Raw genomic sequence first — 288,358 nt, 5'->3', positions numbered from 1 at the left:
TCTCTCCTCACTATCCAAGGCCCCAAGCACTCCTTTCAGGTGAAGCAGCGATTTACTTGAACTTCTTTCAAAGTAGTATACTGTATTCATTGCTCACAATGTGGTCTCCTCTGCACTGGGGAGACCAAACACAGATTATGGAACACTTTGTGGAACACCTCCGCTCAGTCCAAAAGCATGACCCCGAGCTTCCAGTTGCTTGTCATTTCAACACACTCCCCTGCTCTCACGCCCACATATCTGTCCTGGGCTTGTTCTAGTGAACATCAATGCAAGCTCGAAGAATAGCATCTCATTTCCCAATTAGGCATGCAAAGCCTGCCAGACTGAACATTGAGTTCAATAATTTCAGAGCATGAAGGGCCCCCCTTTTTTTATTTTTACTTTATTTATTTGTTTCATCATTCATTTTTCTTACCACGTGCCTGCCCACTGTTTTTTTTTTCATGTTTGTGCTTTGCGGAAGGGCTGTTCATTTTTCTGTACATTAATACCCTCTCTGCACTAACACTGTCTTTCAACACACCATTAACATACCGTTCTTGAAGTAGTCCAGTGTGGAATTCATTTGAATTAATTGATGGTCAGCACCTGAATCATGAGATGAATTTGTGCCTTAAAATCCTGTGGAGTGCAGTGAGAGTCATGACCAGAGCCCCATGGGTGGCTCAGCTGTGCAGAGAGGGAGGAGAAAGGACAAGAGAGCAATAGCGACTGGGGGTTCTACAGTTCAGGGAACAGATAGGCATTTCTGTGGTCACAGATGTGATTCCAGGTTGCCTCCCTGGTGTAAGGGTCATGGATATCACCGAGCAGCTACAGGGTATTCTGGAGGGCGAGAGTGCACAGCCAGAGGTTGTGGTTCACATTGGTACCAATGATATAGGGAGAAAGAGGGATGAGGTCCTGCAGACTGAGTTTAGGGAGTTAGGAATGAGATTAGCAAGCAGGACACAAAGTAATCTCCAGATTACCCCCAAGGCCACGTGCTAGTAAGTACAGAAATAGGAAAATACACCAGATGAATGAGTGGCTGGAGCGATGGTGCAGGAGGGAGGGCTTCAGATTTCTGGTCCATTGGAAATGGGTTTTTTTTTGGAAATGGTTCTGGGGAAGGTGGGACCTGAACAGGACTGGGATAAATATCCTTGCAGGAAGCTTTGCTAGTGCTGTTGGGGATGGTTTAAACTAGTTTGGCAGGGAGATGGGAGCCTGAGCGTAGTCTTAGATAGGACAATTTCAGGACAGGGAACAGGAGGCAGAAAACTAGCGAGTGACTCTGAAAGACAGAGGAAGCAAAAGTTAAAGTGTACAGCACAGGAATTTGGCAGTGTTAAATGGTATTTAAATGCAAGGAGTATAAGTAAATAAAGCCCATGAGCTCAGAGCACAGATGGACACCTGGCAACACAATATTGTTGCTATAACAGAAACTTGGCTTAAAGAGGGGCAAGAAGGGCAACTCAACAATTGCTGGATATAGAGTTTTCAGGTGGGATAGAGAGGGAGATAAAAAAAAGAGGGGGCGTAGCATTATTAGTTAAGGAATCAATAACAGCTTTGAGGAGGGATGATATGCTAAATGAATCATCAAATGAGACCATATGGGTGGAACTCAGAAATAAAAAAATGGGCAGCCACACTACCAGGAGTGTACTATAGACCCCCGAATAGTGAGAGGGAGGTAGAAGAACAAATATGTAGGCAAATTCCTGAATGCAAAAACTATAGGGCAATAATAGTTGGGGATTTCAACTACCCCAATATCAACTGGGATACAAACATGTGAAGGGCACAGAGGCGACAAAATTCTTGAACTGTGTTCAAGAGAACTTTTTTAGCCAGCATATAACAAGCACAAGAGGGGGTGCAATTCTAGATTTGGTCTTCGGTAATGAAGCTGGGCAACTGGATGAAGTACCAGTGGGTGACCATTTTGGAGATAGTGACCATAAGTTTTAGCATATTCATGGAAAAGGACAAAGACAAAACAGGAGTAAAAGTTCTAAATTGGGGAAAAGGCAAATTTTACGAAACTGAGAGGTGACCTGGCGAGAGTGGACTGGATACAATTCCTTGAAGGAAAATCAGTGGCAAACCAGTGGGAGGCATTCAAAAGCGAGATACTAAAGGCACAGTGTAGGCATGTCCCCACAAAGATAAAGGGTGGTACTGCCAAATCTAGAGCTCCCTGGTTAACTAGAAGATTACAGGGTAAGTCGAAGCAGAAAAAGAAAGCTTATGACGATCACAAAAATCTTAATACTTTAGAGTATAGAAAGTGCAGGGTGAAGTAAAAAAAGGAAATTAGAAAAGCAGAGAGGACATGAAAAATTACTGGCAAGTAAAATCAAGGAAAATCCGAAGATGTTTTATCAGTACATTAAGAGCAAGAGGATAACTAAGGAAAGGGTAGGGCCCATCAGAGATGTACAAGGGAACGTATGCGTGGATGCAGAAGATGTGGGCAGGATTCTTAGAGTTTTTTGTCTCTGATGTAGACATTGTAGTTAAAGAGGAGTGTGAAATATTCGATATGATAAGCATAATGAGAAAGGAAGTACTAGAGGGACTGACATCCTTGAAAGTGGATAAATTGCCACGGCCGGATGGATTGTATCCCAGGTTGTTAAAGGAAGCTAGGGAGGAATTAATGGATGCGCGGAGGATCATGTTCAAATCCTCACTAGATACAGGCGAAGTAGCAGAGGATTGGAGGTCTGCAAAGGTTGTACCATTGTTTTAAAAGGGTGCGAGGGATAGGCCAAATAATTATAGGTCGGTCAATCTGACCTCAGTGGTGGGTAAATTGTTAGAATCTATTCTGAGGGACAGGATTAACTGCCACTTAGAAAGGCATGGATTAATCAAGGATGGTCAGCATGGATTTGTTAACTTCATTGAGTTTTTTGAGGAAGTAACAAGATGATTTCATGGGAATAGTGCAATGGATGTGGTCTACATGGATTTTAGTAAGGCATATGACAAGGTCCCGCATGGCAGACTGGTCAGTAAAATGAAAGCCCATGGAATACAGGGGAATGTGGCAGGTTAGATCCAAAATTGGCTCAGGAACAGGAAACAAAGGGTTAAATAAAAGCAAAATACTGCGGATGCTGGAAATCTGAAATAAAAACAAGAAATGCTGGAAATACTCAGCAGGTCTGGCAGCATCTGTGGAGAGAGAAGCAGAGTTAACGTTTCAGGTGAGTGACCCTTCTTCAGAACTGGCAAATTTGCCAGGAAGCAAAGGGTAGTAGTCGACAGATGTTTTTGTGAATGGAAAGCTGTTTCCAGTGGCGTTCCACAGGGCTCAGTGTTGGGTCCCTTGCTGTTTGTGGTATATATTAATGATTTGGACTTAAATGTGGGAGGCATGACTGGGAAATTTGCTGATGACACAAAAATTGGCTGTGTAGTTGACAGTGAATAGGATAGCTGTAGACTCCAGAATGATATCTATGGTTTGGTTGAATGGGCGGAAAAGTGGCAAATGGAATTCAATCCAAATAACTGTGAGGTAATGCATTTGGGAAGGGCAAATAAAGCGAAGGAATACACAATATACGGGAAGATATTGAGAAAGGTAGAAGTAGTGAGAGAGACCTTGGAGTGCATGTCCACAGGTCCCTGAAGATGGTAGGATAGGTAGAGTGAAGAAGGCATATGGAATGCTTTCCTTTATTGGCTGAGGTATAGAATACAAAAGCAGGGATGTAATATTGGAACTGTATAAAACGCTGGTTAGGCCACAGCTGGAGTATTGCGTATAGTTCTGGTCACCACATTATAGAAAGGACATAATTGCTCTGGAGTGTGCAGGGGAGATTTACAAGAATATTGCCAGGGCACAAAAGTTGCAGCTATGAGGAGAGATTGTATAGGCTGGGGCTGTTTTCCTTAGAACAGAGGAGGCTCAGGGGTGACTTAAATTGAGGTGTACAAAATTATGAGGCCTAGATATAGTAGACAGGAAGGACCTGTTTCCCCTAGAGGTCACTTACCAGGGGGCACAGATTTAAGGTGATTGGTAGAAGGATTAGAGGGCGCATGAGGAAAAACTTTTTCACCAGAGGGTGGTGGGTGTCTGGAATGCACTGGAATTCTTTTAAAAGGATTCTGGACATGCAACTGAAGTGCTGTAACCTGCAAGGCTATGGACCAGGCGCTGGAAAGTGTTTTAGTTTAGTTTAGAGATACAGCACTGAAACAGGCCCTTCGGCCCACCGGGTCTATGCCGACCATCAACCACCCATTTATACTAATCCTACACTAATTCCATATTCCTACCACATCCCCACCTGTCCCTATATTTCCCTACCACCTACCTATACTAGGGGCAATTGCTAATGGCCAATTTACCTATCAACCTGCAAGTCTTTAGGCATGTGGGAGGAAACCGGAGCACCCGGAGGAAACCCACGCAGACACAGGGAGAACTTGCAAACTCCACACAGGGATTAGATTGGGTGGCTAGTTTTTTTTCTCAGCCGGCACAGATGCGACTGGCTAAATGGCCTCCTTCTGTGCCGTAATTTTTCTATGGCTCTAAAATCATTTCAGCAGCTCAGTTCAACAAAACTGCATTTTGGAGATTTTCCGCCCCCCAGTGTTATGAAAGAGACAGACGACCAATGCATTCCTTGCAAATGACAATGATTTTCACATTGAAGGGTTAACAATTGTGATGTGTTTGCTACAAGCTTAGATTGATGATTTACAGGTCACGACCAAGAAATAACCACTATTTATTTAATATCTAGCTATTTGTGATTGGATTGCAACATTGAAATCTTTGCAGATTTGTCAAGAGGTGGCTGGTCCAACTGCTTTTGCCCTTACAGCTGTTAACACTTAGCATCTGTTTCGTATTGATACCCCAGGAAACCTGCTAGCACTCTAGTGAGTTTGGCAACCATCTCTGGCAACACTCCCAATCTATGTTCTCATACATGCTCATTATCAAGCACAACCCTTAACTATGGAACTGGATTATAAATAAATCCATTGTAAATAAAAACAGAATCACGACTTACGAAATTGCACCTGCAAAAAAATTTGAGAGAGTTGAGCACAAAGATGTGACTTCCAGAGTCTACACGGTCATATCTATCTAGAAATGGGTAATTCTGGTAAGGCAAACCAGTCACACTGCAGAAAGGTCTGTTACTGTGGGCAAGATCTAAAAATGTGATATATCAGATTCCCAAATGCAAGAAACACATTTTAATACAAAGTCAGACACGTTAATAAAGATGCCATTATTGAAGTTCAACTGCCAGTTGATATCTCTACAATCTCAGCAACAGTATTAAACCCAATATCCTCCTCAATAACAACAGCATTGTTGGCCAATTTCTCCTGCTCTACAACAACACAATTTCTGGCCGTAACTCGTTCTCTATAATTCTCAGTGTCCGGAATAATTATTTCTATAATATCTTCATTGAGAGGTTGCTGATTTCCAGCCAGGGCCTGAGCAACCATGTCTTGCGAGGGGTCTCCAACCATTCCTTCAGTCTCCAGCATTACATTATGTTCCATCTGCTGGAATGTAACGCTGGGTTCACCTGAGCTCCGGCCATCAGCACTTAGAGGCACATTCTCCTTGTGTTCTGCGCTAGGGATTTCCACCATTTCAATGGTGTGCACATATAGGTTTAAAACTACACTTTCGTTTCCACCTGAGTCACCACTCTCTTGGCTGACAGTGTTTAAGCCGACTTTCCTAACTCGCTTTGGCGTCAAAGAAAGAGTTTTGCTCTCAGAGCTTTCTTTTTCCAGAGAAGCGATGGCTTCTGCCACCTCCCCTAAGCTCCGCACTTCACTTTTCTTGTGGGATGCCCTGTGTCTCTTTAAGCTTTGGGTCATTGTGTACCCCTTGCCACATATATCACATTTAAACGGCTTTTCAGTCAAGTGGATTCTCTGGTGCCTGCGAAGCTTGGTAGCAAGGGTATATGCCTTCCCACACTGATCACATTTAAAGGGTCTCTCTCCTGTGTGCAGGCGTTCATGAGCTCTGAAAGTGTGTGGATCCCTCAACGTTTTCCCACATATTGTACAGAGGTAGACCTCCCCAGTGTGTGAAATCCGGTGCCTCCGTAATTCAGGCAACTGGGAGAAGAACTCTCCGCAGTCCTCGCATTTATACGGTTTCTCCCCGGTGTGGATTCGTTGGTGGCCCCGGAGATTGCCAATCTGCCTGAAGGCTTTGCCACAGTACGTGCAAGTGAATGGCTTTTCGCCTGTGTGAAGCCTCATGTGGTTCTTCAGCGAGCCCGGGTTAGCCAGCTCCTTGTCACACACACTGCAGCGGCAGGCCCGTGGATTGCCAAGGTTCATGGCCTTGAGACGGTGGAGTTTCTTGTGAATTCGGAGGGATGGTGGCCTGGCAAATGCCTTTCCACACTCATTGCATACAAATGGGCGTTCCCCTGAATGCACCCGCTCATGCTCTCGGAGATCCCGCTTCAATGCATAGGCCTTGTCACACTGCTGACATTTGAATGGCCGCTCGCCTCTATGCAGCATCTGGTGGGCTATAAAAACATACTGTTAGAAGACTTTAAAACAGCAAACATTCTGTGTAGAATAACACAGCAAACAATGCATGCCAGTCAGTTAGTTCTTGGCCATGACTCTTGAGTGAATGGATCTCTTACCTTAGAAAAACAAGCATGCTTTCTGTCCATTTTAGCCCTCAATTTTCCATTAATAATAATCTTCTGTGGGGCAGTATAGTGCTGCAGCATGTTGGAAGGTGCATGGAGACCATGAACTCACATCCTTAACTCTCTATATGTTACCAAAGTTGCGTATGAGAACCTGGGTTAAACAGTTCATGATGAGCGAGCCTGGTATATACTGGACTTGCCATCTAGATCACTGTGGTGGCTGGCAAGAAGCAAGCTGCTCCTGCACCACGCTGAAAGCAGGTATCAGTCATACAGCTGTTGATGAAGCTCAGACTCAGAATAATGACTGCTGGGCAATGTTACTTGGGAGGCCTGGTATTAGAACATGTACTCATATGGTCAGGGTTCAGTGCCTATCTGAATCAACCAAGGAGAGGAAATGAAGCTCCACAGTGGCGGAATCAATCTTCTATGGGGCATGGTATGTGTTCATGCCATTGTCACAGCAACGTTGCCAATGCACTCATACATTTCACTAAGTTGTGCTGCTCACCACGTCACCTGTGAGAAACTCCTGGAACCTGCTATTTGCCTAATGAGCGCACAGTTACTTAGCTAATGAACAATGAGTGGCTATCCTTTCTCGAGGCAGGAGAAGGAAAATAATTGGGGGCTTCTTTTGGTTCAGATGTCTCCAAAATGGCATTCCTAGTGAGCAAGTTCAGAACCAAGTCTGTGACATACACAATAATCTCACACCCGAGTCAGGTAGGTGAACAATGCTCCAGCTACTGTTAATGGGTCAGACTTGTGAAAGGAAGCTCGAATTCTATCCACGTGTTTCCAGATAACCCTCCAGTGAACACCAGAGGAGTAGGGTGTTTCTAGCAAAATGAGCAGCAGGAAGCTTACCAGCGGTCTGTTCTGGTGGGCTGCATAGTTTTCATAGGTTAAACTCCAGCAGCGTCCCTACCCATAGTTGTGTTCCCTAAGCCCCGGCATTACCAACCTGCACCTAAGCTCTCTGGATTTAGTTAAGTGGAATATGTCTACGGGAAGAGAGTTTGCACTGTATATCAAGCAAACAGAAACCTATCTGCATAGATTTGTGAGGTTTGGAAAGACTTCTGCACAAATCAGACACATAGTTGATCAAATCAAAATGTGCAAGTTAACAATTTCCTAGCAGACAGGGCTAACAGATGGCCAGCCAATCTTCAATTGGACACTAGGACTATAAAGTTAGAGGAACTAACAGTGAGGTAAATCATGGATGCAGGCTTGAGTCCATAGCGCAGTTTGTTGGTATATCGTGTGTGGATCCACTGCCCAGATCTTAACATGTAAATGTCACCAAAACCACCATTTCTGACACCACTTTTCAAAATCCAGCCAAATACATAAGTAAATACAATGGCAATCATAGAAGCATTTACAATTTCAGGCCAACCAAGTAGAGGAAGCTGAAGGTTGGGGTCTGGACTAAAGGCCTCCTCAGGTCTGAAAAGAAAACCCCACCTGAACCCGACAGAACCACATCAGACCCGAGCCCAACCCAGCCAGAGTCCTTCCATTTTTTTCCCCACGCCCGGCCCGACCCCAACCCGGCCATAGTGCACTCACTGTACATACACTTTTGGATGGAATGGAAGGTAGCTGCAGCATGAGCACGATGACGTCATAGAGACGCTCACTGTGCAGACTCAGAGTCTGTGGAGTCTGGATGCACGTTTCCCTCTGACGTCCCAGCCTCCCAGCTCAGATAGGCTTTTCAAACTTTGACATAGTACTGTGTCCCCAACCCGGACCCGGCCCGACCCGAGCCCGAAAGCCGGACCCGGAAGAGCGACCCGACCCGAACCAGACACATATCGTCGGGTCCCATCAGATTTGGGTCGGGTAGCAGGCCTTTCGTCTGGACACCAAAGAGAGAAAATCTCAACCTTTCCACTCTTGGCCTGAACTCATGGTGGCATTGACAGAAGCCATGGCTCAGATCAGTCCACATTTCCTCTCAGCTGCAGAATGATGGGGATGGCAGTGGAGATAAAGGAAGAAGTAAAATATGAAGACAAAATAGGGAAAGCTGATCAAATATCACTTCACACTGAAACAGCCACCTTGTTCTGATGAAGGATCACTGACCTGAAACATTAACTCTGCTTCTCTCTCCACAGATGCTGCCAGACCTGAGTATTTCCCGCATTTCTTGTTTTTATTTCAGATTTCCAGCATCTGCAGTATTTTGCTTTTATTACCTTGTTAGGATACTTAGCTAACAACGAAAAGACATAAAAAGTTTGATGGCCATCTCAATTTATGACCAAAGAGAAAACCTGGGAAAGGGATTGCTGTTCCACTTTGTTCAACCAAAGATAGCATCAAGTACTCAAGAATATAGCCCTCACACTCCTTTGCCCCAACAGACCTCATCCCAAGCTCAGAGCAGCACATCCTAGTGACAATTTCATTTGCCATATCAGCCATCTTTGCAACTAATTACCACTCTCAGGGCACAAACAATTGATTCACAAATACTATGTAATGGTGTTGAGACTGCTAAACTTATTTTGCTTACAACCCTTATAGGTTCTTCCCCACCCGGCTCCCACAGAAAGTGCCCAGAGCATTAAAGGCAATGTACAAGTTTTTGTTATAGATATTAGAAAGGAGAGATACAAGGACAGAGTGCTAACCCAGATGTCTGCCAGAATCTTTACAGTTTATCTTTTTGCACAGAATACTAAATGTGCGGCTTTAATTGTTAGTGAAAATGCTAAGTTTTTCCCTCAAGCCGTCCATGGGAGATAAGGATTTCATGTGGCACACAATGCAGTGATTGTCCTATTATGAAACATATACAATTTAACATGAAATATCAGCAGCTAAAAGGTGTAAGGACTTAATAACTAAGATAGTTATAACAGAGAGATTATAGTGAGACTACACGTACACAGTTGTACCAAATCACTAGAGAAAAGTCTAAAAGGAATGAACCGGACGGACCACTCGTCATCAACCTAGGCACCAGAAACGATAACGGCACACCCAGTCCTGTCGACCCTGCAATGTCCTCCCTACTAACATCTGGGGACTTGTGTCAAAATTGGGAGAGCTATCCCACAGACTAGTCAAGCAACAGCCCAACATAATCATACTCACGGAATTATACCTTACAATGTCCCAGACACCATTATCACTATTCCTGGGTATGTCCTGTCTCACTGACAGGACAGACCCACCAGAGGCGGTGGCACAGTGCTGTATAGTCATGGGGGAGTTGCCTTGGGAGTCCTCAACATTGACTCTGGACACCAAGAAGTCTCATGGCATCAGTGCAAATACGGGCAAGGAAACCTCATGCTGATTAGCACCTACCGCCCTTCTTTTGATGAATCAGTACTCCTCCATGTCGAACACCACTTAGAGGAAGCACTGGGGGTGGCAACGGCACAGACTATACTCTGCGTGGAGGACTTTAATGTCCATCATCAAGAGTGGCTCGGTAGCACCACGACTGACCAAGCCCTAAAGGACATAGCTGCTAGACTGGGTCTGTGGCAGATGGTGAGGCAGCCAAAGGAGGAAAAAACCTACTTGACCTCATCCTCACCAATTTACCTGTCGCAGATACATTTGTCTATGACAGTATTCGGAGGAGTGACCACCACACAGTCCTTGTGGAGATTAAGTCCCGTCTTCACTTTGAGGATACCCTCCACTGTGTTGTGGGACACTACCACTGTGCTAAATGGGATAGACTTCAAACAGATCTAGCAATGCAAAACTGGGCATCCATGAGGCGCTGTGGGCCATCAGCAGCAGCAGAATTGTATTCAACCACAATCTGTAACCTCATGGCCCAGCATATCTCACACACTGTCAAAAAGCTGGGGGATCAACCCTGGTTCAATGAAGAGTGCAGGAGAGCATGACAGGAGCAACACCAGGTATACCTAAAAATGAGCTGTCAACCTGGTGAAGCTACAACACAGGACTACATGCACACCAAACAGCAGAAGAAGCATGCAATAGACAGAGCTAAGCAATCACACAACCAACAGATCAGATCCAAGCTCTGCAGTCCTGCCACATCCAGTGATGAATAGTGGTGGACAATTAAACAACTAACAGAAGGAGAAGGCTCCACAAATATCCCCATCCTCAATGATGGGGGACCCAGCACATCAGTGCAAAAGATAAGTCTGAAGCATTTACAACCAGCTTCAGCCAGAAGTGCCGAGTGGATGATCCATCTTGGCCTCCTCCTGAGGTTCCCAGCATCACAGATGCAGTCTTCAAACAATTTGATTTACTCTACGTGATATCAAGAAACAGCTGAAAGCACTGGATACTGCAAAGGCTATGGGTCCTGACGACATTCCCGCAATAGTACTGAAGACTTGTGCTCCAGAACTGGCTGTGCCTCTAGCCAAGCTGGTCCAGTACAGCTACAACACTGGCAACTACCTGACAATGTGGAAAATTGCCTAGGCATGTTATGTACACAAAAAGCAGGACAAATCCAACCCAGCCAATTACCACCCCATCAGTCTACTCTCAATCATCAGCAAAGTGATGGAATGTGTCATCAACAGTGCTATCAAGTGGCATTTACTGAGCAATAACCTGCTCAGTGACATTCAGTTTGGGTTCTGCCAGGGCCACTCAGCTCCTGACCTCATTACTGACTGGGTCCAAACTTGGACAAAGATCTGAACTCAAGAGGTGAGCTGAGAGTGACTGCCCTTGACATCAAGGCAGCATTTGACCGAGTGTGGCAAAGAGCCCAAGCAAAACTGGAGTCAACAGGAATTGGGAAGAAAAACTCTCCACTGGCTGGAGTCATACCTAGCACAAAGGAAGATGGTTATGGCTGTAGAGGTCAATCAACTCAGTCCCAGGACATCACTGCAGGAGTTCCTCAGGGTAGTGTCCTAGGCCCAACCATCTTCAGCTGCTTCAATGACCATCCCGCCATCATAAGATCAGAAGTGAGGATGTTCGCTGATGATTGCACCATGTTCAGTAAGTAGCATTCGCGACTCCTCAGATACTGAAGCAGTCCATGTCCATATGCAGCAAAACGTGGAAAACATTCAGGCTTGGGCTGATAAGTGGCAAGTTACATTCGGACCACTCAACTGCCAGGCAATGACCATCTCCAACAAGAGAGAATCCAACCACCTCCCCTTGACAATCAATGGCATTACCATCGCTGAATCCCCCACTATCAACATCCTGGGTGTTGCCATTGACCAGAAATTGAACTGGGCCAGTCATATAAATATGTGGCTACAAGAGCAGGCCAGAGGCTAGGAATTCTATGGTAACTCACCTCCTGACTCCCCAAAGCCTGTCCACCACTTACAAGTCAGCAGTATGACAGAATACTCTCCACTTGCCTGGATGAGTGCAGCTCCAACAACACTCAAGAAACTTGACACCATCCAGGACAAAGCAGCCTACTTGATTGGCACCCCAATCACAACCTTCAACATTCACTCCCTTCACCACTGACACACAGTAACAGTAGTGTGTACCATCTACAAGATGCACTGCAGCAACTCACCAAGGCTCCTTTGACAATACCTTCCAAATCCGTGACCTCAACTACCTAAAAGGACAAGGGCAGCAGATGCATGGGAACACCAACTTCAAGTTCCCCTCCACACACCATCCTGACTTGGAACTATATTGCTGCTCCTTCACTGTCGCTGGGTCAGAATCCTGGAACTCCCTTCCTAACAGCACTGTAGATGTACCTACACCACATGGACTGCAGCAGTTCAAGAAGGCAGCCCACCGCCTTCTCAAGGGCAATTGGGGATGAGCAATAAATGCTGGCCTTGCCAGTGACGCCCACATCCCGTGAAAGAATAAAAAAAATACAGTTGCACTTTCATTTTGGGATTAATTTATGAAAACTGCCAACAACAAAAGGCCCTCAGGGTGTTAGCCATGGCTGAGTGGTAGCACTCCACCAAGGTTAGAAGGTTGTGGTTTCAAGTCCCACTGTAAAGACTTGAACACAAAATGCAGTTTGCCATTTAAGAGCAGTACTGAGACAAAGTTGCAGTAGGAAATGTCATCTTTCAGGTGAAATGTTAAACCAAAGCACCACTTGCCTTCTCAGGTGGATATAGAAGATGCCAAGGCAATGTTTGAAGAGCTAAAACAGATTATCTGATCATTATTTCATTGCTGTTCATGGGATCTTGATGTGTGCTATCGGCTGCCTTGTTTCTTGCATTATACTACAATTGTGACTACAATTCTAAACCTATAAAGTCCTGAGGTCACGAAGGACCTCAAGTTCCATCTCTCTTTCTTTCTCACATTTAAACAGATATGGTGATAAAGAGCAGGTACTTAGCACCGAAGGATGCAGGACTTATCAGCTGATCCTCCATCAGCTACCTTCAGCAGCTATCTAGCTTGTCCAGATTTGGACTGCCAATGATGCAAGAGGACAGCTAGGGCCTCTTCCAGCAAACCCAACTGGCTGCTTATGAAACATCACCCTTGGAGAGATCTGTATGTCAGTCTGCCAAGCCCTCCCAACTGACACGGGAAGCATTATAACAGGAGGCCTGTGAAGGGGGTGGGGAAGAATTTAAAAAATTGCTCAAGTCAGCATCAGTGGATAATGGTCTCTTTTACACAAAACTAGAAGCATTCTCTTGCTTTTCCTCCCTAAAGTCCACTGGTCTACCGTAATAATAAAAGATCAGACACAGAATAATATACATAAATGTCCACTGATCATCAGCTCTCTCTCTGGTGTGAAAATGATCATGATAATTTTGGGTAGTCCCTTTCTAGTACCTTTAAAACTCTCCTCAGAGCTGTAGCTCTTCCCACACTCGTTGCACAGATATGGTTTATGCCCAGTGTGAGTGAACCGATGCTTCTTCAGGTGGCACATCTGGATGAAACCTTTTCCACAGTCATCACACCTGTACCTCCTCTCACTGGGGTCGATCTGGGAACTGTCACGCCGACAAAACTTTGTACCTTCCCCCAATTTGGTTTTAGGTGTGGGTTTGTCCATAGCTCGAATGTGCTGTCCGTTTTCTGCAGATTTTTGTCCCTCCCCCTTTGTGTGTGGTGTGGGCAAATCGCCACCCGATTTCTGTTTTGTTCTGTGATCATCTGGAGACTTTACTTCTGTATTTTGAACGCAGCATTTCTCTTTTGCTTCTTTAGGCTTTTCCTTGTCTCTCAGCATTATTTTCTTCCTCATGTTCTGTTTTGGGGCTTCCTCCTGTGGTACCTGCTGGTTCACTGTTTGTGAATTGAGCCCAGTGTGCATCATTCGAGCTCTCCCACCTGCAGAAGTTCCAAGGCGCTTGCTGCACAATGATGACCTCAAGGTCCTCTCACCAAGTCCAGACTGATTATTTTTCTTCAGCCTTTTGGCCTCAATTGCACTAGCATCTTGTGCCAATTTGTCAATACCAGAGTCATGTAGTTTCTTAGCATCACCTTGTTTGCAGAAGGGGGCTGGGAGCAGCACTTTCTCAATGTTACTGGACCTGTTTAATTTTGGTTGACGTCCCAAGGCAACTCGGCTTGCTGTCTTCTCTGACAACTTATTCTGAGTTTCACGTTTAAGCTGAAGACGCTGTGACCTTTTAACAGGCTGATCTTTTTTCACTATGTTGTTATACACTTGTTCTTTTACAGCTACAGTTGGCTTGGTGCACAGTGGTACAGGCGGAGGAGGCTCAGTTGGCACGTCAACAGCACACGCTGGTGGACTATCCATGGGCTCTTCATCTAGCACATCTGTTAACAAGAGGTCAGAGCATTCAATATAGAAACTTCTCTGTTGCTATGTAACAACAGGTGATCAACTAGCTAACTCAAGTAAAGAAATATACAGTACCAAACCTCCTCCACAGTAAATCTATTGGATTGAAATTATGATCTAAACATTGTATTTAAAAGGGAAGTACACTCTAGAGTATTGATACAGAGATCAGCTGCTTACTGTTAACTTGTTCTTAACGACAATCTTTTGTTAAACTGCTGTTCAGACACACCTTGGAAACAAATATATGTTATACAAGCTCCCCTGAGGGAACTTTTTTTTATTCATTTGTGGGATGTGGGGGTCGCTGGTTAAGCCAGCATTTACTGCCCATCCCTAATTGCCCTTGAACTGAGTGGCTTGCTAGGCCATTTCGGAGGGCATTTAAGAGTCAATCACATTGCTGTGGGTCTGGAGTCACGTTGGTCAGACCAGGTGAGGATGGCAGATTTCCGTCCCTAAAGGATATTAGTGAACCAGATGGGTTTTGACGACAATCGACAAAAGTTTCATGGTCACCATTAGACTTGCTTTTTAATTCCAGGTTTATTAACTGAATTCAGATTTCACCATCTGCCGTGGTGGGATTCAAACCCATGTCCCCAGAGCATTAGCCTGCACTCTGGATTACTAGTCCAGTGACATTACCACTACACCCCTGCCTCCCCAACTTCTTGAATATCAATTGACCGCAATCCATCATCTCCATTCACAATTCTACACAGTGGAAAAGTGAATTCTAAAAGTGGATACTGAGCACCGCATCCAGTGGGAGTGGTGGTACCAGAGATCATGTCATACCTACAAGGAATAACTGAGACAGAGACTCTGCCATTCTTCCAAGGAGGTGGAGTAACTTTGTTAATAAAGGAAGGGATCAGTGCAGTGGTGAGTAGTGATATAGGTGCAATAGATCGTGATGTGGAATCAGTTTGGGTTGAAATAAGGAATAGCAAGGGGAAGAAGTCACGGGTGGGAGTCGTTTATAGGCCCCCGAAGAGTTGCCTCACTGTAGGACAAAGCATAAATTTGGAAATAATGGAGGAGTGTAAGCAGGGCACTACAATTGTCATGGGTGATTTTAACCTGCATATTGACTGGAAAAATCAGATTGGCAGAGATAACATAGAAGACGAATTTGTAGAGTGCATCAGGGATTGTTACTTAAAGCAATACGTTGCAGAACTTACAAGGGAACAGGCTATTTTAGATCTAGTAATGTGTAATGAGGTAGGATTAATAAGAGATATCGTAGTTAAGGATCCTCTAGCAGGTAGCGATCACAACATGGTAGAATTTCAAATTCAGTTTGAGGGTGAGCAACTCGGGTCTCAAACCAGTGTCTTCAACTTAAACAAGGGCAATTACAGAGGTATGAAGAAAGAGTTGTCTAAAGTGGGCTGGGAAAACAGACTAAGGGGAAGGTCAGTGGATGAGCAGTGGCAGACATTTAAGCAGATATTTCATAATGCGCAGCAAAAATTTATCCCGGTCAAAAAGAAGGACTTGATGAGAAGGATGAACCACCCCCATGGTTAACAAAGGCAGTCAAGGAGAGTATCCAATCAAAAACTAAGGCATACAAAGCAGCGAAAACTAGTGGTAAGCCAGAGGATTGGAAATTTTTTTTTTTTTTTAGGAACCAGCAGATGACTAAAAAGCTAATAAAGAGGGAGAAAATTGATTATGAAAGTAAATTAGCAAGAAATATAAAAACAAAACAGCAAGAGCTTCTACAGGTATATAAAAAGAGAGTAGCTAAAGTGAGCATGGGACCCTTGGAAGATGCGACTGGAGAATTGATAACGGGGAACAGGGAAATGGCAGATAATTTAAACCAATATTTTGCATCGGTCTTCACGGTGGAGAACACTATAAACATCCCACAGATATCAGATAAGCAAGGAGCTAATGGGAGGAAAGATCTTGTAACAGTCTCTATTGCGAGGGACAAAGTTGTTCGACAAACTAATAGGAGTAAAGGCAGACAAGTCGCCAGGACCTGATGGCCTGCATCCAAGGGTTTTAAAGGAAGTGGCTGCAGAGATAGTGGAGGCATTGGTCGAAATATTCCAGAACTCCTGTATTTTGAGAGGGTCCCAGTGGATTGGAAAACCGCTAATGTGACGCCCCTGTTCAAGAAGGGAGGGAGACAAAAAGCAGGAAACTATAGGCCAGTCAGCCTAACATCGGTCGTTGGGAAAATGCTAGAGTCCATTATTAAGGAAGAAATAGCAGGACATTTAGAAAAGCTTAACTCAATCAAACAGAGTCAACATGGTTTTGTGAAAGGGAAATCATGTTTGACAAATTTGCTAGAGTTCTTTGAGGATATAACAAGCAGAGTTGATAAAGGGGAACCGGTAGATGTAGTGTATTTGGATTTCCAGAAGGCATTCAATATGGTGCCACATAAAAGATTATTGCACAAGGTAGGAGCTCACGGTATTGTGGGGTAATGTATTAGCATGGATTGAGGATTGGTTAACTCACAGAAGACAGAGAGTCAGCAATAATGGATCTTTTTCAGGTTGGAAAGACGTAACTAGTGGCGGGCCACAAGGATCAGTCCTAGGGCCTCAATTATTTACTATCTATATTAATGACTTGGAGGAGGGGGCAGAGTGGAATATATCCAAATTTGCTGATGATACAAAAATCGGTGGGAGGGCATGCTGTGATGAGAACATAAGAAATCTGCAAGGGGATATAGATAGGTTGAGTAAGTGGGCAGAAACTTGGCAGATGGAGTTTAATGTAGGAAAGCGTGAGGTCATGTACTTTGGTGCAAGAATCAAAAAGCAGACTATTATTTAAATGGAGAGAGACTCCAAAAAAGTGCAGCACAGAGGGATCTGGGTGTTCTTGTGCATGAAACAAAAAATGTTAGCATGCAGATGCAGCAAGTAATTAAGAAGGCAAATGGAATTTTGGCCTTTGTTAGGGGGTTAGAGTTTAAAAATAGGGAAGTCTTGTTACAACTGTACAGGGTGTTGGTAAGGCCGCACCTGGAGTACTGTGTATAGTTTTGGTCCCTGTATTTAAGAAAGGATATACTGGCATTGGAGGCAGTTCAAAAGAGATTCACTAGGCTGATTCCTGGGATGAAGAGGTTGACTTATCAAGAACGGCTGAACAGGTTAGGCCTTTATACATTAGAGTTTAGAAGAATGAGGGGTGATCTTATTGAAACGTACAAGATTCTGAGGGGGCTTGACAGGGTAGATGTTGAGAAGATGTTTCCGCTAGTGGGGGAATCTCGAACTAGGAACACAGTTACAGAATAAGGGGACAATCATTTAAAACTGAGATGCGAAGGAATTTCTTCTCTCAGAGGGTAGTGAATGTCTGGAATTCTCTACCCCAGAGAGTTGTGGAGGCTAGATCCCTGAAAGTATTTAAAGAGGCGGTAGATAGATTTTTGAAATATTGGGGAGTTGAGGGCTATGAGGAGCTGGCACGAAAGAGGAGTTGAGGTCTGGGGCAGATCAGCCATGTTCTTATTGAATGGCAGGGCAGGCTTGAGGGGCCAAATGGCCTACTCCTGCTCCTATTTCTTATGTCCTAAGGGTGGAACATAGAAAGAGGCCATTCAGCCCCTCAAGCGTATCCAGTCATTCAGTTAGATCACGGCTGATCTGTACCTCAGCTTCATTTACTCATCTTTGATCCATATGCCCTAATTCCATTTAACCATCAAAAATCTATCAATCTCAGTCTTGAAAGTTAAAACTGACCCAGCATCTACAGCCTTCTGGAGACAGAGTTCTAGATTTCTACTACCCTTTGTATGAAAAGTGACTCCTGATTTCAATTCTGAATAGCCTGGCTCTAATTTTAAGATTATGTCCACTTGTTCTGGATTCCCTGCTAGAGGAAATGGTTTCTCTGTGTCAACCCAATGAAATCCCTTTATCATTTTAAACAGCTCCACTAGATCACCCTTCAAACTTTTAAACTCAATGGAATAAAACACAAATTTATTCCCTCATTATTTAATTCAAGAATGGCAGAACCAGAGACTGTGGCTTACTTACTAGAAGTGTTTGGACCACAATCTGTGCCCTATTATGCAAGAATGGTGGGACAAGAGACTGCTCCCTATTTACTGGGAGTGGTAGAAACGGAGAATGTATTCTATCTACTGGGAATGGTGCAGATTGCAACCTAACCATTAGAATTAGTGAAAACAGAAATTGTGCCCTATGTACCGGGAGTGAATGAACCAGACACTATGTCCATAGCTCAGTGTAGAGGGGTTGCAGTCAACAGGGTCTAGTCTCTGCATTACCACTCCCAGTGAACAGCATTACTAACCATAGTTCAACTAAATAGAGCTCTAGAAGATAGTGGCACCAATTATCTACGTGGAGCTTTAGAAGCAGAACCTGCACTCCATCTACCCAGAATTATGGAAACATAAACTGCATGGCATCTACATGAACGTATGGAAGCAGACTGCATACCACATTTACCTGTGCGAACTTCGACTGTCTCAGTGTCCTTGTGTGCATTGTTTATTTCCTGTATTACTTGAACTTGATTCTCCTCTGGCCATAAGAGGAGTTCTTGGCCCAGTTCTATAGTTTTACAGACCCTGTAGTAGATCTTTCCATAAAACTGGAAAATGACTGCATTGCTTTCCTCTTTTGTTTTTGCCTTGTTTGCATATCTAGATAAAAAAAAAAGACTCAAATGTTTTATTACACAACTGTAGCTGAGGCTGGGAGATTCTGCAGACACTTTTTGTAACAGCTGTCCACTTGACCAACTCAAAGCTCAGTTTATTGAACTATGTTAGAAATGTATTATAATCGATTTAAAATGCCCACACTGCACTCCTGGCACTGATGCAAAACAAAGTGGAGGCACTGAGGCATCTTCTCAGTATGTGAGCTAGGGGGGTGAGGGGAAAGGAAGGAATTGCACTGAGGAGAAAAAAAAATGAGGTCTTTTACACCAAAATATCACAAGTGAAATGGAACTTTCCTACAAATGTATTATTGTGTGTGATTTATATGTGTATATATTGCACACAGGAATGAAGTCCATAGGACAGTTGTAATTCATTAGAGTTTTGCTTTCACAATTTTTGATGCTACCTGAACCTCCCAAATTAGATTCAGCCTGTAATAATTCTCCAGCATCCTCCAATACATTTGAATCACTTATTGGAATTCCACATTTTGGAATTGCTCCTGTGTATCCCACTTCTGAGATCAGACTAGGGTGCAATATTTACATTTTTTTTTTAAAGAGTAGATCAGCAGAAATTTCTGCATGCAAAAAAGTCATGCTGGAAATGTTATTAGAGACCTTTTCTAAAGTTGACTTGTTAAAAAATATTAAAATACTAGAATGATCTTATAAGAAAAATGACTAATTTACAGATGATCTGCCATGGGTCATGAAAAGGACAGAAAATGGTAGGAGTGAGTAAAGGCCAATTTTGACCTTTTCAGGTTTTTTTTAAGAGATACAGCACTGAAACAGGCCCTTCGGCCCACCAAGTCTGCCGACCATCAACCACCCATTTTATACTAATCCTACATTAATCCCATATTCCCGACCACATCCCCACCATTCTCTTACCACCTACCTACACTAGGGGCAATTTACAATGGCCAGTTTACCTATCAACCTGCAAGTCTTTGGCTGTGGGAGGAAACCGGAGCACCCGGAGGAAACCCACCCGGTCACAGGGAGAACTTGCAAACTCCACACAGGCAGTACCCAGAATTGAATCCGGGTCGCTGGAGCTGTGAGGCTGCAGTGCTAACCACTGCGCCACTGTGCCGCCCCAGATTATTTTCACCTGTTCAGCTCCTTGCATCTTTACTGAAATGGAGTATCCTTGCACTCTGTGCATGGAGGATGAGTCCTTTTGGGGTAGGGTGTATGTGGGGCAATGGGATTAACTCAAGATAAAGTGTTTGAAATAAATGTGTTTTATCCCTTTTCAGCAAGCAATGTTACAGCATTGACTTGTTCTCACATTTGCAAAGGGAAGGAGAATTAAGAAAGGAAAGAGAATGGAATAGATCCAACTTGTTCTACTTGATTGAGCCTTGGCACCAATAACAACTGTGGAGGAGTCATCAGTCTTTTGAGACTATTTGATGATGCTGAGACGGCGATGCAGGTACGGTGACTAGTCACTAATAAAATCACAGCACTACTATCTTACTGGGCCAGTTGACTTTGTTGTGCTGCAGCTAGTCATTTCTAATTCCTCTAATGATTTTAAAACTGTGAATACCAAATTATATTCGTAAAAGAGCATGTACCTGGTTTCAGCAGATAAAAATATTAGTAGGTATTTGAATTCCTCTATTGTTAGGAGAGCACCCTAATATTGGAGACAATTATTTTATTGGATGTCTTCAGATGTTTTGAGCAGTGACTCACTATGCTTCTGTAGGTCAAGGTGCCAGCATACAGACTTCACCAGAAAATCAGGTGTTGACCCTCTTTGACCAATACAGGATTTCTGTATTTCAACACTCCCAAATTGAAGGGAGCTGTGGGAGAACACATGGGCCAGCAACACCTATTAGAATTTAGGATAAATCAAAATTTAATAAACACATTTTTGGAGAATTTTTGTTAGTGCCATTTATACATAAAAATAGCATTACCTCATCCAGTTTGAGAGCGATTGGTTGACCCTCTGTGCTTCTGATGATCCTGCTTTTTCACCATTCTCTAGAAGCTGTGGTAACAAAGACAATTAGTCACAGAAGATGGAATAAGGCCGTCTTTCTTTTCAAAAGAAGGAAAGGCACCCAGATTCACAGTGTCTCCGTAGTCCGCCCACCATTGCTGTTTATTAAACTTAAATCATACAAGGGTTGACAGTAGACTGGTAACAAGATGATCTGGCTGGCCTGTTACTTACACTGTACTGTAACTGCGTGCACCTCACTTCTGTGGGAATGTTAACGTTATTTATACTTCACAGGTCTGATAAGTCATAAAAATAGGTGATTTAATAAAGATCACAATTAAACCCACTAGTTCCTTCCTCAAATGCATGCTATAAATCCATCTGTTCAGCAACTATACCCATTTGTTATCTGAAATTCATATTCAAGAACATCCTTGCACCAATCAAGGCACCTTTGGCAGCAGACCCTAATTTTGCTCGCTTGCATGGAGTTATGGAGCTAACCCTACAATTCACTTAGAAAGGAATATTTAGGATGCAGTAGCGATACACTTCATCACTGCCAAGGTGAGCATCATTTTCTCTATCTCCTAATTTGTGTGTCTGGTGGTGGTGGGAGCAGGGGAGGTGGCTATGAATTTGTGCAGCCAATTTCTCGTTGAGCCTGCAGCAACAACTTTTACAAGTCGTAAAACTGCTATGTGAATGACAACCACCAAGGTCTCAATCACACTGATGACTATAGTGATTTTCTTCATTGTTTTTGAGTCTGGAACAGTTGTTTAGAAAATGTGTAAAACATTGCCAATTCAGACTGGTGAATGTTACCACCTATTTTCCACATATATCATGCAGACTTCAGATATTAGAGGACTTCTAGAAAATATAAGTTTACTAACATACTCTGTACCTCCTTCGAAATCAAAGATGCTATTCCAGTTATGTCTTCACATTCCAGTTTTCCTTCGAGAGGCCCAAAGAATACTCCTCTGGGAAGGGCCTTAGAAACACACCAGATGCCCAGCTGGTTTTCCTGAGTCTGGGAAGGTCCTGCTGCCAGACCAGGGGGGAGTGTGTAGAAGGCTCGGCATGGCAACCCAAGCTCCACTGGAGTATCTTTTATAAAAGGTGGCAGGCCGTGCACTGGACATCTATTTTCAAAGAACTCCTGACAGTCCTCACAGACTGAAGAAAAAAAATGAAAGGTAAAATTTACACAACATTTAAGGTTTAAGACCAGCCAGGTGAAGCAACACAGTGCATAAAGCCAAAGAGTTTCACTTGGGATTCTGTCTTGGTGTCAAGTTATCAAACATGGCTAGTTGCTAAGAAGCTGCACACTGAGTCTTTTTTAATACCCCTTTCTGCTTAAGAGCAGCAATGATGAAAGCTGTGTTTAAAGTTGCCCACCCACTCAGGCACAATTCAGTGCATACAACACAAAGTTTCAAAGGGAACAAATGTAGAAGAGTTTATTTTAGTCCAGATCTGATGGTTACCTTTTTTGTAGCTCCAGCTGTTTACTATCTGGTAGCATGTCAGGCTGTACATTGGTGCTGGATGATGCCCCTGCTTCTTCTGCTCCACTTCCTCCCAACCGCCTACTTAAAGTATGTGGTGGAAATAACGAAAAGGCTGCATTGCCAATGGTCACCACCTTCTTTAGTTTCAGTGCTCTGTGAAGTGCCTTAGGACATTTTATTATGTTAAAGGTGCTATAAAAATGCAAGTTGTTGGTGTTGTAGCATTGATCGTTTGGACTTTCCCCCATTCTTTAAATGACTGACACAGTCTCAGAAATATAACATACTGTAACTGTTTTCTTTCCATGTTTTGTTAAGTATTTTCCTGTTTCTTCCAGCCCCACCAAGCAACTCACATTGATGCTGGTGCACACTGTCCCACATGTTTCTTTCCTCCATATTTTGTGCATGATTTAGCACATCAGCATATGTTAAAAATTAGAAGTTTAAACAAATTCAGTAAACATGTTTGAGTAAAATACTTCAACAATGACCACTTGCATTTATATAGAAATCTTCATGTAATAAAACATCCCAAGGTGCTTCACAGCAGCATTATCTAACAAAATTTGACACCAAGCCACATAAGGAGACATCAGGATAAGTGGACAAAAGCTTGATCAAAGAGGTAGAACGAACAAAGAACAGTACAGCACAGGAACAGGCCATTCGGCCCTCCAAGCCTGCACCGATCTTGATGCCTGCCTAAACCATCACCTTCTGCACTTCCGGGGCCCATATCCCTCTATTCCCTTCCTATTCATGTATTTGTCAAGATGTCTCTTAAACGTCGCTATCGTATCTGCTTCCACCACCTCCCCTGGCAGCAAGTTCCAGGCACTCACCACCCTCTGAGTAAAAAACTTGCCTCGCACATCCCCTCTAAACTTTGCCCCTCGCACCATAAACCTATGTCCCCTAGTAACTGACTCTTCCACCCTGGGAAAAAGGTAGGTTTTAAGCAGCATCTTACAGGACATATCCTACATTTCAAACATGCTTCATTGGCTGTAAACCACTTTAGGATGCCCTGAGGTCGTGAAAAGGTGTCATACAAGTGCAATTCTTTCTTTCTGGAGGAGAGGGGGAGGTTTAGGCAGAAAATTCCAGAGTTTAGGGCCTACAGCAGACAGTATGGCCACCAATGGCGAAGCAAAGAAAATCTTCCCAAAAAGTTCATGGGGATATGAACTTTGAGAATAATTCTCAAGGCAGTATATTGTGACAGGGAAACACAAAGCATTTACTTCCTCAAGGGCCTCGTGATTGAATTAGTGCTTTCAATTCTTAAACAAGTCTGTCCACTGAAAGATGAGGTTAAATGGTAGCGGAACTAATCTACGGTCAAAAGGTTGTGTTCCACCAATGAGGTGGCATTTTGAATGAGGAAGTTGGGGGGTGGGGGGGACAACTAAAGGCAAATGGGGCATAGGATTAGAGGGCAGCAAGAATGCAGTGAGGAAAATGAGCCTCAGCTGATCTCTGCCACAATGATACAAAGGCAAAATACTGTGGATGCTGGAAATCTGAAATAGAAACAGAAAATGCTGGAAATACTCAGCACCCCTGGCAGCATCTGTGGAGAAAGAAACAGAGTTGTTACCTGAAACGTTAACTCTGTTTCTTTCTCCACAGATGCTGCCAGACCTGTTGAGCATTTCCAGCATTTTCTGTTTTTATTTCTGCCACATTGATGTTGGAAGGAACCAAGCAAAGGATAAGGACAAAAGTCCCAATCCCTTGGCCATTATTAGGACCCTCTTACCATGCAGCTCAGAGCAGCACCGACATTAATTGAAGAAACAAGGAACTTGCATTTACCTGCCCTAGATACAATGATATTGTATTTAGCCAATCCTAACTTATCATAACATCAGGCTTTACACTTGTAAAGTATCACTGTTGTAATGTAGGAAATGCAGCAGCCAATTTGCACACATCCAGCTCCCTCGAACAGCAATGTTTCAAAGACCAAATAATCTGTTTTAGTATATGTTGGTTAAGGGATAGATATTGACCAAGACACCAGGCAGAGGAACCCACTCATCTTCAAAATAGTGTCAAGGGATCTTTTACATCCACCTGAGAGGGTAGACATGGCCTCATTTAATGTTTTATCTAAAAGAACAGCACCTCCAGCAGTGCAGCACTCCCTCAGTAATGTATTGGAGTGTCAGTCTGGATTACATACTTCAGTGTCTGTGGTGGGGCTTGAATCCACAACCTACCAACTCAAGAAACAAGAATACTATCCACTGAGCTAAGGCACACACTGAAGTGCCCACATTCAAAATGTTAACACTTTGCAGCACTTTATGTTTTCCATTTCAGATTTGCAACTTAAATTTATCTTAATGCTGGCGTAGGCCTAACTGGGAAAGGGTTGGCTCATGTGCATGGCAACCGAAGAAAAATATAGGAATTCAAAGCTCAGTTTAAAATAATTGCAATGTAGAACATTGACAGGACATGTACTGCACTACCAAGTTTATCTGTTGACGAATTACAAAAAATACACTTCACAGTAATGATTCCACAGCCACTAATTACATTTGCACTGGTAGTTAAAATAAAATGAACCTCAGCCCAACCCCTGATGGTTTAGTGGGTAAGTGCACCATAGGATCTGGCACTAAGTTACACGCATCAGGAAGAGCCAAGCTTTAATCCCTGGCCTCTGTTAATTAAGACAATTCTCAGCAAGTGTGGCACTGAGATCCTGCAATTAGTCTCATTGCCCCAGGTCTAGGGATAAGAAAAACAGGCTGGTTTCTTAGTGAGGAGGTGCTCAGTATATGAGACACAAGGCCTTGCTGTTCATCTCACTCCAGGTGTTCTTCCGTGTTCTGAAGTGCTGATGCCATGGGCACCAGAATGCCTCTCCGAAGATATCATACCTTACGAGTCAGCCTGGAAGTCGAGCGCTGGCAGGGTATTTGGCAGGAGGATATCACAGTCGAGCCCATAATTCTCTGCTACTCAATGTACACACATTAGCCATTCCATCAGGGGCTGCTTGATCACAGGCAGGGGTGAAAACTCGGGCTTATTTTTTCCTCCATGCACTTAGCCAAGAGGCACAAACAGCAGCAGTTCCAACTGTTGCCTTAGCAGAGATCAACTAACTTAGCACAAACTGGGCATTGGACCTCTATCGATAACTTTTTAATTAAAAATAAATTACATACAGGATTTTACTTACACAGCTGCTGCTTGTGATCTGGTGGAATAAGGCCCTCTTCAGTTAGCCTTAGTCCCTCACTTTCTCCATTTACTTGTGGCATTTTTTGGTAACATACCTACAAAGAGAAGTCCTGTTAATTCAAAATTAGCAAAATAAAACAGAACAAATCCTACCTCTATCATTTCCCCCAACAAACCTTGGTTGAATCCTGCCCTAGGTACAATGACATTGTATTTAGCCAATCCTAACCTCTGCCACAGGAAACTACACTCGAACAAAAGAGTTTCATTCAGATCAAACCCTCTCTGGTTAAACCACAGCAATGGGTAAGGGTTAAATGGGGATTTTTATGTGGAGGATGACCCTTGTTCCTGGCTGAAAGATATCACAGTCCACAGCATAGACCACTCCCTCACACAGCAAACGTTATTGAAAACTTACTCATTTCAAGGGAATACATTATATGGAGTTAGCAAGATACAATACATATTACTATACCAGACAATTGCAGCTGTACATAAGGAAACCAAAAACTGTTAGTGAAAGAAGGCGGCAATTTCTAATGTATTTTCTAAAAGAACTAGTCTGACACACTTAGTCCTTAGTGTAGCCACTTGGATTTCAGAAATATATCATGTGCATGTAAAATTTTAATACTCCACTCACTCAAACTGTTAAGGGCATCAACAGCAACTAAACCATTCATATAATATATAGTCTGATTTTGAGTTCCATAACATTCAAGTGAAGTACTGGTGGATACAGAGTGAGGCGAGGTGACAGTACCTCTAAGATGGGTTTCAAGTATACATTGATGCCCAAGAGGAAACCTACGGATTTGTCCCCTCAGAAATTGGAGGGCGGCGCAGTGGTTAGCACCGCAGCTTCACAGATCCAGCGACCCGGGTTCAATTCTGGGTACTGCCTGTGTGAAGTTTGCAAGTTCTCCCTGTGTCTGCGTGGGTTTTCGCCAGGTGCTCCGGTTTCCTCCCACCACCAAAGACTTGCAGTTGATTGGTAAATTGGCCCTCGTAGAGGTCGGAGAATATAGGGACAGGTGGGGATGTTGTAGGAATATGGGATTAGTATAAATGGGTGGTTGATGGTCGGCACACACTCGGTGGGCCTGTTTCAGTGCTGTATCTCTAAAATAAAATAAAGAAAGACAAGATGATTTCTGCATGGTGTGGAGGTGTGGACCCTCAGGCCTATCTCCAAGTTTCAGTGGCAAGGTAAGGGGAAAAGGAGTGGGTGGTGGCCACGTAAACAGAAAGTGTGCAAAAGGCAGATAGAAGGTGAGGAGGAAGCGGGAAGAGGGAGAGACTTACAGCAAAAGATACGGACGGCAGTAGTCGGGAGAGAGAAAGGGAAAACTAGGGATAGGGGGAAACAGAAAGATGAAGGGAGAGAGAGGCAGATAGTTACAGAAGGAAGACATTGTTTGTGTCCATAAGTAACACCACGGGAAGTCATTCAAGTCTGGAAATTAAATATATATTTCGACTGGTATCCCTATTAACCAGATTCAACAGGACTAACGAGGAGCACTGATGTTTTAAATACACACGTGTCAGTGAGAATTGAAACCTATTCATTTTGTATGGAGGAGGCTGTGGGTTTATTCACTGCTCGTTCTGCGGCCTGTGCTGCTGCTGCTCGGACAGGCTCTATTCTTTTAAGATCACAGCTGGTCTCCCCAACTCTCAGATACTTCCCTGTCCCTCCCCTGAGCGCGGTCTGACCTGATTCGTTGTCAAAGGTGGTCAAACTCCATCCCCAGGCTGCAGGCTCTAACAACCCATCCTAAGCCGCTGCGGGACTCCATATGTGGGTGAGCTGAAACCTACCCCGCTCTGCTTCCCCGCAACAACATTAACTCGCAACAAACGTTCCGGCTTCACTGACCTCCCCACCACAAGAACTGACAGCACTAGAGGAATCTTCGGGGCGAGTTATTTATCATCTGTAATGCAACATTGATACAGAATGGGAACTCATTAAAAAGACTTAGAGCTCTCCCTACTTAAACAGTGGCGTCCTGGTTACGATGTAAACCAAACTAAATTATAGTATTCATCATAAGGGGCGTATGTCAAACACAAATACAAAATATTATTCTAGCGTGTTCATAATTCAATATTCACCATTTTTGTTCCATTCCAGTGAGTAGCAGCTTTGCTCTGATGTAAAAAGATCCCGTCCAGATTTCAGGAATTAGTGTGTGTTTGCAAACAAACTAAGAAATGTTTCCCACAGTGCATCATATTGTAAATTGTGCTTGAAAGTGATGTTTGTTTTTTAAAGCTGGTATCCCTTGTCCAAATAAAGGAACGTCAGCTAAACACTCTTTTGTAAAGACACCTTCCTTTTAAAAAAAATACTAGTTTTGAAGAAAACATCGTACAACACATCAAAATATTTGCAGGACAGTGAACAGTCATTCAGATGTTTGAAATTAGCAGAGACCTGCAAAACATTTGCGGTCAAATTAGTATCTTTATTGCAACGGTACTGCTTTAAATACACAGTTTCTAGCTATTCTTCCACTATAAACTTTAACAGAATCAAAGCTTATCACTCTGGAAAAAGCTACATAAAGCTGTCCATTTGTAAAAACAGGCCTAGGGATATAAATACAAATTTTGTCAATAGTCTGGCCTTGTGACTTGTTTATAATCATAGATTATGCAAGTCTAATTGGAAAGTCTGAATTGAAAAGGCAGGTTTACATCTGATGGGCTCAATATTATTCAAGGAATAAACAATGTATTTCCTTGAAATCAGCCTGTTACATTTTCAGCATTTATCATGGAAGAAAACAACTTCCTAACTACCAATCTTGTTCCATGACCAAGTCCTTGTTTAGGATTCAAGTTTTGTGCAACATTATAACTGCTTCTTCTGCAGTGGCATGTTCATTGGAGTTAGACTGTGTACAAACTCTGGAGGGATTCGACTGTTATTGTCTTCTAATCAATGCTAATGTATTCTTTTAATTCACCAGATAGCTTTTCTAAAACTTTTTCATTCAAATCTAATGAATCTTCACTTTTAGCACAAAGATTATCTTTCAAATAAGAAGTTGTATTAAATATTGTCCCCGCCATTTTGTTGCACTTAACCAATTCTATCATCTTCCAACACTAGTTCTCAGAAAATAGTACATCGCAAAAGTCTGAATTGTAGCAGATAAAGTATATGCGTACTTGCCGGCTGCCATGGAGCATATTGATTTTGCCATCTTGATAGCCCCAGTTATATCTTGATAACTTGTTTTGGAAAGATTGCATTATTGCATACTCAACCAATGTTGCATTTTTAGATAACTGATAGATAGAGGACTGGAAAGGATGTTGTCAGATCTGCTGCTAATGTCAGTTAAAGATATATCTTTTGGCTTTGAAATACAACTTTACACGTCTCCAGCAAGCCACAGGTAAAAGAAAGAAAATAGTGGAATAGTTCATAACTGGCTATACTAAAAATGCTCTATTCATGTAGGAGTGTTCTTTTAAAAGGAACACATGGGCAATGCTTAACTTGCTAAATGGATGGTGTAGATAGTGCCCCTCACATGAAGAATGCCTTTGGAGAGTTTACAGTAACTTGTTATTGGGAACAGCAAGACAATCATAACACATTAATAAGACATTTAAGGTCAGTAAGCTGTGTTATTTCCTCAAAAAATAATCTTTGGACAGACTTAGTTCTGGAAATATCTTGCCCCACCCCTCTTTCACTGCGTTATATACCATGCTAGTTACAGTAGAAAGTTCATGTCGCATCATCCATATATCTGCTGCAACATGAACTTTTACACTGCATAATCTTAACTTTATCTTAGTTTCACAATACAATTCAGGTGTTACATGAATACATAGACTTTCAGATCTCCCTTTTTGCATCCAAACTAAAACAGAATATGTTGATCTGAAAACTTTGGTTTAAAGTAACAATACAATTGGAAGGATAAAGTAAATTAAATTAGATAATAAATACATATAATTGTTGTAGGAATATGTAAGTATACAAAACTGAGGGTCAGTAAAAGAGAAGCCGGTCTATTAAGCCCGCCCCTCATTCGTGATGCCCAAGCATCATGCCTTAAACACTTCCAACCTACCCCACAGCCATGTAACCTACTGGGAGAGGCAAAAAATACAGAGAAAAAAAGGGCAAATAACAACAAAATCATCAGCAACTTGCATTTATATACTGCTCTTAACATAGTAAAACGTCCCAAGGTGCATCACAGGAGCATTGTCAAATAAAATTTGACACATGAGGAGATATTAGGACTGGCACCAAAAGCTCAGTCAAAGAGCTAGGTTTTAAAGAGGAACTTAAAGGAGGAGAGAGAAGTACTGAGGCTGGATGGTTTAGGGAGAGAATTTCACAGCTTAGGGTCTCAGCAGCTGAAAGTACAGCTGCCAATGGTGGAGAGTCGGGCCCAGTACAGGCATGTCCTATTCATAACTTTAAACATGGACTACATTCAGCATAGTATCTTCTGGAAATTAATTTTCTTTTTGTTTTAAATAAACCACAATGAACATTGAAAGTGGACATGGACTGTAAAGATGGCCACCGAAGGTCAGTTGACTTTCAGCTTGTGTATTCAAGAACTGACTCACTGTCTGGAAGGACAAAAGACTACCTTCCAGACTAAGAGGTGTCATCAACACCCAATCTGAAACCATAGGGAGACATTCCTGAATTGAATGGTTTTCTCCTGATACAAAGAAGGTGATTGTCTTAACCGTCCTCAAGATGAATGTTTTACAACAATAAACAGGATGAGGCTAATCAACCTAGACCCCCACCATATTTGGAAAAGGAACTGTGAGAAATCACATGGGGGGCAGCTATGTTGGATTCCTTTTAAAAATCTTTAAAATACAGACTGCAGAAAAAGCAGTTAGCTGACCAGGTAGTACCATCATGCCTTAAAAGAACTGGAGACTGTAATGCCTTAAAGTCTCTGAACCTGTTCCTTTTCAAGTCCACCAATACAGAAAACCAGTCAATAAATAAGTCAACAAGCAACTAACTTTGTGACCAGCTGAAAATCCACCTCTTTGAGAGAATCATGCAACAATTTTGATATACAACACCGGCTACGAAATCCACCTAACTGCACTTCAGGAGTGAAAACGCCTTCTTCACTGGACCCGCAATGCATGCCTTTTCCCCAAGATGAGCTTATGAACCAAAAACAAGAAATGCTGGAAATACTCAGCAGGTCTGGCAGCATATGTGGAGCGAGAAACAGAGTTAACATTTCAGGTCAGGGACCCTTCTTCAGAACTGGCAAATATTAGAAATGTGAAAGGTTATAAGCAAGTAAAGCGGGGGTGGGGCAAGAGATAACAAAGGAGAAGGTGTAGATAGGACAAGGTCACAGAATAGCTGACCAGAAGGTCATGGAGCAAAGGCAAACAATATGTTAATGGTGTGTTGAAAGACAAAGCATTAGTACAGATAGGGTGTTAACGGACTGAAAATTGAACAGCCGCAAGTACAAACATGAAAAAAAACAGTGGGTAAGCAAACTGAGCAAACTAAGATGAAATAATAAACACAAAAAATATATATATAAAAAAAGAAAAAAGAAATAACTAACTAAAAATAAAAGTCAAATGGGGGGGGGGGGGCCCATCATGCTCTGAAATTATTGAACTCAATGTTCAGTCCGGCAGGCTGTAGTGTGCCTAATCGGTAAATGAGATGCTGTTCCTCGAGCTTGCATTGATGTTCACTGGAACACTGCAGCAAGTCCAGGACAGAGATGTGAGCTTGAGAGCAGGAGGGAGTGTTGAAATGGCAAGCAACCAGAAGCTTGGGGTCCTGCTTGAGGATTGAGCGGAGGTGTTCCGCAAAGCGGTCACCCAGTCTGCATTTGGTCTCCCCAATGTAGAGGAGACCACATTGTGAGCAGCGAATACAGTATACCACATTGAAAGAAGTACAAGTAAATCGCTGCTTCACCTGAAAGGAGTGTTTGGGGCCTTGGATAGTGAGGAGAGAGGAGGTAAATGGGCAGGTATTACACCTCCTGCGATTGCAGGGGAAAGTACCATGGAAAGGGGACGAGGTGGTGGGGGTAATGGAGGAGTGGCCCAGGGTGTCACGGAGGGAAGGATCCCTTCGGAATGCTGACAGGGGAAGGGAGGGGAAGATGCGTTTGGTAGTGGCATCACGCTTACAGGAGGCAGGGTGTGAAGAAGTGTAGTCGAGGTAGCTGTGGGAGTTGGTGGGCTTATAATGGATATTAGTAGACAGCCTATCCCCAGAGATGGAGACAGAGAAGTCGAGGAAGGGAAGGGAAGTGTCGGAGATGGACCATGTGAAGGTGAGAGAAGGGTGGAAATTAGAAGCAAAGAAGAAAAAGTTTTCCAGTTTGGGGCGGGAGCAGGAAACGGCACCGATACAGTCATCAATGTACCGGAAAACAGTTGGGGGAGGGGGCCTGAGTAGGACTGGAACAAAGAATGCTCGACATATCCCACAAAAAGACAGGCATAACTAGGACCCATGTGGGTACCCATAGCAACACCTTTTACTTGAAGGAAGTGAGTGGAGTTGAAGGGGAAGTTGTTCAATGTGAGACCAAGTTCAGCCAGGCAGAGGAGGGTGGTGGTGGATGGGGACTGGTTGCGCCTCAGTTCAAGGAAGAAGCGGAGAGCCCTCAAACCGTCCTAGTGGGGGATGGAGGTGTAGAGAGAAGTAGAGGTGTAGAAGTGTTCAGTTTGCTTACCCACTGTTTTTTTTCAGGTTTTTTTTCATGTTTGTACTTGCGGCTGTTCAATTTTCAGTCCATTAACACTTTATCTGTGCTAATGCTTTGTCTTTCAACACACCATTAACATATTGTTTGCCTCTGCTCCACAACCTTCTGGTCAGCTATTCTGTGACCTTGTCCTATCTACACCTTCTCCTTTGTTATCTCTTGCCCCACCCCCGCTTTATTTGCTTATAACCTTTCACATTGGGAATATTAAAGCCATTGCCTTCAGTTTCCACCACAAGCTTCATTTCTGGATAGATAAGAATACAGAGTAGAATCTCAAAATTTGCTGACAACACCAAATTTGGAGGTGCGGCAGACAGTGAGGATGATTTGAACTGCCTGCAACAGGACATAGAGAAGCTAGCAGAATGGACAGAGAGGGACAGAGACATGGCAGATGAAATTTAATACTGACAAGTGTGAGGTGATGCATTTTGGCAGAAGGAATTGGGAGAGGCAATATATACTTAATGGCAGAGTTCTAAAGAGTGTGCAGGAACAGAGGGACCTGGGGGTATATCTGCATTGATCTTTGAAGGTGGCAGGACATATTGAGAGAGTGGTTAGTAAATCATATGGGATTCATAAATAGAGGCATTGAGTACAAAAGCAGGGAAGTTATGCTTAAGCTTTATGAAGCTCTGGTTAGGCCTGGAGTATTGTGTCCAGTTCTGGTCACCACATGTCAGCAAGGATGTGAGGGTCCTTGAGAGGGTGCAGAGTAGATTTACCAGAATGGTTCCAGGGATGGAGGATTTTAGTTACAAGGCTGGGTTGGAAAAGCTGGGTTTGTTATCCTCAGAACAAAGGAGATTGAGGGGAGATTTAATAGAAGTGTACAAGATTATGACATGCTTAGACAGGACTATCTGTGTGCCAAACTGCGTAAGCAGCTTGCGATAGACAGAGCTAAGCGATCCCATAACCGACGAATCAGATCTATGTCCTGCCACATCCAGCCGTGAATGGTGATGGTCAATTAAACAACTAACTGGAGGAGGTGGCTCCACAAATATCCCCAACCTCAATGATGGGTAGAGTCCTAGGCCCAACCATCTACAACTGCTTCATCAATGACCTTCCTTCAAACATAAGGTCAGAAGTGGGGATGTTTGCTGATGATTGCACAATGTTCAGCACCATTCGCAACTCCTCAGAAACTGAAGCAGTCTGTGTAGAAATGCAGCAAGACCTGGACAATATCCAGGCTTGTGCTGATAAGTGACAAGTAACATTCGCGCCACACAAGTGCCAGGCAATGACCATCTCCAACAAAAGAGAATCTAACCATCTCCCCTTGATATTCAATGGCATTACCATCGCTGAAAGCCCCACTATCAACATCCTCGGGGCCACCATTGACCAGAAACTGAACTGGAGCAGCCATACAAATACCATGGCTACAAGAGCAGGTCAGAGGCTAGGAATCCTGCGGTGAGTAACTCAGTTCCTGACTCCCAATAGCCTGTCCACCATCTACAAGGCACAAATCAGGAGTGTGATGGAATACTCTCCACTTGCCTGGATGGGTGCAGCTCCAACAACACTCAAGAAGCTCGACACCATCCAGAACAAAGCAGCCCGCTTGATTGGCACCCCATCCACAAACATTCACTCCCTCCATCACCGACGCACAGTGGTAGTAGTGTGTACCATCTACAAGATGCACTGTAGCAATGCACCAAGGCTCCTTAGACAGCACCTTCCAAACCTGCGACCTCTACCAACTAGAAGGACAAGGGCAGCAAATACATGGGAACACCACCACCTGCAAGTTCCCCTCCAAGTCACACACCATCCTGACTGGGAACTATATCACTTTTCCTTCACTGTCGCTGTGTCAAAATCCTGGAACTCCCTTCCTAACAGCACTGTGAGTGTACCTACCCCAAATGGACTGCAGCGGTTCAAGAAGGCAGCTCACCACCACCTTCTCAAGGGCAATTAGGGATGGGCAGTAAATGCTGGCCTAGGCAGTGACACTCACATCCCATGAATGAATAAAATAAAAAGTTAAACAAGGAAAAGTTGTTCCCATGAACAAATGGTACAAGGACTAGGACTAGATCGAAGGTTTTGGTTAAAAGATGCAGGGGGAATATGGGGATACATTTTTTTATGCAGAACGTGATAACGGCATGGAACTCACTCCCCACAAGGGTGGTGGAAGTGGAAACAATCACTGACTTAAAGAGGAAGTTGGATGGCCACTTGAGAGAAATGGACTTGCAGGGCTAAGGGGATCGAGCCGGGGCGTGGGACTAACATCATAACTCCATGAAAAGCCGGCGTGGACTCGATGGGTCGTATGGCCTCCTTCTGTGCTGTAAATGACTCTATAATTCTATGGTGGTGTTCCCATGTCTGCTGCCCTTGTTCTTCTAGGTGGTAGAGGTCGTGGGTTTGGAAGGTGCTGTCGAAGGAGCTTTGGCAAGTTTCTGCAGTGCATCTTGCCACTGTGTGGCGGTGGTGGAGGGAGTGAATGTTTAACGTGGTGGATGGGGTGCTGATCAAGTGGGCTGCTTTGTCCTGGATAGTGTCGAGCTTCTTGAGTGTTGTTGGAGCTGCACCCATCCAGGCAAGTGGAGAGTATTCCATCACACTCCTGACTTGTGCCTTGTAGGTGGTGGCAGGTTTGAGGAAGTCAGGAGATGAATTCCTTGCCGCAGAATTCCCAGCCTCTGACCTGCTCTTCTAGCCACAGTATTTATATGGCTGATCCAGTTGAGTTTCTGGTCAATGGTAACCCCCCAGGATGTTGGTGGTTGGGGATTCAGCAATAGTAATAACACTGAATGTTGAATGGAGATAATTTGATTCTCTCTTACTGGAGATGGTCATCGCCTGGCACTGTGAGGCATGAATGTTACTTGCCACTTATCAGCCCAAGCCAGAATGTTGTGCAGATTTCACTGCATGCAGGCACAGACTGCTTCATTATTAGAGGATTTGCAAATAGAACTGAACACTGTGCAATCATCAACGACATCCCTCCCTTTGGACCTTATGATGGAAGGGTCATCACTGATGAAGCATTTCAAGATTATGGGCCTAGGATACTACCCTAGGAAATGCTGCAGTGATACCCTGGGGCTGAGATGGTTACCCCCTCACAATCACAACCACCTTCCTTTGTGCTAGGTATGACTCCAGCCAGTGGAGAGTTTTCCCCGATTCCCATTGACTTCAATATTATTAGGGCTTCTTGATGTCACACTCGCTCAAATGCCGCCTTGATGTCAAGGGTAATCACTCTCAACTCACCTTTGGAATTCAACTCTTTGGTCCATGTTTGGACCAAGGCTGTAATGAGATCTGGTGTCGAGTGATTTTGGCTGAACACAAACTGAACATCAGTGAAAATGTTTTTGGTGAGTATGCCCCACTTGATAGCACTGTCAATGACACCTTGTATCACTTTGCTGATGATTGAGAGTCAACTGATGGGGCAGGAATTGGCCAGATTGCATTTGTCCTGTTTTTTATGGATAGGACATACCTGGGCAATTTTTCACATTGTCAGTTAGATGCCAGTGTCGTAGCTGTACTGGAGCAGCTTGGCTAGGGGCCCAGCCAGTTCTGGAGCAGAACACTTCAGCACTATAGCCGGGATGTTGATGGGGCCCATGGCCTTTACTGTATCCTGTGCTATCTGTCATTTCCTGATATCACATGGGATGCATTGAATTGGCTAAAGACTGGCATCTGTGATGCTGAGGACCTCAGGAGAAGGCTGAAATGGATCATCCACTTGGCACTTCTAGCTGAAGATGGTTGCAAACGCTTCAGGTTTGTCTTTTGCATGGACAGACTGGGCTCTCTCATCATTGAGGATGGGTATGTTTGTGGAGCCTTCTCCTCCTGTTGGTTGTTCAATTGTCCAACACCACTCATGACTGGAAGTGGCAGCACAAGATATGGGCAGCAGAGATTTGGATGAGCACAAGTGTATGGGGGGTGAAAGATGAAAGGCTGGCCCAGAAACCTGAACTGGTAGCTAAGTGCTGCGAATTCTGCTTCCAGAGCAGATAGTTCTTGCTAATGCTTCATATATTGTACACTACCTGGAGCAGAATCCATAGAGCTGGCTGTCAGTGCAAGTAAAATCCTGCTCTTAACCTGAATGTTTACTATATTTTCCTTATATGGTATCCATTCACTTTTCACATGGTTTATTAAAAGTTATAATACTTGTTAACATTTTCAATTATAATCTAGAGTATTTCAGTGAGGGGATTGGTGGCATTGGAATTCATCAGGTACTTCCAAATTGGATGCTTACAGCATAGTAGGAGAAAAGTCTTGGGTTCCATGGTATTCAGTAGATCCCTGTGCCACATTCAAAGCAATTTCATACCTAACTGTTTTTTATAATTATTTTCTTCCCAATTTACATGTCTTTTCATCTTGCATGTTCTCATTCCATTGTTCCCATACCTCTGACTGGCTATAAATGAGTAATCATAATTTGACACTAAGTTGGCTATCTCACTTAGAAAGGCCATTGGGGTACATCTTGACTTTGTGCGCTTGTGTTGAACGGGTGATCGTGAGTCAGTAGCCGTTTTACATCTCTCCTGACTTTTATTTCCATTGGCTTTAATGGGTGAGCTGTAAAACAGGCTGTTGATTCGCTATCACTTATTTTGTACTATCACACAAAGTTAAGATCTATCCCCATAAGTATAGTTTGTGTGGGAAATGAAAGTATCACATTTATGCAGAAGGATACAACCTCTCATCTTTTTTGTATTCTATTTATATTAATTGTTTGGATATAGGCACAAGATGAATGATATTGAAGTTTATCATTATACCAATTGAGGGTCCATGGTAAATTATGAGTAAGAATGCAAGAGATTTCATGAGGACTTAGGTCAGCAGAATGGAAAGATCCACTAGTTGACATTAATGTCCTTTCACCGTTACTTAGCCTGCTGATGGATTGGCTCTCATCTCTGAATGCTATTAACTTGCCTGAGAAGTGCATTCTCATAGAATCATAGAATTTGCAGCACAAATGGAGGCCGTTATAACTAGAGTGCAAAGGCAGGACCCAGTATATCCAGGTCCCATTCTAATTTGTGGCGAATCCAGTAGATTCCCACAAAGGTGCAGTGTGAATGTTGTGGATTTTTGAGGCCCTGGGATTTAGTAATGCTGAGCAAGAACAGTCAGATTTACATGCACTGGGGACAATGCTGTGCTTTGTTAGCATTGGGGCCTTGAGTTTGATATTCTGAAGTGATGCTCTGGTGTTCAGGTAGAACTGTGGTGGAATGTGGGTCTTGGCTCACTTGTGGATTCCTTGGTATCTGACAGCAATTGACATAAGTGAAAAGGCTGACAGCACTGGGTGGGGATAGGGCAGCTCACACTTGTTTTGTAACTGTCTAATCCATACATTAACTTTGGTATTTTGTGATTGGTTACTAGAAGTGTATTGCTGTGTGTCTGTCTCAATCTGTCTGCATGTCTCTTGCTATCTGCATGTCTTTTTCTCCTTATCTCTCTCTTGTCTCATATCCGTTAGTAATTAGGACACTAATATTTTTGAATTCAGCAAAACCCAGGTGATAATTAGAAGCTTTCAGTTTGTTTTCAAAATTCAAGTGTTTTGTTTTCTTTTTGAAAAAGAACTCAAATTAGGATGAGGAAAGGTATTCCATGTATGTTTATCTCTGAGTCTCCCCTTCCTCTTGTCTCTATCCTTGTGTCTCTGCCTATCCCTTTGTATTTAATATGTGGCAATAGTTAAAATGTTTACATTTTCTTTCAATGACACATAGTTGATAATAGTATCCTTGAAAATTTGACTCATTTGATCGGGGGCTTTGACTTGAGCGGTCAGTCGTAACACAATCAAAATATGCGATTCTGATTGTGGTGGGAGAAATGTAGCGTTGATTCAGTCCCGCCTCTCCACAGATCGCCTAAGGTATCATTTAAACTTTCCAAATTAAAGAAAGATCCAGCCAAATTGTACCATCTATTAACCTCTGAATGAGGCTAACCACACCAGGTGTCGTTAGATCAACAAATTAACTGTTTAATTCGAAAAAACTAAATTCTTAAACACTACTAAGATATAAACAACATTTAAAAATAAAGTATTTATAATTTATTTTCCAAAAATATACTTTATTCATAAAAATTTACAAAAATACACTACAAAACAGTTCGGAACAGTTCAAATTTCACATTCCGGAAAGTACAATAGAGATCAGATTTCTTCGATACAGAAAAACATGAAGTGCCTCACAATTCTTGCCATTCCATTTTAAATGCAATGTACCTTGGTCTGACACAGTAAAAAACATTTTGGTGTATACAGCCTGGCGGATTTTACACAGGTTCCAGCCCCTCTGTTCACTATGGCGGGAGGACCTTACACAGTGGTCTTTCCCCATTGAGCCTTTGCGGCGATGGCAGCAAGCTTTAGTGTGTCCCTCAGCATGTAGTCCTGGACCCTGGAATGTGCCAGTCTGTAGCACTTGGTCGCGCACAACTCTTTGCACTGGAAGACCAGCAAGTTTCAGGCAGACCAAAGAGCGTCTTTCACAGAGTTGATGGCCCTCCAGCAGCAGTTGATGTTTATCTCGGTATACATCCCTAGGAACAGCCCATAAATCAGAGTCCTATGTTACACAGCTGCTTGGGATGAACCTCAACAAAAAGCACTGCATCTCTTTCTACACCTACCTTGCAAAAGCACATTCCAGAAGGAGGTAGGAATAAGTCTCTTCCCCACCACAGCCACCTTGAGGGCAGCGTGCGGAGGTGGCGAGATTCCAGGCATGCAGGTATGATCTGACGGGGAGGGTCCTTCTCACCACCAGCCAAGCTACATCTTAGTGCTTGTTTGAAAGTTCTGGCGATGAGGCATTCTGCCAAATGACTTTGGCAGTCTGCTCGGGGAACCATCCGACAGGATCCACCATAATTTGAACATCAACTAAATCGGCAATGTGGAACCTGTTGTGTTTTCCTTGCCCTCACCTTTGCACATACACAGCCTCCTCATTTTGAAAAAAAACACCATTTAAATTGTAACTGAATAAAACTTTTGAAATTGTCTTCTATCATTTCTTCGAATAATTTTGAAATGCAGCCATACAGATTTTATTGAAAACTGGGAAAAGCATTTCCTCATTTGATGTATTCTGGGTGCCTACTTCCACCTCCGTTTTTGCCTCAGCCCTTTGGCTGCTGAAACCCTCACCTATGTCAGTCATTCAGACTCGATTATTCCAATGTTCTCCTGGCTGGCTTTCCACCCTCTGTAAACCTGAGCTCATCCAAAACTCTGCCACCCCATATCTTAACTCACACCAAGTCCCGTTTACCCACCACCCATGCTCGCCAACCTACATTGGCTCCCAGTCCGACAACACCTTGAATACAAAATTCTAATCCTTGTGTTCAAATCCCACATGGCCTTGCCCTTCCCTATCTCTGTAATCTCCTCCAGCCCTACAATCTTCCAGGATCTCTGCACTGCTCTAATTCTGGCCTCTCGCACATCCCCGATTTCCATTGTCTCCCCATTGGCAGCAAGGATGACCAGGAAATCTCAGATAAGACTAGGTACTTGGTAAATCTCCACAAACTTGATCTCATGCAAAACACCACTTGGAAGAAGTTCTGAGGGTAGCAAAGGCTTGTCCTCTGGGTGTGAGACTTCAATGTCCTTCAAGAATGGCTTGGCAGTACCAATATTGACTGAGATGGCCGGGTCCTGAAGAACAAAGCTGACAGACTGGGCTTGTGGCAGGTAATGAGAGAACCAACACCAGGGAAAAAGCTACTTGATCTTGTCCTCATCAATCTTTCTGTTGCTGATGCAGATGTGTCTGCCTATGACGGTATTGGTAAGAGTGACCAGTCTGCACAGTCCTTGTGGGTACAATGTCCTGTCTTCACACATTGCGTTTCTTTTGTATTGATTCATGGGATGTGGGCATTGGTGGAAAGCCCAGCATTTATAAATCACTCCTTTACAGCTGAGTGGTTTGCTGGGGTGCTAGGATGCAGTTAAGAGTCAACCACATTGCTGTGGGCGTAGACTCACACATTGGCCGGACCAGGTAAGGATGGCAGATTTTCTTCTCTAAAGGGCATTAGTGAACTAGTTGAGTTTTAATAACAATCCAGTTATTTTATGGTTACCATTACTAATACTAGCATTTTATTCCAGCTATAGTTAATTAACTGAGGCACAGTGTGGCTTTCGTGCAGAGAGATCGACTATTGACATGCTGTTCTCCCTTCGTCAGATACAGGAGAAATGCCGTGAACAACAGATGCCCCTCTACATTGCTTTCATTGATCTCACCAAAGCCTTTGACCTCGTCAGCAGACGTGGTCTCTTCAGACTACTAGAAAAGATCGGATGTCCACCAAAGCTACTAAGTATCATCACCTCATTCCATGACAATATGAAAGGCACAATTCAACATGGTGGCTCCTCATCAGAGCCCTTTCCTATCCTGAGTGGTGTGAAACAGGGCTGTGTTCTCGCACCCACACTTTTTGGGATTTTCTTCTCCCTGCTGCTTTCACATGCGTTCAAATCCTCTGAAGAAGGAATTTTCCTCCACACAAGATCAGGGGGCAGGTTGTTCAACCTTGCCCGTCTAAGAGCGAAGTCCAAAGTACGGAAAGTCCTCATCAGAGAACTCCTCTTTGCTGACGATGCTGCTTTAACATCTCACACTGAAGAATGCCTGCAGAGTCTCATCGACAGGTTTGCGTCTGCCTGCAATGAATTTGGCCTAACCATCAGCCTCAAGAAAACGAACATCATGGGGCAGGATGTCAGAAATGCTCCATCCATCAATATTGGCGACCACGCTCTGGAAGTGGTTCAAGAGTTCACCTACCTAGGCTCAACTATCACCAGTAACCTGTCTCTAGATGCAGAAATCAACAAGCGCATGGGTAAGGCTTCCACTGCTATGTTCAGACTGGCCAAGAGAGTGTGGGAAAATGGCGCACTGACACGGAACACAAAAGTCCGAGTGTATCAGGCCTGTGTCCTCAGTACCTTGCTCTACGGCAGCGAGGCCTGGACAACGTATGCCAGCCAAGAGCGACGTCTCAATTCATTCCATCTTCGCTGCCTTCGGAGAATACTTGGCATCAGGTGGCAGGACTATATCTCCAACACAGAAGTCCTTGAAGCGGCCAACATCCCCAGCTTATACACACTACTGAGTCAGCGGCGCTTGAGATGGCTTGGCCATGTGAGCCGCATGGAAGATGGCAGGATCCCCAAAGACACATTGTACAGCGAGCTCGCCACTGGTATCAGACCCACCGGCCGTCCATGTCTCTGTTATAAAGACGTCTGCAAACGCGACATGAAATCGTGTGACATTGATCACAAGTCGTGGGAGTCAGTTGCCAGCATTCGCCAGAGCTGGCGGGCAGCCATAAAGACAGGGCTAAATTGTGGCGAGTCGAAGAGACTTAGTAGTTGGCAGGAAAAAAGACAGAGGCACAAGGGGAGAGCCAACTGTGTAACAGCCCCAACAAACAAATTTCTCTGCAGCACCTGTGGAAGAGCCTGTCACTCCAGAATTGGCCTTTATAGCCACTCCAGGCGCTGCTTCACAAACCACTGACCACCTCCAGGCGCGTATCCATTGTCTCTCGAGATAAGGAGGCCCAAAGAGTTAATTAACTGAAATTAAATTCTCCAGCTGCTGTGGTGGGGTCTGAAATCACGTCTCTGGATCATTAGTCCAGACCTCTGGATTACTAGTCAAGTAACATAACATGAAAGGTCACTGACCTGAAACATTAACTCTGCTTCTCTCTCAACAGATGCTGCCAGACCTGCTGTGTATGTCCAGCACTTTCTGTTTTTATTTCAGATTTCCAGTATCCGCAGTATTTTGCTTTTATTAACATAACCACCATGCTATATTATTGTGTGGCACTGCTACCGCATTAAGTGGGATCGATTCACAACAGATTAACAGCTTGAAATTAGGCAAACGTGATGCGTTGTGACCCAGCAGTAGAATTTTATTCTACCACAATCTGTAACTTTATGGCTGGCATATACCTTACTTTATTGTTACCATCAAGCCAGGTGGTCAACCTTGGTTCAATGAGGAGCATGCCAGGAGCGGCACCTGATATACCTGAAAATGAGATGCCAGCCTGATGAAGCTACAACACAGGACGACATGTATGAACTAAATAATCCCACAACCAATGGATCAGGATCAATACTCTGCAGTCCTGTCATATCCAGTCCATGAATAGTGGTGGACAATGAAACAATTATTGGGAGGAGGAGGCTCCACGGATATCCCCATCCTAGGAATGTCAATCTTCAGTACTATTATTTTTTCTGATACTATTTTCTTGCTTACATTAACTTTATTGAATTCCAGTCCTTGATTCATTATTAGTTTCCCTGGAATATCAGGTATGTTATACTCTTCCTCCACTATGAAGATTGACACAAAGTAATTATTCAACAAGTCTGTCATTTCTTGGTTTTCATTTGCAATATTATCCAATCTGTTTTTAAAAGGCCCACATTACCCTTGGCTGCACTTTTTCTTCTAAATATAATTGTAAAGACTTGATGACGCTTGCAAGTTTCTTTTCATATTCCTTTTTGCAGCTCTTACTATATTTTTTGACTTCCTTTGCGGTTCTCTCTATCTCTTCCAGTCCCTTGGACATCTTGGATAAGCTCATATCCAAGTTTTCAGAGTTGCAAGACTGATTTGCCATTGAGAAATGGAACTTTTGTGATGACTCTTACAATCGATACAAAACTTTTACTGAAGGTAACTGACCTGTTATGGATTTTCACAGTGTATGCAGTATATCTTGTGGAAGGGTGATTGAGGGCTGGAATGTCACCCTCAGGCTGATGCAGGCCCTGATGTTAGTAAGGGTATGACCCTTTAAGAAGCTTCAGCTTTACGAGAAAGGGTTTGGCCCCTTTAAGAACCACCTTTAAAAGGAAGTTGCAACTCGAGTTGGAGATTTTCCCTAGCCAGCTGAGCATAATAGAGTGAGATTCTACAGAAAGAGAGAGAGGCTGAGAGTTGTCTCAGATCACCGTATGTAAGAGTAAAGATAGTTCTTCTTTGGCCTCCTTGTCTCGAGAGACAATGGGTAAGCACCTGGAGGTGGTCAGTGGTTTGTGGAGCAGCACCTGGAGTGGCTATAAAGGCCAATTCTAGAGTGACAGACTCTTCCACAGGTGCTGCAGAAAAATTTGTTTGTCGGGGCTGCTACACAGTTGGCTCTCCCCTTGCGCCTCTGTCTTTTTTCCTGCCAACTGCTAAGTCTCTTCGACTTGCCACACTTTAGCCCCGCCTTTATGGCTGCCCGCCAGCTCTGGCGATCGCTGGCAACTGACTCCCACGACTTGTGATCAATGTCACAGGACTTCATGTCGCGTTTGCAGACGTCTTTAAAGTGGAGACATGGACTGCCGGTGGGTCTGATACTAGTGGCGAGCTCGCTGTACAATGTGTCTTTGGGGATCCTGCCATCTTCCATGCGGCTCACATGGCCAAGCCATCTCAAGCGCCGCTGACTCAGTAGTGTGTATAAGCTGGGGATGTTGGCCGCCTCGAGGACTTCTGTGTTGGAGATACGGTCCTGCCACCTGATGCCAAGTATTCTCCGGAGGCAGCGAAGATGGAATGAATTGAGACGTCGCTCTTGGCTGACATACGTTGTCCAGGCCTTGCTGCCATAGAGCAAGGTACTGAGGACACAGGCTTGATACACTCGGACTTTTGTGTTCCGTGTCAGTGCGCCATTTTCCCACACTCTCTTGGCCAGTCTGGACATAGCAGTGGAAGCCTTTCCCATGCGCTTGGTTGATTTCTGCATCTAGAGACAGGTTACTGGTGATAGTTGAGCCTAGGTAGGTGAACTCTTGAACCACTTCCAGAGCGTGGTCGCCGATATTGATGGATGGAGCATTTCTGACGTCCTGTCCCATGATGTTCGTTTTCTTGAGGCTGATGGTTAGGCCAAATTCGTTGCAGGCAGCTGCAAACCTGTCGATGAGAGTCTGCAGACACTCTTCAGTGTGAGATGTTAAAGCAGCATCGTCAGCAAAGAGGAGTTCCCTGATGAGGACTTTCCGTACTCTGGTCTTCGCTCTTGGACGGGCAAGGTTGAACAACCTGCCCCCTGATCTTGTGTGGAGGAAAATTCCTTCTTCTGAAGACTTGAACGCATGTGAGAGCAGCAGGGAGAAGAAAATCCCAAACAGTGTGGGTGCGAGAACACAGCCCTGTTACACGCCACTCAGGATAGGAAAGGGGTCTGATGAGGTGCCGCTATGCTGAATTGTGCCTTTCATATTGTCATGGAATGAGGTGATGATACTTGGTAGCTTTGGTGGACATCCGATCTTTTCTAGTAGTCTGAAGAGACCACGTCTGCTGACGAGGTCAAAGGCTTTGGTGAGATCAATGAAAGCAATGTAGAGGGGCATCTGTTGTTCGCGGCATTTCTCCTGTATCTGACGAAGGGAGAACAGCATGTCAATGGTCGATCTCTTTGCACGGAAGCCACACTGTGCCTCAGGGTAGACGCGCTCGGCCAGCTTCTGGAGCCTGTTTAAAGTGACTTGAGCAAAGACTTTCTCCATTATGCTGAGCAGGGAGATTCCACGGTCGTTGTTGCAGTCACCGTGGTCACCTTTGTTTTTATAGAGGGTGATGATATTGGCATTGCGCATGTCCTGAGGTACTGCTCCCTCGTCCCAGCACAGGCAAAGCAGTTCATGTAGTGCTGAGAGTATAGCAGGCTTGGCACTCTTGATTATTTCAGGGGTAATGCCGTCCTTCCCAGGGGCTTTTCCGCTGGCTAGAGAATCGATGGCATCACTGAGTTCTGATTTTGTTGGCTGTACGTCCAGCTCATCCATGACTGGTAGAGGCTGGGCTGCACTGAGGGCAGTCTCAGTGACAACATTCTCCCTGGAGTACAGTTCTAGGTAGTGCTCAACCCAGCGGCCCATTTGCTTGCGTTGGTCAGTGATTGTGTCCCCTGATTTAGATTTGAGGGCGGGCGATCTTCTTGATGGTTGGCCCAAAAGCTCTCTTAATGCCATCATACATTCCTCTGATGTTTCCGGTGTCTGAGGCCAGCTGAATATGACTGCATAGGTGTTGCCAGTAGTCATTTGCGCAGCGCCTGCCTGTGCAGTGCTTCTGGCTGCTTTAAGTGCTACAGATGTTAACTCGCTGGGGGCTTTCTTGTAGTTCAGCAGTGCAATGCGCTTAGCGGCTATGACAGGTTCCAGCTCTTCAAAATGAGATTGAAAGCAGTCTGCGTTCCTCTTCGCACGTTTGCCATAGGTGGTCAAAGCTGACCAGGATAGTATAAGGATAGTAAAGGGCAGCATAACAGGGAACTAGTGACCACAAAGGCTGGTGATTGATAGATGTGACAGTTAGTAGCATGAAAGAAATAACTTCCATAGTAGATGCATTGGTGGTTATTTTTCAAAATTGTATAGATTCTGGAAGGGTTCCTGCAGACTGGAAAGTAGCAAATGTAACCCCACTATTTAAGAAGGGAGTGAGAGAGAAAACTGAGAACTACAGCCCTCTTAGTTTGACGTCAGTAGTAGGGAAAATGTTGGAATCTATTATAAAGGACGAGATAACTGGACTCTTGGAAAATAATGACATGATTGGGTAGAGTCAATATGGATTTGTGAAAGGGAAATCATGTTTGACAAACCTGTTGGAGTTTTTTGAGGATGTTACTTGTAGCATAGATAAAGGAGAACCAGTGGATGTGGTGTATTTGGATTTTCAGAAGGCTTTTGGTAAGGTCCTACACAGGAAGTTAGTAAACAAAATTAGAGCACATGGGATTGAAGGTAATATACTGCAAAGGATTGAGAACTGGTTCGCAGACAGAAAGCAGAGAGTAGAAATAAATGGGTTATTCTCAGGATGGCAGGCCGTTACTAGTGGAGTACTGCAAGGATCAGTACTTGGGCCACGGCTGTTTACAATCTATATGAATGACTTGGATATGGAGACCAATTGTAATATTTCCATATGTGCAGATGACACATAAGAACATAAGAAATAGGAGCAGGAGCAGGTCATTCGGCCTATCAAACCTGCCCCACTATTCAATAAGATCATGTCTGATCTGCCCCAGACCGCAACTTCTCTTTCATGCCAGCTCCTCATAGCCCTCAACTCCCCAATATTTCAAAAATCTATCTACCTCCTCTTTAAATACTTTCAATGATCTAGCCTCCACAACTCTCTGGGTTAGAGAATTCCAGACATTCACTACCCTCTGAGAGAAGAAATTCCTTCGCATCTCAGTTTTAAATGAGTGTCCCCTTCTTCTGTAACTATGTCCCAGTTTGAGATTCCCCCCCTAGTGGAAACATCTTCTCAACATCTACCCTGTTAAGCCCCCTCAGAATCTTGTACGTTTCAATAAGATCACCCCTCATTCTTCTAAACTCTAATGAATAAAGGTCTAACCTGTTTAGCCGTTTTTGATAAGTCAACCCCTTCATCCCAGGAATCAGCCTAGTTAATCTCTTTTGAACTGCCTCCAATGCCAGTATATCCTTTCCTAAATACGGGGACCAAAACTGTGCACAGTACTCCAAAAAACTAGGAATGTAAGTTGTGAGGAGGATGCAAGGAGGCTTCAAGGGGATTTGGACAAGCTGAGTGAATGGGCAAGAACATGGCAGGTGGAATATAATGTGAATCAGTGTGAAGTGATCCACTTTGGTAGAAAAAAAAACAAAGGCAGTGTATTTCTTAAATGATGAGAGATTGGGAAGTGTCGATGTCCAAAGAGACCTGGGTGTCCTTGTTCAGGTGTCACCAAAAGTTAGTCTGCAGGTGCAGCAAGCAATTAAGGCAGCTGATATGTTGGCTTTCATTGCAAGGGGATTTGAGTTACGGAGTAAAGATGTATTGCTTCAATTGTATGCAGCATTGGGGAGACCGCACTTGGAGTATTGTGTACAGTTTTGGTCTCCTTATCCATGAAAAGATATACTGGCCATAGAGGGAGTGCAACAGAAGTTCACCAGACTAATCCCTGGGATTGTGGGATTGTCTTTTGATGAGAGAGATTGCAAAAACTGGGCCTGTATTCTCTAGAGTTTCGAAGAATGAGAGGTGATCTAATTGAAACTTACAAAAGTCTTACAGGGTGCGACAGGGTGGCTGTGGATAGGATGTTTCCTCTGGCTGGTGAGTCTAGAACAAGGGGACACAGTCTCAGAATAAGGGACAGGACATCTAAAACTGAGATGAGGAGGAATTTCTTTATTCAGAGTGGGGAATCTGTGGAATTCTCTACCCCAGACGGCTGTGGAAGCTCAATCATTGAGCATGTTTAAGACAGAAATCAATAGATTTCTGAATACTAACGACATCAGTGACTGTGGGGATAGTGGGGAAAACTGACATAGAGGTAGATGATTAGCCATGATCAGTTTGAATGGCGGAGCAGACTCAACCAGCTGAATGGCCTACTCCTGCTTCTATTTCCTATGATCCTATGACCAGTGATTGGGAGTCTACAACCACTGAGGGGGCAAACAGGCTAAGGAAGCCCATGATCCCTGCGGTGTGTAGAACATTTTTATTCTTATTCATTCATGAGATGTGGGCGTCGCTGGCCAGGCCAGCATTTATTGCCCATCCCTAATTGCCCTTGAGAAGGTGGTGCTGAGCTGCCTTCTTGAACTACTGCAGTCCATTTGGGGTAGGTATACCCACAGTGCTTTTAGGAAGGGAGTTCCAGGATTTTGACCCAGCGACAGTGAAGGAACAGTGATATAGTTCCAAGTCAGGATGGTGTGTGACTTGGAGGGGAACTTGCAGGTGGTGGTGTTCCCATGCATTTGCTGCCCTTGTCCTTCTTGTTGGTAGAGGCCGTGGGTTTGGAAGGTGCTGTCTAAGGAGCCTTGGTGCATTGCTGCAGTGCATCTTGTAGATGGTACACACTGCTGCCACTATGCGTCGGTGGTGGAAGGAGTGAATGTTTGTAGATGGGGTGCCAATCAAGTGGGCTGCTTTGTTCTGGATGGTGTCGAGCTTCTTGAGTGTTGTTGGAGCTGCACCCATCCAGGCAAGTGGAGAGTATTCCATCACACTCCGGACTTGTGCCTTGTAGATGGTGGACAGGCTTTGGGGAGTCAGGAGGTGAGTTACTCTCCTCAGGATTCCTAGCCTCTGACCTGCTCTTGAAGCCACGGTATTTATATGGCTACTCCAGTTCAGTTTCTGGTCAATGGTAGCCCCTAGGATGTTAATAGTGGGGGATTTAGCGATGGTAATGCCATTGAATATCAAGGGGAGATGGTTAGGTTCTCTCTTGTTGGAGATGGTCATTGTCTGGCACTAGTGTGGCACGATTGTTACTTGCCACTTATCAGCCCAAGCCTGGATATTGTCCAGGTCTTGCTGCATTTCTACACGGACTGCTTCAGTATCTGAGGAGTCACGAATGGTGTTGAACATTGTGCAATCATCAGCAAACATCCCCACTTCTGACCTTATGATTGAAGGAAGGTCATTGATGAAGCAGCTGAAGATGGTTGGGCCTAGGACACTACCCTGAGGAACTCCTGAAGTGATGGCCTGGAGCTGAGATGATTGACCTCCAACAATCACAACCATCTTCCTTTGCGCTAAGTATGACTCCAGCCAGCAGAGGGTTTTCCCCCTGATTCCCATTGACTCCAGTTTTGCTAGGGCTCCTTGACGCCATACTCAGTCAAGTGCTGCCTTGATGTCAAGGGCAGTCATTCTCACCTCACATCTTGAGTTCTTTTGTCCATGTTTGAACCAAGGCTGTAATGAGGTCGGGAGCTGAGTGGCCCTGGCGGAACCCAAACTGAGTGTCACTGAGCAGGTTATTGCTAAGCAAGTGCCGCTTGATGGCACTGTTGATGACACCTTCCATCACTTTACTGATGATTGAGAATAGACTGATGGGGTGGTAATTGGCCGGGTTGGACTTGTCCTGCTTTTTGTGTACAGGACATACCTGGGCAATTTTCCACTTTGCCGGGTAGATGCCAGTGTTGTAGCTGTACTGGAACAGCTTGGCTATGGGTGCGGCAAGTTCTGGAGCTCAGGTCTTCAGTACTATTGCCGGAATATTGTCAGGGCCCATAGCTTTTGCAGTATCCAGTGCCTTCAGTCGTTTCTTGATATCATGCGGAGTGAATCAAATTGGCTGAAGTCTGGGATCTGTGATGCTGGGGACTTCAGGCGGAGGCCGAGATGGATCATCAATTCGGCACTTCCGGCTGAAGATTGTTGCAAATGTTTCAGCCTTATCTTTCCCACTGATGTGCTGGGCTCCCCCATTATTGAGGATGGGGATATTTGTGGAGCCACCTCCTCCAGTTAGTTGTTTAATTGTCCACCACCATTCATTGCTGGATGTGGCAGGACTGCAGAGCTTATATCTGATCCGTTGGTTATGGGATCGCTTAGCTTTGTCTATCGCATGCTGCTTACGCAGTTTGGCAAGCAGATATTCCTGTGTTGTCGCTTCACCAGGTTGACACCTCATTTTGAGGTATGCCTGGTGCTGCTCCTGGCATGCTCTCCTGCACTCTTCATTGAACCAGGGTTGGTCTCCTGGCTTGATGGTAATGGTAGAGTGGGGGGTATGCCGGGCCATGAGGGTACAGATTGTGGTTGAGTACAATTCTGCTGCTGCTGATCGCCCACAGCACCTCATGGATGCCCAGTTTTGCATTGCTAGATCTGTTCGAAGTCTATCCCATTTAGCACGGTGGTAGTGCCACACAACACGATGGAGGGTATCCTCAATGTGAAGGCGGGACTTCGTCTCTGCAAGGACTGTGCCGTGGTCACTCCTACCAATACTGTCATGGACAGATGCATCTGCGGCAGGCAGATAGGTGAAGACAAGGTCAAGTATGTTTTCCCCTCTTGTTGGTGTGTGGAAGCCCACGATAGTAAGTAGTGCAAGAGGTAATGACTAGATGCCTAAATAGATGCCAATAACCTTTGTCAGCATGACAACCAGTGACTTGGGATGCATCATAATTGATAGCAACAAGAAACTGAGGGCCCATGCCCATTAGATGTGCGAGGGGCAGTGTGTGTGGTAGTCGGAACATGTAGAAGCGGGAGGGGCAGTGACTGGGAACCCAAGGCTGCTAGATGCAAGAGTGGCAGTGAGTGCAAGTCCATAACCATTCAGAGCATGGGGGCAGTGAGTGGGAGCCTGTGATCATTAAAAGTGCAAGGGGCAGATTGGAAGGCCGAAAGAAAACTCAAATCTGACAAGCTAAATATGGTTGCAAAGTAATCCTTTTATTGTGTTCGACCAAGACCTGACACATGCAATGTCCTTAAACAGTAGTTCTATACAGAAATACACAATTACATTGTTAACATAGTAAAACATCCCAAGGTGCTTATCAAGCAAAATCTGACACCAAGCCATACAAGGAGAGATGAGGACAGATGACCAAAAGCTAGGCAAAAGAGGTAGGTTTTAAGGAGTCTCTTAGGAACATAGGACTTTGGAGCAGGAGGAGGCCATTTGGCCCTTTGAGCCTACTCCGCCATTCGATAAGATCATGGGCGATCTGGTGTGGTCTCAACCCCACTTTCCTGTCTGCCCCCCATAACCCTTGACTCCCTTGTCTATCAAAAATCTATCTAACTCAGCTTTGAATAAATTTAATGACCCAGTCTCCACTGCTTTCTGGGGAAGAATATTTCACAGACTCATTGCCGTCAGAAAAAAAATTCTCATCTCCATCTTAGAAGGAGGACCTTTTATTCTTAAACTGTATCCCGTAGTTCTAGTCTCCCCCACACACAAGGAAACATCCTCCCGGTATCCACTCTATCAAGTCCCCCCGGGATCTTACATGTTTCAATAAGATCACCTTTCATTCTTCTAAATAATGGATATAGGTCCAACATGTTCAACCTTTCTTCATAAGGTAAGCCCTTCATCCCCAGAATTAATTGAGTGAACCTTCTCTGAACTGCTTCTAACACAATTATATCCATTTTCAAATAAGACCACCAAAACTGTACACAGTACTCCATATGTGGTCTCATCAAGGTCCTGCACAGCTGCAGTAAAATTTCCTCACTTTTATACATGATTCCCCTTGCAATAAATGCCAATATTCCATTTGCTTTCCTAATCACTTGCTGTACCTGCATACTAATGTTTTGTGATTCATGTACCAGGACACCCAGATCCCTCTGTACCACTGAGTTCTGCAATCTCTCTCCATTTAAATAATATACAGCTTTTCTATTCTTCCTGCCAAAGTGGTCAAGTTCACATTTTCCCACATTATACTCCATCTACCATTTTTTCCCTCACTCACTTAACATGTCTATATCCCTTTGTAGACGCTACACCTCCTCTTGACAACTTACTTTCCTTCCTAGCTTCGTGTCATCAGCAGGTTTAGCTACCATACATTCTGTCCCTTTATCCAAGTCATTGAAATAGATTGTAAATAGTTGAAGCCCCAGCACTGATCCCTGTGGCACTCCACTAGCGACAACTTGCCAACCCGAAAACAAGACCATTTTATCTCTACTCTGTTTCCTGTTAGCTAACCAGTCCTTTATCAATGCTAATGTTAACCCCTACACCATGTGCTCTAAAAAAGAGGTAGAGAGACAGAGGTTTAGGGACTTAATTCGAGAGCTTGTGCAGAGGCAGCTAAAGGCACAGCTGTAATTGGTGGGGTGATAAAAATTGGGGATATTGGAGAAGCTTAGAGAGATAGGAATGGGGGATGCTATGAAGGCACTTTAAAACAAGGATGATAATTTTAAAAAGAGATTTTGTTGGACTGGTTTGTAATGTAGGTCAATGAGCACAAGGGTGATAGGTGAATGGGATGAGAGAGTTTTGGTTAAGTTCAATTTTACAGAGGGTATATGATGGGAGGACAGTCAGGAATGCATTGGAGTAGTCAACTCTAGATGAGCTGATGCAGATGCAGAGTTGGGCCATCTTATGGAGGAGGATGTAGGCCTCAATACTGCTTTATGTGGCTCAGCCAGATCTGGCTATGAATGGCTGAACTAGTTGTCTGCCATAAACGTTCAAGTCTGCGTCCCCTGGACTTAGGGGAGCAGAGATGAGGGCTGTAATGGGGAACAACCAGAGGGAGAAGGAATAATACTTGTAATGGCGACAAGTGCGTCAAAGGTAAAGGTGAGGGTGTGATTACCCTGCTTTTCCTGTGGTAACGATATAACCCAACCTTCATATATTTTTGATTGTGACTCTCTTAAGTTACTTAGGAAAGCTCAGATCTTTATTTGATTCTTGGCTCACATACTGTCCTTGCTGATTCATTATGGTGTGATAAGTTTGTGAACAAGTCCCCTCGATGTGAGATATTATTCACAAAACACCAGATGCCAACTTGATTACATTCTTGGCCTATTGTCCCACTTCCTATTTCAAAACTATCTTGTTTCACAATGTAGTAACAAAAGGAAGTCAAACGGCACGAATCACACATACTGCAACTGACACCCTCCAACTCAGCAGAATCTAAACAATCAGCGAAATTTTACTGAGACACTTTAAATCCTAAAGCAGCCTGGGAATGAACAACTTTAACCGTTTGCGGGGGGGGGGGGGGGGGGGGAGAGCCGGTGACCGTTTGCAGCGCGAGGGACCCGGGGGGGGGGGCGTGACCGTTTGCAGCGCGAGGAGCAGAGAGGGGGGAAGCCTGTGACCGTTTGCAGCGCGAGGAGCAGAGAGGGGGGAAGCCTGTGACCGTTTGCAGCGCGAGGAGCAGAGAGAGGGGAGCCCGTGACCGTTTGCAGCGCGAGGAGCAGAGGGGAGCCCGTGACCGTTTGCAGCGCGAGGAGCAGACAGAGGGGAGCCCGTGACCGTTTGCAGCGCGAGGAGCAGAGGGGAGCCCGTGACCGTTTGCAGCGCGAGGAGCAGAGAGGGGGAGCCCGTGACCGTTTGCAGCGCGAGGAGCAGAGAGAGAGGAACCCGTGACCGTTTGCAGCGCGAGGGGGGATCCCGTGACCACTGGAAGCCGGATTCGATTTTGAGGCGGTCGGTGTTGGTACCGCCAGGAATGAAGTCTGCACCTGTTCTCCTCCCGTTTTACACGCTGGCCCGGAGACACCCTGTTCACAAATTAAAACAACACGCCAAGTATCAATTCTGGGCAATTTTAAATAAAAGATTTAAATGCAATTTAAGAGATTACCTCGTATAAACTTTTAAAATTAAAAACATTTTGCCCACACTTTACGCAGATTAATTCAACTTAATCTTTGCAAAGTAAAGACAATTTAAAAAAAAACCTTCTAGTTTACTTCTACATTATCCACCAGGTAAACAAACTCTACTTTCTGTCTGTGGGTAGCCGTTCTCCTTTTAATAGTCTGACACTAAACTTTTGTGTTGATTGCACCGATCAGAGGTTGTCTGAGGGTCTCGTCTCCTTTCTTCCGCTTCAACTTTTACATGTCATTTCCTGCAACATGGTGGTCAAGGCAAAGAGACGAGCGAGTCTCCCCCAAAAATATATTCCCAACACCAGCAAACAACTTCTTCCTCGCCTCTGACCAGTGAAACCTATAGCGCCGTCGGCAGTTGGAGCCAAAGGGAGCGACCTCGACTGGTGCCTACAGAAAGCGAACATTACTCGGCACGGACGATTTGTTTTTTTATATAAAGAAAAAGTGGAGTGGATTTAAATACCGATCATCAATATTTATTTTTTTGCAGAGGTAAGTGAGCGCACTAGCCAAGGTGGCAAATAAAAAAATGGCTCGCTGAAAGGACAAGATCAGCAGCGCCTGCCATAAGCAAGATTTAATGGGACGGGTTTTTAATAAAAAATGTAAAAGGCTGGCGAAAGTATTGAAATGCTAGCGATTGCGATTTTTTTTTTTGTTGTTGTTGGAAATCTTGAAGAGATCGCGGATTTTTATTTGATACGGAATCTGGTTTAATCAATGGCTGTGGATCGTTGCCCACTTTGCAGAAAAAGCTGTGCTCAACCAAACCTGGAAATGGGGCGGAAAAGCGCTGGCGATGGTGTGATTGACATGTGGCCTAGCCAATCGAGAGGCGAGCTCTGTGCCCCGCGTTCAAAAATGGAACGCGGGTGACGTCACCAGAGCAACAGAAAAAGGCGGTCGTGAGGCGGGGCTTGTGTGCATCAAGATTGGTGGTGAGGTCAATTTTAATGACATCATGAGTTTGGATTTTGTGCAATTTTTCCAGTTCTGATTTGCAGAGTTTGGGGCTGCTGGCTTGGAGTTTTTATAGTTTTACGGCTTAATATGTTTCAGGGATAGGTGCAGTAGTGCGGTTGATCTTTACATCTCGTTTTTGAAGGGGTATGTTGTTAGTAGTTCTTGTTAGTAGTAATTACTGAGCATGTAAGTCTAGGTGACCTCTGTACGATTAACAGGCTACAAGTTTTCTTTTATTAACTATGTGTATCAGAGAAATGGAGTTAAATTACGATTTCAAGGTGCTTTACTACATAATTCCAAATCCAACAGACATTGTCAGAACAGAAATAACAGTACTAAGTTCATAAGAATTAGGAACAGGAGTGGGTTATTTGGCCCTTTAAGTCTGCTCTGCCATTGAATAGGATCATGACTATTTTCTGTTTTAACAGCATCTTCCTGGACAAGCTCCATATCCTTTAATTCCTATAGCATCCAAAAATCTATCAGTCTCTGTCTTGAGATAGTCAATGACTGCAATTCCACATCTTTCTGGGGTAAAAAAAATAAAGACTTGCATTTATATACCGCTTTTCATAATTACTGGATGTCTCAAAGTGCTTTACAGTGAATGAAGTACTTTTGAAGTGTAGTCACTGTTGTAATGTAGGAAACGCAGCAGCCAGTTTGCGCACAACAAGCTCCCACAAGCAGCAGTGTGATTACAACCAGATGACCAGATTTTGTGATGTTGATTGAGGGATAAATATTGGCCAGGACACCAGGGAGAGCTCCACTGCTCCTCTTCAAAATCATGCCATGGGATCTTTTTGCCAACCTGAGAGGGCAGATGGGGCCTCTTTAATGTCTCATCTGAAAGATGGCACCTCTGACAGTGTGGCACTTCCTGATTTTTGTGCTCAGGTCTCCGAGTGGGACTTGAACCCAGAACATTTTGACTCAGAGGTGAGAGTGCTACCAACTGAGCAACAGTTGACATACTGGAAAGAATTCCAAGAACCTCTACCCTTTGAATGAAGAAGTTTCCCCTCATCTCAGTGCTAAGTAGCCAACCCCTTATACTGAGACTGCAACCCCTACTTCCAGCTTCCCAGCATCTAACCTATTAAACTCCTTAAGAATTTTATATGTTACAATGAAATCACCTCTCACACTTCTAAATTCTAGGGAATATATGCCTAGGTACTCAATCTCTCCTCATAGAACAGTCCCTTATCTTAGGGATCAGTCTGATGAATCTTTGTTGCATTCCATTTAAGGCAAATATATCCTTAGGTAAGGAGACCAAAACTGTACACAGTACTCCAGCTGTGGTTTCACCAATGATCTGTGCAATTGCAGTAAGACTTCTTCACTTTTCTACTACAATCACTTTGTAATAAAGGCTAATATACCATTTTCTTTCCTAATTGCTTGCTGTACCTGTATGTTAATTTTCTGTGATTTATGTGCAAGGACGCCCTGGTCCCTCTTAATATTGACATTTACCAGTCTCACACCATTTAATAAGTATTCTGCTTTTCTATTTTCCAAAATGGATAACTTCACACTTCCCCACATTGTATTTAATCTACTAATTTCTTGCCCACTCATTTAACCTGTCTATATCCCTTTGCAGCCTCTTTGCATCCTCCTCACTGCTTACTTTCCCATCTACCTTTGTATGGTCACAGTACTTGGATACGTTACACTTGGTCCTCTCATCTAAGCCATTGATATAGACTATAAATAGCTGAGGCCCAAGCACTGATCCTTCCGGTATCCTGCTAGTAACAGCCTAGCAACCTGAAAATGACCTGTTTAATCCTACCCTCTGTTTTTTGTCCTTCAATTAGTCCTCAATTCATGCTAATATTATTTATCCTCAATCCCATGAGCCCTAATTTTGAATAATCTCTCGTGTGGCTTTTTGAAAATCCAAGAAAATGTCATCCACCACTTCCCCCTTTTCCACCCAACTAGTTATATCCTCAGAAAACTTTAATAGGTTTATCAAAGACGATTTCCCTTTCATAAGTTGGGAGATGGTGGCGTAGTGGTATTGTCACTGAACTAGTAATCCAGAGACCCAGGCTAATGCCCTGGGGATACGGGTTCAAATCCCACCACGGAGAGTGGTGGAATTTAAATTCAACTAATTAATAAAAATCTGGAATTGAAACCTAGTCTCAGTAATGATGCCATGAAATGTTCATCGATTGCTGTAAAAACCCACCTGCTTCACTAATGTCCTTTAGGGAAGGAAATTTGCTGTCCTTAACTGATCTGGTCTACATGTGACTCCAGACCCACAGCAATGTGGTTGACTCTTAACTGCCCTCTGATGTGGTCTAGCAAGCCACACAGTTGTCAAGAGCACTTAGGGATGGACAGCAGATGCTGGCCTTACCAGCGACGTCCACATCCCAAAATCCGAGTTGACTCCTAGTTTGGTTTTCCAAGTGTCCTGTTACCACATCCGTGTGAATATATTCTAGCATTTTGCCTACTATTGATGTCAGGCTAATTGGCCTATAGTTCCCAGTATATTCTGAAGGATTTTGTGTATTCTAAATGATGCCTTATTTTGCATCTGGAAACAGCATTTCTGAATATGCAGTCTGATGTCATGTTAAATGTTAGACATAACGATAGGCTACCAGAAAGTTTGGAAATTCTTCTGACATTAGCAGCCCAAAAACAAATGATTTTAATCTCAATTAAAAATAGCTTGCAGCTACATTTGTATTATAATTTTGCAGCTTCCTTTTAAAGGAGCAGTATGGGACAGGAGAAGGCAATTTAGTCCCTCCAGTCTGTTCCACCACTCAACTAGATCTTGACTGATTTGAGCCTGAACTCCATTTATCCACTTTAGCCCTATATCCTTGGCTGTCATCTTCCACCCACTATAAACTTAAGTTCATCCAAAACTCTGCTGTCCGTATCCTAACTTGCACCAAGTTCCTTCCATCCATCACCCCTGTGCTCACTGACTTGTATTTGCTCTCATTTGAGCAATGTCTTAATTTAAAAATTCTCATCCTTGTGTTTGAATCCCTGCATGGCCTTGTCCTCCCTATCTCTGTAACTTACTTCAGTTCTACAACCTTCTGAGATACCTGTACTCCTCCAACTCTGGCCTCTTGTGCTTCCCAGATTCTAATCGCTCTACCATTTGGCAGCCATGCCTTTAGCCACTAAGGACCTAAGCTCTGGAATTTCCTCCCAAAGCCTCTCCACAAATGCTCCCTCTAAGCTGCGCAGTAAGCCTGAAGGTTCGTGGGCAGGTCGCACACAAGTCGGCCCTTTTAAATTACTGCACATGCGCGGCTGTGCCAAAGAATTTAAAGGGGCTGTGCACTCAAATAAATAGCCTGCACATTCCAAAAAAGTGAGGGAACTTTGCTCTCAACCTCTACCTCCGTTCTCTCCTTTAAGACCCTTCTTAACGCCTACCTCTTTGACCAAGCTTTTGACTATCTGTCCTAATAACCTTGATTAGGCCACATTTGGAGTAGTGTGTGCAGTTCTGGTTACTATGTTCTAAAAAGGGAATAGAGGCGCTGGAGAGGGTCCAAAAAAAGATTTGCAAGGATGGTAGCAGAACCATGAGGTTATATCTATCAGGAAAGGATGAACAGGCTGCGTCTTTTTTCTCTTGAAAAGAGAAGGCTGAGGGATGACCAAATGGAGTTCTTTAAAATTATGAACGATTTTGATGGAGCAGACACAAGAGAGCGTTTCCGCTTGTGGGGAAGAGCAAAGCTAGAGGCCATCAATATAAGATAGTCACCATAAATCAAATGGGGAATTCAGAAACAACTTCTTTACCCAGAGTGGTGAGAATATGGAACTTATTACCACAGGGAGTAGTTGAGGCAAATAATATAGATGCGTATAAGGAGAAACTGGATAACCATGTGATGGGGGAAGAGATTAGAAGGTTATACTGATAGTGTTAGAGGACGAAGGATGGGAGGAGCATAAATGGTGGCATGATCTGGTTGGACCAAATGGCCTGTTTCTGTGGTGTATGTTCTAGGTAATCCTATGTGACATCTCCTTATGTGGCTCATTGCCACATAATTTTGTTTGATAATGATTTTGCGAAGTGCCTTGGAATGTTTTACTGTGTTAAAGGTGCTATATAAATACAAGTAGTTTGTTGATGATGATACCCTTGGATAAAAAAATCTGTCAATCTCAGTTCTGAAAATTTCAATTGACCCTGCAGCCACAACCTTTTGGGAAGAGAATTCTGCATTTCCACTCTTCTTTGTGTGAAAAAGTATTACCTGATTTCACTCCTGATTGACCTGGCCACGCACCAGAGGAAAAAGCTTCTCTGTTGTGACACTATTTGAACCTTTTTATCATTTTAGAGCACCCCTCAGCCTTCTAATCTCAAGGGAGTACAACCCGTTTATGCAACCTTTCCTCATTATTGAAATCTTTAAGCCCTGATATCATTCTGGTGAACCCATGATGTAACCCCACCAAGGGGAATATATTCTTCCTGAGGTATGGTGCCTAAAGCTGAATCCAGTGCTTCACATGGGGTCTGACCAAAGCTCTATACAACTGAAGCATAACCTCCTCTCCTTTGTATTCCAACCCTATTAAGATAAAGGTCAATATTCCATTAGCCTTATTGATTAATTTTATACCTTTTAGTGATTTATGCACCTAGAAATCCAAATCCCTTTGCTATTCCACAGTTTCTAGTTTCCCACCTTTAAGAAAATATTCCACTTTGTCTTTCTTGGATCCAAAGTGAATTACTTCACATCTTTTCATGTTGAGCTCCATCTGTTACAGTTTTTCCCATTCACTTAATCTGTCCATGTCCCTTTGCAACTTTCTAATCCTAATTTCACAATTTACTGTGCCTCCTGATTTAATGTCATCTGAAAATTCGGATATAGAAGTAGTTATTTCTTCATCAAAGTCATGGATATATATGGTGAAAAGCTGAGGCCCCACCAAAGATCCCTAGAGAACACCAATTATACCTACTTTCTGTTTCCTACCTCCCAAAACCAGCTACCAATCCATGTCACAAGGTAATCTCCAATTCCATGTGCTCTCATTTTTGCTCATCTCTTGTGTGGATCCTTATGCCTTGGGTAGCCCTTGTATTCATTCCTTTACTAGAAAATGAAAGGGGAACAAAAACCTCAGCACCCTGAAAGGAACTTGTCAAGCGAGGGTACCCTAACACTGCTGGTCTTGCATCATTTCAGATTATTTAACAATATTATATCACATGCTGGTTGGTTACTGGATTAGTAGCAATGGAGTAATACCCTACAGTCTCTATAGCCTACTCATATTTAACATTATGCACTTTTAAGTTTAGCATATTGTTGGTGCTGATGTCACAATATGAGTGACTCTCTTACTGCTTTACTTTGTTTTTTAAACATTTTGCTAACAGTTCAAAATATGTTTCTTGGATGGCATAATGGATAATGTCGGTGTAGCACTGCACCATGGAATATTAGGATACTGTCTGCTCCAAAATGTCTCACACGCTGTGTTCTTAAATTAAATAGAACTATTTGGGAGTAAGGGGAGAAATCATGTCAGGTTGCTTCCTGGAGGGCAGGGAGTTATTTTCTTGAGCTGCTCTCTTGCAGCTATAGAAGGCCAGTGCAAAAGCTGCATTCACAGGGGCCCGTGAACAGGTTATATATCTGTCCTGTTAGATGGGAATATTCTAAGCTTTGGGAGTGGATTAGGGAACATAACAGGAAAAATGTAGGTGCAATTCTTACTGAGATTAGATCATGTAACATCTGCCCATAACATTATTTTTAAATGTATATGTCACCCAATATTTTCAAACACACTAAGATGCACAAAGATGCCATCAGTAGCAGTTAAGTGGCTGGATAGAAAACCAGAAACTTATGACCAAAAAGAAAAATTCCATTATCATATCTTCCCTTCTCCCCTGAAAACACAGGGGCTTTTATCTGGAGGTGTAAAATACACATTCAGGGAGATAATATTGAACCTGTACGATATTTAAGTTAGGCTATTAATTGGAATTTGCTGCCTAAACCTCACTGTCTTGTTATCTCTCTGTTCCTTTTAAGACAATCCTTAAAACAAGAGGGCAGAATTAGAGCAGCGCCGATATCTCAGAGGGTTGTGGAGCTGGAGGAGATTACAGAGATAGGGAGGAGCGAGGCCACTTTGTCCTTTTGGTCACCTATTCTAATATCGCCTTATGTAGCTCGCTGTCAAATTTTGTCCGGTATCCCTCCTGAAAAGTGCCTTTTGATGATTTACTACAGTTAAAGGCACTATATAAATGCAAGTTGTTGTTTTTGTAGTAGGCCACAGTTGAAGTATAGTTTTGTGCAACCAATTATAGTAAGTATATAAAAGTATGCTGCAGACAATGCTGCAGTAACATCCCACACAGAAGAGTGTCTGCAGACACTCATTGACAGGATTGCGGCTGCCCGCAACGAATTTGGCCTAACCATCAGCCTCAAGAAAACGAACATCCTGGGACAGGATGTCAGAAATGCTCCATCCATCAATATCGGCGACCACGCTCTGGAAGTGGTTCAAGAGTTCACCTACCTAGGCTCAACTATCACCAGTAACCTGTCTCTTGATGCAGAAATCAACAAGCGCATGGGAAAAGCGTCCGCTTCTATGTCCAGACTGGCCAAGAGAGTGTGGTAAAATGGCGCACTGACACGGAACACAAAAGTCCAAGTGTATCAAGCCTGTGTCCGCAGTACCTAGCTCTACGGCAGCGAGGCCTGGACAACGTATGTCAGCCAAGAGCGACATCTCAATTCATTCCATCTTCGCTGCCTCCGGAGAATCCTTGGCATCAGGTGGCAGGACCGTATCTCCAATACAGAAGTCCTCGAGTCGGCCAACATCCCCAGCATATACACCCTACTGAGCAAGCGGCACTTGAGATGGCTTGGCCATGTGAGCTGCATGGAAGATGGCAGGATCCCCAAGGACACATTGTACAGCGAGCTCGTCACTGGTATCAGACCCACCGGCCGTCCATGTCTCCGCTATAAAGACATCTGCAAACGCGACATGAAGTCCTGTGACATTGATCACAAGTCGTGGGAGTCAGTTGCCAGTGATCGCCAGAGCTGGCGGACAGCCATAAAGGCGGGTCTGAAGAGACTTAGCTGTTGGCAGGAAAAAAGACAGAAGTGCAAGGGGAGAGCCAACTGTGTAACAGCCCCGTCAAATAATTTTATCTGCAGCACCTGTGGAAGAGTCTGTCACTCTAGAATTGGCCTTTATAGCCACTCCAGGCGCTGCTTCACAAACCACTCACCACCTCCAGGCGCTTACCCATTGTCTCTCGAGACAAGGAGGCCAAAGAAGAATAAAAGTAATGGAAAAAGCTGGTGTAGACTCAGTAGGATGTTGCTCTAGTTGAAGGGTTAGACTAACAAAGAAGAAATTAGGGTTTTTTTCAGTGGAACTGGGAAGGGTGAGGATAATCTGATGGAAGTATTCAAATTATAAAGGCAGTAACGAGAGAACACAATTTTAAAGTGATCACAAAAAGACTTAAGAGGACAATTGGAAATACATATTTTTACACAGTGGATGGCGATAATGTGGAATTTTCTATTACAGGCTAGTATTAAAGCAGTATCATTAAGTACTTTCAAAAGGCTATCAGGTGTCTGCTTGAAAAAGGTGAATGTCAGAGGGATAATGGGGAGTGAGCAGAACAGTAGGATTAGATTTAATTTCCTATGGGTAGCGAAGGACTGAATTGATAGGCTGGATGGCTTGTTTGCGTGCTGTATTGTTTTATGATTCTGTTTTTTCCCCCAAAAAGCTTTCTTCAGAAGACAATGACTTATGCTGGAGTATAGTTCTACTTGTGCCAGCAGTCTTCCAAATGGCTCCCATTTACAGGGAGCTTAGACAGTGAGTGTCAGTAGGCTATTTTTGTATGGGTAGCATCAACGCTCAGAGCCTTGTGATCCTGAGGCTAATTGTAGTCTCCTGACCCTGGCCCTAGCAGGGGCTAGAGATTAAAACTACGACTGTTCCATTCGGCAATTGGTGAGATGGGAATCATGTTTGCTAACATTCTTGATACTGCATCTGTACTCTTGAAATAAGATGTAAGAAATAGTCAGGTTGCTAACCATGCCAGATTTAATCTTGATTGATTTTTGAATGCATTTTTTAATGATGTGATTTTTTTCCCCCCCTCAATTGTTACATTCCCTGCTTTCCCCCCCCTAAAGAGCAGGTGAGGCCGGGATTTGGAGAGGAGTGTGGGCTTCTGGGGATGGGGGTGCAACAAAAGTGGCCACTGTCAAGAAGCCCCTCAAGGTCAGTACGCTCATGGTGGAACATAGGGATAGGAGTTCCTGTGCCATTTCACCCACTCCAGTTGTTGTGCAGCTATGAGAAAGAAGAACAAAAGATTACAATGATGTTGAATGTTCATTTGCCAGGCCACCTTCACATTCAATGCACAATGCCGAAAAAGACGATTTGACCTGCATGAGCATCCGCCCATTCCAATTTCCTTATGCTGCTCTGCAGCCGAGTGGAAAGAGGCTTTTAACGTGTGTATTTTGAACGTGCAAACTGTGCAACAGCCCCGACAAACAAATTTCTCTGCAGCACCTGTGGAAGAGCCTGTCACTCTAGAATTGGCCTTTATAGCCACTCCAGGCGCTGCTTCACAAACCACTGACCACCTCCAGGCGTGTATCCATTGTCTCTCGAGATAAGGAGGCCAAAGAAGAATTTTGAACGTATGCATTTCACAAATGCCTAATGTCCCTCTCTAATTCTCATCCTTTGATGGGTCCTGGCCAGGGGACAAAGCACGAGACCTTGATATTCACTTTACTGCACCAATACAGCCCCATCCACCCTGGTACCTTTGCAGCTGCCGGAACCTGACTTCAGCGATGTCAGCTGCTTCAGTCTTTACTCTTCATATATGCTGGACAAATTTACAAAGGTAGTTTGGAAGGTGAGTTTGTATAATGTTTTTGTGACAGTTTCCTGGAGCAATACGATGTAGAACCAACTCAGCCTAAAGCTATTTTAGATCTAAGATTGTGCATTGAAGCAGGGTTAAATAGCAATCTCAAAATAAAAGATCTGCTGGGAAAAAGTGATTATGATGCAATTGAATTCCATATTAGTTTGAAAGTGACATACTCCAGTTCCAAACAAGAATCTTAAACTTAAACAATGCCAATTATGTGAGGGGAGAGCTGGCTCAGGTTCATTTGGTAATGAGACTTAAAGATATGGCAGTAAATAAACAGTAGGAAACATTTAAGGAAACAATTCTAAATGTTCAACAAAAATACATTCCATTAAAAAACAAAAACTCAGCGAGATGATTGTGGCTTATTAGGGAAGTTAAGGATAGTATGAAATTAAAAGAAGAAGTTTTCAATGTTGCTAAGAAAAGTAGTAAGCTTGAGGATTGGGAGTGTTTTAGAAACCAGCAAAGGACGACCAAGAAGTTGATAAAAAGGAAGAAAATAGAATGAGAGTAAACTACCCAGGAATATCAAAACAGATTGTAAGAGCTTTTACTTATATTGGTCCCTTAGAGGCAGAGGCTGGAGAAATTATCATGGGAAGTGAGGAAATGGTAGAGACATTGAACAAATATTTTGTGTCTGTCATCATAGTAGAAGACACAATTACATACCAGAAATAGAGGGTAACAAAGGGGCTAATATGGATGAGGAACTTAAAGTAATTGATATCAGCAGAGAAAAAGTATTGAAGAAACTTGAGGACTAAAGGCTGATAAATCCCCAGGACCTGATGGCTGACATCCTAGAGTTCGAAAAGAGGTAGCAGCAGAGATAGTGGATGCGCTAGTTATGATTTTCCAAAATTCCCTAAATTCTAGAATGGTGCCATCGGATTGGAAGCTAGCAAATGTAACACTGCTATTCAAAAACAAAGGGAGAGAGAAAACAGGGAGCTATAGGCCAGTTAGCCTGACAACAGTTGTTGGGCAATGCTGGAATTCATTATTAAGGAAGTCTTAATAATGCCCTTAGAAAATCATAGTATGATCAGATAAAGCCAATATGTTTTTACAAAAGGGAAATCGTGTTTGACAAATTTATTAGAGTTTTTTGAGGATGTAACTAATAGGATAGATAAAGGGGAAACAGTAGATGTAATATACTTGGATTTCCAAAAGGCATTCAGTAAGGTCCCACACAAAAGATTATTGCATAAGATAAGAGCTCATGGAGTTGGGGGTAATATATTAGCATGAATGAGGGATGAACAGGGAATTTTCAAGTTGGCAGGCTGTAACCAGTAAAGTGTTGCAAGGATCAGTGCTGGGACCTCAGCTATTTATATGCTATATCAATTACTTCGACAAAGAGACCGAAAGTAATATATCTAAGTTTGCTGACGATACAAATCTAGGTGAGAATGTAATCTGTGAGGACACAAAGAGGCTGCAAAGAGATATAAACAAGGGCGGCGCAGTGGTTAGCACCGCAGCCTCACAGCTCCAGTGACCCAGGTTCAATTCTGGGTACTGCCTGTGTGGAGTTTGCAAGTTCTTCCTGTGTCTGCGTGGGTTTCCTCCGGGTGCTCCGGTTTCCTCCCACATGCCAAAGACTTGCAGGTTGATAGGTAAATTGGCCATTATAAATTGCCCCTAGTATAGGTAGATGGTAGGGAAATATAGGGACAGGTGGGGATGTGGTAGGAATATGGAATTAGTGTAGGATTAGTATAAATGGGTGGTTGATGGTCGGCACAGACTCGGTGGACCGAAGGGCCTGTTTCAGTGCTGTATCTCTAAATATAAAAAAAAATAAATAAATAAGTTAAGTGAGTTGGAAATAAGGTGGCAGAAGGAGCATAATGTGGGGAAGTGTGAGGTTATTCACTTTGGTAGTAAGAATAGAAAAGCAGAATATTTTTTTAGAGGTGTGAAACTTCTAAATGTTGATGTTCAGAGGATCTTGGGTGTCCCCTTCCAGGAACACAAAGTTAGCAGGTACTGTAGGCACTTAGGAAGGCAAATGGCATGTTGACCTTTATTGCAAGGCGATTGGAGTACAAGAATAAGGAAGTCTTGCTACAATTGTACAGGATTTTGGTGAAACCACAGCTGGAGTACTGTGCACAGTTTTGGTTTCCATATCTGAAGAAGAATGTACTTGCGTTGGAGGCAGTGCAGCGAAAGTTTACTAGATTGGTTTCTGAGATGAGAGGGTTGTCCTATGATGAGAGGCTAAGTAAATTGGGTTTATACTCTCCGGAGTTCAGAAGAATAAGAGGTGATCTCATTGGAACATACAAGATTCTGAAGGGGCTTGACAGGGAAGACACCGAGAGATTGTTGCCCCAGGTTGGGGAATCTAGAACACGGTGGCACAGCTGCAGGGTAAGGGGCCAATCATTTAGGACTGAGATGAGAAGAAATTTCTTCACTCAAAGGGTTGGGCATCTTTGGAATTGCCTACCCCAGAAGGTTGTAGATGCTCCATCATTAAATATATTTGTGGCTGAGGTAGACAGATTTTTGATCTCACAGGAAATCAAGGGATATGAGGAGTGCGTGGGAAACTGGAGTTGAGGCAGAAGATCAACCATGATCATATTGAATGGCAGAGCAGGCTTGATGGGATGTCTGGTCTACTCCTGTATCTATTTCTTTTGTTCTTATGTTCAAAGGGATCCTGACTGGGCCTGCTCCTGCACTGTGTAATATTATATTAATATGTCCTAACGTGCTGTATGGAGAGAATACAGAGAATGCTACATGGGTTGCTTAATTTGAAAGGCTTCTCGACAGGCTTTGGAATCTTCTTCAGCCATTGTTACTGTTTCTCAAGGAAACAGATTGATGACTTACTTGGCTGTGTGCTCTGCCTTGAACAAACAAACAGTAAACTAGCTAACCTTCCCTCACTCTACAAGCACAGAAAGAAGAATAATTGTTGTCTAATGTTTCGGAAAAGCAGATGACTTCAGTATGTTTAATAAGGGAATTTTGTATTGAAGCACTCGGAATGCTTATCTTGCCTGCCCTGGTCAGATTGTTGTACTTCCTACAACATTGGTCCCCTTTTCTTGGCATGGTCAATGTGGTGCTCAGGGTATTTGCTATTTTGGTATTTGCTACCTCCCTGTGTGTCACCTGACTTAATTACTGTAAATGAAAGATGTTGTTCCTTCTTCAGTTTTTTAGCCTACAGCATCTGATTCTTCAGGGAGCATGCTTTTACAAAAAATAAATTACCATGAACATAGCAAATACTTGGCAGAGATTTTGGAACAAAAATCCAAGAAATACTTGTAATCAGTGTGCAAACAGATTGCAAACATAATACTGCTACTGACTAATGCTTTCAGCCAAGACGATGTACCACAAGGGGATTTCCTTGTCCTGGATTATTTTCAGTATCACTCCTTGCAAAAATGGTGATGCTGCTCAGCAGTGGAGCCCTGTAATTATTACTTGCATCAAATAAACTGATTAAGGACAAAAATACTTGTGATAAATCTAAGGGTAAACACATAACTACCACAGTATCCACCCAAACATATCCCACTATTTTGAGAGAGTCTGTTTCTGACCAGGCATATTAATGGAAAGGTTCTAGTATATGGAGTTAACTGGGTACCGTTGTTGTTTAGTACTGCAGCCTGTTTGTGGGAGGATTTGGTAGTTGGAAATGCTTTAAATAAAAGTAATTTATCGATCCATTACCTATGGACAGCCTTTTGTGATGAGAACAGGTTTGTGTTTTTCACAAACTAATAAAAGTATCAGGCTTACTTAAGTTTTACATAAAGTTATATCACTTATTTAATAAAGGTTGTGAAATTGCATTAGAATGTTGTAAATTTATAATTGATATTCCAGTGCAGTCTCTCCACTATTTATGTACAGTCAGCAACCAACAGGGTGTTACGGACCATTAACTTTTAAAAAGAGAAAGTCAAATTCCCAGTTATTACTGAAAGAATTATGCCACGATTTCACACTTTAAACAAAAACTTTACTGTACAAGAGTTAAACAAAGCAAAACACTGCTAACAAAGAATAAAGAACAAAACAGCACAGGAACCGGCCCTCCAAGCCTGCGCCGATCTTGATGCCTGCCTAAACTAACACCTTCTGCACTTCCGGGGACCGTATCCCTGTATTCCCATCCTATTCATGTATTCAAGATGCCTCTTAAATGTCGCTATCATACCTGCTTCCACCACCTCCCCTGGCAGCAAGTTCCAGGCACTCACCACCCTCTGTGTAAAGAACTTGCCTCGCACATCCCCTCTAAACTTTGCCCCTCTCACCTTAAAACTATGTCCCCTAGTAACTGACTCTTCCACCCTGGGAAAAAGCTTCTGACTATCCACTCTGTCCATGCCGCTCATAACTTTGTAAACCTCTATCATGTCGCCCCTTCACCTCCGTCGTTCCAGTGAAAACAATCCGAGTTTATCCAACCTCTCCTCATAGCTAATGCCCTCCAGACCAGGCAACATCCTGGTAAACCTCCTCTACCCTTTCCAAAGCCTCCACGTCCTTCTGGTAGTGTGGCGACCAGAATTGCACGCAATATTCTAAGTGTGGCCTAACTAAAGTTCTGTACAGCTGCAGCATGACTTGCCAATTTTTATACTCTGTGCCCCGACCGATGAAGGCAAGTATGCCATAACGTAACACTACAGTTTGGAAACAATTATATTTAAACTTAAAAGCTTAACAGAACATGAATAGGAATACTTTAAACTTAAATCTCAACAGAACACTCCTGTTTGACTCTTACTTCCGCTCCACGAGTCCTCTATATGACAGGATCTTGATGGTTTGCTCACGTCTCCTGGGACCAATCCAAAGTGCATCACAGCTTTTCTCTTGCCCCACCCCCACCTCACTTGTTTATAATCTGTGACTTTTCTAATATTTGTCAGTTCCGAAGAAGGGTCACTGACCCGAAACGTTAACTCTGCTTCTCTTTCCACAGATGCTGCCAGACCTGCTGAGTGATTCCAGCATTTCTTGTTTTTGCTCCCAAAGCTAAGTGGGGCGGCGCAGTGGTTAGCACCGTAGCCTCACAGCTCCAGCGACCCGGGTTCAATTCTGGGTACTGCCTGTGTGGAGTTTGCAAGTTCTCCCTGTGTCTGCGTGGGTTTCCTCCGGGTGCTCCGGTTTCCTCCCACATGCCAAAGGCTTGCAGGTTGATAGGTAAATTGTCCATTAGAAATTGCCCCTAGTATAGGTAGGTGGTAGGGAAATATAGGGACAGGTGGGGATGTGGTAGGAATATGGAATTAGTAGGATTAGTATAAATGGGTGGTTGATGGTCGGCACAGACTCGGTGGGCCGAAGGGCCTGTTTCAGTGCTGTATCTCTAAACTAAAACTAAACTAACTGCCTTCTCTGTGACCAACAGCCTGTCTGAAGCCAACAGGTTTCCAAAAGCCGACTGCTTTTCAGTCAGCAAGCACACAGATCAAAACACTATCAGGCACCCCTTGCATCATCTATCTCTGTAGCACTGTGGTACATATTTGATGTCCCAGATAGCAATTTAGGCTAATTACCGCTAACTCCCAAAACTTCTTTTGATTCCTGATGCCCAAATGAATAATTAATATTGCTAACAATGTCAGAGCAATCTCTTCTACACTTTCTGGTTCCAACTGCCAACTAAACGAGACCACCTGCTGTTTTATGTCTCTCACCGCTCTAATTCTGTCTCTGTAAGCACTTATGGAGAGATTTCTGAACTTTAAATCTTGGGTGGTCTGCAACCATGAACCAAGTGATTGTAACGCCTTCCCTCAGGAAAAAAATGAAAATTCATCACCATCGTGATGTGTTTTCATTTACACCAACAAGAATAAAATAACTTATAACATACTATACATTTTAAACAACTATCTTATCACATGCAATGTATACAACAGTCATCCCCATTGTCCACCAGATAGTTAATTTTGACATTCCTTTGCTGAAACCGTAACTGGAAATCATGATCCAATTAAGCCTTAATTTCTTTAGTGGTGTTTTCCGAAAGTTGTTTCCTTCTGTATATGAAAATCCAAATTTTTACCATGGCCCTGGGTAAACAATGGTTGTGATAGTCTCTCTGGGTTTTGCCTACCAGTAGGTGTGAATTGTGATCCATTTGTTCCTTCTGCAAGTGGAGATTTCTCATTGTTAACCACATGTGAATTTTCAAACTCAGTCTTTGATTCAGGTATTTCAGATTTCACCTTCTGAACATTATTCTCTTGTATTTCTCCTTGTACTTCATTGTTTAAGCTTGAAAAGAATGTCCCTATTAATTCCACAGTTAAACCATCTTCCTCTGGCTTAACTTCATCAAACATTTTGAATTCTCTGATTGAGATAGCATTTTTAAAATTGCTACTTTCTGTGTTCACAACTCATTGTTTTGTTGGTCAATTCTTTTGAGCCACTTTAAGAAGGTGGTTCAAATTATCCTGATGCTTTAATAAAATGCTTGATATTCCTGTTTGGTTTGGTCTTTAAACATTTTATAATCTTTCAGTATTTCTTGATTTCACTCAGAGTGAGCCTTATCCATTTCCTTGCTAACAGGAGTGATGGTGTCCTCGTGTTGGGATTTCATCTTCTACTCCAAAACCTTGAATCTTCCTCGCAACTTGCAAATAACCATATCTGTCAGCTTTAAATTAGCTTGATTAACCACAATGGCTTTTCCCTTTTGTCGACGTGCCTGGATTCATGCTACTGTATCCTCTACCTCAGTACTGGCAGGTAAAGGCCTGCTGAGGTCGGGAGAAAGAACCTGACTGAATCACAGCAGACCTGCGCCCGACCCGAGTCCGACCCCTACTCAACCCGACCCGAGCCCAACCCGACCATCCCTTTACTTACCTTCCTGACACTGAACCTGCAGGAAGCTGCAGCGCATGCGTGATGACGTCATAGTGATGTCACTCACTCAATGCGCAGACTCAGATTCGTCCTGGACTCCCAGCTCAGGTAAGTTTTAAAAAAAAATTTCAATGCTTACCAGCAGAGCACTTACCGTGTGTGTCTGGCCCGACCCAGACCCGGCCTGACCCAACCTGAACCGAAAGCTGGACCCGGAAGAGGGGCCCGACCTGACCCGAACCGACACGTCGTCGGGTCCTGCCGGGTTCGGATCGGGTAACAGGCCTTTATTGGCAGGCACATTCAATTTGGTGTCAGGTGCAGTTAACCTCTTGTGGTCAGCGAGGAGGCGGTGGCGTAGTGGTATTGTCACTGGACTAGTAACACAGAGACCCAGGGTATTTCTTTGGGGACATGAGTTCGAATCCCACCACAGCAGAAGGTGGAATTTGAATTCAATTAATAAATCTGGAACTTAAAAAAAAAGCTAGTCCAATGATGACCAGAAACTGAACTGGAATAGCCATATAAATACCGTGGCTACAAGAGCAGGTCAGAGGCTAGGAATCCTATGGCGAGTAACTCACCTCCTGACTCCCCAAGGCCTGTCCACCATCTGCAAGGCACAAGTCAGGAGTGTGATGGAATACTGTCCACTTGCCCAGATGGGTGCAGTTCCAACAACACTCAAGACGCTCAACACCATCCAGGACAAAGCAGCCCACTTGATTGGCACCCCATCTACAAACATTCACTCCCTCCACCACCAAAGCACAGTGGCAGCAGTGTGTACCATCTACAAGATGCACTGCAGCAGCGCACCAAGGCTCCTTAGACAGCACCTTGCAAACCCGTGACCTCCAAGTCACACACCATCCTGACTTGGAACTATATTGCCGTTCCTTCATTGTCGCTGGGTCAAAATCCTGGAACTCCCTTCCTAACAGCACAGTGGGTGTACCTACCGCATGTGGACTGCAGCAGTTCAAGAAGGCAGCTCACCACCAACTTCTCAAGGGCAATTAAGGATGGGCAATAAATGCTGGCCTAGCCAGTGGTGCCCACATCTCATGAATGAATAAAATAAAAAGGCTGAGGTTTCTGTCCTTCCTGGGGAGAATCTTTAATTTGAGATTCTTCAGGCACTTTTGCTAACTCTGTAAAGTTCATTAATGGGGTAGATATATCTGTGTCTTCATTTAATTTTTGGCTCAAGAAGATTACAAATGGATGAGAGGTCTTTACCCACATGAACGGTTCCCGTACTCTTGCCCACCACTCCAGAAAATGAAAAAGCCTTGTCTCCCACAAGATCATTTCCTAATATAAAATCAACCTGATTAATGGGTAATTTGGACACAGCAGCAACAGGCTTTTCTTCAAAGAGGTCGCTGAATAAAATTGTATTGATGTGGTGTATCAATGGGGATTGTGTGCCCATCCGATTGTATGGAGTGAATTTAAACTGGGATTTGGTAAAGGGATCTAAGTATTTTTCTAACATTAATCTTTGTGTTCAACCAGTATCTCTCAGGATAACAATCTTTCAGGGTCTTTCCTGAGACAAAAATGGTGTGACCCTTCAAATATAAAGTGGATATAATCTTTTACGCCCCTAATTACCCCCACGTTAAATGCATTAAATGGTACCGGTTTTTAATCAGCCTCACTCTTTGATGCAGCATTCTTTAGAGAAACACTACCCAAGCTCACTAAATCTATGGCTTTTGGGTTTAACTTCTAACACCCTGCTTTTATGTGTCCGACCTTATGACAATGAAAACATGCTGGTCTTTTTGACTCCTATCCTTAATACAATCTTTCTTGCCACTTTGGGGAGTATTTGTCTTCTCATTCCTGCTATCCCCTTCTCTGTACTCAGAAACTGATTCACTATCATTCTGCCTATCCCCCAACTCCTGTGTGGGTTTGCAAACGAAGATCTACTGCCTTCTGGGTGCTTATGGAACAAATCATAACCATCAGCTAAAACAGCAGCTTCTCTTATATTAGAAACTTTATGGTCTTGTAGGTGTGTCGTAATACCTGCTGGAACACTATTTTTAAATTCCTCCATTAATAGCGCCCCTTTCATATTTTCAAAACTCTGTTCAAGTTTCATTGAACAATACCAATGGTCAAAAATCATTTCTTTTTCTCTAGCAAATCCTGCAAAAATTTAATTCTGTCTCTTTGAATTTTGAAATGGAACCAGTTCATACGCGTTAAGTACCGCATTTTAACTGGCTCATAATCTGCAGACTGTTCTTCCAAAAGGCTTGAATAGACAACCAACGCTTTTCTATTTAAACACTTTGAAAAAGAATGGTCCATGTTTCCTATGGCCAAGGTAACCTTGTGGCAATCTTCTCAAATGATACAAAATATCTCTCAATCCCTTCCTCATTAAATTTAGGCACAAGGCGAATATTCCTTGTTAAATCAAAAGCCGGACTCATCATCCAAACTATCAGTTATTCCCGTCCACGTAAACAAAGCATTTCTCTTTCCAATTCAAATTATTTCGCTTCCCTTTCTCTTTGAACCTCTAATTCAAGATTCCCCATTGCTTTTTTTCCTCTCCTTCGAGCTCAAGTTTTTTCATTTCCATTTCTTTTGCTCTTTCGAGTTCAAATTTTCTTTTTCTAATTCAAGTTGCTTCATTTGCAACTGAATTCTTGCTAACTCAGTCTGTGTTTTGTCTGGGTCAACCTTTTCTTCTTTAAATTCCAAATGCTGTGCTAAAGTCTCCACTATTTCAGCCTTTTTAGCCCCTGCTTTTAATTCTGTCTTCAACTCCTCTGCTAATGGCATCAACTTAACCTTTCATGATTGGTGCAAAACACTCAGGGATAAATCTTCCCAGCCCAGAAAAGTCTTAACAATGGACAAAGCCATTCTGCTTTCAATAATGCCACATGCACAAGAAGTGCGATGATAAAATTATGCACAAAATCTGAAGAGTTATAAAAACTGACTTTGTCTTTTAAAAATGGACCTTTCTTTTAAAAAGTGAACAATGCTCCAAAATGGCTGCCGAAGTAAAAGGGTCTTGGTCTTCGTATATTCCAACTGTCTGACAGGGGCAAAGGAAAATCTTTAAAGAGGTGTCAAGTGCACCCATCCTATACCCATCCTAAAATATTCCAAAATTGAATAGGTTCTTCTGAAACAAAGAAGGTTTGAAGTAGCCATGTCCTGGGCCATTGTACGATCACCATGGGGGAGAGACCAAAATGTCTCCTACCCAGAGGTGATATGTAGCACAGCTTTACCTTTAAAAAAAAAAAGCAGCCTGGTGAGGGACAGCCCCGAAAGCAGCATCCAAGAAGCCTGGTGCAGCAAACCAGAAGACATGTGCCCTGCTGTAGAATTCTACATCTACTTCAATGCAGCAGTGAATTATAAGTGATCCATTGACTTCGCCTGAAATTTCAACCAAGAGAGAAATCTACAACTACCCCAGGCCTGCAACCACCAAGAACTTGACTTCCAAGAGTTTTCAACAGGTTACCGTGAACCCCCCCAAAACCTACCCCCCACTTATAATCGCTTACCCCTTTTTCTCCTCTTGTTATGAATGTGACTCTTCTGTTAAAAAATTTTTTTTTAAAAACAGGGGATTTTTAATAATCTAGATAAATGCTTTTAATCAAGGCGACAGTGAGGGCTGATTCATAACAGTGTTACGGTTTGTCACCTGGTTCGGGCTAAGCTGAAGGCAGAAACCATGACAACAGGAGCAGAAAACTGACACACTCTTTGATTGGACAAGTAGTCGCAGGCACAGAACATCTGGGTGGAAGAAAGCTGCCAAGCTGTTTGGCTGTTAGTCAGAGTGTGCGTACGTCAGGTCTGGAAGGAGATAAAAGTCAAGTGCTGCTAAAGTGCCAAAGAAGGACAGGAAAAGGAAAGAATTCCAAGGAAGAACAGAGATCATAACCCATTTTGTTTCCTTGCAATTCCCTAAAAGACTGAATTTTAGCGTGTGACTTCGTCTTGTTCCTGACGGTCTAGCTTGTCGGGGATGGGAATCTAAGGGGTAGGTTAGGAAGGAAGTAAAGCTGGTAACAGGAGGTAGGTAAGTAGCAAGTGGCATTAGAAGGCAGGCGAAACAAAGGCGAACATCAAATAGGCTTAGAATGCAGAATGATGTCAAGAAGACAAGGTTAAGTGCACTCTACTTGAATGCACACAGCATTCGCAACAAGGTAGATGATTTAAAGGCCCAAATAGAGGTAAATGGGTATGATCTAATTGCCGTAACGAAACGTGGCTACAGGGTGACCAAGATTGGGAACTGAATATTCAAGGATATTGGACATTTAGGAAGGACTGGCAAAAATGAAAAGGAGGTGGTTTCGCGCTGATAATAAGGGAGGATCTCAGATCGGAAGAACAAAATGTAGAATCTGTTTGGTTGGAGCTAAGAAACGGCAGAGGGCAGCAAACATTGTTAGGAGTTGTTTATAGGCCACCAAACAGTAGTGGTAATGTGGGGCATGGTATTAATGAGATTAGAGAAGCATGTGGCATGGGTAATACAGTAATCATGGGTGACTTCAATCTGCATATAGACTGGGTAAACCTAATGAGCACTAATGCTGTGGAGGACGAGTTTCTGGAGTGTGTTAGGGATGGTTTTTGAGAGCAGTATGTTGAGGAACCGACTAGAGAACAGGCTATTTTAGATTTAGTTTTATGTAATGAGAAAGGGCTAATTAATAATCTTGTAAAAGAACCTTTAGGGGTGAGTGACCATAATATGCTAGAATTTTACATTATGTTTGAAAGTGAGGTAGTTCAGTCTGAAGCCTGGATGTTAAATTTGAACAAAGGAAATTATGAAGGTATGAGGGGCAAATTGACTGAGGTGGATTGGGAAAATACATTAAAATACATTACAAATAGTACATAGTGTCATGCAGACCCCCACTTGCCAAGAATGAGGCATATTAATTTTGTTATATGAACATTAATTTTAAACTTGCTGGAGTGAAGAAATGATTTGTTAAAGAGATCACCAGACATTTGGTCTGGAAGGACATTTGCATGCTAAGAGACGCTGCTTGTGGAGACAAAGGACATATGGATTTTGATCAGACATTGAAGGTGTAAGGAAGCGCATTTCAGGGCCTGCTAAGATAATACAATCCACAAACGCAGAAGTGGGTAAGCCAGTTAGTCACATGACTAACCTGCTGGCCAACTTGGTTTATTTATGTGTGCCACACAGAATGGAACAGAAGGCAGGTTGTAATTGAAGTTGGAACAAGCAAGCCTCTCTCCTGTCTGTCTGTCTCTCTCACTTTCTCCCAAGCCACTGGACCAACGGAAGACACGTAAAACTCAAGAGAGAAAAGACGCCTACATCGAAACAAGTTGAAGCGTGTACTGGGCCCCAACGAATAGCAGGACTTACTGGCAACCAAAGTCTCCACATTGAACTCAAGGGACAGTAAATAACTAACAGATATTGCCTCAAACTTTTCTCCTTTATTCTTTCTACCTTTTCTGTCTCTACCTGCGTGTATGTTTATCGCGTATGCATGCTAGTGTGGTTGCGTCTCAAATTCGTAGTAGTTAACCGGATTAGAGTTTGATATTAATAAATGTCTACCGTTCTTGTTTAAATCTAAGAAAACCTGTCTGATTTCTCTGCCTTACAATTGGTTCAGTGAACAAGGATTCACTGAGGGGGGAGCTAAAAACACGGTGTTTCTAAAATTAAACCCTGTTATGGTTAAACAAGGCAAAGGCTGAGAGGGAACCCCTAGACCCCTTCTCACCTGGTCGTAACAATAGGCAATGGATAATCTTTAAAGAAATATTACATTGTTTACAGCAACTATACATTCCTTCAAGGCACAAAAACCCCAAAAGTAAAGGCAGTCAACCGTGGATAACAAAGGAAGTTAAGGATTGTATAAGATTAAAAGAAAAGGCCTGTAAAGTTGCCAGAAATAGCAGTAAACTTGAGGATTAGGAGAATTTTAGAATACAGCAAAGGAGGACGAAGAAACTGATAAAGAAAGGGAAAATAGAATATGAATGTAAGCGAGCACAAAATATAAAAATAGACTGTAAAAGCTTCTACAGGTACGTAAAAAAGAAACATTTGGTGAAGACAAATGTGGGTCCATTACAGGCAGAGTGAGGAGAATTTATAATGGGGAAATAGAGAAATGGCAGAGAAGCTAAATGATTACTTTGCTTCTGGATCACTGAGGAAGATAAAAGAAATCTCCCAGAATTAGAGATCCAAGGGATTAGGTGGAATGAGGAAATGAAGGAAATTAGTATTAGTAAGAAGATTGTATTGGAGAAATTAATGGGGCTGAAGGTTGATAAGTCCTCAGGACCTGATATTCTACATCCCATAGTGTTGAAAGAGGTAGCTAGGGAGATAGCAGATGTATTGGTGATCATCTTCCAAAATTCTATAGATTTTGGAGCGGTTCCTGCAGATTGGAAGGTTGCAAATGCCACCCCACTGTTTAAGAAGTGGGGGAGAGAAAAAACAGGGAATTACAGACCTGTTAGCCTTACATCAGTCATTGGGAAAATGCGAGAATCTGTTGTAAAGGATGTGATAAATGGACACCTGGAAAATAATGATCTGATTGGGCATAGCCAGCATGGATTTATGAATGGGAAATAATGTATGACGAACTTGTTGCAGTTTTTTGAGGATGTTACTAACAGAATTGATAAAGGGGAGTTGGTGGGTGTGGTATACTTGGATTTTCAGAAGGCTTTTGATAAAGTCCCCCACAGGAGGTTGGTTCGCAAAATTAAAGCACATGGGATAGGAGGTAATCTACTGGCATGGATTAAGGATTGGTTAACAGGCAGAAAGTAGGAGTAAACGGGTCATTCTCGCATTGGCAGGCTGTGACTATTGGGGTACCGCAGGGATCAGTGCTTGGGCTCCAGCTGTTCACAATGCATATCAATGATTTGGATGTGGAGACCAAATGTAATATTTCCAAGTTCGCAGATGACACAAAGCTAGGTGGGAATGTGTGTTGTGAGGAAGATGGAAAGAGGATTCAAGGGGATTTGGACAGACATAGTGAGTGGGCAAGAACGTGGCAGATGGAATATAATGTGGAAAAATGTGAGGCTATCCACTTTGGTAGGGGGAACAGATGTGCAGAGTATTTCTTAAATGATAAGAAATTAGAAAGTGTAGATGTACAAAGGGACTGGGTGTCCTTGTCAATAAGCTAACATGCAGGTGCAGCATGCGATTAGGAAAGCTAATGGTATGTTAGCCTTTTAGAGCAAGAGGATTTGAGTACAGGAGTAGTGAAGTCTTTCTTCATTTGTCTAGAACCTTGGTTAGACCGCACTTGGAGTACTGTGTGCAGTTTTGGTCACCTTACCTTAGGAAGGATATTATTGTCATAGAGGGAGTGCAACAAAGGTTCACCAGACTTGTTCCTGAGATGGCGGGACAGTCCTATGAAGAGAGATTGGGCAAACTGGGCCTGTATTCTCTAGAGTTTCGGAGAATGAGAAATGATCTCATTGAAACCTACAAAATACTTAAAGGGATAGACAGGGTAAATGCAGCTAAGATGTTTCCCCTGGTTGGGGAGTCTAGAACCAGGGGACACAATTTCAAAATAAGGGGAAAGCCACTTAGGACAGAGATGAGGAGAAATTTCTTTACTCGGAGGGTTGTGACTCTCTGGAATTCTCTACCCCAGAGGGCTGTGGAAACTCAGTCATTGAGTATGTTTAAAGCAGAGATTGACAGATTTCTAAATACAAATGACATAAAGGGATATGAGGATAGTGTGGGAAAAAAGGCATTGAAGTGGATGATCATATTGAATGGCGGGGCAGGCCCAATGGGTTGAATGGCCTACTCCTACTCCTATGTTCCTGTATTTCAAGAAGGCTTGCTAAATTGCCACCTGTAAAAGAACTTTTTTTTAAAGACCTGTCTGTGTACTCAGAAGGTTGGACTGAATACCAGTTTGGAACAACATATTTCATCTGCTGTTTACTTCAAGAAATGAACAAGTGATCTATTTGTGTTTTTTTCTTCTGCTCTGATATAAAAATCCTTTTTTTTTACATTTTCCAGTTGACTGATTTAGGTATAGGAATATAATTATATATATATATATATATATATATGTGTGTGTGTGTGTGTAAGTATGAAGGGACTAAGGTTGAAAAGAGGACTTTATCCAAATTAAGGTTGGATATTTAAAAATTTGATCTATGTGTTATTGTTTTACTTCGTTACAAGTTAAGACTTGTTTTATAATAAACTGCTAATTTTGTTGTTCAGTAAAGAAACCTGGTTTGGTGTGTTCTATTCTGTGGGAAACAATAATAGTATCTGTTTGACTGTTTTAACAAGTGGAAAACTTCAAGGAATATGTTATAACCTGTGGAGAAGTGGGACTGAATTAACAGTGCACTCTTCCCGCCTTGCTTGTAACACTCTCTATCTCCTCTTGTGTGTTTGTGCGGAAGTGAATGCGTGATTGGATGCAGTTGCAATTTCGGGATAAGGCATATTGATCAATACATAATTGGTTTTCTGTTTTAAACCTACAAGAAAACCTGTTGCTGTCTGTGAATTTGACAAATAAAACGGCAAGAGGTTAAACCCTAATAACAAAACACACTGGCTGTGGTCAGGTGGGAGTTGAACCTCACCATGTGGCCGTGACAATAAGTACAGTAAAATTCACCATGAAATCTTGTTCGCTCGAACTTTAGCATATCCCAGTGCACCTGTCTCAGTTGATAGATTCAAAATCCTGTCAACAGTCCCCAATTTGTTATGATCCTGTTAGGGTCTGTTAACTTTTAAAACGAGAAAGTTGAATTCCCAGTTATTACTGACAGAATTACACCACAAGATTTCACTTTTTAAATAAACTTTGGAAGTGTTAAACAAAGTAAAACACTACTAACATAACACTACAATTTGGAAACAATTATATTTTAAACTTAAAACTTAACAGAACATGAAAGTCAAATACTTTAAACTCTAAATCTCAACAGAACACTCCTGTTTGACTGTTACTTCCACCCCAAGAGTCCTGTATATACTACAGGATCTTGGTGGTTTGTTCACTTCTCCTGGGACCAATCCGAAGTATACCGCAGCTCTTAGGAATTCACTTCGCTATTCCTTAATTTCTCAACTGTCTTCTGAGGTATGAGATTTCCTGGGGATTCTCCCACTAGCTTTGGCTAGACAATCCTCCAGTTCTCTTCCAGCACCTCCCGCATCTGGACTTACTCAAGACAGAAACATCCCTGGTTCCCGATGGCCTATTTGTTTCTGAGTCCAGCTGCTCCCAAAGCTAACTGCCTTCTCTATGACCAACAGCCTGTCTGAAGCCAACAGGTTTCCAAAAGCCGACTGCTTATCTGTCAGCAAGCACACAGATCAAAACACCATCAGGCATCCCCTGCATCATCTGTCTCCGTAGCACTGTGGTACACGTTGGATGTCCCAGATAGCAATTTATGCTAATTACCTCTAACTCCCAAAACATCTTTTGATTCCTGATGCCCACATGAACAATTAATATTGCTAACAATGTCAGAGCAATCTCTTCTAGACTTTCTGGTTCCAATTGCCAACTAACCAAGACCACTTGCTGTTTTATGTCTCGAACTCGGTCTCCAAATACTCGTGGAGAGATTTTTGAACTTTAAATCTTGGGTGGTCTGCAGCCTTTTGAAATTCTTACAGCTACACGTTTAATTCCCCCAAACTAAAAGTAACCTCCACAATATTAAGACAAAACATAAACCAGGTGATCGAAACAAGGGTCAAATTTATACAAAATCTGCTGCTGTTGTTACAGCAGCTAAAATGAAAGAAAAATCTTTTATCATGCAACAAGCTTAATTGTAAGGGGTTGAATGAAGAATTTTACACCGTTAGTGCCTCATATTTACCTGTTACATTTTGGATAACTTTATTTTCTGTTATTCCAAGATTTTCTTTTATTCTTTCATGGGCTGTGAAAGTCACGGGCAAGGGCAGCATTTGTTGCCCTCCCTAATTGTCCTGAAGAAGGTGGTCATGAGCCGCTGCAGTCTACCTGGTGTAGATACACTCAAGACTGCTGTTAGGAAGGGAGTTCCAGGTTTTTGACCCAGTGACGATGAAGGAATGGTGATATAGGTCCAAGTCAGGATGATGTGTGAATTGGAGGGAAACTTGCAGATGTTAGTGTTCCCGTGCGTCTGCCGCCCTTGTCCTTTCTATGTGGTAGAGGTCGTGGGTTTGGCTGATCTTGGGCTTCAACTTCACTTTCTTGCCCGCTCTCCATATCCCTTGATTGCATGAGAGCAAAACTCTGTCTATCCCAGCCTCAAATGTATTCAATGATGGAGCATCCACAGCCCTCTAGGATAGATAATTTCAAAGATTGTCAACCCTTTGAGCGAAGTAATTTCTCCTCATCTCAGTCCTAAATGATTAGCCCCTTATGAGATTGTGCCCCTGTGTTTTAGATTCCTGACCAGCGGAAACAATCTCTCAGTGTTTACCCTATCAAGCCCCTTCCGAGTCTTGTATGCTTCACTGTGATCACCTCTCATTCTTCTAAACTCCAGAGAATATAGGCCCAATTTACTCAGTCTGTCATCATAGGCCAACCCTCTCTTTCCAGGGACCAATCTAGTGAACCTTCACTGTACTGTCTCCAATGCAAGTATATCCTTCCTTAAATATGGAGACCAAAACTGCACACAGTATTCCAGATGTGGTCTCACCAAAGCTCTGTAGAATTGTAGCGAGACTTCTTTATCCCTGTACTCCAATCCCCTTGCAAAAAAAGGCCAACATGCCATTTGCTTTCCTAATTGCTTGCTGTACCTGCATGCTAACTTTCTGTGTTCCTAGTACAAGCACACCCAAGTCTCTCTGAACATCAACATTTAAGAGCTTCACACCTTTTAAAAAATATTCTGCTTTTCTATTCTTGGGACCAAAGTGAGTAACTTCACACTTCCCCACATTATACTCCATCTGCCATCTTGTTGCCCACTCACTTAACTCTAATCCACATTATATGATTAACTCTTTGTCCTCAGAGGTGGCTTAGCAAGTGACTCCTTTGTCAAGGAAAAGGTCCATCGCCCATGGCAACTAGGGATGGGCAAATAAAAGTGGCCTTGCCATGGTTGCCCATATTCAATGAATAAATAATCAAACAAGTTGCATCCACAGTTGGCTCATTCATCTTGTCTGCAGCACTGGAACCTTTGGTTCTATAGAAAGAAAGAACTTGCATTTGTATGCAGCCTTTGATGAGATCAGGATGTCCCAAAGCACTTCACAACCAATGAATTACTTGCAAAGTGTTATTATATAGGGTAATGCGGGAGCCAATTTTCAGACAGCAAGGTCCCAAAAAGAGCCATAAAATACTTGATCAGTTAATTTTTTTTTGTTGGTGTTGGTTGAAGGGGCTGGAAAGGGCAGACACTGAGAGATTATTTCTGCTGGTCGGGGAATCTAAAACACGGGGACACAGTCTCAGGATAAGGGGCCGATCATTTAGGACTGAGATGAGGAGAAATTACTTCACTCAAAGGGTTGTGAATCTTTGGAATTCTCTACCACAGAGGGTTGTGGATGCTCCATCGTTGAATCCATTTAAGGCTAGTATAGACAGACTTTTGGTCACTCAAGGAATCAAGGGGTATGGCGGGTGGGCGGGAAAGTGGAGTTGCATGAATGGCAGAGCAGGCTCGATGGGCCATATGGTCTACTCCTGCTCCTATTTCTTGTGTTCTTGCAGAGCATTCCATTATTTGAGTCCATCCTTAAGCTAATAGCCTTCAATTAATCCTTTCTTGGTTCTTTAAAAAACAGAATGTAATTGTAACTGCTTCTATGGGAACCTGCTCCATTTATCCACAATTCAGCTTGAATGGAGAGTCATTTATTATAATCTTGAGTCTTGCTTGAGGGTTGTTAATTTTAAAGTTGTGCTTTCTAGTTCTGCATCATTGTTTGGATAAGTAAGCTCTTTATGTAAATTATTCACATCTTTTGTCATTTTAAATAAATGCGAAGAGCTCATGGACTTCTATGTTAGTAAGATGGAGACCATCTGCCGCGTTCCTTCCACTAGCCTCTAAAGCTCCCCCCTACCCTAGCCTTGAACTCTCATCCTTCTCTAGTTTCTCTCCTATCTCTCTTCCTGCCCTCTCCACTGTATCTTGTCCATGAGACCCACCTCCTGCCCCCTCAATGCTATTGCCACTAAACTGCTGACCACCCAACTTCCCCTCCTGGTTCCCATGTTAGCCGATATTGTGAACGGTTTGCTCCCTTCAGGTACTGTCCTTCTCTCCTTTTAAAAGTGCTGTAATCACCCGTCTCCTCAAAAAAACCCTTGATCCCCACCATCCTTACAATCTACCGTCCCATCTCCAACCTTCCTTTCCTCTCCAAAGTCCTGGAACATGCTGTCACCTCCCAAATCCTTTCCCATCTTTCACGGAACTCCATGTTTGAATGTCTCCAAGCAGATATCCCCCCTGACGCAATACTGAAACAGACCTTATCAAAGTCACAAATTACATCCTCTGTGACATGCGACAAAGGTAAGCCTTCCCTCGTCTTTCTTGATCTGTCTGCAGCCTTTGACATGGTTGACTATACCATCCTCCTCCAATGCCTCTCCTCTGCTGTTCAGCTAGGTGGGACTGCTCTCAGCTGGTTCCATTCTTATCTAGCTCATCATATCCAGAGTATCAGTTGCAATGGCATCACTTCTTAATCCTACACCGTTACCTTTGGTGTCCACTAAGGATCCATCCTTGCCCCCTCCTATTTCTCATCTGCATGTTGTCCCTCGGCAACATCATCTGAAAGCACAGCGTTAGTTTTCACATATGCTGACAACACCCAGCTCTACCACACCACCACTTCCATCGACGACTCCTCTATTGCTATATTATCAGACTGCTTATCTGACAACCATTACTGGATGAGCAGAAATTTCCTCCAATTAAATATTGGAAAGACTGAAGCTATTGTTTTCGCCCCGTTCCAAACTTAATTCCCTAGCTACCATATCCATCCCTCTCACTGGCAGTATTTGAGACTAAACCAGACTGTTCGCAACCTTGGTGTTATATTTGACCCTGAGATGAGCTTCCGATTACACATTTGCACCATCACTAAAACCACCTATTTCCACCTCTAATATTGTCCGACTTCGCCTCTGTCTCAGCGCATCTGCTGCTGAAACCCTCATTTATGCTTTTGTTATCTCTAGACTTGACTATTCGAACGCAGTCCTGGCTGGTCTCCTACATTCTACCCACAGTAAACTTGAGGTCGTCCAAAACTGTGCTGCCTGTGTCTTAACTCTCACCAAGTCCTGTTCATCTTTCACCCTTGTTCTTGCTGACCTTCGTTGACTTTCAGTCAAGTAACGTCTTGATTTTAAAATTCTTATCCTTCTTTCCAAATCCCTCCATTGTCTCGCCACTCCCTATAATCTCCTCCAGGCCCATAACCCTTCAAGATATTTGATAAGTGAGCAGGCTGCTTTCACCTCCTCCGAGGCCACAAGGGGAGCACTGCATAGAAATGACTGAGCGCGGAGGCCACCTCGGCAGGCAGAGCACTGAATGAGTCACTGGGGTGTCTTCTTCCTGCAACTGTGTGCTGTTTTCCTTTATGAGCACAATGTAAATAATAAGACTTAAAGTCAGATGTGTGAGCCTCCTTTTATTAAATAGCAGGACAAGAAATGAGGTATGAAGTTAGTTAAGTACTGTTTTCACCCTCAGTTCTGGACTTACCAGCCAGGCCATTGTTTCCGGACCTGTCAGCAACTCGACAGGGTGACTGAGGGCAGTACACAGTGGGAAGAGTTTTTTTAGCGAAACTGACAAGCTGGGAAGGCTTTGATCAGTGAAACTGGAGAACTCCAGCCATGACCAGGTGAGAGGCTGCTGTTCAAAGCACTTCCTCTCGGAGGGGAATCTCAGAGTTCAAATACGCCAATCACTAAAATTTGTGCCACAAGTTAGCAAAGCCACAAAAAAGCAAACCAAGCACGAGGCTTTATTTCTAGAGGGATAGAATCGAAAAGTAGGGAAATTATGCCTAAACCTGTACTGAACCTTGATTAGACCGCACTTGGAGTACTGTGTACAGTTCTGGTCACCATATTCTAAAAAAGGATATAAAGGCACAATAGAGAGGGCGCAGAAAAGATTTACAAGGATGATAGCAGAAATGTGTGGTTATGTATATCAGGAAAGGATGAACAGGTTGAGTCTCATTTCTCATGAAAAAAAAGGCTGAGGGGTGCCCTAATAGAGGTCTTTAAAATTATGAAAGGTTTTGATATAGTGGATGCAGAGATAATGTTACCACTTGTGGGGAAGTGCATAACTAGAGGCCATCAATATGAGATCATCACCAAAAGAATCCAATGGGGGAATTCTGTAGAAATTTCTGTACTCAAAGAATGGTGAGAATGTGGAACTCACTACCATAGGGACTGGTTAAAATGAATGGTATAGATGCATTTAAATGGAAGCTAGACAAGCATATAAATGAGAAGAGAATAGAGGGTTACGATGATGGATTTGGATGAGGAAAGATGGGAGGAGGCTGGAGCGGAGCATAAATGCTGGCATTTACTGGTTGGGCTGGACGACCTGTTTTGTGTTGTATATCCTATGTAATATGGATGTAAGTGGTGAAGGAGAGCAAGGGTTCATCAACGGTGATGGTGAAACCCCTGGGCAGATGTGCACCCTTCACTGGTGATAAGAGTTTACATGTTCCAGGCTGTGTCTTCAATGGAAGTGCTTGCACAGGCAACTCAGAGTGAGTTCCATACCATGCTATTCCTCCTGGGTCTGAAGGGCTCAGTTGAAACGTGCCAGAATCAGATGATCCCTGATGTTGATGGCATCCTGATGAGAGCTTTGAAGCATGGGCCTGGCCACCTCCCTGCACCTTCCTTCTCTGCCTCCTCTTCCAGGTTCCTCTTCCTCTGAAACATTGTGTCCTTCTAGGGCCTCAACATCCTCAAGATGCATACTTCTCTGGAGGGCCATGTTATGAAGAGCGCAGCAGACCACCACAATGGCAAGAACCTTGGAAGGTCCCACTTGACCAGTCCAGGTACTGGAATCACATCTTCAGAAGACCCATGGCCTGCTCAATGGTGGTCCTAGTGAGCAGGTGTGTCCAGTTGTATCGGCTCTGTGCCTCTCCCTGAGGCTGTCGTGGAGAGTTGAGGGATATTCCTTGTCCCCTAGAATCCATCCATGGACTTTGAGCGGTAGAGTGAAGAGCTGCAGCAGTCTGGACTGCTGAGGGATGAAGGAGTTATGGCAGCTGTCAGGAAAGCGAGTGCACACATGGATGAAAGTCTTGTTGTGGATGCAGATCAGCTTAGCTTTGAGAGAGTGAAAGCCCTTCTTGTTGATGAACCTGACTGGCCGGTCACTGGGTGCTTTGATTTCCACATGGGAGCAATCGAAGCCATGCACCTCGAGGAATCCAGCGATGGCAGCAAAGCCCATTGCCCTCTGCCTGCGAGGCCGCATCTGTCTGGAAGTGAATGTACTGTCCAGTTCTGGCAAATAGGGCATCAGTGACCTCCGAGATGCAATGGTGTGCAGCTCTTTGCGAGACAGCACCAAGGTTCACAGCTGATCCTTTGAAGGAGCTAGAAGTGAACATGTTCAACGCCACAGCAACTTTGACGTCTACTGGCAGGGCATGGCATAACAATCAGTGCTGCGAGCTTTGAGGTCTTCTGCGACGAGGGCACAAATGACTGTGACCATTTGTCTGGAGAGTTGCAGTCTCCTGCAACATTGGTTCTCAGTTGTCTCCAGGTAGCTCCACCTTCAGTGGTAGATATTGTGTTGAGGGTGGCCTCCATGTCCTTCCGGCTCCTCGTCCCTCTCCTCTGCCCTCCTGATGCACTGGGCTATGCTTTTCCTGCAGAGGGTGTTGCTCCTCATCGCCACTGGGCACAAAATCTGAGGGTCGTGCCCCCATCGCCCGTTACAACTTTCCTTGTGCTCATGTGGCCCACCAGTTGTGTTTGGCAGCCTTGCCCCCTCCTCTTACTCCCCTGCGATGCCAGGAGCACAACGACCCCCTGCACTGCCTGAGTGCTTACAGTCCACTTGCACTGCCACTTACAATAAGCCAATGGCACCTGTCTCCCAATGGCTTCCTTCACCCTTTCATAGGGCCCAGTTAATTTGCTGGGGTGGCAATGGCTAGCTCCCCACTGTGTGTTCCCATCCATTCAGCTGTGTCTTCCCCAGACAGTGTATGCAGTCCGTCAACTGCTGTGAAAATCAAAACATTCCCCGAACGAGCTCTCAATGAGCTCTTTAACAATCTTAATTGGCCTTCGTAATGGATTGGGCAAGATCATGTGGCCACCCTCCCCACGCCCTGGTGAAACTGGTTGGCGCCAGGAAACTAGCCTGCTGGTCGGTATTTTCGACCCCCACTCGCCTCTACTTCAGCCCCCTGTGGAACCTGAAAATTCAGAGTAGGATTTCATAAATATGTAGTCATACATGCAGAGACTGCTTTCTGGTCTCTTATCAGTGTAATTTTTAATCATTCAAAAGAGCTGAGGAAAGAGTTCAAAATAAGATTGGTTACTGAATTGAACAGGTTAGGTACCAGAGAGCCAAACTATGATGGGCATCTCCTGTCTCACTGGTAGTGGCTGTGGTAGGCTTGTATCATTAAGTGCCTATCTTTTTTTTTAAAGTGCTTTGTGACAACTATTTTGTGTTATAGTTGGGGCACATACTTATCTGGTACAAGACACCTCTTCCCAACTGGCTGGGTTTACTAATCATATGCTAACATGCATTTGTCTGTTTATGCGTCATTTTTGATGTTGTATTTGCATCCAAGAAAGCATGGTGCTAATGCCAAAAGTGCAGTGAAAGAAGGAATTTGCATTGCGAAAGATCCTTTCATGTCCTCTGTTGATTTGTGGGCAAACATAGAAGCCAATTTACAAATAGCTAGGTCCTACAAACTGTAGTGAGATAAATGACTAGATATCTTCTTTTGCAGCTGTAGTTCTTGGATAGATATTGGATAGAACACCAGGAGAATTCCCTGCTGATCATCTGATAGTGCTGTAGGATCTTTTACATACACCCGAGTTGGAAAGCAAGCTTCAGTGTCCCTGCTATAAAACGGCACATAGGAAATAGGAGAAAAATACTGTGGATGCTGGAAATCTGAAATAAAAACAGCAAGTGCTGGAATTACTTGGCAAGTCTGGCAGCATCTGTGGAGAGAGAAGCAGAGTTAATGTTTCAGGTCTGTGACCTTTCATCAGAGCATAGGAAACAGGAGCAGGTGTAAGCCATTTGGCACCTCTAGCCTGCTCCGCCAGTCGATAAGATCATGGCTGATCTGATTGTGGCCTTAACTCCACCATCCTGCCTGCCTCCCATAACCCTTGACTCCCTTGTAGGTCAAAGATCTGTCTAGCTCAGCCTTGAATATATTCAATAACCCAGCCTCCACTGCTCTCTGGGGAAGAGAATTCCAAAGATTATTGACCATCTGAGAAGAAATTCCTCCTCATCTCTGTGTTAAATGGGAGACCCCTTATTTTGAAACTGTGCCCTCAGTTCTAGATTCCCCCACGAAGAGAAACATCTTCTCACCATGTACCCTGTGAAGCCCCCTCAGAATCTTTTATGTTTCAATAAGATCACCTCTCATTCTTCTAAATGCCAATGAGTATAGACCCAACCTTTCCCCATAAGGTAACCCCTTCATCCTAGGAATCAAGACAGTGAACCTTCTCTGAACTGCCTCCTGTGCAAGTATATCCCTCCTTAAACAAGGAGACCAAAACAGTACGTAGTACACTGGTGAGCACTGGTGAGACTGCACCTAATGTTATAGCAAGACTTCCCGACTTCTATACTCCATCCCCCCTGCAATAAAGGCCGACATTCCATTTGCCTTCCTAATCACTTGCTGTACCTTAACCTTTGCTGATTTATGCATGAAGAAACACAAATTCCTCTGCACCGCAGCATTCTGCAGTCTCTCCATTTAAATAATATTCTGCTTTTCTATTCTTCCCACCAAAGTGGACAACCTCACATTTTCTGATATTATACTCCATCTGCCAAATTTTTGCCCACTCACTTAACCTATCTCAATCCCTTTTTAAACTCTTAAGGGAGAATTTTATGTTCTCCCCCGTGGCGGGTTTGGAGGCAGGAAGAGCATAAAATTGGGTGGGTTGGTGACATAGGAGGGGGACTCTGCCACCTTCCCCCCCCCGCCAAAGTTAAGCCAGGAGCGAGAAGGCCTGTGAACGGTTTTCCGCGCCCTGCTGCCAATTGCTCATCCCGCCACCAGTATAATTTGCCATGCGGTAGGCAGCCCTGTCGCTGCACGGTAAGCATGGCACAAAAAAGCATGTGGGCTGCTTCCCGGCTCTGGGGTGGGGGGTGGGGGGAGGGGTGGGGTGGGTGTGGGGGTCCCTCGTTAAAAGGCACTTTGTGCCTGAACAAGGAAGCTGGCATTGGGAAGTGGGGAGGGGGGCGCTGAGAACCACACCCCTGCCCTTGCTAATGACCCCCCCTCTCCCCGCGAGACCCCTCCCACCCTGACCTACCTGTGGCTTGGGTCCAGCGATGCTCTTGGACCTCAGGTAGGTGCTCCACCGGCAGCAGCCATTGCCTCCTCGTTGCTCAGTGGAAGAGCTGCCAGTCTCTGGCCGACAGCTCTCCGAGGGCAGGACTTCCGTCGCCGGGGTCCTTGGCACTAGATTCGGCAAGCCTTCCACAGAAGAGGCTACGCGTGGTTCTCGGTGTTGCCTTTTCGGACTTCGAGACCCCTGTCGCCAACCTAAAACCCCGGCCTTTGTATCCTCACAACTTGATCTCCTTTGTATTGTCAGCATATTTGGCTACAATACACTCTGTCCCTTCATCCAAGTCATTAATATAGATTGTAAATAGTTCAGCCCCAGAATTGATTCTTGTGGCACCCCATTAGTTACAGTTTGCCAATCTGAAAATGACTCGTTTATCTTGACTCTCTGTTTCCTGTTAATTATCCAATCCTCTATTCCATGCTAATATATGATCCCCAACACTACGAGCTCTTATCTTGTACAGTAACCTTTTATGTGGCACCTTATTGGATGCCTTTTGGAAATCCAAATAAATTACACCTACTGGTCCCTCTTTATCCACCCTGCTTGTTACATCCTCAGAGAACTCTAATAGATTTGTCAAACATGATTTTCCTTTTACAAAACCGTGTTGATTCTGCCTGATTATAATTTTTGAAATGTCCTGCTACTACTTCCTCAATAATGCATTCCAGCATTTTCCCAATAACAGATGTTAGGCTTACTGGCCTGTAGTTTCTTGCTTTCTGTATCTCTCCTTTCTTGAATAGAGCTGTTACATTTGCGGGTTTCCAATCTGCTAGGTCCTTTACAGAATCTCGGGAATTTTGGAAGATTACAACCAATGCATCCATTATCTCTGCAGCCACTTCTTTTAAGATCCTAGGATGTAGGCCACCAGGTCTAGGGGACTTGTCAGCCTTTAGTCCCATTAGTTTTCCTAGTACTTTTGCTCTAGTGATAGTTTTAAGTTCCTCCCTCCCTTTTGCCCCTTGATTTTCTAATATTCTTGGGATTTTTTTGTGCATTCCATGAAAACAGATACAAAATTCTTGTTCAAAGTCTCTGCCGTTTTCTTGTTTCCCATTATTAGTTCCCCAATCTCATCCTTGAAGGGACCAATGTTTACTTTAGCTACTTTCTTCCTTTTTATATACTTATAGAAGCTCTTACTGTCTGTTTTTATATGTCTTACTAGTTTACTCTCATATTCTAATTTCTCCCTCTTTTTTAAGTCATCCTTTGCTGGTTTCTAAAATTTTCCCAATCGTGTGGCCTACCACTAATCTTCACAGCATTGTATGCCTTTTCTTTCAATTTGATATCATCCATAACTTACTTAGTTATCCACAGATGGTACATCTTCTCGTAGAGTCTTTCCTTCTCAATAGTATATATCTTTTGTTCTGTAAGTAATTCTGTTCTTTTTGTTAAAATATTTTTTGAGGAATTCATAGTCAAACTGAAGAAATGTTGGACCAGTTTTTTTTCAAGGGGGTAATCAAAAGGGCACTGAAAGAACTAGTTTGGCAACAACGTATACTGGTTGTCACATGACTCAAGTTAAAAATAGATCAGAAACCCTGGTAACAGGGGAGATGTGGGCAGAGATGTCAGTCACGTGTTCCTTGATTGGACAAGCCCAGGGAGCAGCAGAGTGCACCTGTGAGGGCAGCAGAGTCACAAGTTTTTGGGTGTTGTGTCAGTGTGCTTTACCTTCTGGAGTGAGCGGCTGAAAAAGCCTGCTGCTGAAGAAGTGTCAAGGGATGAGAGAAGACCACAACCCAGCTCGCTTTCCAGCATCTCTAAAAGACCCTGAGAAGTCCACTGTGTCAATTCATCTTGTCTCCTGTCTTTGAAGAAAGTCTGCTACATTAATCCTCAACGCTGCGTGAAAAGAGCTGTTCTAAAAGATTCCAGAGACCTGTCTTATGTGTACTCGGAGGCTAGACTGTATGCCAGTTTTGGAACAATATATCTCATCAGCTGTTTTCTTCAAAAAGAAGCAAGTAATCAGCCCAAGTGTTTTTTTAGTTTGTTCCAAAGTTCTGAATTTAAATAACCCCTTTTATTTTTCTGGTTAACCGGTGTGTGAGTGACTAAGGTAAAAAGGGGATTTTAAAATTTAAAATGTGTGTTTATACTTTACTTCATTACTAGTTAAGACTTGTTCTATAATAAATTGATAATTTTGTTGTTCATTAAAGAAATCTGGTTAGTGTGTTCTATTCTGGGAAAAATAGAATTTATGATTGACTGTATTAGTAAGTGGCAAAATTTAAAATATTTGTTGTGACCTTTGGGGAAGTGGCACTAGAATAAACAGTGCACTCCTCCCACCTCGGTCGTAACACTTTGTTGAGAGTTATGAAAAATCTTCTTAAATGTTTGTGACTGTTTCTCTACTGTGCTACCTTTTAACCTATTTTCCCAGTCCACTGGAGCCAACTCTGACTTCATACCTTTGTAATTGGCTTCATTTAAGTTTAAGATATTAGTTTCAGATCCAAGTTTCTTATCCTCAAATTGAATATAAAATTCTATAATGTTATGATCACTCTTGCCTGGAGAGTCCTTTACTATGAGATCATTCATTAACCCTGTCTCATTACACACTGCCTGGTCTAAAATAGCGTGTTCCCTGATTGGTTCCAGAATGTATTGTTCTTAGAAACTGTGCCTAATACACTCTTTATCAACTCATCCTCAAGGCTACCGTTGCCAATTTGATTTGTCCAATCGATATGAAGGTTAAAATCGCCAACGATTATTGCAGTACCTTTTTTACAATCCCCCATTATTTCTTGATTTATATTCTGTCCTACAGTGTGGCTGCTGTTAGGTGACCTATAAACTACTCCCACCAGTGACTTCTTTCCTTTGCTATTTCTTTTTTCAACCTAGATTGATCTATATCTTGATCTTCCAAGCCAAGATCATTTCTCACTACTGTACTGATCTCACCCTTTATTAACAGAGCTATCCAACCTCCTTTTCCTGTCTTCCTATCCTTCTAAAATGTTAAATACCCTTGAATATTCAGTTCTCAGCCTTGGCCACTCTGCAACCATGTCTCAGTAATGGCTATTATATCCATGTATTTCTGTTTGTGCTATCAATCTGTAAATCTGAGTTCTTTTTGCCTTCAGTCTGGTTCAGTAAATATACCGAGTCGGATGTGTAGGTACAATCAATTACTTTATTTGCGCATTTAGCCGGCTGACTTACTCTAATACGACACTGACTCCACCCAGAGTCTGTCTGGTCCACCAGAGTAAGTGTTGTTCATGATACAGATACTACTGTTTATACATTAAGATTTATGCTACACCCCCTTGTTTAACCAATCAGTGCGGTACAATTTAAATTTCAACCAAGTGATAACGTGGAGTACATTTGTTACTGAGGTTAACAATACCCTCTATTCTCAATACATACTTGTTACTAACATAATATTGTTTTGTATCAGCAAGATTAAAAGAAAACAGACAATCAAGATAATTAGCAAAGGAAGAGGAGTTAGAAACAAGATTCTGGTTTCGATTCCCACAATTGTCATGAGTCCTGCGATCCTGTAATCTCTATCAAGTTGCAGCCTGCAGTAACACCAAGCAGTAGTCGCATATATTGATACGAGGGGCCCTATATTCCTCATCATCACTCACACAGGGATGGACAGCATGTTTCACAGGAGTCCATTTGTTTCAAACCACAGGGAGTCACACAATCAGGCCATAAGAGAACAGATATCCTTGCAATTACCAGCGTCTAAGTTTATACAATCTCACACTCTCAGCCTTTACTTTTAACTATTTCATTGCGGTTTCTCAAGCTTTATATCATACTATTAAAGCTCAGCAAAAGCTACTATTCATAACTTGGCTATAATTCCCATCAAGTATAGTGCCATGCCGTTCTGCTCATTTCTACAAATCCATCCATCTTTTTACAAATGCTGCATGCATTCAGATAAAGAGCCTGTAATTCTGTCTTTTTACCATTTCCCCTAGTCTGACCATATTTCCTGGTGCACTTATGTTTGTACGCTCGGTCCCTTCCTATCATACTCTGCTTATCATTATCCATATCACTACCCTGCACTATTGCCTTGTCCTTTCTCCTTAACTTCCTAAATTTCCCCTCACGTGAACCCTCCCCCGCCCCCTCCACTATTTAGTTTAAATTCCTCTCTACAGCCCTAGTTATAAAATTCACTAGGACACTGGTCCCAGTGTGATTCAAGTGAAGTCCGTTCCAATGCAACTGCTCCCTCTTTCCCCAGTACTGTGCAAGTGCCCCGTGAATCAAAACCCATTTCTCCCACATCAGTCTTTGAGCCATGCATTTAACTCTGATCATACTTACCCTATGCCAATTTGCTCGTGGCTCAGATAGTAATCCAGACATCATTACCTTTGTGGTTCTGCTTTTTAATTTAGCCCCTAGATGTTCATATTCCTTTAGCAGAACCTCTTTCATAGTACTACCTATGTTGTTGGTACATTCGTGGACCACGACAACTTGATCCTTCCCCTCCCACTCCAAGTTCTTCTGCAGCCCCAAGGAGATGTCCTTAACCCAGGCACTGGGCAGGCAACACGGCCTTCGGGACTCACGCTGTCAACTGCAGAGAACAGTATCTATCCTTCTTAAGTATACTGTCCCATACTACTATTACATATCTTTTTACTGCCCGCTCTTGAATGGCCCTCTGTACCATGGTGCTGTGGTCAGTTTGCTCATCCTCCCTGCAGCCTTGCTATTGTCCACACAGGCGGCAAGAATCTGTTGAACAAGTGTAAGGGCTGAGGCTCCTCCAGTGTTGCCTTCTGGACCCCAATACCTGCTTCACTCATCGTCACGCCCTCTTGTCCTTGTGCACGGACGAAATCTGAAGTACCTAACCTAAGGGGCTGCCTCCTAGAACAAAGTGTCCAGGTAACCTTCTCGCTCCCTGATGCATCACAGTATCCAAAGCTCGGACTCCAGCTCACCAACTCAGAGCTGAAGTTCCTCAAACTGCAGATGTGGTTGCAATGGATCACACTGGTATCCACCAGCTCTCACATGGTACAGTTGGAACACATCACCTGTCCTGCCATCATTATTGTATTTTGTTTAATTAATTAGGGTTTCAAGTTTAGAAATATCCGTCAGTGATAATTTGTAGTTATATTAAGTAGTTTAACTAGTTAAGCTATAAATTTAATGCAGTACTCTGTCTCCCCAGTACTAGTTCAAACTACTGCTCCAGTTTAGAGGAAATAAAAGAAACCTTAAAACTCACCAGTGAGCTACCTGTTTACCTCTCAAGTCTCAGGTCCCACTGTGTCCTATTCTTTCTTTTGGACCACTTCTTGTTCTGTAAAAGACTAGAACAGCACCTCTTCCCTCACAGCGCCAAATTCCCATGCTCATCAAATTCCCAACTTAAGCACTCTATCAAAGCAGGGCTTTTGATAAGGTCCCACACAATAGGTTAGTAAACAAAATTAGAGCGCATGGGATTGGAGGTAATATACTATCATGGATTGAGAATTGGTTAACGGACAGAAAGCAGAGAGTAGGAATAAACGGGTCATTCTCAGGTTGGCAGGCTGTGACTAGTGGGATACCACAAGGATTATTGCTTGGGTCCCAGCTATTCACAATCTATATCAATGATTTGGATGTGGGGACCAATTGTAATATTTCCTAGTTTGCTGATGACACAAAACCAGGTGAGAATGTGAGTTGTGAGGAGGATGCAAAGAGGCTTCAAGGGGATGTAGACAGGCTAAGTGAGTGGAAAAATGTGAAGTTATCCACTTTGGTCGGGAAAACAGAAATGAAAAGTATTTCTTAAATGGTGAGAGATTGGAAAGTGTTGATGTCTAAAGAGACCTGGGTTTCCTTGTTCATGAGTCACTGAAAGCTAACATGCAGGTATATCAAGCAATTTGGAAAGCAACTGGTATGGTGGGCTTTATTGCAAGAGGATTTGAGTATAGGATTAAAGATGCCTTGCTGCAGTTGTATAGAGCCTTGGTGAGACCGCACCTGGAGTATTGTGTGCAGTTTTGGTCTCTTTACCAAAGGAAGGATATACTTGCCATAGAGGGAGTGCAACAAAGGTTCACCAGACTTACTCCTAGGATGGCAGGATTGTCCTATGAGGAGAGATTGAGGAGGCTGTGTCTGTATCTAGAGTTTAGAAGAATGAGAGGTGATCTTATTGAAACATACAAAATTCTTACTGGGCTTGACAGGGTAGATGCAGGAAGAATGTTTCCCCTGGCTTGGGGTGTCCAGAACTGACACCCCTCAGAATAAGGGTAGGCCATTTAGGACTGAGATGAAGATGAATTTCTTCAATCAGAGGGTGGTGAATCTTTGGAATTCTCTTCCCCAGACAGCGATGGAGGCTCAATCATTGAGTATGTTCTGGAAAGAGATCGCTAGATTTCTAGATATTAAAGGCGTCAAGGGATATGGGGATAGTGCGGGAAAATGGTGTTGAGGTAGAAGATCAGCCATGATCTAGTTGAATGGCGGAGCAGACTCGAGGAGTCGAATAGTCTGCTTGTGCTGCTATTTCCTATGTTCCTTCAAAATGGACTTTGTACTGCTTATTTCATGCGTTGACAGAAGCTTCCTCTATTTTTACTAGCAAAAATTCCTGACTCAGCCCCTGCTGAGCAGGTAACCAGTTCTAACCAGTCACCTAATTTACTCTGCAGCTGCTATTAGCGGGCAGCTTATCTATCACTGACGAACACTGAAAGAAACTACAAGTTAAGGTTAAATATAAGCTGAATGTTAAATGCAAAATTTGACTAGATTTTAGAACGAGCTCAACTCTTAAAACGCTTAAAATTCCCACACTCATCAAATTCCTAATTTAAGCATTTTGTTGAAGTAGGACGTCATGCTGATTACTTCCAACTTGCACCTCCGACTCCTTCAGTACTGCAATTAAATATGAAAGGAACCTAATTAATACATTTAGTATGGATTCTGTTCCTTTATATATGTTTGTGGGTGGCTATGCTAAAATAGAAATGTTCATATTGAAACTCAAGAAAGACTTGACGTGGTACTGGTAGTGAAACAAGTGTCCCTGATTTTTGTCACTTGCTCTTCAGTTTTCTGAGCTGCTTCCCTGGTTCAGAGATGTGTACCAGTGCATGGAACGGTTATGAAATACATTTCAACTTGGAGAATAAATTTTACTGCAGGAACAGTTATCTTCCTGTAAACCAGCAATAGTAGTAACTCTTGAAACTGATTTTACAAAATGGGACTTTATGATTTGTTCACAACACTATCATTTTTTGCTAAGGAACTGGAACCCACTTTGTTTATGATTTCAGAAATTGTGAAAAATCAGGAATGTTATAAACATAAAGTTAATCAATCATAGAATGGTTACAGCGCAGAAGGGGGCCATTTGGCCTGTCAAGTCTGTGCCAGCTCTCTGCAAGATAATCCCACTCCTTTGCCCTTTCCCTTTTAGCTCTGCAAATTTCTTCCTTTCAATGACTTATCTAATTCCCTTTTGAAAGCCATGATTGAATCTGTCTCTACCGCCCTTTCAGGCATTGCATTCCAGATCACAACCACTTGCTGCATAAAAATGTTTTTCCTCATGTCGCCTTTGGCTCTTTTGCCAATCACCTTAAATCTGTGACCTCTGGTTCTAGACCTTTCCGGCAATGGGAATAGTTTCTCTCTATCTACTCTGTCTAGACCCTTCATGATTTTCAAGATCTTTATCAAATCTCTTCTCAACCTTCTCTGTTTTAAGGAGAACAACCCCAACTTCTTCAGTCTTGTCCATGTAATTGAAGTACTTCATCACTGGGACCTTGCTAGTAAATCTTTTTTGCACCCTCTCTAAGGCCTTCACATCCTTCCTAAAGTGCCGTGCCCAGAATTGGACACAATACTCCAGTTGTGGCTGAACCAATGTTTTATAAAGATTTATATAACTTCCTTGCTTTTATAGTCCATACCCCTATTTCTCGCACCCACACTGTTAGGGATTTTCTTCTCCCTGCTGCTCTCACATGCGTTCAAGTTTTCAGAAGAAGGAATTTTCCTCCACACAAGATCAGGGGGCAGGTTGTTCAACCTTGCCCGTCCAAGAGCGAAGACCAAAGTACGGAAAGTCCTCATCAGGGAACTCCTCTTTGCTGACGATGCTGCTTTAACATCTCACACTGAAGAGTGTCTGCAGAGTCTCATCGACAGGTTTGCGGCTGCCTGCAACAAATTTGGCCTAGCCATCAGCCTCAAGAAAACGAACATCATGGGACAGGACGTCAGAAATGCCCCATCCATCAATATCGGCAACCACGCTCTAGAAGTGGTTCAAGAGTTCACCTACCTAGGCTCAACTATCACCAATAACCTGTCTCTCGATGCAGAAATCAACAAGCGCATGGGAAATGTGTCCGCTGCTATGTCCAGACTGGCCAAGAGAGTGTGGGAAAATGGTGCACTGACACGGAACACAAAAGTCCGAGGGTATCAAGCCTGTGTCCTCAGTACCTTGCTCTATGGCAGCGAGGCCTGGACAACGTATGTCAGCCAAGAGCGACGTCTCAATTCATTCCATCTTCGCTGCCCCCGGAGAATACTTGGCATCAGGTGGCAGGACTGTATCTCCAACACAGAAGTCCTCGAGGCGGCCAACATCCCCAGCTTATACACACTACTGAGTCGGTGGCGCTTGAGATGGCTTGGCCATGTGAGCCGCATGGAAGATGGCAGGATCCCCAAAGACACATTGTACAGCAAGCTCACCACTGGTATCAGACCCACCGGCAGTCCATGGCTGCGCTTTAAAGACGTTTGCAAACGCGACATGAAGTCCTGTGACATTGATCACAAGTTGTGGGAGTCAGTTGCCAGTGATCGCCAGAACTGGCAGGCAGCCATAAAGACGGGGCTAAAGTGTGGCAAGTCGAAGAGACTTAGCAGTTGGCAGGAAAAAAGACAGAAGCGAAAGGGGAGAGCCAACTGTGTAACAGCCCCGACAAACAAATTTTTCTGCAGCACCTGTGGAAGAGTCTGTCACTCTGGAATTGGCCTTTATAGCCACTCCAGGCGCTGCTCCACAAACCACTGACCACCTCCAGGCGCTTACCCATTGTCTCTCGAGACAAGGAGGCCAAAGAAGAAGAAAAGAAGACCCCTATTTATGAAGCCCAGGATCTCGTATGCTTTTTTCACTGCTTTCTTAACCTGCCCTGCCACCTTCAGTGATTTGTGCATGTATATCCCTAGGTCTCTCTTGCTGCATTCAGTTTAGAATTGTACAGTTTAGTTTACGTTACCTCTCCTGCCAAAATGTATCATTTTGCACTTCTCTGTGTTAAATTTCACCTTTAGCCTGTCCACCTATTCTACCAGACTGTCTATGTCCTCTTGAAGTCTATCACCATCCTCCTCACTGTTCACTACACTGCCCATTTCTTTGTCATCTGCAAATTTTGAAATTGTGCCCTGTACACTCAAGTCCAAGTCCTTAGTATATATCATGAAAAACTGTGGTCCTAGTACTGACCACTGGGGAACTCCACAGTATACCTTCCTCCAGTCTGAAAACCAATCATTCACCACTGCTCTGTTTTCTGTTCTTTAGCCAGTTTCGTATCCATGCTGCCACTGCTCCTTATATTCCATGGACTTAGCTTTGCCGACAAGGCTATTATGTGACACTTTATTAAATGCCTTTTGGAAGTCTATATACACAACATCAACTGCATTGCCCTCATCAATCCCCTCTGTTACCTGATCAAATAATTCAAATCAAGCTAGTTAAATATGATTTGTCTTTAACAAATTCATGTTGGCATTCTATAGTTAATCCACATTTGTGTAAGTGATAATTTCGTCTCGGATTATTATTTCCAAAAGCTTCCACATCCCTGAAGTTAAACTTTCTGGCCTGTAGTTGCTAGGTTTATTTGCACCCTTTTTTGAACAAGGTTGTAACATTTTCAATTCTCCAATCTTCTGGCATCAAACCTGTAGCTAAGGAGGATTGGAAAGTTATGACCAGTGCCTCTGCAATTTCCACTCTTACTTTCCTCAGCATCCCATCCGGATCTGGTGACTTATCTACCTCGAGTATAGCCAGCTGTTCCAGTACTTCCTCTTCATCAATTTTTAGCTTATCCAGTATCTCAACTATCTTCTCTTTTAGTATGACTTTAGCAATATCTACTTCCTTGGTAAAGACAGATGCAAAATACTCATTTACCACCTCTGCCATGCCCTCTTCCTCCATGTGTAGATCTCCTTTTTGGTCCCTAGTCGGCACTATCCCTCCTCTTACTACCCGTCTACTATTTATATGCCTATCGAAGACTTTTGGAATCCCTTTTAAGTTAGCTGCTAATCTATTCTCATACTCTGTCTTTGCCTCTCTGATTTCTTTTTTCACTTCCTATATTCAGCCTGGTTCTTGTATTATCAATCTGATACCTGCCATGTGCTCCCTTTTTCTGCTTCTATCTCTATCTCTTTTGCCATCCAGAGACCTTTGGTTTTTATTGCCCTACTTTTCCCCTTCGTTGGAATGTAGCTGGACTGTACCTGAACCATCTCTTCTTTCAAGGTCACCCATTGCTCGATTACATTTTTGCCTGCCAATATTTGATTTGTTCTCAACCTGCTGAAATTGGTCCTGCTCAAACTAAGTATTATTACTCCAGATTGCTCCTTGTCCTTTTGTATAGCTAACCTAAACCTTATGATACTATGGTCACTGTTCCCGAAATGTTCCCTAGCTGACACTTGCCCCATTTGGCACACTTCATTCCCCAGAACGAGATCCAGCAAGGCTCACAGCAAACTCAAAAGACAGTAAAATAGAAACCCATCTATTACCTCAAACTTTTCCCCTTTATTCTTTTCTGTCTCTGTCAGTAAGATTAATAAACTTCTACTTTTCCTGTTTAAAATCTAAGCAAACCTATCTGAATTGATTTATTTGCCTTACAATTAGATTCACTAGCGGGAGCTAAAACACCGTGTTTAAAAAAAAAAATTAAACCCTGTTGCAGTTAAACCAGGCAAAGGCTGAGAGGGAACCCCTAGACCCCTCTCACCTGGTCATAACAGTAGTCTACAGAATACACCCAGTAGTGTAATGGCATCTCTAATGTTACTCAACTCTAACTAAATTGACATGGTCCTTGACCCCCTCCAGGACATCCTCTCTCTCCAGCACTGTAATATTCTCCTTAGCCAATATTGCCAACCCCTTCCTATCTTTCCTGAACACTTAGTATCTAGAAATATTTAGTACCGAATCGTGCCTTTTTGCAGCTGGCTCTCTATTATCGCCATAATATCACATTCCCATGTGGCTATTTATGCCTGAAGCTCACCAACTTTATTTACCATGCTTTGTGCATTTACACACATGCACTGCAAACCTATCTTAGACCGTCTTGTATTCTCTCTTAGTCTGATGCCACCTAATGCTGTATTATTTCTTACTCTAATGCTCTCTGTCTGTCCCAGTCCTTTGTGCATCTTGTTTGTCCTTTCTGATGCTACATCCTGGTGCCCATCCCAGTTTAAACTCTCCCCAGCAACACTAGTGAACCTTGCAACAAAGACTTTAATCCCAGCTTTGTTGAGGTGCAACTCATCTGGATTGTACAGGTCCCAGTTCCCCCAGAACTGGTCCCCTTGTCCCAGAATTCTAAAGACTCCTCAAAAGATAAGGCTTTAAATAGTGGGGGATAGGGTTCAATTGAAGGGAAGTTTAAAAAGTCAAAAAGTAATGAGAGAGCAGAGGTGCAGGGTAGTGAGGGGCATACATTAATCAGAGTGTGACAGGTAGGGACAGAGAATACGAGCAAAAGAGTACAGCAGAAATCGAAACCAGAGTAGGTAAAAATGGTAATAAATCAAAGCCTGTGGCTCTTTATCTGAATGCACACAGCATTTGTAACAAGATCGATGAGCTGACGGTACAGATTGAAATAAATTAATATGATTTGATAACTATCACAGAGACGTAGTTACAGGATGACCAGGACTAGAATCTCAATGTTCAAGGATATTTGACGTTCCGGAAGAATAGGCAGAAAGGAAAAGGAGGTGGTGTAGCTTTGTTATTAAAGGAAGGGATTAGTGCAGTTGTGAGAAATGATATAGGTGTAATAGATCATGATGTAGAATCAGTTTGGGTGGAAATAAGGAATAGCAAGGGAAGGAAATCACCGGTAGTAGTGGTCTATAGGCCCCCGAGGAGTTGCCTCTCTGTTGGACAAAATATTAATCAGGAAATAATGGAGGCGTGTAAGAAGGGCACTGCAATTATCATGGGTGATTTTAATCTGCATATAGACTGGACAAAGCAAATTGGCAAAGGTTGCATGGAAGACGAATTTGTAGAGTGCATCAGGGATTGTTTTTCAGAATAATACGTTGCAGAACCTACCAGGGAACAGGCTATTTTAGATCTGGTATTGTGTAATGAGGTAGGATTAATAAGAGATCTCATAGGTAAGGATCCTTTAGGGGGAAGCGATCATAACATGGTAGAATTTCAAATTCAGTTTGAAGGTGAGCAACTCGGGTCTCAAACCAGTATCTTCAACTTAAAAAAGGGCAATTACAGAGGTATGAAGAAAGAGTTGTCTAAAGCGGGCTGGGAAAATAGACTACAGGGGAAGTCAGTGGATGAGCAGTGGCAGACTTGTAAGCAGATATTTCATAACACTCAGCAAACATTTATTACAGTTAGAAGGAAGGACTCAAAGAAAACAATGAACCACCCATGGATAACAAAGGAACTTAAGGAGAGTATCAAATCAAAAACAAAGGCGTATAAAGCGGCGAGAGCTAGTGGTAGGCCAGAGGATTGGGAATTTTTTAGAAACCAGCAGCAGATGACTAAAAAACTAATAGAGAGAAAATTGAATATGAGAGTAAATTAGCAAGAAATATAAAAACAAACAGTAAGAGCTTCTACACGTATATAAAAAGGAAGAGAGTAGCTAAAGTAAGTGTGGGACCCTTAGAGGATGAGACTGGGGAATTAATAACAGGGAAATGGCAGATAATTTAAACCAATATTTTGCATCGGTCTTCACGGTGGAGGACACTATAAACATCCCAACAATAATAGATGAGCAAGGTGTAAATGGGAGGGAGGAACTTGTAACAGTCTCTATCACGAGGGAAAAGATGCTGGACAAACTGATTGAACTAAAGGCAGACAAGTCGCCAGGATCTGATGGCCTGCATCCAAGGGTTTTAAAAGAAGTGGCTGCAGAGATAGTAGAGGCATTGGCCATAATATACCAAAACTCACTGGGTATCAGCGGATTGGAAAACCGCTAATGTGACACCCCTATTCAAGAAAAGAGGGAGACAGAAAGCAGGAACCTATAGACCAGTTAGCTTAACATCAGTCATTGGGAAAATGCTAGAGCCCATTATTAAGGAAGAAATAGTGGGACATTTAGAAAAACAATGCAATCAAACAGAGCCAACATGGTTTTATGAAAGGGAAATCATGTTTGACAAATTTGTTAGAGTTCTTTGAGGATATAATAAACAGAGTGGATAAAGGGGCACTGGTGGATGTAGTGTATTTGAATTTTCAGAAGGTGTTCGATAAGGTGCCACATAAAAGGTTATTACATAAAATAAGAGATCAGGGTATTGGGGGTAATGTGTAGGCGTGGATTGAGGCTTGGCTAACACACAGAAGGCAGAGAGTCAAGATCAATGGGTCTTTTTCAGGTTGGAAAGCCGTAACTAGTGGGGTGCCACAAGGATCGGTCCTAGGGCCTCAACTATTTACTATCTATATTAATGACTTGGAGGAAGGGACAGAGTGTAGTGTATCCAAATTTGCTGATGATACAAAAATAGGTGGGAAGGCATGTTGTGATGAGGACACAAAGAATCTGCAAAGGGATATAGATAGGTTAAGTGAGTGAGCAAAAACTTGGCAGATGGTGTTCAATGTGGGAAAGTGTGAGGTCATCCACTTTGGTAGGAAGAATAAAAAGACCGATTATTATTTAGATGGAGAAAGACGACAAAATACTGCAGTACAGAGGGATCTGGGTGTTTTTGTACAGAAAACACAAAAAGTCAGCATGCAGGTGCAACAGGTAATTAGGGAGGCAAACGGAATTTTGGCCTTTATTGCTATGGGGTTAGAGTTTAAAAATAGTGAAGTATTATTACAACTGTACAGGGTGTTGGTGAGGCCACACCCGGAGTACTGCGTACATTTTTGGTCCCCGTATTTAAGGAAGGATATACTAGCATTGGAGGCAGTTCAGAAAAGGTTCACTAGGCTGATTCCTGGGATGAAGGGATTGTCTGATCAAGAACGGCTAAACAGGTTAGGCCTTTATTCATTGGAGTTTAGAAGAATGAGAGGTGATCTTATAGAAACATGTAAGATTCTGAGGGGGCTTGACAGGGAGGATGTTGAGAATATGTTTCCACTGGTGGGGGAATCTCGAACTAGGGGACATAATTACAGAATAAGGGGACACACATTTAAAACTTAGATGCGAAGGAATTTCTTCTCAGGGTGGTGAACCTCTTGAATTCTCTACCTCAAAGAGTTGTGGAGGCTAGGTCACTAAATGTATTTAAGGTGGAGGTAGATAGATTTTTGAAATCTCGGGGAGTTGAGGGTTATGCGGAGCAGGCCCATAAGAGGAGTTGAGGCCTGGGACAGATCAGTCATGATCTTATTGAATGGCGGGGCAGGCTCGAGGGGCTGAATGGCCTACTCCTGCTCCTACTTCTTGTGTTCTTGTGTACCAGCCATGCATTCTGTTCTATCCTCCTAATTCTGTACTCACAAGTGTGCGGCACCAGGAGTGATCCTTTGAGGTCCTGCTTATTAATCTCTTTCGGAGCTCCTGTTGTATGTTGGTTTGGTACACTGCCACCTTATTTTATCTAGCCAGAGTGATTCTTAGTCTGTATTAGTTAAACATTAATCTTTATTGCATTATAACTATTTACACTCCACACTACCCTGTATGACTCCTCCAAAAGCCGCGCTGCATCTATTCGAGTCTTTCTCACGTGATCACTTACATCATCATAGTAGGAGGTACTCTTTACGTCTCTCAAGATTAACCCTTTCAGACCCTTGTACTACATCTCCCCTAAGTCTTTATCCAAATATATATTTCCATTTTCCCCCAGGTCTCTGACTTCATAGATTCAATCTGTCAGGAGGCTTCATAACTCCCCTTGATCTTGTTGTCGTCAGATGTGGAAGATTGGTAGTCTTCTTTTGATCTCTTGTGTCTTGACTTGGATGGCCTTCATTGAGATTTATAGTATTCAGTGCTTTCTGAATTTCTGGTTCAACATCTGATTTGTCTAAATGTATGACCGACTGATGTTTTTGCTGTAAAGGAATAGGATTCCTTTTATTTCTTTTTATATTACCTTCTGGAATTCTTAACAAATAAGATCGCTGTTGATTCTCCTTTCTGGAGAAATACTCCTCTGTTTTGGTCTCGTGCCCATACCTTTTGTCCTTCTGGCAATTTCGGTAGGTTTCTGGTACGGTATCTCTGTTATAATAATGGGCTTGTTTCTCTCGATAAGACTTTTCTTTGTCTTGTACTCTCTGATAATCTTTGCTTTGTAACCCTGTAATGCTGAGATCGTCGTGGATAGCATATTTAGCGAGGTGGCCACACCGCAGGCAAATGCTGCAAAGACAGAAAGGGTCTGACCACTGGACAGAGTAGAGGAAGGCAAGTAGTGCAGGAGTTCCCTGTGGCCGTCCCCCTCTCCAACAGATATACCGCTTTGGATACTTTTGGGGGAGATGGCTCAGGGGAAAGCAGCAAGAGCCAAGTTCATGGCACCATGGGTGGCTCTGCTGCACAGGAGGGGAGGAAGAAGAGTGGCAGGGCTTTCAAAGTGATAGGGGATTCAATCGTAAGGGGAACAGACAGGCGTTTCTGCCGCCACGAAAGAGACTCCAAGATGGTATGCTGCCTCCCTGGTGCTAGGGTCAAGGATGTCTCTGAGTGGCTGCAGGGCATTCTGAGAAGGGAGGGTGAGCAGCCAGTTGTCGTGGTACATACTGGTACCAACGACCTAGGTTAAAAAAAGGAATGAGGTCCTACAAGCTGAATATAGGGAGTTAGGATGTAAATTAAAAAGTAGGACCTTGACATTGTAATCTCAGGATTACTACCAGTGTCGCGTGCTAGCAAGAGCAGAAATAGCAGGATATATCAGATGAATACGTGCCTGAAGAAATGGTGTAGGGGGAAGGGATTCAGATTCCTGGGACACTGGGACTGATTCTGGGGATGGTAGGACCAATACAAGCTGGACGGGCTGCATCTGGGTAGGACCGGGACCAATTTCCTCGGGGTGGGGGGGGCGGTGTTTGCTAGTGCTGTCGAGGAGGGCTTAAATTAGAATGGCAGGGAGACGGGAAATTGAGCAGGGAGACAGAGGAGAGGGAAACAAGGATAGAAATAAAAGACAGAAAGCTAAGAAGCAAAAGTGGAAGGCAGAGAGAAAACAAGGACGAGAAACAAATGGGGCCATAGTGCAAAATAAAGCTATGATGATTAACTATGTTAAAAAGACCAGTCTAAAGGCATTGTGTCTTAATGTGTGGAGCATTCGCAATAAGGTAGATGCATTAACAGATATAAACGGTTATGATATAGTTGCGATTATGGAGACATGGCTGCAGGGTGATCAAGGATGGGAACTGAACATCCAGCCGTATTCAATATTTAGGAAGGGCAGGCAAAAAGGGAAAGGAGGTGGAGTAGCATTGTTAGTAAAGGAGGAAATCAATGCGATAGTGAGGAAGGATATTGGCTCAGAAAATCATGATGTGGCATCTGTATGGGTGGAGCTGAGAAATACCAAGGGGCAGAAAATGTTGGTGGGGGTTGTCTATAGGCCCCCAAACAGTAGTGGAGATGTAAGGGATGGCTTTAAACAGGAAATTAGAGGTGCAAGCAATAAGGGTACAACTGTAATCATGGGTGATTTTAATCTACATATAGATTGGGCAAACCAAATTAGCAATAATACTGTGGAGGAGGCTTTCCTGGAGTGTGTACGTGATGTTTTATTAGAACAATACCTTGAGGAACCAACTAGAGAACAGGCTATCCTAGACTGGGTATTTTGCAATGAGAAAGGATTGATTAACAATCTTGCTGTGCGGGATCCCTTGGGGGAGGAGTGACCATAACATGATAGAATTCTTCATTAAGGCGGAGAGTGAAGTAGCTGAATCCGAAACTAGGGTCCTGAATCTAAATAAAGGAAACTGCAAAGGTATGAGGCGTGAGTTGGCTATGGTAGATTGGGGAACTTTACTAAAAGGGTTGACGGGGGATAGGCAGTGGATAATATTTAAAGAACTAAAGAACGTGTACATGGATTACAACAATTATTCATTCCTGTCTGGCGCAAAAATAAAACCGGAAAGGTGGCTCAACCGTGGCTTACAAAAGAAATTAGGGATAGTATTAGATCCAAAGAGAAAGCATATAAAATTGCCAGAAAAAGCAGCGTCTGAGGATTGGGAACAGTTTAGAATTCAGCAAAGGAGGACAAAGAGGTTGATTTAAGCAGGGGAAAATAGTGTATGAGAGTAAACTTGCGGGGAACATAAAAACTGACTGTAAAAGCTTCTGTAAATATGTGAAGAGAAAAAGATTAGTGAAGACAAATGTAGGTCCCTTACAGTCAGAAATGGGGAAATTATAATGGGGAACAAAGAAATGGCAGAACAATTAAACACATTCTTTGGTTCTGTCTTCACAAATGAGGATACAAATAACCTCCCAGAAATGTTAGTGAACCAAGGGTCTAATGAGAGGGACGAACTGAAGAAAATCAGTATTAGTGAAAAAAAAATAGTGCTAGGGAAATTAATGGGGTTAAAGGCTGACAAATCCCCATGGCCTGACAATCTACATCCCAGAGTACTAAAGGAAGTGGCCCTAGAAATAGTGGATGCATTGATGGTCATCTTCCAAAATTCTATAGACTCTGGAGCAGTTCTTACAGATGGGAGGGGGCAAATGTAACCCCACTATTTTAAAAATGAGGGAGAGAAAAAACAGGGAATTACAGACTAGTTAGTCTTACATCAGTAGTGGGGAAAATGCTAGAGTCTATTATAAAGGATGTGACAGCAGAAAACCTGGAAAGCATAAACGGGATTGGACAAAGTCAGCATGGGTTTACGAAAGGGAAATCATGCATAACAAATCTACTGGAGTTTTTTGAGGATGTAACTGGTAGAATAGATAAGGGAGAACAAGTGGATGTGGTGTATTTGGATTTTCAGAAGGCTTTTGATAAGGTCCCACATAAAAGGTTATTGTGCAAAATTAAAGCACATGGGATTGGGGGTAATATACTGGCATGGATTGAGAATTGGTTGACTGACAGCAAACAGAGAGTAGGAATAAATGGGTCTTTTTCTGGGTGGCAGGCAGTGACTAGTGGGGTACTGCAGGGATCAGAGCTTGGGCCTCAGCTATTCACCATATATATTAATGGCTTGGGTGAGAGAACTAAATGTAACATTTCCAAGTTTGCAGACGACACAAAGCTGGGGGAGAATGTGAGCTATGAGGAGGATGCAAAGAGGCTCCAATGTGACTTGGACAAGTTGGGTGAGTGGGCAAATGCATGGCAGGCGCAGTATAATGTGGATAAATGTGAGGTTCTCCACATTGGTTGCAAAAACAGAAAGGCAGATTATTATCTGAATGGTGATAGGATCGGGAAAGGGGGAGGTGCCACGAGACCTGGGTATCCTTGTACACCAGTTGCTGAAAGCAAGCATTCAGGTGCAGCAAGCAGTTAAGAAGGCGAATGGTATGTTGGCCTTCATTGCCAGAGGATTTGGGTACAGGAGCAAGGATGTCTTACTGCAGTTATACAAGGCCTTGGTGAGACCACATCTGGAGTATTGTGTGCAGTTTTGGTCTTCTTATCTGAGGAAGGATGTTCTTGCCATGGAGGGCGTGCAAAGAAGATTTACTAGGCTGATTCCTGGGATGGCAGGATTGACATATGAGGAGAGATTGGGTCGACTAGGCCTAGGTTCACTAGAGCTTAGAAGAATCAGAGGGGATCTCATAGAAACCTATAAAATTCTAACAGGACTAGATAGGCTAGAAGCAGGGAGGATGCTCCTGATGGCTGGGGAGTCCAAAACCAGGCGTCACAGTCTCAGGGTATGGGGTAAGCCATTTAGATCCGAGATGAGGAGAAATTTCTTCACTCAGAGGGTGGTGAACCTGTGGAATTCTCTACCGTAGAAGGCAGCGGAGGCTAAGTCATTAAATATATTCAAGAAGGAGATAGATATATTTCTTAATGCCAAAGGGATCAAGGGATATGGGGAGAGAGTGGTAACAGGGTACTGAATTAGACGATCAGCCATGATTGTTTTTGAATGGCGGAGCAGGCCCAAAGGGCCGAATAGCCTGCTTCTGCTCCTATTTTCTGTTTTTATGTTTCTAATTGCTTGGGTAGAATCTGCATAATAATGGGATAGACTTGTAGGTCAGAAGTGCTAATTGTGTTGCAACCGAGGTGGGAGGAGTGCACTGTGTTCTAGTTCCACTTCTCCATAGGTCACAACATATATTTAACTGTTAACCCAGTTAACAGAACGGGCAGAGACTGCTTGAGTTGTGTACCTATCATAACCTCTGCATCACCAACTCGTTCTTTCACACTAAACCCTGTCACCAGGTTTCATGGAGGCACCCAAGATCACGTCGTTGGCACCAGCTAGACCTCATTGTCACAAGGCGAGCCGCCTTAAACAGTGTTCAAATCACACGCAGCTTCCACAGTGCGGACTGCGACACCGACCACTCCCTGGTGTGCAGCAAGGTTAGACTCAGACCAAAGAATTTGCATCATTCCAAGCAGAAGGGCCACCCGCGCATCAACACGAGCAGAATTTCTCACCCACAGCTGTTACAAAAATTTCTAAATTCACTTGTAACAGCCCTTCAAAACACTCCCACAGGGGATGCTGAGACCAAGTGGGCCCACATCAGAGACGCCATCTATGAGTCAGCTTTGACCACCTACGGCAAAAGTGCGAAGAGAAATGCAGACTGGTTTCAATCTCATAATGAAGAGCTGGAACCTGTCATAGCCGCTAAGCGCATTGCACTTTTGAACTACAAGAAAGCCCCCAGCGATTTAACATCCGCAGCACTTAAAGCAGCCAGAAGTACTGCACAAAGAACAGCTAGGCGTTGCGCAAACGACTACTGGCAACACCTATGCAGTCATATTCAGCTGGCCTCAGACACCGGAAACATCAGAGGAATGTATGATGGCATGAAGAGAGCTCTTGGGCCAACCATCAAGAAGATCACCCCCCTCAAATCTAAATCGGGGGACATAATCACTGACCAACGCAAACAGATGGACCGCTGGGTTGAGCACTACCTAGAACTGTACTCCAGGGAGAATGCTGTCACTGAGACTGCCCTCAATGCAGCCCAGCCTCTACCAGTCATGGATGAGCTGGACATACAGCCAACCAAATCGGAACTCAGTGATGCCATTGATTCCCTAGCCAGCGGAAAAGCCCCTGGGAAGGACAGCATTACCCCTGAAATAATCAAGAGTGCCAAGCCTGCTATACTCTCAGCACTACATGAACTGCTATGCCTGTGCTGGGACGAGGGAGCAGTACCCCAGGACATGCGCGATGCCAACATCATCACCCTCTATAAAAACAAAGGTGACCGCGGTGACTGCAACAACTACCGTGGAATCTCCCTGCTCAGCATAGTGGGGAAAGTCTTTGCTCGAGTCGCTCTGAACAGGCTCCAGAAGCTGGCCGAGCGCGTCTACCCTGAGGCACAGTGTGGCTTTCGTGCAGAGAGATCGACTATTGACATGCTGTTCTCCCTTCGTCAGATACAGGAGAAATGCCGTGAACAACAGATGCCCCTCTACATTGCTTTCATTGATCTCACCAAAGCCTTTGACCTCGTCAGCAGACGTGGTCTCTTCAGACTACTAGAAAAGATCGGATGTCCACCAAAGCTACTAAGTATCATCACCTCATTCCATGACAATATGAAAGGCACAATTCAACATGGTGGCTCCTCATCAGAGCCCTTTCCTATCCTGAGTGGTGTGAAACAGGGCTGTGTTCTCGCACCCACACTTTTTGGGATTTTCTTCTCCCTGCTGCTTTCACATGCGTTCAAATCCTCTGAAGAAGGAATTTTCCTCCACACAAGATCAGGGGGCAGGTTGTTCAACCTTGCCCGTCTAAGAGCGAAGTCCAAAGTACGGAAAGTCCTCATCAGAGAACTCCTCTTTGCTGACGATGCTGCTTTAACATCTCACACTGAAGAATGCCTGCAGAGTCTCATCGACAGGTTTGCGTCTGCCTGCAATGAATTTGGCCTAACCATCAGCCTCAAGAAAACGAACATCATGGGGCAGGATGTCAGAAATGCTCCATCCATCAATATTGGCGTCCACGCTCTGGAAGTGGTTCAAGAGTTCACCTACCTAGGCTCAACTATCACCAGTAACCTGTCTCTAGATGCAGAAATCGACAAGCGCATGGGTAAGGCTTCCACTGCTATGTTCAGACTGGCCAAGAGAGTGTGGGAAAATGGCGCACTGACACGGAACACAAAAGTCCGAGTGTATAAGGCCTGTGTCCTCAGTACCTTGCTCTACGGCAGCGAGGCCTGGACAACGTATGCCAGCCAAGAGCGACGTCTCAATTCATTCCATCTTCGCTGCCTTCGGAGAATACTTGGCATCAGGTGGCAGGACTATATCTCCAACACAGAAGTCCTTGAAGTGGCCAACATCCCCAGCTTATACACACTACTGAGTCAGCGGCGCTTGAGATGGCTTGGCCATGTGAGCCGCATGGAAGATGGCAGGATCCCCAAAGACACATTGTACAGTGAGCTCGCCACTGGTATCAGACCCACCGGCCGTCCATGTCTCCGTTATAAAGACGTCTGCAAACGCGACATGAAATCGTGTGACATTGATCACAAGTCGTGGGAGTCAGTTGCCAGCATTCGCCAGAGCTGGCGGGCAGCCATAAAGACAGGGCTAAATTGTGGCGAGTCGAAGAGACTTAGTAGTTGGCAGGAAAAAAGACAGAGGCGCAAGGGGAGAGCCAACTGTGCAACAGCCCCAACAAACAAATTTCTCTGCAGCACCTGTGGAAGAGCCTGTAACTCCAGAATTGGCCTTTATAGCCACTCCAGGCGCTGCTTCACAAACCACTGACCACCTCCAGGCGCGTATCCATTGTCTCTCGAGATAAGGAGGCCCAAAAGAAAGAACCCAGTTACCAATGCGGTCAGTCATATACTCTTTATCCCAGAATAAAATACACCAACCAGATTTCTTTAATAAACAACAAAATTAACAGTTTATTATCAAACAAGACTTATCCAGTAACGAAGCAAAGCATTAACACACAGATTGAAATATAAAAGTACCCTTTTAAATTCTCCCCCCCCCCCCCCCCCCCCGCACACTGGAAAAAATACAGAAATTCTCTCTGCAGAGGTCTATTGCAAAAGAGTACAAAAAAGAATACCTTGTCGAATACTTGGTAATTCTTGAAGAAAAAAGAGAAAAGGAATGAAGTCTATTGTCCTTTTGGTCTGGCGTCTGGGTATACTGGGATCTTTTCAGAAGCAATTTGTTCTGGAGATGTTGAGAAATCGTCTGGTAAGTTTTCAAGGAGATGTGTGGCATCTGGAGTTTCAGTCCATAATTGAATCACAGGGTTTTTCCAAAGACAGGAGGAAGGAGGAGCTGACACACTGGCCTTCTCAGAGAGATGCAGGCAAAAATGAGCTGTGGTTTCTTTTTCCTTGGCAGGCAAAACACCAACTTTTTTCAAAACAGTTCACACCCCAACTGAACTGAAAACAATATCCAAACCCTAAACAGAAAGTCAACCTCCTGACCTCCATAAAACTGGACAGGTGGCTTCTCTGTAAACATCTTTCCCAGATTACCAAGGTTTCTGTTGTTTATTGAACTTAAAGCACATGATGTCCAGCAAAGATTGCTTTCAAACAACATCTCAATTGCCCTTTCAGTGAACTTTGTACAAAAACACATCCATGGAATCTTTTCAGTTTTAAAATACAAGTCCTCAAAAAAATTTAACAATAGATGGAAGCACTTTCAGAACAATTGGAAATCTTGATTTTTCTTCAACATTACTTTAATGGTTCCGATTGCTCACTCAGCTTCTTCATTAGATTGTGGATGCCTAGGAGAACTTGTTAGATCAACAAATCCACATTTTTCCACAAAGTGCGTGAAGTAATGGTTTGCAAATTGTGGTCCATTATCGGATGCTATCTGATCATACCATGTGTTGCAAAATCGACTTGTAAAATTCTGATGACTGCTTCAGTTGTTGTTGTGTACATCCGTTTAACCTCGCTCCATCTTGAGAAGTAATTGACTATAATTCGATAGTATCTTCCATCAAAGAAAAATGGATCCATCACCAACTGTTCCCATGGTCCAGTTGGGAATTGGGTCGAAATTAGAGGTTCTCTCTTATCCTGTCTGTGAACTGCACATATGTTACAATTCAAAATCAGCTCTTTCATATCCTTCGAGATTCTTGGCCACCACATGGACGCCTGAGCCTGTGCTATATATTTTATTTTTATTTAGAGATACAGCACTGATACAGGCCTTTCAGCCCACCGAGTCTGTGCCGACCAACAACCACCCATTTATACTAACCCTACAGTAATCCCATATACCCTACCACCTACCTACAGTTGGGGCAATTTACAACAGCCAATTTACCTATCACCTGCAAGTCTTTGGCTGTGGGAGGAAACCGGAGCACCCGGCGAAAACCCACGCAGTCACAGGGGGAACTTGCAAACTCTGCACAGGCAGTACCCAGAATCGAACCCGGGTCCCTGGAGCTGTGAGGCTGCGGTGCTAACCACTGCGCCACTGTGCTCTACATTTAGCTGTGCTCATATGACCCTGGTGTATTTTCTCCAAGCTATCTACTCTAAATTACTCTGGAATTACCAGTCTTTCATCATGTATCAATAAATTATCCACTAAGGTAAAGTGTCTTCCTGTGTTCAAAAAAGATTTTCATCCTCTTACCCTTGGGACTCTCTTGTGGCCAACCTTGCTCGCAGTTTTGGGGGATATAAATAGATGCATTCTTCATCTGCGCCTGACGAATTCGGACTTGCCTTTTCCAAGTTTTCTGTCCGTGTAGAACTCCTGCAGAACTTGCTGCATTTCTCTTTCCCGCTCTGGTAGTCTTTGGGTGGCATGGCGGGCTGTGCTGTGTTGTGCGGGTTTCTGCTCTATTGGGCGGGCTCTTTGGCAGATTCTGGACTCTCCACAGTGCTCAATTCAGGGTTGGGGGCTCTTTCTCTGTCCCGCCTCAGTCTCCCTAAACCTGTGAACAATTTTGGGTATTCCTGTTGCAAGGAAATCCTGGATTCTTGTTTAACTTCTTCTATCTTATGGAGAAAGCAGAAGAAACTCAGTACAAGCTCTTCTACTTAAGAGTGAGAACTCCTGATTTCTTAGGATATAGAGTGTTTCTGATATCTGCTTTCCCTTGTACTGAAGTGTTACATGTAACTTCCCCTTTACTTCAAGTTCAACCCCTCCTGGGCTATGTAACTGAGTTTCCGTTCATTGCAGAAAGTGTGTGGATAGCCATGGCTCTTTGTCTGATAAGACTGTTACATTTGCTGCGGTGTCGAGTTTGAAATTAGTGATATGTCCTTTGACATGTATGTCTGCAGACCAAACTGCCTGATTCGCATCATTGATCTCGCCAAGAAAATGCTTCGATTGCTTTGCTGCAGGAGGTTGCTTAACTTTGTTAACCATTCTATTCTTAACTGCTGTTCCTTTACAATTTGAGGTAGTCGAGATTTTATTTTGGTACATTTTACTGAAAAGCCCTGTTTTTCTAGAATAAAAGCATTATGCTCTATTTGCAGGACATTGTTCATGCCTGTGGGTACTTTCGGTGTCACGCCACTGGCAGGATTTAATGGTGTCTTTCGCTTTCTCCCCTCCCACCACAACCCCCTCCCCTCGCAACCAGTATACCTTTTTTCCAGGTGCCTTTTTTCAGCCCTCTGGTGAACTGAACAGTTGCAGGAGGTTTCCTGAACCATGGTCTTTCTTCACCTTGCAGGATTGATCTGTTGTTTTTCCGGAACGCAACTTGCCTCACCACCTGAATAGCTTTATCCAGGGTGCGGTCTTCTTTAGACTGTAAAAGATCTGATAGGGATTCATCAGCAACACCCACGACAATACGATCTCTTATCAATTCTGATTTAAGGTCTCCATACTCACATCCTTCGGTTAGTCTGGAAAGGTCATTGATAAAAGCATCGACAGTTTCGGCCGATTTCTGGACCCTTTTGTTGAATCTGGCTCTTTCCAAAATCTTACTACTCTGCAAGTTGAAATAGGAATCAAAAGCTTTTAAAATTTCATCGAATTTGCAGATGCCTCATTAAGACCTTGTCGGGCAATCACATCATCGGCTATAGCCCCATTAGAATATAACAATTCACTTGGTCTGCTTCAGACTGGCTGCCTAACTGAGATACAATTTTGTATCTGAGAAACCTTTTTCGCCATAATACCCAGTTTCGAATCTGATTGGGTGCCTCTTGACTCTGGAAACTCTCCGGCATTCCCAATTTTTGATCCATGTTGCTTTATTTCGATAGACTTTGTTTTAGTGTTTTCCTTTAAGGAACTCTTTTTCTTCCAGGCTAGCTTGCTTTAATGGAGTACCACAGGTGCTCTCGGGTGTCCCCGGCTGGTTTTAATAGGCTGTTTTAGGGTTTTCCCCTTTGCTTGAGGACTTCACTTTGTTTATTCAGCTTGCCTTAATGGAGTTGATACAGCTGTTTGAGAGTTCCCTGCTGTTTTAATAGACTGCTGTAGGGTTTTCCCTTTTCTTTGAGAACTTCAGTTTATTTGTTTATCTTCAAACTTGGCTGCCTTAGTGGAGTGTCTCTGCTGTGCTCTGGGTTTTCCCGCGTTTTTTGGCAGTTTGCGCCTTTTCGGGGGCTTTCCGCTCTTCGCCCTAGTGTTCAGCCAAGTGAGGGATTAGGTTTTTCACCAGTTTTTTTCTTTTACACGATGCCTTCAGAAAATTATTTTAAGCCCTTTAAAGGCTTTCAACATGTTTCCTCGACCATCGGCACTGTAACTCACCTGATCGATGGAATTGATTTGCAGGCAACCACGCTTCTGTTCTGCGGAGCTTCTCGCAGCCTGTTCTCGAGATAGGCTGTTTTTTGGCACTTTTTACCAGGTCAGGCCTTTTCAGCTAGCTGCTTCAAATTTTTCTTCTGGGTGTAGGATGGTACAAACTTCTGCTGTTTTTGATCCACCGCTGATCACCTTATATGTTGGTTTGGTACACTGCCACCTTATTTAATCCAGGCAAAGGGATCCTTAGTCTGTTGTAGTTAAACATTAATCTTTATTGCATTCCAACTGTTTACACTCCGTAGTAGCCTGTGACTCCTCCAAAAACCACGCAGCATCTATTCGAGTCTCTCTCACATGCAATCTCTTACATCATCATGGTAGGAGGTATTCTTTACACGCTCTTATGATGTACCCTTTCAGACCCTTATATTACATATCCCTCTTTCTACCCATAATGTTATGTTCTCTGGGCGTTCGCCTTCCCCCTTCATAATGTTCTACAGCTGCTCAGTGATCCTGGACCCTTGCAGCAGGGAGGCAACTTACCTTCCTGGAATCACGTCCAGAGCTGCAGAAATGCCTGCCTGTTCCCCTAACCATTAAATCCCCTATCACTATTGCATTCCCGATCTCCTCCCCTGCCTGTACAGTTGAACCACCCATTGAGCTGTGGACTTGGCTCTGGCTGTGCTTCCCAGAGGAATCATCCCCCTCACCAGTATTCAGAACTGAATACCAATTAGAGAGTGAGATGCACTTGGAGCACTCCTGCACTACCTGCCTGGACCTCCCTATCTGTTTGGCGGTCATGCAGTCCTTCTCTGCCTGCACTCTCCTAAACTGCAAGATGACTACCTCTAGAAACGTGCTATCTAAGTAGCTCTCAGCCTCACTGATGCACTGCAGTGACACCAGCTGCTGCTGAAGCTCTGAAACCTGGAGCTCAAGCTCCTCAAGCTGATGACACTTCCTCTAGGTGTGTTAGTCCAGGACATGAGGTGCCCTGCCATGACTCTATTTATCAGACAACTAACTAAACGTACCAGAGATAAAACATAAGACTTAAAAAACTTAAGATTTAAAACTTAAAACGTCATATTAAAACTTCATACTTTTTAAACTGGGTTTAATTATTCTAGTTTTTTTTCTTACATCCTTACCTCAATACTTACCCTCGATCAAGATCTTAGTTCCCTCAGGTTCAGCTCCGTTCCTTGGTTGTGACATTACTTGTTCACTTGGTAGTTTTGTGATTTCTTTGTCACTGTCTGCACCTGTGCTATATTTATGCAACGCGATTCTCCCATGATGTTTTCTGGCTAGTATTTTTTATTTTCAATGTTTGACTGGCATTCTTTCATCAACATCCTATTAGCAAAGGTGTTGCTTGTACAGAAGTAATGAGACAAAAAAAAATGCCATGAAATGAGTCTGATCAGATTCAAACTATTTCTTGGTCATAATGGTTGTAAATTTGTAAGTTTGTTTTACCAATCTGTACTTCCTAGCTACAAGGAGGGAAAATTGAAGGGATAGCCAACACATTGCTCTGGACTATCTCATAGTATGATTGCAGAATGGCACTGGCTAATGACTACCTGTACTTTTGGCCAGGTATATTGGCTGGGATTTTGCTGTCAGCAGTGAATCAATGCCATTAACCAGTCATAAGAACATAAATAGGAGCAGGAGTTGATCATGCGGCCCCTCGAGCCCGCTTCGCCATTCAGTACGATAATGGCCAATCCTCAGCCTCAACTCCACTTTCTCGGTTGCTCTCCATATGCCTTGATTCCCTGAGAGACCAAAAATTTATCTCAGCCTTAAACATATTCAACAATGGAGTGCCCACAACCCTCTGGGGAAGAGAATTCCAAAGATTCGCAACCCTTTGAGTGAAGATATTTCTCCTTAATTCAGTCCTAAATGATCCACTCCTGACCCTGAAACTTTGCCCCCGTTCTAGATTCCCCAGCCAGGGGCACAACCTCTCAGTGTCTACGCTGTCAAGCCCTTTCAGAATCTTGTATGTTTCAATGAGAGGTTGTGCCATTCTTCTAAAACTCCAAAGAGTATCGACCCAATTTACTCAGCCTCTAATCATAGGCCAACCCTCTCATCCCAGGAACGTTCACTGTACTGCCCCCTATGCAAGTATATCCTTCCTTAAATATGGAGACTGAAACTGCGCACAGTACTCCAGTTGTGGTCTCACCAAACCCCTGTACACGTGTAGCAAGACTTTGTTATTCGTGTGCTCAAATCCCCTTGCAATAAAGGCCAACATGCCATTTGCCTTCCTAATTGCTTCCTGTACCTGCATGTTAACTTTGTGTCCCTGGAAGGGGACACCCAAGTCCCTCTGAACATCAACATTTACAAGTTTCACACCTTTTAAAAAATATTCCGCTTTTCTATTCTTACTACCAAAGTGAATAACCTCACACTTCCTCACATTATACTACTTCTGCCACCTTTTTGCCGACTCACTTAGCCTGTCTGTATCTCTTTGCAGCCTCTTTGTGTCCTTCTCACAGCTTACATTTCCACCTAGCTTTGTATCATCGGCAAACTTAGATACATCACTCTTGGTGTCTTCATCTAAGCCATGAATGTAGACTGTAAATAGCTGAGGCCCCAGCACTGATCCTTGTGGCACTCCATTAGTCACAGGTTGCGGGGGGGAGAGGGGGGGTTGTGGTGTAGTGCTGTCTTTTACACAGACAAGATGTCGATCACTAAAATAAAAGCAAAATACTGCGGATGCTGGAAATCTGAAATAAAAACAAGAAATGCTGGAAATACTCAGCAGATCTGGCAGCATTTGTGGAGAGAGAAGCAGAGTTAACGTTTCAGGTCAGTGACCCTTCTTCAGAACTGGCAAATATTAGAAATATAAAAGGTTGTAAGCAAGTAAAGCAGGGGTGGGGCAAGAGATAACAAAGGAGAAGGTGTAGATAGGACAAGGTCACAGAATAGCTGACCAGAAGGTCATGGAGCAAAGGCAAACAATATGTTAATGGTGTGTTGAAAGACAAAGCATTAGTACAGATAGGGAGTTAACAGACTGAAAATTGAACAGCCCCAAGTACAAACATGAAAAAAAACAGTGGGTAAGCAAACTGAACAAATTAAAATGAAATAAAATTAAAAATAACACAAAAAAAATTTTAAAATAGGAAAAAAAAAATTAAAAATAAAACTAAAATGGAGGGCCCGTCATGCTCTGAAATTATTGAACTCAATGTTCAGTCCGGCAGGCTGTAGTATGCCTAATTGGTAAATGAGATGCTGTTCCTCGAGCTTGCGTTGATGTTCACTGGAACACTGCAGCAATCCCAGGGCAGAGATGTGAGCATGAGAGCAGGGGGAAGTGTTGAAATGGCAAGCAACCGGAAGCTCAGGGTCCTGCTTTCGGACTGAGCGCAGGTGTTCCACAAAGCGGTCACCCAGTCTGCGTTTGGTCTCCCCAATGTAGAGGAGACCACATTGTGAGCAGTGAGTACAGTATACTACATTGAAAGAAGTACAAGTAAATTGCTGCTTCACCTGAAAGGAGTGTTTGGGGCCTGGGATAGTGAGGAGAGAGGAGGTAAATGGGCAGGTTTTTTTTATTCATTCATGGGAAGTGGGCGTCACTGGCTACGCCAGCATTTATTGCCCATCCCTAATTGCCCTTGAGAAGGTGGAGGTGAGCTTCCTTCTTGAACCACTGCAGTCCATGTGAGGTAGGTATACCCACAGTGCTATTAGGAAGGGAGTTCCAGGATTTTGACCCAGTGACAGTGAAGGAACGGCGATAAAGTTCCAAGTCAGGATGGTGTGTGTCTTGGAGGGGAACTTGCAGGTGGTGATGTTCCCATGCATCTGCTGCTCTTGTCCTTTGAGGTGGTAGAGGTCGCGGGTTTAAAGGTGCTGTCTAAGGAGCCTTGATGCGTTGCTGCAGTGCATCTTGTAGATGGTACACTCTGCTGCCACTGTGCGTCAGTGGTAGAGGGAGTGAATGTTTGTGGATGGGGTGCCAATCAAGCGGGCTGCTTTGTCCTGGATGGTGTTGAGCTTCTTGAGTGTTGTTGGAGCTGCACCCATCCAGGCAAGTGGAGAGTACTCCATCACACTCCTGACTTGTGCCTTGTAGATGGTGGACAGGCTTTGGAGAGCCAGGAGGTGAGTTACTCGCCTCAAGATTCCTAGCCTCTGACCTGCTCTTGTAGCCACGGTATTTATGTGGCTACTCCAGTTCAGTTTCTGGTCAATGGTAGCCCCTAGGATGTTAATAGTGGGGGATTCAGCGATGGTAATACCATTGAATGTCAAGGGGAGATGGTTAGATTCTCTCTTGTTGGAGATGGTCATCGCCTGGCACTTGTGTGGCGCGACTGTTAATTGCCACTTATCTGCACGGACTGCTTCCGTATTTGAGGAGTCGCGAATGGTGCTGAACATTGTGCAATCATCAGTGAACATCCCCACTTCTTACTTTATGATTGAAGGAAGGTCATTGATGAAGCAGCTGAAGATGGTTGGGCCTAGGACACTAACCTGGGGAACACCTGCAATGATGTCCTGGAGCTCAGATGATTGACCTCCAACAACCACAGCCATCTTCCTTTGCGCTAGGTATGACTCCAACCAGCAGAGAGTTTTCCCCCTGATTCCCATTGACTCCAGTTTTGCTGGGGCTCCTTGATGCCATACTTGGTCAAATGCTGCCTTAATGTCAAGGGCAGTTACTCTCGCCTCACCTCTGGAGTTCAGCTCTTTTGTCCATGTTTGAACCAAGGCTGTAATGAGGTCAAGTGCTGAGTGCAACTGGAACAGCAACTTCCTGATTTCCACTTTTCACTGTCTGTGTGTGTGGTCGCCAGAAGTTTCTGTCCGATTTACAGTTTGACAATAGTGAGCGCTGACGGCCTTTTTCTAATGCAAGATCTGGGCCATTATGTAATACAGTCTCCAGGAGAGGGCAGAAGAATGGAGGAGAGAGAGGCTGCAAAAGGAAGCCTGTCTGTTCACCTATGAGCCAGCTGTTGCTCTGTGGGTAGTACTCTTGCCTCTCACTTGAAGGTTGACAGTTCAAATCTCTTTCCAGGGACTTAAGCACAAAAGTCTAGGCTGACACTCCAGTGCAGCACCAAGGGTGTGCTGTCCTGTAGGAGGTGCTGTCTTTTGGGTGAGATGTTAATCTGAGGCCCCATCTGCTCTCCCTGATGGACATAAAAGATCCCATGGCACTATTTTGAGGAAGAGCAGGGAAATTATCTCCCCTGTGCCCTGGCCAATACTTATACCTCAATCAACATCACTACACAAGATTATCTAACCATTATCACACTGCTCTGGGACCTTGCTGTGTGCAAATTAGCTGCATGTTTCCTACAACAGTAACTATGCTTGAAAAGTGCTTTGTTGGCTTTGATGTGTTTTGGGACCTCCTGAGGCCATGAAAGGAGCTATATAAAGGCAATTCATTCCTTTTTGTTCTTTCGACACAAATAGCAAGCAACAACACCAACTTGTATTTACATAGCACCTTTAAAGTAATAAAATGTTCCAAGACACTTCACAGGGACATTATAAAACAAAATATGTTACCGAGCCACATAAAGGATATTAGGGCAGATGACAAAAGTCTTGGTTAAAGAGATAGGTTTTAGGGAGTGGCTTAAAAGAGGAAAGTGAAGTAGAAAGGTAAATTGGTTTTCAGAGGGAATTCCAGAGCTTAGGGCCCAGGCAGCTGAAGGAGCAGGCACCAATGGAGTGATTAAAATCAGGGAAGCTCAAGAGGCCAGAATTAGATGAGTGCAGGTATCTTGGAGGGTTGTGGAGCTGGAGGAGATTACAGAGATAGGGGAAATGAGGCCATGGAGACATTTGAAAACATGGATGAGAATTTTAAAATCAATGAGTTGTTTAACTAGGAGCCGGTGTAGGTCAGCGAACACAGAAGTGATGGGTGAATGGGATTTACATAGAATATACAGCACAGAAACAGGCCCTTCAGCCCAACCAGATCATGCCGCCATTTATGCTCCACTCAAGCCTCTTCCAGTCCTTCCTCAACTAACTCTATCAGCATAACCCTGAATTCCCTTCTCCCTTGTATGCTTATCTAACTTCCTCATAAATGCATCTATATGATTCACCACAACTACTCCCTGTGGTAATTTGCAAGTTAGGGCATGGGTAGCAGAGTTTTGGATGACCTCAGATTAAGGTAGGAGACTAGCCTGGAGTGCGTTGGAATAATAAAGTCTAGAGGTAACAAAGGCACAGATGTAGGTTTCAGCAGCGGATGAGCTGAGGCAGGGGAGGAGTCGGGCGATATTACAGAGGTGGAGATGGACGGTCTTAGTGAATGATGTAGGTATGTGGTTGAAAGCTCATCCCAGGTCAAATATGACACCAGGGTTGCGAACGATCTGGCTCAGCCTCAGACATTTGCCAAGGAGAGGGATGGAGTTTGTGGCAGGGACTGAAGACAATGGTTTCAGTCTTCCCAATATTTAATTGGTGGAAATTTCTGCTCATCCAGTGCTGGATATTGAATAAGCAATATGATAATGTAGAGACAGTAGAGGGATCAAGAGAGGTGGTGGTGAGGTAGAACTGGGTGTTGTCAGTGTGCATGTGGAAACTGCTGTGTTCACAGGTGATGTGTACATAGTCGTTTTATTAACAATTCAACTCAGGGCACTCAAACTAACTCTAAAAATTGTTCTGCCATGAATGGGGCATCTTTTTTAATGTGTGATCTGTGCTTACATTACCATATTTAAGTGGTGTCTTTCTCTGGCCTTCAATTTTTTTCTTCTTGTGTTCCCAAAACTTCTGCACCTCACCTCTTTTTGGATTCAGACTAGGCAAAAGGCAGTAGCTGAATCTTGATTGAATGCTTTGAACCATTTGTACCAGTCCCAAGAGCACTTGATACTGTTAGTGGATGCAAAGAGGGATAATCTACCGCTTCCTAAGATAACTATCTTTCAGTTTGACAAGCGCATACGTACAAATTTTGCTTTTATAAGCCATATTTCTTTTTTTGCAGATAAAATGAATGAAAACTGGTCTTCAAAACTAATCAAAGACCAATTGGATCACAGACAAGCAGGTGTGAAGGTGAAGATTGAGAAAGTTTTGCCTGAAGAGGAAGCAAAGTATGGGCAGTGGTAAGCAACGAAATAAATATCCAATCTGAGTTTGATGTTTCCACTTTACAAAGTTTGAGTAAAGGAAGCTGCTGCAGACTAGTGAACAAATTTATTCAGATGCAACTTTAAGCAGAGTGCACAGCATAGAATTAGTAATGCATGCATTATTGCAATTTGTAAGAGTTTGATGATGGAGTGGAGCAAGCTGAATAGAGTTGCAGGCAACATGCCACTTGATGTGATATGTGCTTTGTAACACAAGAAGATTTATGTGATCCTATTCACCTCAATTTTTCTTAAATCAGAATTAAGTTTCTTGTACTGTTTTTAATTGTACTGTTGTGAACACATTTTTTTAGCACAGTGCCTTTTCAAGGTGTGTTGTACACTGCGCACACCACAGATAAGCTGGTCATAATGCTTGTGCAGTCATGTTTCTGAGTCATTTGTTAATGAATTATCAAGGATCTTAACCACTTTAGTACATGCATTTTCCAGTAATCGAGTTGTGAATAAGGACATTTTTCTCAAAAGGAGCACAGAAAGTATTAAAGGAAGGTGTGATTCAGTGATGATGCCCATCAGATTCTTGCAGATGGAGTGAGGAAGGAAAAATCATCCTTGATAGGGCTAAAGGGTATGCAACTAACAAACAAATGAAGCATACAATAGGCATAGAGGACAGCAAAGAGGGTCAATACCGTGTCCTGTATCTTCTGCACTTGTGATGAACTCAGGAACTAAGCGTCTGATCTGAAGACAACTGCTATGGTACGACAATAATTTTGAATTTTTAACAGAGCAGAACCTGACATTGATCTGTGCATAAATACCACAGTTACAATATTTAACAGAAACTTAATTCCAAGAAAAACAATGTTAATAAGAATTTAAAATAGACCAGTCCATATATAGATATGGCTGAAAGATGTATCTAACATAGATATACACAGTGTATGTATAAATAGCTGTCATCACAGCCCAAGAACTGGCAAGAAACTGGACTTTAATGTGTTACTAGTTTAGCTGGTATATATATGGAAAAGATATTTTAATATTTATCACAGCAGAGACTATCTGCATTTTGGATTAGTTTAGCATTTATACCAGCAACCTTCTCTTAGGATGTGCACAAGCTGCTGAGTGAATGAATTGGTCTTTCTTGCTAAACCATCAAAGAAGTACTCAGATATTAAATTCTTGAATTCACAATTGTTAGTAACCTCAGGATCATAATTAGAATCATTTAAACAGAGAATGTGTGTGCAAATTGTTAAGTATAGAAGGTTAACTGACAAAATTAATAGAGGTACAAAGGCAATTCAATTATATCACAGTAATTCAACATTAACTGGCTTGCTGATTATCAATTTACAGTACAGATCAGATTGCTGAAACTCCATTTTGAGGACACATTTAAGGAAATTCTTAGGGCATTTTCCATAGATGGCTGTATTAGTATTGTATATGTGTTTGCATAATCTAAGGATGTATCGTGATCGAGCAGCCATGCAAGAGACACCCTATTTTGGCAGGAACGTGGCACGCTACATAACTTAACATAGTATTAACAATGTGGTGCCTGTTCATTTCACAGAAAGTCAGCATTACGAAAGAAGAGGTTGCACATTCAGACACTGACTGCCCTCTCATGGAAAGAAGTCAGGCACTCTCAGACAGAAGTGTCATCAAGGCACTCCTCCTAAAGGAAGCACCAATCCAGAAATTATACCTGAAAGAATTATAATGGATTTGAGGAATGATTGCTGGGTGAAACACAGCACATGTGAGCAAGGGATACAATTAGTGGACAGAGTAAGGCAGCCTGGTATTAGGTAGGCCTGGCATGGAAACTGGCTCTGTTCGTCGCTTCAGGAATTACATTTCATGGAGCTTTCTTTCAAATGAAGAATGCTGCATTAAAGCGAAAATGTGTATGGATCATTGTAATATGTGCATCATATGCTGAAGGATGCTGTGGGTGTACTGAGTGTCAAATTCTGCAGTTGTTAGAAATGTACTCAGTGGAGTGATGCAGAAGTTGTTTATCCAGAACTCTGCCAGGATGGAACAATTGTCTGACCATCACTAACCACTTGCTAACTGTTATGGAGGAGCACGGAAAGAAGACATAGGGAAAGTACTTTCACTGATCTTGTTTTGTTATTATGGTCTAGGTGGCAAATATTATGGTTCATTTAGGCTTGAATGCCTACTTGCTTGTACAAACCTGGCCAACAGTGCAGTGAACTGAGTACCCACAATTTGGCAATGTCTGCTCAGTAGCATAGTTATTCTTAGCTGTTTGTAAAGCTTTGGCTTTGTGCAGGGAGCTAGCATGATGGAGGAACTATAAATCATGCTTCAGCTGCAATTTAAAGAGATGTGGCTCTTTGAAGGTAAGTGACCATGTTGGTGGGTATATATTTTAATGTTTTAAAAAAAGCTCAGGTTACATTGTGACCCTTTGGCATGGTAGGCTTTACAAAGACTGAATGGGAGACCAGAGAAAGAAATGTCAGGAAAAATGAAGTGAAAGTAAACTGAATATGAAAACAGGAACAGAGGCTGTGAGGGTGTAGTGCAACATGTGACTTCCTGTTCCATGGCTGGTGAATTTGAGGTGCTGTTGTAGGAATTATGTTTGAAGATGGTTGCCTTGTACTCGCTTGTATCCTCCCCAGAGGATGGCACTGCACCTACTTCATAGCAGGTGGTGACGAATTGGGCATGCTACCTGCAGGATCTGAGAACAGATGCAGGAGAACATGGTATACTGTGCATCAGGTAGATGATCCAAGATTGCATGCCATGAAGTGTTGCCTGCCAATCTGTTCCACGTTTACAGTCTTCCCATGCCAAACGCTCACCCAAATGTATCAGCGGTCTCATTATTTCCCATGTAGAGTCGTATCTATGTACAGTACACAAAAACAGCAGCAACAATTTGCATTTATGTATCATCATTAATGCACAAAACATCTCAAAGCACTTTAGCAAGAGGAACAGAAAGCTTGAGTGGAGGGAGAGTATAGGAGGAGCAACTGAAGGCTTGGGAGAAAAGATCAATTTTCTGAAGATTTTTAAAGGAGGAAAGAGTTGGAGAGGCAGAAGCATCTTTGAAGACAGAGCAAGGCCTTGTTGGCAGAAAGCTCGACCATCAATGTTGGGACAGGTGAAGGGCAGAGTGCAGAGGAGTCCAATGCCAGAAGACTGAGTGTATAAGAGAGAGAGAATATCTAAAGCTAATTGTGGAGCGGGAGTTGAGTAAGCCCATCGACTGATTTGAAGATAAGGATGAGGATTTTAAGGGAGCAAATGTATATCTGGGTGGATAAGAGTGATGAACGTGCAGGACTTCATGTAAGCACCTGTCTATTGAACAAGTTACAGTTAATAAACCTTAGACAAAGGAAGGCCACCATTGAACATTGAAATCATTGAAACTGTTGGTGAGAGAAGTATGGATTATTTTTGCAGCAGTGGGGCTAAGGTAAGGAAGCAGCTGCATGGTATTGCGGAGGTGGAAATAAGCAGTCCTTTGTGATGGAGAGTAAATGAGATTTCAAGCAAAACCCAGTGAGAAACCAGGGGATAGACTCATGTCGAGGGAGAAGTGTGTGGCAAACCCCAAGGATTGTGACTTTGGTTTTGTCAATATTCAACTGAGGGAAGCTGTGGCCCATCCGAACATGGAGTATGACAGCATCAAAGTGGTTGTGGGACCAAGAGAAATGATAGAGAGGTAGGGTTGAGTGTCATCAGCATACATATGGAAGCTTACTCTACCCCTGCAGATGATTTCACCAAGGCACAATTGTAGATGAGGAAAAGGAGGGAGCTAAGGATAGATCATTGGGTGACAGTCAAGGGGAAGGGGAGTAGTCATTACTGGAGATACTCTGACTATGTCAAAAAGCTGACATGGGAATGCAGTCCCGTGGAGCTGACCAAATGAGGTGACACAATGGTGGAGCACATTGGAAGGATCAAGGAAGTATTGAGCACCACAGTAATCGTCACAAGGTATGCAATGTGTGACTTTAACTGGGCAATTTCTATGCCATGATTTGGGCAGAAATCAGACTGGAGGTATTTAAACAGGAGATGTATGAAAAAAAACCTTTCACGACCTCAGGATATCCCAAAGCATTTTTAAAACGTAGTCAATGTTGTAATGTGGAAAACATGGCTGCTAATTTGTGCACAGCAATTTTCCACAAACAGCAATTAAATACATGATGAGGTCATCTGTTCTAGTGTCATTGTTGAGGGATACATTTTGGCCAGGATACAGGGAGAACTTCCTTGCTCTTCTTCGTATAGTGCCATGGGATCTTTTGCATTCACCTGGTTTAACATTTCATCGGAGATGACACCTCCAATAGTGCAGTAGTCCCTCCGTACTACATAGGAGTGCTAGCCTACGTTATATGCTCAAGTTTCTGGAGTGGGACTTAAACCAATGACCTTCTGGCACAGAGGTGGGAGAGCTAATGTTGAGCCGCAGCTAACACATCCAATGGACAGAATGATGTGATCTATATTGGGGACAGAGAATCTGGAGCCAGAGTGGGGAGTGGAAGACCAGAAGAATTGGGTCAGCTAAAAGGCTGAAAAAGATATGCTCTGGTTGATAGCAAAAGTCCTGATCTAATAACTGAGTTGTGGTAAAGGAGCAGGTGGCTGTCTATTGGCTAAGTTCAGGTCTGTCCTCTGTTCATTATGCTGGTTCAAAAGTCTGAGTCCATCAGGTTGCTGGTCAACTCAGTTACTAAGAGTTTGGGCTTAGCTGTTGCAAAGCATCTGGTGGTTCTGGGAGCCAGGCTACTGATGGCCCATGGCTGTTTGGCTGTTGAAGGTCTGGCTATACCTGGCAGCTCAGGATGCCAGGCTGTTGTATTCAGGGAGCTGATCATCTATGACTATCTGCCAGCTGGTGAACATGGTGGCTGCTGGAATGTGGAAATGCAGGTCTGGACTGGTTTGTTGTTGGTGGTCCAAAGTGACTTGGCTGCTGATGAGAAAATTTCTCTAGTACTGTGTGGTTCTGTTAGGAGGTCAGGGTCCAGGGTTTGCTTTAACTGCAGTCCTCCTTATACAGATGAACTATTGTGCTTCCTTTATTCTGTGACTTGGCTCCAAACAGTGACAAATTAAAAAAACAGCTGAATCAACATTCTTAAAAATAAAAAAGCAGCCCAATTTCAGATACAATGGATGAGAATTGGGCTCATTTGCGCCTTTTTTTGGGGTATTACAAGTGCCCTTAGAACTCCAAAATGGCATTCACTGCACCTGCGCACATTTTTGGGGAGACGTGCTGATGCCATATTGTGTGGGCGTTAATGCACATGCAGTCAGTGGAAAATTCTCCAGTGACTGGAGTCATGCCTAGCATACAGGAAGATGGTTGTGGTTTTTGGAGCCCTATCACCTCAGCCCCAGGACGTCATTGCAGGAGTTCCTCAGGGCAGTGTCCTAGGCCCAATCATCTTCAGCTACTTCATCAATGACCTTCCTTCCATCATAAGTTCAGAAGTGGGGATTTTTCCTGATGACTGCACAGTGTTCAGTTCTATTATCTGCAATTCTTCAGCTAATGAAACATTCCATGCTTACATGCAACAAGATCTGAACAACATTTAGGCTAGGGCTTACAAGTGGCAAGTAACATTTGTGCCACAGAAATGCCAGGCAATGACCATCTCCAACAGAGAGGGAGTCTAATCACCTCCCCTTGATGAACAATGGCATTACCATCATCGAATCCCCCACTATCAACAACCTGGGATTTAGCATTGTCCAGCAACTTAACTGTACCAACCACATAAATACTGTGACTACAAGAACTGGTAGAGACTGGGTATTCTGTGGAGAATGACCCACCTCCTCACTTCTCATAGCATTTCCTCCATCTACTAGACACAAATGAGAAGTGTGATGAAATGCCGGCCATGAAATGAGTGGAGCTTGAACAACACTCAAAAAGCTCGACACCATCCAGGACAAAGCAACCCACTTTATTGGCACCCCATCCATCACTTTAAACCTTACTTTCCTCCACCACTGGCGCACCGTGACTGCAGTGTATACTATCTCCAAGACTTCTTCAGCCGCACCTTCTAAATCTAGAAGGACAAGGGCACCAGGTGTGTGGGAGCATCCCCACCTGCAAGTTCCCCTCCAAGTTACACACCATCTGACTTGTAAACATATCGCCATTCCTTCATTGCCACTGGGTCCAATTCTGGACTCCCTATCAGCACTGTGGCTGTACCTACACCACATAGACTGCAGTGGTTCAAGAAGGCGGCTCACCACCTTCTCAAGGGTAATTTGGGATGAGCAATAAATGCTGGGCTTTCCAGCGACATTCACGTACCAAGAACGAATAAAAGAAAAGTCCTTACCTGATGACACTGTGGGAACCCCTTCACCACATGGACTGCAGTGGTTTAAGAAGGCAGCTCACCTCCTTCTCAAGAGCAATTAGGGATAACAATAAATGCCTGCCTTGCCAGCAATGCCCACATCCCGTGAATGAATAAAAAAATATTGGTCCCACACATGGGTGCACTAGTAGACATTCCCCTTGAAATACAGCATGACTGGGAGAGTGAACAGAGGCTAAAAATGCAGGACAAGCTGCTGGAAGAGGGAGGAGGAAGGGGAGAAGAGCTTGTAGCAGGAGGCCATAGTCATCAAGGGTATTCAGGGAGCAATTTTCTTACCTGCACTTCAGCGAAGAACAATGTGTGAGACGTCTGTACTTCAGTAGGGGTGTCCCCACTGAAAACCGCCACCTGCTGCAGCCACAGCTGCAGCCTTAGAGCCGAGCAAAGACTGCATTGCCATTGGCTGTGAAGGTGACTGTGGCAATGAACTTTATGCGTCTGGCTCATTCTAGGCTGGAGCTGGCAATATTTACGTAAGTACGCAAACGGAACTGGCCACCACACCATGGTGGAAACGATGGGCTCCAAACTCTTCACAAATCCCGATGCCGAGTTGGTGCTAGACCCCTTTATACTCCTTGTCATTGAATGCAGGCTTTGCAATGCACCAAGCATTTCTTTGTGCATAGCGATGAGCCGCCTTCTGTCGGCTGCACCATCAAAGTCCTCATCTGTGTCCTCTGCAGCAGAACTCGTGTGCAACCTTGCCCTCCAGTGAGCTGGCACCTGTGGTACCCTTGCCTTCTGCCCTGGCTAGAGGCCGCTTACGCCCGGTTTCTCACCATGTGCAGATACGGCCTCTATGTTGTGCTCTAAATTATGCACAGTGTCAGTATCTGAGCTGATGGCTGAGAGTGTGAAATCAACTGATGGTGTGTCTTCATCATCACTATGTTTGTACTGTTCCTTCTCAACCTGGCCAAGTTGCACTTCCTGGGTACCTGAAAGGAGAAATGTACAAAAATAAAGTTGTGGTGCAGGGAGTTGGGGTGAAGCAAGAGGTGCATGCTTACACCATCTGCAGCTTGCAAATCATAAGAGAGTGTAGGATGAGCGGGAGGTGGGATGTGAGAAGGAGGATTAGATTTGAGGATACTATCATTTTCAATCGTTTCTTCTCTGCTGCTGGTTGCAGCTTCAGCAGTAATGTGCAGCACCGTCTCCCCCATGGGGACTAGGGCATGCAGGCACACCTGTACCCTCCAGTTAGCTCCTGTTGTTTCTGGTTGTGTGCCACCTTGTCCTGCAAGGAAGAGGAAACAATATCAGTGCAATGTGTTTGGGTGATGTGGCAGTCGTGGTTGAATAGCAAGTAGTGTGTGCAAGCTGTGAAATGTGGATGTGAGGCTTGCAGCAGTGCTTAGTGATGGTGAGGTAAAACATGAATTTTGGGTGTGAGCCCTGATTGATAGAGATTGTTGGTAGGTGAATAATGGGGATGTGGTGAATTGAGCAGTCCCTGAGGCTAGTAGTGCAGTTGGTAAATATGACATGTGAAGATGCATTTACTGACTTTGAACACTTGTGTGAGCTTTTTGAACTTCTTGCAGCACTGCATCCAGGTCCTCGGGGCTGGACTTCAGGCATTGATCTCCGCAGCTACCTGCTCCCACTGCCTTCTGAGTGTGTGTCTGTCGCACCTGTTGACCTCCTGTGGGTACATGACATCTCTTCCTCTTTCCACCTCCTCCACCCAGGTCTCCAGTACAGTATTTGAAAATTTTGGAGCCTGCTCTTTTCCATACTGTGCCATTCTTCAGTGTTTCCCAGGTCAGATTCACTTCCTGCACGACTGCCTGCAACTGCTGCAGACCAAATGCACCTTCTTTAAGAGCTAGCTTTAACCAGTGCAGGGTAGCTTTAAGTAGTGCTAGCCTTTCACGATTTTGGCTCCCTGTTGATGCATCCGGTCAATGAACAGCATGATTAGTGCCGGCTGGACGGTAAAATCATTCAAATCAGCAGGCAGCACAAAGTTGCAGTGAACAGTCACAGGATAGTCGAGCGTCGTTTTTTGGGGGCTATCCAATTTAGTCTCCAGCATATTTTTAGGTTCTTTGGGCTTGGGTGGGTGCCATGCCATGAATGTTTTCTGCATGAGAGGAGGAGCTGATGATTTATCTCGATTGTCTATAACAGGAAGTGGAAGTCAATGCAAATTAACTTGGAGTGATTTAATAGGCTATTTTCCCTCTTCCACCATAGGGAGGCACCTGGTCCCTCCTCACTGTCCTCAGGAACACCTAGGTGAGATGCGGAAATTCCCATAGGGTTACCAATCATCCAGGAATTAAATATTAATTTCGTAGACACTGGAGTGAGTAACCCAGGAAAAAAGAATCATAGCAACATTAAAAGATTTTTTTTTGTTTTCTTTCAACGCTTTGCTTTTATTAATTCTAAAAATATTGAAGATGGGAACATGTGGTCAAGGTGGGGTGATTGCTGGCAGGTCATATGGTGAAATCTCCAGGAATGCTTCCGAGCAGAGTTAGAAACTCTAGGGAAACTCACTTTGTAGCAAATGGTTGCTGCTCTAAATCATTGTTCTTTGTCACATCAGCTGCAATCTTACACTGCACAAACCAATAGCTATGTCCATATATCTTTGGTTTTGATGTCAGGTTGAATTCACTGTTGGTAAATTTTGTTTAAACTCCTCTTTCTTTTCTTTGCCCTTCTATAGCATTGTGGCAGACCATACACAGGTATATCCCACAGAAATGGAACTAGAATTGGGGAAGGTAAAAGGTGAAGAAATGATGATGAATGAATCCCCTGAACAATATGACTACTGGTGTAAGTGGCAATTATAGAAATAAGTCCAGTTGTTCAATCGTATAATCCCATTTAAACAAAACTTGCCAGTACAATATGAATAAGCTGATATAAAAACAGAAAGTGTTGGAAATGCTTAGCAAGTCTGACAGCATCTGTGGAGAGAGAAACAGAGTTAACGTTTCATGTCTATGACCATTCATTAGAACTGGCAAAGGTTCGAAATGTAATAGGCTTTGAACAAATGAAAAGGGGAGGGGGGGGGGTGAAGATGAACAATATAAGAGGTGTGTGATAGGGCAGAGGGCAGGAGAGATTAATTGATAAAGATGTCATGGAACAAAGGCAAAGGGAATGCTGATAGTTGTAGTAAAAGACAAAGCATTAGTCCAGAGAGAGTGTTAATGGCAGAAACCAAATTTCTTATTTGTTCACGGGATGTGGGTGTCGCTGGCGAAGCCAGCATTTTTTGCCCATCCCTAATTACCCATGAGAATAAAGAACAGTTCTGTCCAAAAGTAAAAACCTGAAAAACAAGTTTAATACAGGCCCATGTTTAAAAAATAAAATAAAATTAAAAAAAGGCAGTCATGCTCTGAAATTGTTGAACTCAATGTTGAGTCCAGAAGGCTGTAGAATGCCTAATTGGATGATGAGGTGCTGTTCCTCGAGCTTGCGTTGAGGTTCACTGGAACACTGCAGCAGGCCAGGGACAGAGATATTGGCATGGAAGCAGGGTAGTGAATTACAATGGCAAGCAACCGGAAGCTCGGGTCATGCTTGCAGACTGAGCGGAGGTGTTCTGCAAAGCGGTCACCCAATTTATGTTTGGTCTCCCCATTGTAGAGGCAACTGTATTGTGAGCAGCGAATACAGTATGATAAATTGAAAGAAGTACAAGTGAATCGGTGTTTCACCTGGAAGGAGTGGTTGGGGCCTTGGATGGTGAGGAGAGAGGAGGTAAAAGGGCAGGTATTACACTTCCTGTGATTGCATGGGAAGGGGACGAGGTGTTGCGGTGATGGAGGAGTGGACCAGGGTGTCACAGAGGGAATGCTGACAGGGGAGGGGAAGGGAAGCTGTGTTTGGTGGTGGCGTCATGCTGCAGTGGTGGAAATGGCGGAGGATGATCCTTTGGATGTGAAGACTGTTGGGGTGGAAAGTGAGGGCAAGGGGAACTCTGTCATGGTTCTGGGAGGGAGGGGAAGGAGCAAGGGCAGAAGTGCGGGAAATGGATCGGACACAGTTGAGGGCCCTCTCGACCAATGTGGGAGGGAATCCTCAGTTGAGGAAAAAGGAAAACATATCAGTAGCGCTGTTGTGGAAGATAGCATCATCGGAAAGGATGCATCGGAGACAGAAATACTCGGAGAATGGAATGGAGTTCTTACAAGGGGCAAGGCGTGGGGAAGTGTAGTTGAGGTAGCTGTGGGAGTCGGTGGGCTTATAATGAATATTAGTGGATAGCCTATCCACAGCGATGGAGACAAAGAAGTCGAAGTAGGGAAGTATCGGAGATGGACTATGTGAAGGCGAGAGAAGGGTGGAAATTTGAAGCAAAGTTAATTATGTTTTCCAGTTTGAGGCGGGAGCAGGAAATGGCACCAATACAGTCATCAATGTACCGGAAAAAGAATGGGGGCAGTAGGAATGGAACAAGGAATGTAGAAGATACAAATAACATCCCAGAAATAATTGTGCATCAAAAGTTGAAAGGAGGGAGGAACTTAAACAAGGACACTGAGAAAATTATTAGATCTAAAAGCTGACAGGTCCCAGGTTCTGCAGTCCTACCACATCCAGCCGTGAATGATGGTGGACAATTAAACAACTAACTGGATGAGGTGGCTCCACAAATATCCCCTCCTCAATGATGGGGGAGCCCAGCACATCAGTGCAAAAGACATTTGCATCCATCTTCAGCCAGAAGTGCTGAGTTGATGATCCATCTCGGCCTCCTTCTGAAGTCCCCAGCATCACAGCTGCCAGACTTCAGCCAATTCGATTCACTCTGCGTGATATCAAGAAGCGACTGAAGGCACTGGATACTGCAAAGGCTCTAGGCCCTGACAACATTCTGACACTTGTACTGAAGACCTGTGCTCCAGATCTTGCCGCGCCCCTAGCCAAGTTGTTCCAGTACAGCTGGAACTGGCATCAACCCTGCAATGTGGAAAATTGCCCAGGTATGTCCTGTACACAAAAAGCAGGAAAAGTCCAACCCGGCCAATTACCGCCCCATCAGTTTACTCTGAATCATTAGTAAAGTGATGGAAGGTGTCATCGACAGTGCTATCAAGCGGCACTTGCTTAGTAATAACCTGTTCAGTGACGCTCAGTTTGGGTTCCGCCAGGGCCACTCAGCTCCTGACATCATTACAGCCTTGGTCCAAACATGGACAAAAGAGCTGAACTCAAGAGGTGAGGTGAGAGTGACTGCCCTTGACATCAAGGCAGCATTTGACCGAGTATGGCATCAAGGAGCCCAAGCAAAACTGTAGTCAATGGGAATCAGGTGGAAAACTCTCCCCTGGTTGGAGTCATACCTAGTGCAAAGGAAGACAGTTGTGGTTGTTGGAGGTCAATCATCTGAGCTTCAGGACATCACTGCAGGAGTTCCTCAGGGTAGTGTCCTAGGTCCAACCATCTTCAGCTGCTTCATCAATGACCTTTCTTCAATCATAAGGTCAGAGTGGGAATGTTGGCTGATGATTGCACAATGTTCAGCACCATTCGCGACTCCTCAGTTACTGAACCAGTCCATTTAGAAATGCAGCAGGACCTGGACAATATCCAGGCTTGGGCTGATAAGTGGCAAGTAACATTCGTGCCACACAAGTGCCAGGCAATGACCATCTCCAACAAGAGAGGATCTGACCATCTCCCCATGGCATTCAATGGCATTACCATCGCTGAATCCCCCACTATCAATATCCTGGGGCTTACCATTGACCAGAAACTGAACTGGAGTAGCCACGTAAATACCATGGCTATAAGAGCAGGTCAGAGGCTAGGAATTTCGCCGTGAGTAACTTACCTCCTAACTCCCCAAAACCTGTCCACCATCTACAAGGCTCAAATCAGGAGTGTGATGGAATACTCTCCACTTGCCTGGATGGGTGCAGCTCCAACAACACTCAAGAAGCTCAACACCATCCAGGACAAAGCAGCCTGTTTGATTGGCACTCCATCCACAAACATTCACTCCCTTCACCACTGACGCACAATGGCAGCAGTGTGTACCATCTACAAGATGCACTGTAGCAATGCACCAAGACTCCTTAGACAGCACCTTCCAAATCCACGACCTCTACCAACTAGGAGGACAAGGGCAGCAAATGCATGGGAACACCACCGCCTGCAAGTTCCCCTCCAAGCCACACACCATCCTGACTTGGAACTATATCGCCGTTCTTTCACTGTAGCTGGGTCAACATCCTGGCACTCCCTTCCTAATAGCATTGTTAGTGTACCTAGCCCACATGGACTGCAGCGGTACACGAAGGCAGCTCATCACCACCTTCTCAAGGGCAGTTAGGGATGGGCAATAAATGCTGGCCTATTTAGTGATGCCCACATCCCATGAATGAATGCAATGAGCTGAGATAGTGGATGCATTGGTTTTAATTTTCCAAATTTCCGGAAAGGTCCCATCAGATTTGAAAATAGCGAGTGTAACTCCACTATTCAAGATCGGAGGAAGGCAGAAAGCAGGAAACTACAGGCCAGTTAGCTTAACACCTGTCATAGGGAAAATGCTGGAATCTATTATTAAGGAGGTAATAGCAGGTCATTTAGAACATCTCCATGCAATCAGGCAGGGTCGACATGGTTTTATGAAAGGGAAATTGTGTTTAACTAATTTATTAGAGTTCTTTGAGGAAGTAACAAGCAACGTGGATAAAGGGGAACCTGTAGATGAAGTGTACTTGAATTTCCAGAAGGCATTTGACAAGGTGCCACATCAAAGGTTACTAAACAAAATAAGAGCCCATGATACAGGAGTTAACATATTAGCATGGATAGAGGATTGGTTAGCTAACAGGAAATAGAGTGTAGGCATAAATGGGTCGTTTTCCGGTTGGCAAGCTGTAATTAGTGGAGTGCCACAGGGATCAGTGCTGGGGCCTCAACTATTTACAATCTATATCAATGACTTAGATGAAGGGACAGAATGTATGGTTGCTAGATTTTCTGATGACACAAAGATAGGTAGGAGAGTAAGTTGTGAAGAGGACATAAGGAATCTGCAAAAGGATATAGATAGGTTAAGTGAGTGGGCAAAGATTTGGCAGATGGAGTATAATGTGGGAAAGTGTGAACTTGTCCACTTTGGCCGGAAGAATAGAAAAGCAACATATTATTTAAATAGAGAGAGATTGCTGTACTCTGAGATGCAGTGGGATCTGGGTGCCCTAGTATACAAAACACAAAAGGTTAGTGTGCAGGTAAAGCAAATGATTTAAGAAGGCAAATGCAATGTTGTTGTTTATTGCAAGGGCAATGGAATATAAAAGTAGAGATATTTTGCTACAGTTGTACAGGGCATTGGTAAGACCACATCGAGAGTATTGTGTACAGTTTTGGTCTCCTTACTTAAGAAAGTATATAATTGCTTTGGAAGCAGTTCAGAGAAGATTTGCTCAACTGATTCCTGGGATGAAAAGGTTATCTAATGAGGAAAGATTGGACAGGTTGGGTCTGTATTTGTTGTTGTTTCAAAGGATGAGAAGTGATCGATCCTGAGGGGACTTGACAGGGTGGATGTTGAAACGATGGGAGAGACTAAAACTAGAGGGCACAGTTCAAAAATAAGGAGGAGCAATTTTTTTCTCTGAGGGTCATGAGACTGTGGAACTCTCTTCCCCAGAGAGCAGTGGAGGCAAGGTCATTGAATATTTTTAAGGCAGAGGTAGACAGATTCTTTACAATCAAGGGAGTCAAAGGGTTAGGCAGGAAAATGGAGTTATGTCCACAAACAGGTCAGCCATGATCTTATAAAGTGGCGGATCAGGCTCGAGGGGCCAAATAGCCTGCTCCTGCTCCTACTTCGTATGTTCGTATGACATACCCCACAAAAAGAGAGGCATATCACATAACTGGGACCAATGCGGGTACCCATAGCAACACCTTTTATTTGGAGGAAGTGAGTGGAGTTGAAGGAGATGTTGTTTGAAGTGAGAACAAGTTCAGCCACGAGGAGTAAACTGATTACTGAGTAAAGTCTTTCATAAAGACCTCACCCTGCAATTTCAGTTTAGACCAGGTAGAATGTTTGTCACGAAAAGATTTATGAGTTCTGAAATAAGAGTTGTTGTCATGGTGGGCTTGTTATAATAAAAAGGAAAGATTAGAGTAAGGGAATTTTTTTTACAGCATACGAGATTTAGAAAGGATAGTTGAACTACAATTTTGTTTCTTCTATGAATGTGCATCTAACTGAAAACTATTGTCATTTGTATTCTAGTTTGTGAGACTTGCCAGGAGTACTTCATGGATGAGTGTGCTCTTCATGGATGCCCAGTATTTGTTACTGATACGCCTATACCTGTAGGTACACCAGACAGGGCAGCCCTCACAGTTCCTGCTGGAGTAGCAGTTGTGAAAGAGCCTGGAGGAGAGATTGATGTTCGCTGTTTGGATGCCATCATTCCAAGAGGAAGGATATTTGGACCATATGAAGGAGAAGTGTGCCAAACTGATAAGTCATCCGGGTTTTTCTCCTGGCTGGTATGTGCTTTCTTTACTTAAAGAGAACATGTGCTTTTTGCAGTGTGTTATGATGCAGTACTATACTAAGGGTGCATGGCTTCGGAAGTTGAACATTGCCTTTAGACCAGAATAAAAATAACATTATTGGCACTTTTTGTGAGGTGAGATACCTAATGTGGAGCCTTGCATGATGTGACTGTAGAACAGAAAATTGTGCTCAGAGATTAGAACATTGTGAATTAGGCACTGTGACCTTCTTTCTAATCTGCATTCCCATTGACTGAGAATCCATACCAGAAACCTTGCAAAATGAACTCTTATGGGTGATGGACTGCTTTTAGAGTGCAAAAGAGGCTGGAATAGTTTACTGCTCCGTAATATTCCCTTCATTTCTTTTGCTGAGAGAATGAAAATAAAGGATAACAATTGTTAAGGGAAATATATTTTGTCGGCAAGAAAGGGGAATTAGGTGCATAAAAGCAAAAATGTAAATCGGAAAGGAGACCGAATTGAACATAGAGCAGGAAAGAGGTGGAACATAAGCAGATGTGGAGCAGGTGAAGAAGAGATATAGATGCATATAGAACTAATGGGGGAATTTGGGTGCATTTGGAGGAAGAACTTGGAAACATGCTCATGATGGATAGGGAGGATGTGGTTTTGAAGAGGAATAGAATAATTGTCAAATAAAATGGAGAGAAGTTCCATCACAAAGAAAAGGCAAAAACTTCTATAGCAAAAACCCAACTGTTTGGAGAGGATGTTGTGAACCAACAAAATAAATCGGGAAGTGCAAAAAATGGAAAGTCTTGCATGGAGAGGTAATCAAAAAAGACAGCCACACACCTTCCTGGAGTGGAATAAAAGGAGGGCTATATTTATGAACAAGAATGGCTCCCCCATAACACAATAGGGAGCGACCGAGCATTTGAACAAATATGAACTGTCCAGATAGAGCATGAATTTGTAAAGGCAAGTCATGTCTAATGTATCTAGATGAACTTTTTAAGGAGGTAGTGTCTGGTTGTTATTCATACGGACTTCCGGAACGCATTCAACAAGGTTCCACATAAGAGACTTAACAAAAATGAGAACGCGTGAAATTGGAGGAAACCTATTGACTTGGTTAGGAAATTGGTAGGGGACATGAGACAGAAAGTAAGGATAATGGGTATATACTGTAATTTGCAGGATGTGACTAGTGGCGTTCCCCAGCGATCTGTACTGGGGCCTCAGCTTTTCATTTTATTTATGAATGGCTTGGATGAAGGAATAGAGAGCCGTATATTTAAGTTTGCCGATAATACTAAGTTATGTAGCATAGGGTGGGCCGAAGGGCCTGTTTCAATGCTGTATCAATCAATAAATAAATAAATAGATAGATAGATAGATCAGAGCAGAAAGTTTCACAGGGACATTGATATATTAGGTGAGTGGGAAAAACTGACAGATGGATTTTAATGTGGGAGAGTGTGATGCCATCCACTTTGGACCTAAGGAAAATAGATCAGAGTATTTTCTAAATGGTGACAAGTTAGGAACTGGATAAACATTTAGGGGTCAATCTGGAAGCTAATGGACAGGTACAAATAATAGTTAAAGAAGGCTGGTGGAATGTTGGCCTTTATCTCAAGAGGGCTTGAAGTTATGTTACAGCTGTACAGAGCTCTGATTGGATCCCATCTGGGCACCACACCTCAGGAAGGATGTATTGGCCTGAAGTGGATGCAACACAAATTCCAAAATGATACTGGGTCTAACAGGCTTAAATAATGAGGACATGTTGTATAGACAAGGCTTGAATTCCTTGAATAAATAGGATTAAAGGGTGATCTAATTGACATATTTAAGATGATCAAAGGAGTTGATAGGGTAGATCGAGAGAAGATATTTCCTCTGGTGGGAGAGTCCAGGACTCAAGGCCATAACCTTAAAATTAGAGCTAGGCCGTTCAGGAGTGATCAGAACATAAGAAATAGGAGCAGAGGTAGAACATATGGCTCCTCGAGCCTGCTCTGCCATTCAGTATGACCATGGCTGATCACCTTCCTCAACTTGACTTCCCCCCTCTGCGCTCCATATCCCTTGATTCCTGAGAGATCAAAAATCTGTCTTATCTGAGGCTTGAATATATTCAACGATGGAGCATCCACACCCTTCTGGGGTATAGAATTCCAAAGATTTATAACTCTGAGTGTAGAAGTTTCTCCTGATCTCGGTCCTAATTTTTCCCCCCAAAAATATACTTCATTCGTAACATTTGTAAAAATATATTATGTAACATTTCAAATTTGACATGACATTAAATGCAATGCAGATCAGTTTCTTTCAATACAGTACATGAGGTGCCGCTTGTTATTACAGGTTATATTTACAGTGTACATTTACATTTCATGTCAGCCCTAGGGGTTTTGCACAGGTTCCAGCACCTTGGTATACCATGGCAGGAGGGCCTTACACAGTGGCTTTTCTTCATTGAGCCTTTGTGGCGACTGCCCCAAGTTTTAGTGCAACCTTCAGCACGTAATCCTGGACATTGGAATGTGCCAGTCTATGACACTCGGTCATCGACAGCTCTTTGCACTGAAAGACCAGCAAGTTTCAGGCAGACCAAAGTGTGTCTTTCACTGAGTTGATGGTCCTCCAACAGCAGTTGATGTTTACCTCGAAGGTGGTTTTGGTGTGCAGGAAAGATCTGGTAGGGAGGGCCTTTATAACACCAGCCAAGCTATGTCTTGGTGCTTGTTTGAAAGTTCTGGCGATGAGGCATTCTGCCGAATTAGTTTGACAGTCTGCTCGGGGAACATTCCGACAGGATCCACCATATCCTTTTTCTGCAGGGCCTCAAAGACATTATGTGCGGACCACTGCCTGATGAATTTGTGGTCAAATATGTTTTTTCTGTACAAACTTTTCCCCGAGGGACAAGTGGTATGGCGTGGTCCAACTGAATGAAGCATTTCACGGTAACATGGCCAGACCCATCCTTCGGAACACCGAAGACAGACAGAGCCTCAGCATGTAGTGATACTTGGTGCTTGCATACTGAGGGTCTACGTACAGTTTGATCCAGCTGCACGCAAAGGTGACCATCAGGATGAGAGCGACATTGGGAATATTTTTTCCCCCTTTAGAGGTTTGAACATCGTGACCTTATAGACGCAGTCCATTTTTGATATCCAGATAAAGTGGAAGATGGCTTGGGTGACTGCCTTGGCACAGGAATGGGGTAGGGGCCAGTCCTGCGCCATGTAGAGCAACACTGGGAGTGCCTCTCACGTGACGACTATCCTCTGCAATGGAGAGGGAGCATCGCTCCCAGATGCCCAGCATTTCAGTCCGAAATGATCAAACACTCATCCTGTGACAGTGCCTCTGTGTTCTATACTCCCCAGTCAGGGGAAACAACCTTTCAGTGTCTACTCTGTCAAACTCCTTCAGAATCTACTGAACTCCAGAGAGTACAGGCTCAACTTACTCTGCCTCTCATCATAGGACAACCTTCCCATCCCAGGAACCAAACTAATTAATTTTCATCTTATCACCTCCAATGCAAGTATATCCTTCCTTAGATATGGAGACCAAAACTGCTAACAGTACTCTAGGTATGGTCTCATCAAGACCTTGTACAATTGTAGCATGACTTCTTTGTTTTTGTACTGCAATCCCCTTGCAATAAAGGCCAACATACTATTTGCCTCCCTAATTGCTTGCTGTACCTGCATGCTAACTTTCTGTGTTCCTTGTACGAATGCACCCAAGTGTCCCAGATGATCAACATTTAAAAGTTTCACACCTTTTAAAAAATATTCAGCTTTTCTATTCTTACTATCAACGTAAATTACCTTGCACTTCCCCACATGATATGCCTTCTGCCACCTTGTTGCCCACTCACTAAACCTGTCTATATTTCTTTGCAACCTCTTTGTGTCCTCTTCACAGCTTACATTCCCACCTAGCTTTGTATTGTGAGCAAACTTAGATACATTACTGTCGGTCTCTTTGTCTAAGCCATTAATACAGATTGTAAATAGCTGAGGCCCCTGGCGGCACTCCATTAGTTACAGCCTACTAACTTGAAAATGCCCTGTTTATCCCAACTTTTGCTTCCTGTCTGTTAACCAATCCTCCATCCATGCTAATATTTTACCCCCAACTCCATGAACGTGTATATTAACTTTTCACGTAGTGCCCTATCGAATGCCTTTTGGAAATCCAAATATACAACATCGATGGCTCCTCTTTAACCTACTAGTTACATCTGCAAAAAACTTGAATAACAACAACAATAACTTGCATATATAAGGCACCTTTAACATAATAAAATGTTCCAAGATGCTTTGCAGGAGCTTTATCACACATAATTTGACACCTAGCCACATAAGGAAGTATTAGGCCAGATGCCTGTCACTCCAGAATTGGCCTTTATAGCCACTCCAGACACTGCTTCACAAACCACTGACCACCTCCAGGCGCGTATCCATTGTCTCTCGAGATAAGGAGGCCCAAAAGAAAAGAAGGCCAGATGACCAAAAGAAAGAAGTAGGTTTTCAGGAGTGTCCTAAAGGAGGAAAGAGAGGTAGAGAGATGGAGAGATTTAGGGAGGCAGTTCCAGAGTTTAGGGCCTTGGCAGCTGAAAGCATGGCCACCGATTGTGGAACAATTAAAATTGGGAATGCACAAGAAGCCAGAATTGGTGGAGCGCGGAGCTCTCTGGGTATTGTAGGATGGAAGAGATTACAGAGATATGGAGGAGTGAAGCCATGGAGGGATTTGAAAACAAGGTTGATAATTTTAAAATCAAGATCTTCCTTAACCGTGAGCTGATGTGGGTCATTGAGCACAGGAAAGATAGGTGAGCAAGACATGGTGCAAGTTTGGATATGGGGAGCAGATTTTTGAATTGAAGCTTGTGGAGGGTAGAATGTGGGAGAGCAGCCAGGAGTGCATTGAAATAGTCAAGTTTAGAGGTAACTAAAGACATGGATAAGGGTTTTGTCAGCAGATAAGCTGAAGCAAGGATAGAGTCGAATGATGTTACGGAGGTGGATAAAGGCGGTCTTAGTGATGGTGCAGATACGTGGTAGGAAGTTCATCTTGGGTTCAAATATAACACTAAAGTAGCAAATAGTCTGACTTAGCCTTAGACAGTTGCCAGGAAGCAGGGTGGAGTCGGTGGCAGGAGAACAGAGTTTGTGACGAATGTTAATGTGAAAACGTAGAAAGATTTATGGCACAGAAGGAGACCATTCAGCCCATCATGTCCATGCCGGCAGAAAAAGATTTATCCAGTCTAATCCCACGTTCCAGCTGTTGGTCCCCTGTAGGTTATGACACCTCAAGTGTATAACCAAGTGTCATTCAAATGTGATGAGGCTTTCTGCCCCTCCCACCCTTTCAGGCAGTGAGTTCCAGACCCCCAACACCTTTGAATGAAAAAAATACTCCTCAACTCCACTCTAATCCTTCTGCCAATTATTTTAAATCTATGCCGTCTGATTATTGACAACTAACGGAAATAGGTCCTTCCTATCCACTCTGTCTAAGCCCCTCATAATTTTATACACCTCGATTAAATCTCCCCTCAGCCTCCTCTGTTCCAAAAAAACAACCCCAGCCTATTCAATCTTTCCTCAGAGATAAAATTTTCCATTCCTGACAGCATCCTCGTAAACCTCTTCTGTACCATCTCTAGTGTGACCAGAACTGTATGTAATACTCTAGCTGCAGTCTAAATAATTCATAGTTCATACAGTTCTAGCATAACCTCTCTGCTCTTATACACTATGCCTTGTCCAATAAAGGAAAGTACCCACATGCCTTCTTGATCCCCTTATCTACCTGTTCTGTTACCTTCAGGGATCTATAGATATGCACTCTATGTCCCTCTGTTCTTCTACATTTCTCAGAATCCTTTAATTTATTGTGTATTCCATTGTGTTTGTCCTCCCCAAGTGCATTACCTCAATATTGTTTAGCCATTTAGGATGTAACTGTATTCAGATGATGGGCATTAACTGTGGGTTCAGTTGTGCTCCTAAATATAGGAGCAGGCAGAAACTGGTTATTGGTTTTGGAGGTGCATATTTGTAATCTGTACCCCTGTAAATAAAAGCTTATGAAGTGTGTAAATATTGGGCTCTGGATCTTCACCGTCTGGCTTTCTAGAATAGAACAATGGGGACCGAAGACAATGGCTTCTGCCTTCCTGTCTTCCCAATATTTAGTTGGAGGCAATTTCTGCTCAAGTTGTACTGAATATTGGTCGAGCAGTTTTACACTTTAGTGATAGTGGAGGGGTCAAGAGAGGTGAAGGTGAGGTAGAGCTGAGAATCTTCAGTTTAAATGTGGAAACTGATGCTGTATTTTCAGATGATGTTGCCGAGGAGCAGCATGCAGATGAGAAATAGGAGGTGGACTAAGGATAGATGTGGGGAACAGGAGAGGTGATGGTGTGGGAGCGGGAAGAGAAGCCATTGCAAGTGATTCTCTGACTGCGACCGGATAGATTAGATTAGAACCAGGCGAGTACACTCCCACCCTGATGGATGACAATGGAGAGGCGTTGGAGCAGAATTGGAGAGGCGTTGGAGCAGAGAAAGTATACCTTTTTCACAGTCAACTAGGACGTCATATGTGACTTTGGTAAAAGCCGTTTTCTACTGTGGCCGAGGTGTGGAAACCTTATCAGAGAGATTCTAGTATGAAGTTCAGAGAAGGATGGGCATGGATTTGGGAGGCAACAACATGTTAGAGGATTTTAGAGAGGAAAGAGAGGTTGGAGATTGGGTGGTGGTTAGCAAGGATGGAGGGGTCTAGGGTTTATTTTGAGGAAACGGCTGATGTTGGCAGATTTGAAGGAGGGGAGGGCAGTACCCAAGTAGAGAGAACTACTAATAATGTCAGCTAACATAGGAGCCAGGAGGGGAAGTTGGGTGGTCAGCAGTTTAGTGGGAATAGGGTCAAGAGAGAAAGAGGTGGGCCTCATTATCAGGATGAGCTTGGCGAGGGCGTGAGCAGAGAGAGGAGAGCACTAGAGAAAGATGCTACACAGGGTTAGGGCAGGGGGAACCTTAAAAGTAGTTGGGCTAGCAGAAGGGAGGGAAGCAGCAGAGGCAGCTGAACAGTTGGTTTCAAACTTTGTAACAGAAGAGTCCACGATGTCAGAAAACACTTCTTCACCCAAAGGTAGTGGAAATCTGGAACACTGTTCCCCCAGAAAGCTCTAAAAAAGTTATTCGATGCTGTGACGAGCAAAGTGGATAATGGGGATCCTGTAGATGTAGTATATCTGGACTTTCAGAAGGCATTTGATAAGGTGTCGCACAAAAGGTTAATACACAAGATCACATGGGGTTAGGGGCAATTTATTAGCTTGGATAGAGGATTGGCTAACCAACAGAAAACAGAAGTCGGGATAAATGGGTCTTTTTCTGGTTGGCAAGATGTAACTAGTGGGGTGCCACAGGGTTCGGTCCTTGGATTCCAACTATTTACAATCTATATTAATGACTTGGATGCAGGGATAGAAGGTACTTTAGCCAAATTTGCAGATGACACTAAAATAGGTGGGGTAGTAAGTTGCAATAAAGAAATAAGAAATTTACAAATGGATATGGATAGGTTAGGTGAATGGGCCAAAATTTGGCAGATGGAGTTTAATGTGGATAAGTGAGAGGTTATCTATTTCAGTTGGAAGAATAGAAAGGCAAATTATTATCTAAATGGAGAGAAACTTCAGAGTGCTTTGGTGCAGAGGGATCTGGGTGTCCTCGTGCATGAATCGCAGAAAGCTAGAATGCAGGTACAGCAGATAATAAGGAAGGCAAATGGAATTTTGGCATTTATTGCTAAAGGAATAGAATATAAAACTAGTGAAGTGTTGCTGCAACTGTACAAGGCATTCGTGAGACCGCACCTGGAGTATTACGTGCAGTTTTGGTTCCCTTACTTGAGGAGGGATGTAGTTGCATTGGAGGCAGTTCAGAGGAGGTTCACTAGATTGATTCCAGGGATGAGGGGGTTTGTCTTATGAAGAGAGATTGAGCAGTTTAGGCCTTTACTCTCTAGAGTTTAGAAGAATGCGAGGAGATCTAATTGAGGTATATAAGATGATTAAGGGGGTTGACAAAGTAGACATAGAGAGGATGTTTCCTCTTCTGGGGTAATCTAGGTCATAGTTTTAGGGTAAGGGGTAGCAGATTTAAAACAGAGATGAGGAGAAATTACTTCTCTCAAAGGGTTGTGAGTCTGTGGAATTCACTACCCCAGAGTGCGGTGGATGCTGCAACATTGAGTAAATTTAAGGAGGAGATAGACAAATTTTTAATTAGTAATGAGTTGAAGGGTTATGGAGAACAGGCAGGAAAGTGGAGTTGAGGCCGAGATGAGATCAGCCATGATCGTATTGAATGGCAGGTCAGGCTCGAGGGGCTGAATTGCCTACTCCTGCTCCTGGTTGTTATGTTCTGAGGCTGGGGAGATTAATTGGAAATTTTCAAAACTGAGATTAAGGGTTATGGTACCAAGGCAGGTAGATGGAGTTAAGATACAGGTGACCCATAATCTATCTGAATGGTGGAATAGAGTTGGAGGGCCGAGTGAACTACTCCTGTTCCTATCCTACAGAGCATTCCTCGTTCTCCCCATTAATCTTAGGGAGAACTTGACAATTGATATCAAAATGTTTGTGTCTTAACTGTTGAAATGCAATTCATTTTTGCCTGTATTCTTAATTTGCTTAATTGAAAAGGAGAGACTTCTTGACATCTGTACTTATTACTGTTTTATTCTTCTAAAATTCTTTTTAAGCAGTTTAAAAGAATGAGGAGAAATATGCCTAAAACTGTTAAGATCGGTTCTTTGCAGGACGTTGGTTTTAAGAGATGTAGTTTGAAACCTCAGCTGTATTTTGATCAAATCTTGTTTTTTTTTAATGTCATTTCTTCTGTTATTTCAGATACTTGGCAAGAATAACACGTACAAGTCCATTGATGGCACAGATGAGACCAAAGCCAATTGGATGAGGTGAGTCAGGAACTCTGGTCAAAATTGCTACTTTTAGATTGTGTATAAAGGGGAGGGGATCGAGGATTTCAACCTGAAACCTAACAATGCAAGTTGCTGTATCTTTTCTAGATCATTACCAGGAATAAAATTCTCTGATTATCATATTTTATGAACCAGGATTGAAGAATGGTTGCCTTTTAAAATGATAAAATTTTAGATTTATTCAAAAAAAATTGTTCCTTAATTTTGCTACTGTTATGAATGTAATTTATTGATACAAGCCCAGACAATTCCATGGGTATAGCTAATGGCACTGCTCAATTAGTCCACTGGTAAGTGCATATTTTGTTTCACAATGAAGTGCCCTCCTCATTCAGGCTGAATTGAGCAAGCCTCACTGCCAGAAGAAAGCTAAATTTAAAAATGTTTTGAATTGGGATTTAAATTCCCCCCCTCTATGTCATGAATCTAGAGCTCAGGCATAATATTTATGATGAGAACTTATGTTTTATAAGCACTGATAGCACATTATTTATTTATTTATTGTTTTTTTGTAGGTATGTAGTTATATCAAGAGAAGAAAATGAACAGAACCTCATGGCGTTCCAGCACAATGAGAAGATTTATTTCCGAGTGTGTAGGGACATTCACCCTGGAGACAGGCTGAGAATTTGGTACAGTGATGATTACATGAAACGTCTCCATGCAACTACACAGGACACTGTGGACAGAAGTCTCCTAACTGGTAAGTGATTTGTGCAATAAAAGTAAGAAGAAAAAGTTGGAATCAATAACAAGGTTCATCATTTTGGTGGATTAGCACTTTTACAATATAATTGTTTAGTTTTAAATAATTTTTAGTTCTAATGATTTCTGGTTTTGGTTGATGGGAATAATAGGAATCATAATGAAAAATTGCTTTAAAAATGTTTTTGCAGTGAAAGTGGTCCTACCCAGAACCATTGTGATATTGGTTCTTGCAGTGTAGTAACGTTCAATGTGATCTCGCAGTGTTAGGCATCAGTGCCAGATTGTGTGAATACTCAGTGCAATAACTTAAACTTTTATTCATGGAATATCAGTGACATAAATTTTAAATGTATAAAACTGGAAATCACCCTCAATGCAATGGAAGTGGTGGTACTTTCAAAGTCTCCTGGGTGCCATGTGATAAAACCTGAACACAGGCTCTGGGCTCAATCCAAAATGAGATACTTGGAATCTTCCCTCTTGTGTTATGATGCTTGGCTCACATATGCTAATATGCTATAGAGTTGCCCTTGGGAATAGATCTCGTATTGATCACTGGTTATTAAAACAGTTATTTCTGAAGAATAAGTTTTTTTTTAGCAGATGTGTGTCATCGAAAAATCAATGTTGTGTGGCTGGGGGGCAGGAGACTGTAGGTACTGCCAATATTTTATTTTTGTATTTCAATAAGCTTTACAGTGGCTGTTGTTCAATTTGACACTATAGCCCTTCTCCTTGTCAATAATGAGGTGGGAAAGGCACGGGCTTTTTTTTGAACTGATGTCTGAAAATATCACACTGCTACTCAGTTGTAGAAGGCTGTTAAAAATGACTGTTCGTGATGTAATTAACGCAATTTATAAAATGCTGTAAAATAGGGTCTGGTTTATTGAAAACTGTGGTGAATGATGTAACGCTTGTAATTCAAATCCAAACAGCAAGAGTCATGCAGGCCCAGCTCAGTAGTAGGTATTTTTCCTTGAACTACCACATACCATCATATATCTTGTTATATACCACATGGTAACTGAATTGTATGAAGTATTTTTATTGTAAATACAAGATAGCATAATGGCTTTATTCTGTTAGTTTTTGGCTTAGCAAAAAGTGGTATATGGCAGCCAAATTCAGTTCAGTATAGATGTGGGCTGCTTTGTATGCACAGGTAGGAAATGACAATAAAAATGTTGATCACTTTTTATAGTAATAGTAGTGACCATGTAAGGAGCAAATATTAAACAGTTGAAAATAATGTGAAACATTTGGTGTGAGGGAAGATCATTTAAAAGGCTGTTGTCCATGAAATTGCACATGCAACAAAATTTGCCAGTTTCAGAAGCGATCCACTACAACTGTAATGGTAACAGCCAATCCACATGTGTGCAAAAAGATATAATCCACAGTTATTTTATTTAGAAGGTCATTTAAGAATTTCAGAAGTATTTTAAACTCAAAACTTACTGCAAGATTTATATTAAATAGCAATTACGGTTTATTCTATGTAGTAACAAAATTTAGTAAATGTACTTTTATTATTCATTCCATAAGGATTGGATCTAAATCTCTGAAACCTTAGATTATTCAAAAATGTTGTTATTACAGAATAGTGCAGTCACCAACTAATGTATTTTACTTACTAATTTTTAATTAATGGATTTTGAAATGCAACGAGATAGTAAATGAGACAGTTTTTCCAAATTTTTCATTCTCTGTCAATATCAACCACTTGCAGGTCGGAAAATATGCATCAGGTGCAAAGAGATCTCCTTCAATGCCTTTGGAGCAATATTCCATACTTCAAGTTTAGTCATAGAAGAGTACCCTTCACTACACTAATGTGATTATTCCATGCTAGTCATCTTGTGGCCTTTCTAAATGAGATTGATAATATGTAAAATTCTGGGCAGCTTTATGTTGGGCCGATGGCCACTGGAAACTGTGAAACTTTGTTTCTAGTGGCTGCAGGCCTAACACAAAACTCATTTCACTCAAAACCTTTACATTAGTGGCGGCTGATGGATAGGGCTCCTGCCTTGCCCACTGAATCACAAATCCTGTGTAATTATGGGGGTACTTCCAAATAGAAAAGATGAAGGGAAATTGGTGCCTCAAACCTTTAAAAAGACTTTCTGTCTTCTCCGCATAAGGTCCTACTGTTACTGAGCCCTTTGGATGATTTGGATTTTCGCAGTACCTGCACTTTCAAATTGTACAACTAATGCAGAGTTGGGATGTCTGTATAAGTGGGCCAGTTAATAGTTTGGGAATTAAATAAGTCTCCTAAATTTTCCAGCAAAATAATGAGTTTTGTACAGTACACTATTTGGAGTAAGATGATCTGTAATTTAGCATTTTTTTTTCAACAATTGGATTGAAAATATTGCATCAGGAACCATCTGTTCTTGTCCCAGTTGTCTATAATTTACATGGCACAATCGTCCTACTCAGAGTGGCTACTGGACGAAAGTTGAGCACATATTGATGAGTTATAGTAGGAAAAGAACACAGGATATCATGTCAATCATGGTGTACCAGGGTAATCACTACAATGCTGGCTCGGATTTTGTGGTCAGCAGCAAAGTGATGGTGCTCCCCGCTGACCTCAAAGAAAGCTGCTCGCACGATCTAGTAATCTCTATGGAGTGGATTTAATCTTTCCCAATGCTAATTTGATTCCGGTGCCAACTCCAGGTGATCTCCGCTGTCCAGCAACAGTGATGCCATCAAGCAGGCTAAGTAGCCAATTGCATTGAAGAATTCTCCCAAAGAGCCAAACTGGGAAATAAAATTCACAGATATGCTTCACTTTTTAATCCTTTTACAGAGAGTGAAATAAAGATTGGGACATACACATGGGATTAAGATACAAGCTGACATAACATAAACAAGCTTTAAAAAGTTATATTAAAAATGTATGGAATTTTTATCATAATAGAGAAATTTGACTTTCCACAAATATAAAATTAGTTTTTCAGGGCTAGTGAGGTTGTTCTGCAGTAATTATGACTTAGTATGTCACAAAAAACCCAGTTAAACCTCATCGAACAAGGTGTAGCTTTTCCAGGGTGTTTTACAGTATGATTAAAAGTTACAAATTGGAATTTTACATCAATTCAAGTGATTTTTAAAGATTTCCATCTGTGGGGACTTCAACAAGTCACACTGTGAAGGAGCAAGGAATCATTGACAACAACTTCTGGATTTCTACGTTTAACTGTACATGTGCAAATGCCAGAAATTCCTGTCTGTTTCAATGTTGTAATGACAGTGAACACTGACAGTTTCGCCATCATTACAACTGCTAAATTCCAAGCCATGTTGTTTATTCTGTGGGCACTGTTGAAATGCATATGTACAATGGAAGAACTGCAGAATGTGATGCTGGAGCAACTGCATTCCACATTCATTTTCATTGCAATCGCTTATCCTGTTGGAATTAGTACCAGTAAAAGCATTGACTGAGGAATAATACGCACAGATTTGTGGGTATTATTGCTGTAAAGTTGCAACCAGTCTTAGCTTTGTGTGACAGCCATTCGCTGGTTCATTCCTTAGGGCTATGCCTTGGCCAATTAGAGTCAAGCTGCTTGTTTAAATTTCAAACAAAGCTTGGCAGTTAACTGTCAGTCACTATAAACTGGTGCACTCTCCATGACAATGTCTCTATCAATCAGAGTCCACTTGCCAACCAATCAACACTCTCTTCTGATGCAGTATAAATTTGTTGCTTCCCCTTACATTGGTATTCTTTCAAATTATCCTGATCAGTGCAAGACGAAAAGCTTCGACAAAATGTCTCTATTTTCAGCAATAGTAAAAAAATACTTAGACTTAACTTACTGTGGTAAGTTCAGTTCATATCAACCACCCAAATGCACCAACTTCATGTAATTCAATGCATTTCAGTGGTGAGGCAAACAGCAAATACCTCTCTCAGAGAATACTGTGCATAAAGAAATTTTCTAATACTTGTGTATATTTATTTAATTTTACTTTTGAATGCTGGAAATGTTTAATAATGGGGAAGGTCTTTATTTTGAAAGCTGCAAATGAAATCTAATACCATAAAGATGGATTCAGCCTTTGAATATTTATCTCAGTACTTTTCTAAATTAATTTAAAAATAAACTAACAGGATCATATCTTACATGCAAATAATTAGAGTCAGATTCAATTGTATGTGTAACATAGATAATGCAAAAGAAGTAAGATACTGAACTTATGTGCATAGAGAATATTTATTTTGTTTAATATTTTTCTACCTTTAATTTTTCAATGTTCTGGTTACTGAGTTATAGATTGAAGAAAATTCTATTTATTTGATGTGAAATTAGATCTTCTCTTACAGGACCTCTTGTAAAATAATCAGTAGTTTTTTTATTAGGATGAAAATAAGTATGAATTCGTTTAAAAAATCAGTGATTTGTAGTGTTTATGACTTTAACATTTATTTTAAGTCTAGATGCCTGTGGTTTCAGTAAATGCCCCATTTATTCTTATACACCTTGTACTCTTGCTCCTGCACAGCATGTCATTGTACAAGCACAGCTTGGTAATCATTTCCACTTGTCATGCTTGTCTCATGCATATCATCAAAATGGTTCACTGTTTCCAGTTTTGTATTGTAAATGTATTCCCTCTTGTACTTATTTGCATCTATTATCAATGTTATTGTTTTTAATATTACAGAGCAGTATGGGCATAAAAAAATGAATGACTTTAGACTTCATAGACTTTATAAACAAAGTGCATTACTCCAGAAGACTCCAGAAACTGAAATTGTAAAGGTTTTAAAATAATTGTATATTAGAAAAATGAATAATGTTGGGGAGCTTGTTTGAGACCGTGATGTACTTTAACAATTAGATGACATTGTAAACCTATCAAGTTTTGTTGCCACAAAAATCTGTTCTGTATGTTTTCCCTTGAAGCTACAGTGAAATATTACACCAGTACTGCTTGTAGTTTAATTCACATAGTACAATGACACTGATCTGAAATCACAAAATTTGATTGTGGTGGCCGACACACTTTTGCTATTTGTCATGACACCCTTTTCCAGCAAAAACAAAAAGTGCTAAAAATAGAACAAAATTGGCCTGTGAATTTTAACTTTATGTGTTATAAAGGATAACAAAAGCAGGTGTGCTTGATTAGCACAAAACATACCTCTGATAGATGGATTTAGGTAGAATTGATAAACAGCTTGAGCTTCTTTAGCAATTAGAAAGGCTAATGGTATGTTAGCCTTTATCGCAAGAGGATTTGAGTACAGGAGTAGTGAAGTCTTGCTTCAGTTGTATGGAACCTTGGTTAGACTGCACTTGGAGTACTGTGTGCAGTTTTGATCCCCTTACCTTAGGAAGGATATTATTGCCATAGAGGGAGTGCAACGAAGGTTCAGCAGACCTGTTCCCGGGATGGCGGGACTGTCCTATGAAGAGAGATTGAGGAAACTGGGCCTGTATTCTCTAGTTTTGAAGAATGAGCGATGATCTCATTGAAACCTACAAAATACTTAAAGGGATAGACAGGGTAAATGCAGGTAAGATGTTTTCCCTGGTTGGCAGTCTAGAACCAGTGGACACAATTTCAAAATAAGGAAAAAGCCACTAAGGACAGAGATGAGGAGAAATTTCTATACTTAGAGGGTTGTGAATCTTTAGAATTCTCTATCCCAGAGGGCTCAGTCATGAAGTATGTTTAAAGTAGAGATTGACAGATTTCTAAATACAAATGACAGAAGGGGATATGAAGCTACAATACAGGACTACTTGCATGCCAACCAGTGGAAGCAGCATGTGGACAGGGCTAAGCAATCCACAAACCAACAGGCCAGATCTAAGCTCTGCAGTCCTGCCACATCCAGTCATTAATGGTGGTGGACAATTAAACAACTTACAGGGGGAGGAGGCTCCACAAATATCCCCATCCTCAAAGATGGGGGAGCCCAGCACATCAGTGCAAAAGACAAGGCTGAAGCATTTGCATCCATTTTCAGCCAGAAGTGCCAAATGGATGATCCATTTTGGCCTCCTCCTGAGGACCCAGCATCATAGATGCCAGTTCTCAGCCAATCCAATTCACTCCACGTGATATTAAGAAACAGCTGAAGGCACTAGATACTGCAAAGGCTATGGGCCCTGACAACATTCTGGCAATGTTACTGAAGACTTGTGCTTCAGAACTGGCTGCGCCCCTAGCCAAGCTGTTTCAGTACAGCTACAACACTGGCATCTGGCATTGTTGAAAATTGCCCAGGTATGTCCTGTACACAAAAAGCAATGCAATAAACGACCGGGTTGGATTTGTCCTATCAGTCTACTCCCGATCATCAGCAAAGTAATGGAAGAGGCCGTCGACAGTGCTATCAAGCGGCACTTTCTTAGCAATACTGAGCTTACTGACGCTCAGTTTGGGTTCTGCCAGGGCCACTCAGCTCCTGACCTCATTACTGTCTTGGTCCAAACATGGACAAAAGAGCTAAACTCCAGAGGTGAGGTGGGAGTGACTGCCCTTGATATCAAGGCAGGATTTGACCGAGTGTGGCATCAAGGAGCCCTAGCAAAACTGGAGTCAATGGGAATTGGGGAAATCTTTCTGCTGGTTGGAGTTATACCTAGCACAAAGGAAGATGGTTGTGGTTGTTGGAGGTCAATCGTCTCAGTCCCAGACCATTATTGCAGGAGTTCCTCAGGGTAGTGTCCTAGGCCCAACCATCTTCAGCCGCTTCATCAATGACCTTCCCTCCATCGAAGGTCAGAATCGGGCATGTTCGCTGATGATTGCACAATGTTTAGCACCATTTGCGACTCCTAGATACTGAAGCAGTCCCTGTCCAAATGCAGCAAGACCTAGACAACATTCAGGCTTGGGTTGATAAGTGGCAAGTAACATTCGTACCATGCAAATGCCTTCTCAAACAAGAGAGAATCGGACCATCTCCCGTTGATGTTCAGTGCCATTACCATCACTGAATTCTGCACTATCAACGTCCTGGGGGTCACCATTGACCAGAAACTGAACTGAACCAGCCACATAAATGCTGTGTCTACGAGAGCAGGTCAGAGGCTTGGAATTCTTCAGTGACTAACTCACCTCCCGTCTCCCCAGTGCCTGTCCACCGTCTACAAGGCACAAGTTAGGAATGTGATGGAATACTCTCCACTTGCCTGGATGGGTGCAGCTCCAACAACACTCAAGAAGCTGACACCATCGAGCACCTTAAACATTCAATCCCTCCACCACTGACGCACAGTAGCAGCAGTGTGTACTATCTACAAGATGCACTGCAGCAACTCACCAAGGCTCCTTCGACAGCACCTTCCAAACCTGCGGCCTCTGCCACCTAGAAGGACAAGGGCAGCAGATGCATGGGAACTCCATCACCTGCAAGTTCCCCTCCAAGCCGCACACCATCCTGACTTGGAACTATATCGCCGTTCCTTCACTGTCGCTCGGTCAAAATCCTGGAGCTCCCTCCCTAACAGCACAGTGGGTTTATCTATACCCCAAGGACTGCAGTGGTTCAAGAAGGCAGCTCACCACCACCTTCTCAAGGGCAATTAGGGATGGGCAATAAATGCTGGCCTAGCCAGCGACGCCCACAACCCACGAACGAATAAAACAAAATTATAAGGTCATCCAAACCATAGCCTGGTTTTTCCATGTGCCGGTCATTGTGTATTCTGTTCCCAAATAATTTCACGCGTTATTTTTTGCACAATTAATTTAACTTTTCACATTGTATGTCTTAAACAGATGTATAAATAGAATACTCAGTGGGGGAAACAGCTGAGCAATAAGTTTGATCTGTTATGAGAAGGACCTTGACAGCTTCCTCACTTATGACCAGGTTTTTTTGGTGCAGTAATTTCATTATTCCACATTAACCAACTGAGTATTATCTGCCTAGAATGGAACAAAAATAAGTAGTATTTTCTCTTTTTTGTTTTTCTCCATTCCCTTAAATTTCTCTCGTGTTTAGCATAATTGGTCACTCCCGCAAGTGAACCTTGCATCACCTGGAATGGGGAGAGTACCTTTACTGCTCATATCTAGTTAAACAGTAGCATGTTCTTGGGGCTGTAACAAGGACCTCTGGTAGGTACATGATACTGTGATCCTGTAATGAGCTGATGAAAGTGTCATTTTTCTGTTATCTTTCAGAAGGCAGACTGATAAGTATTAGGACAATTGTAAACCAACAAACTGGCTTATTTTACAAGAAATTTTTAAATGAACAGTTTGCAGTTTCCAGTGAGATTCAGTCAATTTCATATTGATCCTTATAATGTAAGTTGTCTTGCTGGGCTTGGATAACTCCTAACCATCCTTCTGCATCCTACCGTGGGTCTGCCCAAAAAATTGCTTATTATTTTTGGTCTTTGGGGAAAAAACTTCAAAAGCTGTCTCATTTACATTCTAACCAATTTTCATCTCCGCCCTTTTTTAAAACTTAAAAACCTGCAATTTAATTGTAACTCTCTAAATCCTTTCTTTGGAAAAATAGTGAAGAATCCCAAAACATGACAGTACCATAACCTTCACAACCCCTTTTCCACCAGTACAAGATTTCCACTTTCTGTGCCAGTCAACTTAACAGCAAAACTGCTAATATATTCTGGGCAGCTTTGTGCTGTAGATTCTTGACCACTAAGAATTTTATTGAGTTTGCTCCAAAATAATTTGTTGCAGGACCCTAACATTTATCTGAACTTTCACAGTTTGAGCTAGTATCAAACTTGGATACCAATGTGAAAGTACACTAAGCCACCCAGTCCCTTATTTGTGCCAGAAAGTGAAAGCAGCACAAGTTAGGTATATCAATGTTCATATTATTTCTACTCTGTGGGTACCTGGTGTAATGCTATAAACATGCACTGCATCTAAATCTATTCATATTACTAACTACATTTTCTTGATTATTCAAGTAAATCTCTGAGCTAAGTGTTTATTTTAATTGTGGTGGATATCAGACCTCTTATTAAACCTGACATATTGCATATTCTGATTTTATGTACCTGAAATTTTAATAGTCACCCTTATATATCTTATGAATTATTCCACTTGATGACATGAGTTGAATAGGTAATGCAAGGAGCAAACCTTAATCCAGTGAAACACTCCAGTGAGAGCAGAGATGGTAGCCTAATTTTAATACTAAAATTAAAATATTAAGGAATAATTTGTTTGAAATTTAACAAGTATGATGATGCTGGCTGGGAAGTTAATTGGTAAATATACTGAAAATAAAGGACACATTTCTAAAGGAGTACAGGAGCAGAGGAACCTAGAGGTATATGTGCACAAATCTTTGAAGGTTGAAGGCAGGGCAGGTTGAGAAAGTGGTTAATAAGATCTATGTGATCCTGAGCTTTATAAATAGAGGCATAAAGTTCAAAAGCGAGGAAGTTATGGTGAACCTTTATAAAACACTGGTTCGGCCTCAACTGGAATATTGGCCGGAATTTTACGCTCCCTGCAGGAGTGGGCTGGAGGTGGGGTGAGAGGAGGCGTAAAATTGAATGGGAGGTGCGGTGTGTTGTTCCTGTCACCTTCCCGCCCTCCCACCCCCCCTCCCCTTTGCAATTTTACGAGCGGCGGTAGGGGCAAGAAACGGACTACCTGCCCCAGGCCAATTAAGGCCCTTAAGTGGCTAATTAACTGCTACTTAAGGGCCTCCTCCCGCCGCTGCTGATATATTACCAGCAGCAGGTGGGCGGGCGAGCAGCTCAGGACCCCCAGGAGGCTGCTCAGTAAAACCTGGTGGCCTCCTTGTGGGCTGGGGTGAAGGGGTGGTGGGGGGGGTGTCCTCCTGATCTGGCACCCTGTGCCCCACAAATTACTCCCACTGCATTAGTTATCCTCCTCACCCAAAGTGGTCCCACCTTGCCTCACTGGGGTCCAGCCGATTGTCCCCGGCGAGGCCCCACACACCTAACTTCATTCCGGGTTTGGCGTCACTCTTGCTCTTCTAACTGGGTGCAGTCCTAGCAGTGGCCACCGCTCCCGGTGGGGTGCTGCTAAGACTGAAGATCTGCCGGCCTGCTGATTGGCCAGCAGCTCTTGGACGCGGGACTTCCTGCCTCGGGGCGGAAGTCTCGTCTCAGGCCAATTAAGGGTTCGGGCTGTGTAAGATCATAGTGTGGCTTCCAGGCCTAGTGGAGGCTGGCTCGCCCTCAACTTTTTGGCTGGTGGGCGGGGCCTCCAGCCCAATGTAAACTTCCGGCCATTGTGTCTAATTCTGGGCACCACATTTTAGGAAGGATGTGAAGCATTAGTGAGGTTGCAGAAAAGATTTACGAGAATGGTTCCAGGAGTGTGATATGGCTATCACTTTGGCTATGTGATAGATTGGAGAAGAGAGGTTGATAGGAGATTTGATAGAGGTGTTAAACATCATGAGAGGTCTGAACAGTGTAGATAGGGAGAAACTGTTCCTGTTGACAGAGGCTTGAAGTACCATTGGACACTGATTTAAGGTGAATGGCAAAAGAACCAAAGGTGACATGAGGAAAAACTTTTTCATGCAATGTGTGGTTAGGATCTGGAATGCACTGCCTAAGCATGTGATGGAGGTAGAGTCAATCATGGCTTTCAAAAAGGAATTGTATAATTATCTGAACAGAAAAAAAATTGCGGGGCCACGGGGAAAGGACGGGGAAGTGGGACTAGCTGAATTGCTGTTCCAGAGAGTTAGCATGGACACGATGGGCTGAAAGGCATCATTCTGTGATTCTAATTTTGCAATTTCTATCTGGTAAGGTTTTATTTTGTGGATAGTCTAGGACTGCAGACATGGCCTTTTCTATTTATTTTATGTTTGAAAATACCATTGCTCAAGCAAGGGTAAACTTTTGCACAAGGATATCTATTTAACAGGACATATCCAATCTATATCTTTTATCATGTGCTAGTAAAATGCATTGCAACACACATTTATGCATTTTAGTCGAACTGGGAGAGAGGAGAAAAGGTGCAAATCAGTCTGGTGAAGTTATTCCAGGATGTGCCTGCATGGTCCTCTTGTTCTTTAGCAGGAGAAAAAGCATCAGTATTTGGCACTTTCATCCCCACTCCATCCTTTAAAAAGTGAAAAGACTATGAAGTATGTTAATTTTACCCAAAAAAATGTAAATGGAAAATATTTTCAAAATGTTACTGCACGGGACCATATTTTAGAACCTTGCTTTTCTTGGCCTCAAAGCTGTAATCTGCCAAGAGTTGCACAAGTGCAATAAATCTATTATTACAGGTTACAGTTGAACTTACAGCAACGTTATTTTTATTTTATTTATTTTTATTTAGAGATACAGCACTGAAACAGGCCCACCGAGTCTGTGCCGACCATCAACCACCCGTCTATACTAATCCCATATTCCTACCACATTCCCACCTGTCCCTATATTCCCCTACCACCTACCTATACTAGGGGCAATTTATAATGGTCAATTTACCTATCAACCTGCAAGTCTTTGGCTGTGGGAGGAAACCGGAGTACCTGGCGAAAACCCACACGGTCACAGGGAGAACTTGCAAACTCCGCACAGGCAGTACCCAGAATTGAACCCGGGTCGCTGGAGCTGTGAGGCTGCGGTGCTAACCACTGCGCCACTGTGCCACCCTTATACTGTAAAAATCTAAAATCGATGACATGCTGAGCAAAAGAGACATATTTTAGCAGAAGTCTACAAACTCCAAGGAAATATCAATTTACTAATTTACTCAGAACTAATCGTTATATGGTTTACATAAAAATTTAAAACTGATCTGTGTGACACAGCAAGCAATAAAATAATGCTTGCAACTTTAAAAACATGTATGATGGGCAACTCAATGCATTTATGAATTTTATGGTAATACATATTACATAAACTTCTAGCATAACTTTTGAGCAATTTTATGTGTTGTTTGCCACTTGGTAGTCTGAGAGAAGCCATTCAAAAAGGTCCCTATTGGAGAATCTGTTTCTTAAGGATTAGTGTTTTGAGTCAACAGAGTGCTACTGAAAGTGGGTTCTGCAAGAAAACCTCATCTATTACAGAATTGTTCCATATACCTGTCATCGTGGCATCACTTTCTGTCTGGTGGATTATACATTTTGTAACAATTATTCATAAACAGGTCTTCCTCTTGAGGGGGCGACATTTTTTTAACAAAAAATAGAAGAATGCTTGCTGTTACCTGTAATTAATGATCTACCAGCAAAATTGCATGTTTCAAAGCCAGTTATTCCTACAATTTTGTTATTGTTAATTACACAGAAAAATGTGCCGCCTTTCCTTTAAATGAGGAATTTTGTCCCAAGAAACCCAAGATTAACTCTTGCCTTTTCTGTATTGAACCTGACTTATAAATAATGTGAATCAAGTGATTGATTGATTTATGTTAGTCACAAGTACCTCAGTAAGGCTATTTATTGGCAGACTTTAATTCCCATTGAACTGTTTCAGACTGGGGTACCAGAAACTTGAAGTATGATTTATAGAAAGATTTTTTCCCCCCCAAAATATACATTATTCATAAGAAAAATTGTTAAAATACAGAACAAAACAGTTCAAATTGGACATTCAATAAAGTGCACTAAAGATCAGTTTCTTTCAATACAGAATATGAGGTGCCTCACAACTCTTGCCATTCCATTTTATATATAATGTACATTTGCATTACATACTAAAAATATTCTCTGGTGCATACAGCCCGAAGGGTTTTTACACGTGTTCCAGCCCCTCGTTATACTATGGCGGGAGGATCTTACACAGTGGTTTTTATTAAAATAGAATAAGCCAATTCCAGATTGTGTTGACTTAATTTGTAGTAAACTATATGGTATAGCTCACCACCCCATAGGAGTCCAATACTCCTTTTATTGTCTTAGTGACATTAAATAAATTACTGTGAACATGATCATTTCTTCTGATGTCATTGCTGTGAGCTGAACAAAATAACATTCAAACCCTGTATCTTGCCAGTAATTTACATCATGTACCATTTCAGCGGAAGCGAAGTGCAAGAAGGCTAGCCTAGGAAGACATTCCACTGAAAAATTCACTGGAAATCCAGGGACATCCAGAAAACCAGGAATTCTAAATAAGGAAGATATTGAAAGACGTCAAAGTACCAGTTCTAACAAGGGTGGAAAACGAGGCAACAAAGATGGAGACTGCAGCCCAAGTCCTAAAAAAAAGAAGCTGGAACAGTTGTTTAAAAGTAGCCATGACTTACCTGTTGATACCCCAAGAGAAAAACTTGGTTGTCCAGTTTCTGGTCGCAGCCCATATGAGCATGTATATTCTATGAAGCAAACTAGCAATCTTCATTTAACTACCTCATCTCCTGTACCTCAAAAGCCTCAGTTCATAGGCCGTAGTGGACAGGAACATGAAATCAACAAATTGACCACAACACAAGCCAAGTATCCATCGTCAATTGACAGTCATTTTCCTGCTCGGCAAAGGCTCAAGCATCAAGAAGGTGATACATTCAACAGGCCCGGAACTTCCTCACAGCAAAGTGCTCTATCTCTATCCTGCACCAGAGGTGAGGTTGACTCCGGGCCCCAACAAAGGGTTAATGAAAAGCATTCAAATTCTGGATTCCTTCAAAACACTGAAGAAAGTGGCGGTACTTTGCCACCAGAGAATTCAGGTGGATGGCATGGGGGTGCAGCTGAGGAAGATCTTCCAAAAAGCCAGCCCTCATCATACTGTCCAAATTGTGTAATACTACAAGAAAAAATTCGTCAGCTTCAGGAGGAACTAGATCGGTTGAAGTCTAACTTACCAGGTATGTCAACACATATGAAGTGCCCCAGAAGAATAGAGGTTCATGTGCTTGCTTTTACACTTTACTGGTGATAAGTTTGATTTTTAAAGCTGTGGCTGGCACTCTAACCAGCCTATCAGCCTATCTATAGTTTTCACAGTTCTGCTCACCTATAGGAAAAATATGCTTCTTTTTGTGGACAAATGCCTTGCTGGTTGATCCAAGAAATAGCTTTGGTGTTGCATATCCATAGTTCTTACAAAGTGGGAGGAGGACTATTTAGATGTGTTGTCATGTGAAAGAGGCGGGAAGGAAGAATGAGGGGGGACAGTAGGGGATTCAAATGTTAATTAGAAACAAAGAGACAGTATCCTGTTTGTTGGCCTGCATAGGCTGTATTTTAAATCACTGTTTCCTTCACAGATCATGTTGTGGATAAAGATTTGATTTTAGGGTTGTGTATGATAGCTGACATTCTCCAGGCCAGGTTAGAAGACACCTTTTAATAAAATAATCTGTGAGCAGAACTAAGCCTTTTTGGCTGGTGTTCCGCATGATATGGTTTGTGTGCTCAGTAGAAAGAAAACAAAAGCAAATACCGTAGTTGACTTTGGCATACCAGTGCAGTGTTTAACAGTTGTATTCCCTGCACTGTACAACTGCAAGTTCACTAACTTAATAAAAAGCAAGTGTTTCTGCCAGTTTCTCAATCAGAGTCTAGCTCTTTTCTGCCATTAGAGTTGAACCAATACTACTTTTGCATTTTTTAAATAGGTCTTGATTTTGTATTCTTCCAAGTTAATTTTTCAGTTGTTAGAAATAGTAGCTGGAGGAAATGACTCAAACAACTCTCACTGTCAATGTGAGAGCAAGGGTTAGGAGTGAGTGAGTGAGGGAAGATGAGTGTCAACAACAGTCAGGCAAAGATATGGTAGGAAAATGAGAGAAAGAAGTAGGATTGGAGGTGATAGAAGAAATGAACCTTGGTTACACTCAAAACTGCCAAGAAGTTTTCCTCTTCCCAAGCACATTAGTGAGTAGTCTAACCCCTGTTCAGTTTACTTTTATCCTTTACTATCACTTGTAATCAAGACTACTGAATAAGGGGGAATGGAACAAAATTTTAACTTTGCAAATTTGAAGCTTTGTTATCTTCTTTGTGTTTGGAGGAAGGGCAATTTTTTGTTCTTTTTATTCCTTATGTGTTGAACTTGGGGCCTGTTGGTAATGCTGCAGAGCTACGTTTCCCTTCAATGTCCAGCCACACTTCAGTCTATTCTTGTTCCTACTCTAGAGAATTCCTTCCCTGCTTACCTCTAGCTCATCTTAATGACTCCCTTGTTCTCTATCCAAATACATTCACGAGGATTAAGTTATGAATAAGGCAGCACAAATACATTCTGCTGGATTTTAAAGAACAGAAATGCAGGTTTGCTGACTTGTCTATTTTTACTTGTGAGTTGATAACCAATTTTGTATGATATATACTTAAGAAATTCAGAGTCAGGCATGTAGATGGTCAGGCCTAAAACTGACAAAACTGTTAAATTTAGAACATTCACTTTGCAGCTTTCAAAATAAGCATGTTACATCTCATTCGGTGTGAATTCCTCAATTCTTTTTGTACATTTTTAATGCAGAATGCTGTTTCATGTTTTTTTTGAAAGAAGAGGGTGACTTATATTTGATGTATGCTGTACTCTCAGTCCCTCATGAAAACTGTAGCTGATCTCAGCTATAGGCATTATAAAAAGAAGTATGTTTTGGTTTTATTTAAAGAAGTTTCTCACGTTATTGAAGTTGGTTTTGAAATTTTTGAGTTCGTTGGGGAACTTAGTGTTTTAATCAAACTATCCAAACCATGAATAACCAATATGTGTTAGTTTTGACAGTTGTGAGAACCAAAATCTAGCTGTGTAATATGAACATATTTAAAAAATTGATCCTATGTGAAGTGTATCAGAAATATGGATTGTATCTGATATCAACCAGAGTGGCATGCGTCACGGTAGATGTGACTGTTACTTATGAATTATCTGTTGCAAGTATGTTCTATGTATAACACTTATGGAATGTTTTCAACTGGAAAACAATTTTGATAATGAGTTTTATATTTGTTTACTATCTCAGAAATGATGACTTTTACATAGGCAAAATATTTGGTGTTTCAAGGACCAATATGTTCTTTGAGAATGAAGGATGGGTTAAAACAGTTAATTTTTGTGTTTGCTATTTAATTACATAATCTGGCAGCTGATAGCCTGTCTTTTAGATTAAAATCATTCACGTAGACAAGTGAAGTTTGGCTTCTGACTGGATGATTTATTTTTACATCACTCAAATATACATTTTTAGAACCATGGCCCAGTAATTTCAGGGTGTAAAGCTGCTTTTTGTCAGCAGGTGGGGCTGTTGCACGTCATGAATATTTCAGGCCGGTGGGTTTGTTCGGGGTGATGATTAATGGCCCATGCTTGGCGTACAGAGGGTGACATTTACTGTGCTGGTTAATAGTCTAAGATGTTATCTGCTGGCTGGACCTCAGACTTCACTTAGTTGCGGGGATGTGCCTCAGCTACTTATAAAAGTTCATTTTTAAAAGACTGCTTTTAATGACTGAGTTGTTCTCCTTTCTGTTACCTCTGCGTTCATGAATTTCCAGCCAGGAGAGCAAAGAAGGAAGCATAATTCTGAAGCTCATGTTGTTTGTGGGATAAGTTATTAAGAGGTATATATCCTGTTCAGATCATTGAGCTTTTCTCTGTAGGAATATTTAGTCAGTGATTTTTCTGATAATGGAAATTATTTAGCTTGCTACCTTGTGGATTTTCTATTTTGCAGAGATATACATGAGGTACTGAAACAATCTATTTTTTCCTGGAAAAAAATTTAAATTTAATTTTGACGATCAAGTTTAACCTGTTTTAGTGTCACTACATAAACTATTATAGTCAAATATTTAAAATTTTATTACAGTTTAGTATGTGCCACACCATCAGTTAACCTGTCTAGTTGCCTTACCTGAAGACTATATTATGAATTATTTTTAAAGAAAGGGAAATCTGTAGCTCACATTCACCAGCTGATGGGTGTTCAGGCTGTTCCCAGGCTTCTACCTCTATTATTCGTTCCTAGACAGGTGGAGAGAAAGGAGAGGGAGAGGAAGGGAGTTCTGAAGAAGGTGAATTCAGATCTAAGTGTAGGGGGATAGCAATGTAACAGGCAGCCATGCGGAGGAGAAATGCAGCAAATGGTAGGGGATTCTCTGGATGGAAAATGTAGTCGGGAGTTACTGTAACAGGGGAAATAAAGAGGGCAGAATAGCCTGTGAGGGCTAATTGCAGCCAGTGGAACATTGTATTTGGAAAAGGGATAACCAATGGATGGGTTGAAGTGGGAAATGGACAGTGTGGGAAGGGGGTTGGTGAAAATATTGACCTAGAGGTAGGGGAATGAAATCTTGCTCAGAGGGAAGAGAGGTGGCAAATATATTTGCTTAGTGCAGTGAGGGAACTATTTTTCACCTTCTGTATTCTTTCATTGGATCTCTGTTTCTGGCTCAGTGGAAGCAGATGTTTGGCCAAAAATGTTCTCATTGTGCAGGGGTGTGGGGTGGGTGGGTAGGGTGAGGCAAGTTCTTACAGGGACTCAGATTTGCTTCTCACATAAACAGTTTATGGCTTCCCTATCCTCAAATTCCTTTTTTAACCTAATAGGTTAATGGGTTACATTCATGTGCCATCGACGCATGACATCATACTTGGGTCCTTTATAACCAATTAGTCTATTAATGCCAGCTATGGGCAGTGAAGAGATTTTATGCAGTGCATATTGGTGCTTCTTGGTCCATATCTAATACAGAAGTTCTCACTTATAAGTAATGCATTGTGTCCATTTATTTATTTTTTAACTTTTAATATTTTCTGATCTTCAATTTTGCTTCTCTTTTAATTCAATTCTGATCAGAAGGTGTATATATAGTCTACTCCCAAGCAATTACCAATTCCTCCTGTACTCAATACAACATAAAACACCTACATATTGCCCAGCTATGACTCTCCCTCTCATTTCTCCTTCCCTACTTTCTTTCCGGGAGTTACTCCAGTCTCCAATCATGTTTTAGCGGTGCTGCTCCTTGATTGTTATTTTGTATATTGATCCAACTGAGTTTGAATAGAATAGTTGAGCATGTGGCATAGTAGGCTAGTACAATATCAGTTCTGTTTTGTGAACTATATGTAAAGCCAGCCCAGATTGCTGGAAGAAAATCTTCTGTCTCCTGGTAAATAAGCTCAGCAAGTCTTGATTTACTTTCTTATAGGAGAGAGTCCATCAAACACAGCTATCCACAGTTGAACACCATTTAATATTAACTTGGTTGGATCATTCAGAGAGAACACAGGAATGACTGATGTTCAAAATAGAAATATAGAAAAGAATGCTGATCTGAAATGGTGGTGGGGAGCAATATTTGACAGAGTACAGAAAGATTTGTTTTGCTTCTGACCAATGAGAGTGTTTAAGGGTGAGATTGGTTCCAGAAAGTGGAAAAAAGGTTCAATTTCTGAACAGGGACATTCTCACTATAATCAACACAAAAATGCACTCACATGTCCTTAAATACAGGAAGGAAACAGCAAAGACAACTATAGAAGAGCAGTAATAAAATTGAAAAATGCTGGAAGTACACAGCAAGTCTGTTATCACCAAAAAAAAAGAAAAAGTTAGTTAAGGTTTTGGGTGTAGACCCACGCCAGAACCTTAAACTGAAAGATATGTGAAACCCTTAATGGAACTGAATAAAATAAAATTGGGGGTGTGGGGTGGGATGGGATGTAAGAGGGAGGAGAGGTATAAGTTGGGCAATTTATTTTTGAAAGCCTGGAAAGTAATTGAAAACTGATGGCTAATCTATGGAGATTATCCTAGTAAGGCAATGCAAAGGAATACAAGGTTTGGAAATAGTAAAGAAACGGAGTGAAAAGATATGAAGGATAATGAAAGAAAAAGAAACAAACTACAAATGCAGGAAATCTGAAATAAAAAATAGAAAATGCTGGAAATGCATAGCAGACTGAACCAGCAAATGGAAGAGAGAAAATGGAACAAGTTTGCAGTTGTTGGCTATCACTAGCTCCACTTGTTATAGTAGCTAGCATACCTAACTGTTGATTTTTGTCTGTTGTTTTTTTCTGTCCACCTTACTGTTTTCTGTAAAGGAACTTGCTTCTGGTTCTGACAGTTTTCTTTACAGTTGCTGAAAGGAAATGCTATTTGTTGCCAGCATTTTCTGCTTTCATTTCATATTTTCACAATTTGCATTTTTAAAATTCAATTGTACAATAGAACAATGCTGTAAAAGAGTAATTGTACAATAATCGTGCTTATACCATTAAGGCCTGTAACGATTTTCAGCGGTTCCATTATTTTTTAACTGTTTTACCATTAAAGAACATCCTCTAATACATACAAAACAAACTTGTATTTATATAGTGGTTTCTCACATCTTTGAGAATTATCTCAAAGCCTTTCACATAGAATGAATTACAATGTGCAGGTGCTGGCAAACCTGGCAGCTATTTGGTTCACAGAAAGATCTCACAGACATCAGTGTGACTGAAAGTCTGCTGCAGCTTCTTTTTAGTTGAAACTAGTTTGTGAAGTTAATGCCTAAATGTGAAGAAGTAAGCTAATTACAAGTTTCTGATGATTTGCTACTATAGCTCAAAAAAGAGAATTGGATTGCAGTGTTCATAAGTTTTATTTACAGCCTGTATCAGGTGTTGATCTTAATATTGAAAGTATGTTGTTAATTAGATGCAGTGGTGAATTGCAAATGGTTGTAATTTCTTATTTAATTGGAAGAACTTTCAAAATCTAATCAAATTACTTTTTAAACATTCATCAATATTTTGTGCATTGGAGTGGTTGGACATAGTTAGTGCCTATCATTTTGGATTAAAATATAGTTTAATATCAGGTGGGTTATTTTGTGGGGCAGTGGGAGAGGATGGAATGCATAGAAGTTACCTAGCAATGAGCAGATAACTTGGAATAAGTATGTGACAGTAGAATGTAACCACTCTCCTATCTGAATGCAATACTATTCCACAGTGGTTTCTTCAGGTTGCCTTATAATTTAGTATTTGTATTGGGGTGGAGAAAGAAAAAGAGAGTGTGGCATATTCTACAATTCTATAAACTGTTGAAATACCATACTGAATTCACTTTTTGCCAAATTAATACTTAGCCATAAGGAAAGGAAATGAATAAGTAATTAAGCAACTTCTTTCAGAGGAATGGAATAACCTAAATCCAAAATAAAGATATTCTGAACTGTGATGGCATGAATTGATTAGATGAGCTAATGGCACAACTGTCAATGCTCTTGTCTTGAAAAGATGAGGGATGTAACAAACTGATATAACCTGGAGGTCGATGTTTGTTGTGGAAGATCGCTGATAGGTTGTTTCACATTGAGTGGATGACATCACTTCTGTAAAGATTTTGACCAAGGTTTTTCTCTGGTTCAGGACATGTTCAATCCTCAACCCATCTGTAGAAACTGCTCTGTATCTGCTTGCATCATATTTTTTTTCCCCTCTGTAGCTCTTTATTTTTTCCTGTGCACAAATTCTGCTATGGAGCACTGTGCTTATGAACTGACAAGATGCACAATGTCCTGATGACCTATTTGTTTAAATCTAATGCTTTGTCTGCTATCATATACTTTGTCAGTGATGCAAAAAAAGCGCCACATAAATATTATGGAACTCTTCTTCCTCCCTACAAGGAATAAAATATACAGACTCAGTAGTACATGTGTTTCTTACATTTTCATTGTAACAACGAAATGTAGAGTGTAACTTGGATGTCTAAACTAAAAGTGAAGGATATCTGCTTTTTCATCTAGCCAAAGATATGTAAACATATGGCGCTCCAGAACAATACATGTGGCCATCAACAACTTTTGTGAATTTACATATCTAATTTGATCAATTCTAAGTTAAATCTCCAAAATGAATAAAATGGCATGCTGTAAGGAAAGAAGATGTTGCTTGTCTCACCCCTTCATGCTATTTTATGATGGGACTAATAAATGTCTCATTGATTCATTGTTTCCTAATTATTACTAGCTAATAAATCTTTTGGTAAATGAACAACATATTTTTTCTGGCTTCTGTGGATGTTAAATCAATGAAGTATTAACTTGATTGATACAGGCACTTCTTTGGAGGAGTTATTTTTGCTTTGAAGCTGGTGAACCACAAAACGAGGAATAATCTGATAATCTGGCTTATTTAAGGATCCCTTTTCTAATGTGATCTTTTGGATTTATTAATGCATTTGCGCAATGCTGCTGTTAAGTTTTGCTCCCACCAAAAAAAGAAAATAAAAATCTGCAAGTGCTGTCATACACCAGAGGAATGAAGACTGTGACAGCTGTATTTCAGTTTCTGAGGTCCTGCCAAAAATGATGGAGTGATACTGACAACTGATGAAGGTAAGACATTTAAATTTGTGTTTGATTATTCTTAGTTGTTTAAATATTGTGTTGATTTTGAGAAAAGACACTGAAAATAATAAATTTTACATAATTCCAATCGAAGATTTCTAATTGACAAGTATTCTGTGGACTCCACAACACACAGTTACACAGAGGATACAGTGGGACACTAATGGCACATATGGTTTATTATATCTGTGGGATAGATTTCAGAATTGTATAAAATAAAGCCATATCCTGGATTGTGAAGGATGTATATCATGAATGGGATAATAGTCCAAAACCTGCAATTCCTCATTGTCTTTTCACGTAGAAATCAACTTACTGATTTTTGCACAATATGGTAGTAAATGCCATGTATACAGATTCTACACACCTTTTAAAAAAAATGTTTTCTGCATTAAAATAGCAACTTTCATTATGTTGTGAATTGAACTAAACTCTTTAAAGAATATAGGAATGTAAAAGACTAGAAAGGACAATTGCAATTCATCTGGCTGATATCAAGATTCAAAAAATGCCTCACTATATTCATGTCCTGTAACCCTTGCCACTTTTTATGCCATAAAACTACCCAACTGCCTCTTGAATTTTCCAGCAGTACCTGCTTTCAGTGCCCCTGACCAGTGTGTTCTGCATATTCATCACCCTCTGTGTGAAGTAAATTCTAAATTGTTCATCTTCTGTCTTCTGAGCTTGATTTTTTTTTTTACCCCTGATTAGTTCGTGGTTATGTAAAACAATTAATTAGGGTTTCATTAATCCAAGCCCCTTAGATCCTCAACAATGTTAATAAGGTCTCCCTGATCTCTCTTTTCTCTGGTAACATTTGCAGTTTCTTGAGTCTCTGCTTGTAGCTCTGTTGCTTAATTTCCCAATATCCTTTTACGTGATCTCCTCTGTATCCTCTCCAAAGCTAGGATAACCAAATTGTACACAGTAAATCGAGCTGGTGAACTCTATGTGGGCTCGTTGTTATCATCTTTAAGTGATTATATTTGTATTCTTGCAGTTGAAGCTCGTTACATGAGGCTTCACCTTTAAATAAAATTTAGCTATTCTCTCGAACAAAAACTATCTCTATCTATGTCTGGGCTATAGTGCATCACAGAGCATTGAGCTTCCAAAACTTTATGGCATTGATACATTCGTTAGGAAATGGATTTATACCTGCAATTTCCCTGTCTGATGAGTTCACGGTCAAAATTGTCCCTTTGAGAAAAAAAACAGAGTAAAGAACAAGCATTGTCACTTCAAAGAGGGAAAACTAATAGGTCATGCTGAGGAACTTTTTAAGAAACTGTTTATGAATGGTAGTGGTATTACCTTACCAATTTTCTTTCTAGTGCACTTCGCTGGATTATAGAATATATTTTCACTTTGCATTTTGTGACAGTACTAAGTAGTCTTTAGTCAAGCAGAAAACAAATCAGTAGCAGAACTCCTGGAAGGAAAATGAAAAGAAACAGTATTTTGCTGGAAGTCCTCATTTGAATACAGATTTAATATCTGATGTAACTTTGGATCCTCTGAACTGTTTATGAGCACAGACTCTATATTCTTTTGGGAAAATTGAGATATAATACTGCCTAGAATTTTAACCAAATAAAATAATTGACTGGCAGCCAAGTGTTACAATGTGGTGGGATACTGGCTCGCGCCTGTGCTTTCCCATGTGATGAATTAATGATTTCAGCCAAGTGGTGAGACCATTTAAATGGGTGAAATCAGTGGGCAATTCAACCAGAACTACTATTATATGCCTCATAGCAGCTTGCATTGATGAAATAGCTCTCCTTCATTTTTGTTGTTGGAACAGTAGAGGGGAGAGCTTAATGTACATTTTGGAGAGTTAAAATTCTTCTAATTGATAAGATTTAGCAGTTATCAGGGTTAGATTTTTGTACTGACTTTTTCTTTACTTCCATGTATAAGAGTACTCTTGTCAGGCGATTGAATTAGTTCCACAAATAAGCTAAGTGCAATCAAGTTGTAAAATATTTTATGAATCACTATGAGGAAATATGTATTTTCTAGAAAGCTAGAAATTAACATGTCATTAATTTCCCCATTCCCCTCTACCCTGCAAATTTCTACTTCCCTTTGGATGCCATTTCTAGAAGAGCTTCAAACTTCTACATAACTGGCAATGGTGCTGCACGACAGAGAGGCCCCAATGAAGATGGACAAGCCAGATGAGCTCAGTGTGATGTTGTATCTTGCGTCCCAGCTAAGAACTGACGGAGCTGAGCAAATAAATGCTAGTAACAAGTGGCACAGGGACTGTAACCTAGAACCACCTTTTTTATTCCAGCATTCAACCACCTCAACTACCTGACCAAACAGAACTTGGACAGGTAGTGTACTCCTGCGGTGATTCAGACAGTGTTTTATGTTACTTCAGTTTTACTTGGTTTAAGGTTCACTCGTCCCTAGTAGATGACAGCATCAAAAAGAGAATAAAACTAGCTGCATTAGATGTATTATTCACTATTGCTTTTGTCTGGTTCCTTGATATAGTGACAATGACATTATTGGACTCTGTTGGTGTTTAAGTAAATAATTTTCACGTATAATCAAAGCAAAGCAGTCACAATGTTGGGGGTTTACTACAGGCCTCCCAACAGCCAGCGGGAGATAGAGAAGCAGATATGTAGACAGATTTTGGAAAGATGTAAAGGTAACAGGGTTGTAGTGGTGGGTGATTTTAACTTCCCCAATATTGACTGGGACTCACTTAGTGCTCGGGGCTTGGATGGGGCAGAATTTGTAAGGAGCATCCAGGAGGGCTTCTTGAAACAATATGTAGATAGTCCAACGAGGGAAGGGGTCATACTGGACCTGGTATTGGGGAATGAGCCCGGCCAGGTGGTCGAAGTTTCTGTAGGGGAGCATTTCGGGAACAGTGACGATAATTCTGTAAGCTTTAAGATACTTGTGGATAAAGATAAGAGTAGCCCTCGGGTGAACATGCTAAATTGGGGGAAGGCTAATTATAACAATGTTAGGCAGGAACTGAAGAATTTAGATTGGGGGCGGCTGTTTGAGTGTAAATCAACATCTGACATGTGGGAGTCTTTCAAACGTCAGTTGATTAGAATCCAGAACCGGCATGTTCCTGTAAGGAAGAAGGATAAGTTTGGCAAGTTTCTGGAACCTTGGATAACGAGGGATATTGTGAGCCTAGTCAAAAAGAAAAAGGAAGCATTCATAAGGGCTAGAAGGCTGGGAACAGACGAAGCCCATGAGAAATATAAAGTAGGAAGGAACTCAAGCAAGGAGTCAGGAGGGCTAAAACGGGTCATGAAAAGTCATTGGCAAACAGGATTAAGGAGAATCCCAAGGCTTTTTAGACGTATATAAAGAGCAAGAGGGTAGCCAGGGAAAGGGTTGGCCCACTCAAGGACAGAGGAGGGAATCTATGCATGGAGCCAGAGGAAATGGGTGAGGTACTAAATGAATACTTTGCATCAGTATTCACCAAAGAGAAGGACTTGGTGGATGATGAGTCTAGGGAAGGGAGTGTAGATAGTCTGGGTCATGTCGATATCAAAAAGGAGGAGGTGTTGGGCGTCTTGAAAAACATTAAGGTAGATACGTCCCCAGTGCCTGATGGGATCTACCCCAGAATACTGAGTGAGGCAAGGGAGGAAATTGCTGGGGCCTTGACAGAAGTCTTTGTATCCTCATTGGCTACAGGTGAGGTCCCAGAGGACTGGAGAATAGCCAATGTTGTTCCTTTGTTTAAGAAGGGTAGCAAGGATAATTCAGGAAATTATAGGCCGGTGAGCCTTACGTCAGTGGTAGGGAAATTATTGGAGAGGATTCTTTGGGACAGGAGTTACGCCCATTTGGAAACAAATGAATTTGTTAGCGAGAGGCAGCATGGTTTTGTGAAGGGGAGGTCGTGTCTCACTAACTTGATCAAATTTTTTGAGGAAGTGACGAAGATGATTGATGAAGGAAGGGCATTGGATGTTGTCTACACGGACTTCAGTAAAGCCTATGACAAGGTCCCTCATGGCAGACTGGTACAAAAGGTGAAGTCACATGGGATCAGACGTGAGCTGGCAAGATGGATAGAGAACTGGCTCAGTCATAGAAGACAGAGGGTAGCAGTGGAAGGGTGCTTTTCTGAATGAAGGGCTGTGACTAGTGGTGTTCCACAGGGATCATTGCTGGGACCTTTGCTGTTTGTAGTATTTATAAATGATTTGGAGGAAAATGTAGCTGGTCTGATTAGTAAGTTTGCGGACGTCACAAAGGTTGGGGGAGTTGCGGATAGTGATGAGGATTGTCAGAGGATACAGCAGGATATAGATCGGTTGGAGACTTGGGCGGAGAAATGGCAGATAGAGTTTAATCCAGACAAACGTGAGGTAATGCATTTTGGAAGGTCTAATACAGGTGGGAAGTATACAGTAAATGGCAGAACCCTCAGGAGTATTGACAGGCAGAGACATCTGGGCGTACAGGCCCACAGATCACTGAAAGTGGCAACGCAGGTGGATAAGGCAGTCAAGAAGGCATATGGCATGCTTGTCTTCATCGGTCAGGGCATAGAGTATAAAAATTGGCAAGTCATGCTGCAGCTGTACAGAACCTTAGTTAGGCCACACTTGGAACATTGCGTGCAATTCTGGTCGCCACACTACCAGAAGGATGTGGAGGCTTTGGAGAGGGTACAGAAGAGGTTTACCAGGATGTTGCCTGGTCTGGAGGGTATTAGCTATGAGGAGAGGTTGGATAAACTCGGATTGTTTTCACTGGAACGACGGAGGTGGAGGGGCGACATGATAGAGGTTTACAAAGTTATGAGTGGCATGGAGAGAGTGGATAGTCAGAAGCTTTTTCCCAGGGTGGAAGAGTCAGTTACTAGGGGACATAGGTATAAGGTGCGAGGGGCAAAGTTTAGAGGGAATGTGCGAGGCAAGTTCTTTACACAGAGGGTGGTGAGTGCCTGGAACTTGTTGCCGGGGGAGGTGGTGGAGGCAGGTACGATAGCGACGTTTAAGAGGCATCTTGACAAATACATGAGTAGGATGAGAATAGAGGGATACGGACCCCAGAAGTGCAGAAGGTTTTAGTTTAGACAGGCATCAAGATCGGCGCAGGCTTGGAGGGCCGAATGGCCTGTTCCTGTGCGGTACTGTTCTTTGTTCTTTGTTTAATAATTTTGTATTTAAAGGGAAATTTCAGGGGAATTGTGCCAAAAGCAGATTGCTAAAGCCTGCTTGCCTTTCTCTGCCGTATAAGAATAAAATAAAAATCTTCCAGTGCTTTAAGTGCAAAATCTGCCTGGCCAGTACCTTGCCCCATTACTGGAAGAGGTAATTTATGAACAGTTACATAGTGATCTCAGGTAATCTCGGAAGGATTTGCTTTTTTATCCGTAAAAAAATGCTTTGCAGAACCTTCTTTCCCATGCACACCACAAAAATAGCAAACTAGCATATTCGTATAATCAACCTGCCAAGCATGGTGGGATGTTTTTACTTTACAACATTTGCATCTCACTTTTAAATTTTTTTTTACCATAGAGCCACTAACAGGAGTTGCATTGTTCAATGACTGTTAATCAATTATAGAAGCTGTTATTTTAATATTGCTAGAGTTTCAGATTATAACTCTGAAATATCAGAGTTTGATGCTATTTGAATATTGAAATGAATTTCTGTCTTTAAAATGTATAAACCTACTGCTAAGCTTATAATTTCGTGCTGATAGTATGCATTTCCTGATGCTCCATTACGAGGTAATATCATCAAGAAGTCCCTGTAAAATCTCATCGTAGTGGCAGGAAGGTTTGGAGTGTGTTAAATAGTGATCACATATTTGTAACAGTGTTTTGATGTTTTCTAAAAATCAATTCATCAAATCCCACCTGTATTAATTAGGTATTCGTGCTCTTATTAATGATTGCTACAAATTTTCAGGTGGATGAATCACCGGTCATAAGCCCATGCAGATCCTGCTGCACAGCATGCAATTGTTGTGGGTTAAGAAAAATGTGAGACAGTTTTTAATGCTAGTCTAAACAATGTTCAAACAAAACTTATAGGAACAATTCTTTCATATTTTGTTCACCCGCCACATTCAATAAATAGGTGATTCTCCTAAAAGAGGAAATTGGTACCCTGTAAGATGGTAGCTGTGTGTGCATCATGATCGTCCGTATCCCATGCTGTGAAGAAAACCTTGTTCTGGATGTTGCATCTTGATGCATCTTGATTCATCTTGTCCTGTCATTATTTGTAGTTGCACATTTCCTCCTGTCATTAATAGTTTCACACCAGGCTAAAGTTCTTCTCATAGCTTAATTAGATACTTTCTTCTGAGGCATTTTATAAGTTCTTACTTCGTAGCTTATTGATATTTAGTGGTCCTTTTAAACAAGCTCTTGTACATTTTAGTACTGTAGCTTCTTTGCTATTATTGTGATCTCGGTTTTGATGTCAGTTTGTTTCAGTCTTCAGTCAAGGGGTATTTTGATCGCAATGTAATTAATTGAAGTGTCCTTTGTTTCCATGGGATCCACATCAATCAGTGCTACCAGGGTCCCTTTCAAGCCAGGAGGTTACCTGAACACTTAGTTTAAGAGGCTTATGCAGGACATTAGCAAAGTGTAAGAAAAAAGCTCCCTCCATGGGGTTTCACTGTCACACACTCGGGAAGGCTCTGGGGCAAAAAATCAATTCACAGCCATCAATTTTTCCATTGTAAAATTAGCAAAAAATCTCCACATTTCGTGGTAAATGGAAGGCAGTTGGCAGCTTGAAAGTGCAATTGTACATGACCTGCGGGAGAGTTTTCCCAGGGTTGGTGCAGAAGAAAACGTCCCAAGGTGCTTCACAGGAGCATTTAAAACAAAATATGACATCGAACCACATAAGGAGATACTAAGTCAGATTGCCAAAAGCTTGCCAAAGAGGTAATTTTAAGGAGAATCTTAAAGGAGGAAAGAGAGGCAGAGAGGTTTAGGAAGGGAATTTTATAGCTTAGCTGAAGACACGGCCACCAATGGTGGCACGATTAAAATCTGATTTGCTCGAGAGGCCTGAATTAGATGAGCGCAGATATCTTGGAGGGTTGTGGGGTTGGAGGAGATTACAAAGATAGGGAGGGGCAAGGCCATGGAGGGATTTGTAAACAAGAATAAGAATTTTAAAATCGAGGCATTGCTTCGCTGGGATACAGGATAACATTTTTGCATCAAAATTCTTGGACAATGTAGAGAGAGTAAAATCATAGTGCAAGTACTCTCATTAAACCTGACCTGAGCAGCAGCAGGCTTCATTGAATTGCAGTCCCTTCAGGGCTTCCTTTACTTAGATGATTTATTCAAGTTCTCAGTCTGAGCAGATTGAGTTTCAGAGGAAAACTGATATTCTTCATTGGTTGTGAGAAAGCCCCATTAGAGGATTTCTCATTATTAGATGCTGATTCCATATATTTCTGGTCAAGTATGGATTGCTTACAACCATGTATCTTGAATGCTTTGTCCTCTTTCTAGGATTCAAGCACATTATGATTTCTGGATTATAGATCTGGTAGTGGTATTGTGAATTACTGAGTCCATTTCTATTGCACCTTCTTTCAAACAAAGTAAAATCAGCCGATCATGACCCATCCAGTAATGTTAAGTGTAATAACAGCAAGAATGTCTGATCTCATTGCCAAGTCCTGGTGATTCATTTCTACTACAAATTTTAAACAAACCTCCATTGACCAGAACATGCGACTTCTTGCTGATGGCGTGACCTGCTGGTACTATACACCTAAATATGGAAATAACTATTTTGGTTTTGAAAATAAGATTGTAAAATTATTTCATTGGTTGACATTGCTATAGATGTCTCATTTTCCTGTATTTAAATGAAAAAAAGATAGTTGCACTTTTTATGCCCAGGAGTATTACAGGGCATGTTTAGAGGGTTACTCCATTTGATAAGATGATTACTGCATTGTGGATCTTTTTTATTTGTAAAGGGAAAAACCTGATAGAATTGCTTAGTACTGTCAATAGATTCAAAGTAGAAACATGGTTTTGGACTGGGCTACTCCCATATGATTAGAAAGAATTGTGCACAAGAAAGATGTCCTGGAGATGAACATTGAATAAAGATGTTTTGCCAAGATTAAGAGTTTGATGTGTGTTTCAGGGGAGGGAGGAAGCTGTAGTTGTTCCCCCCCCCCAACCCCCCCCCCCCCCCCAAAAAAAGCAAGTGCACACTTTCTTACGTTACATTTTCTTTTTTCCTCTTTTCAAGAAGTATTTTTTGCTCTTAAATACAGCCTATGTGTTCCAACAAAAGAGATACTGTCTACTCTGCACAATAAATTGCTGAACTCTTTGTGCAAACAATAAGTAACATTTGCAAAAGTTAGCAGTCCACATTTCAAAGTCTTGTTTCTCACTCTATCACAACAGTTTTTAATCAGTGGTTCACTTACAGGCACTGATTTTGATGCAATTAACTTGTGTTTTATTTTTTAAGTTCCTTCTGTGGCTACATTTGCCTTTCTGGAAAATCTTGTCCAGTACTACAGACTCCATCTATTGCAATCAGAAGTTGGAGAAGAAGGAGGCACCCTAATACCTGTTCCAACAGACCATCAACATCAACCTTTAAAGGATCAGGGTCAACACCATTATTCTCAACATCATTCTCATCACCCATCAACGCAGGTACACCTTCAGCAACAGTATCAAACTCAACAGCCAGAAGAACAACCAGTGGATCAGCAGAGTCCAGAACCTCAACAGACACAACAGAAGTGTTCAGAACAAGAGCTTAAGATTGAACAATGTGATGAAATTCCAGAGCAGCATCGTAGCCAACAATGTTACCCAGAGCAACCAAAACACCAGTATCAGCAAAGAAACCTCAAAGAACAGCTCTGTGAGGCACCACAAAATAACGAGTGTCAACATCAGCTGGTGCTGGAGCATCATCCATTGAATCCAAACCAGTTGCCACAACTCCAGCAACAGTCACCACATCAGTTAACTCTGCTCCAGCAACAGTCACAACATCAATTGCCACAACTCCAGCAACAGTCATCACATCAGTTGCCACAACTCCAGCAGAATTCACCACATCAGTTGCCACAACTCCAGCAGAATTCACCACATCAGTTGCCACAACTCCAGCAACAGTCGCCACAGCAATTGCCACAAGTCCAGCAACAGTCATCACATCAGTTGCCACAGCTCCAGCAACAGTCATCACATCAGTTGCCACAGCTCCAGCAACAGTCATCACATCAGTTGCCACAACTCCAGCAACCATCACCACATCAGTTACCACAGATGCAGCAGTCATCCCCACACCAACTGCCACAACCCCAGCAGCAACTACCTGACCAGAAGACATTTTTATGGCAGCAAGAAGACCTGCAGTCATTGCCACCAGCACCACAACGTCCACAACATACACTTCATCATCAGCTTCCACAGTACCAATGCCCTTCGCTACAGGAGCCACCACGCCTGCAACATAGGTTACAGCCTTCACCTTTCAAAGATATATGTCGTAATCTGAAAGCAGTAGCTGCTCGTAAACGTATGCGACAGAGCCAACCATCGGTAAGAATCATCTCTTTATATAAAATTAATCTTTATATTGATTGGTTGTTTTCACTTGAATGTAGATTAATCAGATGAAAATCAATGTCTGCCATTTCATCAATGGCTCCAAAGTAAAATACATTTAGGAGGCATAAATATGATTTCCATGGATATGAATCCATAGAATAAAACTATTGTACAGTCTCAGAGAAGCTACATGAATAGAGGGTATGAGAAATTGATTAGTTGGTGTGTGTGAGAGAGTAAGTAAGAGATGTCAAAGCCTTGGAGAAGGTGCAGAGGTCATTTACTAGAATGGTACCAGAGATGACGGACTTCAGTTACGGAGACTGGAGATGCTATGTGTAAGATCTCACACTCTAGATTTGCTGTTGTAAATCTCTGGAAGAAACACTACCCTCTGGATTGCTGCTGTAAACTGAAGTTTTATTTTTGAATCCGTCTAGTGGCACACTGCGCATGCTGCACCAAGCATGTATGGTGGCCTCAAATGAACAATACACTACATATCAAATGAGCAATAAATGTATACACTACATCCCTCCCCTTCTTGGTAATTGAGAATTTCAATGGCTTGCTTACATTGTTCTCTTTGGATATTACTGCAGTTTGTAACATAATCGCTTAAGTATGGCGGACGTTGCCACGCATGAGTAGGATATCAACGTGTGACATCAGGTGTTACTTCATTTAACTCATGCTTCCTCTGAAGTGTTGATGTCGGGATTGGACAGAATGCTTGTGGCTGGTGTTTGTAAATCTTTGAAGAAAGACAAAATGTTAGTACAGATAGGGTGTGAATGACCGTAAAGCACAGAGCACTCCAAGCACCAACATAAAAAAACACATTAAAAAAAACAAAACAGTGGGTAAGCAAACTGAAAAACCTAAAATAAAATAACCAAATAAAAAAGGAAAACAAGAAAAAGAAAAAATAACTAAGCATAAAAAGGGGGACCGGTCATGCTCTGAAATTATTGAACTCAATGTTCAGCCCGGCAGGCTGTAGTGTGCCTAATCGGTAAATGAGATGCTGTTCCTCGAGCTTGCGTTGATGTTCATTGGAACACTGCAGCAATCCCAGGACAGAGATGTGAGCTTGAGAGCAGGGGGGAGTGTTGAAGTGGCCAGCAACCGGAAGCTCGGGGTCATGCTTACAGACTGAGCGGAGGTGTTCTGCAAAGCGGTCATCCAATCTGCATTTGGTCTCACCAATGTAGAGGAGACCACATTGTGAGCAGCAAATACAGTATACTAAATTGAAAGAATTACAAGTAAATCACTGCTTCACCTGAAAGGAGTGTTTGGGGCCTGGGATAGTGAGGAGAGAGGAGGTAAATGGACAGGTATTACACCTCCTGCGATTGCAGGGGAAGGTGCCTTGGGAAGGGGACGAGGTGGTGGGGGTAATGGAGGAATGGACCAGGGTGTCACGGAGGGAACGATCCCTTCGGAAAGCTGACAGGGGAAGGGAGGGGAAAATGAGTTTGGTAGTGGCATCACGCTGAATGTGGCAGAGGATGATCCTTTTGATTTGGAGGCTGGTGGGGTGGAAAGTGAGGACAAGGGGAACCCTGTCGTGGTTCTGGGAGGGAGGGGAAGGAGTGAGGGTAGAGGTGCAGGAAATGGGCCGGACACGGTTGAGGGCCCTGTCAACCACAGTGGGGGGGAATCCTCGGTTGAGGAAAAAATATCAGAAGCACTGTCGTGGAAGGTAGCATCATCAGACCAGATGCTTCGGAGACAGAGAAACTGGGAGAATGGAATGGAGTCCTTACAGGAGGCAGGGTGTGAAGAAGTGTAGTCGAGGTAGCTGTGGGAGTCGGTGGGCTTATAATGAATATTCGTAAACAGCCTATCCCCAGAGATGGAAACAGAGAAGTCGAGGAAGGGAAGGGAAGTGTTGGAGATGGACCATGTGAAGGTGAGAGAAGGGTGGAAATTAGAAGCAAAGTTAATAAAGTATTCTAGTTCCGGGCGGGAGCAGGAAACGGCACCGATACAGTCATCAAGGACTGGAAAAAGAGTTGGGGGAGGGGGCCTGAGTAGGATTGGAACAAGGAATGTTCGACATATCCCACAAAAAGACAGGCATAACTGGGACCCATGCGGGTACCCATAGCAACACCTTTTACTTGGAGGAAGTGAGTGGAGTTGAAGGAGAAGTTGTTCAATGTGAGAACAAGTTCAGCCAGGCGGAGGAGGGTGGTGGTGGATGGGGACTGGTTGGGCCTCTGTTCAACAAAGATGCAGAGAGCCCTCAAACCGTCCTGGTGGGGGATGGAGGTGTAGAGAGATTGGACGTCCATAGTGAAGGGGAGGTGGTTATGGCCAGAAAACTGGAAATTGTCAAAATGATGTAGGGTGTCAGAAGAGTCACGGATGTAGGTGGGAAGAGACTGGACCAGGGGAGAAAAGATAGAGTCAAGATAGGAAGAAGTTCAGTGGGGCAGGAGCAGGCTTGAAACAAAGGGTCTGCCGGGACAGTCCTGTTGGTGGATTTTGGGAAGGAGGTAGAAGCAGGCTCTCCGGGGTTGCGGGACTATGAGGTTGGAAGCTGCAGAGGGAAGATCTCCAGAGGAGACGAGATCAGTGATAGTTCTGTGGACAGTAGCTTGTATGCTTGGTGGTGAGGTCATGGTCCGGGGGAGGTAGGAAGAAGTGTCTGAGAGTTGGCGCTGAGCCTCTGCAAGGTAAAGGTCGGTACGCCAGACAACAACAGCACCACCCTTATCTGCAGGTTTGATTGACAATGACCTGGTTTCCTTCTGTGTTGTATGATTCTATGATTTAAATTTATTTATTCATTCAAGGATGTCTGGCAAGTCCAGCATTTATTGCATATCCCTAATTTCCCTTAAGAAGGTCGTGTTGAGTTGCCTTCCTGAACCACTGTAATCCATGTGATGAAGCTCCTCCCACTGTGGTGTTAGGGAGTTTTAGGATTTGACCCAACGAAGCTGAAGGATTGGCGATATATTTCCAAGTGTGAATTGGAGGGGAACTTGCAGGTTCTGGTAGTCCCATGCACCTGCTGTTCTTATCCTAAGTGGTAGAGATCACGGGTTTGGGAGGTGCTGTCGAAGAAGCCTTAGCGAGTTGCTATAGTGCATGTTGTAGATGGTACACGCTGTAGCCACAGTATGCCAGTCGTGGAGGGAGTGAATGTTTAAGGTGGTGGATGGGGTGCCAATCAAGTGGGCTGCTTTGTCCTGGATGGCAAGAGCTTCTTAAGTGTTCAAACTCTTGACTTTTTCCTTGTAGATGACTGAAAGGTTTTGGGGAGTCCCGCGTAGAGGGAATGATGTCTCCCAGGATGTTGATGGTGGGGGATTTGGCGATGCCATTGAATGTCAAGGGGAGGTGATTAGATTCTCTCCTGATGGAGCTGGTCATTTCCTGTATGGTGAGAATGTTACTTGCCACTTATCAGTTCAAGGCTGAACGTTGTGTGGATCTTTCTGCATGCAGCGATGGACTGCTTCATTATCTGCAGACTTGTGAATGGAACTGAACATTGTGCAATCATCAGTGAACATCCCCACTTTGACCTTATGATGAAGGCAAGGGCATTGATGAAACAGCTGAAGATGGTTGGGCCTAGGACACTACCCTGAGGAACTTGTGCAGCGATGTCCCAGGTCTGAGATGATTGGTCTCCATCAACCACAATCATTTTCTTTTGTGTTAGGTATGACACCAACCACTGGAGAGTTTTCCCTCTGATTCCCATTGACTTCAATTTTGCTAGGGCTCTTTGATGCCACGCTTGATCAAGGGCAGTTACTCTCAAATTATTTTTGGATAAAAGAGCTGAATTCCATGTTTGGCCTAAGGCTGTAATGGGATCTGGAGCTGAATGATCCTGATGGAACCCAAACTGAGCATTGGTGAGTAGGTTATTGGTGAGTAAATGATGCTTAATAGCACCGTCAATGATGCTTTCCATCACTTTGCTGATGATTGAGAGTCGGCTGATAGGGCTGTAATTGGCCAGATTGGATTTATCCTGATTTTTGCGGACAGGATATACCTGGGCATTTTTCCACTTCGTCAGCTGGATGCCAGTGTTGTAGCTGTACTGGAACAGCTTTGCTAGAGGTGCGGCTAGTTTTGGCATGCAAGTCATCAGCACTACAGCCGGGATGTTGTTGGGCCCATCGCCTTGGCCATATCCAGTGCGCTTATCTGTTGTTCAATATCACATGGATTGAATTGAATGGAAGACTGGCTTCTGTGATGGAGGCGACTTCAGAAGGAGTCTAAGATGGATCATCCATGTAGTACTTCTGGCTGAAGATAGTTGCAAATGTTCTATGCTATCTTTTGCACCCCCTTCTGGGCTCCACCAACAGGTTGAAGCATAAGAGATGAGACACAAGGTACAGCGAGAATGAGGAGAGACAAACAGGATTAGAGTAAAGAGTTCAGAAATATGAGGGATTAGACGGGAGGGGGGGAGGTGGGTGGGTGGCATGGGGTTGGGGAATGTAAGGCAGACTAAGATGGGTTCATGCACCTTAAATACCCAGATGCCCAGAGCATGATAAATAAGGTTGGCGAGCTGCAGACACAAAGAGCAACAAGAGATTATGATGTAGTGGCAATAATGGAGACTTGGCTCAAACGAGAAATTAATAAACCTGGCTACAACATATTCAGGAAAGATAGGGCAGGATAAAACTTAGGCCGGTGGGCTGGCAATATTAATCAAATATACTGTTAGAACACTAGAAAGGGATGATGTGCTTGAGGGTTAAAAGACAGAAACCATTTGGTTAGAATTAAGGAATAGCAGAGGACCTATTATGCTTCTGACCACCAAATAGTGGGAAGGAGATTGAGGAGCAGATTTCCACACAAATTGCAGAAAGCTGCAAGAACTTTACAGTAGTGATAAGGGGGAACTTCATTTATCTAAGTAAAGACTTTAAAAATAACAGTGTATAGGGCAAAGAGGTGGAAAAATTCCTGGAATGTGTAGAAGAGAACTTTCTTGATCGGTGTGTTTACAACCCAAAGAGGAAGGAAGCAGTGCTGGATCTCGTTTTTGGGGATGAAGTGGTGCAGTTGGAGCATATTTCGGTGGGAGAGTACTTGGGAAAAGTGATCACAGTACCATTAGGTTTAAAGTAGTTATGGAAAAGGACAAGGAAAAATCAATTGTGAAAATATCCAAGTGAGGAGGGCTAATTTCATTGAACTGAAAAGGGATCTGGCCTAGATGGATTGGAATGAAAGATTGCAAGTAAAACAGTAGCTAAGCAGTGAGAAGCCTTCAAAAAGAAGATAGTTTGGGTACACATCCCATGAGGGGGGAAAAGATGGGCATCCAAAGCCACAGCTGCCTGGATAACCAAAAATTTAAGACCAAAATGAAACATAAAAAGGAGGCTTTTGATAAATGTCAGTTTCATAACATAGTAGAGAACAAGCTGAATACACAAAGTACAGATGAGAACTGAAAAAGGAAATAAGAGGAGCAAACTGAGAGGCTGAGAATAGATTAGTGGTAACAAAAGAGAACCCAAAAGTCTTGAATAAATATATAATTGTAAAAGGATAGTCATAAGATGGGTGGGGTCGATTAGGGACTGAAAAGGGGATCTTCTTGTGGAGGCAGAAGATACGGCTGAGGACAAAATGCAACTATCCATGACAGTATTGGTAGGAGTGACCACTGCACCGTCCTTGTGGAGGCTAAGTTCCATCTTCACACTGAGGATACCATCCATCGTGGTGTGTGGCACGACCACCGTGCTAAATGGGATAGATTCAGAACAGATCTAGCAGCTCAGAACTGGGCATCATGAGGTGCTGTGGGCTATCAGCAGCAGTAGAATTGTATTCAACCACAATCTGTAACCTCATGGCCAGCTATAACCCTCATTCTACCCTTACCATCAAGCCAGGGGATCAATCCTAGTTCAATGAGGAGTGCAGGAGGGTATGCCAGGAACAGCACCAGGCATATCTAAAAATGAGGTGCCAGCCTGGTGACGCTACAACACAGGGTTACACTCATGCTAAACAGCGGACGCAGCATGCGATTGAGCTAAGCAATCCCACAACCAATGGATCAGATCAAAGCTCTGCAGTCCTGCCACATCCAGTCCCCCATCCTCAATGATGGGGGAGCCCAGTACGTCAGTGTAAAGGATAAAGCTGATGCATTTGCAACCATCTTCAGCCAGAAGTTCCAAGTAAATACATGATACATCTTGGCCTCCTCCTCAGGTCCCCAGCATCTCAGATACTAGTCTTTAGCCAATTCAATTCACTCCACATGATATCAGGAAAAGGCAGAAAGCACTGGATACAGCAAAGACTATGGGCCCTGACAACATCCCGGCAGTAGTACTGAAGACTTGTGTTCCAGAACTAGTTGCACCCTAGCCAAGCTGTTCCAGTACAGCTACAACACTGGCATCTACCCAACAATGTTGAAAATTGTCTCGGTATGTTCTGTCCACAAAAAGCAGGACAAATCCAATCTGGCCATTTGCCACTCCATCACTCTACCCTTGATCATCAGTAAAGTGTTGGAAGGTGTCATTGACAGTGCTATCAAGCGGCACTTACTCAGCAACAACCTGATTACCGATGCTTAATTGGGTTCTTCCAGGACCACTTGGTTCCAGACCTCATTACAGCCTTGGTCCAAACATGGACAAAAGAGCTGATTTCAAGAGGTGAGGTGAGAGTGACTGCCTTTGACAGCAAGGCAGCATTTGAGCGAGTGTGGCACCAAGGCCAGGCCAAATACAATAAGTTGATAGGGGAGGTGAAAAAAAAAATAAGACTGGCAAAGAGAGAATATGAGAATAGAATGAAAGGGATGTGCAAGAGTCCAGAAATGGAGAAGCACAGTGATGTCAAAGGGTTGTAGAGTTGGAGTAGGTTACAGGAATAGTGAGGGGAAGGTCATGGAGGGATTTAAAAGCAAGAATGAGAATTTTAAAATTGAAGCTATATCAGACCAGGATCCAATATAGGTTAGCAAGCATAGGTGTGATGGGTGAATGGGATGGTGAATGCGAGTTAGGATGCAGGCAGCGAAGTTGAAAATGAGTTAAAGTTTATGAAAGGTGAAAAATGGGAAGTCGGCTAGGACAGCATTGCAATAGTCAAGTCCAGACATAACAAAGGCATAGATGAGGGTTTCATAGAATCATAGAATGGTTACAGCATAGAAGGAGGCCATTTGGCCTGTCATATCTGTGCCAGCTCTCTGCAAGAGCAACTCACCTAGTCCCACTCCTCTGACTTTTCCCTGTAGCCCTGCAATTTTTGCTCTTTAGATAATTATTCAATTCTCTTTTGAAGGTCTCGATTGAAACTGCCTCCACCACACTCTCAGGCAGTGCATTCCACAAGCTAATGAGCTGCTCGCTGTGTTAAAATGTTTTTCCTCATATTGTCGTCGCTTCTTTTGCCAATCACTTTAAATCGGTGTCCTCTGGTTAGGGATTCTATCTACTTAGTCCTGATCCCTCATGATTTTGAATACCTCTATCAATTCTCCTTTTAATCTCTTCTCTAAGGATAAAGGCCCCAAATTCTCCAACCTATCCACTTAACTGAAATTCATCATCCTTGGAACCATTCTTGTGAATCTTTTTTGCACCCTCTCTAATGCCTTAACATACTTTCTAAAGTGGGATGCTGTAACTGAACACAATACTTGAGTTGTAACCGAACCAGTGTTTATGCAGTGTCATGCTAGGCCCCCACCTGCAAGAATGAGGCACATTAATTTTGTCATGAACATTGATTGTAAACCGTGACTGGGGTGAGGGGAGGACTTGTTGAACAGATCAGCTGTGGCTGGAAAAGACATTTGTATGTTAACAGACGGTGTTTGGAAGGACAAAGCAGCCATTCCCTGACATTCAACCCACAATGGACTTTTGATCACCAGACGTTGAAGGTGGGGGAGCTTGCATTCCAGGTTGCCTGCTAAGATGGCCGAATACACAAACGGACATGGTCAAACCAGCTAGTCGCATGACTAATCTGCTGGGCAACCTGAGCTTTTTGAATTTGTACAAACAGTTTGGGTAGAAAGTCTGTTTGCTCTTGGACTGAGAAGATCTCTCTCCTGTCTGCCCCCATCTCTTTCTCACAAGCCTCTGAATCCCCATGAACCCCAAGAGAGAAAAGTCTCCTGTAGCGAACAAGGTTTAAGAAGAATACTGGGTCCCAGCGAAAAGCAAGATCTACCTACAATCAAGGACTCTACAGTGAGCTCGAAGAACTGTAACAAAAACTCTTCAGATATTGCCTCAAACATTTCCATTTTATTTTTCTTCTCTTTTCTGTCTCTGTTTGCATGCGTGTATCCCATATGCATGCTAGTGTGGGTGTGTCATGTATCCATAGGCGTCAACCGCATTAAAGTTTAATCAATTTCAACCTTTCTTCTTTAAACCTAAGAAAACCTGTTTGTGCTGGTTTCTTTGCCTTATAATTGGAAAACGGTGAACCAAGGGGGAGCTAAAAACACAATGTGTTTAAGATTAAGCCCTGTTACAGTAAGACCAGGTGAAGGCTGAAAGGGAACCCTAGACCTCTTTCTCACCTGGTCGTAACAACAGGTTTATCATAACTTCCTTATTTTTGTACTCTGAGCCCCTATTTATAAAGCCTAGGCTTCATTAACCATTTCTCAACCTGCCCTGCAACCTTCAGTGATTTGTGTTCATATACCCCCAGGTCCCTCTGCTCCTCCACCCACTTTAGAATTGTACCCTTTAATTTATATTGCCTCTGTTCGTTCTTCCTGCCAAAATTAATTACATCACACTTTTCTGCATTAAATTTCATCTGCCACTTGTCCACCCATTCCACCAGCCTGTCTATGTCCTCTTGAAGTTTATCACTATCCTCCTCACAGTTCACAATATTTCCAAGTTTTGTGTCATCTGCAAATTTTGAAATTGTGCCCTGTACACCCAACTCTAGGTCATGAGTATATATCAAGAAAAGCAGAAGTTATGACACTAACCCTGGGGAACCACACTATGTACCTTCCTCCAGTCCAAAAAACAACTGTTCACCACTACTGTTTGTTTCCTGTCACTCAGCTGATTTCGTATCCATGCTGCAACTGTCTTGTTTATCCCATGGCCTTTAACTTCCCTGACAAGCCTGTTATGTCGGACTTTATCAAATGTTCCCCTACTGTCACTTGATTCACTTGACCCACCTCATTCTACAGAACTAGATCCAGCAATGCCTCCTTCCTTGTTGGACTGGATGTAGATTGATGTAGAAAATTCTCCTGGAACATGGAGGAGAGGCGTTGAAGGAGGATAGTGTAGTCAACCATATCAAACTCTAGGCAGGTCAACAAGGATGAGGAGGGATAATTTACCAAGGTCCCAGCCACATAGGATGTCATTTAAGACTTTGATGAGGGCAGAAACCTGATTGGAAGAGATCAAACATGGAATATCTAAGTGCAAATTAATTTTGTTCCGCATTAATGTCTCCATAAGTTTCCCCACCATTGAAGTTAGGCTCATTGGCCTATAATTGCCAGGTTAAGCCTTTTCCTTTTTTAAACAAGGGTGCAACATTTGCAGTTCTCCATATCAGACGATTGGAAGATTGTGTCCAGACCAATGTTCCCTCTAATTTTTTTTTTTTGAGTACACGGGCAATTTGTTTAAGTGCGTGGCACCATTAGATTTTTCTGCGCAGCCATGCGCAGGTGGTAATTTAAAAGGGTTGACTGTGTGGGGAATTTAGGGTTACACGTAGCCATGCAGCACAGAGGGAACATTTCCCAGAGCCTCTGCAATTTCCACCGTTGGTTTTTGTACTCTATATTCTGCTTCCCTCAACAACATAGATACATCCCATCGGAATGGGATGGAATAAGAAGCTAATGCCCCTACCCACCCGATCCCCAGTCATGCAGGAATCCTCCGATTGCTGATCTTCCACTGACTGCCTCTGAATTTCTGCTGCCACCTGCCAGCCAGGTAATGAATCTGGCTCGGTGTTGTGCTGGACTCTGAGATCCTTCATTTAAGTGAGGCCCTACCATTAAGGTCAGCAGGCCTCCACATCCCCAAACTCTTTGGCTACGCAGCCTCCAGTTGGCTTGCAGACATTTCCCACGTTCATAACAATCATTGGTATAGAATCAAATTTACATTGCAGAAGGAGATCCTTCATTCCATCTAGTCAATGTTAGCTCTTTGCTAGAGCAATTTAAAATTAATCCAACTGTCCTGTTCTCTCTCCATTGCCCTGAACGTCCTCAAGGAATGGCTGAGTAAGCTGGATGCAGCAAAGTTGATGGGACCCGACAACATTCTGGTGTAATGCTGAAGACACGTGCACCAGAACTAACCTGTCTCCAGCCAAGCTGTTCCAGTACAGCAAGAACAGTGGCATTTACCCAACAAAGTGGAAAATTGCCCTATGTTCTTTCCACAAAAAGCAGGACAAATCCAATCTGGCCAATTACAGCCCTATCAGCCTACTCTCAATCATCAGCAAAGTATTGAAAGGTGTCATCAAGCAGCACTTTGTCACTAATAATCTACTCACTGATACTCAGTTTGGGTTCAGCCAGGACCACTCAGCTCCAGACCTCATTACAGCCTTGGTCCAAACATGGACCAAAGAGCTGAATTCCATAGCTGAGGTGAAAGTCACTGCCCTTGACATCAAGGCAGCATTTGACTGAGTATGGCACCAAGGAGCTCTAGTAAAATTGAAGTCCATGAGAATCGAGGAAAGACTTTCCACTGGCTGAAGTTGTAGCTAGATGGTTTTGGTTGATGGACGCCAGTCATCTCAGCCCTGGGTGTTTGTTGCAGGATTTTCTCAGGCAGTGTCCATAGCCCAACCATCTTCAACTGTTTCATCAAAGACCGACCTTCCATCATAAGGTCAAAGGCGGGAAATGTTGGCTAATGATTGCACAGTGTTCAATTCCATTTGCAACTCCTGAGATAATGAAGCAGTCTGTGCCCGCATGCAGTATACCTGGACAATGTTCAGACTTGGGCTGATATGTGGCAAGTAACATTTGTGCCACTTAAGTGCCAGGTAAAGACCATCTTCAACAATAGAGAATCCAACCATCTCCCCATGACATTCAACAAGATTACCATCACTGAATCCCCTACCTTCAACATCCGGGGGGGGGGGGGGGGGGGGGTCACCATTGACCAGAAACCTAACTGGACCAGCCACATAAGTATGGTGGCTACAAGCACAGATCAGAGGCTGGGAATTCTGTGGCGAGTAACACACCTCCTGACTCCCCAAGCCTTTCCACCATCTACAAGGCTCAAGTCAGGAGTGTTATGGAATAATCTCCACTTGCCTGGGGGAGTGCAACTCCAGGAACACTTAAAAAGCTCGGCCCCATCCAGGACAAAGCAGCCCGCTTGAGATTCTACTCTGTATTCCAAGATCCAAGTCACTTATATGTAGCAAAACAAGCAGTGGTCCTAGCACGGACCCTTGGGGAACACCACTGTCTATCATCCTCCAGTGTGAAAACAACCATTTACTATGACTCGTTGTTTTCTATCCTTAAGCCAATTTTTTATCCAATTGGACACTGACCCTCCTATTCCATGAACCTCAGTTTTGTTAACTGCCTTTTATTTTATTTAGAGATACAGCACTGAAACGGGCCCTTCGGCCCACCGGGTCTGTGCTGACCAACAACCACCCATTTATACTAACCCTACAGTAATCCCATATTCCCTATCACCTACCTACACTAGGGGCAATTTACAAAGGCCAATTTACAATGGCCAATTTACCTATCACCTGCAAGTCTTTGGCTGTGGGAGGAAACCGGAGCACCCGGCGAAAACCCACGCGGTCACAGGGAAAACTTGCAAACTCTGCACAGATACCCCCAGATCTCTCTGTTCTTCCACTCCTTTCAGATTGTACCCTTCAGCTTGTAATATCTCTCCTCATTCTTCCTGCCAAAGGGCATCACTTCACACTTTTCTGCGTTAAATTTTTATCTGCCATGTGTCCACCCATTTCACCAGCCTGTCTACGTCCTCCTGAAGTAAGTTTAAATCCTCTGCACTGTTTACCATATTTCTGTGTTTTGTGTCATCTGTAAATTTTGAAATTATGTCCTGTCTACTCAACTCCAGGCCATTAGTATATATCAAAAAGAATAGTGGTCCTAATACCACCCCTAGGGACACCACCCCATATTTCCTACCACGTTGAAAAACAACTGTTGACCATTCTCTGCTTTCTCTTAGCTAATTTCATCTGCACACTGCCACTGTCTGTTTAATCCCATGGGGCTTCAATTTTGCTAGCAAGTCTATTATATGGTACTTTATCAAATGCCTTTTGCAAGTCCATAAACACAGCATCAACCCTTTCTGTTACTTCATCAAAGAACTCAGCCAAGTTAGTCAAACACGATTTGCTTTTAACAAAACCATGGCAGCTGTCATTTATTAACCCATATTTTTCCAGGTGCCAATTAATTTTGTTTTAGATTCTTGTGCCCAAGTTTTCCTTAACACCAGAACATTTGCAAACCTTCAGTCCTCTGGCAATGTTCCCATATCTAAGGAGGATTGTAATATTATGGCTAGATCCCCTGCTATCTCCACTCTGACTTTCTTCTGTAACCTAGGGTGCATTCCACCAGACTGAGTAACTTTTCTACTCCGAGCACTGCCAACCTTTTAGGTAGCTCCTCTATTTTATCCTATCCAATTTTTCTGCTACTCTTTACTGTGACAATGGCAGCAGCCTGTTCTTTAATGAAGACAGATGCAAAGTGCTCATTTCGTACTTTATTAATGTCCTCTGCTTCCACAAAATGATTCCCTTTTTGCTCTTTAATCGGTTTTAGCCTTCCTTTGATTAAACTTTTTCTGTTTATGTGTTTATAAAGACTTTTATGTTACCCGCTAATATATCTAATACTTTTTCTTTATCCCTCTTGTTTGCTTTTTCACTTCTCTTCTATACTTTGCATATTCAGCTTGGTTCTATAATGTGTTATGACTGAGGTGGGAGGAATGCACTGTTAATTCAATCCCACTTCTTCACAGGTCACAACATATATTTAAATTTTCCCAGTTACCAAAACCGTCAATCAGATACTCTATTTTCCCCCAGAATAAAGAACACCAACCAGGTTTTAATAAACAACAAAATTATCTGTTTATTATAAACCAAGTCTTAACCAATAATAAAGTAAACATACAAGCAAATTGAAATATTAAAGCCCCTTATTTATCCTAGCCCTCACGCACACACACACATACATACACAACTGGTTAACTGAGAAAAAAAGGGATTTTTGTTCACAGTTGTTAAAAAGAAATAGAAGGAATTAAAATAAAAACTTAGGCTTAAAAGAAGATATGGAAGAAAGTCCTTTGTTTTGGCGAGGTCTCCCAAAGGCGAATAGGCGGCTGTCAATGGAATCTTCCAAGAACCTTCTTTCCAGGCGATGTTGTTGATCAGTCTGGGTAGGCTTCCAAAAGATGCAGCAAAGAAAGCTCCAGTCAGGCTTTACAGCAGGAAGCAGCAACAAGGATCTTCTTAGGTCTTATTGCAGCAATAGAGCAGTAAAGGTTTCTTCAAATACAGGAGGAAATAGTAAAACTTGATGTAGGAATTCTTTAAAGATGCAGGGATTCTTCAAAGAGAGAAAGATATCAGCTGTCTTCTCTTGGCAGGCAGGCAGGCAGCATCTCCTACTTCATGTTTTCAGGCCAATTACCATTTTTTCTTTCACAGTTTAAATTGCAATTAACTTTTTCTAGAAACAAGTCCTGTGACAACCATTATTCTTGGCTTGTCATTCCTTTGCAAACATCCTTTCAGAATCACAAGCACCACCACTGCTGGGTTACTTACAAACAGATGCTTTCCAGTAAGACTTGTTTACCAGCCAACCTTGTGCTGACCTTCCCTTTTGTTTTTTAAAACACAAAGTTCAGCAATTTCCAGATGACTCAATATCCAGAATTCAACTATAGGTTGTTTCAAACATATTTGACAAAAGAAACGGAAGCAATCTAAAATGAACTGTATGATCTTTTCTATCTGGTTAAGCAACAAGATCTTTAGGTTCTTTAAAGTGGATGTTGGGTCTTAAAAAAAAACAAACGACTCTGGAGACATAGTAATAATTGTGGCAGAATGTGATATGGATCCCAGGATTGCAAAATTGTGGTGAAACGGTAAAAAGAAATAACCAGCTGCATGGTCACAGTAGGAAAATACAAGTTTAAATAAGTTTTGCTTTGTTCAGACCATACTGAAAGTACAATGTTCAGATTGGTGACTAAGTCAAAGCATAATACACAGAAAAGGTACAGAAAAATATGACTAGACTACTCCAAGTGTAAGAGTGGTGAGCTGTGATTAAATAATAGACACTTAAGTGAGAAAGGAAGCATTAAGGGGAGATCTTATTGGAATAAATTAAATAGTATAAATATTACTTCAAAATAAACCAGAAAGGTAGGGCCACAGGGCATAAATAGAACTTAGTGAAAGGTTAATTTAAAACAAATATCAGGAGGACAAGTTTACTCAAGTGATAAATGTTTGCAATAATTTACCTGGCTGGGCAGAAATTGTAAAAACTTGTTTAAAATAATGGAGTGTTGAGTTACATTTTTGCCCTGTTTACACACTTTTGAAACTCTGGCAATTTACCTGTTTTCCAGAGAGATGAACTTTGATAGACTAATAGGCCATTTCCTTCCATCCCTTAAATCTAATGATGAGTTCAAATTTTTGACTTTGTATTTTCAATTTCATTGCATCCTTCACTATATAAACGGCTACGCTGCCCTCATCCTATGACATAATCACTAGAGCAAGCCATTTGCAATAGTGCTAAAGATTTAAGATTTTAAATCTTTTGAGTATTATCACATTAAGAGATATGTTAATGTCACAACTTTTAAGAATTTTGCTATTAGCAACTTAGATTCAGAAACTGCTATAAATTTATGATACAAGAGATGATTTTATCTCGGTGCTTATCTCAAAGTGTTATTTTTTGTTTTGCAAAATACAATTTCGCTAATTATTGGAGGTTACATTCTTCCCAAATTTAGGACCCTGACATCATGCACCTTCCTCAGCTAATACCCCAGTTATCTTCCGGTTTGCCTATGGCAAGAATGTTGTTGGAGACAGTGTCTTCAACTAAATACAGTGACATCAGTGCCTTTAGAGGTATCAAGATGCCCCTTGATGGAGGCTTTGCATAGTACCTGATTGTTGTGTACTAGTAGCAATAAATATAAAGCTTGATTGCTACTGGTTGAGCCCATTGCTTTAAATTGGGCACTCTGAGCATTGCTAGTCATCTGTACTGACCTTGGCCTGACAATTTGTCAATCTTGGAAAGACTGACAAAGCCGCATGTGTGACTGCATTGACTGTGCATAGTTGCATGAATCTTGCATAAGTGTAATTGTCTATTACTGCAGAATCTGGCCTGCAGTGGAAACATGTAAGGTTTGGCACAAAAGAAACCAACACATATTACAGAATTGCTTCCATAGAGCATAAATATGGGTGGCACAGTGGCGTAGTGGTTAGCACCGCAGCCTCACAGCTCCAGGGACCTGGGTTCGATTCTGGGTACTGCCTGTGCGGAGTTTGCAAGTTCTCCCTGTGTCTGCGTGGGTTTTCGCCGGGTGCTCCGGTTTCCTCCCACATCCAAAGACTTGCAGGTTGATAGGTAAATTGGCTGTTGTAAATTGCCCCTAGTGTAGGGAGGTGATAGGGAATATGGGATTACTGTAGGGTTAGTATAAATGGGTGGTTGTTGGTCGGCACAGACTCGGTGGGCCGAAGGGCCTGTTTCAGTGCTGTATCTCTAAATAAAATAAATTTAAAAAATAAATAAATTGGGGTTTAAGAGAATTAACAGGCAACATGATCCCTGGCCTCAGACTTTTCTATACTTGACTCACCCATTAATGAGATTTCCTGTGACTTTTCCTGTCCTTTCTGATGCTGCATTTCCCCTCTCTTCAGCTACTCCCCCCTACCATCCCCCACCCCCACCTCCAAGCTAAAATTAGGAACTTGCTATTTGGGAAATCACAGTGGTAAATGCAAACTTGGTACATTATGTTCGCACAGCAAAACTTTATGTCAGTGGTTAATTTGTTTAGTTTGCATGTTCATAGAAGTAAATTGCTTGGAGTTTAAATTAAGATACAGTCTGATTGGGATTCTATAATCAAGTGCAGGAAAGTGTTTTAAATACACTGTTCTATAATGTTTCTTGTTGCTTATATTTAAAAGGACGGAATGCAACCTGGCTCTGGAATTTCAGTCAGTTGCCTTAATTTAAATTCCATCAGTCCTGCTGAGAGGAGTGACCCCAGCAAACTAACAAGAGCGCTGCTAGAATACTTTTACACTGAGCAGCATCTGGCATCACATTGTGCTCGAGGCAAAGGCAAGAACAGTGGGTTCAACATGTCCAGACCAGCTCTCGATCCAGATGTTGTGGATGCAGTCAAAGGTATGCAACACTGGTGATTTTCAAGTGTTAACATCTGTGAGGATAATGTTAATCCCAACTCATTTACATAAAGTTTCAATCATGGCCATAACTGAAGAAGCTACAAAAAAGCAACATTGAGAGTTTGAAACTGGCCTGAGCTATGCTTGATCTGTAAGTGCTCGAACCTGATTTTGGGTCCCAAGAGTGGAAAAATATTTATTATCAAGCCACCGATAAGCAAAGTCCACCAATCTATTGTATTAAAATAGTTCACAACATTCCATTTGAAATACATTCAAAGCTACTATGGCAGGCTCTGCCTGTGGGAAAATTCATTTAAAAATGGAATTAAAAATGTTAAAGTAGCATGGTAATGTTAGCTCAAATCTTAGCACTGCAAATGTATTTCTGGCCTTAGAATCAATGGGGTAGACATTAAAACCCCCCCCTCAACAATGGGTTGGACTGGTCAGGGTTGGAGGAGGGCATTAAAAATCAAGTATCAGGGAACATGTTCCCAGCGATGCATACACATCTGGTCTGATTTTTACGGCAGTGGATAGTGTGACTGTGCAGTTGGGAGCCTGATTTAAGTTTAACAGCTGGGCTTCGGAAATCTGGCAGTGAAGTGGAGATGGGAGTAGCTAGCTCCAGCAGCTAAATACTTTTTAGAGCATCCTTGTGGGCCAGGAAGAGCAGAAGTGCCCCACCTGGCCCCTCAAACAAACCTTCTGCCAGTCGCGGCCTGTCTTCACTGCCAGAGACGAGGGCTAATGATCTGGCAACAAGAGTTTGAATCCACCATAGCAGCTTGGGAATTTAAATTCAATTAAGTAAATCTAGAATAAAGAGCTAGTATACGTAATGGTGACCATGAAACTATTGAATTGTTGCAAAAACCCACCTGATTCACTAATGTCCTTTAGGGAAGGAAACCTGCTATTCCCTCTAATATCTCTTTGTTGTGTGTAGTCTGTTGGTTGCACTGCACAGTCCCATTAAAATGGCTGTCATGTGCGCATCTTAAAGCAAACATTGGTTGCTCGTGGCCTGTTTGTTCTCTGTGAGGTATGTTCCGGATTGTTGCATGGTTGCGCATCCGCACAGCTTAGAGAAAAGATTGGTCCTGACCCAGTCTGGACTGCAGTTGACTGCAGACCCAGAGCAATGTGGTTGACTCTTAACTTCCCTCTGAAGTGGCCTAGCAAGCCATTCAAGAAGGTAGCTCACCAGTGGCTCTCAACAGCAATAAATGCTGACCTTGCCAGCAACCCCCACATCCTGTGAATGAATAAAAAAAGGACTGTGTTTGCCCTCAGCAAGAGTATCAAGGTAAGAATGAAAGTTAAGTGCATTGTCTTAACTCTTTATAGGACAACATTGAAATTTCAATGTTTTTATTAAAATTCTTTTCCTCACTGCAGCATGATAATGCGGCTCCATGAAATGTCATTGACCCTGCTTCCCATTTGTACACTGTCCCTCAGACTTCCATGCCATGCCTGTACTTTGATAGTAGTAGAATTTTTGGATCAATAGCATTTCTGGACCAGTCTCTGCCTTTTTTTAACAGAAGTCCACATGCCATTGCAATCAGTATTATGTCTGAAAAGTAGGCAGTTATAAACTTTGAATGCTCATTAGCCAATTTCCTTAGGACCTGCCATGTTTGTGCAAACACCATATGTAGTGCCACAGAAGATTGACCAGTTTGTTTTATAAATTAAGACAGTGCAGAATAAGCACTAATCACATGGTGCGAATACTGAGAGTCTTAAGAATCAAATTTCAACACAGGAGGAGGCCTTTTGGCACACTTTGTTTGTGCCAGTGCTAGCTCCACATCAAGTTATGTACTTTCTCCCAATTCCTTGTTCTTTCCCATAACCTTTAATATTTTTCTCTTTCAAGTTTTTATCTGATTCCAATTTATATGTTGTGATTGGTTCAGTTTCAGTCACCACTTATGGTGATATTTTGCATATTTTAAGAACTCTATGGGGGTATTTTTGACATTGTTTGATACTTGATATTTTTGACACTTGCCATGGCTTCCCTTCTTGCTCCCATGCCATTACCTTTGGTGTCCCCCAAGGATCTATCCTTGGCCCCATCCTATTTCTTATCTATGTACTGCCCCCTGGCGACATCATCTGAAAGCACAGTGTTAGTTAGCACGCTGATGACATCCAGTTCTACCTCACCACCACTTCTCTCAACTCCCCCAGTGCCGCTAAATTATCAGATTGCTTATCTGACATCCAATACTGGATGAGCAAAAACTTCCTCCAATTAAACGTTGGGAAGAATAACGCCATTGTTTTCGGTCCTCACTCCAAACTCCATTCCCTATCTACCATCTCCATTCCTCTCCTCTGAGACTAAACAGACTGTTCACAACCTTCGTGTTGTATCTGACCTCAAGATGAACTTCCAACCACATATCCATGCCATCATTAAGACTGTCTATTTCCACCTCCATAACATTGCCCGACTTTGTCCTTGCCTCAGCTTATCTGATGCTGAAACCCTTACTTATGCCTTTTTACCTCTAGACTTAACTATTCCAGTGCACTCATGGTTGGTCTCCCACATTTTACCTTCCGTAAACTTGAGGCCATCCAAAACTTTGCTGTCCTTACCCGCACCAAGTCCTGTTCACCTATCACCCCTGTGCTCGCTGACCTGCATTGGTTCCCGGTCAAGCAATGTCTTGACTTCAAAATTCTCATCCTGGTTTCCAAATCCCTCCATGGTCTCACCCTTCTCTGTCTCTGTAATCCCCTCCAGCCCCATAACCACTGAGATATCTGTGCTTGTCTCATTCTGCCCTCATGAATATTCCTGATTTTAATTGCTCCACCATTGGTGGTTGTACCTTCAGCTGCCTAGGCCTTAGGCTCTGGAATTCCCTCTCTAAACCTCTCCACCTTACACCTCTCTTTTTTTCCTTTAAGATACTCCTTAAAATACATCTATTTGACCAAGCTTTTTGGCTATCTGCACTAATATTGCCTTATGTGGCTCGGTGTCTAATTTTGCTTTATAATATTCCTGTGAAGTGCTTTGGAGTGTTGTATTATGTCAAAGGTGCTATATAAATACAAGTTGTTGTTGTGTAGAACAGGTGATAGTGGATTGTCAGCTTGTTTTACATCTCAATTTTTATTTCTATTGAAGATACTCGTGCTCCTCCAGCCTCCATATTAAGGGAAGTTAAAAAGTAAAACTTAACTTCACGTTAGTGGCCTCCAGCAGTCCCTTTAAGAACACCTGGTTGGGCTGCAGAAGGAACTGGAAAACCTGAGGGGCTAGTTCTTGTAAAAGCTAATGAGGGGACTAACACCCGTTTATTGTGATCACTAGGACGCCTAAAAGTCGCCTCAGTGAATGTTGTGTTGATCACATTTCAGATGCCTTTTGGGGCATGGGACATAGCCCTGAAATTAGATTTCAAGTCTGCGAAATAGACAAAGCAAAGCCCAATGTCATCCTACATTTGTTTAATCAATGATTACTAATTAGGAATTACTAATGTTATCTAAATATTTGGAAAAGAAAATCTGTAACTTAGAATGTTCCTAACAACTGAATACAGCAGCTGAGTGAGTCCAGAACTCCTTTCAATTTCCTGCAAGTGATCAAGTTCAGTTTAGTGAAAGAATTCTAAAATTTAAAAACTGAGACTTGGGCTGTACCAATATTTATCTGTTTATTTGGTGCAGATGGGGTAAGCCACGGGTGTGCCACTTCTGAGATCCCTGATTTACCATTTGCTGCAATGTATTCAAATTACTTTTCTAGGAAGTTTTGAATGAAGTTCACAGCAGGAAGGTCACCTAGATGTTCCACCTAGGAGGAATAAGGCAGCAGGTGCATGAGAACACCATTACCTCGAATTGGCAATCTCACACAATCTACGGGATTGTTGTGTGGTAATGGAAAAAAATACCAGACTGGTGCATTATGGAGTATTCTCCTGATGTTGAATGTGAGGCTCACTGTTGAATTAGAGTAAAGAGAACTTATTCTGCATCTGATTGTGCTGTCGCTGACCTGGGAGTGCTTGATACTTACACTGTTGTCTGAAATGGAAGGTCCCATTCCCAGCATTAACATCCTTCACTTTGAAACGAAGAAAAAAACGTGAATGCTGGAAATCTGAAATAAAAGCAGAAAATACTGGAAATACACAGGAAGTATAGGGCAGAATGGCTCCATTGAAGATTGATTCCTGAGGCTTTAGCAACCACAAGATTGGAAATACAACGCGGGAAGGCTGCCCCCGCACCACCCCCCCCGGTTTGCTGACTCTTCCCTGGAGGTCCTGCTGCGGACTGTGAGGAATCCACAGAGAAGTATTGTTTCCTGTGGACGGGGGGGAAGAGGCAAGCCTATCAGACCAAAAAGGTGTGACTGGAAGTGACAGATGCAGTGAACAGCAGGAGTATGGTCCCTCATGCTGGGATTCACACCAGTGCCACAAGAAGTTCAGTGACCTCATGATGGCCAGAATGATGAGTGGCATCCCACTTTCAGATGGCAAACCCCACACACTTGACGTCCCCAGCATTCTCCTGCACAGCAATCCTCATAATAACGCACCTTGCAGCTCCAATCATTCCCCTCTCTCTCGAAGCACCTCCTGACATCCCCATCTAAACAGCCAACACTGACAGTCACCCTAATCTTATTTACATTGTACAACCATCACTCATGGTCACCCTCCACAAATGTTGTAATTCCCTCCTCTCCACACAATCTATTTCTCAAACCCATAACTCTCCTACTTTCTCTCCTTGCAAAAGAATACAGCGCAGAAGTCCAAGGAGAGGCAGAGAACCGGGCATGTCCCTCCAGTCAAAGAACAGTACAGCACAGGAACGGGCCATTCAGCCCTCCAAGCCTGTGCAGATCTTGATGCCTGCCTAAACTAACACCGTCTGCACTTCCGGGGACCGTATCCCTCTATTCCCATCCTATTCATGTATTTGTCAAGATGCCTCTTAAACGTCGCTATCGTACCTGCTTCCACCACCTCCCCCGGCAGCAAGTTCCAGGCACTCACCACCCTCTGTGTAAAGAACTTGCCTCGCACATCCCCTCTAAACTTTGCCCCTCACACCTTAAACCTATGTCCCCTAGTAACTGACTCTTACACCCTGGGAAAAAGCTTCTGACTATCCACTCTGTCCATGCCGCTCATAACTTTGTAAACCTCTATCATGTCGCCCCCTCCACCTCCGTCGTTCCAGTGAAAACAATCCGAGTTTATCCAACCTCTCCTCATAGCTAATGCCCTCCAGACCAGGCAACATCCTGGTAAACCTCCTCTGTACCCTCTCCAAAGCCTCCACGTCCTTCTGGTAGTGTGGCGACCAGAATTGCACGCAATATTCTAAGTGTGGCCTAACTAAAGTTCTGTACAGCTGCAGCATGACACTGCCTGAGACATCATGGCACTCATATTTGAGTCAGGCTCCTCCAATTTCTTTCCAAAGGTGCACAGTGCCTCTGAAAATGCTGATAAATCCTCACACATTTTATGTTGTTGTTCCACAGTTGCCCTCTTTGTGCATGACTCCCGCAGCATAGTCACCCTGACTGCTGCGAAGGAGGCCATGGAGATCGGCAGGATTGTGGACTGCATATCCATTGGTGATGGAGAGATGAGGGTCTCCCATATACCTGGTGACAAAATTAGAAACCACACTGCCATGTGGCACGTGACAATCGCTAATGTCAATTTGCTGTCACCATTAACTAAAATGTGAATATTTGCACGATGATGACATTGAACCCTTTCCCCATGTGAGTTCTAATACGTGTTTTTCAACTCACACAAGTCCTTCAAATGTGATACAGGAGCTGGAGTGGGAGGAGGCAGAGGAGTCCTCCGAGGTGGCCACTCACTCAGAGGAAGCACTGTCATGTGACCCATGAGCACCCCCCACCAACACAGATACACACACCTCGGTGTGGACTCCAAGGGCGATAGCTAGGTTTTCACATGGTGAGGCACACATCACAAGTGAGCAGGAGCAGGTGTTTTAGACAGAGACAGCAGCGGAGAGTCCCCATTGGTGGAGACAGGACACTGCAAGCTCTGCTGAGCTGTATGCAGATGCTGAGCCTTGGGAGTCATGCACAAAGCAGACAACTGTGGAGCAGCAACATAAAATGTGTGAGGTTTTATCAGCATTTTCAGAGGCACTGTGCACCTTTGGAAAGAAGTTGGAGGAGACTGACTCAAATATGAGTGCCATGATGTCTCAGGCAGGCATTAGTTCTTAGATCCACCTCCATGGAAAAAGTGGCCACCCACGTGACGCATCAGATGTGACAGGCAATCGAGTGCATGCACCATTGGCCTGCACAGTCGGTCTGTCACTTTAAATAGGATGAAGGAAAGCCTTTCCTTGGTCATTCAGCACCTCATTGAAGTACAGCAAAGTGCTCTCCAGCTCTTGACCAGCAGGGAAGTGTGTGTGGGCCTTGAGAGGGAAGATGGAGAAAGGACAGATGGAAGTGGCGACTCTGCTCAAGGTGCTTAATGTGTTTCTTCTTTGGCCTCCTTATCTCGAGAGCCTGGTGGTGGTCAGTGGTTTGTGAAGCAGCGCCTGGAGTGGCTATAAAGGCCAATTCTAGAGTGACAGGCTCTTCCACAGGTGCTGCAGAAAAATTTGTTTGTCGGGGCTGTTACACAGTTGGCTCTCCCCTTGCGCCTCTGTCTTTTTTCCTGCCAACTACTAAGTCTCTTCGACTCGACACACTTTAGCCCCGCCTTTATGGCTGCCGGCCAGCTCTGGCGGACGCTGGCAACTGACTCCCACGACTGTGTTAGAAAATGTAAATAAGTTATGCACTTTATTTCAAGTCTACATTGTCAGTGCTCTCCATTGTTGTCTCCTACCTTCTAGTTGGACATCAGCTTTGAGCAGAATGGTATGACCAGCGTGGAAGATGAGCAAAGGGTGTAAATGAGATGGAGGGATTTTTGACTGTGGGAATGATTTCTGTTGGCAGGGGCAGTGGGTTCAGCTTTGTTGTGCCATAAGGCTTCACACACTCGGGTTACCTGAACTGTGCTTGGTTGAGTCCGTCTCAGGCTTCTCTGGCAGCTAGGTGAGTAGCTGCAGACACCCTGAACACACCAGGCTCCTCCTCCTCTGTGGATACAGAGCAGTCCTCACCTCCTCCTCCTGGAGCTCCAGTCCTCTCTGCAGTACGATGTTGTGCAAGGCACAGCAGATGATTATCATTCTGGATACGCTTGCAGTGCAAACTGAAGGATGTCCACAGATCTGCCCAGTTACCTGAATTGCATCTTCAGCAACTCAGTGGCTTTCTTAATGAGTGCCCTTTGATCATGTGGCTCCGGTTGTATCTTTCCTCTGCATCAATGGTAGGGCTCCTCCCAGGTGTCATCAGCCACGTCCTTAGAGTGGTAGCCCTTGCCTCCAAGGCATCACCTGCTTACCCTCCTTGGAGGTGCGAAGACCTGTGGGAGATGCGACTGTCGCAGAAGGAAAGCATCATGGCAGCTTCCAGAATATCTTGTACAGACATACAGGAAAACTTTCTGTTGGTCACATATCAACTGAGTACTAATGGAGTGGAATCCCTTCTGATAGACAAAGACTGCTGGTTGATCTGAGGGCACCTTGATTGCCATATGTTTATGACTCCCTGTACTTGTGGGAATCCAATCACCACAGCAAATGCGAGAACCCTTTGGTCCTGATTGACTTCATCGTAGCAAAGTGGGCAACCTTAGAAAACATGGCATTGGTCACCTGGGAGATACGCTTGTGGGCAGCTGATCGTGAAATCATGCGGATATCACCAGTAGATTCCTGGAAGGAGCCGGAAGCAATGCATGCCCACCGGGTCCACTGGAAAGGAGGTCTTGTTCCAGGAGGCTGCAGATGTCAGCAACGACCTGACATGAAAGCCTGAGCCTCCTGAGGCACTGTTGCTCTGTCATGTCGAGGAAGCTGATCCTCTGTCTGTATACTCTGTGCTGGGGGGTATCGCCTCCTTCGAGCTGGAATTCTGAGTCCATCCCCTCTGTCCTGGGGAGCAGCATCTGCACGAGGATGAAGGCAGCTTCTATTGCTGCAGTTATTGCTCTTGCTGCTCCTGGTGCTGTTGGTGTTGCTGGTACTCTCCACCTGTTCTCATCGGAGGTCCAAGGTACAGCTGCTTAAGCTGCTTCCAAGCTGCAGTGAAGGCTGATAGCAGGGAAGTGCTGATCAATGAGTAGAGTTCAACATAGCAGAAATGACTTACAAGATGTTGGAAATCAACTGCAAAGCTGTGAAAGCACAGTCTCAAAGCAAGTCCTATAACCAAAAGCCTTTCACATAGGCTGTGCTGTTTCAGTTTTTAATGGCCTTCCAGCCTGTCAGTTTCACAGAGCCATATATCCCCACAGAGCCATCTATCCCCATTGTGCCCTCACTGTGCTGACCCTGGCGAGTTCCACGCAGCTCAGGAAACCCATGCACTGACTGTTAAAGCCAGAATGCGAGGTTAAATTCAGAATTAATTGCCTGTTTATATGTTTAAGTAACAGACCCAACATCTCCATGGGGATTTCCTGTGTGCTGCCGAATGCACGCTGGTTAAAGGTGGAAGTGAGTGGGATCATGTCAGGTTTCTGACACGGCAACATTTTTTGGGGATTTAACTCGTCTGCCATCCCCAAATCCACCACCCCCTTAGTTAAAATCCTGCCCATAGATTCTGAGGAGCCATTTTTTTTTGGTGTGGATCATTTACTAAAATCTGGACCCATTGTGTAATTTCAGAATTTTCTTTTGCTATTTATTGAAATATTCTCTTTTGACTTCACATAACCATAAACTACTTTAAGTGAGTTACAGTGGGAGCTTTGTATCATGTACCATAGTACTCGATGTGATCGTTCTACTATTTCTATAGTTGTCTGCACAGATTGAATGTGGAGTTATGTAATAAATCTGTTGTTGCCTTCTTATTCCAGTTCCCGATGTGTCTGAACCCACATGAGGAAGTGGATTAAGACTAAAATATCATGGCCAAATAATCCTGTTGAAGAATATTCACTAAACTTATGCTTTCTACTTTGTATTTTGCAGCATATGTGCAGCTGAAATTTACATATGTGACGGACAAGGCATTTTATGCCATGGTAAACAGCAAGTGCAGTGACAGCAGAAAAAAGATCCGCTACATTTTGGGAGTCCGGGACAGAACTGAAGACGCTCCCAACTAGCAGGAGTTTGGTGTCGGTTTCACGGTGGAAATCGTGGGTCTAGCAATGAAGAAGGAGACAAGATGGGAGTTGTGGGGTACCATGAAGGAGGAAATTATTGTTTTGTTAAATTAATAATGTCAGGCAACCTCAAATTAACTGAGTCTACCAGAAAAGAATTATCAGTTCCTGAAGATTCAATCTATTTCAGTTATATTTGATCACATATTAGAATTGGTTTTAAATTAATCAGTTAATCTTTTTGTCCTAATAGCCACTGTCATGAGCATTGCGCAGCAGTGTGTATGTATTTAATTTATTCATTCAGGTCTCTTACTACAAAAAACAGCTGACAACATTGCTACTACAAAATAAAGCACATGGAAACCTGTTCTTAGTCATTTATTTATGCAATTTGACCATATTGGGTGAAAAAAATTACTTGTGAGGAAGAGAGCTTCATTAGTGAGATGTTACACAAAGGGTTGGATTTTAATTGTAGTTAGAAGTGGCAATGATATTACTACCAGCAGCTTTGTTATTTCTAACTTGGTGTAAGCTTTGTTTTTTTTTCCCATTTCTGTAGCAGTGGTTCAGGGCGAGCACTGGTTCAGCTGACTGATTATCTGAGTTAGGTATATGGCTAATTAGAGGCATATTTTATCTTTGGCTTCAGTACATTAAGATTACTTTGCCCTATCCATCCTTCCCAATATAAAGTAGGTATGGCCTGTTAGCAGTAACTAAAGCAGAACAAGAATGCAATTTTTTTAAGATTACACTTTGCTGGAGTAGACTTTTCACCTATTGCACTTCAGTGATAGTGAAGTTTGGTGATTGTGTATTATTAACATGTTTAAGTTTGCTGTCTACTGATAGGGCATGTGTTTTCTGCTGGCAGAAAACGCTGCCACTGCGAACCAAGTATAAATTCAGCCCATTAACCTCCTAAACATTGAATGTACATTATGATGAAGTAGGAGAGTTTTACTGATATTACTAATTTTATTTTTTGTAATGCTTTGATACGTATGTTCTTTTTGAAGCCTCTTAAGCTGCATATCTGATACTCCAATTGTTGGAATGGACATGTGAACTTGAGCAGCTCCACAGTATCTTTTGATTCCACTCTTAGTTGGGGCTAAAATAGTGGTATCCAATTAATTACTTTAGCTAAGTGGCCTTTCTTGCAGTTAGTCATATATGATAAAGGATAAACTCACCGATGTAAGGAAGGTCACAAATCAGAAACGTGAAACAAAATGAGATATCACAAAACTAAGTTTATTTTCTTACGGTGCTTGAGGATGACGCATATGCTATTTGAGACTAGTACCAGACAATCCATTTTAATTTCTGATGGTAGTGATGTCACATTTCAGGAGGATGTCTAATTTTATTAGAGGGCCGGCTCACAAAGGATAGGTTTTATTTGTTTTCGTACAATACATGCACCAAATTACAATGTATAATTTTAGATATAGATTCTATGGAGGAAAAAAGGCAACAATTAATAAATAATCTGATTTCATCAACTATATTAAACATGGTTAAAGTAAAATAATTTATTTTTAACTATAGTCTTCTAGATATAAAATTAGCATTCCATTTGTCTTTTTGATTATTTTCTGTACCTGTTCATGGCATTTTAATGAGATGTGTGCATGGACCCCGAAGGCTGTGGATCTCCACGGTTTCTAGGTTTTCACTATTTCGAGCATACTTTGATGCATCCATTTGAGATCCAGAGTGGATGACCTCACACTTACTTATGTTAAAATCCATTTGGCTCAGTTTTGACCAATCACTTAATCTATTAATATCACTTTGTAATTTTGTGCTTCCATCTGCATTGCTTACAAGCCCCCCTATCTTTGTGTCATTGACAAACTTGGATATATGGTTCCCTATCCCATCATCTCAGTTGTTAATAAATGCAGTGAATAGTTGAGGCCCCAACACAGATCCTGCCGTCGCATCCTGCCAAAGGGAGACAGTGACGTAGTGGTAATGTCACTGGACAAGTAATCCAGAGACCCAGGCTAATTCCCTGGGGACAGGGGTTCAAATCCCACCACGGCAGCTGGTAGAATTTAAATTCAATTAATAAATTAAATTAATTAATAAAAATCTGGAATTGAAAGCCAGGCTGGGATTTTACCTAGGTGACGGGTATCTCGACCACCGGATAAAGTGCCGGTGAGAGCCCTACGTCGCCTCCTCAGGGGAAGGCCCGCTGGATTACGTGCCAATTAGGCACTTAAGTGGACGGCAGTGGGCCTTCCCTGGGATTAAGGACCCCGGCGACAGAAGTCCCGCCTGCTGAGAGCTGTCGGTGTCTGGCATTTCTTTAACTGAGCAGCGCCACCGCACAGGCAGTGGCTGCTGCAGTTACACGGCTCACCAGAAGCACTGGATCCAGGCAACAGGTAAGTCAAGGCAGGAGGGTTTCATGGTGTGGGGATCGCGAGGGAGGGGAGTCAGTAGCATATGTGGCGGGTTGGCTCTCAGTGGGCCCCCCCTCCCCTTCCCATGGCTGGGTCCCTCAACCAGACACTGTTTGCTTGGTGTGCTTCCTGTGTGGCGACAGGCCCGTCTGCTGCTGGGCTAATACCTGCAGCGGTGAGATGAGGCCCTTAATTGGGTATTAATTTCCCACTTAAGGGCCTCAACTGGCAGTGGGGTGGGAAGGCCATTCACAGGCCTTCCTGCCCCAGACTTAATTTGGGTGGAGGCAGGAAGGTGGTGGGGTCCCCCCCCCCCACTACCATCCCGCCTGATTAAATGCTCACCCTGCCTCCAAACCCGACATGTGAGAGAGCATAAAATGTCCCCCCCCAGTCTCAGTAATGGTGCCATGAAATTATCACTGATTGTCGTAAATCCCATCTGGTTCACTAATGTCCTTTAGGGAAAGAAATCTGCCATCCTTACCTGGTTTGGCCTACATGTGACTCCAGATCCACAGTAATGTGGTTGGCTCTTAACTGCCCCCTTAAATCACTTAGCAAGCCAAATGTTGTCCTTGCCAGTGACGCTCATATCCCATGAAAGAATAAGAACAAAATTAGAGTACCTGCCCATTATCCATCCTCTGTGTACCCTGCCACTCAACCCATTTCATAACCAGGTCAAGAATTTGCCTTCATGCCATGAGCTTGTCAGAGAACTTAACAATGTATTTACCAAAAACTTGTTTGAACCTTAATTAAAGGAATTGAATCTGAAAACAACTGTCCTTATAGCTCAGCAAGTTTATCCAATGACCTAATCCCCAGGGTGAACCCTCTACCTGTTTTGAGTTAACTGATCTCAGTGAACGTTGTGCTTGGCTTCACCTCCCCTAGGATTAAGGAGGGGCAAATTGCCAAGGTTTCTACTTTTTGCTGTTGTCAGTTGGCTCAGGCAAGAAGTGTGCTTGTGATGCCTTGTCTGGGAAGTGTCTCAAATATGAATATTGGCCACTTGGATAAAGTATGTGAAGGAAGCTGAGTGACATCCCTGGCAAGCAGTCATGCCTACGCATGAGAAGGGGAGAATATGGTGAGAAAAGAAAGAATCAGCAAGGTAGAGCAGAAGAGAGATTTGGCAAAAGAAGCAGAATCCCACTGTTGCTTGCAAACTGGGTGAGCTGCTTTGGTTTCAGTTCACCCAAAGCTGGAATATGTTTCATTCCTTTTGGCCCTTGGTCAGTTGCAAGTGGAATTTTTAATGCCAGGTATGGCTAAAGAAAGTGCGAAATGTTACAGTTTGATTGGTACCATTTTTCTAGAAAATGTTGCATTCATCATTGAGGTTCTTTAATACTTGAAATTGCTGTGAATTCATTTACTTTTATTAAATATGTATATTTACCACTGAGCCAGTAGGGTGTAGTTTTGGCTCAGTTTAATCAGACATCTCAAATGAGCTTAGTTGTCTAGTTCTGTTTGATAGGGCAGCCAATGTAAGGTAAGCACAGTCAACAGGAAAGTGATACCATGTTGATACTGCCGATACACCGAACACTGCACTGCAACTTACTCCAGTCTAAAGAAATTTGGTATTTTGGATATAATTTGAGCCATACTATTCCTGACCTAGATCTGAATGCAGCATTAGTAGTTAATCATGGGTTATACAACATACTTAAAAAAGTAACCTCGTTTTATTACCTCATAACCTCACAGCAGAGTCATTCAATGCTCAGCCAATAAACAGTGAGGAGCGACTGTATTGTGGCTTTAGCAGAGTCACTTGTTTTTCAAGCTATTTAACTATTATCTTGGAACACTCAGCAGTGGAAATTGACCTTCATGTCCTTTGCACATCTGAATCACTTACTGTGAAATCTGATGTAACGGTTCTAGCTGTTTGCAAATCTCATCTATTTGAGAAATGTCTTTTTAGTTAAACCCTCATGATTTGTCTTGGTTTGTAAGTAGCACCCTTATTCTTAAGAAGATGTAAATGCAGCCTTGAAAGTGTTTCATATACCCATATTTTATGGTATTTATGAAACCCGAGACTAGTCAAATGAATATTGATTTTGAGGCTAAGAAATTTATAGGCTCGTAACTTTACAATATATATCATTACTTTTCTTGGTTCACTGATGGTTGTACATGATAGATTGGGATTTTCTACATTTTCCCCACTGTCTGAACGATGGAAATTTTCCCAGGGTGTTTTCACTCACCACCTTGAAGTCTTCCAGAAATTATGCAAGCAAGTTTCAATAAAACTCAGGTTCAGATTTCCATTTAAATATCCCTCCCACTGTGAAGTAATGTGGTATTTATTTCTGGTGCCTACCTTTGCATCTCATTCTCTTAAGATTGATGCTTATGGTTCCTGACTCTGGCCTAGATGTTGAATGTAGTTCTTGGTTGTTTGTATATAGTGGAGGGAGTAATGTTAATAATTCTCACCTTGTTTGATTGAATGGAAGAAACCATGACAAAAGGGAACATTTTTCAGCATAGTCTGAAGGAAATTCATTTAGCTGGGAAACAGGTTCTGGAGTTTGATTATTTGTGTATCCCCCAATTAATAACATTGACAGACAAGTTGTTCTGTACGTGACAACTGAAAATATAAAAATATCTTTCTACAAATTGACCTGTTTCATTTTTCAGTAAATATGTTAATATTTTACACTAAATATAACAACTTGGTGCACCTTCTTATTACTTTTATTCTGTCTGTCTGTTAGTACTCATTGAGGGGAACAATGCCCATGCTGGCAAGCAGAACTTTTGCATTCAATGTCACCATCAGATATGTGGGAAAGATTTAGTACAAACCAGGTGTAACGTAAAGGACTCGGGATTATGCAAGCAATATCCCTTAATTTGAGCATCAAATGAGCAAGACCTGCTACATCAATGTGATATAATTTCCCAAACTAGTATCATCTTCTAATGATTCAGAGTAATTTCTTATGCTATTAATGAATTATCCAGATAATTTGAATTAAGTGACTGAGATAAGCATGGTAGACAGTACTCATTGTATCCAATTTGAGTGAGATTGTTGATTGGTGATAAGTTACGGGAATGTAGAAACAGGAGTAGGCCATTTCGCTTCTCAAGCCTGTTCCACCATTCAGTGAGATCATGGCTGATCTACCTCCATATACCCACCTTTGTCTTGCATCCCTTAATACCTTTAACAAACAAAAATCTATCAATCTCATATTTAAAATTAGTAGTTGGTCTAACATTGGTTGCCAAACCTTGACCACCCTTCGTGTGAAGGGGTGTTTCCTAATTTCACTCCTGAAACGTCTGACTCTAATTTTTAGACTATGCTCCCTAGTGCTAGACTCCCTAACAGCGACACGCTTTGAAGTCGGCGGTCTTCCAACACGGAAGCGCCGCTGCTGAGCCCCCGCGATAGTTCGCACGGGGACTCAGTGGCCCCTGATGATGTAGAGGGGGCAGCCTCTGCATCCCCAGCAATGGTGTCCAGCGCCATCGCGTAGGCGCTGGTGCCATTTTGAAAGGGCTTCAAGCCCTTCAGTTACATTCACATCTTTAAAGGTCCCGCTTTGATAAAAATTTCAATAAAAGTTTAATTTAACTTTGAATCCCCTCTCCCACCCCGCCCCCCACCCCCACTGAGTACTCAATACATAAATTGACCTTTCCCCCCAAAAAACACTTTTTGAAATTCCGAACTTTCCCCCCCGAACTTCAGCATCTTTCACCCTCAACCCCTTCCCACCATCCCCACAACCGAAAGGAATAGTTTTCCCCGCTCCCCCTCTCCCGCCCTGATACTTTTAGTTCTCCCCCTCCCCACCAGTGTCTCGCCTCGGAACTCCATATGGAGTTCCGAAGGCGTGCGAGTTGTGGCCAGCGCCTGTAATATCGCCGTGGGACAGTTGCCCAGTCCAGGTAAGTTCTTTACCATTTATTTTAATACATTTCAATATTTAAAAGAAGGCCCCGCTGGCAAGTGGCAGGGATGCCGCACCGAGGCCTCGCCGTCGCCGGTCATATGCGGCGGGGCCTAATCGCCATCGTGGGTTGTGGCGGGCCTCTCCCGCAGTATTTTATGGGGCCCATCTCCCCCCCCCCCCTCCCCCCACTGCCATGACCCACAGCGTCGAGGAGCTGGTAAAATTCAGCTCAATATCTTGAATACTTCGATCAAATACCCTTTTAATCTTCTAAATTCAAGGAATTCAATCCTAGTTTGTTTAATCTGTCCTCATAACCTAACCCTTGGAGTCCAAATATCATTCTAGTAAATCTACACTACGCTCACCCCAAAACCAATATATCCTTCCTAAGATGCAGTGCCCAAGGTTTTTCGCAGTCCCCCAGGTGTGGTCTAACCAGGGCATTGTACAGCTGAAGAATGACTTCTACCTTCTTGTACTCTACTCCTCTAGATATAGAAGCAAGCATTCCATTAGCTCTTTTGATTATTTTCTGTACTGTTCCTAACCTGTTAATGAACCAGGGTACCTGGATGCCCAAGTCTCCTTGGACCATCACTGTTTTTAGCTTTTCACCATTTAGAAAGTACCCAGTTCTATCCTTGTTAGGTCCGAAGTGAATGACCACAATTTTCCCACTTAGAAATCCATTTACCTAATTTTCCCATACACTTAATCAATCAATAACTAATTTTATGCTTCCATCTACACAGTACCACCTATCTTTGTTGCATCGGCAAATTTAGATATGTAGCTTTCCATCCCATCATTTATGTCATTAATAAATACAGTGAATAGTTGAGGTGACAACACAGATCCTTGCCGGACACCACTAGTCCCATCCTTCCAATTACAGTACCTGCCCATAATCTCGCCTATCTGTCTCCTGCCCAGCCATTTTCCTAACCTGGCCTTCAATTCAATGAGCTTCAACTTTAGCTGACAATCTCTTATGAGGAATTTAACAAATGGCTTCTAGAAAATAAATAACACCCATAGACATTCTCTTGTCTACTACTTTAGTCACCTCTTCACAATATTCAATCAGATGCATCAGGCATGATCCATCCTTTACAAATCCATGCTAGCTCTCTGATCAGCTGAAAATTTTCAACATGTTCAGTCATCCTATCCTTATTATAGACTAGTATTTTCCTGACAACAGATGTCAGGCTAACTGGTCTGTAATTCCCTGGTTTCCCTCTGTCACCTTTCTTAAATAGTGAAGTGACATGCACAATTTTCCAATCTAAAGAAACGGTAGCCAAATCAGGAGAACTTTGGACGATTATAGTTGAGGCATCTACGATGTTCTTACGTAGGTAAAACCTTGGGATGGAATCTATCTGGTCCTGAGGATTTGTCGCTCTTTCATAGAATAGAATCATAGAATGGTTACAGCACTGAAGGAGGCTTTTTGGCCTGGTGTGCCTGTGCCGGCTCTCTGCAAGACCAATTCACCTAGTCCCGCTCCTCTGCCTTTTCCCCATAGCCCTGAAAATGTTTTCTTTTCATATAATTATCCAATTCTCTTTTGAAGGCCTTGTTTGAATCTGCATTCACCACATGCTCAGGCAGTGCATTCCAGATCCTAACCACTTGCTGCATAAAAAAGTTTTTCCTCATGGCACCATTGCTTTTTTCCCCAGTCACCTTAAATTGGTGTTGTCTGGTTCTGGGTCCTTCTGCCAAATGGAACGGTTTCTCCCTATCTACTCTGTCCAGACCCCTCATGATTTTGAACACCTCTATCAAATCTCCTCTTAATCTTCTCTTCTGTAAGGAGAACGACCCCAAATTCTCCAATCTGTCCGCGTTTTTCATCCCAGGAAACATTCTTGTGAATCATTTCTGTACTCTCCTCTAATGCCTTCACCTTTCCTCCCGAAGTGTGGTGCCCGGCACTATACACAGTTGAGGCCAAATCAGTGTTTTTTTTTACAGGTTAATCATAACCTCCTTATTTTTGTACTCTTCCCCTATTTATAAAGCTCAGGTTCCCATGTGCTTTATTAACTGCTTTTCCAACCTGTCCTGCCAGCTTCAATGATTTGTACACATATACACCCAGGTCCCTCTGCTCATGCCATTAATTTCTCCATTACTGTTAGCTTGCATACCTTAATTTTGTTGAGTCTCTGTCCCTGGTTCAGTAATAGTTTCCTTTGGATGTCTGGCGTGCTGACCACTTCCTCTACTCTAAATACTGATGCAAAGTAATTATTTGGTATGTCTGCCATTTCGTTGATTTCATTGACAATATCACTCACCAGTTTTCAAGGGGCCCACATTGCTTCTGATCATCCACTTTTTCTACTATAATTGTAAAAGTTTTTCTGTTGGTTTTGATATCGCTTGCAACTTTCTTTTCATACTCCCTTTTTGTAGCTCTTACAATCTGATGTGTCACCATTTTCAGCTCTTTGTAATTTTGTTTATTTTTGCATTTTTGTATGCTTTTAGCTTTCTGTTCTCTCCTAACTCTAGTTGTCCATGGCTGTCTGTTTTGGCAAGTAGAACTCTTGCCCTTTAGGGGTATAAACTGGTTCTGTATCATGTTAAATTTTTCTTTGAACACCTCCCTCTACTCTTCCATTGTTTTACTCATTAACAGACCGTCTCATCGCATTGAAGTCAGCCTTACCTAAATCTAGAATCTTAGTAGCTGTTACACATTTCTCTCTTTCACACACTACCTTAAACCCTATCAGATTATCATCACTATTAGATAAATGTTCACCCAGTTATAATGTGGCCTGCCCTCTTGTTGGTTCTGCGACATATTGAGCTAAATTTTCCAGGCCCAATGGTGACGGGTTGGGAGGGCAGGCAAAATAGCGGGGAAGGAGTTGGTGGGGAGCCCGACGTCTTCGCGCTACCATGCCATGTTGCCAACGGTGGGAAATTTGGCAGCTCGGTCGCCTGCCATGTGCCCAATTGAGACACTTCAGTGGCCAATTAAGGACTATTTGCTGTCTCCGCGGGCATTTTGCCGCATCGGGAGGGCCGCTGCTGCGTGGGGAGACCACCCAGTGAAACCTGAAGGGCGCCGGGGGGGGCCCTTCTTTATGGCCACGACTTCCACCCCCTCAACGGGCCTCAACTCTCCACGGGCACCCGCCATTGAGGCGCTCTGTCCCTGGAGCTGCAGCCTCAGCAATGGCCACCACTAACGGCAGCGCTGCTGAGCTATCAGCCCTCTGATTGGGCCAGCAGCTCTTAGGCAAAGGTTGCCATCTTTAATTGGGCATTGGCCCCTGGAGGCAGTCTGTTAATTGGCTGCCTCCAGCAATATGCCCTCCCCCACCTCTGGGTCCAGTGCCTGCCGAAACATGATCGCTTTCTGCTTTCGGCCCCAGCAGCAGGACTTGCCAGTGCACAGCAAAATTCAGCCCATTGTTTCAGAAAACCATGGACAACACTTAAGAAATTCATCCCTTTCTGACATGTGCTAGTCTGCTTATCCCAATCCATATAAAAGTTGAAATCCCCCATTAAAACCACTCTGCCTTTGCAGAAGTTATGCAATTTATACAAGCTACCACTTCACAGCTTCTACTGGGGGCCTAAACATTGTCCCGCTACAGTCTTGAATCTTTTTCTAATTCTTAATTGCACATATAAAGACTTCGCTTCTTGTTATATTCTCTCTTGACATTAAAGTGATTTTATAATTATTCAACAGATTAGATGATAGATTTTTGTGTAATAGGAATTAAGGGTAATGGGAATAGTGCTGGAAGATGGAGTTGAAGTAGAAGATCAGCTATGATCTTGTTAAATGGCAGTGCAAGCTTGAAGGGTGAAATGGCCTACTCCAGCTCCTATTTCTTATGTTCATTAAGGCTGATCCTCTTCCTCTAGAAAAGAAAGACTTGCATTTATATAGCACCTTTCAGGACTACTGGATGTCTCAAAGCACTTTATAGCCAATTAAGTAGCTTTTGAAGTGAAGTTACTGTTGTAATGTAGGAAACACAGCAGCCAATTTGCACACAGCAAGATACCAAAACAGCAATGTGATAATGACCAGAAAATCTCCTTTTGTCATGTTGTTTGAGAGATAAATATTGGCCAGGGCACTGGGGATAACTCCCCTGCTCTTCTTCAAAATAGTGCCATGGGATTTTTTTTTAACCTCCACCTGAGAGAGCCAACAGGTCCTCAGTTTTAGCATCTCATCTGAAAGACAGCTCTTCCAATACTGCAGCACTCCCTCAGTACTGCGTCCTAGAAGGGTACTTGAACCCAGGAATTTCCCTGATTCAGGGGCAAGAATGTTACCAACTGAGCCACAGCTGATATACAAATTCCTCTACCATTTTCCTTACCTCTCCTGTAGACCTTAGAACCTGATATATTTAGTTCCCAGTCTCAGCCATCTTGCAGCCATGTCTCTGTAATGGCAACCGTGCCATACCCTCCAAGTTAAATTTGTGCCTGCAATTCATGCAATTTTTTCCTTACACTCTGCATTTGTATAAAGAATGCTTATACCCTATTTCTGTCTCCTGGTTTGATTACTTTAGTTTTTCCTTTACCAGCAGTTCCTAAATTTCTGACTGTTATTGTACTCTCCTTTTGTTTTTGAACTATTATCTATAATACATTTTCCAGCTGAGCCCTCCCTCCCACTTACTATCTTAAAGCCCTTGTAACCACCCAATTGTCCTTACTGGTAGGACCCTGGTCCCAGCCTGGTTCAGATGAAGCCCGTCCCAACATTACTGTTCCTGTCTCAGTACTGGTGCCAGTGTATCATGAAATAGAATCCCTGTTTCCCACATTACTCCTTCTGCCACATGCTCACCTCCCTAATCTGCTCATCCCTATGCAAATTTGCGTGTGGCTTGGGTAATAATCCAGAGATCATAACCCTTTAGGTCCTGTCCTTTAATTTAGTTAATATTTCTTGATACTCTCCAAACAGGACCTCTTGCTTACTCTGTCCTATGTTAGTCCCAACATGGCCACAATGACTGGATCCTCTCCTTCCCTCAATATCCTTTCAAGCTATGGGTAGATGTGTGTGATGGACTCTCAACCAGTGGCTAATGGATTGGCAGTCGATTAACTTATCTTGTTTGGAACATTTATGTCCATCAGAGAGAGAGATTTTTATCCCATCAGTCCAGGCTGGATTTAAACCCAAATCTAAGAGATGAAAGGATAGTGCTGTAACCAACTGCAACACTAAGCTCCTGATTTACAGATATAACTCTGCTGTCTTCAGTGCTCTACATTTGGATTATATTGCACTTTCTTTTGCTGCAATTCTTTGAGTTCAGATGCCACTATCTTCTAAGTGTTTTACCTTTGGCTGTAGCATAAATTTTTATGTGGCAATTATTCTAATATGGATGACTTTTATAATATGGCAGGACTGCTTCTTTATGAATTATGCTCTACATTGAGAACAATTATTAATAACTTTAAAAAACTACCAATGCTGAAAATCTGAAGAAAGAGCAGAAAGTAGTAGAAATATGCAGCAGGCCTGTCAGCATCAGAGATTAACGTTTCAGGTGGGCCCCTTAGTTAGAACCCTTCTGATGTATTGCCCCACCTGAAATGTTAATCGATCTTTTTTATGGTGTGTTTTTACTGCAGAACTAGAATACTCAGCCTGTTTTCCAGTGAAGAGCCAGGCACAAGAGGACTATAGAAATGAATTTGTTTTATTCTAAGCATTGCCACTAAATGATGTCAGACTGATTCAGGACAATAACTTTCTTTCAATCCATTGAATTCCCAGTACAAAAACATAAAAGCCACATAAAAGTGACTTTCTAAAAGTTTCTGCAAAAAAACATTAGTTGGTATCTGTTGCAACTGAAAACAAAACTTACTCATAGTCATACCTGACACTTACAACAAATTCTGTAAACAACATACTTATATCAGGAATGTTCCTAAATTGAGTTATTAGTACAATAGAAGGATTATTGTCTCTTAATGACTGTGTAAGAACTTCCAAGTTTGGTTCTAAAGCTTGCCATTTACTTTTAGTCTCAGACAAAGCAGTAACAGTTGTGGCTTCTTTTGGTATGACTTAGGATGTACCACAAACAGCTTGACATGATTTTAGTTCCACAGTTAACATTCATTAATCAACACAGTGACATTATGATGATAAATTCTTTGTCGGAAATGTTTCTTATATTGTTATTTCATCCACTCTGATACACCCCACCGTCTTCCTACTTGTTTCTTAAATGATTCCAAGCTTTTCAGCACTTTGTCTAGCAGTGTATTCCTACCATGCCGTTGTTTTTGTTGTCCGCCATAAACTCTGTTCTCTAGCCACCATCACTTTCCCTAGCCACTGTCTGAGGCTGTACCGAATCATTTGCAACCTTTCCATCCTTGGCTCATGAGCAATGCTCCCTCTAAGCTGTGCAGCACGTGGCCTTGCAGCAACACAGAGGTTCCCACGCAGGCCGAGCATAAGTCCTCCCCTTTACGTTGCTGCAAAAAGAAATGTAAAGGGCTCATGCACTTAAGTGAATCGTGGGCACAACAAAAAAAAAATTAGAAGGAAAGTTGCTCTTGAGCGGAGCTTCTGACCCCCTATCCTCTCCATTACCAAGACCGCCTGTCTCTGCTACCCCTTAGTTCATCTGCTGCCGAAACTCTCATCCATGCCTTTGATAATTACTTCTAAATTCATCTACTCCAATGCTCTCCTGGTCAGCCTTCCACCTTGCATCCTCCATAAACTTATGCTTACCCAAAACTCCAAAGCCCATATCCTAACTCACCTCAGGTCCCGTTCACCATCATCCTTGTGCTCTCTGACCTGCATTGGTACGGCAACCTCTCAATTTGAAAATTCCCATCCTTGTCTTCAATCCTTTCCTTATCTCTGTAACCTACTCCACCCCTTCAACCCTCAGTTCTCTGCACTCCTGCAATTCTGGTCTTTTTGCTTTCCTGATTTTAATTGCTCCAGAATTGAGGGCTATGCCTTCAGCTGATTAGGCCCTATGTCTTGAATTCCCTCCCTAAACCTCCCTATTTCTCTCTCCTCCTCTAAGACATTCCTTAAAACCTACTTTTCTGACCAAATTGTTGGTCACCTGTCTTACTATCTCTTTGTGTGGCTCTGAATCAAATATTGTCTGATTACACTTCTCTGAGGCACTTAGATGTTTTATTACATTAAAGGCACTATATAAATGCAAGTTGATGCTGAGCAATTTCTTAACATTTGAATTGACTTTCACCTGGAAAAAGTTTATTTCAATGATTTTTATTCTTCGTGTGTATTTTAAGAGGGCATTTAAATTACAGCTGTAGCATTGGTGAGAGGCAGTTTTGCTCTGCGCTGACACCACAGTTAGAGTGTAAATGCAACATTAATACAGAGTCAAGATCTGATGACACCACAGTCAGAGTGAAACCCCTTCGAGGTAGACATATCACTCTCTTTCACTTGAGAATCAGATTGGGCCCTAACTTCAGATTTACATTACACAAATATAGTTTTGGTGCAAAACAGAAACTCCTTTGTACTGACACTGAAGTTGTAACGTAAATGCATCCTTAAAGAAAATTTCAGGTCTTGTGATTTTGTGACAACAAAAGTAGGATTTTTCTTTTTTTTTTGCAGTACTAGTAGAAATTGATTATTTGATATTCAACTTGATATCCATGGATCATGCCCTAGCTGTTACCTGGTGGGTGGTCTGTTTCCACATCTCCTCCAATGCTTGTCTGAACCAGTTGGCAGGAGGTACAGGAGAACTAGTTAGGGATTACTCTTCCTTTATGCTTCCTCTTCCAGCCTCCTTATATGGAAGCTTCTGACCTCCACTTGGCAGCTGAAAATGAAAACTGAGTGACATGAAGAATTGAACCTGTGTCCTGCCACTCTATGTTGTAGGGAGTTGGTGCTCCAGCACAATGCCCCATTTTAACTCCATAACATTAATACAAATTTGGAACATTTCCTTCCACCCCTGAGTTCCTCAAGAACTCTCATTGTTGAAATGAGTTTCAGTTTTTTCTGGAAAGAAAGCAAATTGAAAATTCTGTGTTTGTAAAAGAAAGGAAGACTTGCATATATATAGTACCTGTCATGACCACAGGAATCCCAAAGTACTTTAAAGCCAATGAAGTACTTTTGAAGTGTAGTCACTGTTGTAATGTAGGGAACGCAGCAACCAGTTTGTGCACAGCAAGCTCCCACAACATCATTGCGATAATGACTAAATAATCAATTTTAGTGATGTTGATTGAGGGATAAATATTTGCCAGGACAGTGTTAACAACTTACCTGCTCTTCTTCAAGATATATTGCCATGGGAGCTTTTACGTCCACCCAAGATAGCAAACAGAGTCTCAATTTAACATCCCATCCATAAGATGGAACTTCTGATAGTGCAACACTCCCAGCATTGGAGTTTTAGTTTTAGCCTAGAGTTTTGTGCGCAAGTCCTGTAGTTGGGCTTGAACCCACAACACTCGGATTTAGAAATAAGCATGCCACTGATTGAGCTATGGCTATAGGCAAATACCTAGAGCCCAATTCATAAAAAAGAATACTACCACTCTATAAAGCATTCATGAAACCAAACTTGAACCGCTTTTACGCTGGAGCTGTTTTAGTTTGGATTTCAGAGACTGGTATCATTGAGCCAGCTCCCAGAGTATACAAAGCTAAATCCTGCACCCTTGTCTCATAATCTGAACTAAAACAGTACCAGTATAAAAGCAGCTTCAGAGTATGCTGTTTAGATTTTTTAGTTTAGAGATACAGCACTGAAACAGGCCCTTCGGCCCACCGACTCTATGCCGACCATCAACCACCCATTTATACTAACCCTACACTAATTCCATATTCCTACCACATCCCCACCTGTCCCTATATTTCCCTACCACCTACCTATACTAGGGGCAATTTATAATGGCCAATTTACCTATCAACCTGCAAGTCTTTGGCATGTGGGAGGAAACCGGAGCACCCGGAGGAAACCCACGCAGACACAGGGAGAACTTGCAAACTCCACACAGGCAGTACCCAGAATTGAACCCGGGTCGCTGGAGCTGTGAGGCTGCGGTGCTAACCACTGCGCCACTGTGCCGCCTGTCTGCACACCATACTTAAAGCAGAGGTAATATAAAGGATTCAGAGAAGAATAAGGATGGATTTGGACAGTGTTTGAAACTGCTCTGTGAGGTTAATGGATTGTCAATCTAACTTCTCACCAGAGGGATTTGATAATTGATGCGGAAATCGTGTATTGTGGAGAATCAAAGGACATAATTTTAAGATAAGAGCATTGTGAACGAGGTGCAACTTCTTTTAGTTTCATTTTTAATACTTTCCAACTGGATTCTATCATTCACATTCCACTGCCTTCCCTTCCATACTGGGACCATTCTGACTTCTTCATTCACCTTTCTAATAGTTTTTTTTCATATATATTTGACTGAAATGACTTTTGTGTAGTATGCAGTGAACTCTTGACTTTCACTATTACAAAAGCAAAATACTGTGGATGCTGGAAATGTGAATTAAAAATCGAAAATGCTGCAAATATTCAGGTCTGGCAGCAGCTGTGGAGAGAGAAACAGTTATTGTTTCAGGTCGATGGCCTTTCATCTGAGAAAGGGCCATCAACAAGAAGTGTTAACTCTGCTTTTCTCTCTCCAAAATGCTGCCAGAATTGCTGAGTATTGCCAGCATTTTCTGTTTTTATTTCTTGACTTTCACTGTTGTTCTGCTCTCTCTTCCCTCTTTGTTTGGGTCAACCCTATAAAATGTAGCTTCTGTTTGCTTTCCATACAAGTTCTAAAAGAGAGTCTCATTCATAATTTACGTTTTTCTTTTCAATGATGATTGTCCTCCTGTGTATTTTCAGCATTTTTTGGTTTTATTATTGATTTCATATAATGGTTTATTATGATACGTTGTTGTGCCTCTGAATTCAACAACACACTCAACAGTTCATGTAACAATGTAACTATATAGCATTTCTTATGTAGATCATCTCGGAGTACTTTGCAAAAGAGGTGGAGCACAAGCTAATGAAAATTAGATTAGATTAGATTAAAATGTGACAGTTGGAGAAAGATACCAAAGGCATGATCAAACAATAGATTTTAGAAAATTTTTTAGGCAAGTGGAGTGGACTGTTGCAAAATTGTTTGGAAAGAGCATACATGTGTTAAATCAAAGGGTATTACACTATTTTGATATCCATTTATACAGTCAAGGGAACTATATGAACAGGAGAGACTGTCAAAACTACCATCACATTTTTGCGATGTCAGTAGTGTACAAATCAGACCTGTGGCTCATATTTGAGAGATGAATAATCATGCTGTTTACTAAAGCAAGAAATCATAGGGGAGCAGGGTAACATGTTTAATAAAAATTTGAATTTCAGGCTAACCTCTAATATTGGATTAAGCCTTTCATTGAGTTTTATGAATTGATCTCTAATATTACAGACTCTTTCTGGCAGTACTCTTTAAAATATTACTGTTTTGAATGATCTTTGCTTAGGTTTGTTCTCCCAAATACTTTATCTCCTAAAATAAATGAGAATTTGCTTCCCACATCTATTGGAAAAAAATGTTTCTTTTGAAGTGCAAGATGAGGTTGGGAAATGTAAGATGAAGACAGGAAAAGTGAAGTATAGATTGAAAGAAAAACAAGCATAAAATTATCAAATTGTATAAAGTTTTATCCAGCTTATCAAACAAGACTCCATGTATCATCCTGCAAATAGTTGTAACTAGCACTTTAAAACTCACTGCACTGATGTTCGCACATTAAAGTGAAAGGGAGGATGACCCATCTGAGTGACCCATCAGGTGATGTCCTCTTCAAGGCTCAAGAATTGCTAAGTTTTATTTTTCTGTCAAATCTGGCATTTTTATGTGTGATCAATTTTTGTCAGAAAAAAACCAACTCTCTTGATTATATCCTGGGCATGTCACAGGGAATAGGTGGGTAGTGCATAAGTGATCATTATCATTTATATGGGGATGAAAACAGTTATCTCCATTTGTTTTCAGTGCTGTTTGCCACCCTTTTTTTTTACCTATGTTGTAGGTTTGTAACTTAGACATTTTTTTTTTCATTTTGCTCAGCTTATTTGTTTACATTTCACTGTTACACTTGGTAAATTAAAGTGAATATTTAAAGATGAAATTGTACTTGTTTTTATTTAATTCTTTCACCATTTGATGCTTGTTTTAAAATTTATTTCTCTGCAGTGATGATTTAGTCATGTGTACATTTTGTAAACTTTGAATGTGTTGACTTTTTTTCTTGACTGTTAAGTTCTTATATTATCCATATATGACTCTTGGGATTATGATCTAAATTGGGGGGAAGAATTAAATATTTTCGTTTTGGAAGAGAAGAACAGAAAACTTTGAAAGGTACTATTGAATGTGAAAAGGTGAAGAATGAAAGGAAAAGGTAAGCAAATTTTAAAATTTGCTCCATCAAGTGAATAATTGGAGTGTTATCGTCTAATACATCTTGCTTTGGATTCTGCCATTAACCCTGAGAATAACAGTCAAATGGTTTACGGGTGTTAGCTGAATCTCAAGTAAATTGTAGCCTTATTACTCCCTGTTTCCTGTTTTTTGAAGATATACAACAGTGATAACAAAGCAAAATAGACTCTAAAGACAGCTCAAAGCCGTGCAACATTCCATTGTTTGCAAGACTGAGAATTTGTCTATAACATCACATGTTTCACATGAAAGGATAATAGAGGAATTATTTGCAGTTCTAAAGCAGTTAAATTTGAATTAAAAGTGCATTTAATACAAATCAAAAACTGTGTTCTGTGTAATTGCTAGTTTTGTACATGCTTTCACATATCTCTTAAATTTGGATAAAGCACTGAAAAACCTGCAGAAATATTTTTTTTATTCGATCGGGGAATGTGGGCATCGCAGGCTAGGCCAGCATTTAGTGCCCATTCCTAATTATCCTTGAGAAGGTGGTGGTGACCTGCCTTCTTGAACCATTGCAGTCCTTGGGGTGAAGGTACACCAACAGTGCTATTAGGAAGGGAGTTCCAGGATTTTTACCCAGCGACAGTGAAGGAACGGAGATATAGTTCCAAGTCAGGATTGTGTGTGGCTTGAAGGAGAACTTGCAGGTGGTAGTGTTCCCATGCATCTGCTGCCCTTGTCCTTCTAGGTGGTAGAGGTCGCGGGTTTGGAAGGTGCTGTCGAAGGAGCCTTGGTGAGTTGCTGCAGTGCATCTTGCAGATGGTACACATTACTATCACTGTGCATCGGTGGTGGAGGGAAGGAATGTATGGTCACTGAAATTCTCAAAACATAGCAGTGTAAATTACAGTTCTTTCTGCTTTTACCTTAAAAGTCATTTTTGGTTGTGTGCATTTTTTTATGCAAAGCTTCAGATCACCTGTCCTGATTTTTATTTTGTGTGTGCTCATGGTTTTTGTGATTGGGGCAGGAAGGAGGGAAATGTTTGCTTGTAATATGGAAAATTCTAAAGTTGCACAGTGACTGGAATGGTAATGTTTCATTTATGTATGATTTTGAAATTTTATATTCAAATTAGATCAGGGTGTGAAAATGCACATTTTGAATATCTTGATCTTTTGTTGCACAAACTGCAATATGAGCTAATATTGGAGAATAAGAGCCTGCACCCTTTTAGTTTGTGATGCTTTAATGCGACTGGCTGTTTGAATTAGACAGTTTTAAGTGGCAACGTGCTGTACCATTTGTACTACTGTGACATTGTTTTTAGGTAGTCTGGTATCTGAAGCGTGGTTGTAGTGTATTGCAAATCTGGTCTGTTCCTATAATTAGTGTTGCCATTTTTAAAAATCTGTTTTGTATTTACTGTTGGAAGATTAATGAATGTCTCATTTCAGATAAGTTTCTTAAACACTCCAGATATTGAATGGAAACCTGTAGCTTCAAACTAAGAGGAGACCTAGAATAATCAGCATTTGTGAATTGAAACACCAATCAAACTAGATTTATATTTTAATCATAACATTTATGTTATTGTTTAATTTTCTGTGCTTTATAATCTTCTGGGTTATTCAGTTTTGGTTGTCAGACAACTATGCACCTTTAAACTCCCGCCATCAATGACTGTATGTGTCCACAACAATTTGCATTTATATAGAGCCTTTAACATAGTATAACGTCCCAATGCACTTCATGGGGAGCATAAATCAGACAATAATTGACACCAGGGCCAAAGTCTAGCTAGTAGAACATGTGTTTTAAAAAAGGAATCCCGGATGATTTATGTAGTTTTATTTTTAGTTATATTTTCCTGTAATGAGCTCACTCTGGAAATGTAGTGCACATCTCTCAGTTCTACTAAAGTAGTGCACCTATGGGCACTCAACTGAACATCCTATTCTGTGTTGTAAGAAGTACAAGGTTATGGCATCTGTCAGCCCACCCATATGTGAATCCTGACTTGTCACCAATGGAACTCCAAAACATTTTTACATACTTTACCCAAACTCAAACGATTGCTTTCTGCTGCCATCCTTTTCCAGTGATGATGAGAATAGGTCAGAGGCTGGGAATTCTGCGACGAGTAGCTCACCTCCTGACTCCCCTAAGCCTGTCCACCATCTACAAGGCACAAGTCAGGAGTGTGATTGAAGACTCTCCACTTGCCTGGATGGGTGCAGCTGCAACAACACTCAAGAATCTTGACACCATCCAGGACAAAGCAGCCCACTTGATTGACACCCCATCCACAAACATTCACTCCCTGCACCACTGTGCACAGTGACAGCAGTGTGTACCATCTACAAGATGCACTGCAGCAACTCACCAAAGCTCCTTTGACAGCACCTTACAAACCCACGACCCCTACCACCTAGAAGGACAAGGGCAGCAGATGCATGGAAACACTGACACCTGCAAGTTCCCTACCAAGCCACACACGATCCTGACTTGAAACTGTAATCGCTGTTCCTTCACTGTTGCTGGGTCAAAATCTTGGAACTCCCTTCCTAACCGCACTGTTGCTGTACCCACAACTTTGCTGTATAAGTAACAGGCTAACAGCGCTCACTGTTATTTATGCACAGTTAAACGTGGAAATCTGGAAGCTGCTGTCCAAAATGCTGCTCTGAAAATGGCATCTGGCCATCTGAATCATCATTCAAATATATTGAACGGCGTGAAGTTGCTGCACTTGTCTCATAGATATGGACTAAACTCACCAGAGTAGAGCTTGTCCTTTCCATCTAAGTACGCCTCTAATGGTGCAGTAAGTCTTAATTACTGCTAAACAACATCTCTGGCACTGAAATTAACTTTTGTAAGTGTGGAGCCTCATTCCTACAGCTTTTAATTATTGGAGATTTAAGATATGTATTTTTTTACTTTTTTTTTCTGTCTCTTTTATCTCTCTCTGTCTTAATCCAATCGTTATTTCTCTCTCTTTACCTGACTTTCTGTACCTGACTTGAGATTGAATTCAATATTCCAACTCTCATTTCCCGGTTCAGATTCTACACTGCTCATTAATGATTCTTCAATATGTTAAAAGTTAAAAATCTTTTTAACACTCTTTAGCACTCTTTCCTCTGAGTCAGAAGGTTGTGGGTTCAAGTCCCACTTCAGAGACTTGGGGCTGAATTTTATGCCACCCCAAAGAGCGGGGAGTGGGGGGGGGGGGGTGGTGGTGGGGGGCAGGTGGCGGGGGATGGTGTAAAATGAAGTGGGAGGCTCCGGGACGCCTTCCCGACCCACTGCTGCCTCGGCTGCCACTTTATGTAGGGCGACGGGGGCGAAAAATTAGCGGCCACTTTAGGGCCTTCGCCCACCTCCACCCGGATTTTATGCGTGGCTGGTTGGGCGGGCGACGACTGACAGAAGCCACCTGACAAACGCAGGCAGCTCTTGAGCATCCTGGGGGGAGGGGTGCCCTCATGATGGGGCACCCTGTGCCCGATGGAGGGCCGCCCCCCCCCCCCCCCCCACTATCCCAACCACCCCCAATACCCAACGTGCCCCCCTTTCCCCCAGTCAACCACCCTTGCCTTTCTGCGGCCTGACCGATTACCCTGGTGAGGCAAACAAAACTTACCTATCTTCCCAGCTCCCTGACATCTTTTTCGAGCTGTGTTTTAGTTCCAGCAGTGGCCACCGCTCTCGGTGGCGCTGCTGGGACTCAGAGCTGCCGGCCCACTGATTGGCCGGCAGCTCTATTAGGCGGGACATCCTACCTCAAGCAAATGGAAGTCTCACCTCGCACCAATTGAAGCTCGGGGACCCGCAAAATACAGGTCGGATCCCCAGGCAGAAGCGGGTTCCCCACCAACTTTTCATTCGGTGGCCAGCTCCCGTCCGCCTATCATAAAATCCCAGCCTTAAGCACAAAAATCTAGGCTGACACTCCAGTGCAATACTGAAGGAGCACTGCACTGTTGCAGGTTCCACCTTTTAGATGAGATATTAAATTGAGGTCCTGTCTGCTCTCTCAGGTGGATGTAACAGATCCCATGGCCACTGTTTTGAAGAAGAGCAGGCAAGTTATCACTGCTGTCCTGGGCAATATTTATTCCTCAATCAACATCACTAAAAATGATTATCTGGTGTTACGGCCAGGTGAGGAGGGTTCACAGGCTCCCCTCTTGCCCTTCCTCTTATTTGATCGCGACAGGGTTTATTTCTTTTTAAACAATGGTTGTGCTTACCACTTCAGTGAGTGTTTTACCTTTTACCTTTAATATGATCGTGAAAGAACCAAACGGACAAGTTTTCTTGAGTTTAAACAAGAAAGAGGCGAGTTTATTATACTCAACAATCTAAACCCAATCTAAAAAAATAGGTTACACATATTCGTGCACACAGTCACATGAGAATCACACACACAAATAGATTCCAGAGTAAAAAATAGATTTTGTGGTTGGATTAGAGTCCAGAATAAAGGGAAATTAAATACACAGTCTGTGAGGTTGGATGATTTGGAGGTCTTCCAGATGAATTTGTATTCTTGAAGTCTTTGGTTGGTCAAAGTGCACTTTGTGGCCGGCCTGCTTGGCTCAGGTCTTTCTTGGAGGCAGACTCGTAGGTGGCTCTCTTCTCCTGGTCTCTGTCTATAGCAATCTATAGTGGAGGGTCCACAGTCGTGGACGGTTTTCAAACTTGTGGTGTTATCTGTGAAGAGAGAGGGAGGCACACACACTTTCTGCTGCTGCACAGTCTGAGTTACTGTCTTGACTCACTTTGTTCAAGGAAACTCCCAGCTTTCACGGAGATGGACAGACAGTCACCTGACTGCCTCAGTGTTTTCTATGGAACCTTCTAATGAGATTCAACATTCAGAATTGGCTCCCCAGACCCCAGGATGCCAATATTTGCACTTGGAGGGGTTTGCTCTTTCAAAGTCAAGAATGCCATGCAAATGAAGCAATCTTAGGTAATTCAATCACTTAGAGCAAACCATTGTCCTGAGTCCATGCTCCTCAGACTTCTGTCTCCGGTTGGGTCTTAGAATGCGATAAGGTGTTTCAGATGTAAATTGCGGTGGCCATCTTGGCTGCCAGTTTTTCAAAAGTTAACTGCAGGATTTTTCCATTAAATATTTAATGTAAATTTCCAGCCGATGAGTTAATGTTCCTTATTTGGCACATCATTTTTCTTGACACTGGTTATTATCACTTTGCAGTTTGTGGGAGCTTGCTGTGCACAAATTGCCACTTTCCTATATTACAACAGTAACTATACTTCAAAAATACTTAGTTGGCTGTAAAACACTTTAGGACATCCTGAGGCCGTGAAAGGCACAGGCCGGAATTTTATGCCACCCCAGTGAGCCAGATTGTGGTGGGGTGGTGTAAATTTGAGCGGGAGGCCTTCCCGACCTGCTCCTGCCTCTGCCCCACTTTACCTGGGCCGAGGTGGTGGTGGGGGGGGAGAAACAGACCGCCCGCCCCAGGCGAATCAAGGCCCTTAAGGATTTTACCCGTGGCAAGCGGACGTCTGGGAGACGTGAAAGGCCACCCAATGAAAGCTGGCGGCCTCTCGGTGCCCCAGGGGTGGGCCCTGACAAACAAGCACAGGGTGCCCAATTGAGGGCCGCCCCCGCTTCCCCAACCATCCCCAGGACCCAAGACGCCCCCTTCCCCCCACAAATGACCATCCTTGCCTTGCCTGGACGCGACCGATTTCCCTGGTGAGTCAAACCAAACTTGCCTGGACTCCAGGCTCCATGTCTTTGGCTGGGCTGCAGTCCGAGCAGTGGCCACCGCTCCTGGTGGCATTGCTGGGACTAAGAGCTGCCGGCCCGATAATTGGCCGACATCTCAGTGAAATGGGACTTCCTCACTCAAGCAGGTGGAATTCCCGCCTCGGACCAGTTAACGCCCGGCGACCAGTAAAATGCAGGATGGATCCCCGGGTTGAGCAGAAGTGGGTTCACCACTGACTTTTACGTCGATGGCCAGCTCCCGTTCGCCCGGCGTAAAATCCAGCCCTCTATATAAACGCAAGACTTTTTCTTTCAATTGCATTGGTTAAGTACATAGTTGCCTGTCCTGTTCACACACATTCCAAGTTCTGTTTGCTTTTTGGGTGGTTGTTTAACAGGAACCTGCTGGTCAAAGTCCATAGTAACTCTGTAGGCCAGTGAAAATCTAATGCCATTCATTTGCCGCACAGAGCAATGTATGAACCATTATCTACTTGCAGAGCTTGTTGTTATACATCATAATTTCGATAGTTTACATTGCACTTTTGCATATGTTTTTATTTCAGATTGATAAAATAAAGGAAAGACTTGTGCAACAAATTTTCTGATACTTTATTCCTTTGTGTAGTAAGACATTTATATTGTTTCATTGTGTTTCATTGTCTGTGAAGTTACTTCTTAATACTACTGACATTGAAACTGTAGCACTACACTTCACACAAATAAATCTGAAAAAATCCATTTAGATTTTCTTGTATGTTTTGTTTACAGACTTAGTTGGCTTCCTAACCTCACCTTTTTCCAGATTCTGTCAATATGTTTAATCCATTTTAGTTACTGTTATTCTCTGAACTGATAAGTTGCCTCCCTATGGATAACAGGGAGTTTACCTTTTCCTGTGGATTTCTTCTACTTCTCACTCTTCTCTCTTTCTCTTCAAACTCAAGAAGGAACAAATAATCTGGGCCTACAAGTCAATCGAGATCATAATAGAGTTGATAAATTACAAGATACTGTTTACCCTAGTATAAGTACCAGTTCATTCAAATGTGATACTAATTGGTTAGAGAATTTTTCATTATCATCTGTAAAGCAGAATGGCAAACCAGTTACTCACTGATTAAGGAATACTTGTAAATTGTTTAATCATCAATGTTCTCAGATGGGGGCAATAGCTACACAAATAGGGCCAATTTTAACTCACACAAAATTCATTCACTTAGAGTTAAAATCGGGTCCCGTGGTGTCTGCCTTTCATAAAATACTCATGCGTGTATATATTCCCTTATACATGTGAATTATATCTGCCAGTATTACCTATCCTGCTGTGCATTTTATTTGTGTACGTGAGTTGTATGTATGGAGGTTTCAAGATACATAGCCTAACATTGAGCATACTGTGACAGAGCAAATTAGAATTAGATTTTAGTGATAGAAGAAAGTTATAATAGATGAATGTGAATTTATTTATGTGTGTATACCTTTTTGTATTTTCCTTCTGGATCTCATTTACCTGGTTGTGTGTTTAGTGCATTGGTAGATTAGATTAGAAAAATGGAATACAGTGCACAGAGATGACAACTCACATTCTTGGAGTTAAATGTTCAGCTGTCATAAAATAAAATGAAATAAATATTCTATTCAATATAGACAGTAGTAATCCAACATTTCCATTGCAGGTTGTGGGTATATCTAGGATGATTAGTTGAAGTTCTGATATTTGTGTAAGTTATTCTATAAAGTGTATCAAGGATATATTATGGGCAAATGTTTGGGACATCTTAGCTATCATAAGATACTTAAGCATCATAATGTAAATAGTTGTGAAAAATGTATGCAATAGGTTTCATTGTAGATTGTATTTGTATAAAGGTCTTATACTATTATGGTTTTAAAATAAATATAGTATCACAGCACATCTCACTGTGGAGAAACAAAAGAACTCCTTCTGTGCAGTATTTCTTCAATAGAGTAATATCTAACCTTTAAAGTGTTAATATGTGGTCTCAATTTCGTCACCATAATTAGCTTTAATGGCATCCTCACAATTTCTTAATATTAAACAACAACTATTATTTTTAATTGGTTAGATTTGTTAGATTATATAACCTTTGCAAACCTATTCTAAACTGCAAATGTAATTATGTATAATTGGTCACTGCCTGAATGTCAGACAATATCTCTGGCCTTCAAAAGGGTTGGGAACTTGGAAATATATCACTTGCTGGGTGGGGGTGGGGGGGAGGGGTGGGTGAGTTTGATTTCACTGTTGCATAGATAAATACATGAAGATAAAATAAAGTTTAGAGGAAAGTGACAGTTTGCTTTGTTGTTTAAGAAATATTGGTCCAGATTTTCCTGTTGAAATAAAAGTGAAGCTGATGGCACTTGCCATTATTTATGCACAAATGATACAGCAACTTCAGGTGAGGAGCAGATATGTAGTTAAACTCAAATATCCAAAAGTTGCTGTCCGAGTTGGTTTGTGAAAATTGCATCTTGCTATCTGGCTCACCATTGTTATGCTTTGAATAATGTGAAGTTGCCATATATGCTCAGTAGATACCCACTAATCTTAGCACAGAAAGTTAAATCTTGTTCATTCAAGCCTTGGTGCCCTTTGAATGATGTGATGAGTGTTAATTACTGTCAACCAACCTCTCTGGCACTGAAAATTAACTGTACCAGAGTGGCGTCTCATTCCTCTAGGTTTTAATTATTGGAGATTTAAAAAATGTAATTTTAACTTTAAAAAAAAACTTTTTCAGTCAGACGCTCTCTTAATTCAATCTTTCTTTCTCTCCCTTTATTTCTCTTTCTGTACCTGACTTGACATGGTATTCACCCCCTATAATTTACTCTTCCTTCTCAGTACTTGCACTGTTAATTTTACAATCCTACACCTAATTAGTTAAGGAGATGACACAGTTACTTGCCCTGCTCACTCAGGTTCCAGATGCCCTGATTCCCTCACTGCGATGTTATTGCCTCATACTTTCAGCAACATGCCACACAAAAAATTTAAACACCATACAGGCGAGAGCAAGTCAAATTAATGGTAGACACTATTAGATTCCCTCCTACAGCAAAATGTGGCCCAATATGATTGTGATCAGACCTATTTAAGAAATTAAGAAAAAAAGTTAAGCTTTTAGTTGCTGAAGTTATCTATATGTTCTTTTCTCTTTCCCCATCCTAGCTCCAGAAGCACAGACTCCTGTCCCAATTGTCATGGATGACACTAGTGAGCAGGAGATGGATTCCGCTGATGAGTCAATGTCCAATGAAATGTTGGCCACCACAGATGAAATATCGAAAACCTCTACTAGTACTGGTCGGAGAATCAGACGCTTCAAGCATGAATGGCTGAAGAAGTTCTGGTTCCTACGGTATTCACCCACTCTAAATGAAATGTGGTGCCATGTTTGCAGGCAGTACACCGTTCAGTCCTCCAGGACATCAGCCTTCATTTTGGGCTCTAAGCAGTTCAAGATCCACACTATCAAGTTGCATGCCCAGAGTAATCTTCATAAGAAGTGCTTGCAGCTTTATAAACTTAGGATGCATCCAGAAAAAACTGAAGAGATGTGCCGAAACATGACACTGTTGTTCAATGTTGCTTACCATCTAGCCTTTGAAGGAAGGCATTTTTCAGATTTCAGACCGTTGGCTGAACTTCTGAAAAAATGTGACTTAAAGATTGTTGACCAATACTTGAATGAGGGAGACTGTCAAACTTTAATTCATCACATTGCAAGATCTCTTCGAGAGGACCTCTTTGAGAGGCTCAGGGTGTCTCCATTTATGAGTGTGATTTTGGATGGGCAGACAGATGACTTGGTTGCTGATAATGTTGCGATCTACATTCAGTATATTACCAATGAAGGGCCAGCTGCTACAGAGTTATTGTCCCTACAGGAATTGAGCTCTGCAACAGTGGATGGTTATACTCAGGCACTGGACAGGGCCTTTGGGGGCATAGGGATCAAATGGAAAGAGGAAAAGTTAATTGTAGGACTGGGGGTAGATGGAGCCACCATAACAACAGGGCTAAGGGCAGGTTTGGCCATGAAGATCAAAAAGACTTTGCCTTGGCTACTCTCTGTTCCTTGTGTAGTGCATAGGCCGCACTTGGAAGTATTGGATGCTATAAGCAGCAAGGAACTAACCTGTTTGGAAGAACTGGAGAACAACTTAAAGCAGTTGCTGAGCTTTTACCGTTATTCCCCTAAGCTCATGTGTGAACTAAGAGCTACTGCAGCAACACTTTGTGAGGAGACAGAATTCCTTGGTGACATTCGAGCTGTTAGGTGGATCATTGGAGAGCAGAATGTCCTGAATGCATTGATCAAGGATTATTTGGAGGTGGTAGCTCATCTTAAAGATGTTAGTGGCCAAGCACATAAAGCAGATGCTGCTGCCATTGCTTTGGCTCTACTGCAATTCCTGATGGACTATCAGTCAGTTAAGCTGATCTATTTTTTGTTAGATGTCATTGCTGTACTTACACGACTGGCATTCGTTTTCCAAGGCGATCACCTCCTCATTACCCATGCAGATGACAAAATTGAAGAAGCCATTGAAGACATCAGCAGATTGGTGGAATCACCAGGAGAATATCTACAAGAGTTTGAGGAGACTTTTCATGAAAACTTTCATGGTGTTCCTCTGAAAAACCTAAGAGTAGCAGAAGCCAAGTTCAATTCAATAAGAGAGAAGATATGCCAAAAAACCCAGCTGATTCTAGCCCAAAGGCTAGACTCTAATAGTCGCAAAATTATTCAAGCATGTCAAGTGTTTGATGTTTCCACGTGGCCTCAGAATGAGGAAAACCTGATGAGTCATGGCGAGGAAGAGATCATGCATATATATAAGCACTTTGAAATAATTCCATCTTTTGCAAGGGACGTAGGTCTGGATGGCAGAGACGTTCGAGTAAGCTTATTGCAGGAATGGAAGGAGCTCAAATCTGAGTGTTACAACAAGAATGGTTTTAAAGAGTTGAGCCGTCACATTTTTAAGTATAAACAAAGATTCCCAATACTAAATAGGATCATTCAGTTATTACTTGTCCTGCCAACTTCAACAGCAGCTTGTGAGAAAAGTCGTGGTGCCTTCTACCGGATACGTAACAATAACAGGTCTCGACTTAGCCTTGACCAACTCAATGACCTTCTGACAATTGCTGTTAATGGACCACCCATTGCCAACTTTGAGGCAAAGAGGGCACTGGACTGTTGGTTTGAGGAGAAATCAGGGAACAGATATTCCTTGTCTCCAGAGATGATAAGTAGAGTTACTTCATTGGACCAGAAACCAACATTACATGGCCTAGACATGGGAACTGATTGTCTAACAGATATTCATGAAACTATAATGTAAATGATTGGAACTTTTAAATTGCCTATACTTCCATGATGTAATGGGAATAACCCAAAACCTATTCTTACTTAGGAATCTTATGAAAATGATAATTGGTGACAGAAGGGTACAAATACCAAACCAGCAAAGTCAACAGGATTTTGGTAAAGATTGACCAGTAAACCACTGCAGTTCTGACCTGTAGGATCCGATCCCTACATTGATTTCCCAGTTTTATTGTAGCCTTTGGCATACCAGTACGCGCCTATATTGAGAGTTCAAAATTTTATGAGTGGATTGGTCTGGTAGCATTTTGGTACTGTTTTGTCACCAAAAATATTAACTGCTATTTTGCTTTTAGTAATGCAGATATAAGATAATAAGAGTGGTCATTCTAATTTTTCTTTGAAAATGGTGGTTATTTAAGCTGTGTGAGGTTGATATAGCAGTCATCATGTCCAATCTTTAACTAACTCCTTTTGTTATTTACATAAACAATAAATAAGCATTAACAATTAATGATTGATGAGGAGAGGAAAGGGAGGCAATTAGTTATTTGTGGGGTTGTAGGAGATGTAAAATACATAGCCCAAGGGATTTAAAAATATATGTATCTACATTATTTTTATAGATTACAATTACTTTTAATAGATGGTCACGCTTTCATGTCTAGTGAGCATGTTTTTAAAAAACACCAGGAAAGGAATGAATGTATCAAGAGGATATAATTCTCTGTTTCATTCCGTTATTGCTGTGGAAGGAAGCACGCACTTATCAGGCACTGCTTCAGCTGGGCATGCACACTTATGTTCAGTAAACAAGACTGTAAAACTATTAATATGTGTGCTTATACAGAAGGACTGCTGATAGAAACTGTTCTCACATCTGAGAAATTTAGGCAGTGTCAACCCACTTGACAATGGTTAACAGTATGGTACTGAGACTATTTTGATCATTTCAATCAGCAAGGGAGTAAGGATAGTCATGTAATGTCATACGGCAATATGATGAGTTGTTTGAGTAGTATTTAAACTTGTTATCTTTCAATGCATTTGTAGAGGATCATACCTTGCCTAGAGTGCCAGTTGCTTTCACTGGCTGTAAAGCACTTTTATTACATACAGATGCCCCAAAAATTACACCGCATTTAGTTTGACTGTTCCTAGTCATTCTTTATGCCTGTGGTGTTTTAAATTTTTACTCTGAATACAGTACTGCACAAGTCAATCAACATCATTGTAGTTAGATCAACAAGTTCACATTATAGCATTTAATCTTAATTTTATAAAGAGTCTTCTACTCTGAGAACGAGACATCAATTGTAGAGCAGATATGATTTTTGAGAGTTCTAAATAGAAATTTTAGTAGAACAAAGAAAGATATTTTATTAATGATATTTTCTCATTAAATTAACTTGACCAGTAGAAGTGAGATTTCTGCCTCCAGGTGCCGTTAGCTGTGGCCAGTGACCCTCACCAGTTGAATATGAAAGGCTGCTATTTCCAGGTGGCCATGACAGTCTATAGCCATTTTAAACATTGACTAGACATTGGTGGTGCCTTTAACTTGTAGCTACCAACTCCTGCAGGGTGGTCATTAGAGTTGAAATTCTTACACAACAGTCTCTTGGAACGCATGTAAAGCTGGATATTATGCTGTATGATATTATTGTGCACCCACTTAACACATTTGCATCAAATTGTTATGACTGCTATTTGAAAAAAAATCATTAACAATCAGGCAACTTAACCCTGTCAGTCTGAGCAACATTCAAATACACAACTCAAGTGACAAAGGTGATAGGAAAATAATGCAACTGTCTGTCCTACCTGCTCACTTTTCTGATCTCTCAGCAATTTGCTCAATACAGATTAATTCATTGAAATTAGTTAGTTATGAATTATTGCTCAATACAAATTTTAGAATGCGTTAAGACTATCCCTGAGAATGGTACGAAATGCCAGGGCCTTTAATATATTAGAGAAAGAGCCACTACCAATGTATTCATTGCATATCACAGTGAGGATCAGTGATTAAATTTCTGTTGTATAATCCTGTAAAACATTAATTTTGGCAGTCTATAATGCACAATATCCTAGATGAGAATTAGAGAAATGTATAGTTTTTTAACTGACTGTTACAGTATATTCTAAATCGCGAGGTTCTTTTATATAATATACCATTATAAAATGTGGAAATGCTAGTACATCCTGTAAGTGTAATTGTGATAAGACTGAGCTTCATTTCAATCACTATAGGTTTGATAGTACTTTCCCTTCTCTGCTTTGAACCTATGATTGAAACTGGCTTTGTTAACAGGTAAGGTCCATTTCCATGACCTACCCCCACTGTATATTTTCAAAATGCCTCTTCTGGTTCCTAGCATAAGCAGTAGGCTTAGCTATGATTTAAGTAGCTGTCAATAAAATCAAGTGCTTAAATTGTCTTAAATTTAATAAACTACCGGTGATAGAAATTTACAGCAGCCAGGAATCCTCTAGCTATTAAAATATTTGGTTTATCAATATCAAATATTTGAGCAACCTCTTGTTTAATCAAGATCAGAATAAAATCTACGTTGTGATAATGGACATCTTTTTTGATGTCTACAAATGGAGACCAAAGCAGATGTCTTTTATCAGCATAATGAAGCACCAGTCTCAACATGGTTTGTATATTTTTAAATGCATGTCTATTTTTGTAACCATGTGGAGATTGTTAATATATTTAAAGTTACCGAATATGCTTGCTCAAAGTTGCTTGCCATGGATTGCCCAAATTATTGATGGGCTACCAAATGTAATGAATTAAGTGAGTTTCCATACTCTTTAAGTTACAATGATTTAGTTACAATATTTAAACAGTAACTTTTATTCAGAACTGATAACAACTGGGACTATTAGCATTACAGTTTAAAAAAAAAACAAAATGATTACTCATGACTCTGGAATATATGTGATATCCTTGTGGATAAATGCTAATTGGAGGCGAGAATGGTAGCATAAATGCACAGATATAACTAAAGCTACAGTGCATACAATGATCTGATTGGTTACAGAAATAAGGCTGCCTAGAGATAGCTATCTTTCTAGATTTCCCTTTCTAAGGTTCATATGATGTGTATGAACTCAGTCATGGTGTGTAAAGAACAGAACTATGAGGAAAAGGTAACAAAAAAAAATCAAATATAGAAGAATATGGAAACTTCAAATCACTTTTTGGTCACCGTTGACACAGTTGGCATCATCGATCACAGTTGTCCAAAGGAACACAAGGAGACAATGACCACCTCAAATAGGACCTTCTGTCAAAATAGCACTTGGATGTTGCCATTCACCTGGGGGCGAGCCACAGGAATGACAAACATTGTCTTATGCAATATGATTGGTGATGATGTCACTCAAGGTGCTGAAGACACATTACGGTATATGTACTACTGGGCTACATATATGATTTTCTATTTTTTTGTTTGGTCAATATAAATTTTTTAAGCATGATGTAGCATTTGTTCATATTGTGTTTCCTTCAACAGAACCCATATCATTGTATTTGCAGATGTATATTCATGACAAATTAGCATTTCTGTTATGGATACGTAATTCTTTCTCTCCCCTTGCTATTTGTTTTCTCTTACTACTTTTAAGACCCTGTGCCATTAGTTCTTCAGCTCCCAGACCTCTGGGATTACCTTGAAGGTTTACAAGAGCAACACTTTGCTAACTTTCTTTAAAAATATTCTCCACATGGTGAAGCACTTTTTTCCCCCTTTAACCTGATCTCCCTCTTGATAAGAATACCTTTGAGGGAATCATGGGTGTGAATCCTGTCCCTACAACTCTGCTGATGTTTGCATTGGTACACTGATGCATTGCACTGCTTGGCCCTGTGGACTTATTACTGCCAAGAGTGGGTTGGGAATGTGACCAACTTGTTTACATTTGACTTTTAACAGTCAATAAAGAGAAGCAATTACATGACATAAAGTTAAACTGACTGTTGCCTGAAAGTTACGTAGTAAAATATATTTAAAATCAGATTTTTCTGTAAAGCATTTACCGGATACCAATTACATTTAAAAAATTTTATTTGCTGTAGATTGTTTGATAAACAAGGAGCTTAAGAGCAATTGCCACTGTGCACCAATGCTTGGGCCTAATAGTTTCAGTTGAAAGGTAAAGAGCTGCAATAATATTTTGGTTAAAATCAAGCCTTTGTTTGAATTTTTTTTTAAATGAAAGATTAAGAAAATGCCATTTGTGCTTTTGTTTCCGTCAGGTCCTCATTCACTTACCTCCTCATCCATCTCCTCCACAGTGCACGACAGAATACATGAAGTGAGTGCAGTCAGGAAATGCAGTGTTACCCTTTGACTGTGGCTTCCTCTAGCTGCAAGGGATTAATCTTTGATTAAAGGTGCCTTTATAATGCACATTTATTGTTAGTACAAAGTGACTTCCACATCGCAGTGACAAAAACTGTCAGTATCCATCCGGAGTTAGCACCCAACCTGATCTCAGAGCAAAGAAGATTAAGACTCTGAAGAAGAGAGATTTACACCACTTGAGTTTGACACTACATGGAATGATTTTCAAAGTACTAAAGTACTTTGCAGCTCCAGCTCCACTTTTTAAACCTAGCTGACCTTTTCAATGAATGCAGTTCTAACAACACTCAAGAAGCTTGACAGCATCCAGGAAAAAGCAGCCCCGCTTGATCAGCAACCCATCCTGCACCTTCAACATTCACTCCCCCCACCACCAGCGCACAGTGGCAGCAGTGTGTACCATCCACAAGATGCACTGCAGGACCTCGCCAAGTCTCCTTCAACAGCACCTTCCAAACCCATGATATCTACCACCTAGAAGGACAGGGCAGCAGACACATGGGAACACCACCACCTGTAAGTTCCCCTCCCAGCCACACACCATCCTGACTATATCACCGTTCCCTTCACTGTCACTGGGTAAAAAATCTGGATCTCCCTTCCTAGTAGTACTGTGGGTGCACCTACACCACATGGACTGCTGCGGTTCAAGAAGGCGGCTCACCACCACCTTCTCAAGGGCAGTTAGGGTCGGCCAACAAATACTGGCCTTGCCAGTGACATTGATAATCCCATGAAAGAATTAAAAAAAACAGGGATTCTCCCCTGCTCACTCTGAATGCGTGCATTTTTAACTGTTGAAAGAGAGCATGGTGCATCCATATATCCAGGCAAAGCTCTTTGGTGGGCAGGATAATTCCAGTCATGCAAGAACCGAGCTATGTAAACACAGTACTACCTGAATGGTAGCTACTGATTTCACACTGGTAATTGCAGTGTAAATTCACCATGAAATACAATTTATTCCTGAGCTTCTGCAAATATTATTCTCTTATTGGCAGTGAGCTGGATTGATGATTGTACCACATCATCCCAATTCCCATGGCCTCATCCCTGCTTGGCATCTCCTCAGGTTGGCCCAGTTGAGGCTAGGAATTCTTTGACCTCACCACGTTAGCACTTCAGTGTGCTGTACTGTAATAAGATGTGGTTGATCTAAAGGAAGCTGAGAATTACCTATGGATAACTTGCAACACCCTGGCTCTGTAGTGGCAAATACTGTGGTGAATTAACTTTCTGGTTTCCTGACTATATTTACCAAGGCGCTATTGGGATTCATAGTCATGCACAGCATGACATCCTGAAGCTGTGCTTATATTGGGCTAGAAATTAAAAAGTGGGTCTTGAATATTGACCTTAGTGAATCTAGCAAATTTATTTTGTTGATGCTGGCTGCACATAGAACCTTGTAGCACAGAAGGAAGCCATTTAGCTGAACATGCCAGTGCCAACTCTTTGAAAGAGCTATCCAACTAGTCCCACTCCACTGCTCTTTCCCCATAGCTTTACAAATTTTCAGTTTCAAGTATGTACCCAATTCTGTTTTGAAAGTTACTATTGAATCTGCTTCCACCATCTTTCTGGGTCATAACAAGTTGCTGCGTAAAAAATATATGCCTCATCTGTTCCCCAATCTCCCTTTCCTCACCCCAGAGGAACAGTAGGACCCCTGCTGCTTCCCTATCTGAGATCAGCTAAGTCGGCACAGACTGGAAATAGAACTTGAGACCTCCTTGGAACTGCACCAAATGACACATGTTTTTAATGCCTAGGAAGAGCAGCTCCTGAGTAGTTAGTATACTTTTCCCTACATAAGAAAAGAGGTGCTGTGAAGGATTTAGTTCCAGGTATACAAAAAATAATCATCTCATGACTACATTTAGTTATGTAATTTTAATTGGTTTAGAACTAATTTAGGAGTTTAGATATCTCAGAGGGAAGGGTGTTGAGAAAAAATAAGCAATAATGAGGCATTTAAAATTAGAAAAATCCTTGCTACATATAAACTGAGGGATATAATCAACTAATGTGGATCAAAGTTATTTTCATTGATGCCATTATGTAAATATCTTGATTGTGATAGTTTAAAGTTATGCAGTAGTTGATATGAATAATGTTAATGCTGTGCTGATAAAGGGAGTTGGAGACAATTAATGCTCAAAATTTAGAGGAACCGTTTTTATTCCTTGTTCACAGTTTATTAACTTTATTTTTGGACCCCTATGCAGAAGTGACAGTGTGATTTGACTAAAGCATCTAATAATGACAGACCCTGTCCTCAAGTATCCTCCTCCTCCCACAAATTCCATGACACTTTTAGAGATTGATTTTTTTCCTCATTTTAGGTTCTGTTCAAGGAAAAACAGTGTGTAGTCTTTTCTGAATATTCAGACTGTATTTCCTGTCTAATTAAAACTGCCTGTGTAACCTATACATTTAATAAAAGCAGTAACAAGTCTCATACTGATGATTTCAATTCAAGTTGAAATGGGTTTCTTCTAAGACTAATGGTAATCGTGTTGCTTCCCCAGCAAGTTGGTAGTAGACTTTAGTCCCTGAACTGGCAGTCCTGAGAATCAGGCTGCCACATTTGGGATTTCAAACAAAATGTTCCAACAAATAGAAACAGGGGCAGGTCATATAGCCCATTGGGTTTGTCCTGTCATTTTGTTAGCCATAGGTTTTTTTTATATTAATTCACTGCGATTTCTTCATATTCCTTGATACTTTATTTTCCAAATATGTATTCGTGTCTCTTTACCTTAATTGATTCTGTACCTACGACTATCTGGATCGTATACGCAGCGCCTGATAATCAGTTCCATTGCAGTCAATGGAATTAAATATCAGGCACTGCGTACAGCGAGTGGCCAATCCAATATAGCCTGTTTTATACCACCTTTTGAGATGAATTTCTACTCCAGTATACTCATACCTCAGCCAGAAAATTCTCCATCTTCCTGTGGCTGATTGGAAAGCAACATCTCTTCCACTATCTCTGACTTTAAATCATAGGATCATACAGCATAGAAGGAGGCCATTTGGCTGATCATGCCAGTGTCAGCTCTTTGGAAGAGGTATCCAAATAGTCCCTCTCCCCTGCTTTTTCCCCTTAGCTTTGTAAATTTTTCCTCTTCAAATATATATGCAATTCACTTTTAAAAATTACTATTGAACCTACTTTCACCACTCTTTAAGGCAGTGAATTCCAGATAGTAGCAACTCTTCCAAATGTTAAACCCTCTGCAGCTGGCTTATTTTCCTCAATGGTATTGTGAGTATGTGCAACTCTTTTAACTACTTAACCTGGTACCCCAGCAATGGACCAAATTAACACATTTTAATAAAAATTAAATCTGTGATCCCTTCTAGGCTACATAAGTTAAAATCTCCATGTCTGGCCAGGGGTGCCCCTGCTGGTGAGACCAGTGATTTTCTTATGAAAACCATAGACTCTATTCTGTGTCATAGCTGCCACTCTTCCTGGACCTCAGGATTCTGTCGACTGCATGAAAACCTGCCTGAAAGAGGTGTCAGTCCTGTGCTTTATGCCTCTGATGTCTTACTCCAACTGTATTTTGCGGTAGGGTCTGCTGGTGCCACCTAGTTGCCACCAACTTGTGTATCCAGCTCCTGCAGTCAAATCATGTTACAGCACTAAGTGTTGTCTCAAAATGATAACTAGTTACTGTTCATGGGTTTTGCCATGAATTGTTTGCACTGATTCACCCACCACTTAATGAAAGCAGCTGCACCTGAAGAAAAATTTGCTCTTCCCCCGAGTCAAGTGGTGTAATACAACCTCTTTGAGTGGATAAAACATAAGGCTACCTCCTTCCCGATTAAGATGTGGTGCAGAACTACTATATTGGGTTTCCCTTCGCAGCTGGGAATAACACTCCTTGAATAAAATCCCCTTTCAATTCAGACTTTGAAGTGTGATTTAAGGTTTTCCTCTGCCTTTCCCAAAACCCTTGGGTATGGAGGCCTGGCTGCACCTTCCACAGTCCTCTTATTGACTCTCTGCACCACTGCCTTCATTGCTCAAAGCCACTTGACAAATCCTCTGCCTGTGTGCATCACGCTATTGGCTCGATTTTGTTAAGAGAAGTACCAGACCTTCTGCCACTCTTGATAGCCAAATATGCAGCCAAAACACTTGAATATGAAAGCTCACTCTTCTTTGTTTGTACTACACTCCTTCTTAAGACTATTTAGCCCTGAAAATCCATGATTGGGATAAATCTCGGCATAACTATCTGCTCAGAATGTCCATTGCTGACGCTGGTGAACTTTCTGAGTATGGGGGAGATCCCCTGATTTGTGTGCCAATGATGGACAGCCACACCACTGGGGGACATTTAGGATGCCCACAGATTGAAATATTTTCGTAATGGTGAGTGACTAAAATCAGTGGAGGAGCAAAATGATTTAGGTGTCCATGTACACAAATGATTAGCAGTGCGTGTATAGCTAATGAAAAAGGCTAACGGGGGTTGGAATTCAAAAGTGAGGATGTAATGCTTCAGTTATACAGAGCCTTAGACTCCATCTGGAGTACTGCATTCAGTTTTGGGCACCGAATCTCAGGAAAGATACACTGGCGTTGGAAGGGTTCGGTGCGAATTCAGCCAGATTGCATAAATTTGGGTTATATTTCCTTGAGTTTTAGAAGGTTGAGGTGTTTATAATGGTAAAGAGATAGGGTAGACACATTTTCCTCCAATGGGGGAATTTAGAATATGTGTGCATAATCTGAAAAGAGAACTAGGCCATTTAGGAATTAAATCAGAATGCACTTTCTCACCTAAAGAATAGCGGAAACATGGAACTGTCTCCTCCAAAGGTCTGTGAATGCCTTATTAATTTAAATGTTCAAGACAGGCCAATAGATACTTGTTGGGTAAGGGTTTTTAAAGGTATGGAGCAAAGGCGGGTAAATGAAGTTGAGGTACAGATCAGCCATGATCTAATTGAAAGGTGGAACAGGTTCAGGGGTGAATGTCCTATGACATATGGCTACTAGCCATGCTAGCTAAAGGAGGTTTGGGAAGTGTCTGGATTTTCTCAAGGAAACAGTTTCCAAAGTCTTGGAAAATGGTTCATGGAATATGTACTCCACTTTGCTGGTTGGAAGCATTCAAATTCAGTTAATCAATAAAACTTTTTGCAGTCAGTTTCTTGGGTATCTGGTGAAACCATTGGTAAAACTGCCACTCCTTTACTAAATACTGAACATAAGCATTAGGAACACTAGTAAGCCATATGGCCCCTCGAGCCTGCTCTACCATTCAATAAGATCATGACTGACCTTCTACATCAACTCCACTTTCCCACCCTATCTGTATATCCCTTGATTCTCTGAGTGCCCCAATAATCTTGAATATACTCAGTGACTGAGCAGTCACTCAGTAGAGAATTCCTAAGGTTCACAACCCTCTGAGTGAAGAAATGTCTCCTTGTCTCAGTCCTAAATGGCTGACACTTATCCTGAGATTATGACCCCTAGTTCTGGACTCTCCAGCCAAGGGAAACAGCATCAACCTTGTCAAACCCTCCAGAGAATTTAGGCCCACTCTACTCAATCTCTCCTCATAGGACAGCCTTTTCAACCTAGGAATCAATTTAGTCAACCTTTGTTGCATCCCCTCTAAGGTAAGTGTATACTTATTTAGGTAAGGAGATCAAAACTCTCGACAGTACTCTAGATGTGCTCTCACCAAAGGTCTATAGAATCGCAGCAAGACAGCAACAACAACTCATATTTATATAGCGCCTTTAACGTAATAAAATGTCCCAAAGCACTTCACAAAGGCATTATAAAACAAAATATGACACCGAACATAAGGAAATATTCTGGCAGATGATCAAAAACTTGGTCAAAGGGGTAGATTTTATGGAATGTCTTAAAGGAGGAAAGCAAGGTAGAAAATTGGAGAGGGTATTCTAGAGCTTGGGGCCAAGGCTTCTGAACATGTGGCCACCAATGATGGAGCAATTAAAATCAGGAATACTCAAAAGGCCAGAATTAGAGGAGCACAGATATCTTGGTGAATTATAGGGTTGAAGGAGATTACAGAAATAGGGAGGAATGAGGTCATGGAGGGATTTGAAAACAAGGATGAAAATTTTAAAATTGAGGCATTGCTTGACCAGGAGCCAGTGTAGGTCAGCAAACATAGGGGTGATGGGTGAACGGGATTTAGTGCAAGTTAGGACATGGCAACAGAGTTTTGGATGACCTTGAGTTTACGGAGGGTAGAATGAGGAAAGCCTGCCAAGTGTGCATTAGAATAGTCAAGTCTAAAGGTACAAAGGCATGGGTGAGGGTTTCAGCTGCAAAAGAGCTGAGGCAGGGGCAGAGTCATAAATGTTACATAAATGGAAGTAGGTGGCCTTAATGGCGGTTATTTGTTTGAAAGCTCGTCTCAGGGTCAAATGTGACTCTGAGGTTGTGAACAGTCTGGTTCTGCCTCGGACAGTTTCCAGGGAGAGGGATGGAGTCAGTGGCTAGGGAGCAGAGTGTGGAGTGAGGGCCAAAGACAATGGCTTCAGTCTTCCCAATATTTAATTGGAGGAAATTTCTGCTCATCCAGTACTGGATGTCAGACAAGCAGTTTGATAGTTTAGTCAGTGGAGGGTTTGAGACAGGTGGTAGTGAGGTAAAGCTGAGTGTCGTCAGACTTCCTTACTCTTAGTCATAGAGTTATACAGCACAGAAACAGGCCCTTTGGCCCATCCTACTCCAACTCTCATTCTACTCCAACTCCCTTGCAATAAAGGCCAAGATACCATTTGCCTTCTTAATTGCTTGCTCAACCTGCATGTTAACTTACTGTGATTCATGTAGAAGGCCACCCAAATTCCTCCGAATACCACATTTACTAGTCTCGCCTTTTTAAAAAAAAAAAATCTGTTTTTCTGTTCTTCCTACCAAAGTTCATAATTTCATTATGCACCATCTGCCATGATCTTGCCCAATCACTTAACCGGTTTATATTGCTTGCACCTTTGCAATCTCCTTGTGTCCTCCAACAGTTTACTTTCCCACCTAGCTTTGCATCGTCAGCAATTTTGGGTATATTACACTCGATCCCCTCATCTAAGTTATTGATATAGATTTTAAATAAATGAGGCCCAAGCACTGATCCTTGTGGCACTCCACAAGTTACACCCTGCTCTCCCAAAAATTACCCGTTTTCTCCTATTCTCTGTTTTCTGTCCATTAATCAATCCTCAGTCCGTGCTAATGTATTACCGCCAATCCCATGAGCCCTAATCCTGTGTCACAACCTCTTGTGTGACATATTATTGAGTGCCTTCTGAAATAACAAGTATACTACATCCACTGATTCCCTCTTATCTGCCCTGCTAGTTACATCCTCAAAAAACTAATCGATTTGTCTCACATGATTTCCTTTTCATAAATTTGTGTTGATTTTGTCTAATCATATTGTGATTTTCCAAGTGCCCTGTTACCATATCCCTAACAATAGATTCTAGCATTTTCCATGCTACTCATGTCAGACTAACTGGCCTATAGTTCCCTGTTTTCTCTCTCCCTTCTTGAGGGATTACATTTCCTACTTTTCAATTCACAGGACCATTCTAGTATCTAGGGAATTCTGGAAGATCAAATCCAATGCATCCACCAACTCTGCAGTTACCTATTTTAAAATCCTAGGATGCAGGCCATCAAGTCCAGGGATTTGTTGCCTTTTGGTCCCATTAATTTCTCTATAAGTTTGGACTAAACAGCCTCGCACAATATACACTTCAGCAGGTCCAGCCATCAGTTCGAGTTCCTGCTGCTGTACATGGCCGTTCTCATCCTAATGTAAGTATTTGATCAGTATCCAGTTATATATGGAGGATACAGAGAATGAAGAAAAAAGATAATACTCTACTTTGCAGGATCTTCATTCTTCAGGCTGTAGTTATTTTCTCGTACTTCTCTCCCAGCTAACTGTCCCTTCAAGCTGTGAGCACAATCCATTCTTCATTCTTTGAGTACATTTTTTGGTGAAATTGACTGTTGTCTTGCATACAGCACATCAGCAGCAATCTCACATACATAGTATCCCACTATGTCTTAACACCAAAGCATCAAAAAGTGAAATTTGTCAATTTTTAGTGATTTCCCCGAAGCAAGCAGTATTGTTCATGGCCCACAGAATGATATCTTCTGCTCAAGGAATAAAGACCCAACAAAGTAGATAATCTTCCTTTTCAATTTCTCTCCTCCTCTCCTGAAGGTAGTGACTCTTGCGTGGTATGGTTACATGCATGCCTGCAATTCTCAATTATCTAGCCCAGTGATCATTCTTTATTAGAGATACAGCACTGAAACAGGCCCTTCGGCCCACCGTCTGTGCCGAACATCAACCACCCATTTATTCTAATCCTACACTAATCCCATATTCCTACCAAACATCCCCACCTGTCCCTATATTTCCCTACCACCTACCTATACTAGTGACAATTTATAATGGCCAATTTACCTATCAACCCGCAAGTCTTTTGGCTTGTGGGAGGAAACCCACGCAGACACAGGGAGAACTTGCAAACTCCACACAGGCAGTACCCGGAATCGAACCCGAATCCCTGGAGCTGTGAGGCTGCGGTGCTAACCACTGCGCCACTGTGCCGCCCTTATATATGAGCAGAGGCCAGTAGCATCAGAAAGCAATACATCTCACAGGCTGCACTGATCTTGCCCTCATGTTTACACCCCTGTAGGAATATTTGCATAGAAATCAGAGCAATTTTTCCTTCTCCTATTCTAATTATAGCAACCATTTATGTCCCTAGCTGTGTATATGAGTCATGGGATTACAGCTTCTAATTTCAGCAGGTTTGATATTTCAGTTTTTATCCACTGCAGAAATCCAGACAGACTCGATTGTTGTACATAAAGCCTACAAATTGTTGTTTCAGTTCTATCACTGGACAGAGTGCACACAAACTGATATTTCTGTCATATTCTACAGTGTGCCCACAGACTGTTTTTTTCATTTCTGTTGTACGAAATGTCCACAAACTGGTATTTCTGTCATCTTATGGAGACTGCCCACAGACTGGTATTTGAGTCATATCATACAAAGAGTCCACAGACTGGTACTTCAGTCATGTTGTACAGTATGCCCACAGACTGGTATTTGTCTCATATTTATATGCAGAGTCTCCACAGACTGGTATTTCAGTCATACATAGAGTGCAGTCATGCCAATCCCTCCAAGTCAGGCACCATCCTGACTTGGAATTATGTTGCCATTCCTTCACCGTCGCTGGGTCAAAATTCTGGAACTGCCTCCCTGACAGCACTGTGGGTGTACCCGCACCACAGTGACTGCAGTGATTCAAGAAAGCAGCTCACCACCACCTTCTCAAGGGCAATTAGGGATGGGCAATAAATATTGACCTTGCCAGCAATGCCCACATTCCATGAATGAATAGAAACAAACCCCACTGTCTCATCAATTAGGAGACAAACGCTTAAAAAGCCAAAGATTTGGTAGCAAGGTCATGAGTTGCTATTTTTTCAAATGTAAAGCAATACACATAGAATACATAGGAGCAGGGAAGCTACATTTTGTCCTGCAGTTTTAACCTATGGTAATAAAAACACCCAATGGATGGGATTTCCATTCGGGGGTTGGAACTCCAACATCGCGACAACACGTCCGGGTCCTGACACCGCACCACTGTGACAGCACACACGCTGCAATTTTAATAGTAAGACCATTAATTGGCCCAGATTCATGTTCACTGCCCAATCAGCGGCAGTGGATATGGGAAGGAGGCTGACAAAGGCAGCAGCGGGTCTGATTTAAAGGGCGGGCGGCAGCCATTTCTGAGGTTGCCATTTGTCTATAGGATGGAACAAGGAGCAGAACAGAAGACAGTGGGAAGGGCAGGCCCCCGTGCCAGGGCTGCCGCCCCATTTTTCTGACACCTCATTGCAGGTGCAGCTGGAGGTCGTGACTGAGCGCAGAAACATCCTGTTGCCTGCCAATGGCAACAGAAAGCCTGCATGTCTTATCAAGAGGGCATGGTTGGAGGTATCTCTCAAGGTCAGCAGCAGAGGAGTGGTGAGGAGGCACTGGGTACATTGCAGGAAATTTTTCAATGGCTTTCCCAGGTCTGGACAGGTGAGTCCAAAGATAGATGCAGATGGCATGCCTCCTGATCAGCAGTCACCAGAATGCAAAAGAGAGGGGCATCCTGAGGGTGCATAGAGTTCTCCTGACCATTGGAGAGATGTGTGCTCAACAGCCTTGATGATCCATGAGCATAGGTCAAAATCCTAGTGCTATTTGACAAGATTGCAGACTGCAGCAGTGTATGAAAATGAAAGGCTGTGAGTGGTGATGGAGAGAGGAATTATCCTAACAACACCTTTCTTCATCTTCCAAGCCAAATGGCAGTTGAACGCCAGGGCGAACGAGAGGGCACAGCTGGATGGTGGGTGCCCAAGCTGGCATCACTGACGCACTTTGAGGAGCTAGCCCTTGATGTGGCCAAAGTATCAAGCCACAGGTAAGCTGGGAATGGAGAAACGGGGGTCCGTCATAGACAGAGTGAAAGCATCTCAACATCTCCAGGTTGAGGGGATGCATGGCAATGCTCCCCATGCAACGAGCTGTCAGTGTATAAGCTGAATCTCATTATTTTAAGCAACAGCGGCATCTGTTGCTTGTCCTGATCTCTCAGCAGCATCTTCTCTTATGTCTCGCATGAGGCCACCTACAGAGTGGCAGGAATCCACCCAAAGACAAGTTCCCGAGGAGTCAGAGGATGAAGACATATCAAAGCCTGCACCATCATATCTTTTTTGTGCACCCTCCACCAGCGCAGATACTTACACCTCAGTGGATCTTTGCGCAGTTTTAGTAATGGTGGCAAAGGGTGAAGCGCACATCACATCAGAGCTGGAGGACTTGGGGGAGCCAGAGTCGGTTGTGGGCAATCCCCCTCGGAGGATGGAGGACAGGTGCTGCCCTGCTCAACAGGGTAGAGATGCACTGCCTCAGGAGTCACGGAACAGGCGGCTCTACCTGGAAAATCATGTTGGAGTTACCTGAGGCTCTGTGGAATCAATGGATGAGAATGGAGGAATCCATTCATCTCGTGCTCCACAGTAATTCAGTGCTTTGAGCGCATGAGCTCCTCCATTGAGAGAGTGGCCAACCTCATGGAGAGCCATATGCGGCATCACTCAGAGTTGATGCGGGAACAGAGCACTGACGTGCACAGAATGCATGCCGTAGTCAGTAGCATTGAATGGTCAGTAGCGCAAATGCTGCAAAGAAGCATGGCGTGGATGCCAGCTGCACCCCAGCGAACCATGAAAGGGCTAAGGAGGTGACAGATAATGATGAGAGGGACACTCTTCATGGGGCTCCATCATCATCATTCACCTCTATGGCCCCTCTGACTGACGAAGCATTTGTAGAGTAATGCCCTGTGACAGAGGCTGCCCCAGCAGTGATCCTGATGCAGCAGCCTTTGGAGGTGCCCACCCCCCACCCCCCGGCATCTCCATTCCAAGGCTAACCACCACAGGCATCACAGACATAGACAGGCATGAATGAACAGTCTGCCTCAACCGTATCCTCAACCACAGGGGGGAGGCGCTCATAGGAGTGGCCACCAGCTGAGGCCACCATGTTGGTAATGTCACTTTGTGGGTCACTTGGGTGTTTCTGATGTAAATAATAGTGAACTGTTAAGTGATAAACCTCTGGTAAATTTGTTGCAGTAAGGAAGATATGTGGGTTTCCATCTCATCATGGCAAGACACAGGTGTCAGGAAAACCACACCTGCCAAGAATGAGGCATATTAATTTTGTCATATGGAACATTAATTTTAAACTCTTACTGGACTGAAAACATGGCTGCACCTGCATTCTAAAAGGACAGTTGCCTAGAGAAGACAATGGAACTGCTCCCTGATTTAATTAACCAAATGGATTTTGATCAAAAGACATTGGATGTGTGACAGTCAGCATTCCAGCCCCCTACTGAGGATATCTACCAAGATTGAAAGAATCCATTAAACCTCGCCGGGCAGCTTGGTCCAAAAAAGGAGCTAGTGACATTACTGGCCTGCTGGCCCAGACTTGGTTTGAATTGTGCCACGCAGAAAAAAACAGACTGCAACTGAACTTGAAGAGAGAGCATCTCTCCCTGTCTCTCATGAAAATAAGAAACTGCAACTGGATTTCAAGAAGACAGAAAACCACCAAAACAAGTTTGAAAGTGTGTACTGGACCCCAACTAGATGGCAAGATTGAACTGCAGTCAAAGACTACATCAAACTCAAAAGACAGTAAATGAACTCCAGCTATTGCTTCAATCCTTTCCCCTTGATTCTTTCTCCTTTTCTGTCTATATCTGCATGTGTGTTTATCGCGTATGCATGCTAGCATGGTCGTGTCACGTATTTTTAGTAGCTTTAACTGAATTAGTGTTTTAAGGTTAATAAACTTATACCTTTCTTGTTTAAATCTAAGAAAACCTGTCTGGTTGATTTCTTTTCCATTATAATTGGAGAGCAGTAAACAAGGATTCACTGAGGGTAAGCTAAAAGCACGTTGTTTTAAAAAATTAGACCCTGTTACGGCCAAACCAGGAAAAGGCTGAGAGGGAACCCCTAGACCCCTTTCTCACTTGCTCGTAACACAGGAGCGTGAAAAGTAGGGGTTGCCAAAGCAATGGAGTGTGCTGGGGAAGAGCATGTCAGGTGCAGCATTTTAAGAGTACAGAGATATGATAGATAATTCTTCTCACTGATCACAACTGTTTGCCTGTGAATGAGGACCTTTTCTGAGCCTACCCTCTTCAATGGTGCTTCTAGCTGCTGTCTCACCATTCCAGCTCATTCCCCATTGTGTCACCGTCTCCTCCCTCCCTGTTGTGAATGAGATCCTGCATGGATCCCACATCTGTTATGATCCCCGTGGAGACCACCAACCAAAAGAATCGAATCCACTGACTGACCCCAATTTAGAAAACAAAAAACCAAATGGACAAGATTTCACTTTTATAAATTTTACTTTAACACTCAAACCACAACCAACATAAATTAAACATGAACTAACAGTTAAATCATTGTTGATATATGTATATATATCTCAAAGGTTACAGGTTAACTATCAGATGCAACAATGATGTATCTCACAAGTCATTTGGCAGTCCTGTCAGCAGGATGATGCCCAACAGTTCCACAGTACAACAAAATCAGGAACTTCCTCAGGTAGTTTTCTAAGCCGTGTCCTCCAGGATGCAGATACGGTAGTAATGAGGTCCCGTCGATAGCGAGCAATGCAGTCTTCCCTTTAACGTTTTGGTTTTGTCATCTCACAAGCAACCTCAGCCTCGCCCACAACCATTCTGATGGGGTGGTTCCGCTGATAACTTTTGAAGTCATCGAAGACAACTGCCATAAGTCATTGACCAATGGTCAGCCCTCAGTCCAGGCTCCTCTGCCTGCAGTCAAAACAATTATTCCAGCCTGCTGCTTTGTAATCTCTTTCAACTCCAAGCAGCTTCTCTGCAGTGCTCAACTTGTCTCTTTAAACAACAACTGGCTATTATTTCTTCTGCTGCAGAGCTGTTCTTGTAAAACTGAAATCTAATCTCCAACCACATGTCTCTGGTTCAAAAAATGTTTGTTTGTTTAACCTGGTTCTGCCTTCCCAGAACATTAAGGCTTTTACCTTCATTTTCAAGTCAGATTCTGTCTCCAAAAACACACTTTGAATCCAAAGTCATAGCACCCAACAGATCAGCTGCACAGAATGCAGTCTGCGCATGAGGACTCCATCACTTCCCCCCCCCCCCCCCCCCCCTCCCCCTCACCCACAACCTTTGGATACCATAGTAAGGTTTTCTTTCAAAAGGTTAACAAAAAACAATACATTATTATGACCACAAACATTTTTACAAAATTATACGGCTTAACCAACACCAAAGTTATGATTAATAGGATTCAGATATGGTAAAATTTCACATTTCAGAGCTTTCCTTCACTCTTACACCTCTTTAAATTCTGGACAGAGCATCAGCAAATACATTGCTTTTCCCTTCAATATGTACAATTTTCAGTATAAATGGCTGTAACATCAAATTCCAGTGAAACAACCTGAGGTTCTTCGTTCTGACCTTTTCCAGAAACACAGTGCGTTGTGATCTGTATAAAACAATATTTCTTCCTGACTATTGGTTACATATACATCAAACTTAAAGCTTCCTTCTCGGTGGTTGAGTACTTCATTTGATGTTTGTTGAGCTTCTGAGAGAAGTAGCCAACAGGCCATTCCATATCAGGATCATCATCTTGGAGCAGCACCAATCCTATCCCTACATCATTGACATCAATAGCCACTTTGAAAGGTTTACTAAAATCTGGGGCTGCAAGAACGGGTACTTTTATTAAATTTGTCTTTAACTTCTCAAATGCTGTTGGCATGACTCTGACCGTTCGAACTTCATGTTCTTCTTTCACAGATTAGTCAATGGGGTAACTATTGTGCTGAAATTTAGGAATACATTTCCTGTAGAATGCACACATAACATAAACTGTAACACTTCTTTCTTTATCTTGGGTTCAGGAAAATCTATTATCGCCTGAACCTAGGCCTCTCATGGTAATACTTGACCTGGACCCACGATATGTCCTAAATAAATGACCTTGGCCTTGGCAAACTCGCTCTTCAAACTCACCAAGTCAATGACAAAGTTAGCTTTGGTCAGCCTGTCAGAGATCTTAAATGTCAGACATGATCACTCCAAGTGCCGCTGTAGGTCAAAAGGTCTTGATGCACACAGCACAATTACGCAAATTGGAAATTACCTGATTGGTCAATCTTTGAAATGTGGTCAGTGCATTTTTCATACCAAATGGCATGACTTTACACTGGAACAGACCATCTGGTGTCACAAAAGCAGATATTTCTTTGGCTTGATCAGATAAGGGGACTTGCCAATATCCTTTAAGTAAACGAATCTTATGAACAAAGGCCAAATTTTCCACCCTATCGATACAGTCCACACCCTTGGGATCGGATAGGAGTCCATCTTAGTCACCGCATTAACCTTTCAGTAATCTATGCAGAACCTTTGAGAACTGTCTTAACATGTACTGAACTTCCTCCTTGACTTTAGCCAATTTACTAGGATTGAGTCTGTAGGGGTTTTGTTTAATTTGTTTAGCTTCCCCTACATCAACCTCATGAATCGCCAGTGAAGTACAACTTGGCTTATCTGCACATATAGGCTTATACTCCCTCAATAAGTCAGTTATGGTTTTCCTCTGCTGCTCAGGTAGGTGCTGTAGCACCTCATCCAGACCCTCTAACACCTTTGTGTTTGCCAGCTTCACCACAGGACACCGACTAGGAGCAGTCAGTCTCAGACTCATCATCTGTTTTAACATGTGCATCAGTGTCAACATCTACATTCTCTACCACCTGTGCTACACCTACTGGCTGATTATGTTCACGGTCATAGTACCTCTTCAGCATTTTCACATGCCACAGCCCTTGGCTTTTTCGTCTGTCTGGGGTCCTAACCAAATAATTCAACTGACTGAGTTTTTTTTGATGAATTATGGTTGCTAAACCTAACTTTCAACGGTACACCAGGCAGAGGCAAAAAAACTAGCACCTTATCTCCCGGTTGAAAACTACCTGCCTTAGCTGTTCTATCCGTGTGGGTTTTCATCACCTTCTGAGAAACTTTGAGAATTTCTCTGTCCATCTCACAAGCTTTTGAGAGTCTTCCTCAGAACTCTGACACGTAACCCAAGAGAGTAGTTTCCTCCTCCTGTGCCAAAAATCTCTTCTTAATGAGTTTAAGGGGACCCCTAACCTCATGCCCATAGACCAATTCGAATGGACTGAAACCACGAGACTCATTTGGTGTGTCTCTGGTTGCAAATAACAAAAATGATATCCCTAATCCCAATCATGGGGATAATCAAAACAATAGGCCATAATCATACTCTTTAGGGTTTGGTGATACCTCTCCAAAGCACCTTGTGACTGTGGGTGATATGTGGACAATTTGAGCTGCTTCACTCCCAAACTACACATGACCTCCTGAAATATACCTGACATGAAACTTGACCACGCTCAGATTTAATTTCTTTTGGCAACCCATACCGAGTTAAAAACTGGACCAACCCCTCAATTACAACATTCACTGTGATCTTTTTTAAGGGTATTGCCTCTGGGAATCAAGTAGACAAATCCACGATGGTCAGGAGATACTTATAACCTGACTTCGTTGTATGTAAGTGTCCAACACAATCCGCAAGAACACAACTAAACGATTCATCAGATGCAGGTATCGATATTAATGGGGCTACCTTAATCAAAGGCCGTGGCTTACCAACCATCTGACGTGTGACATGTCTTACAGAGGTTAACCACATCCCTGTACAGCTTTGGCCAGTAAAAATGCATCATTACCCGAGACCGTTTCTTCCGAATACCTAAATGACCTGTACTGGAAGCTCATGGGCAATTCTCAAAATTTCATGGCAGTACCAAGGAGGGAGAATAATTTGATGAACTACAGCCAATCCTCATCAGCAGGCTTCTGGGGAGCTCTCCGCTTTCTCATCAAAATGTTATTCTTAACATAATAGCACTCAGGGACCTTTACAGCTTCTGCCTCAGAACACGCCGTCAGAGACAAGCTTCCTAAATCAGGGTCTGCCTGTTGTGCCTCAATCAAAGAGGATCTGCTAAATAATTCATTATTGTTAGCCTTGGAGCCTTTACCGCCAACTTCCCCATCGTCCTCCACAACTTGAGTTTTTCTCATCTTCTTTAACCCGATTGAGCATGGGATCTAGTCACAACCCAATCTGGGAACATTCCAGGAAATTCTTACTGTAAAACCTCAGTTTCAGCAACTTCATCTGGCTTTTCTGAAACTACTGGAGATGCCACTACCTCATCCCAGACAAGTCATTTTCTAGCAGAAAATTGACATCCTCAATAGGCAAACTAGTAACGACACCGTTGGTAACAGGACCAGTGCCCAGGTCGCATTTTAAATCAACCCTTTATAAGGGAATGAATAAATAGATTTCACCTTTGCATTCAGTGAACTGCTGGGAAAAATGTTCATGTCACCTTCCAACATTAGTGACTGTACTGCCCCTCTATCTCTAAGGATAACATTTGGCTTGCCTGTCTTACCAAATAACTGTGGAGATACTTCACCTTTAAACAGAAAATTTCTATAGTTTTCTGCAACCTGATTCACTCTATCAGTGAACATGGGAGAAACTACCTGCTTGTCGTGAACATTACCCGCTGAGATAGTATTTCCTGGGGAAACACCCTATGACCGTATGCAAGCTTGTTTTTCCACTTGCAACACTCAGCCTTCACACGTCCTTTCTTATGACAGCAACAGCAGCTGGGATTTTATGAGCCCTCCTGAGGTGGGATCGGAGGCAGGGGGACATGGAAAATGGCGATGGGTGGCAGGGGACGGCGGGGCCGAGGGCCCGTCGCCTCCCCATCACCCAGAGATCTTCCTAGGGGTGGGATAGGCTGACAATAGCATTCCCGCCCAGAGGCCAATTAAGATCCTTAAGTGGCCTATTACCAGCCAACTAAGGGCCTCTTCCCGCCACTGCTGGGATCTTACCAGCGGTGTGAGAGCCTCCACCATGCGGGAGGATGCCTTGTAAAATGAGAAGCCCTCCCTATAAGCTTGGGGGAGGGGGAATCCCTCCTCCGTGGGCAACTTGTGGCCCACAGAGGACCCCACCAGGAAGCAACTCACTTCCTGGGATCCCCGTTCCCCTGGTTTGAACGACCATCCACCAGCCCCCCTCACCGGAATCTTCTGGACTGGCCCTGGCATCCTCGCCTCATCTGCCTCTGTTCTGGGGTTCCACTGCTGGGCCTGGGTCCGAGGCCTCTGCAGTACTGGCAGTGGCCACTGATCCCAGTGGCACGGCAGTACTGCTAAGCTGATTGGCCAGCAGCTTTGGGAGGTGGGATCCTTGTCCCTTTAAAGTCTTTAAAGGCACTGGGATCCCGCCTCCTAAAACTTTGATTCAAAAAGACCGGAGGATTGTTCTGGGGGGGTGGGGCACCAAAAGGCCGAGCTGGGGCTCTCCTGCCATTTCAGCCTGGCGCCAGGAGCCCTGCCTCCAGCACAAAATCCAGCCCAGTCCCTTCAAACCTGGCTTTCCTCCTGGCTTTCTCTTTTACGAACCTGAGGTGTGCCTATCACTTCACCTTTGTATCTTTCTCAATAGAACCAGATCTTTTTTCATTATCAAAGTTCCTATCTCTCCAACTTCTCTGAAAGTTTCCAAACTGGGGCCTGTGACTACTGTTTCTATGAATCAGTTCATAATCATCTGCCATTACTGTGGCATCCCTTATTTTACCAAATTTAAGTTCATGAAGGGACACTATTTCTGAATTCTTACATCAGAATTACTTCCCTAAGGTTCTCAAAGTCTTGTGCAATCTTCATCGATCTATACCATCTATCAAACACTATTTCCTTCTCTCTAGCAAATTCCATTTATGTCTGGCTCTGTTTCTTTTTTAAAACTCTTAAATTTTTGTCTGTAGGTCTCTGGTGCCAACTCTTAGACATTGAGAGCAGCAGTCTTTACTTCATCACAATCCCATGAGTGATCATCTGAAAGAGAGAACACCTCCAAAGCCTTCCCTATGAAAACACTCTGCAGGAGCATTGACTAAGTTGGGTCATGGCAATTTTCTCAAATGATACAAAGTACATTTCTACTCCCTCTTCACTAAATTTAGGTATCAAGTATATTTTTTTTATTTGTTTTTGAGATGTGGGCATTGCTGGCTAAGCTTGCATTTATTGCCCATCCCTAATTGCCCTTGAGAAGGTGGTGGTGAGCTGCCTTCTTGAACCACTACAGTCCTTGGGGTATAGGTACACCAACAGTGCTGTTAGGAAGGGAGGTCCTGGATTTTGACCCAGCGACCGTGAAGGAACGGCGCTATAGTTCCACGTCGGCATGGTGTGTGGCTTGGAGGGGAACATGCAGGTGGTGGTGTTCCCATGCATCTGCAACCCTTGTCCTTCTAAGTGATAGAGGTCAAGGGTTTGGAAGGTGCTGTCAAAGGAGACTTGGTGCATTGCTGCAGTGCATCTTGTAGATGGTACACACTGCTGCTACTGTGCATCGATGGTGGAGTGAGTGAATGTTGAAGGTGGTGGTGGATGGAATGCCAATCAAGCGGGCTGCTTTGTCTTGGATGGTATCGAGCTTCTTCTTCTGTTCAAAAAAGGGTGTAAAGATAGGCCCAGCAATTACAGGCCAGTCAGTTTAACTTTGGTGGTGGGAAAACTTCTGGAAAAAATAATTTGGGACAAAATCAATAGTCACATGGACAAATGCGAGTTAATTAAGGAAAGCCAGCATGGATTTCTTAAGAGTAAAATCATGTTTAACTAACTTGCTGGAGTTTTTTGAGGAGGGAACAGGGAGGGTTGATGAGGGCAATACTGTTGATGTGGTGTACATGGACTTTCAAAAGGCATTTGATACAGTGCCACACAATAGACTTGTGAGCAAACTTGTAGCTCATGGAATAAAAGGGACGGTGACAACATGGATATGAAATTGGCTGAGTGACTGGAAACAAAGAGTAGTGGTTAATGGATGTTTTTTGAGCTGACAAGAAGCGATTTAAGGGGCTTATCTGGTCATTTAAGCAGTTCAGGTGGGTTGTCTCTTTTGGCTCCTGTCACTGCCTTTTAAATTTGGAATGCCTGCTGAGCCAAGGGGTGGGGTTGAAGCAACCGCTGACCTCCAATCCTGCCCTCTCAAACAAATAAAAATCCCTCCCAATGTGTGATCCTTGATCCTACAGGATGCAGATATGGGGGTAATGATCTTGTTGATAGTAACTGATGCAATCGTCCCGTTAATGGTTCGGTCTTGTCGGCTCTCAAACAACCTCGGCCTTGCCCACAACCATCCTGAAGGCGTGCATCCACTGATAACATTTGAAGTCACCGAAGACAACTGCCATAAGTCATTGACCAAAGGTCAGCCCTCAGTCCAGTCTCCTCTGCCTGTACTCAAAACAATTATTCAAGCCTGCTGCTTTGTAATCTCTTTCAACACCAAGCAGCTTCTCTGGAAGCATACAAATCTGCAGCTTTCAGCTTGTCTTTTTAAACAACAACTGGCTGTTTTTTCTTCCTTCCACTGCAGAGCTCTTCTTGTAAAAATGAAACCTAGCTCCAACCGCATGTCTCTGGTTAAAAAATGTTTGCTGTTTAACCTGATTCTGACCTCCCAGAACATTGTGGCTTTTAGTTTCATTTTCAAATCAGGGTCTGTCTCAAAATAAACATCCTTTGAATCCAAAGTCACAGGTCAGATGTACAGAATACAGTCTGCACACGAGGACTCCATCACAGGAGCTGAGTGGCTCTGGAGGAACCCAAACTGAGCACCACTGAGCAGGTTATTGCGAAGCAAGTGCCACTTGATGGCACTGTTGATTACACCTTCCATCACTTTACTGATGATTGAGAGTAGACTGATGGGGCAGTAATTGGTCAGGTTGGACTTGTCCTGCTTTTTGTGTACAGGACATACCTGGGCAATTTTCCACATTGCCGGGTTGATGCCAGTGTTGTAGCTGTACTGGAACAACTTGGCTAGGGGCGCGGCTAGTTCTGGAGCACAGGTCTTCAGTACTATTGCCAGAATGTTGCCAGGGCCCATAGCCTTTGCAGTATCCAGTGCCTTCAGTCTTTTTTTGATATCACTCGGAGTGAATTGAATTGGCTGAAGTTTGGCTACTGTGGTGCTGGGGACTTCAGGAGGAGGCCGAGATGGATCATCAACTCGGCACTTCTAGCTGAAGATTATCTTTCACACTGATCTGCTGGACTCCCACATCATTGAGGATGGGGATATCAGTGGAGCCACCGCCTCCAGTTAGTTGTTTAATTGTCCACCACCTTTCATGGCTGGATGTGGCAGGACTGCAGAGCTTAGATCTGCTCCGTTGGTTATGGGATCGCTTAGCTCTGTCTATCGCATGCTGCTTATGCAGATTGGCACGCAAGTAGTCCTGTGTTGTAGCTTCACCAGGTTGACACCTCATTTTGAGGTATGCCTGGTGCTGCTCCTGGCATGCCCTCCTGCACCTTCATTGAAACAGGGTTGGTCTTCTGGCTTGATGGTAATGGTAGAGTGGGAGATATGCAGGGCCATGAGGTTACAGATTGTGGTTGAGTACAATTCTGCTGCTGCTGATGGCCCACAGCGCCTCATGGATGCCCAGTTTTGCATTGCTAGATCTGTTCAAAATCTATCCCATTTAGTATGGTGGTAGTGCCACTTAAACAAATTCCAATTCAGTTAACGCCTATGGATACACGCCGCACACCACACTAGCATGCATATGTGATACGCACATGCAAAAGGAGACAGAAAAGAGCAGAAGAAAAATAAAGTGAAGAGGTTTGGCAATCTCTGAAGAGGGGTTTTTGTTACTGTGCTTCGAGCTCGCTGTAGTCCTTGCTTGTAAGTAGATCTTGCTTTTCATTGGGGCCCTCAGTCTCAGCCCCCCAAGTGGAGGCAGTGTATGCCTTTAATAGGGCCCGGCACTGGGGCAACCTCGCCCAAGAAGTATCTGAAGATGGAGGCCTTTAGCGGAGAGAGCTCGTCAGCACATCGGCTCACACCAGAACAGATATTTCAGAACATCAAGCAAGAATATAGCTACTTCCAATGGAGGAGACAGTTAGAACGAAGTTTTAATCAAAGTGAGAGTATTATTCTTAAACCTTGTTCACTGGAGGAGACTTTTCTCTCTTGGGGTTCATATGTCTTCAATGGATTTCAAAGCTGGTGAGAGAGATGAGAGCAGACAGGAGAGGCTGCGGCAAGGCAGTCTTTTCAGTTCAGGAGCAAACAGCTTTCTGAGTTCAAATTCTCTGTGGCAAGTTTTTAAAAAGCCTGCAACAGTCAGTTAGTCATGTGTCTAAACTGGTCTGACCATGTCTGTTTGTGTATTTGTCCATCTTAGCAGTCAACCTGGAATGCTAGCTCCTCTACCTTCAACATCTGGTGATCAAAAGTCCATTGTGGAATGAATCAGGGAATGGTCTTTTGTCCCTTTTAAGCACTGTCTGTAAATATGCAATGTCTTTCCAGTCAAGGGTCTGGTGTTGCTTTCTTTTAAAAAAACAAGTTCTTTCTTTACTCCAGTAACAGTTTAAATATGTTCATGTGGCGATATTAATGTGCTTCATTCTTGGCATGTGGGGGCCTGCATGACACTGGTTTCATTCTTACTACTTTGATGACTACCTGTTCCATTTATAATTTGTTGTTTTTTTTATGAATTTTATGAAATATCATGAAAAACTTTGCTCAAAGAGTAACTAAGTTTTATGTCATGAACAGAAGGAGCCGTGATAAAATAAACAATGAAATGGAAGAATTATGAATTAAAAAGTTAACTGTTAAACAAAACTACAAGAACATGGACACTTGTACCATAGTCAAAATAGAGTAGTGGTCACGTGACCCCCTCCTGTATTGGAAATCAACAAACCTGTCTGCAAAGATAGAACTCATCAACCTCATCTGAAATAGCTCTGGAGAGAACCCATTTGAAAATCAAAAGAGCACTTTTGCATATTGATGACTCCTATTGACATGAAAGAACCAGCAAAAGTTCGAGAGACAGGCCGACTCACAGCCCAAACCAAAATGAAGAAGTGTGAAGCAGCACCGTGTTAACAGAATGGTCACCATTCAGACATCAATCAATAACCAAGGTTATCATATCCTGGGCCATTGTGTGATCACACCAGGGGAGAGGGCCATATATCTCCCAACAGAAACTCTAATGTTAAAAAGGTAAACCTCTGGAGAGAGAGGGAAATCAAGTCAACACCTCAGAAAGCCAGTCCAGCTACAGGCTATGCAAGAAATCCAGCCAAGCAAGAAGAACACTGCTGAACAACAACTGGAACAGCCACTACAGCAGACACCACAAAATGACTTTAAGACTCTCCATCTGTGAAGGTAAAAATCTACACCACTAGCTTTGTGCTGTGTTGTAACCAGTAGAACTCTACAACACCTCAACGAGTTTCAGACTACAAACAACAAGGCCTGCACCTTTAAAAAGACTTTCCTCCTCAGAAGATTCAACAGGTTTACCGTAAACCATGAACACTTACCTCACTTTGGATTTTAAGCTTCATCCTAACTTTTTCTCTCTCTCTATCTATTCTTGTGTATGTGTGTGTGGGTGACTGTGTGTGTGGCTGAGGTTGCAACCATTTCGGGAATTAGAGTCGTACAGCATAGAAACAGGCCCTTCGGCCCACTGCGTCCATGCCGACCATAATGCCTATCTATACTAATTCCACTTGCCTGAATTAATTCCATATCTCTGTATGCCTTGCTCATTCAAGTACCTGTCCAGATGCCTCTTAAATGTTGCTACTGTTCCTGCCTCCACCACCTCCTCAGGCAGCTCATTCCAGATACCCATTATTCTTTGTGTGAAAAATTTACCCCTTTGATCCCCTTTAAACCTCCTCCCTCTCACCTTAAATCTATACCCTCTAGTTTTAGTCACCCCTACCAGGGAAAACAGACTCTGGCTATCTACCCTATCTATGCCTCTCATAATTTTATATACCTCTATCATGTCCCCTCTCAGCCTCCTTCGCTTCAGGGAAAACAGACCCAGCCTATCCAATCCCTCTTTATAACTCTAGTCCTCCAAACCAGGCAACATCCTTGTGAATCTTTTCTGCACCCTCTCAAGCTTAATCACATCTTTCCTGTAGTGCAGCGACCAGAACTGCACACAGTTCGCCAAATGCGGCCTAACCAACGTTACAACTGTAACATGACGTCCCAACTCTTGTACTGAATGCCTCGGCCGATGAAGGCAAGCATGCCATACGCCTTCTTCATCACTCTGTCTACCTGTGTTGCCACTTTCAGGGAACTATGTACTTGCACCCCAAGGTCTCTCTGTTCAACAACACTCCCCAGGGACCTGCCATTCACTGTATATGTCCCGCCCTGGTTTAACTTCCCAAAATGCATCACTTTGCAGTTGGCTGTGTTAAGTTCCATTTGCCAATCCCTTGCCCACTTTCCCAGTTGATCTATATCCTGGTGTAACCTTAGACAACCTTCTTCACTGTCCACTATACCAGCAATTTTGATTTCATCTGCAAACTTACTAATCATGCCCCCTACACTCACCTCAAAGTCATTAATATATATGACAAACAACAGAGGGCCCAGCACCGATCCCTGCGGCACACCACTGGTCACCGGCCTCCGGCCTCCGATCAGAAAAACAACCCTCCACTACCACCCTCTGCCTCCTATCACCAAGCCAATTTTGTATCCATTTGGCTAGCTCACCCTGGATCCTATGTGTTCGAACCTTCTGGACCAGCCTACCATGTGGGACTTTGTAAAAGGCCTTGCTAAAATCCATGTAGACAACGTCCATCGCCCTGCCCTCAACAATCCTCTTGGTCACCTCCTCAAAAAACTCATGATTTCCCACGCACAAAGCCATGCTGACTATCCCTAATCAAACCTTGCTTTTCCAAATGCATATAAATCCTGTCTCTCAGAATCCCTTCCAATAACTTTCCCACCACTGATGTAAGGCTCACCGGCCTGTAGTTCCCTGGCTTATCCCTGCTGCCCTTCTTAAATAAGGGCACAATGTTAGTTATCCTCCAGTCTTCCAGTACCTCATCTGTGGCTAACGATGATACAAAAAGCTCTGCCAGGGCCCCAGCAATCTCCTCCCTTGCTTCCCATAGCATCCGAGGATACACCTGGTCAGGCCCTGGGGATTTATCCACCTTAATGTGCTTCAAAACCTCCAACACCTCCTCCTTTGTAATGTTGATATGCTCCAGGATATTGCTGTTCCCTCCCTTGAACTCACTAGCTTCCATGACCTTCTCCACAGTAAATACGGACGAGAAGTATTCATTTAAGACCCCGCCCATTTCCCGTGGCTCCACACATAGATTACCACACTGATCCTTAAGGGGACCAACTCGCTCCCTAGCTACCTTTTTACTCTTAATATACTGATAGAATCTTTTAGGATTCTCCTTTATCTTATCTGCCAGGGAAATCTCATGGCCCCTTTTCGCCCTCCTAATTTCCTTCTTAAGTGGACTCCTACATCCCCTATACTCCTCGAGGGATTCGCTTGATCCCAGCTGCCTATACCTGACATATGCCTCCTCCTTTGTCCTGACCAGACCCTCAATATCCTTCGTCAACCAAGGTTTCCTAAACTTGCCAGCCTTGCCCTTCAATCTAACAGGAACATGCTGGCCCTGAACTCTTCCTATCTCACTTTTAAAAGGCTCCCACTTGCCAGACGTCCCTTTACCTGTAAACAACTTCTCCCATTCAACTTTTGAGAGTTTCTGTCTGATGCCATCGAAATTAGCCTTCCCCCAATTTAGGACTTCAACCTGAGGACCAGTCCTATCCTTTTCCATAACTATCTTGAAGCTAATAGAGTTATGGTCACTGGTCCCAAAGTGCTCCCCCACTGACACATCAACCACCTGCCCATCCTCATTTCCTAAGAGGAGGTCGGGTGTTGTTCAGCAGGGAGGGACAAAGCGCAGAAGACCAATAGTTATAGGGGACTCTATAGTCAGGGGCACAGATAGGCGCTTCTGTGGATGTGAAAGAGACTCCAGGATGATATGTTGCCTCCCTGGTGCCAGGGTCAAGGATGTCTCTGAACGGACAGGGGACATTCTGAAGGGGGAGGGTGAACAGCCAGAGGTTGTGGTACACATCGGTACCAACGACATAGGCAGGAAGAGTGATGAGGTCCTGCAGGGGGAGTTTAGGTAGAAAGTTAAAAAACAGGACCTCGAGGGTTGTAATCTCAGGATTACTGCCTGTGCCACGTGCCAGTGAAGCTAGAAATAGGAAGATAGTGCAGCTAAACACGTGGCTGAACAGCTGGTGTAGAAGGGAGGGTTTCAGATATCTGGACCATTGGGATCTCTTCAGGGGCAGATGGGACCTGTACAAGAAGGACGGGTTGCATCTAAACTGGAGGGGCACAAATATCCTGGCTGCGAGGTTTGCTAGCGTCACTCGGGAGGGTTTAAACTAGTGTGGCAGGGGGGTGGGAACCAGAGCAGTAGGACAGCTTGTGAAATAAATGAAGGGAAACTAGTAAATAAGGCCAGTAAGACTAAGAGGAAGAGCAGGCAGGGAGATGTTGTGGAGAACAGCGGGACTGGTGGTCTGAAGTGCATTTGTTTCAATGCGAGAAGTATAACAGGTAAGGCAGATGAGCTTAGAGCTTGGATTAGTACTTGGAACTATGATGTTGTTGCTATTACAGAGACTTGGTTGAGAGAAGGACAGGATTGGCAGCTAAATGTTCCAGGATTTAGAAGCTTCAGGCGGGATAGAGGGGGATGTAAAAGGGGTGGGGGAGTTGCATTACTGGTTAAGGAGAATATCACAGCTGTACTGCGGGAGGACACCTCAGAGGGGTCATGCAGTGAGGCAATATGGGTGGAGCTCAGGAATAGGAAGGGTGCAGTCACGATGTTGGGGGTTTACTACAGGCCTCCCAACAGCCAGCGGGAGGTAGAGGAGCAGATATGTAGACAGATTTTGGAAAGATGTAAAGGTAACAGGGTTGTTGCGGTGGGTGATTTTAACTTCCCCAATATTGACTGGTAATCACTTCGTGTTAGGGGCTTGGATGGGGCAGAATTTGTAAGGAGCATCCAGGAGGGCTTCTTGAAACAATACGTAGACAGTCCAACTAGGGATGGGGCCGGACTGGACCTGGTATTGGGGAATGAGCCCGGCCAGGTGGTCGAAGTTTCTGTAGGGGAGCATTTCGGAAACAGTGACCATAATTCCATAAGTTTTAAGGTACTTGTGGATAAGGATAAGAGTAGTCCTCGGGTGAAGGTGTTAAATTGGGGGAAGGCTAATTATAACAATATTAGGCAGGAACTGAAGAATTTAGATTAGGGGCAGCTGTTTGAGGGTAAATCAACATCTGACATGTGGGAGTCTTTCAAACGTCAGTTGATTAGAATCCAGGACCAGCATGTTCCTGTGAGGAAGAAGGATAAGTTTGGCAAGTTTCTGGAACCTTGGATAACGCGGGATATTGTGAGCCTCGTCAAAAAGAAAAAGGAAGCATTCGTAAGGGCTGGAAGGCTAGGAACAGACGAATCCCTTGAGGAATATAAAGACAGTAGGAAGGAACTTAAGCAAGGAGTCAGGAGGGCTAAAAGGGGTTATGAGAAGTCATTGGCAAACAGGATTAAGGAAAATCCCACGGCTTTTTATACGTATATAAAGAGCAAGAGGGTAACTAGGGAAAGGGTTGGCCCACTCAAGGACAGAGAAGCGAATCTATGTGTGGAGCCAGAGGAAATGGGCGAGGTACTAAATGAATACTTTGCATCAGTATTCACCAAGGAGAAGGACTTGGTGGATGATGAGTCCTAGGGAAGGGAGTGTAGATAGTCTCAGTCATCTCATTATCAAAAAGGAGGAGGTGTTGGGTGTCTTGCAAAGCATTAAGGTAGATAAGTCCCCAGGGCCTGATGGGATCTACCTCAGAATACTGAGGGAAACAAGGGAAGAAATTGCTGGGGCCTTGACAGAAATCTTTGCATCCTCATTGGCTACAGGTGAGGTCCCAGGGACAGGAGAATAGCCAATGTTGTTCCTTTGTTTAAGAAGGGTAGCAAGGATAATCCAGGAAATTATAGGCCGGTGAGCCTTACGTCAGTGGTAGGGAAATTATTCGAGAGGATTCTTCGGGACAGGATTTACTCCCATTTGGAAACAAATGGACTTATTAGCAAGCGGCAGCATGGTTTTGTGAAGGGGAGGTCGTGTCTCACTAATTTGATTGAGTTTTTTGAGGAAGTGACAAAGATGATTGATGAAGGAAGGGCAGTGGATGTTATCTATATGGACTTCAGTAAAGCCTTTGACAAGGTCCCTCATGGCAGACTGATACAAAAGGTGAAGTCACACGGGATCAGAGGGGAGCTGGCAAGATGGATACAGAATTGGCTCGGTCATAGAAGACAGAGGGTAGCAGTGGAAGGGTGCTTTTCTGAATGGAGGGATGTGACTAGTGATGTTCCGCAGAGATCAGTGCTGGGACCTTTGCTGTTTGTAGTATAGAAAAATGATTTGGAGGAAATGTAGCTGGTCTGATTAGTAAGTTTGCGGACGACACAAAGGTTGGTGACGTTGCGGACAGTGATGAGGATTGTCAGAGGATACAGCAGGATATAGATCGGTTGGAGACTTGGGCGGAGAAACGGCAGATGGAGTTTAATTCGGACAAATGTGAGGTAATGCATTTTGGAAGGTCTAATGCAGGTGGGAAGTATACAGTCAATGTCAGAACCCTTAGGAGTATTGACAGGCAGAGAGATCTGGGCGTACAGGTCCACAGGTCACTGAAAGTGGCAACGCAGGTGGATAAGGTAGGCAAAAAGGCATACGGCATGCTTTCCTTCATCGGTCGGGGCATAGAGTATAAAAATAGGCAAGTCATGCTGCAGCTGTACAGAACTTTAGTTAGGCCACACTTAGAATATTGCGTGCAATTCTGGTCGCCACACTACCAGAAGGACGTGGAGGCTTTGGAGAGGGTACAGAAGAGGTTTACCAGGATATTGCCTGGTCTGGAGGGCATTAGCTATGAGGAGAGATTGGATAAACTCGGATTGTTTTCACTGGAACGATGGAGGTGGAGGGGCGACATGATAGAGGTTTACAAAGTTATAAGCGGCATGGACAGAGTGGATAGTCAGAAGCTTTTTCCCAGGGTGGAAGAGTCAGTTACTCGGGGACATAGGTTTAAGGTGAGAGGGGCAAAGTTTAGAGGGGATGTGCGAGGCAAGTACACAGAGGGTGGTGAGTGCCTGGAACTTGTTGCCGGGGGAGGTGGTGGAAGCAGGTACCATAGAGACGTTTAAGAGGCATCTTGACAAATACATGAATAGGATGGGAATAGAGGGATACGGACCCCGGATGTGCAGAAGGTTTTAGTTTTAGTTTACGCAGGCATCAAGATCGGCGCAGGCTTGGAGGGCCGAATGGCCCGTTCCTGTGCTGTACTGTTCTTTGTTCTTTGTAGTCCCTTCTCTAGTAGGGCCATCCACATACTGCTGCAGAAAACTATCCTGGACACACTTAACAAATTCTTCCCCATCTGATCCCTTAGCACTAAGGCAGTCCCAGTCAATATTAGGGAAGTTAAAATCACCAACTATTACAACCCTATAATTCCGACACCTATCTGTGATTTCCCTACATATATGCTCCTCCACTTCCCTCTGACTATTGGGGGGCCTATAGCACAATCCCATCAAAGTGATCCCCCCTTTCCTATTTCTAAGTTCTACCCATATGGCCTCGCTGGACGTTACCCCGGGGATATCGTCTCTAAGTACTGCTGTGTAAATAGTGTAAAAATTGTTATTTTTTTTAACCTACGCAAAAACGTATCATTTGTCTGTTTATTTGACCCTAAAGAAACAACACTCAGGACTAACGTGCCATTTTAAGAAAACACGATTGTTGTCAGCTGGGAGGTGAACAGTGGGAATCCCCCGCCCAACCCCCACACCCTTTTCCACCTGTCCGTAACATTTGAAATAATAATATGCAACTTAATAGAGACCAGAGCACTGGGGTTATTCAAAATACAGTTGGATGCTATAAAGGAAGAGTTAGAGTGCGAGAAGGATGAGCTTTGAGGCTCTGAAAAAGGGGAAGAGCGAAAAAAAAACTTTTCATAAAACAGTATTGGTCATTTCCTGCTGGGCCAAGGAAGAAAATCACCTGCAAAAATACACATTAGAACATAGAACATAGAACAGTACAGCACAGTACAGGTCCTTCGGCCCACAATGTTGTGCCGAACCGTTAACCTATTCTAAGATCAAACTACCTACATACCCTTCATTCTACTATCATCCATGTACCTATCCAAGAGTCGCTTAAATGTCCGTAATGTATCTGCTTCTATTACCACCGCTGGCAGCGCATTCCACGCACCCACCACTCTGTGTAAAGAACCTACCTCTGACATCTCCCCGAAGCCTTCCTCCAATCACGTTAAAATTATGCCCCCTGGTGATAGCCCTTTCCACCCTGGGAAAAAGTCTCTGTCTATCCACTCTATCTATGCCTCTCATCATCTTGTACCCCTCTATCAAGTCACCTCTCATCCTTCTTCGTTCCAATGAGAAAAGCCCTCGCACCCTCAACCTTTCTTCGTAAGACATGCCCTCCAGTCCAGGCAGCATCCTGGTAAATCTCCTCTGCACCCTCTCTAAAGTTTCCACATCCTTCCTATAATGAGGTGACCAGAACTGAACACAATATTCCAAGTGTGGTCTAACCAGGGCTTTATAGAGCTGCAGCATAACCTCGCGGCTCTTAAACTCAATCCTCCTGTTAATGAAAGCCAACACACCATACGCCTTCTTAACAACCCTATCAACTTGGGTGGCAACTTTGAGCGATCTATGGACATTGACCCCAAGATCCTTCCTCCACACTAACAAGAATCCTATCTTTAAGCATGTATTCTGCATTCAAATTCGACCTTCCAAAATGAATCACTTCACACTTTTCCAGGTTGAACTCCATCTGCCACTTCTCAGCCCAGCTCTGCATCCTGTCAATGTCCCGTTGCAACCTACAACAGCCTTCCACACTATCCACAACTCCAGCAATCTTCGTGTCATCGGCAAACTTGCTAACCCAGCCTTCCACTTCCTCATCCAAGTCATTTATAAAAATCACAAAGAGCAGAGGTCCCAGAACAGATCCCTGCGGAACACCACTGGTCACCAAGCTCCAGTCTGAATACTTTCCATCTACTACCACCCTCTGTCTTCTATGGGCCAGCCAATTCTGTATCCAGACAGCCAACTTTCCCTGTATCCCATGCCTCCTTACTTTCTGAATGAGCCTACCATGGGGAACCTTATCAAACGCCTTGCTAAAATCCATATCCACCACATCCACTGCTCTTCCTTCATCAATGTGTTTTGTCACATCTTCAAAGAATTCAATAAGGCTTGTGAGGCATGACCTGCCCCTCACAAAGCCATGCTGACTGTCTCTAATCAAACTATGCTTTTCCAAATAATCATAAATCCCGTCTCTCAGAATCCTCTCCAATAATTTGCCCACTACCGACATAAGACTGACTGGTCTATAATTCCCAGGGTTATCCCTATTCCCTTTCTTGAACAAAGGAATAACATTTGCCACCCTCCAATCATCTGGTACTACTCCAATGGACAGTGAGGATGCAAAGATCATCGCCAAAGGTGCGGCAATCTCTTCCCTCGCTTCCCTTAATATCCTTGGGTATATCCCGTCTGGCCCCGGGGACTTATCTGTCCTCATGTCTTTCAAAATTTCCAGCAAATCCTCCCTCTTAACATCAACCTGTTCGAACATATCAGCCTGTTTCACGCTGTCCTCACAAACGACCAGGTCCCTCTCACTAGTGAATACTGAAGCAAAGTATTCATTTAGGACCTCCCCTACCTCCTCCGACTCCAGGCACAAGTTCCCTCCACTATCCCTGATCGGCCCTACCCTCACTCTGCCCATCCTCTTGTTCCTCACATAAGTGTAGCACGCCTTGGGATTGTTTTCATTATAAATTTTATATAACAGATTAGAAAATAATAATTCATTGTAAAACCTCATTAGTTACAAGAGGCTGAAATGAAACATTTGTGAGCATTTGGCTTTATGGTAGTGTCAATTGTGGCTCTGTTGTTTCTGAGTCAGAAGATTATGAGTTCAAGTCCTACACCAGAGACTTGAGCCTGACTCTCCAGTGCAGCGCTGAAGCAGTACAGTACTGTTCGAGCTGCGGTCTTTCAGCTGAAGTGTTAAACTGAGGCGCTGCCTGCCATCTCAGGTGGGTGTAGAAGATCCCATGGCATTATTTCAAAGCAGAGCAGGGGGAGTTATCCCCAGTGTCCTGGCAAATATTTACCCCTCATCACAGAAACTGATTATTTGGTCGTTATCAAATTGCTGTTTGTGGGATCTTGCTGTGTGCACTTTAGCTTTTAATTTAGTTTAGAGATACAGCACTGAAACAGGCCCTTCGGCCCACCGAGTCTGTGCCGACCATCAACCACCCATTTATACTAATCCTACACATTCCTACTACATCCCCACCTGTCCCTCTATTTCTCTACCACCTACCTATACTAGGGGCAATTTTATAATGGCCAATTAACCTATCAACCTGCAAGTCTTTGGCATGTGGGAGGAAACCGGAGCACCCGGAGGAAACCCACGCAGACACAGGGAGAACTTGCAAACTCCACACAGGCAGTACCCAGAATCGAACCCGGGTCCCTGGAGCTGTGAGGCTGCGGTGCTAACCACTGCGCCACTGTGCCGCCCATGTTTCCTACAACAGTGACTATGCTTCAAAAAGTACTTCATTGGCTGTAATGAACTTTGGGATATCCTGAAGTGTAAGGCACTATATATGCAAGCTTTTATTTCATTTCTTTCTCTGCTGTGATGTATTCAAGGAGTCAGAATTGTAATACTCGAAAATAGAAAAGAGCATTTGATATCAAACAGAATTTAATATTTCTACTGTGCATTTATAGCTATTTTGCTAATATTTTCTATAAAATCAGCAAGGTAACTATGGTAGTCATAACAGATTAGACTTAGGCATTTTACCTCATGGATCTAGCATTTAATCTATCTGAGATTGGTTGTAAGTTTGCTCTGTATGCTGACAGAGTCTAATGTGAAATGAGTTGGACAGGTCTAATCCAGTTGCAAGTGATCATAAGCCCATATTGCAAAATTGCTGCTAATTCAGCACCAAATCTCACTTGCAGGATGGTTTGTGTAGAAAATAAAAAAATAATTGGCAAGTCGGGGAACTCTTCTGAGATTGGGTCTGAGACACTCTACCTCTGATATTTACAGGGAGGGAGCAGGAAAGTGCAGGGAAAACCCGGCAAGACCAGGGACCCTGAGACCCTGCCAAATTTAATGGGAGGACCTCTTTATAAGTTTTTTCTTCCATTTCCTGACCAGCAGCCAGCCAAATTGACAGGCTGGCTGGCTGCTGGGCAGGAACACCAATGGCAGGAGGTCGTGGCTGGGGACGGTCATTGGCAACTGGGAAAGAGCAAGAGATAGGGGTTAAGGCTGGGGGAAAGAGGCCGCTGTGGGAGGTAGATAGATATCGGGCTGGTGGGAGAGAATGAGAGTCGTGGCTCAGGGGAGAGAAGCCATCGCAGGAGGGAGGGAGCGAAAAATTGGGGCTTGTGGGGGAGAGCGGCCATTGCATGCAGAAAGAAGTGAGAGATCCAGACTTGGGTGATGGGAAAGAAGCCATTGCAGGAGGGAAGGAGTGAAAGTTCAGGGCTGGAGTGGAGAGGTCAGCGATTGCAGCTGTGGGGAGAGAGAAGCCATAATTGGCAGAGCGGAAGCCGAAAGCATCCTTGCGGGGCCGGGGGGAGCACCCCTGCTCCTCAAGGCCCATAAAGATTGCTGTAAAAAGCACATTATCTTATTGAGTCTTTAGCTCTTTTACTCTTAGGTTTCTTGAGCCCTGGGAAACCTGTGTGGCAACTGTTAAATTTAAATCAGGCTCCCAATTGCAAAGTGGGGCCATGATTTAAATGCATTAATGAAATGTATCCACCCCAAAACTGACAATGATTGAAAGCTCCTTGAGATTGGAGCTGTTGTTATACTGCTCTTGGAGTTCATTGATAGGGTTTCTCAGAGGTGTCATCAGACAGGTTTGAAGTGGGTATTCTTCATCACCAGCAGCCACCCCTTAAGGGTGTTTCCAGGTATGAACAGGTCAGGAATGTTGGACTGTTGCAGAATCATGGCGGCTTCCAGGGAACCTAGTGCAGATCTGTGTGATCCTTTTCTTGTGGTTGTACACTAGCTGAACATTGATGGAATCAAATTCCCTATGATTGACGAGTACTCCTGATTGATGTGGAAGTTCTCAGATTGCCACGTGTGTGCAATCGAAGGTGCCCCGTGCCAGTGTGTTATTACTGTTCTTTCTTGCAATTTTGTTTCAGGTGTGACATGGGCTTGCAGTGAGCATGCAATGGAGTGATATGATGTAGATTTATAAAGCTGTCACTATTTTTCTGTTGAATTTATATTTATTGTGCTCATCAAGTTGAGCTGAGGATTGGAATAGTTTTCCCTCTTGTCACTATCAAGCACTTCCAGGTCAGTACAGCATAGGTTAAATATAAAGCTTTTGGATGGGAATCCTGGTTGATTTTTCCTCTGTCTAATGAAGAGATTTAAAACCAACCGCTACACTCCATTGCTGTCCCACCTAAGATTAGACAACTTGGCACAACTCTGAATTGAACTTGGGCTTTCTGGTCAGTATGGCCTTCACTCTTTAGGCCATAGAGAAGGTAAAAAAGCATTTCCTGCCACATCAGTTGGACATGTCCATTCACCTCATCAGCCTTCCTGGTGGTCTCTCCAAATGAGACTTGCTAACCCCTGGTGCTGGATTATGGGCAATTTTGTGCTGTGACTGGCCATCAATATTCTCCTCCGCAGATGGCTCATAGCTCATGGAAATCAGAGTAATTTACTCAAAAAAATTAAACAAGACAATGAGGCATATTAGTAGCTTTATTTCCCATTCAAGCTGGGAATTTCAACCTTATTCTCCAGTCTTTAAATAAAGTGGCACTGATGATTGACAAATTCTTGCAATTCAGGTACATTCTTTTTTCTCACACCCAATGTAAACAGTCTGGTTCCATTTCACTCCCTGTGAGTCAAAACATGATCTTATACATAACGTAAATTGGCATTGATACACCTTGGGTGGAAAGAAATCTTTTTATTGTCACAAGATAGCAAACAAGAATTCCACTCTATGGTACAGCACATCAGATGACAAATTATATCAACCATGCCAAACACTATCTGTAGCAAATAAAACGTTTGAAGAGGTGTATTCATAAATATAGTGGATTACTGCAGCAAGCAGTAAAACTAGCACTCTGGAACAAGTTCTTGAGGGGCTCAGCTGATAAACTAGCCAAATAACATCTCTTGAAAATTTATTTGCAGACCTCAAGATAAAAATACTTTTCGGAAAGAAATTGCAGATTTATTCCTAAATGAACAAACTGAACGCAGTCTTTACTGGAATTATGTAACTACATGCCAACATATGCCCCCTTGTTTCATGGCCAGGCAGGACTGAACTGTTGATGCATGAAATGTGACGGTTTTTTATATTCATAACATTTTTGAAAACAGGTCCTGCTTTGAAAGTCAATTTTGGGTGACAGAGCTAATCTACTTGACCATTGCCTACAATGTTCACAATCTATAAACATAAAGGAACAAAAATGCTAGCCTGTGGTGTTTGATGCATATTGATATGTATTTAAGCCATTTCATATTTTGTATTGACACTTACTTCAAAGCACCTTAACTTGCTTGACCCCTCTTTAGATTGGGACAAGAGCAACCTCCTTGGTTAAATTACCATGATTGTTTCTAGTGGCACATTCACTTTTGAGCAGTGTTGTAATCAAAATGTTTGCATATTGTTTTGCTTGAAGTCAATGGAAAAGGAAGTTGAGTGTGGTTTAAAATGGGTCTGCCGACTCACTATGAACACTGCAATGATCAGGTGAGAAAGAAGTCTAGGGTTTCCTTTCAGCCTTCACCTGGTCTTACTGTAACATGGTTTAATTTTAAACACATTGTATTTTTAGCTCCCCCTTGGTGAATCCTTGTTCACCGCTTTCCAATTATAAGGCAAAGAAACCAGCGCAAGCATGCTTTCTTAGGTTTAAAGAAGAAAAGTTGAAATTTATTAAACCTAAACTCTAATTCGGTTAATGCCGGATACACTCTATCATGCATACGTGATACACACATGCAAATAGAGACAGTAAAGAGCAGAAGAAAAATAAAGTGGAAAGGTTTGAGGTAATATCTGAAGAGTTGTTGTTACGGTTCTTCGAGCTCACTGTAGAGTCCTTGATTGTAGGTATATCTTGCTTTTTGTTGGGTCACAGTATTCTTCTTAAACCTTGTTTGCTGTAGGAGACTTTTCTCCCTTGGGGTTCTTGTGTCTTCAGTGGATTCAGAGGCTTGTGAGAAAGAGATGGGAGCAGACAGGAGAGATCTTCTCAGTCCAGGAGCAAACAGACACTCTGCCCAAACTGTTTGTACAAATTCAAAAATCTCAGGTTGTCCATCAGGTTAGTCACGTGACTGGCTAGTTTGACTATGTCCGTTTGTGTATTCGGCCATCTTAGCAGTCAATCTAGAATGCAAGCTTCCCCATCTTCAACGTCTGGTGATTAGAAGTTCATTATGGGTTGAATGTCAGGGAATGGCTGCTTTGTCCTTCCAAACACCGTCTGTTAATATGCAAACGACCCTTCCAGCCACGGCAGATCTGTTCAACATGTCCTCTCCTCACTTAACAGTTTAAAATTAATGTTCATGACAAAATTAATGTGCCTCATTCTTGGCAGGTGGGGGCCTAGCATGACAATACATTTTTGTTACTGTCTAAAACCAATTTCACCCGTTTTTCCTTCAGTGGATTACGGTAGATCTTTTTTCTCTGTAGCTAATATTCTTGTTTTATATTATTTTAAAAATCCATTTTAGTGTAAGCAATACTGTCAAAAAAAGGAAACCAGGAACAAAATATTTTAGTCACAGCAACCATTGCTGACTCATGCCTTATTCCTTTTTGGGAGTGGATGCTGATTACAGGCAATAGTGACTTGTTTTTAACTGTTCTTCAGCCTCCTGAACTGTTTTCTTGTTTGGAAAGGAGAACATCACTTATTGCCAACTTATGACTTCGAGCTTCATCGACAAACATAGGCTGATATCGTAATTTGCTTGCTTTCTTAAATACAAACCAACTTTGTTTATGGTCACTTAGCCTTTGAAAACTTTTATAGCCCAACTACAGAACATAAGCTTGGCTACACTCTTACCAGTTGGTATTGCATGACTGAGGAGCAACAGTCAACCACAAATATTTTCATTATGGGAAAACAACAAAGTTCTAAAATGTAAAAACAAGAAACTTGGATATTAGGGCATTTGAAAGAATTACAGAGAGCAACAAATTGAGGAGCAATAAAGCCTAGGCACATAAGAATACAGGAGTTCCTGGACAAAATAGACCAAGGTCCATCTAGTTTGCCTTCTACCATTCTGGTAGTGGTATGATATAATGATTATGGATTAATGATTGTAGGGCGGCACAGTGGCGCAGTGGTTAGCACCACAGCCTCACAGCTCCAGTGACCCGGGTTCAATTCTGGGTGCTGCCTGTGTGGAGTTTGCAAGTTCTCCCTGTGTCTGCGTGGGTTTCCTCCGGGTGCTCCGGTTTCCTCCCACAACCAAAAGACTTGCAGGTTGGTAGGTAGATTGGCCATTATAAATTGCCCCTAGTATAGGTAGGTGGTAGGGGAATATAGGGACAGTTGGGGATGTGGTAGGAATATGGGATTAGTGTAGGATTAGTATAAATGGGTGGTTGATGGTCGCACAGACTCGGTGGGCCGAAGGGCCTGTTTCAGTGCTGCATCTCTAAACTCTTTGTTAATTATAGCAATCATTCTAACAATTAGTCTACAACAGACCCAGTCATGAGACAAGGAAACCCCCCAGTAGTGGAGAGCTTTAGAAACCATAGGTTCAAAGTCATCAGTTCTTCCCAAACTTAATATATGTCATGTGTCACGCTTATGAGAAGTGCGACGATAACAAAAAGACTAAAACTGAAGAGTTATAAAAATTGACTTTGCCTTTTCAAGAAAATGGAGTTGCTGCAAAAGATGGCCGCATGTGTATTCGAATATTGCCACACTGTCTGTTTGGAGCAAAGAATACCTTCAAAGCTAAGTGGTGTCAATTGCACCCATCCTACACCCATCCTGAAACATTCCCAAATTGAATGTGTTCTTTGGAAACAAAGAAGGTGTGAAGTAGCCACATCCTGGACCATTGTCAGTCACTACAGGGAAGAAAATCCCTGTCTCCCAGCAGAGATGAGATGCAATAAATTTTTACCTTAAAAGGCAGCCCTAGAGACAGAGAGAGAGAGAGAGACACTCAGAAAGAAGCATCGGCAAACAGCTTTTCCAGCTAAGGGGCTGGAAGAAATCCAGCAAGCATAAGGGACTTGCCCTGCTGTCAAATTCTACATCTATACTTAGATAGCAGTGAATTAGAAGTGATCCACTGTCTTCAACTGGACCTTTGACCATGAGAGAAATCTACAAACACCTCAGGCCTACAACCAACGAGAACTTGACTTCCAAGAGAATTCAACGCATGACCCCCTCCCCGAAACCTACCCCCGACTTACAACCGATTATCCCTTTTCCTCTCTATCTGTCTCTTGTGTGTGTGTGTGTGTGAGCGAATGCGTGAGTGGGTGCAGTTGCAACAATTTCAGGTTAAGGCATATTGATAAATAAATAATTGATTTTCTGTTTTAAATCTATAAGAACACCTGTCGCTGTCTGTTTGACAAATAAACTACAAAGGGGTTAAACCCTAAATAGCAAAAAACACTTGCTGAAATCATGTGGGAGTTGAACAGTGGAAACTACCCAAACCCCTCACCGTGTGGCCATAACACGTCTTAAATTACTTAAAAGCTAATTGCGGAAGAAAAACAGGTTATTTGGCTGGTGGCTGGCTTCATTTCTCACCACCTAATACTTTGAATCCTGTGCCCAGGAAACATGAAATAAAAACTGAAAGTGCTGGAAATACTCAGCAGGTCTGGCAACAGCTGTGGAGAAAGAAACAGAGTTAACGTTTCAGGTCTATGACCTTTCATCAGAACCGGCAAAGATTAGAAATATAATTGGTTTGAGCAGGTGAAAGCGGGGTGGGGCGGAAGAGAAGAACAAAAGGGAAGGTCTGTAATGGGGCGGAGGTTGGGAGAGACGAAATGATAAAAGGCAAAGAGAGTGGTAATAGTTGTAGTAAAAGACAAAGTATTTGTCCAGACAGAGAGTGTTAATGGCAGAATAATGAACTGTTCTGTCCGAAAGCAAAAACATGAGAAACAAGTTTCAGACTGGGTCATGGTCTGAAATTGTTGAACTCAATGTTGAGTCCAGGAGGCTGTAAAGTACCTAATCAGAAGATGAGGTACTGTTCTTCAAGTTTGCGTTGAGCTTCACTGGAGCACTGCAGCAGGCCAAAGACAGAAACGTGGGTGTGAGGGCAGGGTGATGAATTAAAATGGCATGCAACCATGCTTGTGGACAGAATGGAGGTACTCAGCAAAGCGGTCACCCAGTCTGTGTTTGGTCTCCCCAATGTAGACAGTATACTAAATTGAAAGAAGTACAAGATACCCAAGAAACATGAGCCCCCAGCACAAAACTACTTTGGATTAAGGAATGCACAAAGTTAACATGCAGGTGCAGCAGGCTATTAGGAAGGCAAATGGCATGTTGGCCTTTATTACAAGGGGATTGGAGTACAGGAATAAATAAGTCTTCCGAAAATTCTACAAGGCTTTGGTGAGACCACACCTGGAATACTGTGTGCAGTTTCGGACTCCACATTTAAGAAAGGATATACTTACACTGGAGGCGATCCAGCGAAGATTTACTAAATTGGTCCCTGGGTTGAGGGAGGGGGTTGTCCTATAATGAGAGCTGAGTAAATTGGGCCTACATTCTCTGGACTTTAGAAGAATGAGAGGCAATCTAATTGAGACATACAAGATTCTGAAAGGGCTTGATAGGGTAGAAGCTGAGAGATTGTTTCCACTGGTCAGGGAATCTAGAACACAGGGGCACAGTCTCAGAATAAGGGACTGATCATTAAGGACTGAGATGAGGAGAAATTACTACATTCAAAGGGTTGTAAATCTTTGAAAGTGTCTACCCCAGAGGGTTGTGGATGCTCCATCATTGAACACATTTAAGGCTGGGATAGACAGATTTTTGGTCTTGCAGGGAATTAAGTGATATGGGGAATGGGCAAGAAAGTGGAATTGAAGCCCAAGATCAGCCATGATCGTATTGAATGGCGGAGCAGGCTCGATGGGCCAAATGGTCTACTTCTGCTCCTATTTCTTGTGTTCTTGTGTTATGCGTTTCAAATAGAATAGGATACAAGGCTATGGGCCAAGAGCTATAAAATGGGATTAGGATAGTTAGGTGCTTGGTGGCCAGCATAGACACGATGGGCCGAAGGGCTTGTTTCTGTGCCGTATAACTCTATGACTCTATAAGAGGAGGGCATGTTTATCAAAAAATGATTCACACCATATTATTTTAATCAGGATATTAGCATGCACATTAGAAAGAGATTTTGTATAAGACCCGCACAGTCAACAGTCAGATAAGACTTTCATTCTTTAGTCTGTGCCAAATTTGAACTCAGGTGTCACTGCACCACTCAGTCCCAATAAAACTTTGTTAAAAACAAGTCCTGAGCCCTGTTCAGACATTTGCATTTTTAAAAATCCTTGTATCTTCTCTCTAGAGGCATTTAATCCTTGTCTGTTGACAGTTTCACTTGCACTGGTTGCCCTCCAATATCTTAGCTAAGTGGCCATTATTCACTTTACAGTGAGTGGTGTCAGACTATTGGACCACAGTGTCATTTCCTAACAGCGGTGTGAGAGACGTGCTAGGAGAACTTCCCAAGCAGGGAGCAGTATTCAAGTCCTTAATGAAACTGAACTTTGTAGAGTATTATGAACACTGGACTTTGTAGAGTATTATGAACACTGGACTTTGTAGTATGGTTATGTTTAAAAACTGTGATCTTTAATGCAGTGTAAAATGGACATTCGAAGCAAATATGTGACCTCACACAAAATCTGCCCAGAGACAAGCCAGGTGTCTTGGTTGCCATGAAAACAAGGAATCCAGATCAAAGATACTTTTCAAAGTAGGGTGCAAGGTTGTAACACCTAAAGGACAGTGGATCTCGCTGTCCCAGCCTCACAGATTGTAAAATGGGAGTCAGGGACTCCAAAATGCAGATTTGAGTTGCAAATTTGCAAATTTTAACACCTAGAAACAAAGGAAGGCCCATGTAGTTTTGCTATGGTCGGACTTATGAGGCTGAATTTTATGCTGTATTGGAAAGCGGGTTTTTTGGCAGTGGCAGCTGAGAATTGGCTTAGATTCGTCTGCCACAGAACCTGACACCGTAATGCCAGTTTCCGCTTTTCTCGGAGGCAGTGAAGTTCCGTGGCGGGATAGTAATTTAAATCTGTCACATACTGTTTTGCATGAATTTGTATCTAATTTGACACAATCCTACCAGGCATTTGCAATTATCTGCATGACATGCAGCACTCCTGTGCCTTCACCTTCTCGTCTTTGAAAAGCTGGCACCACCGAGGCGAGAGTCCTTGGTGCCTGCAAAGGTTAGGTAAGTTATCTATTGTTATCTTGTGGAATTTTTTTTAGCATCGGACATTGCTCAATCTGCAGATGTGCTGGGAGGTCGGAACTCTGCAAGTGGATACTGTTATGGGGGTGGCAGAACTCAACAACTGTATAGGCTGTTTTTTTCAGCAGTCCAGTGCAGGCAACGTAAATGGTATTGGCATGGTCACGATGGTTTGCAATTATTGAAAAGTTGCGAGAGCAACATCAAGCCTTACCATAGCGCTCATGCCCGAATCCACAGAAGCAAAATTAACACAAATCTCTGCCCAGATAGGTGTACTTGACCTTTTGAAGAAAGCCGAAGTTACAAGGAGGATAGAGTTGGGTATGATTCACTCTGTTTTCCTGGATCACCTTGCTGTGATGAGGCATACAAACATATGAATTAGGAGCAGGAGGAGGCCACTCGGCCCCTCGAGCCTGCTCCACCATTCAGTAAGTTCATGGCTGAACTGATTACGCCACATTTTCACCTACCCCCGATAACCTTTCACCCACTTACTTATCAAGAATCTATCTACCTCTGCCTTAAAAATATTCAAAGACTCTGCTTCCACCACCTTTTGAGGAAGAGAATTCCAAACATTCACAACTCTCTGAGAGAAAAAATTTCTCCTCATCTTTGACTTAAATGGGCAACCTCTTATTTTTAAACAATGACCCCTAGTTCTAGATTCTCCCACAAAGGGAAACATCCTTTCCACATCCACCCTGTCAAGACCCCTCAGGATCTTATGTGTTTCAATCAAGTCACCTCTTACTCTTCTAAACTCCAGCGGATACAAGCCTAGCCTGTCCAATCTTTCCTCGTAAGACAGCCCGCCCATTCCAGATATTATCTAGTAAACCTTCTCTGTCCTGCCTCCAGTGCATTTACATCCTTCCTTAAATAAGGAAACCAGTACTGTACACTGTACTCCAGATGTGGTCTCACCAATGCCCTGTATAGTTGAAGCATAACCTCCCTGCTTTTGTATTCAATTCCCCTTGTGATAAACGGTAACAATTTATTAGCTTTCCTAATTACGTGCTGTACCTACATACTAACCTTTTGCGATTTATGCACTAGGACACCCAGATCCCTCTGCATCTCAGAGCTCTGCAATCTCTCACCATTTAGATAATATGCTTCTTTTTTATTCTTCCTGCCAAAATGGACAATATCACATTTTCCCACATTATACTCCATTTGCCAGGTCTTTCCCCACTCACTTAACCTATCTATATCCATTTGTAGCCTCCTTACGTCCTCTTCACAACTTGGGCCCAAGAGGCAACTCCAGCTCAAGAGAAAGCTCCTGGATACGAGGAGCAGTAGCTGCCAAGGCAAAAGAAGAGCTCAGATATGCCAGCGAATCTATAGAACTCAGATGACATACCTGCAGATGTCTGAGTGCAACTCCCAGAGATGACTGCGGATGTCCAGAAAGGCCATCACAGACTTCTGTGCACTGCTGAATGATGGTTTGAAACCAATGGGTTTTGGTGTTACCCCATGCCTGTGACCCTCAGAATTACCGTGGGCCTAAACTTTTATGCCTCTGGATCATTCCAGGGATCCACCAGCGACACGTGTGGGGTCTCTCAATCTGCAGTGCACTGTTGCATCAAGGAGGTGACCAATGCTCTGATCAGGAGGGCCATGATTATGTACACAACAGGACAGACCTTGAGAGTCAGGCCGAGAGGGCCATTGGATTTGGGGCCATTGTGGGATTCCCACAGGTCCAAGGTGTGATCGACTGCTGGCATGTGGCCATAAAAGCTCCCACAGACCAACGAGCCACTTTCATAAGCAGAAAGGGGTTTCATTCAATTAATGTCCAACTAGCATGCGACCACATAAAGCGCTTCCTATAAGTTTGTGCCCGCTTCCCAGGCAGCTGTCATGACTCATACATACTTTGCCAGTCCCAGCTGCCAGTGCTTTTCACTTCCCCACTCACCTTAAGGGATGGATTCTTGGGGATAAGCACTACCCCTAGATGGTCTGGCTTCTGACACCAGTAAGGAACCCCAGCAATGATACTGAAGAGTATTACAAAGCCTGCCACGGCTCTACCCGAGCAACCATCGAGCAGGCCGTTGGTATGCTGAAGATGCGGTTCCGCTGCCTCGATAGATCTCGTGGAGCCCTTCAGTATGCCCCAGACAGGGTTGTGCGCATCGTTGTAGTCTACTGTGTTCTACATAACATCGCACTACAGAACGGGGAGGCTTTGCAAGATGAAGAAGTGCAAGAGCATGAGACATCCTCCAACGAAGGGGACACAGAGGCACACAATGGGAAATCAAAGAGCAGTGATGGAGGCTAGACCTGGTGAGTAGCATGCAAGGGAGGCAAGGCAGAGACTGATAATTGCACATTTCCAAAATCCATGAATTGCAATAAATATGTTTGCTATCAAAACTCACCATCGTGCATGTAGTCTCAAGTCCTTTGCCTCTGTAACATCAGTCTCTCCAGTATGAATGGCAGCAACAGACTGAGCCATTGCCCATGTGACATCATTCATGCAATTAAACATTATGCATATTGGAATGTTAATTATGTCAGTGGTCACATGGTAATAATGTAAGGCTTATGATGGAATTGAAAGACACATAATCACTCCATGTTGGAATGTAGTTTTCAGACAATAAAGGCTGATGATTGGCAGGAAAACACATTTAATTAAAGTAAACATGACATATCTGTCTCACCCGTGAATACCCATATGTATAAAGGTGTCCTTTTAATATGCTTGCAAGTTCTTCTTTGCAGTGTAACCCCTGTGCTAGCAGTTGGACTGGAGACAGGCTGCTGATCCGGATGCCCCTTGGCCTGGGATGACTTTGTCTGTCATCTTCTGGGTACCCGAGGCCTGGAGGGCCCCGGCTGCCTGAAGGTTTCCTGCACTGGTGCAGGACTGTCCTCAGGCATCACAGCTGCTGGAGCTGGACTCACTGGTGGAGGGGCTGAGGAGCCCGTGTCCACACTCGAATAGCCCTGAGGGGAGACCTCAGATGTAGAGCGCAGGCTCTCCTCCTCCCTCTCAAGGAACCTCCCTGCTCTCTGAAGAAGGATCAGGAGCGGGAACACTCTCCAGACTCCTGGTCCTTCTCTCACCCTGCCACTGCCAATTTGAAGTCATGGCCAAGGTGAGGGTTTGCAGGTCATGGTGCATCTGTGGAATGTGGCTCTCCATGATGGTCGCCAATCTTTTGATGGATGAAGACATGCACTCCCATGCCTGGAACATGTCAGCAATCATGGCATGGATGGACATCTCCATCATCCCTCATGGCTGCACATGGACTCTGGCATCTCCACCAAATGTTACCTTATGCCTCCCTGCAACTCCAGCATGCCCTGATGTCGACATCAGAGGCTTGTTATCAGCCTTGGGCTCAGCATGGGCCTGGACACGCACAGTCCTCCGACTATCAGAAGCTTGGGCTCCCAGTTGCTTGGGAGCATGTGGGGTGCCCTCACCAGCTTGTGACCCCGAATCTAATGCCGATCGGATACCCACTGAGGTGAGAGTATCTGCGCTGGTGGAAGATGCGGCAGAGTCATGGGATGGTGCATCCTTTAAAAGTTCCTCGTCCTCAGAGGTTGTCGTTTTGTTCTTCATTATCTCTAAGGATTTTCAAGCTCTGCCCTGCAAGATACAATATAAAGAACAGACACTTAGGTGTCATGGTACACATATCCCAATGATGACAGCATTGCGTTTCTCTATAAAATGTAATTTCGATGCATTCTGTGTTTGGCAATAATCACTCTCTTCAGCTGGGACCCGACCTCTACGTCAGATATGGCATGTCCCCCTTGGCACCCAGCTAACTCAAGCTCTTTGGCCTGAGACAGAGGCCACAGGTTCGGCACCCCTCCACCGGTCCTGGCTGCCTCCCTGCTGTTGTGGGCCCTCTTCTGAAAGATCAAGGATGCAGATATTGTTGAGTTCCAAAAATCTCTATATAGCGTCAATGCTAACATGAGCCCCTCTTCTGCACCGGGGGGATATCGCTGCTCTCATACTGACTCTATCTGTCATGGGTCTCAATTAGCTAAGATAGAAACATGGGAGACTTATGCGTTCAGTCATCTGCTATCATTACGCTATGACCTTCCTATCATTAGAATGGCTATGTCAACCGTGCATCTTTACGCTTGCGGGCAAGCAGTGTTAGAGAAACTACCAAGCCTGTTTGTGAAGAAAACACTGAGGCTAGGATGCTTTGGTGGAGATTGTTTATTGCTTGCCACAGAGCTTACTTCTGCTCTCCAAACAACACCCACAGCCAATGCTGGCTGGCTCTTCTTTACATATACACTTGAATACAATTAACTAATTGACACCTAACACCTGTTCACCCTATTATCTTGAACTACCAGGTATTTATCATCCATTAACAGAACTTCAGTCTCTAGCAAGAAGATCACAGCACGCTATCTGGAACTGCGCAACTTGGCTGAGCATAGGAAATCATTGACCCGCTTCTTGCACAGCATCCAGTTATGACGGGTGACCCCCATGGCTGCTGACCTCCTCTGCGATCTCTGTCCAGGCTTCCTTGACCAGGCAGGAGGACCTCTTCTTGCCATTACTATGGAAGAGGACCTGCCGGCTTTTCTTGCAGCCTGGATGCATGGTGAGTTGCAAAATTATGGCAAACCACAGAAGTGTTGCTGCAGTAAGCTGCTAGACAATACAAGCAGAGTAAATGCAGGGCTGCCAGCCTTTTAAAGATGGTGCCAGCACCTGATCCAACATCAGGTGACGTGCTTAACAGCGAGCATCCAGTGATTCAGCCATTACAGTGTGAGAAGGAACATTAACGGCGTGCAATCTGAAGGAAGTCGATCGGTAAAAGAGTAAAGGTTGAGTGATGAGTGGAAGAGGGCATTGATGTCAAGAAGGAACAGAGTGTGAGAGGAAACAATGTCCTGAGGACCCTCTACGTTTATAGAAAAATGATCAAAGGATGAGCCATCAACTACAGCACAGAGTGACTTTAAAGGAAACTAAGTTAGCATGAATGATTCTTTAATGAGAGGCCATATGATTGGAAATTGTTTAGAATTGCACTGAGTCAAATCTTCTTTAAAGCTTTGGAGAGTTTATGACAATAATATCTAACACAATAATTAGGGGGTATAGTCTAAAAATTAGAGCCAGATCTTTCAGGAGTGGAATTAGGAGACACTTCTTCATGCAAAAGATGATAGAAGTTTGGAACTCTTTTCTGCAAACAGCAATTGATGCCAAATCAGTTGTTAATTGTAAATCTGAGATTGATAGATTTTTGTTATCCAAAGGTATTAAAGGATATGGGGCAAAGGTGGGTATTTGGAGTTAGATCACAGATCAGCCATGATCTCATTGAATGGTGGAACAGGCTCCAGGAGTGAAATGGCCTCCTCCTGGTCTTATGTTTCTATGTACCTAAATGTTCAAGAGCAAAGTTCCAGAGGTGCCTATGTTAGGCAACATCATCTTTGGAATAGCTGTGTTACAGACAATGGGCTGAATTTTACTAGCCCCTCGACACCGTGGGTCACGGTGGGGGTGGGGGGGCCCCATAAAATTCAGCGGGGAGACACCTGCCTCGACCCCCAACGTCGAGAGAGCCCGCCGCATATTACCAGCGGCAAGGGGATGTCGGTGCGGCACCCCCGCCCCCTGGCTGCGGGACCTTCATCTAAATATGCAAATTAACATAAGTTAGATGTATATTGACCTATTTGCAGGCGGCTGCTGATTTTCCTGCTGCCAAACGCAGCTTGCTGCCTTCGAAACTCCGAGGCGAGAACCTGGTGGGGTGGAGGGAGGAAGAACATTTTCAGGATGGGAGGGGTGGAGGAGCAGGAAAAACATTTTTCATTGGCTGTAGGGATGGTGGGAAGGGGTTTCAGGGCAAATAGTGCAAAGTTTGGGGTTTAAAGGTTGGGACTGTCAAAAATGGTTTTTCAGGAGGAGAGGAAAATACATTTATTGTGTGATCACTGGGGGGGGGGGGGGGGGGGTGAGGGGTGGAAGTAGCACTTTTATGTTAACTTTAATGATATTACTGACATTTAAAGTGCTGGTCCCTTTAAAATTTTAAATTAGCTGTCTGGGCTTGAAGCCCTTTAAAAATGGTGCCGGTGCCTGCGCAGTGGTGCTGGATGCCATTGCCGGGGACACGGAGGCTGCCCCCTCTACGTCATCGGGGGCGGCTGCTCCGCCCCCTCTATTTAATCAGTCCCCGCGCGTAATATCGCGGGTGCTGTGCAGCAGCACTTCCATGTCGGAAGGCCGCCGCTCTCACAGTGCACCGCCGTACTGTGTGGCACACTAATAAAATCCAGCCCAATATTGCTAAACATTGGTGAGATCAGAACTTTCAAGGTGATATATAACCTGAAAAATAAAAGTTATCCTTAACTTTAGAAAATACCAACGTTACGAGCAATAGGACAGTTGTTAGAAGGAACAGGGGGTTAACCTTCTTAATGATGATTGACTATGACTAGATTGTCAAGGAAAAGAAAAGGTGGTGTAGTGGAAAAAGGATTAAAAAGATGGTTCAGAGCTAAATGTCTTATGAATAATGGAAGAAATACCATTAGGTACAGAACATAAGAACAGGAGTTGACCATTTAGACCCTTAAGCCTGTTCCACCATTCAATGAGATTATGGCTGATCTGTACCTCAACTGCATTTACCCTCCTTTGTTGCACACCGCTTGATACCCTTACCTCACAAAAATCTCACAATCTCAGTCATGAAAATTTCAATTGATCTAGTATCCACAGCCTTTTAAGGGAACGATTTGTGTTTCACGTCTAAATGGCCTTGCTGTAATTTCAGATTATGCCACCTTGTCCTAGATTCCTCCACCAGAGGCAATACTTTCTCTGTATCTATCCTATCAAATTCCTTAACCATTTTAATTCCTCAATTAGACATTCTGTAAACTTTCTAGGAATACAAGCCATGTTTATGCAGCTTTATAATTTAACCCTTTAAGCCATTGTATCATTCTGGCGAACCCCTTCCAAGCTCAATGCATCCTTCCTGAGGTTTGGTGCCCAAAACTGGATGCCATGCTCCAGACGGGGTCTGACCAAGATTTCCTCACTTTGGAATTCCAGCCCTCTTGAGATAAAGGCCAACATTCCATGAGGCTTTTTAATTATTTTTTGTAACTATGTGCTAGCTTTTAGTGATTCATGTGCACAGACACCTAAGTGCCTTTGCTGCACTGCAGCTCCCAGCTGAACTCTTATTGAAGTCCAGAGAGTGGAAGATCCAACAGGCTCGCCACGAATAAAGCTTGATGTTGATTAGAATAGCCAAAGAGAATGAACAATGGAGGAAGGTTGTTTGCCAATGCACCATGCAGCAATCCCTATGTGTCCCTGTATAATGCAATGATCAGTACATATAGATTTCCTTGTGTAATGCATTAGTCAATAAACACCCCCTTGTTCAGTCAATACAGATCTGCTTGTGTAATGCACTGCTCAATGTCATTCAGTGACTTTCTTTAGCTAATAATACTATTTGGCAACTCCATGGTACCCTTTGTGTTTCACGTCTAAATGGCCTTGCTCCAACGCATATGTCATTCCAATGGACCTTGTCATCAAATGGATATGATTTCAGGATATATGAACATCACTGACCTAATGAGCTGAAGCACAAAAGGTTAACATGCTCCTGAGTTCAAATATTTTGTAAGATTAACATAATACCCAACATTGAAGTTGTAATTTTTTTCCATTTCCCCCAAATAAAAACTGGCTAGAAGAGAACTTCAGTCCAGGGCTAAACTCTGAATAATGATGGTTGAACATTTCTGGTGCACATAACTTGCCCAGAGTGCAATGATATCGACAGATTCATGCCTGCACATACTGTACTATATTTTTACGGTACAGATAAATTCTGATAAAGCTACAGCCACTTGTCCAGGAAACATTTTGCATGGATGATCTTGTTGGGCAGGAATTCAGCATGCTGGGAACTGCAGCCAGGAAAGCCCATTTTTAAACACCCCACAGCATGGGGATTGGAACACTAATCGTCTGAATCACTGGGCCTGTAACAGTTTGCCTCTCTGAAGCCTGGAAACAGATTCAACATCTGTCAATGATGCATTTTACAGTGTACTCATTTCTATGATTAGTTTTCCTGCTGGAAACTTAGCTGTGGCCACATGCCAGGTTACCAAGGCTGAGATTTAAATAAAAGCAAAATACTATGGATGCTGGCAATCTGAAATAAAAACAGAAAGTGCTGGAAATACTCAGATGAAAGGTCATCGACCTGAAATGTTAACTTTGTTTCTCTCTCCACAGATGCTGCCCGATCTGCTGAGTGTTTCCAGTTTTTATCTGAGCTTTGTGATTTCTCAGTTAGAAACACAATCAGACAGATGTCTGTGAGACATTTCACTTGATGGACTAATAAAGTGTCGCCTTAATCAAATCATAACACTACATTTTTACCATAGAAATGAAGACTTTGAAATTGGATCGTGCTGGCATGCCCTTGCAAATTTAGCACAGGGACTGATCCCTGCACCAGAATGCGTAGGCCCAGGCTTTTGACCTCATATACATGAGAACGGTGAACTGCAGAAGCCTGATGGACATCCCCAGGCAGCTCACCAGTGAAGAGAAATTCAGTAGCAACCCGCTATGTTGCCAGCAATGGTCCTCAGTTAGATCCGGGAGAGCTGGGGAAGTGGAAGACAGAAATCAGGAGAAGGAGGGGATGATCAGGAGAGTCAGGAGGCAATCAGGAGCTGGAGGGAATGTAGCGTGGGGTGGGGTGGGGTGGGGGCAGCATTGGTGAGGGGGGGGGGAGTCGATCAGGAGAGGGATGGGGTCAATCAGGTAGGAGCTGAGCACAGACTAGCAATGGTCTTCTCACTGCAGTGGACTTGGGACAAACACTCCTGCACCTCCTGGCACCTCATTCTGGTAAGTATTTATCAACAAACTTACCTTTTTGATGACAGCCTTCAGTGGTCCCTTTAAGGACTACTGGTTAGGCTGCATAGAGGCCACATTTTCTAGAGTTCAGAGAAGCCCAATTTTAAAAGGAGACAAGCAGTAGGCCCCAAATTACATATGCAAAGGTCCCAACTCCTGTTTCAGGCACAGCCCTGAACACTGCTTTATCTCCATTTATCAATATGATGGGCTGCCCATTTTTTTTTGCCTGAATAGGGGCCGCAATGCCATCAGATCTC

General features: G+C 42.8%; 2 protein-coding genes across 5 annotated transcripts; one reads left to right on the top strand and one right to left on the bottom strand.

Moving 5' to 3' along the window:
* Positions 1–4,229: 4,229 nt before the first annotated feature.
* On the bottom strand, positions 4,230–27,667 carry znf408 (zinc finger protein 408). Its single transcript, XM_068046823.1, has 7 exons — positions 27,571–27,667; positions 25,847–25,943; positions 22,032–22,306; positions 21,093–21,166; positions 18,930–19,126; positions 13,467–14,429; positions 4,230–6,542 (listed from the first exon to the last, which is right to left on the bottom strand). Exons 2-7 carry the CDS (start codon positions 25,926–25,928, stop codon positions 5,272–5,274), a joined length of 2,862 nt encoding a protein of 953 aa, XP_067902924.1. The 5' UTR covers positions 25,929–25,943; positions 27,571–27,667; the 3' UTR covers positions 4,230–5,271.
* Positions 27,668–53,365: 25,698 nt separating this feature from the next.
* Positions 53,366–240,013, top strand: prdm11 (PR domain containing 11). Of its 4 annotated transcripts, XM_068045939.1 has the most exons (10): positions 53,366–54,403; positions 122,781–122,901; positions 132,028–132,140; positions 137,587–137,849; positions 146,791–146,858; positions 147,398–147,585; positions 160,590–161,378; positions 177,363–178,453; positions 194,759–194,981; positions 204,086–205,708. In XM_068045939.1, exons 2-10 carry the CDS (start codon positions 122,786–122,788, stop codon positions 204,220–204,222), a joined length of 2,988 nt encoding a protein of 995 aa, XP_067902040.1. In that variant the 5' UTR covers positions 53,366–54,403; positions 122,781–122,785; the 3' UTR covers positions 204,223–205,708. The 4 variants fall into 4 exon arrangements, with proteins under 4 accessions (XP_067902040.1, XP_067902038.1, XP_067902041.1 ...); XM_068045937.1 differs by lacking the exons at positions 177,363–178,453; positions 194,759–194,981; positions 204,086–205,708 and adding an exon at positions 231,007–240,013 and having other exon boundaries at positions 53,370–54,403; XM_068045938.1 differs by lacking the exons at positions 53,366–54,403; positions 177,363–178,453; positions 194,759–194,981; positions 204,086–205,708 and adding exons at positions 54,707–54,849; positions 231,007–240,013.
* The last annotated feature ends 48,345 nt before the right edge of the window (positions 240,014–288,358 follow it).

The sequence above is a fragment of the Heterodontus francisci genome, chromosome 14 (assembly GCF_036365525.1).
Source record: "Heterodontus francisci isolate sHetFra1 chromosome 14, sHetFra1.hap1, whole genome shotgun sequence".
Taxonomy (NCBI): Eukaryota; Metazoa; Chordata; class Chondrichthyes; order Heterodontiformes; family Heterodontidae; genus Heterodontus; species Heterodontus francisci.
Note: the sequence above shows the minus strand (reverse complement) of the source record. Positions and strands in the feature narration are given on the sequence as shown.

What these genes read in the sequence shown, in the direction of transcription:
- znf408 (XM_068046823.1), bottom strand. Translation starts at nt 25,928, where the DNA reads ATGCCACAAGTAAATGGAGAAAGTGAGGGACTAAGGCTAACTGAAGAG. An exon ending in AGATCACAAGCAGCAGCTGT is followed by an intron (nt 22,307 to 25,846) that starts GTAAGTAAAATC and finishes TTTTTTCTTCAG; the next exon opens with TCTGTGAGGACTGTCAGGAG. An exon ending in CATCTTTGATTTCGAAGGAG is followed by an intron (nt 21,167 to 22,031) that starts GTACAGAGTATG and finishes TTGTTACCACAG; the next exon opens with CTTCTAGAGAATGGTGAAAA.
- prdm11 (XM_068045937.1), top strand. Translation starts at nt 122,786, where the DNA reads ATGAATGAAAACTGGTCTTCAAAACTAATCAAAGACCAATTGGATCAC. An exon ending in TGAACAATATGACTACTGGT is followed by an intron (nt 132,141 to 137,586) that starts GTAAGTGGCAAT and finishes TTTGTATTCTAG; the next exon opens with TTTGTGAGACTTGCCAGGAG. An exon ending in CCGGGTTTTTCTCCTGGCTG is followed by an intron (nt 137,850 to 146,790) that starts GTATGTGCTTTC and finishes CTGTTATTTCAG; the next exon opens with ATACTTGGCAAGAATAACAC.